At 47.1% G+C, this 270,916-nt stretch overlaps 85 protein-coding genes across 85 annotated transcripts; 44 read left to right on the plus strand and 41 right to left on the minus strand.

The window, feature by feature from the left end:
- Window positions 1-4,048: 4,048 nt before the first annotated feature.
- IAQ61_009560 (uncharacterized protein) lies at window positions 4,049-5,143 on the minus strand (the record flags this gene model as incomplete). Its single annotated transcript, XM_003837999.2, has 1 exon — window positions 4,049-5,143. The coding sequence occupies one exon, from the start codon at window positions 5,141-5,143 to the stop codon at window positions 4,049-4,051; it is 1,095 nt and encodes a 364-aa protein (XP_003838047.2).
- A 111-nt stretch (window positions 5,144-5,254) lies between these two features.
- Window positions 5,255-7,338, plus strand: IAQ61_009561 (uncharacterized protein; the record flags this gene model as incomplete). Its single annotated transcript, XM_003837998.2, has 2 exons — window positions 5,255-5,394; window positions 5,445-7,338. The coding sequence occupies exons 1-2, from the start codon at window positions 5,345-5,347 to the stop codon at window positions 7,336-7,338; spliced, it is 1,944 nt and encodes a 647-aa protein (XP_003838046.1). The 5' UTR covers window positions 5,255-5,344.
- Window positions 7,339-8,109: 771 nt separating this feature from the next.
- On the plus strand, window positions 8,110-9,687 carry IAQ61_009562 (uncharacterized protein; the record flags this gene model as incomplete). The annotated part of the gene is made up of 1 exon (XM_003837997.2): window positions 8,110-9,687. One exon carries the CDS (start codon window positions 8,110-8,112, stop codon window positions 9,685-9,687), a length of 1,578 nt encoding a protein of 525 aa, XP_003838045.1.
- Window positions 9,688-10,465: 778 nt separating this feature from the next.
- IAQ61_009563 (uncharacterized protein) lies at window positions 10,466-11,488 on the plus strand (the record flags this gene model as incomplete). Its single annotated transcript, XM_003837996.1, has 1 exon — window positions 10,466-11,488. One exon carries the CDS (start codon window positions 10,466-10,468, stop codon window positions 11,486-11,488), a length of 1,023 nt encoding a protein of 340 aa, XP_003838044.1.
- A 661-nt stretch (window positions 11,489-12,149) lies between these two features.
- IAQ61_009564 (uncharacterized protein) lies at window positions 12,150-12,918 on the plus strand (the record flags this gene model as incomplete). Its single annotated transcript, XM_066098436.1, has 2 exons — window positions 12,150-12,254; window positions 12,646-12,918. The coding sequence occupies 2 exons, from the start codon at window positions 12,150-12,152 to the stop codon at window positions 12,916-12,918; spliced, it is 378 nt and encodes a 125-aa protein (XP_065951595.1).
- Window positions 12,919-22,146: 9,228 nt separating this feature from the next.
- IAQ61_009565 (uncharacterized protein) lies at window positions 22,147-22,329 on the plus strand (the record flags this gene model as incomplete). Its single annotated transcript, XM_066098437.1, has 1 exon — window positions 22,147-22,329. The coding sequence occupies one exon, from the start codon at window positions 22,147-22,149 to the stop codon at window positions 22,327-22,329; it is 183 nt and encodes a 60-aa protein (XP_065951596.1).
- Window positions 22,330-24,056: 1,727 nt separating this feature from the next.
- On the minus strand, window positions 24,057-27,332 carry IAQ61_009566 (uncharacterized protein; the record flags this gene model as incomplete). Its single annotated transcript, XM_003837992.2, has 4 exons — window positions 24,057-25,790; window positions 25,843-26,982; window positions 27,032-27,261; window positions 27,313-27,332. 4 exons carry the CDS (start codon window positions 27,330-27,332, stop codon window positions 24,988-24,990), a joined length of 2,193 nt encoding a protein of 730 aa, XP_003838040.1. The 3' UTR covers window positions 24,057-24,987.
- A 135-nt stretch (window positions 27,333-27,467) lies between these two features.
- IAQ61_009567 (uncharacterized protein) lies at window positions 27,468-27,752 on the plus strand (the record flags this gene model as incomplete). Its single annotated transcript, XM_066098438.1, has 1 exon — window positions 27,468-27,752. One exon carries the CDS (start codon window positions 27,468-27,470, stop codon window positions 27,750-27,752), a length of 285 nt encoding a protein of 94 aa, XP_065951597.1.
- Window positions 27,753-28,102: 350 nt separating this feature from the next.
- POB3 (FACT complex subunit) lies at window positions 28,103-32,434 on the minus strand (the record flags this gene model as incomplete). Its single annotated transcript, XM_066098439.1, has 10 exons — window positions 28,103-28,378; window positions 28,433-28,505; window positions 28,559-29,164; window positions 29,215-29,952; window positions 30,021-30,213; window positions 30,330-30,383; window positions 30,659-30,772; window positions 31,134-31,158; window positions 31,217-31,435; window positions 32,357-32,434. Coding segments are annotated over 10 exons (2,376 nt in total), but the record flags the coding sequence as incomplete, so codon positions are not given.
- Window positions 32,435-32,780: 346 nt separating this feature from the next.
- Window positions 32,781-33,122, plus strand: IAQ61_009569 (uncharacterized protein; the record flags this gene model as incomplete). The annotated part of the gene is made up of 1 exon (XM_003837990.2): window positions 32,781-33,122. One exon carries the CDS (start codon window positions 32,781-32,783, stop codon window positions 33,120-33,122), a length of 342 nt encoding a protein of 113 aa, XP_003838038.2.
- Window positions 33,123-33,943: 821 nt separating this feature from the next.
- Window positions 33,944-34,597, plus strand: IAQ61_009570 (uncharacterized protein; the record flags this gene model as incomplete). Its single annotated transcript, XM_003837989.1, has 1 exon — window positions 33,944-34,597. One exon carries the CDS (start codon window positions 33,944-33,946, stop codon window positions 34,595-34,597), a length of 654 nt encoding a protein of 217 aa, XP_003838037.1.
- Window positions 34,598-34,700: 103 nt separating this feature from the next.
- IAQ61_009571 (uncharacterized protein) lies at window positions 34,701-35,735 on the minus strand. The gene is made up of 3 exons (XM_066098440.1): window positions 35,279-35,735; window positions 34,888-35,218; window positions 34,701-34,830 (listed from the first exon to the last, which is right to left on the minus strand). Exons 1-2 carry the CDS (start codon window positions 35,513-35,515, stop codon window positions 35,072-35,074), a joined length of 384 nt encoding a protein of 127 aa, XP_065951599.1. The 5' UTR covers window positions 35,516-35,735; the 3' UTR covers window positions 34,701-34,830; window positions 34,888-35,071.
- A 338-nt stretch (window positions 35,736-36,073) lies between these two features.
- On the plus strand, window positions 36,074-37,298 carry IAQ61_009572 (uncharacterized protein; the record flags this gene model as incomplete). Its single annotated transcript, XM_003837988.2, has 3 exons — window positions 36,074-36,345; window positions 36,399-36,879; window positions 36,936-37,298. 3 exons carry the CDS (start codon window positions 36,074-36,076, stop codon window positions 37,296-37,298), a joined length of 1,116 nt encoding a protein of 371 aa, XP_003838036.2.
- Window positions 37,299-38,899: 1,601 nt separating this feature from the next.
- IAQ61_009573 (uncharacterized protein) lies at window positions 38,900-39,172 on the minus strand (the record flags this gene model as incomplete). Its single annotated transcript, XM_066098441.1, has 1 exon — window positions 38,900-39,172. One exon carries the CDS (start codon window positions 39,170-39,172, stop codon window positions 38,900-38,902), a length of 273 nt encoding a protein of 90 aa, XP_065951600.1.
- A 1,339-nt stretch (window positions 39,173-40,511) lies between these two features.
- Window positions 40,512-45,726, minus strand: IAQ61_009574 (uncharacterized protein; the record flags this gene model as incomplete). The annotated part of the gene is made up of 2 exons (XM_003837986.2): window positions 45,371-45,726; window positions 40,512-45,316 (listed from the first exon to the last, which is right to left on the minus strand). The coding sequence occupies exons 1-2, from the start codon at window positions 45,603-45,605 to the stop codon at window positions 40,512-40,514; spliced, it is 5,040 nt and encodes a 1,679-aa protein (XP_003838034.2). The 5' UTR covers window positions 45,606-45,726.
- Window positions 45,727-45,979: 253 nt separating this feature from the next.
- On the plus strand, window positions 45,980-47,413 carry SLU7 (mRNA splicing protein; the record flags this gene model as incomplete). Its single annotated transcript, XM_003837985.2, has 1 exon — window positions 45,980-47,413. One exon carries the CDS (start codon window positions 45,980-45,982, stop codon window positions 47,411-47,413), a length of 1,434 nt encoding a protein of 477 aa, XP_003838033.2.
- Window positions 47,414-48,053: 640 nt separating this feature from the next.
- On the plus strand, window positions 48,054-51,694 carry IAQ61_009576 (uncharacterized protein; the record flags this gene model as incomplete). Its single annotated transcript, XM_066098442.1, has 7 exons — window positions 48,054-48,094; window positions 48,148-48,212; window positions 48,263-48,338; window positions 48,568-48,809; window positions 48,860-49,102; window positions 49,150-51,551; window positions 51,608-51,694. 7 exons carry the CDS (start codon window positions 48,054-48,056, stop codon window positions 51,692-51,694), a joined length of 3,156 nt encoding a protein of 1,051 aa, XP_065951601.1.
- A 515-nt stretch (window positions 51,695-52,209) lies between these two features.
- On the minus strand, window positions 52,210-52,595 carry IAQ61_009577 (uncharacterized protein; the record flags this gene model as incomplete). The annotated part of the gene is made up of 3 exons (XM_066098443.1): window positions 52,210-52,268; window positions 52,324-52,420; window positions 52,473-52,595. 3 exons carry the CDS (start codon window positions 52,593-52,595, stop codon window positions 52,210-52,212), a joined length of 279 nt encoding a protein of 92 aa, XP_065951602.1.
- A 185-nt stretch (window positions 52,596-52,780) lies between these two features.
- IAQ61_009578 (uncharacterized protein) lies at window positions 52,781-55,601 on the plus strand (the record flags this gene model as incomplete). The annotated part of the gene is made up of 10 exons (XM_066098444.1): window positions 52,781-52,903; window positions 53,101-53,201; window positions 53,255-53,361; window positions 53,431-53,481; window positions 53,536-54,057; window positions 54,114-54,306; window positions 54,354-54,509; window positions 54,556-55,025; window positions 55,085-55,297; window positions 55,360-55,601. The coding sequence occupies 10 exons, from the start codon at window positions 52,781-52,783 to the stop codon at window positions 55,599-55,601; spliced, it is 2,178 nt and encodes a 725-aa protein (XP_065951603.1).
- A 695-nt stretch (window positions 55,602-56,296) lies between these two features.
- On the plus strand, window positions 56,297-58,614 carry IAQ61_009579 (uncharacterized protein; the record flags this gene model as incomplete). The annotated part of the gene is made up of 4 exons (XM_003837982.2): window positions 56,297-56,492; window positions 56,549-57,501; window positions 57,551-58,319; window positions 58,409-58,614. 4 exons carry the CDS (start codon window positions 56,297-56,299, stop codon window positions 58,612-58,614), a joined length of 2,124 nt encoding a protein of 707 aa, XP_003838030.2.
- Window positions 58,615-59,173: 559 nt separating this feature from the next.
- Window positions 59,174-59,630, minus strand: IAQ61_009580 (uncharacterized protein; the record flags this gene model as incomplete). Its single annotated transcript, XM_066098445.1, has 4 exons — window positions 59,174-59,241; window positions 59,341-59,403; window positions 59,463-59,515; window positions 59,605-59,630. The coding sequence occupies 4 exons, from the start codon at window positions 59,628-59,630 to the stop codon at window positions 59,174-59,176; spliced, it is 210 nt and encodes a 69-aa protein (XP_065951604.1).
- A 1,283-nt stretch (window positions 59,631-60,913) lies between these two features.
- On the plus strand, window positions 60,914-62,263 carry IAQ61_009581 (uncharacterized protein; the record flags this gene model as incomplete). The annotated part of the gene is made up of 3 exons (XM_003837980.1): window positions 60,914-61,380; window positions 61,430-62,049; window positions 62,139-62,263. 3 exons carry the CDS (start codon window positions 60,914-60,916, stop codon window positions 62,261-62,263), a joined length of 1,212 nt encoding a protein of 403 aa, XP_003838028.1.
- Window positions 62,264-64,523: 2,260 nt separating this feature from the next.
- IAQ61_009582 (uncharacterized protein) lies at window positions 64,524-66,587 on the plus strand (the record flags this gene model as incomplete). The annotated part of the gene is made up of 4 exons (XM_003837979.2): window positions 64,524-64,593; window positions 64,730-64,893; window positions 64,998-65,514; window positions 65,617-66,587. 4 exons carry the CDS (start codon window positions 64,524-64,526, stop codon window positions 66,585-66,587), a joined length of 1,722 nt encoding a protein of 573 aa, XP_003838027.2.
- A 202-nt stretch (window positions 66,588-66,789) lies between these two features.
- PIL1 (Eisosome core component) lies at window positions 66,790-68,551 on the minus strand (the record flags this gene model as incomplete). The annotated part of the gene is made up of 5 exons (XM_066098446.1): window positions 66,790-67,392; window positions 67,440-67,752; window positions 67,801-67,984; window positions 68,043-68,176; window positions 68,434-68,551. 5 exons carry the CDS (start codon window positions 68,549-68,551, stop codon window positions 67,086-67,088), a joined length of 1,056 nt encoding a protein of 351 aa, XP_065951605.1. The 3' UTR covers window positions 66,790-67,085.
- An 880-nt stretch (window positions 68,552-69,431) lies between these two features.
- IAQ61_009584 (uncharacterized protein) lies at window positions 69,432-71,052 on the minus strand (the record flags this gene model as incomplete). The annotated part of the gene is made up of 3 exons (XM_066098447.1): window positions 70,724-71,052; window positions 70,532-70,676; window positions 69,432-70,482 (listed from the first exon to the last, which is right to left on the minus strand). The coding sequence occupies exons 1-3, from the start codon at window positions 70,872-70,874 to the stop codon at window positions 69,432-69,434; spliced, it is 1,347 nt and encodes a 448-aa protein (XP_065951606.1). The 5' UTR covers window positions 70,875-71,052.
- Window positions 71,053-71,090: 38 nt separating this feature from the next.
- On the plus strand, window positions 71,091-72,049 carry IAQ61_009585 (uncharacterized protein; the record flags this gene model as incomplete). The annotated part of the gene is made up of 2 exons (XM_066098448.1): window positions 71,091-71,334; window positions 71,421-72,049. 2 exons carry the CDS (start codon window positions 71,091-71,093, stop codon window positions 72,047-72,049), a joined length of 873 nt encoding a protein of 290 aa, XP_065951607.1.
- Window positions 72,050-76,119: 4,070 nt separating this feature from the next.
- Window positions 76,120-76,526, minus strand: IAQ61_009586 (uncharacterized protein; the record flags this gene model as incomplete). Its single annotated transcript, XM_003837975.2, has 2 exons — window positions 76,120-76,378; window positions 76,436-76,526. 2 exons carry the CDS (start codon window positions 76,524-76,526, stop codon window positions 76,158-76,160), a joined length of 312 nt encoding a protein of 103 aa, XP_003838023.2. The 3' UTR covers window positions 76,120-76,157.
- Window positions 76,527-78,180: 1,654 nt separating this feature from the next.
- On the minus strand, window positions 78,181-78,786 carry IAQ61_009587 (uncharacterized protein; the record flags this gene model as incomplete). The annotated part of the gene is made up of 2 exons (XM_003837974.2): window positions 78,181-78,443; window positions 78,687-78,786. Coding segments are annotated over 2 exons (363 nt in total), but the record flags the coding sequence as incomplete, so codon positions are not given.
- Window positions 78,787-81,905: 3,119 nt separating this feature from the next.
- IAQ61_009588 (uncharacterized protein) lies at window positions 81,906-82,247 on the plus strand (the record flags this gene model as incomplete). Its single annotated transcript, XM_066098449.1, has 1 exon — window positions 81,906-82,247. One exon carries the CDS (start codon window positions 81,906-81,908, stop codon window positions 82,245-82,247), a length of 342 nt encoding a protein of 113 aa, XP_065951608.1.
- A 332-nt stretch (window positions 82,248-82,579) lies between these two features.
- Window positions 82,580-82,925, plus strand: IAQ61_009589 (uncharacterized protein; the record flags this gene model as incomplete). The annotated part of the gene is made up of 2 exons (XM_066098450.1): window positions 82,580-82,605; window positions 82,718-82,925. The coding sequence occupies 2 exons, from the start codon at window positions 82,580-82,582 to the stop codon at window positions 82,923-82,925; spliced, it is 234 nt and encodes a 77-aa protein (XP_065951609.1).
- Window positions 82,926-85,059: 2,134 nt separating this feature from the next.
- IAQ61_009590 (uncharacterized protein) lies at window positions 85,060-86,443 on the minus strand (the record flags this gene model as incomplete). The annotated part of the gene is made up of 2 exons (XM_003837970.1): window positions 85,060-85,608; window positions 85,691-86,443. 2 exons carry the CDS (start codon window positions 86,441-86,443, stop codon window positions 85,060-85,062), a joined length of 1,302 nt encoding a protein of 433 aa, XP_003838018.1.
- An 873-nt stretch (window positions 86,444-87,316) lies between these two features.
- On the minus strand, window positions 87,317-90,353 carry IAQ61_009591 (uncharacterized protein; the record flags this gene model as incomplete). Its single annotated transcript, XM_003837969.2, has 3 exons — window positions 87,317-88,017; window positions 88,080-90,142; window positions 90,343-90,353. The coding sequence occupies 3 exons, from the start codon at window positions 90,351-90,353 to the stop codon at window positions 87,317-87,319; spliced, it is 2,775 nt and encodes a 924-aa protein (XP_003838017.2).
- A 509-nt stretch (window positions 90,354-90,862) lies between these two features.
- Window positions 90,863-93,517, minus strand: IAQ61_009592 (uncharacterized protein; the record flags this gene model as incomplete). The annotated part of the gene is made up of 8 exons (XM_066098451.1): window positions 90,863-90,910; window positions 90,962-91,194; window positions 91,249-91,566; window positions 91,636-91,781; window positions 91,832-91,890; window positions 92,131-92,424; window positions 92,713-92,965; window positions 93,024-93,517. Coding segments are annotated over 8 exons (1,845 nt in total), but the record flags the coding sequence as incomplete, so codon positions are not given.
- A 792-nt stretch (window positions 93,518-94,309) lies between these two features.
- IAQ61_009593 (uncharacterized protein) lies at window positions 94,310-96,140 on the plus strand (the record flags this gene model as incomplete). The annotated part of the gene is made up of 2 exons (XM_066098452.1): window positions 94,310-95,102; window positions 95,155-96,140. 2 exons carry the CDS (start codon window positions 94,310-94,312, stop codon window positions 96,138-96,140), a joined length of 1,779 nt encoding a protein of 592 aa, XP_065951611.1.
- Window positions 96,141-97,935: 1,795 nt separating this feature from the next.
- On the minus strand, window positions 97,936-99,199 carry IAQ61_009594 (uncharacterized protein; the record flags this gene model as incomplete). Its single annotated transcript, XM_003837965.2, has 2 exons — window positions 97,936-98,887; window positions 98,940-99,199. The coding sequence occupies 2 exons, from the start codon at window positions 99,197-99,199 to the stop codon at window positions 97,936-97,938; spliced, it is 1,212 nt and encodes a 403-aa protein (XP_003838013.2).
- A 405-nt stretch (window positions 99,200-99,604) lies between these two features.
- Window positions 99,605-102,769, plus strand: IAQ61_009595 (uncharacterized protein; the record flags this gene model as incomplete). Its single annotated transcript, XM_003837964.2, has 1 exon — window positions 99,605-102,769. The coding sequence occupies one exon, from the start codon at window positions 99,605-99,607 to the stop codon at window positions 102,767-102,769; it is 3,165 nt and encodes a 1,054-aa protein (XP_003838012.2).
- A 372-nt stretch (window positions 102,770-103,141) lies between these two features.
- Window positions 103,142-107,152, minus strand: IAQ61_009596 (uncharacterized protein). Its single transcript, XM_003837963.2, has 3 exons — window positions 106,824-107,152; window positions 105,013-106,769; window positions 103,142-104,958 (listed from the first exon to the last, which is right to left on the minus strand). Exons 2-3 carry the CDS (start codon window positions 105,591-105,593, stop codon window positions 104,295-104,297), a joined length of 1,245 nt encoding a protein of 414 aa, XP_003838011.2. The 5' UTR covers window positions 105,594-106,769; window positions 106,824-107,152; the 3' UTR covers window positions 103,142-104,294.
- An 804-nt stretch (window positions 107,153-107,956) lies between these two features.
- Window positions 107,957-108,232, plus strand: IAQ61_009597 (uncharacterized protein; the record flags this gene model as incomplete). The annotated part of the gene is made up of 1 exon (XM_003837960.1): window positions 107,957-108,232. The coding sequence occupies one exon, from the start codon at window positions 107,957-107,959 to the stop codon at window positions 108,230-108,232; it is 276 nt and encodes a 91-aa protein (XP_003838008.1).
- A 753-nt stretch (window positions 108,233-108,985) lies between these two features.
- IAQ61_009598 (uncharacterized protein) lies at window positions 108,986-115,543 on the minus strand (the record flags this gene model as incomplete). The annotated part of the gene is made up of 5 exons (XM_066098453.1): window positions 108,986-109,890; window positions 109,984-113,449; window positions 113,498-114,465; window positions 114,531-115,026; window positions 115,349-115,543. Coding segments are annotated over 5 exons (5,619 nt in total), but the record flags the coding sequence as incomplete, so codon positions are not given.
- Window positions 115,544-115,715: 172 nt separating this feature from the next.
- IAQ61_009599 (uncharacterized protein) lies at window positions 115,716-116,084 on the plus strand (the record flags this gene model as incomplete). The annotated part of the gene is made up of 3 exons (XM_066098454.1): window positions 115,716-115,728; window positions 115,778-115,914; window positions 115,968-116,084. The coding sequence occupies 3 exons, from the start codon at window positions 115,716-115,718 to the stop codon at window positions 116,082-116,084; spliced, it is 267 nt and encodes an 88-aa protein (XP_065951613.1).
- Window positions 116,085-116,214: 130 nt separating this feature from the next.
- Window positions 116,215-117,282, minus strand: IAQ61_009600 (uncharacterized protein; the record flags this gene model as incomplete). Its single annotated transcript, XM_003837958.2, has 1 exon — window positions 116,215-117,282. The coding sequence occupies one exon, from the start codon at window positions 117,280-117,282 to the stop codon at window positions 116,215-116,217; it is 1,068 nt and encodes a 355-aa protein (XP_003838006.2).
- Window positions 117,283-117,350: 68 nt separating this feature from the next.
- On the plus strand, window positions 117,351-118,915 carry IAQ61_009601 (uncharacterized protein; the record flags this gene model as incomplete). Its single annotated transcript, XM_066098455.1, has 4 exons — window positions 117,351-117,429; window positions 117,485-117,589; window positions 117,734-117,834; window positions 117,887-118,915. The coding sequence occupies 4 exons, from the start codon at window positions 117,351-117,353 to the stop codon at window positions 118,913-118,915; spliced, it is 1,314 nt and encodes a 437-aa protein (XP_065951614.1).
- Window positions 118,916-119,598: 683 nt separating this feature from the next.
- IAQ61_009602 (uncharacterized protein) lies at window positions 119,599-119,941 on the minus strand (the record flags this gene model as incomplete). Its single annotated transcript, XM_066098456.1, has 3 exons — window positions 119,599-119,700; window positions 119,777-119,855; window positions 119,910-119,941. The coding sequence occupies 3 exons, from the start codon at window positions 119,939-119,941 to the stop codon at window positions 119,599-119,601; spliced, it is 213 nt and encodes a 70-aa protein (XP_065951615.1).
- A 251-nt stretch (window positions 119,942-120,192) lies between these two features.
- IAQ61_009603 (uncharacterized protein) lies at window positions 120,193-123,497 on the plus strand (the record flags this gene model as incomplete). The annotated part of the gene is made up of 5 exons (XM_003837956.2): window positions 120,193-120,372; window positions 120,441-121,631; window positions 121,686-121,848; window positions 121,902-122,243; window positions 122,299-123,497. 5 exons carry the CDS (start codon window positions 120,193-120,195, stop codon window positions 122,508-122,510), a joined length of 2,088 nt encoding a protein of 695 aa, XP_003838004.1. The 3' UTR covers window positions 122,511-123,497.
- A 641-nt stretch (window positions 123,498-124,138) lies between these two features.
- On the minus strand, window positions 124,139-124,797 carry IAQ61_009604 (uncharacterized protein; the record flags this gene model as incomplete). The annotated part of the gene is made up of 2 exons (XM_066098457.1): window positions 124,139-124,390; window positions 124,750-124,797. The coding sequence occupies 2 exons, from the start codon at window positions 124,795-124,797 to the stop codon at window positions 124,139-124,141; spliced, it is 300 nt and encodes a 99-aa protein (XP_065951616.1).
- A 567-nt stretch (window positions 124,798-125,364) lies between these two features.
- Window positions 125,365-127,270, plus strand: IAQ61_009605 (uncharacterized protein; the record flags this gene model as incomplete). The annotated part of the gene is made up of 3 exons (XM_003837953.1): window positions 125,365-126,743; window positions 126,828-127,025; window positions 127,144-127,270. The coding sequence occupies 3 exons, from the start codon at window positions 125,365-125,367 to the stop codon at window positions 127,268-127,270; spliced, it is 1,704 nt and encodes a 567-aa protein (XP_003838001.1).
- Window positions 127,271-128,515: 1,245 nt separating this feature from the next.
- IAQ61_009606 (uncharacterized protein) lies at window positions 128,516-131,027 on the plus strand. The gene is made up of 2 exons (XM_003837952.2): window positions 128,516-130,021; window positions 130,125-131,027. Exons 1-2 carry the CDS (start codon window positions 129,462-129,464, stop codon window positions 130,240-130,242), a joined length of 678 nt encoding a protein of 225 aa, XP_003838000.1. The 5' UTR covers window positions 128,516-129,461; the 3' UTR covers window positions 130,243-131,027.
- Window positions 131,028-132,062: 1,035 nt separating this feature from the next.
- On the minus strand, window positions 132,063-133,723 carry IAQ61_009607 (uncharacterized protein; the record flags this gene model as incomplete). Its single annotated transcript, XM_066098458.1, has 4 exons — window positions 132,063-132,111; window positions 132,165-132,558; window positions 132,634-133,141; window positions 133,208-133,723. The coding sequence occupies 4 exons, from the start codon at window positions 133,721-133,723 to the stop codon at window positions 132,063-132,065; spliced, it is 1,467 nt and encodes a 488-aa protein (XP_065951617.1).
- A 2,376-nt stretch (window positions 133,724-136,099) lies between these two features.
- Window positions 136,100-138,469, minus strand: IAQ61_009608 (uncharacterized protein; the record flags this gene model as incomplete). Its single annotated transcript, XM_003837948.2, has 1 exon — window positions 136,100-138,469. The coding sequence occupies one exon, from the start codon at window positions 138,467-138,469 to the stop codon at window positions 136,100-136,102; it is 2,370 nt and encodes a 789-aa protein (XP_003837996.1).
- A 54-nt stretch (window positions 138,470-138,523) lies between these two features.
- Window positions 138,524-141,538, minus strand: IAQ61_009609 (uncharacterized protein; the record flags this gene model as incomplete). The annotated part of the gene is made up of 7 exons (XM_066098459.1): window positions 141,414-141,538; window positions 141,297-141,360; window positions 140,917-141,119; window positions 139,944-140,554; window positions 139,581-139,921; window positions 139,436-139,485; window positions 138,524-139,135 (listed from the first exon to the last, which is right to left on the minus strand). Exons 1-7 carry the CDS (start codon window positions 141,528-141,530, stop codon window positions 138,524-138,526), a joined length of 1,998 nt encoding a protein of 665 aa, XP_065951618.1. The 5' UTR covers window positions 141,531-141,538.
- Window positions 141,539-142,409: 871 nt separating this feature from the next.
- On the minus strand, window positions 142,410-144,463 carry IAQ61_009610 (uncharacterized protein). Its single transcript, XM_066098460.1, has 5 exons — window positions 144,157-144,463; window positions 143,578-144,105; window positions 143,152-143,529; window positions 142,879-143,086; window positions 142,410-142,812 (listed from the first exon to the last, which is right to left on the minus strand). Exons 1-5 carry the CDS (start codon window positions 144,200-144,202, stop codon window positions 142,731-142,733), a joined length of 1,242 nt encoding a protein of 413 aa, XP_065951619.1. The 5' UTR covers window positions 144,203-144,463; the 3' UTR covers window positions 142,410-142,730.
- Window positions 144,464-144,936: 473 nt separating this feature from the next.
- Window positions 144,937-147,045, minus strand: HSP90 (heat shock protein 90; the record flags this gene model as incomplete). The annotated part of the gene is made up of 1 exon (XM_003837944.1): window positions 144,937-147,045. The coding sequence occupies one exon, from the start codon at window positions 147,043-147,045 to the stop codon at window positions 144,937-144,939; it is 2,109 nt and encodes a 702-aa protein (XP_003837992.1).
- On the plus strand, window positions 147,044-147,310 carry IAQ61_009612 (uncharacterized protein; the record flags this gene model as incomplete). The annotated part of the gene is made up of 1 exon (XM_066098461.1): window positions 147,044-147,310. The coding sequence occupies one exon, from the start codon at window positions 147,044-147,046 to the stop codon at window positions 147,308-147,310; it is 267 nt and encodes an 88-aa protein (XP_065951620.1).
- Window positions 147,311-148,088: 778 nt separating this feature from the next.
- On the plus strand, window positions 148,089-148,799 carry IAQ61_009613 (uncharacterized protein; the record flags this gene model as incomplete). Its single annotated transcript, XM_003837943.1, has 1 exon — window positions 148,089-148,799. The coding sequence occupies one exon, from the start codon at window positions 148,089-148,091 to the stop codon at window positions 148,797-148,799; it is 711 nt and encodes a 236-aa protein (XP_003837991.1).
- Window positions 148,800-149,226: 427 nt separating this feature from the next.
- Window positions 149,227-150,363, minus strand: IAQ61_009614 (uncharacterized protein; the record flags this gene model as incomplete). The annotated part of the gene is made up of 1 exon (XM_003837942.1): window positions 149,227-150,363. One exon carries the CDS (start codon window positions 150,361-150,363, stop codon window positions 149,227-149,229), a length of 1,137 nt encoding a protein of 378 aa, XP_003837990.1.
- Window positions 150,364-150,768: 405 nt separating this feature from the next.
- IAQ61_009615 (uncharacterized protein) lies at window positions 150,769-151,026 on the plus strand (the record flags this gene model as incomplete). Its single annotated transcript, XM_066098462.1, has 1 exon — window positions 150,769-151,026. The coding sequence occupies one exon, from the start codon at window positions 150,769-150,771 to the stop codon at window positions 151,024-151,026; it is 258 nt and encodes an 85-aa protein (XP_065951621.1).
- A 712-nt stretch (window positions 151,027-151,738) lies between these two features.
- IAQ61_009616 (uncharacterized protein) lies at window positions 151,739-153,511 on the plus strand (the record flags this gene model as incomplete). Its single annotated transcript, XM_003837941.2, has 4 exons — window positions 151,739-152,092; window positions 152,149-152,437; window positions 152,493-153,015; window positions 153,079-153,511. The coding sequence occupies 4 exons, from the start codon at window positions 151,739-151,741 to the stop codon at window positions 153,509-153,511; spliced, it is 1,599 nt and encodes a 532-aa protein (XP_003837989.2).
- Window positions 153,512-154,472: 961 nt separating this feature from the next.
- IAQ61_009617 (uncharacterized protein) lies at window positions 154,473-155,318 on the minus strand (the record flags this gene model as incomplete). The annotated part of the gene is made up of 1 exon (XM_003837940.1): window positions 154,473-155,318. The coding sequence occupies one exon, from the start codon at window positions 155,316-155,318 to the stop codon at window positions 154,473-154,475; it is 846 nt and encodes a 281-aa protein (XP_003837988.1).
- A 333-nt stretch (window positions 155,319-155,651) lies between these two features.
- IAQ61_009618 (uncharacterized protein) lies at window positions 155,652-156,141 on the minus strand (the record flags this gene model as incomplete). Its single annotated transcript, XM_003837939.1, has 4 exons — window positions 155,652-155,743; window positions 155,793-155,856; window positions 155,912-155,943; window positions 156,000-156,141. 4 exons carry the CDS (start codon window positions 156,139-156,141, stop codon window positions 155,652-155,654), a joined length of 330 nt encoding a protein of 109 aa, XP_003837987.1.
- A 129-nt stretch (window positions 156,142-156,270) lies between these two features.
- IAQ61_009619 (uncharacterized protein) lies at window positions 156,271-156,684 on the minus strand (the record flags this gene model as incomplete). The annotated part of the gene is made up of 2 exons (XM_066098463.1): window positions 156,271-156,531; window positions 156,631-156,684. The coding sequence occupies 2 exons, from the start codon at window positions 156,682-156,684 to the stop codon at window positions 156,271-156,273; spliced, it is 315 nt and encodes a 104-aa protein (XP_065951622.1).
- On the plus strand, window positions 156,683-157,432 carry IAQ61_009620 (uncharacterized protein; the record flags this gene model as incomplete). Its single annotated transcript, XM_003837938.2, has 1 exon — window positions 156,683-157,432. One exon carries the CDS (start codon window positions 156,683-156,685, stop codon window positions 157,430-157,432), a length of 750 nt encoding a protein of 249 aa, XP_003837986.2.
- Window positions 157,433-158,020: 588 nt separating this feature from the next.
- Window positions 158,021-160,940, minus strand: IAQ61_009621 (uncharacterized protein; the record flags this gene model as incomplete). Its single annotated transcript, XM_066098464.1, has 6 exons — window positions 158,021-158,136; window positions 158,189-158,678; window positions 158,728-158,981; window positions 159,073-159,160; window positions 159,221-159,391; window positions 159,414-160,940. Coding segments are annotated over 6 exons (2,646 nt in total), but the record flags the coding sequence as incomplete, so codon positions are not given.
- Window positions 160,941-161,587: 647 nt separating this feature from the next.
- Window positions 161,588-163,534, minus strand: IAQ61_009622 (uncharacterized protein; the record flags this gene model as incomplete). The annotated part of the gene is made up of 1 exon (XM_003837936.2): window positions 161,588-163,534. The coding sequence occupies one exon, from the start codon at window positions 163,532-163,534 to the stop codon at window positions 161,588-161,590; it is 1,947 nt and encodes a 648-aa protein (XP_003837984.2).
- Window positions 163,535-167,352: 3,818 nt separating this feature from the next.
- IAQ61_009623 (uncharacterized protein) lies at window positions 167,353-169,779 on the plus strand (the record flags this gene model as incomplete). The annotated part of the gene is made up of 1 exon (XM_003837933.1): window positions 167,353-169,779. The coding sequence occupies one exon, from the start codon at window positions 167,353-167,355 to the stop codon at window positions 169,777-169,779; it is 2,427 nt and encodes an 808-aa protein (XP_003837981.1).
- Window positions 169,780-170,196: 417 nt separating this feature from the next.
- IAQ61_009624 (uncharacterized protein) lies at window positions 170,197-170,806 on the minus strand (the record flags this gene model as incomplete). Its single annotated transcript, XM_066098465.1, has 4 exons — window positions 170,197-170,338; window positions 170,574-170,616; window positions 170,678-170,717; window positions 170,801-170,806. 4 exons carry the CDS (start codon window positions 170,804-170,806, stop codon window positions 170,197-170,199), a joined length of 231 nt encoding a protein of 76 aa, XP_065951624.1.
- A 1,669-nt stretch (window positions 170,807-172,475) lies between these two features.
- IAQ61_009625 (uncharacterized protein) lies at window positions 172,476-174,301 on the plus strand (the record flags this gene model as incomplete). The annotated part of the gene is made up of 4 exons (XM_066098466.1): window positions 172,476-172,486; window positions 172,623-173,861; window positions 173,919-174,000; window positions 174,050-174,301. 4 exons carry the CDS (start codon window positions 172,476-172,478, stop codon window positions 174,299-174,301), a joined length of 1,584 nt encoding a protein of 527 aa, XP_065951625.1.
- A 354-nt stretch (window positions 174,302-174,655) lies between these two features.
- IAQ61_009626 (uncharacterized protein) lies at window positions 174,656-175,978 on the plus strand (the record flags this gene model as incomplete). Its single annotated transcript, XM_003837930.2, has 1 exon — window positions 174,656-175,978. The coding sequence occupies one exon, from the start codon at window positions 174,656-174,658 to the stop codon at window positions 175,976-175,978; it is 1,323 nt and encodes a 440-aa protein (XP_003837978.1).
- An 866-nt stretch (window positions 175,979-176,844) lies between these two features.
- Window positions 176,845-180,527, plus strand: IAQ61_009627 (uncharacterized protein; the record flags this gene model as incomplete). Its single annotated transcript, XM_003837929.2, has 5 exons — window positions 176,845-176,984; window positions 177,069-177,238; window positions 177,357-177,913; window positions 177,972-180,221; window positions 180,273-180,527. 5 exons carry the CDS (start codon window positions 176,845-176,847, stop codon window positions 180,525-180,527), a joined length of 3,372 nt encoding a protein of 1,123 aa, XP_003837977.2.
- Window positions 180,528-180,943: 416 nt separating this feature from the next.
- On the minus strand, window positions 180,944-181,944 carry IAQ61_009628 (uncharacterized protein; the record flags this gene model as incomplete). Its single annotated transcript, XM_066098467.1, has 2 exons — window positions 180,944-181,725; window positions 181,803-181,944. The coding sequence occupies 2 exons, from the start codon at window positions 181,942-181,944 to the stop codon at window positions 180,944-180,946; spliced, it is 924 nt and encodes a 307-aa protein (XP_065951626.1).
- Window positions 181,945-182,776: 832 nt separating this feature from the next.
- Window positions 182,777-184,297, minus strand: PFT1 (Protoheme IX farnesyltransferase, mitochondrial; the record flags this gene model as incomplete). The annotated part of the gene is made up of 1 exon (XM_003837927.1): window positions 182,777-184,297. One exon carries the CDS (start codon window positions 184,295-184,297, stop codon window positions 182,777-182,779), a length of 1,521 nt encoding a protein of 506 aa, XP_003837975.1.
- A 659-nt stretch (window positions 184,298-184,956) lies between these two features.
- IAQ61_009630 (uncharacterized protein) lies at window positions 184,957-188,739 on the plus strand (the record flags this gene model as incomplete). Its single annotated transcript, XM_066098468.1, has 5 exons — window positions 184,957-185,450; window positions 185,495-187,601; window positions 187,850-187,934; window positions 187,999-188,216; window positions 188,266-188,739. 5 exons carry the CDS (start codon window positions 184,957-184,959, stop codon window positions 188,737-188,739), a joined length of 3,378 nt encoding a protein of 1,125 aa, XP_065951627.1.
- An 838-nt stretch (window positions 188,740-189,577) lies between these two features.
- On the minus strand, window positions 189,578-190,309 carry IAQ61_009631 (uncharacterized protein; the record flags this gene model as incomplete). Its single annotated transcript, XM_003837925.1, has 1 exon — window positions 189,578-190,309. The coding sequence occupies one exon, from the start codon at window positions 190,307-190,309 to the stop codon at window positions 189,578-189,580; it is 732 nt and encodes a 243-aa protein (XP_003837973.1).
- A 242-nt stretch (window positions 190,310-190,551) lies between these two features.
- IAQ61_009632 (uncharacterized protein) lies at window positions 190,552-191,317 on the plus strand (the record flags this gene model as incomplete). The annotated part of the gene is made up of 2 exons (XM_003837924.2): window positions 190,552-190,798; window positions 191,177-191,317. Exons 1-2 carry the CDS (start codon window positions 190,586-190,588, stop codon window positions 191,315-191,317), a joined length of 354 nt encoding a protein of 117 aa, XP_003837972.1. The 5' UTR covers window positions 190,552-190,585.
- A 1,815-nt stretch (window positions 191,318-193,132) lies between these two features.
- Window positions 193,133-195,237, minus strand: IAQ61_009633 (uncharacterized protein; the record flags this gene model as incomplete). The annotated part of the gene is made up of 5 exons (XM_066098469.1): window positions 193,133-194,065; window positions 194,113-194,295; window positions 194,348-195,078; window positions 195,131-195,172; window positions 195,225-195,237. The coding sequence occupies 5 exons, from the start codon at window positions 195,235-195,237 to the stop codon at window positions 193,133-193,135; spliced, it is 1,902 nt and encodes a 633-aa protein (XP_065951628.1).
- Window positions 195,238-195,301: 64 nt separating this feature from the next.
- Window positions 195,302-195,656, plus strand: IAQ61_009634 (uncharacterized protein; the record flags this gene model as incomplete). The annotated part of the gene is made up of 3 exons (XM_066098470.1): window positions 195,302-195,377; window positions 195,443-195,565; window positions 195,628-195,656. The coding sequence occupies 3 exons, from the start codon at window positions 195,302-195,304 to the stop codon at window positions 195,654-195,656; spliced, it is 228 nt and encodes a 75-aa protein (XP_065951629.1).
- A 608-nt stretch (window positions 195,657-196,264) lies between these two features.
- On the minus strand, window positions 196,265-199,382 carry IAQ61_009635 (uncharacterized protein). Its single transcript, XM_066098471.1, has 5 exons — window positions 198,935-199,382; window positions 198,575-198,815; window positions 198,286-198,476; window positions 198,121-198,232; window positions 196,265-198,071 (listed from the first exon to the last, which is right to left on the minus strand). Exons 1-5 carry the CDS (start codon window positions 198,980-198,982, stop codon window positions 196,810-196,812), a joined length of 1,854 nt encoding a protein of 617 aa, XP_065951630.1. The 5' UTR covers window positions 198,983-199,382; the 3' UTR covers window positions 196,265-196,809.
- Window positions 199,383-199,680: 298 nt separating this feature from the next.
- Window positions 199,681-200,347, plus strand: IAQ61_009636 (uncharacterized protein; the record flags this gene model as incomplete). The annotated part of the gene is made up of 2 exons (XM_003837919.2): window positions 199,681-199,911; window positions 199,991-200,347. 2 exons carry the CDS (start codon window positions 199,681-199,683, stop codon window positions 200,345-200,347), a joined length of 588 nt encoding a protein of 195 aa, XP_003837967.2.
- A 476-nt stretch (window positions 200,348-200,823) lies between these two features.
- Window positions 200,824-204,963, minus strand: IAQ61_009637 (uncharacterized protein; the record flags this gene model as incomplete). The annotated part of the gene is made up of 4 exons (XM_066098472.1): window positions 200,824-200,829; window positions 200,880-203,905; window positions 204,379-204,554; window positions 204,941-204,963. The coding sequence occupies 4 exons, from the start codon at window positions 204,961-204,963 to the stop codon at window positions 200,824-200,826; spliced, it is 3,231 nt and encodes a 1,076-aa protein (XP_065951631.1).
- A 1,149-nt stretch (window positions 204,964-206,112) lies between these two features.
- IAQ61_009638 (uncharacterized protein) lies at window positions 206,113-207,820 on the minus strand (the record flags this gene model as incomplete). Its single annotated transcript, XM_066098473.1, has 4 exons — window positions 206,113-206,630; window positions 206,686-207,168; window positions 207,233-207,484; window positions 207,514-207,820. The coding sequence occupies 4 exons, from the start codon at window positions 207,818-207,820 to the stop codon at window positions 206,518-206,520; spliced, it is 1,155 nt and encodes a 384-aa protein (XP_065951632.1). The 3' UTR covers window positions 206,113-206,517.
- Window positions 207,821-208,489: 669 nt separating this feature from the next.
- IAQ61_009639 (uncharacterized protein) lies at window positions 208,490-208,873 on the plus strand (the record flags this gene model as incomplete). The annotated part of the gene is made up of 1 exon (XM_066098474.1): window positions 208,490-208,873. One exon carries the CDS (start codon window positions 208,490-208,492, stop codon window positions 208,871-208,873), a length of 384 nt encoding a protein of 127 aa, XP_065951633.1.
- Window positions 208,874-209,011: 138 nt separating this feature from the next.
- IAQ61_009640 (uncharacterized protein) lies at window positions 209,012-211,270 on the plus strand. The gene is made up of 2 exons (XM_066098475.1): window positions 209,012-210,685; window positions 210,742-211,270. Exons 1-2 carry the CDS (start codon window positions 209,113-209,115, stop codon window positions 210,906-210,908), a joined length of 1,740 nt encoding a protein of 579 aa, XP_065951634.1. The 5' UTR covers window positions 209,012-209,112; the 3' UTR covers window positions 210,909-211,270.
- A 213-nt stretch (window positions 211,271-211,483) lies between these two features.
- IAQ61_009641 (uncharacterized protein) lies at window positions 211,484-213,793 on the plus strand (the record flags this gene model as incomplete). Its single annotated transcript, XM_003837915.2, has 1 exon — window positions 211,484-213,793. The coding sequence occupies one exon, from the start codon at window positions 211,484-211,486 to the stop codon at window positions 213,791-213,793; it is 2,310 nt and encodes a 769-aa protein (XP_003837963.2).
- Window positions 213,794-214,189: 396 nt separating this feature from the next.
- Window positions 214,190-216,109, minus strand: IAQ61_009642 (uncharacterized protein; the record flags this gene model as incomplete). The annotated part of the gene is made up of 4 exons (XM_066098476.1): window positions 214,190-214,931; window positions 215,047-215,118; window positions 215,169-215,739; window positions 215,796-216,109. 4 exons carry the CDS (start codon window positions 216,107-216,109, stop codon window positions 214,440-214,442), a joined length of 1,449 nt encoding a protein of 482 aa, XP_065951635.1. The 3' UTR covers window positions 214,190-214,439.
- A 1,629-nt stretch (window positions 216,110-217,738) lies between these two features.
- On the plus strand, window positions 217,739-218,207 carry IAQ61_009643 (uncharacterized protein; the record flags this gene model as incomplete). Its single annotated transcript, XM_003837913.2, has 3 exons — window positions 217,739-217,912; window positions 217,985-218,060; window positions 218,140-218,207. 3 exons carry the CDS (start codon window positions 217,739-217,741, stop codon window positions 218,205-218,207), a joined length of 318 nt encoding a protein of 105 aa, XP_003837961.2.
- Window positions 218,208-219,040: 833 nt separating this feature from the next.
- IAQ61_009644 (uncharacterized protein) lies at window positions 219,041-219,381 on the plus strand (the record flags this gene model as incomplete). Its single annotated transcript, XM_003837911.2, has 2 exons — window positions 219,041-219,170; window positions 219,229-219,381. The coding sequence occupies exons 1-2, from the start codon at window positions 219,054-219,056 to the stop codon at window positions 219,379-219,381; spliced, it is 270 nt and encodes an 89-aa protein (XP_003837959.1). The 5' UTR covers window positions 219,041-219,053.
- Between the last annotated feature and the right edge of the window lie 51,535 nt (window positions 219,382-270,916).

The following is a 270,916-nucleotide window of genomic DNA, read 5'->3' on the forward strand; positions in this document are numbered from 1 at the left end:
CTATGCATGTAGATCTACTAGAGAGAGCTGCTAATAATCTGCTACTAAGCTAGAAGCTTTAGAACTTATAACTAGGCCCTATAGTTACTCTAGAAAATAAAGATATAATACTAGATAAATAGGAAGTAGAAGAGATCCTTTATATAAAGAATATAAGAGAAAAAGGGAAGTATTAAGTCCTAGTAAAATAGAAGGGGTATATTAATCTAATATAGCACCTGCTAGAGGTAGTGTAGGATACTAAGGCTCTAGATAGGTTTAAGGAATAGTATAGGGATATTATGTATAATAATAGCCTAATACGTATAAAAGCTAGGAAGTAAGTATAGAAGAAAACTAGAATAATAACTTAGACCTTTATTATAATTAAGAAGTAGAAAGGTATTAGAGATATCTTTTATTTATCCTAATAACACTCTAAGTAAGTGCCCTACTATTAAAGTTATATAAGATAGCTAATAATTAGGTAGTAGTATCTATACTATTACTATCTATAACTAACCCCCCCCTAGCTCCCCCTAAACTATTATTTATATTATTTTAACGCCTCTACGTCTCTTAGTAATAGTAGTAACACTTGCGCGTGGCGTAAGTAGGGGAGGACTTAGTTAAGGAGTATAAGTAATAGTAGTAGTAGTAGTAGGAGGAGGGTAGTGCTTTAATAGTCTACTAACGCGTAGCACCCTAGGCCTAAAGAAAGTAAATATTAGAATATATATAAAGGGAATAAAGGAAAATTAATACTAATAATAAGAGTCTTAATACTATAGGTAGTGCGCTTAGCAGCGCTCTTAAGCTTATTAATATAAAGGTTAGTTTAGGCCTAGGTCTTGTTTATACGCTAGTTAATACGCTAGAAGGTAATACTAGTAGTAGTAGCAAGCTATATAATATTGTTATTACTATAACTACTACGCGAAGGCGTAATAGTAGACTAAAGTAGAAATGCTAAAGTACTAGTAGTAGATAGAATAATAGCACTAAGCTAATACTAATTATAGGCGTGTAAGTAGGTAGTAGGGGTAAGTAGAGTAATAGTATTATTAGTTTAAGCCCTTAATATAAGATCCTTAAAATAATAGTAGAGCTAGTAGAACTATAGTATAAACTAGTAATAGGTGCCTTTAGTAGGTTTCCCTATAAAGGTGCTAAGGGTCCCCTTCTTTATAATATAGAGGTAATCCTCCTAGTAACTATAATAAAACTAAAGCTAGTTACAGAGGGCTTAGCAAATATTAGGATTATTAGTAAGGATAGCTTCTAATTAAGTATAGGTCTTATAACTATAATAGTAGGACTTGTATAAGCACCCTAGATATAGTTAGAACTTGCTATAAAGAAAATAAAAATTAAGGGGAACTTACTACTACCCTCCTAATAGTTATACTTGCTAAAAAGATAAAGCTAGTTAATATACTAATTATAAGGAAGTAGCTTTATAAAGCTACTATTATACTCCTTATTATCTAAGTTACTAGAAATAATAAAGCTACTAAGTAGCTATATTTAGGGAGACGTGTGCTAAGAAAAGGTTAGTGTAGGAAATATAGGGAGAATATTAGAAGTACGCACCTTATCTTAGTAGGCCTAGTGTAGGGTCTAACTACCTTATAGTAGATCCTTACTACTAGCACTAGTAGTAGTAGATAGAGATATAATAGAGGCTATATAGGCTAGATTAATAGAAAAAGAGTAGAGATAAGACTAATTAGTTAGGAAAATCTACTATATAATAAAGTAAGTTTAGGAAATTTATAGTAGGGTAGGACAGCTATATTAGAACTTTTATAGTAGAGTGCTAAAATAAGCGTATAAACGCCACGCGCGTGTACTGCTTAATATATAGGCCTATTATAAATTAGGAAGGAATATAAAGATATAATAATAAAACTAAAAAATATAGTAATAAAGCCTAATATAGATTATAGAGGACAAAGATATAACCCTAGACCCCTAGAAAGACGATTTTATAATAGTTTATAGGGGAAGGTTAGGGGTATATAAAGGACTTAGGCTTATGCCTAAGCCTAGGTCTAACACAAGATAGACTAAGTCTAACACTACTACTAAGCGAACACACTAGATACCTATAAAAAGGCGTAGAGGGCTTATCTCTCCTTTAAGATACTAAATACTATTATTAACGCTTATTGTATTCCCCCTTAAGGCTAGTCTATAACATTACTATATAATATACTAGTATTTATTAGGTAAGTATATTATCTATATATTATACTAGACTATTATTAGATATACTAACTTACACTAATTACTATATAGTTATACTACTTATATACCTATTTAATTTATATTATACTATAGTTTTCTAAAAATAAGTAAGGTACGTAGTAGATAGCCTTATAATTACGCAGGTATAGGCTAATTATTACGTAGGTATAGGCTAATAATTAGGCAGTTTTAGGCCTGTTTATTAGGCAGGTATAGGCTATTAATTAGGTAGGTTAGGCCTAGGGACAGGATAGGCAATAATATACTAGTAGTTTATATAAGGATACTAAAAAAAATCTAATACTATTATTACTATACCTAATACTTATATTTTATCTTTTATAAACTACTTTATATACTCTACTAATAGGTCTATTATAAACTACTTTATTTACTCTACTAATAGGTCTATAGTAAACTACACTATGTTTATACTATAAAAAAGTAAACTACTACTTTAAACCTATTTATAGGTATACATAAGGTTAGTTTACACCTATATAGTAAACCCCTAGCGTACCATTCTACAGTAAACAATTTTTTACCGTAGTGACACGTGTGTACAGAACTATTGGACTTGGGTCAGCACACCTTGCTAAATCCCGCATCGTACCGAATCCGACCGAACGCTCCTGTGACTACCGTTAATTCTTGGAGTTTACTCAGATACGAAACTGTCGGCTGTACTTTCGACATAAGTCATCACGGAAGTGCAAACCCGACGTGCGAAAGATCCGCAGAAACCTTAAAGAAGAATGCATTACAAAATGAGTTTGGTGAATAGCGAGGACGAGTCGGATGCAATCCCTCTTGCATGTTGCTGTCGGTGATACTGATCAACAGCCACGCCAAGCCTACTTGACGCATGGGAAGACTAAGGAAACCATAACTTATGCAAGAGAGAACCATACCGACGGTACTTAGCACAAAAGCTGACTCTTCAATTCCGAGAAAAAGGCGCCAGGCAAGTTGCGGGACTATCCTTCGTTGAGTACTTCGGTTATACACAGTTGGGTAGCCCGGGCACGCGTCATGTTGATTGTGGTGGCATGTCAGGCCACAGCCTCACACAGTCGATCCTACTGTGATGGAACAACTGGGAATTACGTACATAGTATGAGCCAGGAACATGGGTTATAGCCAGCAGGGTAGTACTCTGGGCCTTGCAATGCAGATGGCATGTGTAATGGAGTACAGGACCTTGGCACAACCCGACAGCACAACAGCACGACAGTCTGCACTGCGGGGTGTGAACCTTCCAAGGTGCCGAGTGAGTGTTCCTATAGTGGCGCTCAGCCACGGTATTCGGCTTTGCTGAATGTGGTAATATCCAATGCTATATCATCTTATGAAGTCTTTTTACACCTTTCTAGGACGGTGTATTAAGATAGACCATGTATAATAGAATTAGTCTATCCAGACAGTTGTACATGAGATAGAAGTCTGGATTAAGAAAGTGCCAAAAAAAAGCCTACATCTGCTTGAGTAAGGGCATGCCTTGCTTTGGAAGCAATACCAATCCACATAGTGAGACAGTTTGAGATACTGTTTGGGAACTAGAGAGATCTGTCCAGGGTTGTGGACAGAACGACATATGCAGACATTGTATAATGTTTATCTCGGGACGAATTAAAAAAATTGAGGCCTGATTTGAGCAGACAGTGCCGTGGCCCGTCAGTGTGGGAGAAGCGCACATTGCGGATCGGGTTAAAGCTCGTCAGTGTAACTTCAAGAACTGAGTGGTCGAGGCAGTTGATCGTAAATCGTCAATATGGCTACAAGAATATACACTGAACCTACATGGAAGTCCAATAATGAATCAGCCCCAGCCCCACCATGTCTTGATCATATCTCCTATCGTAGCTTGACCGGCTTGCTTCCTCTTCATGCGTTCTATTCGCTCAGAGACAAACGTCTCCTCCACCTGCTTTGCCACACCCTGCGAAGCCCTGAGCTCCCCCAACACCGCCAGGCGCTCCACTTCCCTCTCCTCCGGCTGCATTTCCGCGAGCTTCTTCTCGTACTCCTTCCTTACATCTGGCTTAATCTGGCCCCAGATATCATTATTAAGATTAAACCCTGGCTCGGTGGGCGTTGGCGCTGTCGACTTCGGTCCACTACTAACCATGGCTTGCGCAACATTTTCTTTACTCAGCAGGCTCCCGAACTTGGGTACGGGCCTCCCCTCCTTCTTTGCCTCTTCCATCTCCTTTTCCTGCGCAAGCATCTGCTGATACAGCTTATCCGCATGCATCTGAATCCGCTCATCGTCTTCCGGGCTCCGCTCCTCCATCGTCATGTACCCCAGCGCCTTGAGGAACTTAGTCTGAAGATCATAACACCTGTTGAAGCGCCGCGACTCGGCTGTGCACATTGTGCCCTGCTGCCACCACGATTGTGGACTCCGCCAACACTCGAATTGCTCCATGTATTCCAGGGCGCAGTTTTCCATGGCTATGCGTCCAATTGCGCCGCGCCGCTCATTGTAGGCGTCGATCAGGTCACGCAGTCGATCTTGCTCATTCTTGCCTCGGTCTGCAACGATGTGCTGGGGTGTGTAATTTTTCCAAAGGTCGGCGTAACGGCCATCTTGGAATTGGGACTCTGGGGGAACGATAGGCTTTTGAGGTTGTGTGGCTTGTGGCTGCGCCTCTGTAGGCGTGGGGGATTCTTCGGCGTGCTTTGGTTTCGATGGCGCAGCTGGTAGTGATGGTTTGGGGCCTATTGGGGCTTCCTTTTTCAAGAAGTCGCGGAGGGAGGGATCGAGTTCGTCTTGGCCATTTGATCTGCTGTTGCTTCCCCAGAACCAGCTCATCTTTCTGCAGTTTGGTGCGGGCCTGAGCGTGAACGTGAAGTGAAGACTGTTTATAGCGGGGATTGGACATTTGACAGGGATTGATGAGATGGGCAACATTTGAACTTCTTCGATGTCACGTGCTGATAGTGTTAGCGCGTTCGGCCGCCATGCACAACACTGGCGATGAACCCAAACACGCGACGACGATAGTTCTACCCCCCCTCCCCCCCCTCGATTGTTACGCCTGCCATCGCTATGGCGCCTGTCGGTATGCTTAGAGGAAACTGATTTATGTCTCAGCTTGCTCAGTGATTGACGATGAACCTAGATCGTCATGAGCGTCGACAACAGCGCGTGCGTGGCGCTGGGTATGTTTATACACCTTACACTCCATCTATGCAAACACTGAAGAATCAAGTCCTTCCGCTGTCCAAGCATCTTTTGGCTTCAACTTTGGCGCCCTAGGCGCTGGGCCCGCCAAACAAGCCTCCCTACCCCCGCAACGATCTTCACGACGAACACCAACAATACACACACCACGCGGCGCAAACGGCTCAGCGAAGCGACATCGAAGCGCGTCTATCCAGCGCAGTAGCGGTGCGAAGCGCAGAAGCACGCCTAGCGATCGCACCCGAACCCCCCAACTGGGTAAGCGAAAGCGCAGCTCCGAGCAGGCGCAGGCGGGCGCAGAGGAAGAGATAGATGAGCTGAGCCCAGATCGCGACGAGAATGTTGCCTCTATAGAAAAGAGCAGGAAGCATGCGCGAACCGTTTCGCCTGTTCACGAGAAAGACCATGGGGAGCCTGACGAACTTTCGATCCTCCAGGAGGAGCCAGATGAGCTGTCTGTTCTCGAAGACGGTGCAAAGTCCGTGCGACGATCCTTTGCACATCTACCAGCAGCTACCAGCGGGACTCGTGTATTGAGTGTTGTGAAGCAACGACCATACCCGCCAAGTAGAGTGCAAGAATCACCAATAGTACATCGAAGCGAAGCGTCACCTACCATATCGCAGCGTTCATTACCCCGGAGATCAAAATCTACAGAAACCGTACCCGTCACCCCGGGTATGTTTCCAAATAGGCGGCCAAGCAGAGTATCAGCTACGGGATCAGATGCCGATCCTACTACGTTTGCAACTGCCCCGGCAGACCAAGATAGTGAGGATGAGCTATCACCATCACATCACCAAAGTACACTGCAAGACGAGCGATCACTGCAGCCTTCACCCCACGGGACAGAAGAGGAAGCAGATGAACTGACATTGCCAATACAGGCAAGTTCTGTACAGACTGCTTCAGTTGCCACAATAAAAAAGCGTGGGAGGCCCAAGAAAGCCACTGAAGCTCAAGGAGAAGAACTGCAGGCAACGCCAGTGGCTCGTCTGAACGGGAAGCGAAAATCAACAAGCACTCTGACAGAATTTGAAAAAGAAGAACTCGACGAACTTTCCCCAGAGTCGGATAAAGCAAGGCAACGCCAAAATGCCCCTCTCGTTGCCGTGGAAGAGGCCCCAGAGTTATCAGATGCAGTAGATCCAGACGCATACGGCGAGCCAGAGCCCCAAGATTTACCAGCTCCCACACCTCCTGCTAGGAAGCGTCGATCTCCCAAGCAGGCGCTGCGTGTAAAAGCATCGAGCGAACTTCCATCACGCAAGCGCCAGAAGTTCTTGGGGCCAAAGCACGCCATCTCAGTCATGCGCATCAAAGGTTCGACCGTTCGAGGCATTACAGTCGCAGATACCGCACGTACGATACTTGAAGAGAGCATCACCCACCGTCTCGCCAGGATGGCAGAGAAGTTACAAACCTCAAAGGACTCTGCCCAAAGGAAAGAGCTACGAAGCTGGATCAATCTGACCTTGTCCTTCAAGGAGAGCCTAGACGAAAAGCTACTTGACCTTCAGGACGCTAACGATGTCCTCAGCACTGGCTTCAAGAAGATGAAGATTTTCAAGCGTGACAATGCTGGACTACGGAAAGAAATCCTTGAACTGCAGAACAGCCGGCAGGAAGTTGCCATCGAGCATGATGCCATTCAAGCAGAATTCGATGCGGATAAAGAGCGAGTTGAGACAAGGAATACTCTAAGCGCCAACATGTACGCAATTGAAGCAGCTGTGCGCAATGGTCGTGAGAAGGCGCTTGCAGAAGGTAGAGAGGATGAAGGGCCGGAGATACCGCTCAGCATGATGATTGACAATGTCAGCCGCCATGTTGGGTCTTTGGGAGGCGGACTTTTGGACCATGTCAAGGGCTTCAATGGATTTTTGGAACGGGCCGCTGGCTGGCTGGAAAGTCGAGCTTAAAGGCTGCTGTACCGGTAAATTACGGCTCATGGGCGTGGAAGGAGTTAAACATTATTGGGATACCCGGCTCTCGTTTGCCACTTTTCATATGAAATAAGTGTTACTATTTGGGAGAGGAGGCAGATCTCACTTCCACTCTCTGTCTTCTTTGACTATACTTCTCTTTGTTGATCTGGCGAGTCCGAAGTCGTCGTACAAGGTGGTTAGCGTGGCCGGTTTAGGCTTGGCACGGTCCGAATCGATAGTATTACTAATACTTTTGGCGCGTCATTGAGTCTATGGACTGCCAACAAACGTTCGACCTTACTTACCCGTTGTCTTGACCTTGGCCCTCACTACTCGCCGATTTCTTGTTTGAAACAGTCGTTTGCATAACTTACTGAAACCACTACGTCAATCCTTATCACAATCGTATTCTAGTGTCTACAAACACAGAACAGCTGCGCACTGTCAACGGGTCAGCTGCCTGGCTCCCACGCCACGCAGTATTGGCTGCGGACCCAGGCACATATCCTCTAGTCTCTATGCCGTCTCCTCAATGCTTTGAAGAGGGCCTGAAGTTTACGTTCTAGTGAAAATGAGGCAGCTCCCTCGTACAGTACAACACCATCTACTCAGCTACTGAAAAGCTGCTGAGAGGAGTTCACGTTCATCTGCCACCCGGTGACGCCTGTCACACGATCCGTTTGTACCACCAGGATCATACGCGAAACAGCACGGAAAACTGGCACACGATCGTTGATATCATTACAAGTCATTCTGACTAGCAAAATGATCTTCCATCAGATTAATATCAGTCTTGGTCAACGGCAAACACCCAGCACTCCTCCTCCTTCTTCTTCTCCTCCTCCTGCGCAGCCGACAACCTTCCCTGCAACGTGTTTTTCTCCTGGATCTGTGTCACCAGCAAGCCAAAAATCACCCCGAAGTCCTTCGAATCGAACTGGGACTCACGAACAGCAACGCAAGGTGTTTTTACAGCATTTGACGAGATGGTCGCATGATCATGATTCTAGCCCATATTTCCACGGTAAAATCAGTATCGCACCTCGAGCGGCTCCAGGTGGAGAAATTTTAGAGTTAGGGAAGTCTGTGAGCTGTATACTTAGCCATTCTGCCTTCACAGATTCGAGGAGAGCTGTTGTCATTCGGTTGTTTCCCCCGCACGATCACAAGATGTCTAAGGAACAAGGCTCGAAAGTGCAGAAGAGAAAGAAATCCATGGACATGTTTGGTTCCAGAGTAATAAGTGATGAAAATCATGAAGAAGACACAGGAACCTCAGATTGTCTCCCTAATCCCCAACCCCCTCCGGGTAAATATAGCAGCATTCCAGATGGCTATTACAAACTCGTCGTTCGATGCGGCTCAGGCTGGATGTCTGCTCGCGAATACTTCAACAAATTACACTTCTCCAGCCTGCTTGTCCAGAAAACACTCAGCCCTTCCACCCCCAACAATGGATCACTCGACAAAATCCTCGCTAATCGATCCAAAACCCTCGGTACACCACCCCGACTAAAAGATACCGTTCCAATCCAACCGCTCTTTCACCCATTTACGCGTCTACCCCCAGAACTGCAAGAACTGATCCTCTTCACCGCAACCTCCCTCTTTGGAACATACAATATGTGTAACGACACGCGCCTCTTCCCGCAACCTGACTCAAACAATGCACAGCTCAGCACAAGCAACCTTCAGTCCTCACAGTCCTGCATCAGTCTCTCCACTCTCCTCCTCATTTCCCCGCACCTAAATCGTGCACTGATACCCTACATCTTCGCCGCAACCACCTTTCACTTCGGTCTCACCGGCTTCACAAACTTTCTCTGGCAGGCTGGGCCCCAGAACCGGCCCCGTATCCGACGTCTAGCATTTCACTTTGGCAAATCAGCATTGCTGCATTGTGTCCGATGGCTCGCGCCTGATCATGTATTTGAGCTGTTTGAACCACCGGTTGTCACAACGCCGCAGAGCTTGCAGTATTTCTGGCGCTGTCAGATCCAAGACTTGGCAAATGAAGTGCATCTCCTCTCGCTCACGGTCGATGTTAGGAACATGCCGGTGCAGGACTTGGGTATGGTGGTGAAGATATTGAAAGTCGTGTTCGGCACTGTGGAGCGGGTGCGGTTTGTGGAGACGGAGAGGAACGGCAGGGTAAAGGTGCTGGATGAGGAAGATGAGAGGGTGAAGATGGCGATGGAAGGGGGCACTTGGAGAGAAATGTGCAGGGGGTATTTTCAGCGATATAGTAGGCATCAGTATTTGATGAGATTTGAGCTGGTGGGCGTGGACGGTGCAGTGTTGGAGGAGAGGATGGAGGAAAGGGCCGCCGAGTTCAATGTTTGAAGAGCAGATGCAGGGCCAATTTGATATTTGCCTTATTTTTTATGGCAAGTAAAATGGACTTGGCGCCTCGAGAGGATATGGCTTTCTGAGCGAGGTAAGAGTCTGGTGGCTCAGGCCAGTCCGATTGTGCTGGCTTGATTGCCGCACATCCCTAGTCAACAGGCAGTATAACGAGGGACAGAGGTCTAGGGTGTGGCTCATGTATGACTGCGGACGGACAAAGAGCCCTTTACGCCAGCCGATCAAATCTCGAGAGCCTCTACAGTCTAGTTAGACGGCTTTCAAGGATGTGTTTCTAAGATGTTTTACGACAAAGTAGTACCGGTAGCTGAGCACGGATCATACCATACAATTTCGGAAAGCGACTGCCGACGTGTTACCGGTACCGGTATCTTATCTCTTGACGGATCATTTCCTTCATCTCTTTCCCACTCCTCAACATCAGCATCTCTTGAGGTTCAGGTGCCGGGATTTTAGAGTGATGTGTTCAAACGGAGCGGAACTTGGTAGGTGCGTCTAGGTGCCGGTACCGTACGCCTAAACTCATCTCAAGCTTTGTTTACCTCCACTTCTTGCACTAACAACTTCCTGAGTATCTTCGAATTGCTAAAGTGCCAATCGCAAGCACCACGAGACTAAGCCAGATATAAGAGCGAAGTCGCAGATATCAGCCGGACTATTGGCCCTTCCGTCACGTGTTCTAATACAGTGGATATTATCGACAAGGCGCGGATCCTGTGAATAATCTACGATCGGACCAAGAAGCGCGCAATCGCAGATGGCCATCGGCTACGAACGTATACAATGCAGGGCATGCTATCGTGTACTTGCTATAGCATCGGCGAATGGGCTTGTCCCTGAAAATTCGGGCCCCCAAGACTGCGACACGTGCTGGCCGTTCAGTGCCTACTACAACGCCGTGCAGAATGTAGACAGGGAATGGGCGGAGATGGAACCAAAGCGTGATTCGCTGAAGGCGAGGCAGATTGCGCGCCTAAACCATATACAAATCCACATGGAGTTTGATAACTGGTTGCTCAAGATCGAAGCAGTTCAAGACGGAGAGCCACACACAAAAGGCTCTGCTGATGATATTAAAAAAGGAGGGGAACTCATACGGAACCTGGATCAGCAGCAGCAACAACACGTTACAAAACGTAGATTTTCAGACTCATCCACCCCCCAGTATACCACGGATGACACCCTGTCCGACGAGCTCCCAGACAAGCAAGCGCACGAACAACAAGGTGGATCTCTCTCCCTCTTCCCTTCTCCAGAGAAGTCATGCAGAACGAGCCTACTGTCACATCGCAAGCGTCTAAAGTTCTCCGACAGTGTAGAATTCCGTGATGACTACAGGGATAGCGCAGAGTACTTGCGTACTGACGAAAGCTATGTACGAGGGCGCTATGCCCCGCCTGATGGGTCCGAGTATCTAGACACCAGCGGCTCGGCCCAGACCTTTCTAAAGTTCTCGGGCGTGAGGAGAGTCAAGGGTAACTGGGTGGAGGTGAGGGACACTGACACTGCAACTAAGCGCAAGGATAAACAAGCGGCACTTGAAGGGGCGCCAGATGATGCTGGGACGCTGAGAGGACCCGCCTGCGATGCACCCCGCAAGATCAATGACAACGAAGGCGCCCCTCGTGATCAACGGGCCTTGAGACTGGCTCGAAGGACTAAGGATACTTCAGGCACAAGCGTGATCCAAGTTAAGCGCCTCGCAAGACCTGCCAAGGACAGTCTCGATCAAAAGGCCATGCAAACATCACTCTCAAGCACATTTCAGCTCAATAAATGAATCCGTTGGAGTTGTGGCCATCAAACCATTCGCTCCTCGAGTGGATCAGGGGCACACAGAGGTCCTGGGCAAAATTGTCGTTGAGAAGCAAGATTCCGTTACAAAGGCAAGCTCGTTCCTCCAGGATCATGTTGTCCCAAAACAATGGGATACTGGGGTAGCTACCGGTGAGCAGGCTCTTGGAATACAGAAGATGTTTGCCAGTCCGAGGGAAAGTGTCCCATTGCCTTGTCGTGCCCCATAAAAGCGGTACGAGCGATGGGTATGCGAATGTGACGATAAGCGATCAACAGCCTACTTCTGATATTAAGTCTTCAGAGCATGTGGCCACGCAACAGACTATAGACGATGAAGCACATCGTGTTCAGACGACGGAACCTCTGTGCCGTATCGGGGGAAGTACCGACACCACTGCGGGTCCGCGACTTAATACGGTTCCCGGACTATAAAGACATTAAGTGGAAGGATACTGTCAGTCCAAAGATCAATTTTGGGGATCCCAGCATCGCACCTGAGGAGAGTGATGATGGTCCATCAGAGGCGTGCTGGTGCCAAAGGAAACCGCGTGACGACCTTGGATCAAAAACCAGTCCTCAGTGAGCTGAAGAACATCCTGGATTGAGGCTCTACTCCAAAGACCACACCCACTACATTCTACATCATGTGGCGTCGTGATCATCGATCAAAGACGGTAGTCACTGAACAAGCCGTCATTCCACTTGACTCTCCCGAAAGCCGTGCATCCCCATGCGCAGAATCCCAGTCTGTAGCAACGTGGCGTGGTCGCGTCACACATGCAGTTAACCCACACAATCCTGCCAATCTTTTTGCTCCACAACAAGCGAACATCATGGTTGTTGCATCTCCGCGGCTTCGACCAACATAGCAATCTGGGGACGGGTACGACTCAGGCTGGTCTGTTTGTTGAATATGGATGGCCAAGCCTATCACAGCTGAAATGAGTTAGGCTGCGGGGATTCGGAAGAGCGTTGTCTTGCGTGACAATGATACGATCGCTTGCTGCCTTGACCTGGGGGTTGATTTCTGGGCTTGATTATGCTTTTTTTTAATTGATCCAACAGTTTCAACAACCTCGAATATGTTATCTAATGAATATCCAACTGTGCCAATAAAGTTTTCTCGCTTGGTGGTTACAGTACCAGGATTTGGCACAGAAGAACGCTTCCGACGTTCCCAGACGCCTGTACAATCCGAACCCGACAAGGGACGTCGCAACAATGGAATGGTTATCCCTCCCGAGAAGAAATCACGACGACGACGACTACGACTACTACTACTACTACTACTACTACTACTACTACTACTACGATAAGAGTGCATATTTAACAACGAATCAACATGACCAAAACACTCGAATTGTCTCCACAAATCACCTCACGCATTCACCCCCATGTTCCAAAATCACCTAACCTCCCCCCTCCCATGCCCCGGAATTCAAACATGTACTCACCCACCAAAGACCGCTACAGCACGAGCCTTGTGCCCGTTACCATCCATGCAAAACCAACCAACGCAACCACACAGCCCACATGAGATGCATGGTTCTCTAACATGCCCAAAAGAGGAATCCTCCTAGATAAGCATGGATCCCAGCGGATATATAATGCCGCCGTGCAGGACAGGATGGTGACGTGACGTGATTCTGGTGGAGCATTTCCCCCCCAGGCCGGAAAACACGGCATGGATGGATCTTCCCCCGCGCTCTCTCCCCCCTTTCCCCCTCACAGATGGTAAGCCGTGTTATGTGCGTAGGTGGGCTGCAGTGCGGTACCGGTGTTGCCGTGGGAGGAGGAATGTGCGCTGTGAGGGATGTGCCGGGGCCGGCTCGGCGGCGGGCATACCATGTCCGGTACAGGGTATGACGTAAGAGGGGTGTTTGAGCTTTGGGTGGATTGGGGGGTCTGGGGTGCTGTTTGCGGGGGTTTATCAATGGTGGGGGAGGGGTTTAAGGGGGGTTTATGTTTTGCTGGGGAGGAAGGATGACGTGAGGGGGGAGTGGGATGGGGACGGGGATGGAGATTGATAAGAGGGTGGAGATTGATAGGATCTATTTTCGGAAGAGGTACGGAGGTGCCTTTCAAAAGTTGTGTCTGCCAAGGTTATATAGGCCCGATTTTCGGCCGTACCTAAGGTCCCCCCCTGCCCTCTATATACTCGTTACCTCCTTTAAGGTGAATGATTATTAGTATATGTACAAGTATACGCTTAATCCATGCCTAAATCTTTGCTTGTGGTAGATCTATCCAGCACTACTCCCATGCTTTCACTGCCTCTCTCTTTAATTAAGGAGCTCCTTTCTTTGTTGTCTCTCTTTTTATATAATACTAGCAAGGCTTAATACAATTATAGTTAGGTAAGTTGCTACACTAAAGTAATTTCTTAACCTAATATAGACTATAAACAGTCTCCTAAAAGTGATAAGAATGCGCAGGAGCTTTGTCCTCTATTACTATAGTCTAAGGCCTGTCTTAGAGGCATGCTTAAGCAAAAGGAATAAGCTTTAGGATTAGTACACAACTCTAATACCTCTACTAATTAATACCTGCCCTAGACTAACGTGAAAGCTTGCTATTCTTTTTAGTAAATGTCTACTATAGCTTCTTGCTAGGCTTATTCCTTAGGCCTATCCTCTTTATAGCTGTATTTAGCTGCTATTTATCTCTTAAGATAGGCTTAAGCTTAGTATTTAGCTTAGCAATTCTTTAATTTGCTAACTCCTTCTCTTTCTTTATCTTAGGCGTATATATATAATAAGGACCCTTCTTATTATATAAAAAGTAGCCCTAGAATATAAATTTAGAGTATCCTTTCTACCTCTTATAGATGCAGCTCTTAACAACTCTTTTATCTGCTTGTCTCTAGATTCTATAGCCCCTACGCCTATAGTTAATAATAATAGAGGTCTTATCTATCTATATTACATTCTTCTAATCCTCTAACGTCTAGTGTTAGTAGTTAAGCGCCTATCTTAGCCTCTGCTTCTTTATCTCCTATATTAATCTAGGCTTCCTTATTAGCTTAGTCTTCTTAAATCCTGCCTCTCTTAAGACTCTCTAGATAGTAGTTACTAATATATTAATACCTTAAGTGCTAAGGCTACTAGTAATGTTAGTATATGTCTTCTCTCTTCTATATCTATCACGCTATACTTCTTAAATTATCTAATCCTTTATCTCCTTTATCTGCTTAGTAGGTTAGCTAGAGCGTAGGGCGTCTTAAACGTGCTTAGGGAGGAGCTTAAGAGGGAGGAGGTTTAGCTTAAAGCTAGCAGTAATAGCTCTGCTATACACTTAATTAACTATACGTGGATTAACTCCTATTAATACTGTAACCTAAGAGGTAGGCTTGCTAACAGGAGGTGACTTTAACGCAATAATTAGAGCACAAGTTTATATATTAGTAGTAGGGCCTGGCATTATAAACTAATTATAAAAAAACCTTATAAAAGGTTAATATATTATATATACGTGGCCTTACAAAAAGTTTTATATATCGCCAAGCGCCGAAGACGGGCCAAAGGTGGTCTACTAGCGTCAGACACAACTTTTGAAAGGCACCTCCGTACTTTGTAGACTTTTGTTTTTGGTCTTTCTCTTTCTTCCAAGGCGAAGACGATGACGTTGTGAATTTGGTGCTAGAGAGACGTGTACAGTAGTACTATCGTAGATGCATGCCATGTGTTAATGCAGTCTCATCACAGTTGGGCCCGTCGAACGTGGAAGAAAGCTTGGGAACATGTCATGTCTCATGGAGATCGAGATTGTCGTCTCGAATCGTTCGTCTGGTATAGGGCCTTGGACGATCTTCAGGCGCGTACGCAACGGTTTCTAGGTAGGCTCAGCACTACTTGTACATGAGCCTCGTTGTCTGCAGGGTGCAAGGCGCAAGCCACCTAGTGCGGACTTCGGAGTAGAGTAGACTGAAGAAATGTCCGAATGACTTGCTCCAGGACGTTCTTACTTTTGTGACTCGGTCCTTTCTCGTTCTCAGAGGATGTCTTACTGTGGACATTGTGCATACCGATATCACAAGCCCCTCCCCCCCACTCTTCCTCGCCTCGCCACTCCTTCTATAACATTGTGAAATCTCGATTTCCTTTACCAATACCCGTATCACTGAGTTCATCTGCTTACAATGACGCAGAGTCCATGGTGATGCGCCACATTCCCACGCAGACACACGCTGGATCGACACTTGGCACAGACTGTTATTTCTATATCACCCATAGTGCTTACCTTATACCGAGGTGGTGACTGCCCACCACCATTGGCGACTCCCCTATCCCGGGTTGACTAGGAGACACCTATTTAGGACTAGTGGGGATGTCTATATCTAGCCACCTTGGCCCTTTGTCTATAGATACTTTAATTAATACTTTCTTATTATATTAGGTTATAAGCCTAGCTTATCTACTAGTATACTTAGCTTTATTTACTAGTACCTGCTTATATTAATCTCTCTTTATTAGCTTCTACTACTTTAGCTATATCTATTACTAATATTTACTATTATTATAGCTTCCTATTCTAACCTATTTAACGCGTCCCTACTACTATTACTAGCTCTACCTATAGCTTTATTAGAGGTACTACTATCCTTATATCTACTATTACTAGAGATAGATCCTCTTCTAGAACTATTAGCACTACCCCTACTACCTATTATATCTACTAAACCTGTATTTAACTTCTATCTAGACCCTTCCTTATTACCTAAACTAGGTTCCTAAGGTAAGAACTATCTAGAATAGTAGTTAGCCTAGACTATAGTATTTAGATATATAGGTATTTAGCCTATCCTTACTAGAAAGAAGCTAAGACTAATACTTCCTTCTAATACTAAGGACTAGGACAAGCAGGATAACAAGGCTTTAGTTATACTACTATTATTAGTTTATAATAACCTAATAATAAGCGTAGTAAGCTATAACACCTCTCTAGAAGCCTAGAAGCATCTTACTAACTACTTTAATAGGGATATAGGTAATATATTAATCTTACTTTTCTAGTTACTTATAAACCTCTACTATTATAATAGAGATAATCTTAGACTATACCTTAATAAATTCTATTAACGCTAGATATATATAGCTAAATATTATATAACCTTTATATAACCTATTATAGTAGTAATACGTGCTATATTTAACTCTAACTAGGTTAAGGGCTTATTCTTTCTTGCTACCCTACCTAAGATAATAGATAATATTATTAATAATTTATCTACTAGGAATATAACTGCGTTTAAAGATATTAAACTAAAGATCCTAGATATCTTAGAGAAGCACTTATTAGATATTACTAACTCCTTAGCTACTTATATAGCTAGATAAACAGTGTCTAGATAACTAAACACTAATAGACTACTATTATCTAGTACCTCTATACTAAAATATACCTAGTATTAGAAGTATAACCTATTATTTATTAGTTATATCTATCCTAATTATAAGTATCTTAAGAAGTATAAGGAGAACTAAGTAAAGGGAAAAGCTAGCACTACACTATAGTTATAGTTATTCTTATTATTAGGCTCTTAGAAGAAGCAGAAGGCAAATAATACTACTATAGTTAACCCTAGTAAAGACTCTAATAGCTTAACTACTATTATTAGTTACTCTGCATATTATTATATTAACTTAATAACACTACTACTATATCTAATACTTAATTTAAATAGTAAACGCGCTAGATTAGTAAGTATATTTATAGTAATCTATTAACCTACTACTATTAACCTACCTATATAGCTTTTTAATACTAGTGCCTCTAGGTATATATCTAGCTACGCTAATAACTTCCTATCCTTAACACTAAAGATAGGCACTATTACTATAGCTAGCGGTATTAAGCTTCCTATATAAGGAATTAGCATAGTTTAACTTTACCTATAGCTCCCTAATAGCTTAACTAATATTATAGTACTAACTAACACACTCTATAGCGCTAAACTCTATAGCACCTACTTATTCTTATAGATATTTATTAGATATAAGGGGTTTAAGCTATTTACTAAAAAGGATAACCTATACCTTGTTAGATATAGTTAATACACACTATAGGTATAATATATATAGGGCCTTATATAGCTCTAGACTAAATAACTACTATTACTATTACTATCTACCTATATACTTATAAGCCTATCCTCCCCTAATTAAATATTAATAGCCCTAGCCCTAATAATAATAACAGAGGCGATAGTAATAGCGATAAAGGCGAAGGACAATATATATAAGGGCAAAGGTTTTAGGATATACTAGGATTTTTATAAAGCTATAGGATATCTATTAGTGCTAAACCTATTATATATCTATACTAATAGCTATCTAGTACTAGATAAACCTAATAACTTTGTATACACTATATATTAATAATTAAAGTTAGTGTATTATATATTAACGCAAGGAACACTACGCTATACCTAGCTACTTAAGCTTATTTACTCTAATCTCTTAGGGAAGATACCTGCTTAAAGTATTAGTAGCTTATAGTATTATATCTCCTTTATTAATAACTATACTTAACACTTATAGATTTAGTTCCTTAAGCTTAAGACTAACGCACTATAAGTAATTAAGGATTTTATTACCTACGCAAATACCTAATTCTATAATAATAATATACTATAATATTCTATTATTAAGGCCTTCTATTCTAATAATAGCAGCAAATATATTAGCTATAATCTTTAGAAACTTTTTATAGCTAAAGGAATTATCTATAAATTAACACTACTATACTACTATAAATTAAATAGCGTCCTAGAGTAATTTAACTATACCCTATTCTAGATTACTTAATATATAATACTATCTAATAATCTACTTTTCTTATAGGCTAAAGTAATAATATTAGCAAATTTTCTTAAGAATATCGCGCTATATTCTTTAGACCTATTATAACGTACCCTACACAAATAGCTCTTTAGGAAGAAGCTATCTATTTAGTATCTCTAACTATTTAGTATCTAAGGCTATATTTATATTCCTATAAAGGCCTAGAAGCTAGGCACTAAACTTCTACACTACTCTAAAGAAGGTATTTTTATTAGCTATAATTATAGTACTAGGATAAGCTATCTCTATATACTATAATAAGCTATTATTATTAAATCCTAAGATATTACCTTTATCTTATAGGTTCCCTAGTTATTTTAAGCTATTTAAGACTAGGGAATTAAGTATAGTCTATAATATCTAGATATAGAGCTTTAATATCTAAATTAGTAGCCTAGGGAATTAATTATAACGCTTCCTCCTATTAAAATTCTTAATAACACTAAGCTAGGGGATATAAGTAACCTTCTATTAGCACCTTAGACACCTACGCTTAAGACTAGAGCGATAAACATACTATATAACCTCTTAAGTAGCCCTAACTATCTCTCTATATAGGCACTACCTAGGATAGGACTAGATTTCTCTTCTTTAGGTGCTTAGAGTTTATAAATACCTGCCCTACTCTAGAAGAAACTATATATAAAGGAGATATTAGCACTAACACCTATAGCTATAACTTATATTAGATAATAGATAAAAATACTAGAGTAATACTAGGGTTCCTATACTATAGTATAGCTCTTTACTATAACTTATAAGGAAGATACGTTAGTATATATTTTATTATTCTTAATAACTTTCTCTACTACTATAATATTAACTAACACCCCTAGGATATTTATAGAAGTAATAGATAAGAATTATACTACCTTATAGTAGCTAGCTATTAATAAAGAAATTACTAATTATATAGAAAATAGTATATAGGAAGTTGTACCCTATTATAAGATACCTCTAGGTATAAAGCTTGTAGGCACTTAATAGGTATTTAATACTAAGTAAGATAAATCTAGCAATATTATTAAAAGAAAAGCAAGGCTTATAGTATAAGGATTTTTATAGTAACTAGGTTTTAACTACAATAATATATACTTACTAGTAGTTAGGTATAATAGCCTACGTATCCTCCTAGTCCTTGCTACTTTATATAGATAGTAGATATAATAGGTAGACTTTAATACCACATACCTAAATAGATATCTTAAGCACAGGATCTACTACTAACTACTACTAGGATTACCTTCTAATAGCGCACTATTCTTGCTTAAGACCCTTTATAGTCTTAAGTAATCTAGACGTAAATAGTATACTATCCTATCTAAATAGTTAAAGTCTTAATATTTCTCCTAAGCTAATTTTAATCTTTATATCTTTATCTTAAGAGATCTTGTCCTTAGGATCTATATAGATAATATCCTTATAGTTAGTACTTAAGAATAGATTAATATAATACTCTGCCTTATAAAAACTTACTTTTACTTTTAAGACTTAGGATAACTATATATACTATTAGGACTTAAGATTAACTACTTTAATAACTATATAGAACTCTACTAACGTATATATATTATAGCTATTCTTTAAAGGTATAGTATAATAGATTATAATAGTTAATATATACTTATTAACCCTAGCTTATTCCTACCTTATATACCTATAGATATACCTATTAATATTAACTATTAGAAGAAGTTTTAGTCTATTATTAGCTCCCTTAACTTTATAGTAGTTATAAGTAGACTAGATATAGTATATATAATTAGTCTACTTAGTTCCTATAATACTAACCTATTAGAGAACTATCTTAAACTAGTATTCTAAGTGCTCTAGTATATCTGCGTAACTTTATATTATTAACTAATAATTAGTACATACTTTACTAGATAGTCTACTAAGATTATAATATACTTTAACGCCTCCTACGTATTAGACCTAGATAACTTAAAATTATTCTCTAGCTATATCCTTAAGATTAATAGATTAGTTATCTTATAGTTATCTAAGTAATAGAGCTACGTTACTTAAAGTATATATAAAGTAGAATATATAGCTACCTTATATATAGTATTATATCTTATCTAGGCTTAACGCGCTATTATAGAATTCCTACTAGTTATACTACTATACTACCTGCTTATTAATAATAAACTAGCTATTATACTTATTTAAGACTAGAAGTTAAACCTATAGTTAAAGTATATCTACGTTTATTACTACTTTATAAGAGAATAATTCCTAGAAAGTAACTTTAATATCTAATATATTTAATCTAGTAATAATCTTATAGACTTATATATAAAGGCACTCCTAAGGCCTATATTAAAGAAGTTAGACGCTAGAATATTAGATATAATAAATAAAGGATAATCTTATTTACTTAGGAGACTAGGGGATATAGTTTTTCTCTTATTTTCTTTGTATTTATAGTTACTATAGATTTAGGGGACTATTATTTCTATATTACCTATAGTGCTTACCTTATACTAAGGTGGTAACTGCCTACCACTATTGGCGACTCCCCTATCCCGGGTTGACTGGGAGACACCTATTTGGGACTAGTGGGGATGTCTATATCTAGCCACCTTGGCCCTTCGTCCATAGATTCTTTAATCAATACTTTCTCATCACATCACAGACCACCTGTTCAGCGTCTTCCGACCCCGGATACTATCATTCCCAAACATCCGGAAGCCGCGAGAAGACTGCGGAATCCCTTCTCCAACAGTGAGCGATCGGCTCGATCAATGTGCCATGGCGATCCGAATGACGATAGAGGGAGCTGGGCCAGACTTTCCAGACCAGACGCCTCGCAACATCCCGGCCAGTGTGGGCTGCTGCTGCATGTCGACCTCGTATCTTGAGGAGATGGACTCATGGTTTAGAGACAGGGACTATGGTAAACCAGTCGTCCTAGCGTCTACAACGTGTCGTGATCGTTGTGGATCATCACAGGACAAGAGTGCGACCAAGTGCCGCTGCCACGCGAGAATGGGGCGGTCCCCGCAAGCTGGATACTGACGACAGAGTTGTATGCATACCAAGCGTTTCCCAAAGAATGCGCTTATGTAGGGAGATGATAGCAGTGGACCACGTTTGCAGATAGCGACGGGGCTACATGAGGCGATTGAAATTCCTTCAAAGCGGCCATATGGATCGATGGATGTACAGATCTTCGGCTAAGGTGCCACCCCGGCCTGAGGATCATGGTACGGTATGCTTTGCTTAGCTGGCATCGAGTACGTATTGATGACCGTGGTCCAGAAGAAGATGCTTCTGGACTGTTGATATGTATTCAGAGTTTCACCACTCGTATCGCATCGCACGAAGTTGCGATTGTGAAGACATACACGGTGAGATTCCAAAATCATCGGCTATATGTCGGCTGGTCATGTTGCCGTCTGCTCCCCTTTGGGTGCCGGGTATCTTAGCAGGGCTAGATCCGCAGATGCCGTGAACTAAAGAAAGCCACGTTAGGTATGCCTACAGTAGGAGAGCGAGGGGGTTATCGGGAGCTCGTGGGTGCCCGTAACATGAGACGTTATCTGACTAGGTTCGAGAAGTGCAACTTGCAAGTACTACCCTAGGCCAGACTTGATGTTGCATTCATCCTTTTCTTTTATGCAAAGATACATGATTTGAAGTGAATTCGTTTGCTTTTCGCCTGAGGCCTTCTACCGGTACAAAGCAGCATGGTTTACAAGAGCCAGGGTGAGCTCGTCATCCGTACTCACAGACCAGGAAGACAGGGCAAGTGAACGCAGTCAGTAACATGTACTTTTAGTTATCCAAACCTACCATGGTCAGCGCCACCCCGGGACATGCTGAGACGTCTGTCCGCAGGAGTAAGAGCTACACAGTTTCGCGGAGCCGCACGACTTGGATGGCACACGTACTGGCCAAAGGCAATGCCCTCCTCCCGCACTTTATTCACGCAAGCCCTAAGACGCTTGCAGCAGTTAGCATCACCAGACTAGTCTGATTCATGTAAAGCCTCATGTCAAAACGTGGTTTCGAGAAGCTTTCTAGGTCGGACTCGCTCGGGATTCCACTTGCCAGCTGTGTGTTACCTACCCCTACCTACGCCAACAAACTTTAAAAAGAAGAGCGGTCGGCACACTGCAAGGAGAAGCAGGGTTGTTTCGGCCACATTGCGCACAGTAGCCAGCATCCGCCGAGCGTTCGAAATGAACACAGTTCACTACCCGATGACGTATGACAGGGCCACCCTGCTCACGTTTTTCTCTTCCTCTGCGCCTTTTCACTACAAAGCATATTTTGAGTTGTGACGAGACGTCGGCATTCGGGCACTCGTCTATTCTCCGTCGCAAGAACGGGACTCTAGGCGGAGTACAGTTTGACTCGACAACAGGGCAGCCGACACCCCCGAAGTGTCTAGAGGATAGGTGCTTAGGTCTGATGTCGCTAATGTGTGGAGTAGTTTTTTCCATGAAAACGTCAGGGAAAAACCCAGTGATGTGCATGCGTAGGTAGGAACAGAGGATTGAGTTGAGCCAGTAGACATTCACCGCTACCTGGACCTAGTCTCTACCACAGCACAAGTGGGCTGGAGAGCGTGTGGAGGAAACGGGACGCACGCAATCGATCGTTGGAAAACGGTAAGCCGGGCGGGCCTATTCAGCGACAGCAGACTACCTACAATAGTAGCAGACTAGCAAAAAAAGGCAGGGGAAAAGTTACCGATGGTGGAGCCCCGGAATGAGGCACCCTTTGTTCGTCTAAATCCCGGTGCTCACCAACGTACATACATACTAAGTGGAGTAATACTGTACCACACAGTACCTAACGTACACAGGGTAAGGATTGTCCTTGCTGGCGAAGAATAACTCTAATTGGACACGGCCAGATCTTAGTAAGAAGTATGCAGGCGAATATGGCAGCTTGCACGACTGATTCATCTCCCTCCTTCATGCACGCCCGCCAAAGCAGCAGAATAGGATCATTAAGCTCGCATACAAGGATACACCATTGTGCTGTTATAGCGTGCTTGTCGTCACAAGCACACACAACTGAAAAAAGCTGTCAATGCAACAATTCGTCATGACCGTTGGAAATTGACCCCCACCCAGTCTCCTGTCTGTTTAAATACGACCGCATTGCGACCGATAGGTCTTGTTGCTGGTGCCATCCGCATGGCTGCCCACCCCTCATCCGCCAGTCTTTTGTTTCCCGCCTCGTCGCCCCCGGGTAGCGCTGCCGAACGGTCAAAATACCCCACGTGCAATATGTACTACAGGTGGTACAAGTCTAGACACGATTCCAATTTCGTGTTCCTACACGAGGAAGGGGGGGGGAAAGGGGGGCGATCGTCCCAAGTTTCATCGTCGACGATAATAGATGATGGTGATGGAATCCTGTTCTATTTTGCAACAGCGTGTCGTATGGGGTCGAATGATCCAGACCTCTCTCCTCTGCCTCCCACCCATCTATCTGTCCGCTAACAGTGAAGGAGTCTTTCCCCCATCCCCCCATGCAGGGCCGATCCGGCAAGCCGAACTTAGTGGAGGGACGTTTGGCAGGGGTTGGGATTAGTCGGGTACCTAGGTAGGGGTGCCAAGTCCGGGTCGTGGGAAATGGCATGCAAGCCGGATCCGCGATAGTGATGCGGTACATACATGCACGGTGCCCTGGTCCGCGATAGGGTAGCTGGGTGTTGGGGGTGGGGGTGGGTGTGTGTTGTGTATGGTATGTGCGTACGTGCGCGGCTTTTGCTGCTCTTGTCAGCACAAGACTTGTGCAAACGCGTCTACGATTTCAAATGCCGGTCTTTTGGCCTCAGACGATTGCCTCAGTCGATTGTCAGTCATGATACTGATAGAGGGTTCTAACTCGGCCAGTGTGTCCTTTGGCTATCTTTGAGTCACTTGATACAATAAACAAGCGCAGCCTTGGGTTTGCAAGTATCGCGACAGCGACATAATTGACCTTCGGGAGTTTTGCTTAGAGTTCTTCAAGTCCCTTAGTGGGTGCAGTAACGTTGCGCTAAAGTCGAAAAAACGGTTCCGCAGTATATAAGTATATTGTTTAAATTTGGAGTTTTTTTTTTCTATTTGGGAGGGGGGGTATCTCAATGACAAAGAAAAAAAAATTAATGTAGCAAAAGGCAAAAATTGGCGTTTTTTTCTTCTTTTCTCTTCACGAAGTTGATCTCTTCTACAACTTGCTCAATTGAACGTCTTGCTAAAATGCTGCCGTGCACCAATCATACAAATTGGCGAGATTTAGGAGCAGAGCGAGTAGCGTTTTGCAATTTGCCAATCTTGACCCACTACCACTCGATCTAGGAATGGTTTCGGTGGCATTCATCGCCTGGACAGAGCCAGCGTACAAGCGTGCTTTGGACCAACACGACCCAGCACGGTGTTAATCCTACCGGTAGGTATGCAAGCGCTGCACTGCTCGGTACTTCTTCTCTCTCCGGACTTTTCCGTTTGCACGTTGGCGTGGCTGGCGTCAGGTCGATGTACGGGACGGCAGGGCGGGCTTGTGGATCCACTACGTGGAAGCGCTAAGCTAACTGCGTAGTATTCTGACTCGAACCTCGTGTTGAGACGCGGCCTTTGTGTATATTGTGTTTTGGATAGACGTGTGACTTCAGTGAGCCACAAGGTCGTGTTGCTCAGCTCGCAAGGGTCTCCTGGTGTTCTTCCCACTGCCACTGCTCGACTAGCTGCCGCACCCTATAGTCGGTAGCCCAGCCAATATCGGTTTCGACATCTCGAAGCAGCTGCAGGACTACCTGGCGCTCTCGAGCGTCACTAAGACACTGGCCTGCAGTGAACAAGGGCTGGATCGAGTGGATTCGCACTGCCTCATCTGACCGGGCAAGTGAGATTCCGACGATTTCACGGCTGTGTTTCTGACACGCGGCCAGAACGGACTGGTAGGAATTCATGCGTGCACAGATGGTACTGCGTCCTTGGGTCGACTCGTGCGGCTTGTTCATGAACAACAGGATTTGGCTCATGTGATACGTCTGCATCGTCGACGCGCACATGGGGATGCTGTACCAGACCTCAGTAAAGGAAGCGCTGTTGTCGCCTTGTAGGAATTGGCGCGGCATCTGCGAGGGCTCCACCCTAGCCGATGGCTTGAAGGTCACTGGTAGTCTATCGTGCCAGACTTGGAACTGCTTCTCGAGGCTATGCCAGTAGTCCAGCAGAGCCCGCTGTGGTACGCCAAAGACTGTCGCATCGCTAGTGATTTCGTCTCCAGCTGCCATGAAGTTGACCAACTTGGACATGAGCCAGACTAGCGAGTTGCAGATGAGGTCTTCTCGCATCATGGACGCTCCGTCTTCGATGTATCCATTCTCCGTGGCGTTGTTGGGAACAATAAAACCTTGATTGTCAATCAGTAGTCCGGCCTCTTTCCAGAGTGTGAGGTCTTCAGTATCCAGTCGAGTATGAGTCTTGTTGATGACTACATAGGTGTTAGTCTTCAATTCCCTAGCGTCAACGTTGGCTCCACTTACAAGCAGCAAGCATATCCTGTCTGGCAATGTTCCAGAACGTAGCCCTGCGGGCCTTTGAGATGAAACTTTGGCTGGCTGAGGATGTGCATGAATGTGGTGTGGAGCAACGTTCTTGCGAGAGTACTAGAAGCGACTTGGCACCATTGAGATGCTTGGCCCACTCAGAGACGGATGTGTCAAGGAACTCGTAGACGCAAAGTATGGCAGAAGCTGCCAGTAGCTCATCGGTAGAAGAAACAAACGATGCGTTGCTCGAAGTCCTGCACCTCCTTGGCGATGACCGATCGAATCCATGCACTGGGTATTCATTGAGCTGTCTGAATTCACAATCCGACTCGTCTGGTGCAGGAGTGGTGTCTTGCTTCAGAGCCTGTAAAAGGAGGGATACAGCATAGTCGTAGTATATGGCCGCCTTGTGTTTCCAGTCAACTAGGGGAGCGTCAGGATATAATTCCAGGCAAGCTTGACGGGTCACACTACCTCCCATGACAGGCTTGCGACCTGATACCCGGGCAAGTGCCTTTGCCGCACAAGCAACTGCTGCATACTTGAGCAAAGGGTTCTCTCTTGCTTTGACCGGTACATAGGACGCAAAATATGTTCCGAGATCGAACAGGTCCATCCAATAGCCAGGTCCCTCGGAAAACCAACGTAAAAGAAAGGCAATTTCGTGGTCTTTCTCTAACTGTGCATCTCGCTCCATGTGTGATGGAGACCGTCGCGAACCAGAGAGTGAACTTGTGCGGCGCATGTACTCGCTCGAATCGTATGATGAAGTTAACCGTGGATCGATTGGGGGTGGGGACGCAGTCGGATATTCCATGAAGGAGTTCATACGGCGATTGCAAAGTGTAGCCCGTGTTGAGCCAGGTGTTCCTACTGTAGATGTTGGAGGCGACTGCATAAGTGATGGTACAGGTTCGAGCTCTGGCGTGAAGCTCATGGGTATGCTCGTCGGGGCCATGTCGATGCCCATACTTGATGGTGTGCTCGTGATCGAGTGGCCGTTGCTATGTGACCGCCATGCAACGAGGGACCGAGTTTCAAATGGACCTGGAGACTCTGTGGATGCGATTGATAGACTGTCGAACTCTGGCGTGCCCGGGTCAAGGTAGGGGTTTGTAGTATTGATAAAGGTAACTGAGAGGTTAATAGCCAGCCGGGCACGTGAGAGACAGGTGGAGCTTACTATTCCGTGGGATGTCCATCCAAATGGTGTCCTCGTCAAATGTGTTCTTGTAGGCATAAAAGCCCTTGAGCGAGTTCTCATCGCCGGAGTCGTCACCATTCATGGAGGCATTATGTTGATGTCTAAACACTATCCCTGAACTGGGGATGCACTCTCTTGAGGCCTTGGTGCATTGCCCGCAATGGGGTTTCTTCTCGTCGCATTTCAGCTTGCGCTGACGGCAAGTAAGACTGTGATGGATGTTAAGAGATGTTGGGTACGACAGGAGAGTCTTGCCTTACCATCCAGTTCGAGAGCGCATGTCGTAGTGAGTCTATGTAAGAGTGTGGCTCTGGACGGGCTGTTTAGATGGATACGGACTTGGGGCAAGGCATGTGGGTATAAAAGAGTATGCAGCAAAGCCGAGGAGCGATGTCTTGTTATCTATACCACAACCATGGAAGGCAACAGAGCGTTCATTGCTGGAAAGGAAGATGCGGGGTCTAACATGGTTCGCGCCAATGCGGATCCACGGTCACCAGCTAAGCAGGGCCTGTGGGAAGCAGGCAAAAGGCTTTTTCCTTTGCACGATCTGGGGTCTGGGTTGAAGAAATGGTCTAAGCACCCGTGTGGCAGGATAGATGCGCACAGGTCGCGTCAAGCGCCGTCGCGTGCACTGGCCGAGTCATGCCGAATCACTTGCAGCAAAGTATGCGTAAACCCAGTCCGTTATGGCCGCTAGTTGCGACTCCTTTTTAAACTTCTGTCAAGCCGCTGCATCTGCTGGACAATGCTGTTCGGCCCTTTTGTAGAACGCTAGAGCAAAGGTGGGTGAGGGGGCCTGTCTTCACCCATGCTCAGATCAGGAACGACTCTTCCAATTCTCACTGACATGTTGCCAAGACTCGACCTGGAACGTCCGCCGGAAGACACGCTTCAAAGGTCAGTCCACGAGATGCAAGTAGATTACAACCAACGTGTTCAAGGCAGTGGCAGTGCAGAGCGTGGGACACTGGTGCGCGCAATTGCAACGAAGCGCCTCGACGCTCTCCTTGGCTGAATCGGATAAACTGCGGCTTCCTCACCGCTGCATTATTTCGATACCTTCTGTTTCTTCTTCGGCCGTTCTGGCATAGCTGCAGATTCTCCCGCATCACTGTCTGCGCCCCCCATTTCCTCATCACTATCCGAACCACTGCTCTGGTGATCGGAATCAAATTCCTCGCCCACTTCTGATTCTGAATCTGCTTGGAAGTCTTCGTCGACGCTCTCATCGTCCTCGTCGGCACTACCGCGATTTGCTGGAGCGCCGTCGTCACTAGAGGCAAGATCCTCGTCCTGCAAGGCGGCTGCAAGAATTGCTCCAGACTACAAGGTGCATGGTTAGTCTATGCATTTCATCGTAGAGAGGGGCTTTCGTACATCATCCGCCATTTCATTCTTCGTCTTGATACCTTTGGCCCGAAAGAAGTTCTCGAGCGGCTGTTGTTCCTCCCTAGACATGTATTTAGTCAAGCTTGATATCAAGGAAGAAATAGTGAGACTAACCGATTGATGTTTGAAAACTGGTGTTCTGCCATACCTCCCTTCATGGTAAAGGTAATGTCAAAGGTGCGGCTTGCTGCCATGGCTCCGCCAACACGAGACATGGTTACAGACGCGATGTTGTCCATGCTAATGTAGGTCGCTGGTTTGGGTATGAACATGAAGGCCTTGTCGAGACAAAAGAGGTGGCCCTCATTAGCCTTGATTGAACACTTGACACCCGATTGCTCATGGTGGCTTATGAAGTCCCGAGATGGTCTAGTGATGCGTTTACCGCTCAGTCCTCGAAAGATGTCCGAGACTACGACAGCGATGGGCGCTTCGTAATGTGACTGTAATTTGTCCTTATACTTGGATTCTAAGAGGTCCTCCTTCATGTTTAGATCAAGATTTACTTCCTCGTCACGCTTGAATTGCATAACCAGAAATGGGTAACGTGTCTGGCCTTGTCTCAGAGGAGGGTCCAGACCAATGGTAATAAGAGTGTGCATGTCGTCGGGTTTGGGCAAGACCATGAATTTCTTGACCGAATCGAACTGAATCTTGTAGTCGTACGTCTTGCCTCGCAGGCGAAACGAGCTCTCGTACATATCGATGTCGAACCGACCTCTGAGCATCCATTAGCATTGGCAAACCGCACTCGCGCATATTCACCGTACCTGGGCGTGAGATGAAGGATATCCAAGAAGGTAGCATATGTGTCTCCAGCAACCTCCCCGATCTCAGCCTTGTCCATCAGTGTCTCGTAGAAGAGGCTAGCGGCGTTTGTCTCCTCGCCCTCTTCACCGCCAGAAGCGTCTTCGCCATCCTCATTTTTCTCTTTCTTGGAGGCTACACCGGGTATGTAGAAACGCATCTCGACTAGTTGGTCGCGAGCGCCTGCAGACTTTTTCCCTCTGAATCTCGCTCCTCCAAGGGCGCCATTGGCCCCAGCGTCGCCATCGGGTGGTAGTGAGAAATCAACGGCCACTTCGTTCTTTCCCGCCAAGTTTGTGTTGGAAACTTCGGTGTAAGGCACCTCAAAGGCCGGGCGGTTTGCCACATTGAAGGTTAGTTCAGCCTTTCCAAAATCGGCCTTTCCCCAGTTCCAGCCGCGCAAGGCATGTTCACGATTGTCCAGATTGATGCCATACCAGGTCTTGAAGACCTTGGAGACACGCTCAAAGTCATCCTGCTTGAATCCATCGAGCTGGATGACACCGTCGTTCCGTGAAAGAATCTTAACTTCATAGCCACGTGCAGCGCGACTCCATTGTGCCTGTATGATCTGTGACTGATCGCATGTGTACGTCTCACCCCCGGCAGCGGGCTTCCAGCCAAATCCAGAGTCGGAGAAGCGTGTTGCGCCAGGCTTACGCGACAGATTTAGATAGATGTCGTTGAAAGCTTCCCTGCTCCTAGTCAGCCTTCAACTCGTCACCAAAAGCCATCCCTCTTGGCGCGCAAATTCTGCTCACATAATTACAACCACTCCACGACAAGCAAAACTTTGGAATGCAATTTACTGAGAGCGGTGATGGGCGATGGAGATAGCAAGCGACGTTTTGTTGCCGTCTTCGTTGTCGTCGTCGTCGTTCTCGCTAACAAGCTCTCACTTGGCAAACGCGTCGGGGCAAGTTCTTTAGCGCCATGTTCACGTGACAGCGCGTCACCTTCACCTGCAGTCTTTCAGGGTCCAAGTACTACCATAGGGTAGCCTTAGGAGCACCATTTTACGACTTCTAGTCATTCACTTCTCTCTAGGTATCCCCTTGCCCCAGAGCCCACTCCACACCTTTGGAGATTGTCCCCAGAAGTACGGGCACGTCTCCATATGCCTGCTCATCGCCTGTTAGGTACCGGTACAGCTTACTGTGGTGCTATAAATTCCTTCACCCTCGCCCGACTCTGCAAGACCCTTTCTCGCGGCCCTAGTTACCTCTCACCCTGGTGTTGTGTCGTCATGTCTATGCGCGGTAATATAATATGAATTTGACTATGATTACCTACTACACCTCCTACTGTATGTTGGGTGGTATGTACTCGTATTGACGTGACGCTAGAAGAGTCCCAAACAACGGACCTCTATTTGGAGTATCACCGAGCCCACGCACCTCTAAATACCTAGTAGGGCGAGCATGGCACCAAGTACGCTGAAGTCACTATCGAGATACCATGGCGACTCTCCATCGACAGTACTTTGTTCCACAATCTCAGCACGGATCTTCCTTTTGATGCCTCGTTGCAGAGTTGAGCTTATCATGTCATGCAGTGACAGGCACATCCAACAAGCGACATAGCCTCCTGGCTCGACCAGCACCCACGTGTATCATGCAGGCCCAGCTCCTGGTTTGCACTCTGTTTCAACGCCAATGCTAGAGAGGACTATGAAGCTGGTCAAACTGTACTATGGTAGGTACATACCATGGTATGATAAATGCGGCTATCTTAAATCGGTCAACCGTACAGTAGGGGGCGACATGGCCTCCCCTGGGGGCCTAGCTACTGCACATTTCCAGCCTCACAGATATGCATGAAATAAGGCCGAAGGCACCGCAGACGCACCGATGCGATGCCGTCTTGAAATGGCAAGACTCACCGGGCAAATCAAGATTCAGTCGTATCTGGATCCCAGATTAGAGCAGTTAGAGTATGTACATACACAGTAGTAAGTCAATGCACAGTCGCAACGTGCGTTGTGCGCAGGAACGCCATTTGGCGGACCGATTCAACCAGTTCATCCAGCCTGCTTTGTGACGATAACAATGCGACCATCTCATTCACCCGCCAAGGGGCGAGACAAAGCCTCATCTCACCCTGGCCAGTGATAACTCGCAATCGCGCCTTTGCCAAAACGAGTATGTTTTGCTTGAAAGTATATTTCTCACCTGCCGAGGCCTCCTGCATGTCATGTCATGGACAGGGGATCGTAGCATGTATAGCGCCCGCGACCAAGCGCGCCAAGTGCATTATTCCACGGGCACTAATGGAAGCTCGATTCCGAGTCCATGGCTTGTGATCTGTCTACCCCCGCGAACCAGAGTCCAGAATGAGACATGTCGGATAATAGCATTGTACCATGAACAGTGAATTGGACCCTAGTAGCATGGCAAAGAGAGTTTCGACTATACGGTACCGGTAGTCCCTACAGACACTCAACATCTACCACAGCACATTCCGTGCTTTCCGGAGCAAAAGTGGACTTCTCTGTCGCTCCTAATCCCTAGTCAGTCTCCCCTTGACTCACAGTACAACTCAGTATGAGGCGCCACAATCTACCTCACCTCGATCGAGGTAAGAGTGAGCCCACGCACTCAGGATCGAAGCTACACATCTATATATATCAATGCTTCAACCCTGGCCGAACATCAGACAGCACTGCATGTGACGTTTCTCGTTCACACCACATTGCATTAGACGCCATCCTGCGCCATTCCCATTGAGGAACTAGCCATATCTGTTAAATGATTTTCGGAGGCGTAATGACTGAAACGACCGTTGATCTACAACCCAGAACGTGGGGTGACCCTACTGACTTCCCACCCCATCTGCCAGCCTAACAGATCTTCCATTGTGAGCGCGTGTCAGTATCCGATGTGAACTTGGTACTAGAAAGAATGCGCATTTCTTGGCCTGCTACTTTGATTTCGACATCGTAACAGCGGTCCGAAAGACTCTGAATTCAGCCTGGTATACGTGCCCAGCCGTGATATGAATAATCTTGCACGGGACATACCCGTCGACCTTGTACGCTACCATGCTGGGGACAAGGTTCATATTCGTCTCATCAATGTGATAACGATCTCATACATGTACGCTTACACGGCGAGCTGGGCTGGATTGAGTCCCCCGGTAGTTGAAGCCGGCAAATGCACGGGTGGTGTTGTAAGTATGGTAGTCCTGTCGAAATTAGCAATGGGGATAGCGCCCTTAGTAGCAAGCAAAGTTACTCGGACAGTCTTTGGGACATTCAGTACTCATCACAATGTCTGAATAGTAGGTACAATACATTGTATGAGTGGATCGCGTCCTACTGTGCGACAAGTAATACACTGTTCATACACAGTATTTCACATAGAACATTGTGAACATAGTATCCCCAAATATACATCTCACTGAAATAATTTCCCTCATAGAGATCATTCCAGCTCGGACTATCCAACAAAGGCCTGTTCTCCGAAGAAACGTGCAAAAATAAGCCATTCAGGCTAGTCAACTTCAGAGATCAAGCGACGTATCTGCGATCATGTCTCTACCCCTCACCGGACAGACACAGACACCTGTGGTATCCCGCACCCATACCATAGACATTCTTTATCTCTTCTTCCTCGCTTTATTCCTCGGCTGTATTTGCTGTCTCACATTCTTCCTTACACGGAACCAGGAGCCAGAGGGTGACCTTGAGGCTGATGCATGTGAACAACATGTGCATTACAGCAATCCTACTGAATGGCTTACCGGCGGGACTCCTCTCCCCAAATACTCCGAGCTATACCCAAATGAACCTGTTGGTTTAGGCATTCGAATGGCAGTCGATGACGTTCACATTGATGATGATGATCTGACAAGTCTTTTGGATTTTGACTAGCTGACATGTCAGCACCTTTTTACAACGCGCGGCGCGTGCTGAATTCCAGGAGCTGAATCTCTTGTGTTGTTAGAATGATGTTTTCATTGAGTATCTTGGTTTTCAAGGCGTTTCCCGATTCACTCCAAGTTTCTTTCACAGGGGCAACTACATAATCGATGAGTAATATCCCCTACTACGTGACGAGAACCACTCCGTAACGAGATAACAACACTAATTAATCGTCCAAAGACTCTCCTACGCAAGTAAATAAAGTTGTAGCTAGTGTATTAGCATATTCTACCATTTCTGTACCTGTTGCCGGTGTGTGAACAGAAAAATACCATCTCGTTAATGGCGTTGTCGATCATTTCGTCATGGCCTCTGGAGTTGCTCTAACGTTATTACCCCTGTTCAACGATGACTTTTAACGAGCCTCTCAAATTCGGGGCCATGATATACTAGTACTATCACAAGAGAATCAGCATTTAAGAGTTGAAGTCACTCAGCTGTCAGGGTTGTGTAAGATTCCTACACCTATAGGTCTAGTATAAAAGGATAAGAAGAATATATCTATTCTAATATAGGCAAGCTACTCTTTATATATATTAGTAAGTTAGGCCTTTGTTAGGGCTGACTTGGCATGGAACAATAGGCGAGCAATTCTGCCTTATTGTTACACTTACCTATATAGCCTAGCTAGGGAAAAGGCGTTTACAAAAAGGAACATCCTTGGAGCCTAGAGAGGAAGCGGGTTATTTCCCTTCAATCCTGATAGAGTTCTTGCAGAGATCCCTAAGCCCTCCATCGATCTAAGTATCTCGACCGCTGATGAGCCAAGGATGGTTTCTCGTCCGGACTACGAAGCATTGCCTACACCCGCAACGCCAGTATCAGGAGAGACCTTGATGTCGCTACTTGATAGGATTGAACAGGTTCCTAATGATGAAGCGAGCAGCCAGCACAAAGCGAGGCTCCAGCAGAAGGTGGCAAATGCCGCTCAGACATACCTTGCCAAAATTGCACTCCTTTACAATCGAAATCAATTCTTAGCTAAGATCAACGACGAAGGAAAAGCTCGCCGAGCAGCCGACCAGAAGGTAATAGGGACAGCAAGAGTGGTGACCTATGAGGACCTCGAGGACGAGCGAGCGAAACGCGCTGTGATGGACGCTAAGGCAGCGGAGAAGATGGCTACAAAGGCTGCTAAAAATATTGCGAATGCTACACGAGACGCAGAGGGAGCTACTATAGGCAAGACCACGCGGGGTCGTAAACGGAAGAATACTGCGTCAGCGGCAGCCCCAAGGGCCAAAACTGCGCAGATTAGCGATACATTGGTTGCAGAAGGTGAGGATGAAGCAGGTGCTTCAGAGCCACAGGCCAAGGCAGCGCGAACGAGGAAAAGGCTAGAGACACCATCATCTATAGTGGCTTATGCGGAGGATGAGATCGCACTGGAAGGTTGGAGAGCCCCGGTTGCGCAAATGTGGTAACGGAGAAGTAGAAGTGTGATATTGGGGTGCTATTTAGATAACGTTGATGAAGCAATGCCTTCTGACGCACGCACTATGATCCGAACGTCAATCTGTCTTAGAGATGCTACAGTGCTCTTACGCGAAGCTTAGTAGCTTCTGTTGTCCCGTGATGAGATTATGGACATGCTTCTGAATGTTCTTGAATTGCACAAATTTGCAGCTTTTACTTTTAAGGTGATTAAAAAGCCCCGCTAAGCTTACGAATTAGCTATTAAAGCTGCGGTTTAGGTAGTAATATAGCTTCTTACTGTGGACTAATAAACTTAGATATTAGTTTAGTGCTTAGACAATGCTATACTTTTAGTGGCAGATGTAGTACTTGTAACTAGAGCTATTCTAAGTTACCTTTATTGCAATATTCTATTTGTTAGAGTTAGGGTAGGTAAGCAGCTTCTTTATTAAAAAGCTACTAGGGTCTTGCTAACTAACAGCCTAGTAAATCGTGCGGTAATTAATGTTCTTAGCTTGCGGATATAAGCTAGTCTCTAGGTGATGCGAAAGACTACTAGCTAAGGTGAAAGCTGCTTTACAGAAGGGGCACGCAACATTCCTGCCGCGGTGAATGCTCGAGTTGAGGTGCTTACGATAGTCAGTAACACCCGGTCACAAGAGAGTAAGCTCGGTTAATTAAGAACATACCATTCTCAAAGCATTCTCACTTTGAAAATTTCTGCTACAATGGTTGCAATAATGTCGCTTGAAGTGATCTAGAGCGTCCATGTGCTGATCTGCCGAGCGTTGGCTGAAAAACTCTCGATCGCATGTGTCGCATTCGTATCGTTGGGCCCAGTGATCAAGTGCGTTCATGTGCTGAATAGCAGCTCGTGAGCTACCAAACTTGCGATCGCATGTCTCACACTCATCGTCGTAATACATCTTGAGCTCGTCCTCAGGTTTGTTGTGTCAGTTGGTGCACAGGACAGCAGTCAGGGCAGCGCGAGAGGTCGCTACCTCCTCACCGCGGGGGTGTTTGTGTAACATCATGCAGTACTTCGGAGCGACCATGTTGCCGTCATATGCAATCCAATGAAAGGCGACGCTCGCAAACCTGTCTCAGGCCCTGGGCGCGTCGGACTGTCCACAACTTCGTCGGCAGCTGGCTGAAATCATTGCTAAAACGCTAGGGCGAGGTACAGGCAGGACCAGGACGAGCTCACGCCCTTCTAAGCATGTGACAGTCAGCTCGCCGACAAATTACATCACTGGAATGCAATGAGTGAGCAAGCGGAGAGTTGGGAGGGCGAAATAATCAACTCTGCTAGCCCTAAGGGCAGTAGCGGCGGTTTAGCGCCTGAGCCACAGTCAGGTTATTGGCTTTGCGCGTGTGTGGCGCTGTTGCTGAGTCAACCAAAGCACCCAGCTTTCGGACGATCGCATGTTGCGCGAGAGCGACAGCCATCGAACAAACTCCACGATGCTGCACAGCATACAGCTATGTCGACATCGCGAGATGATTTAACGCGGCATCGACACGTTACGCCACCCTCTATTTTCAAAGGCCAGCCTTTGACGCCTCCGCTGACAGTCGAGAAGCTATACACGGAGGCACCTCGCATTATCGCGCTGTTCAGACAGATCCAAGCAGGAAGGGCCACGGCTGGAGAGCCGTTAAAAGAATTCCAGCTTGTACAGGGAGAGTACGAGCAGATAGAGAGGACGCTCCTGCAGGACAACGTGCTTTCGGGACACGTGAGAGATAAGATACGGTTAGTGGACCTCAGAGACCGCGAGGACCACAGCTAACAGAGGTTATTGGTAGTTATGACTACGACGAAGACCAGTATAAACTAGCCATTCGCATGCCTACTGCGGTCCATGAGCTCTTCCTTAAAGGCGTGGAGGATGGCATTCAGAGTCAGCTCAGAGCATTATGTGACGGTTCAGATAAGAAGGCTCGATTCGCGCAGAAAATACAGCCAGCTGGATCGACTGAAATACGTTTCGCCCCAATCGATTCATCTAGCAAATCCAAGTACGAACCCGACGCGTCGTTCTGGCATGACGACGCACAATATCCGGGCGTCATCATTGAAGTCGCATACTCGCAGAAGAAGGCGCGCCTACGCCGGTTAGCTGATAACTATCTTTTAGATTCGGATGCCAACGTACGGGTTGTTATTGGCCTAGACATTGCGTACAGCAATGAGTCGCGTAAAGCAACGTTATCTGTTTGGCGGCCCCAACTTTTCGATACTGTTGACGGACCTGAATTACGCGCTGAAGAAGTAGTCTCGGGCGAGGTAGGTTTAATTTTCGTATTGCTGACCCAAGCTTAAAGTGCTAACCTTCCTATTAGGCTTTCCGTGACGACGGAGGAAATCCTGTCGAACACCGTGGCCTACGGCTCCGCCTAAGCGACTTCACTTGCAAAGAGCTTGCACGGGAGCAGTTAGGAGACGAAGATGCAGAAATTTGGATATCTGGGACACAGCTCTGCCGGTATGTTGAGAGGGCAGAGAGCAAAGTACAGCGAGCACTGCGTAAGGATACCTTGCCCAAGGAGGTCAAAAAGCGGAAACGATCAACAACACCCTCTGAAAACATTCGGGACTGTGATGAAGCAAACTACGTTAAGGAAGAGGAGAGTGCAGCAAAGCGCATCGCGTTTCGTGATAGTGATTACGAGGATAGGTCATCAACCAAGAGCCTATCAGAATAGATAACTAGGAGTTTGGGGTAGTCATGATCTGTTCGCTAGTGTGTCTTTGCTTAATGGTGGGTAATTAGCGGGGCTCAATGACTTGCGAAGGCGGTCATGGGGAAACTTCGGACGATTCTGACTCACTTGGCTCACCTTCGACTATTTGGGCATAGCTCTCAGCCACAGCCTTAGCTCAGATTCGATGTGGCTTAGATTACAGGCTTGTATTACGTGAAACGTGCTAGTGATGTTTTGGAATGGCCAGAATCGCTCGCTTAACGAGAAGGTACCGACAGGGGTAGCGACGATGTATGAATCATCCTCGTATCGCCGCCACAGGGCTGAGATTGGCTTACGATTGTGGCAGTAAGGCTGGAAAGGTTGATACTACAATATTATAACTACTAGAAGTAATACAAGATAGGTAACTAATAGAGCTGGAGGAGAGGTGTTCTGCCTTGCTGTAGGATAAGGCTCTCCTCAAATCAGGCGCGGAGGCAACGACAATGTCGGTAATTTTCGAGTAACGACGGTTGAGAGGGTAAGGAAGACCTGTCGCATTTCACTCACGAACTATCATACAGGTACCGAAACCTAGAAAGGGCATTTCCTGCTTACTAGTCCAAGTACCCGTAATTATTCTCGTCACGGAGTGGTTCTCGCTACGTAGTGGGGGATATTACTTCTTTCACTGGCAATACACCCCCACCGTGACATCTTGCATCAGATCATACGAATTGACTCGCTATTTCATGATATATTCAAATTGTTCGTGCTGTTTCTCGTATTTCACTTACAACTCACATACCCCATTCATGCAACTTCGGCTGTCAATGCTAGGAATACAATCTTGGACCAGGGCTCCCACAGATCTATTGACTATATACACTGTACATGCTTGACTCATGATTGATGCTTCCCATTCATGCCTATAGTATATGGTCCAGGTGAAAAAGACGTCATTTTCAGTTCGCTGGCAATCTTGTGTGGCTGACTTTACTTCCAACCATTGTTGAAGCATGTGGCATGTTAGAACCGATCTCCACATTCCTTATTACCAATTTGACAAGTTCAAGTAAGATAATGGACTCGAAAATTTGCACGATAGCTATCTCGTGTGGTCAATCGAGCGCAGGAACGTTGAGAAAGCGACTAACCGTACACCCACGAAGACCTGAATTCTCATAATGCAACATCACGCAACTGCAGATAGAGCCAAGCTCTTTCAAGTACTACAATATAATATTGTATCAACCCTTTACTCTCAACGAAGTTGAGCGAAAATTGAGGATATGTGTTCAAGACGTCAAATGGTCCTATGGTACCATGGTACGACGATTCCAAAGCAAAGCCTACTCATAACGGTAAGCTTAGACCGCACAATAGTCACTTGCCCCAAGGATAAATCCGAACACCCTGTAGGAAGACGGACAATATTCTAACACAGTCATAGAATACAAGAAATTCTTAGGCGACCCTGCATATTTTGTACCATTCTTTCCAGAACCAAAATATTGCACATGGGGAACCAAACTTCCGCAAGACTAATATCTTATCTTTTGAATATAATGTCACTTTCCCCTGTATCTATCCTTTATACCTCATCTTTACAATCATACTCATTCCGCAGCAAAGCCCTCACGCTTACACATAGCAATCATGGAGATGCTCAAGCGCTGGTCAATCCCAATACACTCCTCCCAGTCCAACCATGCATCATCACAATCACAAACAGCAGACCGACAATCAAGTTCTTCAAGTCTGTTCTCCAGATTCTCAGAGGCCTGCTCTTCCCGAAAGAACGACGACGTGGAACTATCTGACCTTAGTGTCCCGCAAGACAATGGTGGTAAGAAGCCATGCAGCAGCCACGACTCGGAATACGAGGCCATGCCACCGGCGAGGGCGCTTGCAGCACGAGAAAGAGTGAAGAATATGAAGGCTATGCTGCGGTATACTGGGGCTGTATCAGACAGTTTGTCTACGCAGAGCGCATTACCGGCGCCTGTGGATACGTGTCTGCATCACGATAACAACATAGATGCAGACTTATCGTCAAGCGTACAGGACAAGAACAGAGATGCCGATACGAAAGAAAAGTTGTATACGAACACAGGAAAAGTCATATTCGCGATAGATGGTTCTCTGGAATCTCACGTGGTGACCGGATTAGAAAACCGCGAAAAAGCGGTCCCACCAGCATCACCCGCGAAATCAGCCTCTGACGGGTCAACGACAGTGGATCTGTATTTAGGTGGAACGAAATTATCTGAAATAAGTATGAATGTGGATGTTGTGTTGTCCACTTGTTGTGGAACGAAAGACCACCTAAAAACGATGAACGGATATCCTACCGGTACCGAGCACACTACACGGTCATTAACAGAGATGAGACCAGTAGTGGCCGAGCCTGTATTTTCCAACCCCACATCAAATCCAAAAAGAACACACCGCTAACAACTCAACTAGACACAAACAGGCTCAACATCCACCAACTCACACAACACATCCCCCACGAAAGCCGAGCGCGACACTAAACCCTCCTCTACTCCGAGCACCAAGCATACACCAACCCAACTCACCGCTGCACCTCAATCACAAGCTATCCTCCCCATACCCCTCACTCCCGTCCGTAACCCCCCGGCCACGACCAGCGCAACCACTCCCCTAATCACATGCCGCGTCTGCGCACAACCCCTGTTCCAATCGCGAATCGTGTGTTCAAAACCCAAAGCCTGGAAAGTCCATAGTGGCGCGAAGGGCGCGGCGCACTGTCTCCACGTGGAGTGTTTGAGGGATGCGAAGGGGGATTGGGAGAGTGATGTAGGGGAAACGCAATGTGCGAGGTGTGATGCGTTTAGGGGTATGTTGGGGTGTATTGATGATGTAGTGTTTAGGGAGAGTGTAGGAGGTATGGAGGAGATGGTATTTGGGTGTTGAGATGGGAGTGCAGGAGAGGTTGTTGTGCATGTGGCAACTTTTTTCTTGGGATACCGGTAGGGTTTTTCGTAGATGATTTGTCCCACGCTACAGGATTTTTTCCGAGTGTTAAAAGTATGGAGCGTTCTGTTATGGCTGCTGGTCTTCAAAGCGCTCATCCTGTATATATACTACCCTAGCTGTAGTGTGCACATAAAAGGCAATGCTAAAAACCTCATGATGCCTTTGTCATAAATCAATAACATTTCAATTCTGATCGCTTAAGCGAACCGCAACATCCATCTTCAAAGCTCACCACTCTAAGCCTCTATCATTCCCTTGCCTCGACTTCTCTCCAATGTCCCCACCTTCACATTCACGCTCGAAATCCTCTTGCAAAACCCTCACAACCCCCTCAACACCATCCTTTAACCCCTTCAACCTAGCCTGCTCTCGAATTCTCGTGTAAAATACCGGACAGTCCTTGCTATCACACTTAATCTCATCGCCCCACACCAGGCTCGAACAGCTTCGACACACCATCTCCACCTGCTTGACCCGGACCTCGTTCTTCCGGAGACGGCTCTTCAACGCAAACAGTGAGCGCGCAGGCCGAATCAGGCATTTTTCGCAAAGCGGCAGCATAGCAAATGCTGCTGCCTCAACTCCTGGGAGGTGAGGCGGTGTGGGTGGCAGTTTAGCGCGACAGACGAGGCAGGTAGAGGATTTCATGTAGCTTTCCAGGGTTTTCTTGAGAGAGGTGGATGCTCCCGCGGCATTGTCGAGTCTAGATGTTAAGGGTAGGGCAATATTGCGGATCCGTTGCACTTTGGGCATTTCGTCGTACCATTGGCGGACGTTTGCACCTACAAGGTTGAAGATGCGTTCGAGTGGTGGAATCAAGTTTTTCGAGATATAATACTCTGCGTCGAGTTCCAGGTGGTCGTTCTGCAGCAGCGTCTCTGGGCTTACGCAGCGGTCGATAAGTCTTGCACCAGGTGCACCGGTGATCACAACGTAGGGTACACGTTCACCATATTGAGGCTCTGTGCGAGGGTCGGCGAGCATGCGTTTTGCCGCTATAAGGGCGCCTGGTGGAGGTGGACCTTTATCGGAATAAGTGCCGAGTTTCACTTCTTTGGCAAAGAGGAAGTCCTGGATGCTGATCCGACCTTCCATGATTTTAGAACATTGCTCCTGGAAGTAGCGTTTGACCTGGCTGAGATCGCTTGTACGAAAGAGGATTTTGAGGGCTCGTTCTTCAATCTTTTGCTCCGCAGGGGTACCGTCTCGTCGGACTGTTTCGATACCTTTGGCGTCGAACTCGGGCTCCTTTTGGTTCCTGTGCTCATATTTGAACCCGACGTAGCGTTTCTTGGCCAGAAGCACGCATGGGTGGTACACCTTCTCGAATTTGAGTTTGATGGGGCGGGGATTCGCTGCAGAGACGGCTGCAGAGATCTCTTCACCAATAGTGAAAGCTTGATCGCGTGTTCGTCCTTTGAGGTAGATGAAGAGCGAATCTGTGTCTCCATACACAACTTCAGCGCCCCACTTCTCCGTCGCGTGAATGAGAGCGATGGCCTTCTCCAGAGTCTCGCGACCGGTTTGCACAATGCTGTCTGCGATTTCAGAGCAGGGCATGCGCCCAGAGAAGGAGGCTGATGTATAGCCATATGTGACATTAGCAAGTAGCTTTAGTGCCAGTTGCCTGTTGTTGAGAAGTTGTTGGAGAGCCTTGTCGTCCTTGTCCTGTTTCATCCCACTCTTGACCATGACACGAGTTTCTAACAGCTCTCCCAGCATCTTAGCAAGCAAGGACTTGCGCATCTCAGGTTTTACATACATCATTCCATTAGGCGCAATATTAATGTGATCTTGGACTAGTTCGAGCAGCTGCGGCTCGCGCTTGAAGTCCATGAACCCCATCTTGTTGCGGCCTCGCCAGCTTGTGATGCGTCCCAGGCACGTAGAATAGCAGAAATTGTATGCTATCATTACACTCGGATAAAGCGATTGGAAGTCGAGTACTAGCAATGGACTAGTGTAAAACGCACTCTGCGGCTCCATGACCAAGGGCAAACATTCCAGGGCGTTCTGCTGACCGACCTGTTTCCGACTTGGAGAGACGAGGATGAAATTCTCCGGCTTTGCAATACGAAACATTGTAGATTCCACCTTGTACTGTGAGCCTCGCGATATGACCGAGAAGAAGTCCACTCCCAAAAGGCGGGCTTGCTCACTAGTGCGTGGTACGATCTCGTTTGCTTCTAGAATATCCAAATTGAGCTGAACACGAGAGATGAAGTGATCAAGGACCTTCGCAAGATCCCGTGGTCGATCGCTTCGGTACCAAGCGGTAAGTTCTGAATGCTGATAATGGGGAATACGTTTGTGGAGTAAATGAAACACTACATTCTCCATGGTATATTGCAGTAGGTTCAGCTCTCCACGCATAGATCTCCAGATGTTGATCATGTGGCGACCGGTGACTCGGATGGTGGAAGTATGCGTGAAGCCCCATCGATCAGCCTCCTTGCCGAACCGTCCGTGAGACTGCGACTTCATTCTGCTGATCTCGTCGCACAGATCATACTCATACTTCATCCTGGCGCGCTCAATCAGGTAGCCCCAGGAACCGTTGTGTACTTCGTATCCTGTTAAAATATCGGGGTCAAATTGCCGGACAATATCGACAATCCGATTGATGAGTTCAAGCTCTTCCTCTTCAAATTCTACCTCCATACGGACTTGTTTAGCGATACGATTAACAATGCCATTGTCTTCCGAAAGGCAAAGTATGCCAGCGCGTGGACGATCGGTGGTAGCATTCTCCTCACCTTGCACGCTCCAGAATATGCATTGAATTTCATCCTCAGTAGGATCAGGCACGAGGGACCCACGTGAATTGACATGCACCTCTAGACTCATGATGCTCATATACTGGGTCTCGTGCTTGACGCTAGTCGACTGCTTCTTCTGCGAGAACTTGAAACCATGTTTATTCCTTTGCGTAGGACCTTCGATCTGTGAAACATTCTCTACAATCTTGATCTTACGGGGCGGTTTCGGTGTGCGCATGTTCCTGTTTCTCGACTTCGTTCTAGCTGCCTCTCGTTGTTTGGCCTCTTCACGTATCCACACTTCTACTTCTTGAAAGGACGGAGGCGGTTCGGCGATTGCCCAGTTTCGTAGGCTGCATCGGTGTGATCTTAATCGATATATGGCGTTTTCTTTCGTCCTGTCAACAACAACAGGCGGATGCTCTCCGAAACTAGCAGCCGATATGCCAATGGGATCAAAGGGAGGCAGATATGGCAATGTGGAACTCTGCAGCTTGAACTCGCGGCCTGCATACTCACGAGCTCGATCAGGAACATCCGTCTCATCACTATAGTAGGCGTCCTGATATATCACAGGAGGTACACCGGCATGCATCATAGTGCTGTCCACTATGTCAAATGAAGGCGGTAGATTTGCAAAATACACTGTTGGGCCTTGATCATCGAAAGAATTACCCAACTGATTGGCTAAAATCGAAGCTTGTGATCGTGCTTTGGGCGTGCTGCTATCTGTCACTTCAGGTGGAGTCTTGTGATGTGTCCATGGCGTTATTGGCACTTGCTGCGAAGCTCGAAAGTTAAGATGCTTCAATTCAGGCGTCTTTAGATTTTCTTGTGAGTTCGAGTAACCAGATCCTTTGCGTCTGTTTTCCGAAAGCTGACTAGCACGTGGGGTAAGATCTTCAGTGTTTCCTGATGATTTCATGACCGGTTCCTTGTACTTTCCGTTGATATTATTGCAATGAGAAATGCGTCTAGAAATCTGCGGACTTGCGACATGGATTCTTTGCCGTTTGTTGAACTCTCTAGCCGTGGAATAGCGCCGCCTCTTTTGACTGGTGCTCGATGTGACTGTTTCGGGCGAAAAGCCGTTATCGTTAGCATCTACCAAGTGTATCCCTTCATCAATGGGATCCTCAAATGTCGCTCTTTCAGTGGAGCTTTCGAGCAAAGAAACGGTAAGAGGATCCAGCGACTGCTGTTCTGCCGTGCCAGACTTGGCATCTGTGTCTATCTCATCCTCGCTTTGAGAGCCTTCACTTCCATTGACAGCACCATTTTGGGATGCAACGATTCCAGATAAGACAGTTTCTAAGAGTGCATTGCGATTTTCCTCGAGATCCGCTTGTTGTTCTTGGGTCAGGTCTAGAAGCTCTTGGCTGACCAAGTTCTCCGGGTACAAGTCCTCAATACCTTCCACAGCGGTCTTGATACGCTCAAGACCTTCAGGTTGCTTCAGAAAATCGTCGAGTCGTACGCTAGCACCCATTTGTCGTTTTTCCTCTTCGATTAGCTCTTGGACAAGCTTGCTATACTCCTCTTCATGGATCCACCCGCCCTTTTCAGTGTTCCGGGGATCCGTGGTCATCGACACTAAGACTTCTGGAGGGAAAGGACTACTAGAGGGGTCGGTGAGGCCCATGCGAAGCTTCCTTCGGCGAGTTTCATCTCTCCAAAGACTAGCCATTGATGGGACGTACTTGTCATCGGGGTTTCGGGGCATCTGGCTCGACCGTTCGAGGAAGTCGTGGTGAATCGGCCTGTACTGCAGCTCATGGCGATTGAGAATATCTTGAACGCATATGTCGACTTCGAGCGTGCAATGGCTCTGGCGAGGATACTGATCGTCCTCGGCGATGAAAGTATCCGGTATAGAAGCGTCATGCCACTTATGCACCTTGGTGTCTACCTCGTCACTATCTGGCACCGGACCTCGGAACTGGACCTTGGCGCAATTGATGTAGTCGCATCCGTACAAGTTGTAGTCGCACATCCATTGCAGCAGATATTGTAGATGGGCCTCGTATGGCTGAAAAACTCGATTTAAAATAGCGCCCTGGTGCAACAAGTCGGCAAAGCGTGTCATGTGCATGGGATTGAGCATGTATATCTTCAAGAAGACCTTGTATCCAACATTGTATCCAAAGAAAGGCACGCCCTTTATCAGTGATATATATCCAACGTACACTGATTTGCCGTCAAAAGCATTGCGACGGTAGGTGGCGGCGAGAGCATGGTCAATAGAGGCTCGGAGTGCTGCAATGTAAGCTTCGACTAATTTGGTTCAGCATATAAACGCTACGAAACGCAGAGCACATGTTCACGTACCGACATGTTCCTCTAAGCTGCCGCTGTACTCGAGGAACAAGTACGGCAACGCTCCGTGAATATGGGCACATACTTTCTGGCCCGTCTCAGTTGCGCCGAATGCACGTATCACGGGGACTTGTGGTGCAGAGAGGCGCGAGTTTGGCCCGGTAATGCGACGGAGTGGTGGATCGAGGTCTGTTGGGGTGGCTTGATAGTGGTCGATGCAGTTCAGACGAAAGCGGAAAGTATCCATGATGACACAGTCACACAGTGCAGTCGAGGCGATTGCACTGTGTCGGTTGGCCTGGCATTCTGTTCAACCAAATCTCACATTGAATATAACAGTATAACCAAAGGGATGATCGATGGGAAGGCGAAACTTGAGTGAGTGGCGTGCATGAGTGAGAACGGCGACATCTTTCATTGATCAAAGAACGCGACGTTGGAATGACGCGTGCATCGCGCGGTCATGTGACACAATGCGCCTCCGCCCTTGTACCGGTAGGCTTGTGCGGCTCCACTCTCGCCGCCAACGCCGAATCGCTCGTCCCCATCCACCTCGTCCCAGTTGCGCTTTATATATTTGGCCAATTTTACATTCACACGCGTATACCACACAACTCCAAGATGCCGCCCTCGCAACCGAAAAAGCCGGATGTCTCTGCTGCCGCCAAGGAGCGCAACGAATACATCCCCTCGTTCATCTCGAAAAAGCCCTTCTATGCTGTCGATGAGACCGGCGAAGACAACACCGATTATCTTGAGCATCAACGTCTACAGAAGCAGGAACAGGACTCGCAATGGTACGATCGTGGGAAAAAGATTGGTCCCGCCGCGACCAAGTTTCGCAAAGGCGCATGCGAGAATTGCGGAGCCATGACACATAAGAAGAAAGACTGCTTGAGTCGGCCGCGCAAGGCTGGCGCCAAGTTCACTGGGAAGAACATTGAGGCCGACGAGGTGATTCAGGATGTGCAACTGGGCTTTGACGCTAAGCGTGACCGCTGGAATGGCTACGATGCGTCACAATTCCAGGAAGTCATTGAAGAATATACTGCCATGGAGGAGATACGAAAGAAGGCCAAGCAGGCGCAAAAGAGCGAAGAGAAGGAGGATGAGGAGGATGAGGGCGACAAATACGATGCTGAGACGGACATGGGGAGGAAGCAAGCCACATCCACGCGAAACTTGAGACTACGAGAGGACACGGCCAAATATCTGCTCAACCTGGATCTCGACTCAGCCAAGTACGACCCGAAGACGCGATCCATGGTGGACAGTGGTGCAACAGCGGACAGTGCCGCTCGACTAGTGGCAGAGGAAGGCTTTCAGCGTGCATCGGGGGACGCAGCAGAGTTCGAAAAGGCCCAGCGATATGCTTGGGAGACACAGGAACGGGGAGATAAGAACAAACTACATTTACAAGCGAATCCAACGTCGGGTGAGGTTATGCGCAAAAAGGAGTTACAAGAAGCAGAGGAGATGGCAGCCGCTCGAAAGAAGGCGCTCGCTGAGAAGTATGGCGTTCAGGAGAATGATACCGCAAACACACTGCGCACCTTGGCAGTCACCGAAAATGAGCGATACGTCGAATACGATGAGCGAGGCCGCATCAAGGGAGCACCCCAAGTCAAAGTCAAATCGAAGTACCCCGAGGACATACTCCTCAACAATCACACGTCAGTTTGGGGGAGTTGGTGGTCTAATTTCCAGTGGGGATTTGCCTGTTGTCACTCGACAGTCAAAAACTCGTACTGCACCGGTGATGCTGGAAAGGAGGCATTCGAGCTCGCAGATCGTATGCGAACCGGCGCTGAATTGGTGGAAGTGCCCGAAGAGATTGTCTGGAAGGAGGAAGAGGCCCAACAGGAGCACGTGCCCAACGCTCCCGATCGTGCTCAGAAAGCGAAGCAGGATGCTGCCAGCCGAAAACGGGCGCTCGAAGAAATGATTGGTGGTGTCAACGAAGAAGAGATGGAGGAGTATCGACGGAAGCGAACCATGGCGGCCGACCCCATGGCAGCATATCTGGCCAAAGGCAGTCAAAGTGAGGCGGTATAAAAACCACTTTCTCTCAGTTGTCGTCATTCACAACATGACTTTGTAGTTCTAGCATTGCGTGGCGTATATACCCTGGAATCTTTTCTGAGCATCAATATGTAGCATGACATAAGAAACCCCTGATGATCGAATGCGTTGTCCTGCGACGATGGGAGCCTGGTGGTGATGATCGGTGATGGGCTTCAAGGGTCCATCCAGCCCAATACGTGAATGTACAATTCCCTTGCTTTCCCCTCTGCCATTGCCAACTCAGATGCACAGAGATTGCGCATGCGCCGCGTGTATGCGTTGTTACGGCCTTGACGGCAAAGGCAACAGCGTTGGCATGTTTTTGTACCGAGGAGCAGAGCCAGTTCAGTGGCTCAGGCGATGACGAAGCTCTAGTTGGTGCCAAGGCTCATCGGGCGCCCAGGGTGCGAAGCTCGTTCTCTACCTAGAGGTAGTCGACTTGAACATAACAGCGTGGACGCATTCACTCCCCACTTATTCATCTGGGGTAATTACTCGGTTGCGACTTGTTCAGCTTCGAGTCCCCCCATCCTCTTTCTCCGCCTCGCTCTCGCTCTCTCCTTCTCTTTCACTCACCTCACAGCGACTACGTCTCGCCTGTCGCGCGAACAGCTGCCTCTCGACTGTGGCCATGGCGCTCTACGGAAGCTCGCGCAATGTTGATATGGGCAAGTGAGTATTGTGCATGAGACAGGAAACGACTTGGTCTCTGACACCAGAGCAAGGCAGGAATCAGAGCTGGCCATCAACATTCGCAAAGCGACGAGCATCGAAGAGGTCTCCCCAAAACGTTTGTCCGCGCCTCCCGCACGAAGTGGCCAAAGCTCATATAGGACACAGGAAAGCATGTTCGAGCATGTATCGTATACACGTGGGACCACAAGAGCTCCGCCTCGTTCTGGCAAGGCATGAAAGTGTGGGTGCAATGCTTTTCTTCAACTTTTGATCTGCCCAGTCTAGTAGACACCCGGCTGTATGTTCATTGAGCGCACACGTCGACTCTGGGATGTTGCATAGTAGAGCACATATGGCTTTACTGGCGTTGTTCTGCGACCATAGCCGTATGCCCAGGGCGCAGTGTTCAATCGTATACTCCGATCTTTAGAGTCATGAAATCTCTATATCCTAGCTAATCTCATGTCTAGCCAACCAATTCTGGCAGACGAGGTCCAAACTTTCAAAGCACTCATCACAGTTCACAAGGTGCTCCAAGAAGGCCACCCCATAGTGCTCAAGGAGGCACAATCGCACACCAGCTGGCTCGAGAGCTTGTCGCGAGGCTCTACAATTGGCGAGGGCATGCGCGGATATGCGCCGCTCATTTCCGAATACATCTACTACTTGATGGCGAAGCTCGCGTTCCACCGACAGCACCCCGAGTTCAATGGTACGACAGCAGTGGCAGGCTATCTATGGCGACGGTCTAACACCAAGTAGGAACGTTCGAGTATGAGGAGTACATCAGTTTGAAGTCGATCAATGACCCAAATGAGGGTTACGAGACCATCTCAGATTTGATGACGCTTCAGGATCAGATCGATGCCTTCCAAAAGCTTATCTTCTCTCACTTTCGAAGCGGCGCAAACAACGAATGCAGAATTGCCGCCTTGGTGCCTTTGGTTCAAGAGAGCTATGGCATCTACAAGTTTATTACTAGCATGCTGCGCGCCATGCACACTAGTAAGGATATTTCCTGAGATCTCCAGCAGCTCCACTAACCGGCATAGCTCTCGGTGACGATGAAGCGCTTTCTCCTCTGCGCGGTCGATATGACGCCCAGCACTACCGTCTCGTCAAATTCTACTACGAATGTTCAAACCTGCGATACCTCACAAGTCTGATTACCGTTCCAAAGTTGCCCCAAGAGCCACCAAATCTACTGTCAGAAGACGAAAACGCGCCCGCACTCCCAGCGAGACCACGGAACGAAGAACCATCACAGCCCCGTGCGCCCTCTGTGGATCCCGAGCCGATCAATGAATTCTGGAAGGACAATCAAAAGAGGCAACAGGAAGAGTTCGATGCCGAACAGCGCAGGCTGGCACAACAGTGGGAAGAGGCTCAGCGTCTACAGCAGCAGCAGGCCCTACAGGCGCAACGAGAATTTGAAGAGCAACAAAGGCTGCAAGCCGAACAGGCTCGGCTGGCGCAAGAGCAGCTCATGCGCGAACAGTATCAGCAACAGACGCAGGGACGATTGGCTGAGCTCGAGCGAGAGAACTTGAATGCGCGGGCACAGTATGAACGCGATCAATTGATGTTGCAACAATATGACCAACGGATGAAGGCTCTGGAGGGTGAGATCAATCAGATGAACCAGAACTTCCAGCAACAGATGGGTTCACGAGATGATCAGATCCGGGCACTACAGGAGCAGTTAAACACATGGAGGTCAAAGTATGAGTCGCTAGCCAAGCTTTATTCGCAGCTACGACACGAGCATCTTCAACTGCTCCAGAAGTTCAAGGCGGTCCAACTGAAGGCCAACTCTGCACAAGAAGCCATCGACGGCCGGGACAAGTTGCAGCGAGAGCTGAAGTCTAAGAATATCGAGTTGGCCGATATGATCCGGGAGCGTGACCGCGCATTGATGGAAAAGGACCGACACACTGGTGGCTATCGTGAAGAGATTGAGAAGCTTAAGCGTGAACTACGTTCTGCTCTTGAGAGAGCTGATAATGCTGAACGCGGCAAAGGTTCTGAGCTGTCTTCTATGCTCAACAGACATAACCGCGAGATCGCTGATCTCGAGGAAGCTCTGCGAAGCAAGACTCGTGCACTAGAAGACTTCCAGATGAAGTACCGTGAGGGAGATTCGGAGCTTGAACGTCAGTTACGCGAGAAAGAGGAGGAATTGGAGATCTTCCGTGCCGGTATGGATCAGACGTTGCTCGAACTCAATGAGTTGAAGCTAAATGCAAATGCCAACGACAACGTCCTCGATGGGCACCTGGATTCCATAATCCAGGACAGCCTGTCAAAGATCAACGATCTCATCGACGCTGTTTTACAAAGTGGTGTGCAACGAGTTGACGATGCGCTATACGAGCTCGATTCGTCTATGCAAGCTGGTAATCAAAACGCCACTGGGCCATATGTCTTGTCACAGATCGAGAGGGCCTCCACATGCACAATGGAGTTCTCGACAGCGTTCAACAACTTCATTGCTGATGGACCAAATGCCAAGCATGCTGAAGTCATCAATGCTGTCAGCAATTTCGGTGGGGCGATTGTGGATGTGCTTGTGAATACGAAGGGTCTCACTCGGTTTGCATCTGACGAGAACAAGGCGGATCAACTCATCAACGGCGCGAGAGCGGCTGCGACTTCCACTATCCGATTCTTTCGCAATGTGCAGTCGGTGCGCATTTATGACCTCGACGCGGAGCAAAAGATCAACGTGGTCATCAACAACAGCACAGAGGTTGTTCGCAACCTACAGAGCTTGTCCAAGTTGGCGGATGCATTTGCACCCAAGAGCAAGATCACCAACGCCTCTGGTGATCTCGGCGACTTGGTCGACGACGAGTTGACCAAAGCCGCCAACGCTATTGATGCCGCTACCGAGCGTCTGTCCAAGCTGATGAAGAAGCCCAGAGACCACTACTCGACCTATGAGCTCAAGATCCACGACTCGATCCTGGCCGCCGCCGTGGCAGTCACAAATGCCATTGCGCAGCTCATCAAAGCCGCCACCGCCTCGCAGCAAGAAATTGTGCGCGAAGGTCGCGGATCGATGTCCAAGACCCAATTCTACAAGAAACACAACCGCTGGACCGAAGGACTCATCAGCGCCGCCAAGGCTGTCGCTACATCGACCAACACGCTCATCGAGACAGCCGACGGCGTCATTTCTGGCCGCAACTCACCTGAGCAGCTCATTGTCGCGTCTAACGACGTTGCGGCGTCCACCGCACAGCTTGTGGCTGCCAGTCGTGTGAAGGCAAGCTTCATGAGTAAGACTCAGGATCGTCTTGAGAGTGCTAGTAAGACTGTCACAGCAGCTTGTAGAGCCCTGGTGCGACAGGTACAGGAGATCATCGCCCAGAAGAATAAGGACGAGGGTGAGGATGTCGATTACAGCAAGCTCGGTGATCGCGAGTTCAAAACAAGACAAATGGAACAACAGGTAAATATCTCGACGTGTGTGAGTGTAAAGTTTGGCATACTGACCAATACGCACAGGTTGAAATTCTGCAACTTGAAAACGCCCTTGCGCAAGCCAGGACCAGGTTGGGTGAGATGCGTAAGCTGTCTTATCTTGAAGAGTAAAGGCAGAACTCTATCACTACTCTTTTACTTCTGTGTTTGGGTGACGGACGGTACATGGAATATTCAATATTTGATCCGCAACTTTGCGTCTGTTTGGTCGGCTGGCTGGAGTGATATTGTTTCCACATCTTCGATATAATTGAGTATATATCCACAAACCACTTTCTTTCCTGTCCTTGCATGTCTAAAGCCTGAAGAAATCTGTACCTGTGGACTCGTTTCTGGAATTAAAACCGCGGCAAAAAAATCCGCTTTACTGTTATTGCACTGACAAGCAGGTCGATAACTCGCCTTCTTTGTGTTATCGGACCGGATGCTCGTGTCAAGATGCATGTCATACTGAAATCCTGTCATGTAACAATCCCATCGCAAGGTCTCCGTCTAGCCCCCAGGTCAATGCTAAACCTACCGGTACCTCACGTACACACCAACTAAGGACACACAGTTTGCCACCTTATACACCCCCACCTCCCCATAGAAAAGCCAAGAAGATCAACACCCTCGCCGGCCATCTGCTAACCTATAACTAAGAGTCGAATGTGGGTGCTCACCCATCCATGTCGGCCTAAATATCCTACGATGATTAGCAAGTAAGGGGACGTGACTCACTAGTACAGCGGGGTACCCACCTAGGCTAATGCCAGGATTGTTTGATGGAGAAATTGGTGATATTTGGTGACATAGTGAAGTGAAGTAGGCGTGAGATATCATATACTCTGCGACAACCTAGGGCTACATTAAGATCAAAAGCATGCTAGTATTGTTTGCATTACGCCACCTGAAAATTGGGAATAATATCCGTAACGATTGGGATGATCACTAAGTCAAGAAATATGCATTTACTCAAATGGAATTCTTTTCTCTTGTGTGAGGGTTGTTCGATGCGACGAGTCAGGCACATGTTCCATCACCCGGCCGGATCTTGCCACGTTAACTCCGCGAGATCCCGCCGCTCGTTGAGCCTCATCACCGGAACACATTATCTACTTCCGATCAATTGCTCCTGCGGCGTTAGGTGCTAGAAGAGCGCAGCCAGCGGAAAGACGTCATACCATCTCCATTCAGGATATTCCTGTCCCTCCTCCAATGGGTGAATCACCGGATACTCCGAAACGAGGGCCGTCAGCCAGTCGTTCGGGGGATGCAAAACCAGCAAAGAGGAATAGAATTACTGTTGCTTGTACTGGCTGCAGACAAAGGAAATCACGGGTATGTCTTCTTTTCGTATTGCCATGCTTATCCGCCAATGTTGGTGGGATCTAGCAAAAAGGAACATCTGACAAGAGCAATACGGTGATGAGTACTGCATCGCGCCTCACATCATGTCAAGAATTGTAATGACATGGCCTCACTACACATGAAATTTGTTGAGCTCTACAAAACTAATTACTGCGTCTTCCTGACAGTGCGATGGTATTAGGCCAAAATGCCGATCATGTGATGAGTATGGACTGGACTGTGTCTATGCGCACACTGAGACTTTAACAAAATTTTCCGCGTCTAAAGAGTCAGTCAAATTCAATGTGCAGTGCGTTCTACTTTTGTATTGATTGCTTACAGAATAGTTGGCGGGTTGGAGTCTCGTGTCGCTACGGTAGAAGACGTCCTCGCCCAGCTCTCATCGCGAGTGAGCAATATCGAGAGTCAAGCTGGTGATAGAGCCGCGAGTATGTCAGGTGCTCAACATGCGCAACCTTTCTCGGTCAATATTGCACTGGAGTTACCTAACCATACAGCTGGTATGAGAACCACAGTATTTGCAGATGAAGAAGACTCTGGGTTTTTCGGTATGCACGGGAAACTTATGACATCAAGACCATCATTTCTGATCATAGTCATAGGACCAACATCAAATATAGCCTTTACACGCCAGGTGGTACGTACGACGACAGTAATTCTGGAGCATGCTGCGGCTATTGGAAATTCAGTTTCTCCAGAGGCTACAGCTTTGAAGAGTCATGTCGTCCACATGGACCGACCAGCTTCTCCAGCCCGAATCTTGAACGTATACAATCCCAATAATGCCATAAGAGAAGGGACGGAGCCGTTTATTCTCCCACCCGGAGACACTATGCTCCAGCTTGTCAATCTTTACTTTCGTACTACGGGAGCGTTATATCCTTTTATTGACCGGAACGGTTTCATGAAAAATCTCCGCCAACTCGTTGCTTCCGGTATCTTATCAGTGCGAAGATCGTGGTTAGGTCTGCTGAACATGGTTTTTGCAATCACCAAAAGCGCAAACAGTGGTCTTGGTCTTGCGTTCACACCAGAAGAATCCGCGACCAAGTCCGACGTCTTCTTCCAGCGTGCCATGATAATCAGCGATCGTCAAATCCGACATGGCACAAGTCTTGAAATTGGTATGATTGTGACTTCATACCCATCCGGCAAGAACGTGGCTAAGACAGCACTCCAGTCCAAATGCTACTCCTGGCGAGTATGCACTCACAAGGTACCGAGCGATCCATGGAGACCTGGACAATTCACGGCTTGGCAGTGAAAGCTGCTTATCAATTGGGACTTCATTCACCCGATGCTCTTCGACAATACTCCCCGGTGGAGCGAGAAGTTCGGAAACGCGTTTGGTTTACATGTGTTATACTTGATCGGTACGGCTACGGGCACTTGAGAGTGATTGCGCTGAACTATGATATAGAACATTAAGTATGACTATGGGTCGGCCGGTCTCCATCCCCGAGTCATTCGTACGGGTCAGCCTTCCGCAGGTCATCGAGGATGCTCATTCATCAATCTTTAGCAACGATGAGTTGAGCGAAGATCCAGCAAGCGTCCACTTTTTTGCTGCTACAATGTAATCCTATCCAACTCAACCCGTCTGCTTCTACTGACGGCGATAGCACCTTGTATAAGCTCATGGGCGATGTCTTCGATGTCCTCTATGGAAGTAACGTGGGTCTCGGTGGTGCAAGCGATGTGTATGACATTGCGTCTCACTTGCTACAATATGAGCAGAAGCTTGTTCATTGGCAGCAAAAGCTACACGCGACCACGCAGTTGATTGCAGAGGAAGAACTCTCCCGGCCTCCAGCTGACTTTGCGACAGCAGCACTACGCATCGTACTTACCTCTCGCTTTCTCAACCTCCGTCTCCTTACGCACCGCCCTCTGCTCTGCAAATATCTTGAGATCATCGGCAGTTCGCAAGTTAGCGCGCAACAGTTGATAACATTGCGACAGGTTGGCGCCAACAGCATTCGAATCTGTGTACAATCCGCAGAACTCATCATCAAGATGACGCACTGGGTGCTTCAGCACACGGATAGCCAGCGCCAACTACTGGGATCCTGGTGGTCCGCTCTCTACTACGGTAAGTAATTGCAGACAGTAGACATATCACATGATACATGGCCGCTAATGCATGTGAAGCATTCAACGCTGCGCTTGTCATCCACTCGGCTCTCCTCATACAGCACCAAACAAAATACCACAACCAAACGATCCCCATGGAAGAATTACAGCTATCAATCTCATCCCTTTACAAAGCCATAGAATGCCTGTCCTGGCTCTACAAAGGAAACCGAATGACAGAAACATGCGTTCGCTACATGTCCGCGCTCGCGCACCAGCTTACGCTCATACGTGCGAACACGCCCTATCCTCTGTATAACCACACCCACACACTTCCACTAACTCAGACACAGTGCAACTCGATCGTAGCCCCCAGACAGACGTCGTGGAGATGCTGCAGGAAACACTTGCGCGAAACCCCGGTCGAAATGAAGCGGCAGCTGAGAATGGTACAGCGCATGATGGCTTTGACTTGTTCGAGGCGACGGATCTGCAGTTGGGGTTGGAATTGGATGACTTTTGGCAGCATTCGAATGTGGGGTTTTCAATGGGGTTTCCGGAGTCGGGGTTGCCGGGGAACAGTTTTCAGCAGTAGAATCATGTGGGGGGACTTAGAGCCTTTGTCTTTGTCTGTTTCTATGTGGATGATAGGGTAAGTTTCTCGTTGACGATTCTCCAAAGGGAAAAGAATTTGAATGGCTGTCTTGAGGCTATGATCCAATTTTTCTACATAACGGGTTGCAGGTGCTGAATGTTGTGGAGTTCTATTGCAACCTGGATCTGTCGGTAGGGTCGCGGTTACGGCAGCCTTGACATGCGTGGGCAGAAATATCCCCCTGGTGTAACATTCACGCTCGTGCAATATTCGCTCTCGTGTAACATCCCCCCTCGTGCGTACCGACCTCTTCGTGTCGCACAATCGATATTGAAGCCTTTGCAGCACCTCTAGAGATGAGTCTGAGCAGTGAGCGAATAAGTATGTACCAGCGTTGCCTTGGAAGACAGCACAAAAATGATAGTGCACCACTACCCTCAATTCATATGAAGAGTATGAACATGGCTGTCTCGTGACATACGCGACAAGTGAAGTGGAGTGAAGTGGAGTGAAGTGCAGTGAAAGCAAAATGACAAGGTCTGGACATGACTCGCCAGTTCCGCGGCAGTACCCCAACTAGCGCCGGAGATTAGATTGAGCACCACTCCACCTGCCCCATCGCGTCTACCATTCTGGTGACCATGTAAGCCTCGATCTTGCATCGTGGCACCCACTCATGTCCTGATTCCCCCACCATGACCTCTTCCCAGACATCAACGAGCCCGCCCGGCGACGAGGAGCTTCCACGAACCATTGTCTACGACCCAAACGACCCGTTTTGGCGAGATACCGAGGATGAGGAGGATGATGACGACATGAACTTTGTTCCTGCGCAAAGTGGCAGCGGCGAGGACGACGAGGACGACGAGGGTGGGGATTCAAGTTTTCATGGTCAGTATTCATGTCATGAAGGCTTTTTGAGGAGGGGATTGCTGATGTCTAGGAAGATGCTGCAGAGAGGTTGAGTAATCTGAGTGGGGTGGAGATATCGTTTGATTATCCTGACGATGGTGAGGATGACGACGAGAATGAAGGAGAGGATGACGACGAAGAGGATGAGGATGAGGATGAGGATGGAGAGGGAGAGGACGACGACGAAGAAGAAGAAGAGGAAAGAGATGGACAGACTGCAGAAGGGGCAAGGCGGCCTGTCTACATCACGAGAGAACAGATTATGCAACTGCTTGGGCATGCAGGACTTGGTCGGATATTTGCACAAGATTTCACCCCGGGCTCTGCAAGACGATCCGCTCGTCGTGGTCGTGACGATGACGACGATGATGGGGACGAGAGCGACCCTGTCATGTCTACCCGGAGATCACGACGTCGCCGAGACCGCGGCCCATATGGTCGTGCAGCATTCGAGCCGGTTCCCAATGAGAAGGGCCGAGAGCTATTGGAGGGCGGCGACTTTGGATCCAATCCGCGGTCAGAGGATACCATCAAGAGGAAGAAGAAGGTAGCGTACAACATCATGAAGAGAGAGCTAGGTCTTGGTAGTGATGGGCGGCAGAAGAATGCCACCCGGCTGCTGAGACAAGACATGATACCCGAATCAGTGGCCGACACCATCATTCACTACAACGCGCGATGCTACTCCGGCCAATTCTCAGATGATGGAAACTTTTTCTTTTCCTGCGCCCAGGATTTCTGGGTGAGGATGTACGATACCTCTAACCCGTATGACTGGAAGTACTACAAGTCCGTCTTATACCCTTACGGCCAGTGGACCATCACAGATGCCTCACTTAGCCCCGACAACCGCTTCTTAGCCTACAGTTCTATTCGTAGTATCGTATGCCTCGCCCCAACCGATCCAGATGATGAGTCTGAGCCTAGCCTTCTCGACTTTGCCAATATTGGTAGCAGCGCTCCCCGCGGCTTCCACACATACTTTGGCGTAAGTTCAATCGATTGGTATGCACCCTTTCCAAGCTAACAGAATATAGATATGGTCGATCCGCTTCTCAGGCGACGGCCGCGAAATTGTCGCTGGCACAGGGGATAATTCCGTCTACGTCTATGACATCGAGCGTCGCCAATCCGTCCTGCGCATCCCAGGCCACGAAGACGATGTGAATGCCGTCTGCTTTGGAGACTCGCAATCCCCGCACATCCTCTACTCTGGATCCGACGACACGACGCTGAAAGTGTGGGACAGACGAAGCATGGGCGACGGCCGGGAAGCTGGTGTATTCCTCGGTCACACCGAAGGCCTTACTTATGTCGACAGCAAAGGTGACGGACGCTATGTGTTGAGCAATGGTAAAGATCAAACAGCTAAATTGTGGGACCTGCGGAAAATGATGAGCAAGGAAAAGGCGGATACCATTGATCCAAACGTCTATACGACGCGCTTCGAGTACCGGTCCAACGCCTACGACGAGGACGACTACCGTCCGCATCCCCACGACAGCTCGGTAGTTACCTTCCGCGGTCACAAGGTTCTCAAGACCCTGATTCGTTGCCATTTCTCGCCACCCGGAAGCACAGACAGCCGGTATGTGTATTCCGGGAGTTATGATGGAAGTGTGTACATTTGGAACCTGGATGCCACGCTGGCCGGAAAGGTGAATGTGTTGAAAGCGACGAAGAATTCGCGGCCCAGGGACCCAGATTTGCTGGCGGAGACGTATGATTATTGGGGGAGGAATGGGGGAAGTTGGATGACCTGTGTCAGGGATGCGAGTTGGCATCCCAATGCGCCTTTGATTGCTGGTATGATTGAAATATGTTCCTTCTGGGTTTTGACTATTTTTCTGGCTGCCCTTGTTATTGGGAACGGATATACTGACAGGCGATGACAGCAACGAGCTGGAACGGCTGGGGCACGTCCCAAGGCACGTGTACGGTGCACTCGTGGAACGACGGGCTCGAAGACGATGAAGCGGAACCTGCAGTAGGGCGTAGAGTCAATGCGCAGTTGCAGCACGATGAGCGGCTGTATCGGACAGCCGAGGGCCGGTCGAGGAGACAGCCCATGTGGTACGATGAGATGATGGACGATGATTGAATTGCACTTGATAGGAACTGATGTGTATAGGATTCCGATGGATGAATGAGCAATTGGTGGTTCGGATGGGAAGAGTTATGGATTATTCGCTGTTTTGTGTCTGATTGTGTGCTGCGATGGTTTTTCCTGTCGGGTGTTTGGGGGCGTTGGCGTGTTTGTATCTATTTGGGTGTGAGTATGGGGGTGCTCGGTATCAATGTTTAACCCAAGGTGATTGATGCAGAAAGAAGCATCACAAGTAGGACCAGAGAGAGTGGGTGTGTTAGTGTGTGAGAGAGAGCGATAGAGTGCAGTGAAGTTTTGAACCAAGCACAGGGTTGAATTATGCGCATGCATAGATTTGGATATAGTCAAACGCCCGCTGCCCAGCCCCCTATATGGTACAATCGTCTTTCCAAGACGCGTCCTCGTATCAAGTCTCATGTGTGAAGCTTTTTGGAGCCAAACCAGGCCATTCTCTCCAGGCCGTTGTCAACAAGTGGTATACAGGTCGCGTCAGCGGGGTTGGATGTGACCAATGCCGATGCAAGAAAGGAACAATATTGGCGCGACGCGAACTCTAGGAGCCTCCGACGAGGATGTTGTTGACGGGGATGTGGACGAGCTTGACAATGTATCCAATGACACCTGGAGGAAGAAGTTAGCAAGTTGACGCTTCTGCACAGGGTGAAATGGTGGCTGATATCAATCCACACGACGAGACGTGGAGGGCGAGGTAGAACTGACCCATGATCAGGAAACCGATGCCGACTGCTTGCGAGATACGGATGAACTCCTTCTTGTCGGGCTCTATTTGGGTTGTGTGTCAGCGACGTTGTCTGGTGATTGCGCTGCGAGGATCATCGTACTGGTGCAGCGGTTCATGAAGAGAGTACCCTCCTTGAGGAACTCGGCGGGCATACTGTGTGCCAAAACTGTTAGCGAATCCCTCCTTGTAGCATGGGGGAAATAGTTCCCCCCCCTCTCTCTCTCCAAAGACGTGAAGCGTACTCGGCAAACTCCTTGACGTTCTCCATGGCCACGGACGTATGTGTGTGTGTGGGTGTGTGTGAGTGTGTGAGAGAGATTATGATTTCGAAGATGGATGCGGCGCGAGTTGTGTATTTATGAAGCCAGAGGAAGGGGGTGGAGGTTTATGGTGGACGAAAAGCAGCCGCAGATTACTCCATACCGCCGTTCGCTTCCCTTCTGCTCCCTTGGCCGATTCGAACAAGGGCCAAGGAACAATCTGGCCTTGCGGAGAAGGCGACGGCCGATTGCGGTTAGTCTATCGCCAAGGCCGTTGGCGTCCTGCAGCCCGCACCCCGAGCTCTCGCCGCGCCGTCACGTTCTCCTTGTCCTTGTCCTTGTCCTCCTTCCCTTTACACGTCCTCACTTCCCCATCATCAACAGCAAGCATCGCCCGCTTTTGTCGCCGTCCTCGACTTCGAATGCAGTGCTCTGCCTCAGGTTTGTCGCAGACACCCGCTTAGCTAACTTCCAGCACGCAAGCAAACGCTTTGCTGCTTCCACCAAACCTATCCTGCACTTTACTCGCCGCTCCTCCGTCTACTGCGCATAGCAGGACAGGTCGCGCACACACACACACACACACACACACACACATACACACGCATAGGAAACTTCTGACGCGTGAACAAAAAACATCGGGCTTTCTGGCTGGCTTTGGATACAAGATCTCACTTGCCCATCACTGTCCTATCCCATCCTGTCCTCGTCCCCATTTTACTTTCTCATTGCTGCTAGCACAAGCACACACAGTCGTGTGCCCTGAGTAATCCGCTGGGAGCTTGTATCACCAAAACTCGACGCTTTGCGCAAATTGTACTGGGGAATATCGGAGAGAGTCTCATCGCAAGCGCTCGAATCAGACTGAGCTGCACATTACTTTCACCACGCACACTCACACAAACACTCTCACACACCCGCACACACATCCTGTACCCTTTACATCTCCGCATCTGCCAGAGGCGATCGGACTGTTGCATCTTTGCCTCTCAGCTGTCTGTCTGGACTTTGTAACCTCGCCTCGACAGCGGCACTGTACGTATGGCCTCACTTTGCGCTATCTTTTGTTTGTGTTTTTGTCTTTCGCATCGTATTGGGCAGCATGCGAGACCACGCTTCTTTTTATACCTCCATCTTGTCATATAATTTACTGATCAGTATATCTTGTACAGAGTTGCATGTACTTTGGCCATTGATACCAGCACATCATCTATCTAAGAGCCAATCAAAGAGAAATCCTAGGATCTTTTCTTGCCGCTTACTGCCGTTTGACTGAAGCACTACCGCAGACATGGCTGACGAACACGACTTTGACATCGACATCTACGGCGATGACCAAGATCCGAGTGCACAGCAAGACGAACCTCAGACCGACTCAAACGCTGAACCTACAAACGGTACAGCGGAGAATGCCAAGGGAGATGACGGCGACACGCAGATGAAGCAGGAGCCCCCCAGTGACGCAGCAAACAGTAACAAACAAGACGGCACTAGCACACAACAAATCGCGAGCACTGGTGGTTCCGCGGGCCAGGACGTGCATCGGCAAGCGCCGCAGAAGCAAGGCATGAAGCGTAAGCAAGGTGAAGACGATGACAGACCGACTGATCCTGGTGCCACAGCGGCCTTGATGGTGAATGATGTAAACTGGTGGATCAGCGAGGAAGACATTCGTGGATGGGCCAACCAGAGTGGATGTGAAGACGAGCTAGTCGAGGTTACTTTTAATGAGCATAAGGTCAATGGCAAGAGCAAAGGGTAAGCGACTTTCAAGTCCAAGCTGATAGCCATGCTGACCCGTTTGTAGTCAAGTTTATGTCCAGCTACAAACACCACAAGCTGCGACTGCGCTGAAGCACCAGATTGACAATCTCTTCAAGGACCAAGCGCACACGAAGAAGCCTACAGCCATATTCAATCCCCCGCACGTCAACCCTTTCAAGACCCTACCCAAGGACGTACCGGCTCGCGAGAAGGGCAGGAATGATCGCGCACTGTCTTCAAATTACAGCAACCAAGGAGTCGGCAATTACAACAGGGGAGGGTACAACAACAATCGTGGCGGCTTCAACAGCAACAGAGGCAACAATATGGGTTATCAAAACAACCGCAACTTCCCCAGCCCAGTCGGTGGGCCCATGGGTAACAACATGGCCGGCGGCTACGGGGCTCAGACGCCCATGAATGGCTTTAACAACCCCATGGCTGGCGGCATGAATGGCTTTGGGGGCTTCAACAATCGCGGTGGTATGATGGGCAATAATATGCGCGGCGGCATGAACAACCGCGGTCGTGGCGGTGGCATGGGTATGAACACCATGGGTGCAAATCCTATGGGCATGGGCATGCCAATGGCAAACAATATGATGGGCATGGGCGGAAACATGATGGGTATGGGTGGCAACATGGGCATGATGGGAGGAATGGGTACGTTCAGACAAGCTTCTTGACTCCACTCCTCGTCACTTTCCCACCGTCTTTTATGCGCCTAGGCTTGCTAACGCTGGGAACTTCAGGCGGCGGATTCGCCGGTAGTCCCCAAGGCTTCAACACAGGCTTCTTCCAAGGCAATCAGGGCGGTGCCGGCAACGACGGTAGCTGGCAGAATCCGCATGGTGCCAAACGTCCACGGCCAGAGTAGGAGCCGCTGACCCAAAGCGCACTGGACCCCGCACTGCCAACCGCAGAGGACCTAGCAGCAGTGCGGATTGCACCGCCGCCGGTGCAAGTTGAAGCGGAGCCACTAGTACACTGTTGCAGGCGCTGTGCTGAAGAATTACTCGAGCAGGATACTCATACTCGGCTGTGCGTCAAGTGCGGTTCTCATGGTGGCTTGTTCTTGGTATAGGCACGGTGTGTTCTGCAAGATTCCGGGCCTCCCCTGGAGACAAGTTAGTGCACGGGGATATCTGCCTGACGAGTGTGTGCCGTACGACTCGTTTTGTTGTTGTTGTTTTTTTCCAAAAAGAAAAGGAACGAATCTTTTTGAGGAATGGAACGCTTTCACTAGGAGAATTGTAATGATTAAACAAAAACCTTTCTTTTTTTGGGATTGTTAGTTCATGTTTTTTTGGGGGCCAATGGATGGCTTGAAAAGGTCTGTAGGCTTTCTTCTTCGGCCTTTTTTTTCGGTCTCCTGGGATTGTTTGACACATCCGCAGTGTCCCTCATTGTAGTTGTTGTTTCATGTTGGGTGTTGGCTTCTTTGCGGGTTTGGGGGGTGTTGTTTGATCTTCTCTTCTTCTGCCATGTGAATGTGTAAAGTAGAAAAGGGAGAGTAAAGGAAAGGAAAGGAAAGGGGGGCTGGTGATGAGTGGAGGGGGGAATGGTGGAGTCCTTTTTCGGTGCTGCGGTGCCCAAGGTGTAGGAAAAATTCGAGACTCTTATTTCTCTTCTTGAAGCGTTTCCTCGCTAACGGTTTTTCTGGGGAGGGGGGGTGGGAAGGGAGACGAGGGATGTGTTTGGGAGATGTATGTGTACGTACATGATCTATAGTCTTTACGATTCACGCCGTGTAACTCAATCCACACAAGACTCCTCTGCCAACTCTCCAGATTCCAACCCTGCTACTCTGACAGCGCACAGCAACACCACCACACCCCTCGCATCTTCCATCTCCAACGTCTCCCTTCCCCCCAACAAACTAGCACAAAAAGCCCCAGCACAAAGCCCCCCTGCTGCCCCGTTGGTGGAAATAAATAGCCCACACCTCACAGCGCATACAATGTGTAAACATCAGGGCCGGTCAGGGGGGGGGGGTTTATTGTTCTCTTTGCAATGGACTTGGGGTGATTAAAGTTATTCTGCGCATCTAGTCTTGAGTGTTGTGCGTTGTGTCTTGTCTAGTCGGGGTTTTTTTAATCTGTGGGTTAATCTGGAGATGCAGGGCCGTGGTGCCTGGGGGCTGGGTAAGGGGGGAGAGTATGAGGACTGTGTACCGGATGTGTGTGAATGTTTAGGTAATGTGTATTATACAGGGGGCTAGGGGCTGTCTGAATGATACAGGCTAGGCTAGGCTAAGCTGGTTGGTCCTAGGCGCGTTTGGTAAAATTAATGTCGTGCGTGACAGGTACCGCTACCTACCTGCTCCTACCGTAGGTACCCGTATAGCCGTGTAACACTTGGCCTCTAGCACAGTACGTACCATGACGCCACACCCCAACACCACCACACCCAGCAAACCACTATCCCACCCGGCTCGCCCTCCCGCCTCACCAAACAAACACAGCATAGTACCGTACCCTTCCTCCATCTCCGTCCCCGCTCCATATTACCTCCCCCCTCACACGCTACGCACACACACCACCTCAAACCGGTGATATTTCGGTCGCCTTCCAGATGCATCCATAGCCCAGCAGCGTCCGGCACTATAAGCTGTTATTGAGTCGTATATCTGAGGATCTTTTCGCCCCGTCTTTACTTTGCTTCTTTGATTAAAGGAAGAAGGCGCTTGCGGGGCCGCGCTGGCTGGGCTGGAGGTCTGGTGATGTCGGGTGTAGTGTATGTGAGGGTTTGGGGTAGAGGGGTTGGCGGCGGGGGGGGGGCGGGAGGCTAGGTGTATTGTAGGTATCTGTCCCATGTGGTCGTTGTGTAATAGATTTGATGGGTTGTATGGGGACGGAGATGTTGTATCTATGGCGGACTAAGACGGCAGCGACGGGGGGTGAATTGTGCCGGAGGAACAAGGGTGTGGACCTGGGTGCTGGGTTGACCTGGGATTACAGATGCAATTTGGAACCTGGGTGGTGGGTGGGTTTTTGAACGGGTATATATAGAAGGGGTGCGGTTGGGACGTGGAGGGTGTTTTTTGTCTTGTTGGACGTGCGTGTTGTACAAATTACCTTGTCTTCTTTTTACCTCTTTGGAAAATTTCTAAAAGGGGATTTGTTTTGGTGATGAAGATGAAGGGTTCTTGCAAGGCTGCTGTGGCGGCTATGGTGGTGCTGGGTGGAGTGGTGGCTGATGGTCAAGGTGGGTGGTTTTTTTTGGCTTGATAGGTTGTGTCTCTTTGTTGCTGTCTGGTCTGGTCTGGTATCCATAAACATACTTGAACAGAAGAATGAGGACATGTCGCAATTGAGGAATTAAAAGCTAATCGTCACGATAGTAACATGTCCCTCGAGCGCCAGCTTCACGGATATCTCCGCCAATACCTTCTTTGCGAATATGAATCCTGGTTGGAACCTGGGGAACACGCTGGATGCGACCAGAACCGAGGGCGACTGGAATAATCCTCCTGTTGTGCCGGAGACGTTTGATGATGTCAAAAAGGTGAGTGGGTGTCGACTATCGTACCTCTCCTGATGCCCCATTCATCTGTCCATATTGACCCCTCTAATCCAACCCTCCACCCCAATACTCACACAACCACACAGGCTGGCTTCAAATCCGTCCGCATCCCCGTAACATGGGCCTACCACTCCACCACCGAATCCCCAACCTGGACCCTCGACCCAGCCTGGCTCCAACGCGTCAACGACGTAATCGACATGGCCCTCGCCCGCGACTTCTACATCATCGTCAACATCCACCACGACTCCACCACCTGGGCCGACCTGACCTCGGCCTCGACAAACGTCACGCAGGTCGAGGAGCGCGTCGCCGCGCTCTGGTACCAAATCGGCACCAAGCTGGCCTGTGTGAGCGAAAAGGTTGCGTTTGAGACGATCAATGAAATTCCGGGGACGACGGCCGAACATGGCGCCGTGGTGAATCGGTTGAATACGATTATGCTCGAGCAGGTGAATCGGGCGGGTGGGTTCAATGGGAAGAGGGTTGTGACGCTTGTGGGTGCTGGCGAGGATGGGTACAAGACGATTAATTGGTTTAAGAGGCCGGATGCGTCAAAGTATAAGAATCCGTGGGGCATTCAGTATCATTATTACTCTCCTTGTAAGTTTCCCAAACCCCCAATTCCCTGGCCCTCGCTATCTTTTCCTTGGTGCATGCGAGGTGCTTTCTTGGCTAACACACTCCCCCCCTTCCCCTGAAAAGATGACTTTGTCTTCGCGGCCTGGGGCAAAACAACCTGGGGCTCTGCCGCCGACAAAGCCGCCCTCGAAGCCGACATCGCCGCCGTCCGCGGAAACTTCACAGACGTACCCCTTGTAATCGGTGAATGGGCAGTTCCCCCCGTACCCACCGAAACCTCTGCCCGCTGGCGCTACTTTGACTTCTTCGTCCGCACAGCCGCAAAATACAACACCGCAACCGTGCTCTGGGACAATGGCGCCGACTTCCTCAACCGCGCAACGCATGTCTGGCGGGACGAAGTGGCAATGGATATCTACCGCAACGCCGTCAAGGGTGATGCCAACGCCCTGCCAGACAGCACGACCGACGGGGCCACGACGCAAAAGAGCTCTGCGTACCTGTACCACCGTGCCAACGAGTCTGTAGCCGACACCACCCTCCCCTTCCTCTTCAACGGGAACACTCTCTCCGACATTGCGCTCGGCAGCACCAAACTCACGCGCGACAAAGATTACCGCGTAGCCGGGGAATCCATCACTTTTGCCTCTTCCTTCCTCGAGACCGTGCTCACTCCAGACGCACCCACCGGCTCCCTCGCAAACCTCACGCTGACGTTTAACCGCGGGGCCGCCCTCACCGTCAATATTCTCAAATACAGCACGCCCACCATTGGCATCACGTCTACGACGCTGCCGGCCGCGGGCACAGACTTCCGTATTCCGATTCAGTGGGCGGGCCAGAATAGGCCGGCAGCTATCAAGGCGCTCAAGAGCGATGGTACCTATCTTGTGGATGACTGGACGCAGTGGCTGCCGGAGCTGCAGCAGGCACGGTTGACGTATAATGGTCACTTTGATTGGGAGGCTGACCATATCAAGTTGAAGGCGGCGGTGTTTGATGCCGTGAGGGCGGGGGGCAAGACGACGGTGTTTACGATTGACTTTTATCCGAGGGAGCCGGGAAATAGTGTTGAGTTTACTGTTACCGTTTAACTTGCGGAAGGTTGTAGATACGCTTGGGTAAGATTCTTTGCGGTGGAAAGAGAGACGAGTAGATCTTCTTGTAGATATTTGAAAGTGCAATCATGACAAAGTCAAGCAACATATGGGAATGTGCGGTTCTCTTCGTATGACTGGTCCTGTATGGTAGAAGCATCTGGGGTCACATACGACACATGGAGCATCAACACGCACATGTAACAATTAGCGGATTAACCAATTACACAATTACTGCTAGGAGTCTCTAACGTGCCGCATCGCGGAATCATAAAAACAAGTGGCGTGTCGTGGACGTAACTCCTGAAGAGCCTTCATAATTTCGGGGAAAATCCAACATGTCCTTTATATAGCCAAAGCTACATTAGACTCATTCGCCGGGTCAAGAACCAGACTGTCAACAATTGCTCCGTCAGGGGTATACATCGTCTGCCACCGCGAAGACGAATCATTAGAAGACATGGAGCGCATCGCTACACAATGTCAGCGCGTAGTTTAGGCAGCAACGACACGCTCATCTTCGCGGCCACGTTGCTCGCTGGCAACGGTGGAGTTGATGTCATCATCAAGGTCGTTCTCCTCGTAGCCGTTACCTTGGTGCTCTGAGGCAGGAATCCAGAGACCAGATTCCCTTCCTTCGAGCTCCTGGTCCTGACCTGAGAGATCTACACCCTCACCGCGGTTGCGGTTCTGGTTGCGACGGCGCTGGGACAGAGTGCGTGATCGCTGGGAAAGCTTGGCCGAGACGGAGGCGTTCTGCGAAACCCAGTTGGTAAGGGCATCCTCGCAATCTTGGATGATACTGCCACATGTTAGCTGAGGTTGAGGAAGCATAGTCTGGCTACATACGCCTTGCTAGCCTCGTAGCCGTCGTAGGCCTGGCGAGTCTCTCCAGGTGTCACAGGGGTATCGTCGACGAGCTCGAGCAGGTGCTTTCCGTAACCGGCAATGATGGCGAGCTTCTCGCAGTGCTCGCGCATGGCATCGAACTGGTAATTGAATGCAGCCTTCAGCTTCTCACGGGTGATATTGGAGAGCTGAGCCTCAGCAACGAGGGACTCGGCTTCAGCACGGACGAGCTCCTGCTCAAGGACAACGATTTTGGGGGAGTTGGGCTCCTTGTATTTGAGCTGAGCAATTTGGTCGGTGATCTTCTGCTTGCCTATAGAGGTTCAGTGGACGTCGTTCTGCGTATCTGATAAGCACTTACGGTCACGGCTGGGTTGGACAGACGCCTCAATGTTGCGGATGCTCTTGATGGTCACACGGTATTGGTCATAACGGTCGACGTACTGGTCCTCGAGCTCGCCAATCTCATAGATAAGGACACCAAGTTTGTCGGTGACGTCAGAGACGTCGTCGTCGCATGCCTCTCCCCAAATTGAGAGTTGTTGCTGTTTTGAAGCGATTAGCACGTATGAAATCAGGTTGAAGTTGTCAAGATAGACTTACAGCAACCTCCATGCGCTCCCTAGAAACCAACTCCATACTACGCATGACATTCTTCTCCATCTTGACTAATTGTGAGAGCTTTTTGGCAAGATCGGGACCGAAGGCGCCTGCGGACTTGTGGCGGAAGGTATGGCCTAGGGAGCAAAGTCGAAGTCAGCATTGTAAACGATGCGGAAAGGTCTTTTGAACATCATCTTTGTTATCCGTAGACATTCAAGATGAATAATGATGCCCCTTGTCACATCAGGCTGCAGCTCTCTGGTATGTTATGTAATGCATGCGACCCACAACACTACACCACATCCGCATCGAGTATGAAGCTTGACACGGGCGCGTTTGATCAAGGTAGAATAGAATGAAGCATGCAATCATCATCTCTGACAGGACATACCAATGTTGGCCTTGCCGAAGAAGCGCCCCGTCTTTGTCGAAGAGGTTGGAGGCGGGGGGCTCTGAATCTGCGACGCCGTGGGCGCGCGAGATTGGCGCATGCTGTAAGTACGATGCATGTTTGTCGGATGTGTGCGGGTCGTCTAATGTTGATGTGTTTTTTGGTTGTGATCGCAGTCGAGAGGTTGCAAATTGCACGTGTGAGGTGGAGGATGGATATGTTTAGGGGAAGGCGCAGAGGTGGAGGTCGTGGTGGATGAAAGGCCAGGCCACTGCTTTTGATCTCAGGGTTTGTTGACGTCAGTCGCCCCACTTTTGCAGATCATGGCGGCAGCTCCGCGCGAGTCCACCGAACGCCTTCGCCTTGCCCAATCTGTCTGTCGCATCATCATCATCATCCCTTTGCGCAAACCTGTCACAGTTCGTCGTGCATTGCCCAGATGAGTATAGTCTGTAGTCACACATGGCATGTCTGGCTGATTTCTTCCCATCTACTGCCTGTAACAAACTCGTAGGGCTCTCGTGGACCGTCAGTCCCATCACCTCCATGCTGCAGCTCTGCATTGCTTCATCGATATGCATACCCACAGAGGGAAAAAGGAAATCCTCTCCGGATCGAGACGCTGTGCCTTGTTTGCAAAGACACACCAAATTAGGGCGACCATGTATGGCGGCGCTGGCTGGCGCGGCGGTTATGAGTGCTCCCGGCCCATCTGTGACGTGGTACCTGATGATCACGGATGGGGAATGGACGCCCATTGCCAAACCGCGCTAAAGAGCAGAGCTGGTCCTGGTCGAGCCTTGCTGAATCACTCAGCCTAGTTCCAACTAGTTGGCACCGCCCAATGAGTCGAGCCGAAGAACGTTGGCGGCCACAAGCTTGAACGATATCCGTACGCGGCGAGAGACTGTCGTGATCGGAATTCATTGGGTATCTAGATTGCTAGCCATGTCGCTACACATGTACAAAAATGCGCTCCAGCCTTGTAGTTACGTCTTTCACAACAGTGATAACGAAGCCCCGTTGGGCATCTGGTGTGCTAGGACGCTGAGTATATCACCAGCCTCACCAAGGCCCACAGAAGGACGCAGAGCCCAGAAAATAAGCGCGCCTTCTCGTGGAGAGCGACGGTGGTGAACGGCGAGAGTAACCAGTCCTATAGCAAAGGCTGCGGTCGTGCACGCCAGGGCATTGACGGTTAAGGGCGACCACAGCTCGGACTTGACATGTTGTGCTATGCTGCTCTGTCGCTCCTCGACCACAAAAGACCGTCTTTGAAATGCCAAGGACACCAACGGGACATTGCCCAGAATCTCTCGCGTACAGGCTACTGCACTGGATGCCAGCGCCTGTCGTCGTGGCCGCCAAGGGAGGAGCATACCTCGGGAAGCATCTGCGGAGCCTGTCATGACTGACCATACCTTAGATGGGTCCGTCACATCGTCTTGGAAGATATGCAGCCGTATTCTTCGCATGTACTCTACCAGGCGTGGGTATCTTGCTTCAAGAGTCTCCTTGGCCCATGCTTGAGGTAGGGACGGGTAGTACAGTAGCGAAAGGTAGCCAAATGTCAGGCAATCCAGGCTCGACGGTGCAGATCCCCTGAACAGATAATCATGTTTGCCAAGGAGGTCAGATAGCGGACCCAGCAGTTCATCTGAAATGGCGTCAAGTCTGAACCGGGCAGCATATACAGGACCACTCAAAAGTCCACCAAAGCCTTTCCCGCGGCCCATACTCATAGCTCTGGGCGTGCCATCGCTAGGTATCCCAGCTGCCCGCTTGGCAGCCTCATATTCTGACGATGCAGTACCGCGCCCTGGCGCAAAGGCTTCCTCGGCCGTAATGTCTACTTCAAGACTACCCAAACCCATGTGTGACGTCCTGGCTTTTGCCAGTTCGCGACGCCGAGGTGGAACTGTGTAATTGGCGTACCATGGCAATATAGCGGTATATGCAGTAGAAGTCGCGGTCCTATAGTTCTCGGCCGACACATATAACAAGAGGTCGATCAGAGGGGTCGCGGTCGACTGTAAGAAGGTAATAAAGCTACTCTAAATATCAGAGAGGTAAACCAGGTATTCTGTCGGTTACTGACGCTATTCTGTCGGTTCGCTGTCGACTTGACAGCTTGGCGTCGAGGTCATGGGTGGCAGCCGTGGGGTGATTGCGAAGGTATGCGACTATATCCTCGAATCCTGAGGCTGTTGCAATGCCGTCGTCGAACAAGATTGGGAGACTCTCTACTTATATGAGACCAGGCTACAGAATCTATAGACATGTGACATACCAGTAATACCAACAGACGGAACGTGTTCGGCTACCAGTGACCATTGCCCTTTTGCAAGCACTTGCTGGCAATAGGCTATGGTAGCTATACACTCTGGTTCAATTGAGGGCAGGCCAAAAGCTGGACCCCACACGTGAAGCTCTAGAACCATGCTCCTGGGTTTGCAGCGGGTGTGATGGCGGGGTGTCGTTGCGGGGAATATGGTCGACCACCGGTGATTGATGCCAAAATCAGAGTTCTAGCGTCATTACGCTGGCACGTGATCACGCATCATCGCGCCTCGAGGGCTGCCAACATGGATGTCACGCGGCAACCTCGGCCCTTGCTGCTATGGAACATCAAATGACCCTCACATAGCATCGACATTATGGCACCGCTCAGGCGATATCTCCGAATTACAAAACACTCGGTCCTTGAAGTACGCATTTACCTGGACCGGCCCGCAGATGCAGAGGCATGGCTGCTGAAACGAGGTGATCCTGCCCTTCCACGCGTCATCCAAGCCATACGACCCCTCGTTCTCCCAAAACTCCGCGAAGAGAATGAAAGAGGCAAAGGGAAGGGAAGTGCCAAAGCGAAGAAGAAGGGCGTCAAGGATGTCGTGGTTGAAGGTATGTCAAGCACATCAGTGCACCGAGACAAAACCCATTAGCATTGGCTGTCGAACAGTTCGATGGTTCAGCTAACGCTAGGTTAGATGATTTCGAAGTTTCAGTATTCCTGACAGAGCTGTCTTCTCGCCACTCCGTCTTAACGAAGCAAAAGATCTTCAAGGACAAGGCCCGGATTCAGAGTAATTCGGGAAAGCTGACGAATTGGCTTGCCACAGGCACAAGCGACCAGCCAGTCATAGTCAATGAGGATCCCGCACAAGCGATTGTGATCAGAGAAGAGGACGAAGACGACAAAGCAATAAATCTTGCTGATATCCCCGAAGCTGATAAGCAGCCCAGACGATCTAGGCGATCTGCACGCAGTGGTCGTACCATGTCAGACACAGTGACTGTATCGAGCGAAAGCGATAGCTCGGACATGTTCTTCGATGATCCTCCTGCGGGACGAGGCAAATCAGGTCAGAGTGCTGGTCATACAGACCAGGACGTAGACAACGATACGCCACCAAACGACGATAAGAAGAAACTCGGACTCAATACATCTTATGACGGATTTAGTATATACGGACATATTCTGTGTCTGGTGGTGAAGCGTCGTGGCGTCAAAAGTCGAGCAGGTGGCCCCACTGCGGCCTCACAGTCTAGCCAAATGATGGAGGCATGGGTATCGACCCAAGCTGTTGCGGAGCAGTTCGACGCAGATGACGATTGAATGCATAGACTTTCTCATTCTGCGAAACCCTACTCTGAAAATCTGTCTAAGAACCCAATTACGGCGTGACCGAATAACGAATAGTTTCGCTTTGTTTATCTCGTTATCCTGACAACCTGCTTCCTACTACCTCGTCGAGTAAACGCCCTGCCCGGTAAGATAGCCATGCATAGACATATGATCGTTTGGTACTTGTTTTAACCCGATTCATCCATGATATTAGTTCTATGACAGGGTTAATCCAGACTACATTCTATTGGAAAATATCATCCTCTTGTGACTGACCCCATAACCTGCTCCCCGTGAAACAGAGTCTCCTTGATCTAAGGATGCAGACCCCAAGGTTCTAGCTCGTGGCTGATCCCGCACCGGTTCTGTACATGAGAAGTTGTTTCCACTGCACAACCTATTAGCCAAAAAAAAGATTTCTAGTACACATTCTTGCGAGGGAACGTTCACATAAACTGTATTCAATCATCATGGCTAAATTTTATGTGGCTTGGGTTAAGACATACCCCTGACACCCTTCACATCCTGAGTCACACATTAGTATTCTGGGGAATATACTGTTCGGCCGTAAGCGGTGGTAATAGACATGGAGATTATCACAGCAAGGAAGACGCGCCTGATATCAATGTTCGATGCTGGTGGGAAGCAGTGTGGTTGAGACCGTGATGAGACTATTGAAACCCGCACGCATCACTAAATTCTCCTTTCCACCCCCATTAATATGTACCATGACACAGTACTTGCACCCACTCGCATAAATCTTCTTCCTTTATTTATACTCCTGGATATCATCGCCTGGGCCAAGGCCACAAGTGCTGCCTAATTTTATGCACCATTTCTGCGTCGTGGAAGTGATATCGACTGTAGACCCTGTTAGTGAATCCAAAACCTTGAGTAATATGGCACATTAAGATATATAAATGACGGAAACAAAAGCAAGTTATCCTTACGTATGCACTTGAGAGTAATTCCCAGGTTAGAGTCACAGTGTGAGCAGTCTGCTACTACTCGATGTTCTCCTAACCCGTATTTAGCAGTTGCGAACAAAAGCTAGCCAGTTGAAGACATACCGTTTAGAACGTAACAAAACTGTGGGACTAGGTGAATATGATGGACATCATTGCCGGAGGCGGTAGAAGCGCTGCTCATAGTTATCATCTTACTTAACAAGGCCTCAAATAGATCAGCGTAACAATTTTGAACTCACTATTAGCAAATTAAATCGACTCTTTACACCCAGTTGCCTGTTCATAGAAGATTAGGCTTTGTCTAAGCATAGGTGTTAAAGAATAGTGCAGCGCACTTGTAATTAGACATTTAGTTGTTGCTATAGGTAATAACTCATTAACAAGCGGTGAGGATGTGACTGAAAGACTAGAATAGAGACATCACAACGCCTGTATCTAAGAGTGAGAGGGTAGACCCCTTAGTTTGCATCCTTTCACATTTGGGTGTTACAACTGACCTATACCTTTAGTTAAAAGCTGGAATGCATGCTATAGGAACTAGCAAGTGCTAAGAATTATATTAAATGCCTATGTGGATCCTCTGTATGACATAAAGATAGTATATTACCACCTACATGTAAAGTGCTTGCCTACACTTTATTTATTTGATGCCGAACGATTACCCGTTTACAGCGGATACATGGTTATCAACGCCTCCTCTGGAGAAAACCTCTGTATCCCATATCTTGGTGTCGCAGCAGCTATGAAGTCATTCGACACTCTTGACGCAAGACATACCTATCTTATCGTCTACTTCCGGGTCTCGACTACCCGAAAACACTCGCTTCTTCATTTCCGCCAACGCGAGCGATGATGTTGATCTTCCCACTGTTCAGGTGCAATTTGTAATGGGCACAGAGATGTTTCGCGTTGATGTTGTACCGGTGAACTCGACGGCCACTAATACGACTGAGGTGCTCGGTACTCGTATTATGGGGACAGTAGCTGGTTTTCCTGATCATTACATAGATCGTAGATCGTACACTGTGTCCTTAATGGAACACTCACATCAGGGCAACAGGCACCCTTCGTACAAATTGTTGCTGCGGGCACTTAAAATCTTCGGAGATAGGGAGAACCCTGAAGACTGGTCTACAGTTGAAACAGTGCCTTTTCATTAAGCTTTGAAGGGAGACGAGGCCTCAGGCTCAGAGCGCGTCGATTTGGACAAAGATGATTGAGTTGGAAACCTTGTATTATGAGCTTCTGGTATATTCCAGTAGAAAAATTTGATGTGTTACTTCTAAGAAATGAAGGAAAGCTCTTCTTTTAGCCCACTTGATTTTCGACCATTGCAGAATCTGAATCGCAACTATAATAGCTTCCCCAACTGGGTTCACTTGATAGCTGCTCCACTTTCTCTTGATTTGCCGCAGTACACTACAGTTCGGAACAGGTTTACTTAAATTATATTTATCTAGAGTAAACTATAAAGTGATGCACTTTAATGAAGACAATGTAAAGAGGGATTCTAATTCCTAGGACACTCCTTTAATAATCTACCTTTACTTCTACTTCTATCTTTTTACTAGTATAACGTGATGATACTACTACCTGTGTATAGTAGCTTCTTACTTACTATTCTAGTATATATACCTCCGCCCTTCTCTCAACCTTCTCTTACCTCTACCACTTCTACCCCCTTACGGTAAGAAAGCGTACTAGTAATATATTAAGACTTCTTATTATGTCACAGTGCGCATAGCGTGAAAACATGAACCTTATCATAGCGTAGAATGTATACAAGTAAACTTGTTTATACACTTATGACCTGAAATCAAACACCTGCTACAACTACATATAGAGGTATATCATTAGAACATTTACCCTGTTCGTAAATTCTGTGGAACACCCCTCTACTTAATCCATTTAGGACCGTCGTGATTATCTTATGTACACCTGTTTTTTCCTATATGTACTAGATCGCTATTCGGGATGCAAACCTAGAGCTAATTTACAAACTAAAGGCCAATAGGAATCTAGTTCTAGCTCTTCTGTCATAACAAAAGAAACAATGAATTCTCCTAAGACACAAGGTCAGCTAGAGACTCAACATAGGGTGCAAGTAGCTCCTGCAAAGGAGCTCGCTATACTTCAAGGTAGACAAAGCTAATCGTCAACCATAGGCTCGAAATCTGCCGTGAACATGGTCCTAGCTATTCTATTCACAAGAGACTAAGCTGACGTGACTTCTCAGAGAATTGCCTACATGTAAGATATAGTATATCGAGTTTAGTGAACGATGTGTTCAGTAGGAGCAGATGGTAGCTTAGATGAATAGCTTGCGTCTCAAGGTACTGATAGACAAGTATTTGCACCATCCTAGTTGGCAAAGATCTTACTTGTAGGTCCTTGGCGCGACGGCCTGACAAGACTGTTCTACACGATGTTCCGGGATGATATGTCTTCAAGCCAAAATTGGACGAGTGCTCCAACAATTAGTCCCAAGATCTACTCTCGCACTACCGTCAGGAGGTACCTCTTAATTCATGATCACTAATGTGAACCATCTTGGAACGCTTGAATCGACAGCACAACATTAACCTGTTTCCTGTCTAATCCTTTGGGATCCCTGTCGAGCTTGATGAACAGAGTGAACACATTAGCTTCGTGTGCCGTTCGCGTCTAGTATCCCTGGGTGCTTGAGCGGTGACAGCGATTGCTATTTTCAACCCAACCATAATTATTGTGGCGTGAAGAGCTTGGAGCTAATCAAAAGTGCTTTCTTTCCTTCTTCATTCCTCTCTTAAAAAGCTACCTTAGCCGTCTAGTATTCAGAGCATAATCGGCAAAACCAGGCGATCAGGCATGCATGTCAGCGCTTTCCTGTTCTAGACAAAGACAGAAGCAAAAAAGGTACCATGGGTATTTTATGGATCACAATGTCTTCGTGTAATGCTGCATGAAATTTCATCTCAGCAAACAGGTATGCTATTCTCTGCTAATCGCAGGTATAGTGCTTACCTATATCTCGTATATATGGTGTGCTCATTAAACTCACTTTGTACTACTATGTAAGCAATTAGTGAGTACATGTAGATAACCATACTCACACGGCTTCCCAAGAAACCCCTAAGTAGTAGGCACTTTGCCTACAAACTTCTGTGTTCTACAGTAGCAGCCTCACAAGCTGAACCATAGTCCTCATCGGGAGAGACAGCGCCACAGATGGGGCCTCGACATGGGGGGCAAAGATTGATTCCCAAAGCCATGGACGCCGACTCCGCAAAATCCGGTGGTTCATCAGGTGGAAATGAGACCTGAACATCAGCCCAGGCGATCTGACGGCGATCTGCCTGGTAGTAATCTCTGCCTACCTTCCGGTCAGCCACAAACATGAATGGAGCGCCTCATGGCACGTAATGCTTACGATCCTGTTGCGCTGATTCAGCTGTGGCTTCGCGAATGGCGCGCTCCGAGTCCTTGGGCTGTTGGCCACCTATCCCGGGCATTTGATTCATACAGTACCGCCCATTAGGACATGTACCTACGCTTGGACTTGCTTCTTTCAGCACACGACTCGATTCTGTTTTGCGAAAGCATCACTGCGCCAGCGTCGGCCACGCCGTGCATGAAAAAGCTTGTGGCGCTGCATTCCTCGGTTGATGTCCGAAATATGCGCAAGCCACATCCCAAGTTCGCAAGAGGCACAGCAGCGTCGGAGGAGTTCGTGACGTACCTGCAGCAGCGTGCCTGGTCAGTGATCGGCCGACTCGTATCGATTATCAACATCTCATGCTGACGACGATCCACAATCTCGCCAAGAACAGAATTCCATGATGTTTTAGGCAAGCCTATATTAGTCAGTATGACGCGTAGAAACCAATTTCAGTAGTACTACCGGTACCATGCTGCCATTCAAGAGTTTTTTCTACGTGAAGTTATACCCCCACCGGTATTCCTGCCAAGGCCCAAAAGTCAAAAAATGCCTACCACCAAAGCATTTGAATGTCCCCAGGCCACTAATTCTACTCATATAATCCAAGGAAAGTCTTGTCAGAATTCGGCAATCCTTATCGGCATATCAAAGATAAGAGAACTGGGGAAATTGATGATTTTTCAAACTTTGTTGATCAAGTGATCGCATGGCATGGTGTTACAGCTTACTGCTCATTTCAAAACCATGTGATGCATATCTATATCTGCATGCCAATCTACTCCAGAGTTTAAATATTTTCTTTCTTGCAAATGGCATACTGCAGCGGCCTTAATAACACTGTTTTCGGTGGAAAGTATGATGACAGTGCACAAATTACCGAAGTGGGACATGTGACTGCATGTGGGTAGGTACCACACATGCTCAGAGGACAGGAAGCATCAGTGTTCAGCAATTCGATATTGGGTTTCGTGGCCTCTTTGCCTGAGAGCAAGGCGACAGGACTCATTTGAACAAGAGCAGGCCGCGAAAAAGGAGAGCAATCATGGAGCATGCTTGTAGGAATACAGCATCCAACATTTATGGAACGATATCCCGTTGATAGCGTCGGTGATCTACCGGCCTGTCATTGACGGCAGGCCGACGAAGCGCTCGGCCTTTCTTCAACCTTCCACGCCATCCAGCCTGCTGGGACTCTCATCATTTCCAAACGGATTTTGACAAGGACCAAATCTCGATTGATTGCGTCGCAAAGACTTTGTCGTCGATCCGAGATGTGTAGCAGCACGGTGCATGTCCATTCCTTGCGAGCGTCACAATCACGCAGGATCTTCTCAAGGAAGGTAGGTAAGCCTGAATGGCACAATGTGGAGTAACAGACATTTTTTCTTTCCCCTTGAGCCAGCATTCAGGCTTGACGTAACTTAACCGACACCTACACCCCACATATCCTGGAACAAAGTCCATTCATGCCTGGAATGGTAAGGCGCATAATGTTTGCGCCGGCCACGGTCACCATTCTCCTTACCCTATAACAATGAAAAAAAAAAGCTTTGACGGGGCAGTATCCTAATTGTGGTAACAACATTGCACTAGGTACCTACAGAGGATGTACTATGTATGTACTCGGCGAGCAGCAGGGGAGATAAGGAGAGACAAATTGCGAGCGCAAATGAGACGAACGTTCACTCGAGGTTTCAGATGCAACCCTTGCAACAGTTCCACGTGGAGTGGCAGCTTCAGCCCTCAGCTGCATCAAAGGCAGCCAGACTGAAGCAGCCAGAAGCAGACGGCGACAGTGTCTCCGTCCGTCTTGAATTGAACTTTCGGCGGGACAGAACAAACTGCCTCGTGTGTGGATGCATCTGCCCGTTTCTCCATTTCCGCCTCAGCCGAAGGCTTGTACTGTACAGTTGATCACCCTTGTCAGTCAGGCCAGTTGAGCCAGTTGTAGTCGCCGGAGAGACATGGGAGGACAAGCAAGCAGGATGGGCGTCGGCGGCTACTCACATATTGAACACATGCACGCGCAAGAGGATTCAATACGGGTCGCCCAAACAGGGCAAGCCCACGAGTAAAAATAATTGCGACATGTTAGTTGTTCAATGGCTGGCGCATACTTGGTGCCGTGTACAGATAAGCTTGCGAGCAAACATCCGTACCCTGGCATCCTCACGGCCAAGCTAGCCCGCCAATTCACGGGCCCAGCAAGCAGGCAAAAGTCAGGTTACTAGGTAGACCTCACCGCCAACGGGTACCAGCACAGGTAGTGGAGCGGAAATTTCCAGGGGCCTGTCGAAATTGGATGGAAGCTTGCAAGAAGCACGGGAGAAGGGCAGCGCAGACGCTAGAATGATCAGAGTCAGTGCCCGACTTGGGCAAGTAAACGTCGCAAATTTGTGCGACCGAAATGGCGTCGGCAATGTGGTCTCTGTCAGATCTGTGTGGGTGGGGTGTTGGTTGTTGCATCGGCCAAAAGGGTTCACGGCGTGAAGAGCAGTGAGAAGTTAATTTTGTAATTTGTGCTGTAGGTATCTGAATTTCCTGCAGGCATTCCCCTCGGCAGTCCGATGATTGCGTTGGAGTGGCAACTGACACAGACGTGGGAAAAAGGAGGGCTACGTTTCATTCATTGCGACCGTTCGCACTAGCAAACTTACTAAGAATAAGCAGGGAGGACCAGGGCATGAGGGTGTGATGTCAGACTTGGATAAACAATTTCCGCCCGTCCATCAGGCTGCCCTCGTCCATGCTGTCCTGTTGTTGCCTTGTCAGAGGAATGATGGGCTGCGCGAATGGCGCGCTGGCAGGGGGGCCACTATAACGACTGTGACAGGACTGGATCAACACGATCTTCACACTGTCACGAGGCTTCTGAAACGACAAGCAAGAGCGCGCCAGTTCGTGTTGCAGCTCACCCGTGCTCGCAAATGGACCGGGATGGGCGATGTTTCGGCATGATTTTAGCTCATGCACAAGCCAAGGAGCCACCCCTTTCTTCACCCATCAGCCCAACGCCTCCTTCCTTCACCGCTTGGGCCGTGCCATGCCCTGGCTAGGGTAATGCTACACATCGTCAAAACTGCGTAGCTGACCGACATTTTGGGCCTCTGTCATCTGCTCACAAGCATAAATACTCTGAACCCCCACTATCCGGCCTTTGTTTCACTACAAGTCGGACATCCACACACGCACACACATACACACACGAGAGATATATACTCCTCCAAAGCCCATCAGACAATCCAACAATCGCAGTCAGCTATCTCGACTTCTCATCATCGACGACCATCTTCGACACATCAACAACGGCTACTACTACTACTACTACTACTACTACTACTACAACATCCTCCAAGCTTCGCTCTTCCCACAATACAATGGCCGCTACCATCTACGACGAATCCACCATGGCATCCCAGAACCTACCACCATGCCCCGGTCCAGCACCAACACGCCCTCTTCCACCAGTTCCAACCAAATAGATGCTGGCTACAGCTTCTTTTTCCGCTATTCTCAGCCCCCAGCAATCGTTTGGCTTTTGACGCTTTCTCCATATCCATGTACATTTTTAGCATCATCTTGACGAATGACTACCCTCTCGCGACGCCGTACTATCCGCCTCACCCAACCTCTCCCGACACATCATTGCAGCCTGGCGCAGTACCATGTGGAGCATCTGCCGCACCCAGCACGAGCTCAAACTCCACCGAACTTTTGCCTTGGAAGCAGACCAGCCCCCTGTCACTCACCTGACACTTCAAGCGCATCCGGTTAAACGCATCCTACACCATCTTTCTCCATCAGAGAGCAAGACTAGCACGACCGGCTTGCATTGGAGCCCTGCAAGCCATTGAACTTCACATATGGCTCTTTCTGCCGCGCCTGTATGACATGCGCGAGAATTTCCTGCGTCTGCGCCTCGACTGCAACTTTTTTCTGGTTGCATCTTTGCATATCCAACACGCGCTGGCTCGGGTGGACGGAACATCACGACATCAACTTCCCATTAGACGCCTACTTCTTTCTGGCAACCCACATACGACTCTAGCTGTTTTAATTAGTGCGCTCGTTCTTGTTCCCTGCTTTTTAGTTTTTTTTTGAATATTGCATGCATTGGCGCTCGGGAATCATGGTCGTAGACTGTGGACTCTGGCATCTTAGCGCGGGTTATGGGAGTTCTTTGTTACTGGTTTCGGTGGCATTATCGCCAGGAGGAGACCTTATCGAATACCCAATCTGTCTGTAGTTTTAATGGCTTGATCTATGATTATCAATATTTTATTGAACTCATCTCCCTCGACGTGAAACATGCCGTGCACTCCACAAACAATCTTGCCTTGAGACAATACCATGTCAACCCGATGGATCGAGATTGGCACTTGTAGGTACCGTACTTGCACCGCTTTCCTGTGTTGGTTACACTGTGCTGTGCCGCACACCTACCACACCGGAACCTTAAAAAGGTGTTAATTCACTAGACATGCCGTCCACACCCTCTTTGATGGCTAGCCAAGCAGAGAGCGCGGCTTCGACCGCGCCAAACTAACTTGGTGGCATCAGGCCTCGTGTTGCAGCGAGCAATACTGGTGGCTGCTACCTACATTCAGGCACACGGTGCCTGGGACAACCTTCATGGTGTGGTGACGTATATTCAACATCTACCTAGACACGATAGCAAAAGTGCCATGGACAAAGCTGCTGGTTACAACGGCATGTCACAGTGTCACGCACCTGTCACATTTTCATATGCCGATTCGCCGTTGTCGTTGTTGGCGAGTTACATGCCCTTGAGCAAAGCACGCATGATAATGGCCTCGCATGGCCGTGGATGGACACTTGGTTGACAAGGAGAGACGCCGTCTCACATCATCAACTCGTGATGGCGGGGCAGTGTTTCGCTCGGTTCATCATTCCAAGTGCATGATAGCATTGCTTAATCTCTTCACGGTATTGGTACGGTACGTGCCGGGGGGGAGCCACGCATCTGTCCACGTATGAGTAACGATGACTGTACGCTTAACGACGAGTAGTAGCAGCAAGTGTAGAGAAGCCCCGTGGACTAGCACCGGCGGCGGACGCTACCCATGGTGGACTGCTACACTTGGTCCCTCATTGCAGCATTCTGAGTTACACGACTTCACCGCTCAAGCAAGGCATACTACACAAAACCCCACTCGACCTGCAGCAAGCGGTCTGCTGTACCAAAACCATAACCTCAGGGCTATACCCTCCTTCATGTAGCGGTTGTCGCGCCTAGTTGCAGGCACCAGAATCGACTTCACCTTCATGAGAGCGGGTCCGCATTAAGCGATTTGTTGGGCAGCCACAGCTGACCATGTGGCAGCACCCTCTCCGACACTCCTCGGCTGTGCCCACCGAGCTACCATGTGCAGGAAACAAGAAGGCCGGAGAAAGAGGGCGGATGTAGCAGCCAAGCCGTACGGTACGGAGCGGATGCTCTATGCGAACTTGGTTTCAGGCACCGTTCCATCCCATATTCAAGCTACGCTGTTCGCCAATGTCTGATGCCTGTGTGGTCGACAAAGCCATTACCGTTACAAGGCTTACGGTAGGTTCAAAGGCGAGCTCAAGACAGGTTAGATGTACAGATCATCAGGCTGCACGCCTAGATGGGCAGAGCAAACCGTTTGGCCTTGCATGCTCGTTCTCCTGGACGAAGTTGATCAAATCATCATTCATACACCCCTGCCAATTGGTCGAGTATGATATGGTAGCTAGTATGGTACCTAATGTTGATGGAGAGACATCGGTCGTCAGACGTCTACCTCCTCATCCTGCGTGATGGCGAGTCGCTGTAATACTGGTAAGCACTGCATGCAGTGTATAGCATCTAGTCAGCCTCGGTTTGCTGCACGACGTCTGGAAACGTGCAACAGTCCTTCGATGCAGCCGATCTCAGGCACGTCAGTCACATGCGCAGGCTTGCTCATCTGCATTTCTCCCTTTCAGCCCGCCACACGGCCGCCATCCCTGGAGGTAGATCCTCTCCAGCCACATGCCGCGAATCAGCTTTGCTTGTCTAATACATAGGACATGGTCCTACACACACACACAGCATGACCGTGGGACCCAATGGTTAGGCCAGTTCTTGGAGGAGTCTGCAGGGCTGATTTGATGTGCAGTCGAGCACAGGCGATCAGGTAACAGTGGAGAAGGACGCATCTCTTGCGAATGAGTCACAGACAGCGGTGTGTATGTAGCTACGCTACCTGGTAGTACTGGTACGTACTGGTGTTGGTGGTACTGTTACAGACATGATGCTTGTCAGATTGAGTCAAGAGCAAAGAACAAACCGTTGTCCATCAGTACCCGCCAAACGACCAGGTTCCTGGGACAAAGCGCTTTCCATGTGCCATCAGGTCCGACTGCCGGCCACATCTCGGTATCGCTGGTGGCTCAAATTCCTTTACCGCTACAATTAGTACAACTTCATCCTGTAGATTTGGCCGGCGACAACTAGCCGCATCTTGTGATGATTTTGATCGACCAAGCCCACCAATGCTCTCTCCTCGCCATCATCTTCCGTATGGATCCATCCCATTGCCAATCACCCTGCCAAGCATCACGAGTGTTGAAGCGACTTCACAAAAGTACACACCTCGTTGGCAAAAACAACAAACCATGGCAACCATGTCGTCCGGCAGATCCATCTCGGCGCAACATTCCTGTCACAACTCATCATCATGTGTTCAGAGAGTGACGGTAAATTTCTCCGCCTCCCTAACCGGCCCCAGCCTGTCAACGCCGTACCCATCTCACAATCCATCCAGCTGACTCTCTCTCCTACTCCTGATCCGTCCATGATTTTCCGTCCTTACCGTCATATTGCGACATGATTGCCAGGATCACCACACCAGCCCAACACGTTCAAGCCCCCATCCTGCCCGCCCCGACCTTTTTGTTTTGCGGGCACCGAGGCACTCGTCGTATCAAAGTTCCCTCACGCACCTTGGATCTTTTACCCCACAGATCCCGCGCGAAGCGCTGGTCGTTCAAACAAGCAGCTTACACATGGACCACCGTAATCAGGGCAGTTCATGCAAGTTACCCAATCCGGCAGTTCCGTGTCGTCCTGGTATCTCTCTCACCCATTGCCACCACCGTCATCATCATCATCATCATCATCATCATCAATCATCACCGCCGAATGAGCGTACCTGAAACAACGGCTGGAAGGTGGATAACTATGGATCGGCTCTGACGGAAATAAAAACCGCCTCAACTCGACTCTTATCAATCTCGTGCTCTACCGTATATACCCTACCCATTCCAGTAGCACGCTATCACCAGTCTACCGGACTTTGCGTCCGTTTTGTCACGACTCGACACGGGAGCCGGAAATTTGCAAGGTCTGACGGGGTTCCGCAGCCCCCTGCGGGTCCCTGAGTGGGTTCGTTCTTTGCCACAGTTGTACAGACAGACTCCCAGGCGTGGGTTTCCCGTAGAATATCCGGTGGCTTGATGGGAAGCATTGCACGGAAATGGGGGTGGGTTGAACAAGGCAAAGCAAGCATGCGACACAATCTCCTACTGCACATCCCATCTCCGACGAGTGGGTTGTGCTACTGTGTGTATTCCCCCTGCACCCCCCAAAACCACCAAGCCACAAAAGTCCCAGTTGTCTCGTTACCCCCTGATGTGCATGCACCGTGGCTTCTGACTCTTCTGAGCGTGCATTGTTGCATCTTGGTATCCACCCGCCCACCTGTTGCTGCCTTCTCCTTGCTTTAATTCCGCAACCTATCTCCGGTCTCTGTCCAATGAACCATGAATCGAGCGCCTCGGCTAGATGATGAAAGTCTCGTATATGCATCACCAATGAAATGACTCGAGTCCAAGGCTGACGCAACTATTCACCACACGCACCTGTCATTGTCTTTCTCCCCTCTTTTCGAAGCAAGCAGACGGTAACGACCCTCGGCCGCGTGGGTGAATGCTTCCGTGGTCCCTGAGTTTGACTTGAATCACTGGCTACCATGACTTCTGCCGAGAGCACTCGGAGCTACCACTAGTACATAGAGAAGGGCAACGTTTTCCTTGGGAGAGAGAGTCATGTCTTCTTTCAAAATTTGCCTCATTCTTGGAAATCTCCATTCACTCCGGATCTTCAGGGTCTCTCTGGGTTGAGTTGATGCAGGGTGGGCGATCACAATTGCGAGTCGCATTGCTAGCTTTGTAATTTGTGGGCCGACTTTGGGCTTGCTGGAGAGTAAGCGAGCGCGGCGGTGAAGGGGTTGATATAGTCATCATTGGTTATGACGTCCTAGCCTGGGGGACGAAGAGAGAGGACGTTGAAAATTGGAATCATGGACCACGGTGTATTTGTGCGTCAGCTTGTAGGTATGAAGTTTTACCCTACAGTGTTGGAATCAGGTAGTAAAGAGTGTGTCGAAAACCTCCTTTGGCCATGTGGCTAGCCAACGTCTAGCTGGAAAACTGTAAAGCACGGCGCACTAGTCATCTGAGATCGTAATTTTATAATATGAATATCTACGTTTACTGCAAAAAGCACAGCACAGCTACACTGTTAGCTTCATCAGCTCCGTCGATTTCTCGCCTTTTTTCAACCCACCGAGTCCATCTTGTTCGCTTGTCTAAACCCCATAGCACTTCAACAATGAAGTCAAACTCAGACTCGAGCCGGTCTGCAGCAAAGTGTTCAGAGCGCCCACACCAAGGTACACAGGGCACTTGATCTCCTGTGCCTGGTTGACCGCCGATCTCAGCGTATCGATGTAGGTACCAAGCACGCTTGCACTGCCATTTTCCTTGCCTTCCAAGACGGCAATCATTTGCGCACCGGCCTCTTTGAACATGGTGCTTCCACCAGCCGCATCGCATGCCAATTCGTAGAATTGCTGTAGTGGGATACCGACGTGCTTTGCAAGCGAGATGGCCTCAGCTGCGGAAACGAGATGGATACCGGTAAGGAGGTCAACCACTAGCTTGAGTTTTGACTGCTTGTCCTCTGCAGAGAGAGTGCTCTGGATGCTCGAGACGGGGTCAGAGGTCCACAGGCGGACCAGTCCGGCGTCGTCGTTTGCGCCCCAGCCACGGTCGAGGGCGGAGAAGTAGACTTGTTCTGCCACTGAGCAGAGGATTGAAGGGAAAGCTACGTTGCGAGCTGTGGAGGTGATGATACTCTATGTTGCTTGTCAGTCAATTGCTTTTTGCCTTCATCTTCAGAGTCTGATCTCTCGACTCAATGCGAAAATCTCGACATACCGTATCCTTGAGAATGATCGTCACCGCACTGGCGCCCGGGAAATAATCCTCCTTCAACGTCCTCTGGGTGCGGTTCTCGAACATCCAACTCCAACCCTTGCTTCCCAACACCGCATCGCTCACATCCTTGCCGTTGAGCCCCATCCGGGCTGCAAATCCATACGCTTCGCTCAACGCCAGAATCTGGATCGCGGCAAGCACCTGGTGTACCATCTTCATATTGCTGCCCGCTCCGATCCCACCGTTTACGATGAATAGCTTCGACGGCGCAGACATCTCTTGCAACAACCACTTGCCTTTCTCCACAGCCGCATCTGACGCTCCGGCCATGATGCTCAATGTGCCATCTGCAGCCCTGCCAGCACCCCCAGAAACCGGTGCATCGATGAAGTAAATATCACCTCTGCCAATATCTACGAGCTCCTTTTCCACGCTCTTCGCATACGCACTTGGAACCGTCGAGCACAGTAACAGCGTTGCGCCCTTGGGCAGTGCGGCGACGATGCCGTCTTTGTCGAAGAGTGCGGGCTGAGCTTGCCATTGCGAGGCAACCATCATGATGTAGAAGGGCTTGTCCTTGGCCGAATCCGAGAGAGAGTTTGAGGGAATGCCGCCGGCGGCTTTGAAGCGGTCTAGGGAGGGCTGCCAGACGTCGAAGCCAGTGACAGAATAGCCTTGCTTGACGAGGTTGGTGGCCATGCCGAAGCCCATGGCACCGAGGCCGCAGAAGCCGATTTCTGGTTTGGAAGTCATGTTGAGAGATGTGTCGTGTGGGTCGTTATAGTACGGGTGTCTCAATTGACTGGAGACGAGGGAAAAGTCGTTTGTAGTGGTAGAGTGACGTTCAAATCCGGGGAATTAATGACGGCGAAATCTGCAAAGGGTGACTTTCGATATAACGCAGGGTTTCTTGGTACCTAGCGCTCCCAGCCTTTTTCTTCTTGGACTATTAGGGGCATAAGGTTAGTTCTTGGCTGATAAGTAGGAAAAGGCTCAAGGTTGGGTGGCGCGAGTGCAGGAAGCCATCTACTTCACCTCAACACGAACATGCGCCTCGAACGTTTTCATCATCCCACCTCTCCACAACATCCACCGGTCCGACGTCGAGAGCAGACAGCAAACAACGGCAAAACTGCGCTCCTAACCAGTGGCATTCATCCCAGCTACCCCGCACTACGCCCAATACGGTAGGCGGGGTAGTTTACGCGGTAGATGTCGCACCGAAAGTGGGTCTTTCGGCGATTGACCGATTCTTGTTGTCGTGGAGAAAGCCGCGAGACGGTGGTTGTGGCTCGGTGCAGAGGCCGATGATGATTGTTTGGACTTGCGAAAGTTGATAGATAGACCTTGATGGATTTCTATCTAGGGATCGCGCTGGAAGCAAGACGATAATCCAAAGTTCGTTGAGGAGCCCATCGGAGAACTAGGTAGGACCGTACCGGTACAAGATCTAGCGAGATCTCTGTACATACCTAGGTACCGATAGCGGCCAATGAAAACATGTAGAAAAGAAGGAATGCACAGTCACGATGGCAGACTCCCAGACAGAGTACGTTGATATTAGCTATAAATAGAGCGCTTGCTGTTCTTGAATGTGCTTTTTGACCGATCGATGCCAGATACCAACTATTGTGCTGTGATGTCCACGCTGCCAGCTTCCAAGCCTGCCGCAGTAGCTGTCACCGTGATGGAGCCCTTCTCTCCTCGTTTCGGCCTCACGATAGCCAAAGCAAGGCCACTGAAAGCATCTCGTTCCAGAGAAGGGAAAGGAGTCCAATCCGCTTGGAACCCATTGTCAGTAGCGACGATCTCTCCTGGCCCAGAGATGGAAAAAGTGATATGGTCGTTTGCATCACGGACAAGGTTTCCGTCCTTATCAACAAGCTCCAACGAAACAAAAGACAAGTCTTCGCCGTCAGCTGTAATCTCTTTGTGATCAGCTGTGAGACGTATAGTCGTAGCCGCACCCGTTGTGTGTACGGACGATGTAGCCCATTGAGTCCCATTCTTGTAAGTAACCACATGGACTTCACCAGGTTGATAAACGACCTCATCCCAACGGAAGCGATACTCGGTTGCTCCCAACTTCTTGCGACCCTGTGACGCTCCGTTGACGAACAGTTCTGCTTCATCACCGTTCGTGAAGACATGGACTGGAGTGACAAGGCCGACTCGATCTGGCCAATTCCAGTGTGGAAGGATGTGTGCGATTTTGAGATCGGGGCGCCAGCGAGATTGGTAGATGTAGTATCGATCCTTTTTGAAACCAGCAAGATCTATAACACCGAAATAGCTACTGCGGGATTGCTGGTAGGGGTCAGGTTCACCTGGTCATGTTAGTCACTATGTGGTCCCCCAAAGAGGTGAGAATTAAAAAAGGAATGCTTACCCAGGTAGTCCCAACCGGACCATATGAACTCTCCAGCTACGAAAGGGTGTGCATCTTGGGCTGCGAAGACTTTGTCTGCTGTAGAGCCGAAGGGAGTAGTATGTAGCTCATAGCTGCTGACATACAATAGAGACGAGTTTCCGCCGCCGTTAGTGTCGTTGACCGGTGCGCTGTTCAGCTGGCTGACGGGAAATATGTATGTTCCTCGCGAGCTTAGTGCAGCCGCTGATTCGCTCTCTGAGATCAATTTCTCAGGAAATTTGTCGTGGAATGCTTGATACTGCGGTGGCGTGCGTGTTCCGTTCGTCCACGAATACTGCGGTGTGTCGCGGATACCCTCACCCTGGTAATTAAGGCTGATAAGATCGAAGGCTTCAGGAAAGGTCATGTTTGGCTTAGCAGTGTTCATAGACGCTGTAACGGGCCGTGTTGGATCTTCCTCTTTGACCATCTTGTTGAGCATTGAGCCGATCTCGAAGCCTCTGTTGCCGCAACAAGTCTGCTCGCCGACTTCATTACCCACACTCCAGGAGTATATTGATGCATGGTTGCGGTCGCGGCGAAGAAAAGATCGCAACATAGGCTCATGCCAATCGGCAAAGATGAGATGGTAGTCGTTGTCCGTCTTCTTCCTTTCCCAAACGTCAAATATCTCATCCATGACTACGAATCCAAAGCGATCAGTCAAGTCGAGGAGCTCAGATGCTGGCGGGTTATGAGCCATACGAATGGCATTGACGCCTAGCTCTTGTAATTTCTCAAGCTGACGCTCAGCAGCACGATAGTTCCAAGCTGATCCGAGCGCGCCCAGGTCGTGACAATGTTGGTTCACACCTTGTATGCGAATACGCTCTCCGTTCACTGACAGACCTTGATCACCGCTGTATGTGAACGAACGAATACCAAACCGAGTCTCATATGTATCAACGACCGTGTTGCTGCCATTGCTTAGTAGGCGAGTGACGGCAACATACAAATGAGGTTTCTGCGATGGGGGTGGACCCCACAGCTGAGGGTTTTCGATGGTGACTGAAGCGCTGGATGACTCCTTGCCTGCAGATAATGCTACAGATGTCCTTGGGAACTCCGCGACTTTCTCGCACGCTTGTCCCGTCTTCGAATCGTAAATGTGTATATCCGTTGCGACATCGATCTGCTGGCTAACATTACTCTTGCTCTCGACTTGCACAACAAGCTCGACTGTCGCAGATTTTGCGGAGACATCTTTCGTCATAATATGCGTGCCGTAGTGGGCGACATGGACGGGCATGACCTTAGTGAGCCAGACATTACGATAAAGGCCGCCACCTGGGTACCATCGCGATGATTTAAGTGGATTGTCAAGGCGAATGGCTAGTTGGTTGTCATCGCCAGGTCGCAGGTACGGGGTTAGATCGAGACGAAAAGAGTTGTATCCATATGGCCAGCCGCCCACGAGCTGACCATTGAGCCACACAATGGCGTAGGACATGGCACCATCGATGTCCAGATATACGGTTTTCCCAGAATCTTGAGCAGTCATCGACAGTTTTTTTCTGTACCAGCCAACTCCTTGCGATGGCAAGCGACCCATGCTGCCAGGGATAGGCGTTGGATCACCGACATAGAAGGGGCCCTTGATTGCCCAGTCATGAGGCAGATTAACGTTCTCCCAATCTCCATCGTCGAAGCTACTGTCAACATACGGGATTTGTACCGTAGGACCACTAGACGGAGTTTCGAAATGGTTTGCTACGTCGGATATGAACTCATTGGCATTTGGAAGCACCCACGGCTTCAGGTACGTGATGTTGCCTTGTGGTGTATCTGTTCGATTGTCGTAGGTAACACCATCGGGGTTCTTCTCAGATCGCCAGAATTGCCAATCTGTGTTGATGCTGATGCGCTCACGACCAACCGAGGGTGATGAAGGTATGTCGTATTGACGTAACTTGATTGCTTTTGCGTCACAAAAATGGCTTTGGAGCAGGAGCAAGCCCCAGGATACCAACCAAAGCGCAGGAGGTGTCATGACTGATCGAACGTGTTGTTGACATCCATTCGTATTGAGAGGGCGATCCACTCTTTATACCATCGGCAACGTTCAAGACTTCGGTCCTTTGGTCGGCAACGGACATGTTGACTATCAGTTTTTCCATCATGGGATGAAGATGCCCCGAGCATAGCACACGGTGCTACATTAGACGTAAATTATGCCCTCATTTAGGCAGATCGGTAATGTGGTACATTTCGTTCCCCGGCGTTGGGTGATCGCAGTCAGTACCTGATCCACATTTAGTCCAACAATGGTTGAGATCGCCGTTGCCGGCAGCATACCCATGCATGTCTGGGGTATAATGCGGGGTTAGCCGAGGAAACTTGTTCTCAAACATGAGGCTATGACATAGCCAATTGGTGGGCCATGCGCGTGTTTGCATCTTGCCTGATGGAGTTCTTTGCGTAGGCACAAGCAGAATCCAAAGGAGAAGAACTTTTGTCAGCGTACTGGTGATACTTTATCCATACTTCCCTTCCAGCCTTGCAGGCTTTTACCTAATCACTGCCACCGGTGCCCTGAGCTTGATGACACTGCGTACGGTTACTGCCACGCCATTAGCGCAAAATCAAAAGTGTTGATTGGTATGTTCTCGATCTGGAAAATTGCGGTGGATACGTCGTATTCTCATATACAGCTTCATGAACGCTGCATGATCGTCAAGCTACGCGAAACAAGCCAGATGAAACATTGCACATAGAAGGAATAGCTTCTCTAGGGTCTCATTATTTACTTCACAAATAAAGAATCAGCCTGACCATACGGCTGGGCCTGGAGGAGTGTATGACTTGACACCCTACGGCTCAATTAGCTTGGACTATGTTCTCACACAACATCAGAGACTCACTGAATAGATGTTGACCTTGATACCGGGGTCATTCGCGGTGTAAACACCAGGAAACGAAACAAGAGGTCCAGGAGAACCACTGCCACCTCCTGTGACCTTGATCTGAGCACAAGAGATGTAGAACTGCGCCCCCCCAGTATTGCTAGCCTGGTGTAGGGCGATGTGCTCAACGCGAAGCAGGTAGTCACCAGAAGGTGTGTTCTTTGGAATCGTAACGCTCACAGTTCCCTTGTCTTCTCCGAGTCAGTCTTGAAGCATGAGGTAGACGCCCAAGGAACCAAACATACTAAGACTTCCCCAGCTCACTTGTCCATTTGCGATAGTCGCTTGCTCGGCGTAGATCTTGAACCAGACATTTCCTTTGCCCTCCCATGTAGCAGCGGTCTCTCCAGTTGGTACCTTTGCAAGGTAAAACTGCAAAGGTCCTGGGTGGAAGATGTTTGGACTTGCTGTAAAGCTCACACTGGAACCGGCAGCTACATTCTGGATGGTAGGCGCCTTATTGCCAGTCGTGTAGCAGCGAATCTGATCAGAGGTAACATCACTGAGACCTGCATTGCTGTACTGGTTGACTGTTGTTCGAACAGCTTGCCAGTTTGACGTGCCTGTCAAGGATGGGAAAGTGTATGTGCGCTGTCAGCCACGTCGTTATTAACTGAAGGAAAGCGACATACAGTGTCGAGGCTGCAAAGCCGCTGCGTCCACCACTTGAGCAGCTAGAACGAATCTGCATGCATTGACAAGTTTCATCGTAGGAGAGCAAATAGCGAGGAGTTTGTGAACGCAATAAAGACACCTTTTCACAGTCGTAGACAGCACACTAGCATCATTGTTATATTTGAGTTCCCATATCCAACTAATGAATCACACCTCTCGTAAAGCTTTGATGATAGATTGAATTGTTTACACGGTGATTCAAAGGTCGTTGGCTGCGTTACCCAAAGCGGTAGTCTGAAATTGGATATTAATTTGATGTGCCTTGTTCAGCATCACGCGGAACCTCAAAATCTCGGCAGAGGATTGCCGGCATCTGGAAGCTGGAAATACTATACGCACTCGGCTGAAATCACACCCTGAACATTTTGATGGACTGTGAATATTTGATCAGAGAGATCGATGCAATTTGCTTGCTAATGGCGAGCTTCCACGTAGCCCCTTGGATCACGTACTGAAGGATGACGATCGTGAAGTGACACACAAATGAGCTGATGACATTCGAGCCATAGAATGGGGCAACTGGGACAACTGGCCTGTATAGCGTTCTCCATGGGGATAATGCAGTCCGTGCTCCAGCTCAATGATCGCTGGCTCGATTGGCTCCGGACAGATACCTCAATATCGGTGTCTCGTCTTCGTTCTAAGAGGGCTGGTCCTAGGGCATCATCCTTGGACCGTATCGGCTCATATGCTATCAAACTGACATGTTTCGAGCGGTTAAGACGCACCGTCGAGTTCTTGCTTGTCTGCCTATGCCGGATGGCTCGAAGCGATAAGTACCCTTAGTATGCTTGAAGCAGCCGGATGCAATTCACTCTCTGCACGTTAGACCGTCCCGTCATTACCACACATCGCCCATTGTTTCGTTGTCGTTTTGAGCCGCCGCTTGAGATTCTACGCGCGCGTAATACTAAGAGTGACTCCATCGTTGCTAGTGTATCTTCGACTGCTGCTGTTCATAACGTCGACTAATTGCAGAGGGCTTCTGAACTGTCCACTGCTCATTTTCAGGGCCGCATCTCTGTTTCGAGGACCTTGATTTCTTTGCTAAGATCTTGCACGTCATCCTGGGCCACCAATTGCGCACTAACTTCCAAGTCCTGAATGACGTTATCCAGTCCTCTCACCAGTGCTTCAATCTCAGCGCGCTGTGCAGTGACTGTCGACAAAAGCTCTGTATTCGATTGTTGTGTTTCGGCAAGTTTGGCATTCATTTCGGCCGCTTGCTTTTCGATGAAGGGCATGAGATGAGCGAGGTGTATCTCCGCGGGTGTGAGAGTATGGGGTCTGTGAACTACGTGAGCAACCAGAGTATGCGATATAAGATTGTTATATTCGAACTTACGGTACAGGCGTCTCTACAGGCCCGCCATTTGCACTGAGCTCAGCCCGCTTCTTCCTCAACTTCGCATCCTCGATGCACTGATCCAACGAGTTCAAAAGCTTCACAACATTCCTCCGCGCCATGATGTCTTCAAAGTTGGTCTTCCATGTGCGGTCTAGCTGGTCTAAGATTTGACCTCTGAGGTTGTCCAGCACCTCCGGGCTGTACTGTGCAGCTGTTGGAAAGCATGCTGCGAAATTTCTCGACGAACATTTGTCGAGGGTCGCCTTTGAAGCCTGATTGAAGACATTGATCAGGCCTTGCGCGCGTGGACCTGGCGCGTCGGCAATCGGCGGGGCAGGAGTTGGTGAAGGTGAGCGCGAGTCGGCTTTCGTGGCAGCAGGCATGACCGTATAGTAATATGGAATGTTTCGCGGTGGTGAATAGGGTTTCTTGTGTAAGTATCGAGTATCCGAGTGAGGGCGTGGGCCTCTTAGATCCTTAGATCGCGAATGCTGTGTGTGTGTGTGTGTTTACTGGGGAAACACACTAGTGATGCACGTGACAACACGCGCCGAGATGTCCAGCCTTGGAACATGCCAACACCCAATCGGCCTCCGAAGATCGGGCCTAGATGAAAGACATGAGCCAAATCCTGCGTACAGCGAGATCCGTGTAGTGAGGAAGGATGTGGGCTATGGAGCTGTCAAATATAATGCTCTCTCATTTGAATCTTCACTAGGGTCGCAAAAGAAGGCATAAAGTCTCACAAGCATAAGGTACAGTATAGTAGAGTACCATGTAACCTTGAGATTGTCTACGTGGTAGTGTACCGGTACTTTTCATAGTCCGACAAAGCAAGCGTGCAGTCTCGACTAAACTCTGTTGGCAATGTCTCTCCTCGCTGTTACTATATGTGCTGTACTCCTATTATTTGTCAAAGATGATTACAACCTCAACAATCTTGGCCCAAAACAGAATGTTCCCAGAACAGACCCACAGTCACTGCCACAGCCACGCCTCCAGCCACGACGCATGAGAAGGGGCAACGCGTCCACGCGTCCACTTCTTCGGACCATGCAGTGGATACTTGATACTACAGTCTAAGCCTGATTCGATATCCTATATCTACAGCACTGTGCACACTGTTGCCTTCAACCCACCACCGTGCAAAAATAAAGCCGAGGAGGTGCGCTCAAAGTCCGTGGTAATCTAGCCAGCTTCCCCGTCAGTCCAAACCCCAGTTGATATGCGCAACCCCCACAAACCTCGCCATTACCATCGCAAACCTGAAATGCCTAGATGAAATGGAGGCAGACCCTCGCCCCCATGAAAAACCATTACAGCTGCATTATCCATCAAAGAATCTATCCAATTTCCGACATCGACCATTAAATCACGCAGGCGGAGAAAACGTCCGCTTAGTGTGTCTACTTCCCGGAGACTTCACAGATCAAATCTTCTGCGAACTCTTCCACGCCAGCCTCGAATTTGGGATTGACTACGAGGCTGTGAGCTACACGTGGGCAACCGAGGACGGGGATGCTAGTCTATCAGAGTCAATCGCTTGTGGTTATGTTGGGGAGGAAAATGAGACGAAACTATCGATCACCGTGAATTGTGCGTCTGCCTTGCGGAGGCTGAGGCACAGATCGGAACCGAGGGTGTTATGGATTGATATTATTGCAATCGATCAGGCAAACCCCGAGGAGAGAAACCACCAAGTCGGGCTCATGGGCCAGATATACTCACAGGCATCACAAGTCCTCGTCTATCTTGGTGAAGAAGACCTTGGTTTCGGTGTGCAAGGAATATGGCAAGATAGTGAGAGACGACTCGTAGCGCTCAAGAAGCTGTTTGCAAAAAGATGGGCTTCACGGGTTTGGGTCATACAAGAGGTAGCGCTGGCGCAGAAGCTGAAGATGATCACCGGGGATGTAGCTATCCCCATGGACGCACAATTCATGACTCGTGTCAGAGGGCGTGCCAGAGTGTCTCAGCTACTTGTTCCTGGTCCACTGGCATGGGATCCTGTCGTTAGCGCTCCAAGTCGAGACTTGTTGACAATGCTGCATATGTCGCGCAATTGTCTTTCCACGGGTAAGTACACCAGTCTCATCTGCGCGTGGGACTAAATTTAACCACTCATAAGATCCACGGGACAAAGTGTACGGTCTTTTGGGGCTGGCAGGCGAGCGATTACAGAACCTCGTCCAAGTGGACTATTCGCAAAGCGTCGAAGAGGTCCTTACTATCGCATCTATGGCAATAATCTTTCTCCGAAAGGACTTCGAGATCTTAGCTTACGCTACATCAACTCTTGGAGCAACTCACGCAAATGGACGCTTGCCAACCTGGGTTCCCAACTGGTCAGAATATCGTGACGAAGAGGCAGCAGTACAACAATTCAACGGCTGGAGAGTTGGTCCATGGAGATCGCTCAGCAAGGAATGGTTGTGGAAACGACTTGAAGATGAAGAGAGATTGGATTGGCTTAATGTGGTAACTATGCCGACGAATTGGTACGGTTCTGCCAAAAAACCCTACCTTACCCTTCGTGCACATTGCATTGGAGTCATCGATGATACAATCCGAGAGTCCCATGGTGGTCCCATTAGGTCTTCTCGGCACGGCTTGCCCACTTATGATTATCGCCTCCGATTACAGACTTTGATCGAAAGAGACATCCCGACGGACCACTGGCCTCCACAATTCCGATGGCTCATAGAGGGCCTTTCTACTGAGAGAAAGCTATTCCAGGGTCGATCCGAGCGTCCTATTGTTGGGCGCTTGACTGAGTCCGAGAAGGCCGATTTACAATCATTCTGCGACCACCTCGCAAGAGTAGGTGGCAACAAGTACATTTTCCGAGCCGGGTACCTTCCAGCGATTGCTAGCTCTGAATTTGAACCGGGCGACTGTGTATATGCTGTAGACGGCTGCACAACTCCGCTAATCCTTCGGCGCGTGGGCACTGAAGGCCTCTGGAAATTCCGGGTCATCGGAAATACTTACTTACTAAGCCTTGCGCATTTAGACTGTTGGGTCACAACGGGATCAGGCCTCAGACAACAGTGGGATTTCGACCCATTCCGCCGTATGGATGCGCAGGGCACCCGGATGATCGAAATCTACTAATCCTTGGCGACTTTTGTTGAGACGATTGCTCCATCTAGCTCTTTCTTCTGAAAGCATATCTAGGGTTATGTCAAAATGGGCATGCCAACACCCAGACGTGCGAAAAATTCAATGGCGTACGTTGTTGCCAATCGTGCGGGGAACCTGCATTCAACTCTCAGTACTGCACCACTTTATGATACAGTCCTCTAGAGTGTTTATCGCCGTATTGCCACACTACCCTCAACTACAGACTTGGACGGGAGATACGGTTTGTAGTGCTTCTGCCAGGGATATTCACACATTCACTAGAGTGCCGGATCATGCATGTCTATCTGAGGGCTACCCCGCAAATGAACCAGTGTCGTACACCTGGGCCACAGAATGATTGCAGCATGTTATAAGCTATTAACTGTATCAATGGTGGATACCTTGCAATAAATACTAGTTGCGACAGTACCCTCCGCCAGTTGAGAAGGTCATCGCATCGACGACGTCTCTGGATAGATTAACTATTCAACAAAAGCTCAAAATGGCCTGGTTTGCCTGGAAATCTATCTGTCTCGATCCGCAGGCGCGATCTTAAAAAACTGATTCTTTGGCTCCAATGACCACGAAAGAGAGCCACAATTAAAACTCCAAAGTGTTTGCGGCACTTACTATCCTCGACTCCAAGCTTTTCAGGCGTGTGTGGTTATACCGGTAAAGGAAGTGATCACGGCAAACCCAGCTTGCTAGCTTATCGAAAAATACGAAATAATTCGATCGCTTACCTCATGGGCCGCCTGAATCTCTCGAGATATCATAAGATGGAGCCCAGGTCAATTCGTCGGTCATATGCAAGAGACAAGGTATCGGTCTTATGAATACATACCCCCAATCCCCAATATCCATCAACTATTCACTAAACGTACAAAGCGTTTTCGTGATCCCGGTGATCGCAGTCGTTACGTTACACCGTGGTCTCAACACTCGTGCTTGTGCGGCGCCGACATATAATAAAGCATCATGTTGGGAGGGATCATCGGCACTGCCTATGGCGAGTTTACGCAAGTTTCTTACTGCTGAATCGACACAAGTGTCTTCCGATCCAGCTACAGCGGTAGTTAAACATTTGCTACCTACCAGTCAATTCACTGACAATGATTGTGGGGGCGGAATTGATGTACATTTGACAGTGTAGGTGAATCAGCAGAGCGTAGACTATAAGATGCGTATTAGCTACTAGTCACAACTCATACACAAAGGGTTATTACCGTGGATCAATGTTCGGGTTCACTATATTGATACCTCTCTGAATTTGCGTACTTACCCGCCTGTTATATCTCTCTTTGCTCATAATCGGTTCGAGAACCCTCTTTTTCCAAGATGCTGCTCTGTGGTCAAGTTCCCAAAATCTTCCTGTCTCTTTCCAGATCTTCGGATTGCATCTGAAGTGAATAGTCGAGAACTCTTTCAAAACCATGCAGAAGGCGTGAATCTGCAGACCAACCTTCCAGGTCTGCAGGAGTTCTTGGATGTTACTAAAAAGCAAAACTTGGGACTACTTTTTCCTGCCAATAAAGTGTCGCGGCTGCACGCTGACTTTTTCGAAAAGGATGTATAATCTTTGCTGTTGATTGGAAAAGGGCACCATTGATATTATACAGGTCGGAGACAGGAGCCTACTGAGTCACGGTCGATCGCCACCTGTGGGCTAAGTTAAAACTGGGCTGATGGCTTGACGAGCCAAAAAAGGGACCCCCGGAGATCAGTTTTCCAACGACCAGATGCAGAGGATCTAGATAAACCAAGGTATTAATAAATTCGTGTTCCATCAACGAATAATACTCTCCCATTCTCGCAGAGCCTCCCTCAACGACTCTTCGGCTTGCGGCTCAACCCAAAAGTGACCTGCTCCCGCAACTTCAACGCTTGAAAATAACGATGCGGGACCACTTTTAAGCGATTTCGACCAGTCGCGAAGCTTCTTTGTTGACGAAAAGGCGTCTTGGTCTCCATAAATGGCCAGTGAAGTATACATTCCAATGACCTCCTTCCCTCCCTCCTTCGCCTTCTGCCAGAACTTGTGTCCTAGTGCCGGTGCGAGGAGTGTCGAAACGGGTAGGGTAAGGGGCGAGATGAGCAGGTATCGAATCTCCGGCATGACGATCGGCGTGTGCTTGTTTCTGCTTGGGGACGCGACTGTGGCATCGTCTTCACGCCGTCGGTGGCTTATGCTCCTTAGTCTTGTCCTTATCTTGAGACTTGTGTGACTGTCGAGACTTCTGTGAATATCCCTACTGCTCCTCCGTTTCTCCGGTGTAGTCTCTTCACCACCCATAGTCATGCTGGGCTTGTGCTCGTGGCCTCGCTGTTTCTGCCTGGCGCGTGCTTCGTCATGGGTAAGCTTTATCCATTCAAGGTTGCTCTGTTCTGCAAGCTTGTGGGCTCGGAGGAGTATTTCATCGGCCGAGGAACCTGGTATAGGCGCAGCGAAGGGTTGTAGAATGGTCGGTACCGGTGGTAAGTGCTTGAGGATGAGGGAGCCATATGAGTAGCCACCAAGGACAACGACAGGGCTGACTGGGCTCTGAGTTCGGGGGACTCTGCCTAACAAAGGCCTCTGCGGCGAGGATGCATGTGACCCGGGCGAGGATTCTGTGTAGGGTGTGGGAAAGGGCTGTAGATAGGACATGTAGTGCATGAAGAAGGCAGCGAATGAGGTGTAGTCGTCCAGCTCGGGCTTACCAGACCAGCTCGTTCGGCCTTTGGATCCATGTGCGCCTCTTCGATTATGTCATTCAATGCTAGAAGATGTTCCTTTATCCAAAGACATACCTGAAGTTGAATGTGCCCACTATCCAGCCAGCATTCAGGAATTCATCCACTACGATGCCTACGACTCTATCATCGTAGTTTCCCCCCATTGGAGCATAAGGATGCGCCATGATGATGCCTCGGTTCCTCCAGGGCATTTCTGCCCCATCTTCCGCTGTTCTCTTCAACAGCTCGGGGTGGTACAACCGGCAATCCAAAGTAGCATCATCATGGACCGAGGGTAAGGTGAAGCTATAATATGCATCATGCGGGCGGTGCATCTTCCGGGTCTCGACTCGGCCCGCTACAAGAGCTTCTCATCGCATGGTGCCTGACAGATATGTACAGAGTGAAGCCAACAAGACTTGGCTATGTGGTCATCGATGTCTCAATACAAGATTGTGGGGTCAGGGTCCGGGGTCGTGCTTGTGGAGCATGAAGCGCTTAGTCAGCATCGCTCTGTCCAACTACGCGAATACGACAACTACGAACGACCAGGACATTGGAAGCTCTATACAGCGTGCTCAGAGCGTTTGGAGGGCGCGTTTGATCAATTATGAGGGCGTAAACAACGTAACCGCAGCGCTCCTGCGCGCAGACTATTGCGACATATCCCTCCAGCGACACGCCACGTCCTTTGATCGCTCAAAGCATCAACTAATCTCCAGACACTTCTCCACCCTGCCATGCCGAGCTCGACTCCCTCTTCTCTACGCTACCGCCCCGCAATCCTCGTATTCACTGGAGCAGCCGCTGCCTACGCTGCCTATCTTGTCTACAACAGCTTCCAAGCGTCACCGAGCGATGGCTTGCATCGCAGCAATGCCGTCCGCAGGCGATCGCGAAGGCGAGAGTACGCTGCCGCACCTGCTTCACAGAACGATCAGGATATGTCTTCCCTGGGCGAGATCGATATCGAGGGCGCATCTATCCAACTCAATCCGCATGACCCCATTCGGGCGGGAGAGCTTCACGATATGATCATGCGGGCACGCCCTGATTTTACTGAACAAGAAGTCACAAACGCGATTGACCACGTCTACGATGTTTTCTTTGATCGCTTCTTTAGATCAGAATTTCGCGACCGAGTTCCCTCTACAGTCGAGGTCGAGGCCATCCGTCAATGGATTGGTGATCGTATCCCAGATCAAGCAGCAATCCAGCGTGCGGTAAGAAGACACGCAGAAGCCTTTGCACAAGATGGCAGCACTGCCGTGAACGGCACCGAAAGCATTGCTGGTACAGATCTCTCCTGGGGAAGCGAAGACGATGAAGAAGAAGCTATGATTGATCAAGATGGCCAAACTCTACAACGTACTCTATACTATATTGCCGAAGAGCGTGCCCGACAATACGGCGTTGTGCACCGAGGCATCACTTGTAACGGCTGTGATGAGAAGCCCATACGTGGTGTCCGATGGCATTGCGCCAACTGCGTTGACTTCGACTTGTGTTCCATATGTGAGGCGACTAACTCGCACTGCAAGACGCACATCTTATACAAGATACGCATACCTGCCCCCCACCTCAATCTTCAAAGGCAAGAGGTCTTGTATCCAGGCAAGCCTCATAAGATGAGTATGTCGGTTGACCCAGCGCTTAAGAAACGCCTCGTTTCAGAAACAAAGATGGAGGCAGAGGAAATCGATGCTCTCTGGGACCAATTTTCCTGCCTTGCTGGTACCAGATGGCGTGAAGATCCGAACAATGTGTTCTATGCTCTGGATCGCCGCGCCTTCAACCATGCATTCGTCCCTCGTTACAACACCTTCACCGCCGCACCAAATCTTATTTATGACCGCATATTTGCCTACTACGACACAGACAATAATGGGCTCATTGGTTTCGAGGAGTGGATCAAAGGTATTGATGGGATGCACACGACAGATGTGGAGGTAAAGGCGCGGATCGTCTTCAACGGATATGACATTGATGGTGACGGCTACATTTCCCGTCGGGACCTTCTACGTATATTTAGAGCCTTTCACGCCATTGAAAAGGAAGCAACACAAAATTACGTCGCTGGCTTGACGGATGATTACGCGCCGCGAAACCAAATGAAGAAGATTTCTTCTAGCCAGCCACTTGGTTCTGGATTTTCGCCTCATGGTATCGTCCCTATCGCTCTGGATCCGTCCCGTTTCTCAAAGTCGTACAATGATGACACCAATACCGCGCCAGTGCTTCGTGATGAGAACTCGGACCTTGCAAACAGGGAGGCCATGTTGCGGGCAACGAGGCAGTCCGTACTGAGAGAGAATGACCTTTCGAGTGAACACCCATTGGTACGCCAACTATCTCAAACTGTTACAGACCGATGGGCGCGCAGGCAATTCTATGTTGACGAAGAGGAGGGAATGGGACCTCCTGGAGGCCCTACCGACAAGGACGAGGTAACCGATGGAGTAGCTAGAGAAAATGGACGACCAGACATGTCACCGTCTCCATCAAAACCTACTAATGCATCTTGGGCAGGCTATGATATACCAGAGCCGGAGAAGGATTTAGGGAAGGAGGTACTTTACCAGATTTCGCAAGAGGGTTTCAATGAACTTCTTGATCCGCTTTTCCAGGAGAAGGAGGACTTAGCGATGGATGTGTTTGATACTCGGACCCTACGCCGAGAGAACGCTGCGGCGATTGACAAGATGCTCGCTCTTTTCGACACCTACAAGAAAGATGCTGGCGCCATCGCTCAGATTGGCTTCTTCCGCTACGCGCATGTTGTAATAGAGACGTTCTGCAGTGTGTTCGAGTACGCCAACCAAGACGGCACATTGCAGGATGCGACTCGCTCCGATAATGGCCAGGGCTTGGACCGTGAGAAAGTCAAGCACGTGCTGTATGGGCATTATTCAAAAACCGAAGAAGTCCTGCATCGGTTTCTCAGACTCCAGGTCGTCAAAACGTCAGACTACAAAGAGCCCGATGCGATGACTCTATGGAACATTATGCTTTGCATGCTGCAACTCCGCGAAGAAGCATTGCATGCTGCTTTTCAGTGCATTGAAAGTCTAGGCTGGTTTGTATCGATCGACGACTGCAAGATGCCTTCTGTCGACTATGATCAAACTTGGCCACAGTTCAGACCAAATTCTTCAACTGACACGTACACTACTTGGGCGTCCCCTGGCAATCCCCATTACAAGAAGAATCCGGGCTCCATAGAGGAACCATCCATATATGGCTACAATTTGCCTGTATTAGGATACAATGCGCCCACCAGACACAGCAAGGCATCTGGAGAATATTTGATGTCGGCGCCTGAGGGACCATTCTTTGTCTATGTAGACCCTGACAGTATGATCGGCGACTTGGAAGTTGTTGCTCCTGTACAAGGAGATGAGAAAATGTCGACCAACCCACCGACAGAACTCCCAGATGCCCCAGCAGATATACCGGCATCCACGTCCGTACCAGACCCAGCCGAAACAATCGTTCAAGAAGTCGATCACCCTTCCCTGGAAATGCGTACAGAAGATCTATACAGACGAACCAGGCACTGGGGCACCTACGACAACGACCCAGAGATGTTCCGTTTCTCCATCACGCCCACCAGTCTCACCACCGCCTTCCTCAACTACGAATCCGATCCCGCAGTACACTCGCTCTACAGCCCATACAACCCGGCCCTTGACCCGCTCAAACCCGTCGTTCGCCGTATCCGTCAGCGAGCTATGAATCCCAACTCGAACTTCCACGTCACCATGTTGGCAAGCCTGCAGCTTGTGGAGCAGGAGATTTTCGAGCGCAAGGGCAGTGGTTTGATTGGGTACGAGGAGTTTGCGGGGTTCATGAGGGAGGGCAAGTTGACGTTTTTGGAGAGCTGGTTGGAGTGGGTCAGTATTTAGGATAGCTGCTTTGGTTGATAGGTCATGTGGAGACGTATGTTATGAGTAGTAGAAATGCTATCGGAATGATAATGACTGGGATGAATAGGCAGTACCTGGGGGGATGTTAAACAGCGGGTTCGCCCGAGAGCTACACCACCACGAAACTGGATTCTGGAAGCTTTATGGGCACCACAGACTGGGAGAATAGGTTTTCAGATGATGCTTTGTATGAGCGATGGCACAAAAAGTATAACTATGATTAGGATGAGGATTTTACCTCATGCACGTACATTCGATCCAATACATGAAACTATTCATTTCTATTTTGCCTCCCGCTCTCCATGATGAAATTCATTAAAGCGTCATGGCATACACCAGCTACCCTCCCATCACAAATTCACGCAGTCAACACCCAACAACCCACCTTCACTCTCCCCTCCCCCAAAAAATTCTTCAACCCAAACGTCCAGACTGCCCAGCATCTTCAACCAAGTATCACTCCGGCCAGAGCGCCCCCCTTCCCATCCATCCAATTTCCACCCCACTGAAGCGGTACCACAGACCCGATAAACGAAGTAGCCTCTCTGTATGCGCGGAACCCCAGTATCATGGGTACTGTGTCCCGTATCCCGTGTCCAGAATAATGAAACTTTCACAGTATAGCGGCGAGGGCCGGCTGTACGGGATGGGATGGGAAGGAGCCGTAGTATAGTCGCTGTAGTGTAAAGGACGCCCTACCTACAGGGTCCGCGAGACGAGAAATCGATGAGTGAAAGGGGAAATGGACTGAGCATAGGAAAAGCGGATGCTGGAAAAGGCAAAAGGTTCACATGCCGGAAAAGGCGTTTCCAATTTCTCTAGCGTGATCGGTGGAGGAGTACATGGCGTGCGGGCCGTCATGGGGTTAGGGAGGGAGGGGAACGATCTAGGCGGGGAAATATATGTGCTGTGGCGTTGCGGTGCGTGTTGCGGTTGGATGCTGGTGGGATGCGCTGGGGACGTGGGATTGGGAGTGCGTGGTACCAGTGGGTGGGATGCTTGGGACGGAAGGGAGAGATAGCTGAGGCTCGACTGCGTTGTTGTACCTTGGAGGAACGGAGGACGGGGCGAGGTCATGATGTACACTGGGAGTATTTTTGTCTGATTGGGTACCTCATCATTGGGGTACTTGATAGGGATGGAGTGTCAAATAAAGAATCAGGTCATGTATCATGGATTAAGAGAGTAGTTGAGCCTGTGAAGCGCGAGGTGAAATGTTATTGGATTTCGTCAAGTCAAGTCTAAGTCATTATCAGGTCTACTATTTTTCGTAGCTCTGGACGGTAGGTAGCTGTCTGTAATTTTGCGACGTTGTTCCTGTGAGGTGCGGTACTGCAGTGCCTTCCCCTGCTCGCGTGGAGCGATGGTAATCGTCTGATACCGACACGACTTGATGCGTGTAGCTAGGCTTCCTGTTGTCTTGGCAGACGACGAGCCTTGAGCTTTGCTTCGAGGAAAGGGTGAATGGTGATGGATGTTGAGTTCAATACAATACCAGTAGCTTTCAAGGTGGTATATGCGCGATTCCAAACTCCTTCAGACTCCGGCTTTCACCGCTTTCCTGACTCCATCTGCCTATTGGCGATACTGGCCGCATTCTCTTTGCCTCGGCTTCCATCTCCTCGTAATCTTCTGGCATGGCTGGCTCGCTGGTAACCTGTGTCGTCAAGACCATCTTGATATCCTTACTGCTGCTGGGGCACAAGTCATCAGCACTTTCGTTTCTGGACGGCGAAAGGGCCCGATTCTTGCAGCGCCGACGTGCTGGTGGCATAGCTTCGATTGTGCATTCGCCACCGAAGCGTCGGGGCTTCTCTGCCCAGAAAGCGGCAAAGGTATCGATACCGAGATTGTTGGAAGGAGGTTCGTCGCTGAAGATCATGATGCGCCGTGTGCATGTGTAGAGGAGGACATCGAGCCAGCCGTTGGAAGTGATCATTGCGCCTGAAAGACATAGCCGAGCCAGTGAAGGGCGGCTCCCTGTCATCGAGGCCATACGGGCTGAGGCAAGGGGAAGGGTGCATATAACATATACTAAGGGGTATACGACCATGAGATTTGCGATAGAGCGGACGCGTTTGGCTTCTTCGGATGTGTAGTATCCGTTGCGGATACGGTGGATGAGAATGGCGTAAATGAGGGCAAAGATGATCACATTTCCGAATTCACTTGAATCATGTCAGGAACAAATTGCGAAGACGGGACAAAAAAAGGAGACGTACAAGAAGAAGATCCAGAAGTAGTGAGTCCAGAGACGTAATTCCTTGAGGTCGTGGTGGATCCAGCACCAGACGCCGGACCTGACGTACAGGTGGTTTGGGTGGAGTGCAATGCCTATCGAAGAGACGCCCAGAATGAAGACCCAAAGGAGCAAGATCACGAGATAGAAGGACCGTGGCGTCAGTCGAAAATCGAGAATGACAGAGGCGAATGTGTGTAAGCCTATGATGAAGCACCATACACCACTACCCAAATCTCCCGTCGACACAAGCCAACCCTGTGCAAAACATGTTGGGCTTTCGATTTGGACGCGGCCGTTGAGTAGCCATTCGACGTTCAAGAAGAACGACAAGGATTGTTGGAGGTCGGCCCACAGCAGGTTGAAGATGAGAATGACGAACTGGTTACTCCGCTTGGACTTGATGCGCCACCTGATGAGCTTGTATGTGAGCACAGCCAGCAGCGAGACGGATGCGATGAAGCTGATGAAGCCCAAGGCGACGACCGCCCGCAGCCATGGGTAGATGTGAGGGGGGACGGGAAAATTGCTCGATTCAGCGTCCAGCGGTTCAATTTGGATCATTGCGCACGACGGACGGTGGGCTGGTTTGAAGGCGTGATAATGTGTCGATGTTTACGCACCAAGAGGGTACTATCCTGTGGTTGCGCAATACTATCATATCGAAGTCGCGGGTACCAATCGAAGTGGAAGCAACCGGGGAAAGATGGATAGATAGCGAGGGCGTATGAGAGTCCGGAAAAGGCGTATAGAGACTAGACAGGGCCAGGTTTGCTGACTGTAGTCACGCTGCGCCAGTGAAGTAGTAAGTAGACAAACCCACGCCCACATCCACAGAGTCAGTCGTGGGTGAGTAGACCCACTATAAAGTATGAAAGCTGAGCTCCGATGGTAAGGGAACGCTAACTTAGCGCAGCTCGTGGTATGCTCAGTGCTCCCCCTCAAACAGGGGAGTTGGGGACAGGACAGGACAGGACAGGACTGACCCCAAGCCCCGTTGCTTATCTTCAAAACCTGCCAGGCCATCTTCAGGCGAAAGTCAAGCAAACTGGCCGATCGAACCATGCCGTGATGCCGAGGCCGGCGAAAGCAAGTAGAAGATGACGAATGCGCGCGGCCATGTGCCCTTTTCTAGCTGGGAGCCAAAGATCAATGCCGCTCTCCAGATGCAGTGTCGTGCGACGGCATGTCATTCCTCTGCATGTTCCCACCCCCAAGGCCGTTGATGCCAGATGCCAAAAGGGAAGCCAGCTTATCATCTGACAGGCATCAAGGAGGATGCAGCAGGAGCCAATCTGTACTGTGCTCTTCTGTAGTACGAAGGTCTTGGCCGAGCGTCAAGTACGTACAGTGGCGTCTTCTAGGCCGCCTGCACTTTGTTCCTTCGGCTCCTCCGGCTAAAATGCTGGCTCTTGAAACCCACATCTTCCATCTTCCTCCTTTAGTGGCAGAAGGCCAAGGACATGAATGCACAGAAGCCCAAAATCTAGGTCTGTCGGGGCCGGTTGGACGTCAACACCATGGCAGTGAGACCGAAGAGCGTCCAAGATACTCTTCGTACATGTAGTCGTAGATCTTCCATCGCAAAAGGCGAGACAATATGATCGTCGCTGACGTCAGTCGAGGCCTTTGGAAGTCGGCCATTGTGTATGGCGCAAATAATATCCACTGCCCACACTTGCACAGTCAGCTCGAGCAAAGAAAGTTCTCCTTAGCAGGCTGTATCCTCGTATCAAAGAGCTTCGAGAAAGTTGGCCGTGAGCCCCAATCTTACTGATGTGACGATCGCCTTACAATACAACCCCCCAGAAACCGCGTCGGTGCTTCTTCCCTTCGCACACTTCGAGTCTTTCACGTCGCCGTTGACTCGTTGGCCAATGCGGGAACGGTAATCTATCTTGATAGGGTGGAACTACCGACCGCTATCCGTGCACAGCCTGTTTAAAAAGCCATGGCATGAGTGACTAGCGAGTCGTAGTTGATGGTGTTCCATGCTCAGCCGAAGATAATCCAGGGTAGACCAGGCATCCTGAGTGGGAGAAACAGACGTCGAGTGCCCGCTTCCTTTTGCATTGCGGGCATGGACCTTTGTTTCCCCTTTTGCCTTGGAACTTGGGAAGAATGTTTCAAATGGATGGCCTGATCCCAAGGTGAAGAGAAACAACGTTTACAAATCTCCCGTGCTGGCAGACTGGGGTTGTTTACAATCTGATGGACATTTGCCTCTAATAGCCTTGCGTCCATGTAAAAGTCATTCTTTGTTGACAGCGGCACGGTGCACCCCGCAGCTGATGTTCCCTCCCCCTCCCTCCCCCAGGAAAAGGGGCCTTGGCTGCCTCCAACCACTACATCCGCAATATTGATTCGCACTGTCCTTTGCCGATAGACAGTATCCTACTTATTATCATCTGTAGAGAGTTGCATCTTCTATTGGACAACGCGTACCGTCCACGTTCTCTGTGTCTTTGTTTAGGTCCGGATTCGCATGGTCATCGCCCCATGTACCCCTACCCGTCCTCACGCCGTCGGCCATTCTGTCGGATCGAATGCATCGATGCCTTTGAGGTCGGCCTCGAACTTGGGCCAAGTACTCTCTTTAAAATAAGAGACTCTGTGTGCACGTTCGCTCACTTCCTCATCTACTGTGTGCGCTGGTTACTGGGTCAGCGAACGAAAGGCCCTGATCCCATCGCCCCCCAATCGGTTGCGAAAATCGGACATGGCATGCAGTATAGCAGGGAAAGGTCTTGTTCCCGGCGACACAATCATCTTTCACGAATGCCCTTTTTTTCGGCCACTCATCGTACTGGAGGAATGGAAAGACTGTTGAATGGCTGACACGATTACGAATGGACAGGTACCTACTCACCCTCCATGTCGCGAACTCTAACAGCAGCGCTAGACGTTTCCAAAGACGCCAGAGAAGCATGCTCATGCGATCAATCTCCACGTGTGTTTTGAGCCGTGGTAGCGGCTCACGTGGACGGCTTCAACGGCAAGGTTTGTATGACTTGAGCGGTAGTGACCCATTCGTGGCCCTTTCGTTGGCCCTACTGTACTGCTGTATCCCAGAATCTCAGCAGTACTTGCTGCTCTTCTTTGCTGTGATTGGTGCATGGATACGAATTGAGAGATATCATAAGCATGTCATGGCCGGGCATCGACCGTGGCAATCAGGACACAGCTCTGGCTACGATGAATGATAGCCCTTGAATGTATTCCCTACACGCATTCCCTCCACCCCTAAGTTCTGGCAGCTACGTTTTCCACTTTCACTTAAGCCCAATAACAACACTACACCACCCACCCCCCATCATCCAGATACACACCAGACTCTCCCTCTAATCCTTCTCCCATCCACCATCGCATCACCTCCTCAACCTCCACGCGCCAGCCATCTCCCAAGCCAAGCCCCCACTACACAGCCTAATATGTAATCTCGTACGACGTTCAACCAGCCGCGAGGCGGGCAAAGCTGTGTCTCGAATAGATGAAAAGTGCAGATATGGTTGCCCAACTTGATCAGGTTTGGAAAATGTATGCATGTAATGGATGAATGCAGTATTGGACTTAGCGGGGAATGCCATGTCGTGGGTATGTACCATGGTAGGTAGGGGGATCGTGGGATAGATGGCGGGTTAGGGGGCGGGAAAGTGGGATAATGAGAGGTATTCTGAGGATGGTGCGGGAGTCGCGTGGGAAGAGTGATTGGGATGGGATAGCACCTCATGTTAACTGGGTCAATCTTGTTATTGTTTTTTCACTGCGACGATTTACTTGCTTAACTATGAGTCTTTAAACACTAATCATGGTGCCGACTTACAATGCTTGTTTTCCTGTGTTGTGCGGATGGTGAAATATTTTCGATGCTACACGGCATTGTGTTTATAACATCATGAACATAAACTCCTCAAGGATTTGAAAAAAAAAGGCCACGAGCACTCGTCAATTGCAGTGTCAACATGTCACCACAGCGCATACGCATACACTAATTACGGGAAGGAGTGAGAGGAAAAAGGCTGGTCATATAGAATACATGACTGTGTGGGGGTACTACTTCCTCTCACCAGCGAGAGGCCAAAGAAAAAGAAAGAAAAATGCCGTCGAAGCAAAGACTTTCCCTTTCTCTCACTTGTGCTTCACCAATGCTAATGTCAATGCCAATGCGGATGTCGATGTCAATGCCAATCAATGCCCAACAACCATACGCCTGCAACATGTTTCACCCTGCCAATGTGATAACCAACGGGAACCATCTCACCACACAAACGCCCTTCAACGCCTCATCTCTCTAATGACCTCCCCAGATATCTTCGTCTTCGTCTTTCTCTTGCCAACACTCAAAAACTACGCCTTCTCATTCGCCCCTAACGAAACTGCGCCTGGGTCGGCTGCTCAAACCAGCCTTCCTGCGTACCCTGCGGGCCCAACAACCTAGCCTCATACCCGCCATCCTGGTACTGACTGCGTGCCAACTGGCTCTCCTGGCTACTCTTGAGAATCTTCTGCATGTTCTGGATATCCTCGATAATGACATTGAAAGCATCCTGCACGCGCTGCAAGACAACATTGCGATTGTAGTCGGCACGGTGTTTCCACAGCGCGTCCATGAGCGCTGCGTTGATTTGCTCGAGTTGTTCTAGGCTGCAGCCGCTAGTGCTAGAGACGAGGTTGCTGTGGAAATCCCGGACGAGTTCGTCTGCAAGGATGAGTTGAGGTTTGGGTTCCTCGTCGTTGAGGATGTCGGTTAGATTTGTGGTGTGGGGGTGCGAGTGTGGTGGAGCGGGCGCAGGCATGCTGTTTTGTTGCCGTGGTTGGGAGGATTGAGAGGGATCTGATTGGCTGCTGACGTAGTGGACTTCTGTTTGGGGAATTCGATCAGTATGGTGGTCTCGAGAGGTGGAAAGAGTAGAGAATGGGAGAGGTTGAAGGTCAAGGAAATGCGGTGGCTTACCTTGTGTGTCAGGTAGTTGTTGTGACCCTCCTATCTCGGGCTTCATAGCAGAAAAGTTCAAGAAGCCACCTGGAGCGCCGTTATTGCTTTGCGTACCGAATTTATTATCAGAGGAGCGGTTGGATGTTTTCTGACCAGACGTGGTGGTGGAGGCGCTATTGTGGAAGTCATTCGGATGAGAATTGGGCCCCATGAAGGTAAGCCCTGACTTCTGTGACTTCTGTGTTTGTGTGTCGATCCTGCTTGGCGTCTGGAACTGGAAGTCGCGATGTGTGTTGACGTTCAAATCCTGACTGTCCGTCATGGTAGTGTCGTCGTTTGAAGGTACAGTAGATCCGTTAGGCTGGACGTGCTGTGCACTTTCATCACCATGCGTTCCATTCGATAGGTGATTCGACGGTGGAGGCCGCAATGGCGTTACTGGAGGCATGGCCAGATGTCCTGGCACAGGCTCGCCAAGGACGATAGGCCCCGATGTTTCGGTGGTGGTGAGAGACTGCTCTGGAGGTACCTGGGCGACTTCTGCTTCTGCCTCCTTTGATCCAGCGAACGCTTTATTACGCTTCTCGAGAGCCTTCTGTTCACGAGCCAGTTCGCGCATGTAAAGTGCTTCACACTCTTCTGTCAGACCGGGATGGTTCTGCTTGATGACCTCCATGTCTACTTCGACATTCGTTGCCATTTCGTTGCCCTTGAGTGTACGCTCGGGGTCCCCAAAAGTCTTTGCATCCTTTGCCAACGTCTTGATATCGAACAAGAAATCTTTCGGGCGTTTGTAATAGCCATTAGACAGACGCTTCTCGATGTTGCCAAGGTCCAGATTGTAATATTTGTTACCACTCTCGACATGGAGAAGCACATTGACACCCTTGGCGTCCTTTGAGTACTCCCAGGGCCGTTCAATACCTTCAGCTTGTTGCCGGTCTGGTGAAAGATCGGTCCTGAAATGGTTTGGGTCCTGTTCCTCAAGTAGGTAGGCGTACCACTGCTCGTCCAGGATTGGCTTGAAGAACCTTCGGTACTGTCGCTTCAAATGATCCATTACGGGCTGGATGACCATCTTCAACTTCATAAGCGTCAGACGGTCCTCTTTCTTTTGTTGCTTTTCACGCGCTGCGAGCTCCTTGGGATCAATGACTGGTTCGACAATAGGGGCAGCTTCCAGTACAGGCAGTACGCGCTTCTTTCGATTGTCCGGGTCAGGGAAGTCGGCTGGTGACATGCGGATGTAGTGAATGATGTTCTTGAAGAACTCGTAACGCCCTTCTTGGTCTGGTCGCTCAAGCACGAATTGATTGTTCTGAGAGAAGGAGAAGAGATCCATCATCATCTGTGGGTCAGGCTTCTCCTTCTCATCAGCGAGTTCCATGACTCCTAGGACCATAATAGGCTCGTTGGCGCCGACACTACGTAGGAGAAGCTTGAAAGTCTTGATGGCTGGCCCAGGTAAGGTCTGATACCAGACGTCGACCGCGGGAATGTAAATGATAGCTGGCTTGTGTCTTCGTACTTCTGTAAAGAGCTGGGTGATGGCTCCCTCCGGTGTCCGTGTTGAATCTTCTAGGATGGTAGGAAGATCGAAAGATTGCACGTGTAGACCTTCAATCTTGTTCAGAAGTGCAGCTCCCAAGTATTGCTGACCCATTCCTTGTAACCCAGTAATGAGAAGACGAGGGCGGAATATCCTACTGCTCTCAAAGTTGCGCATAGTAGCATCTTTCTCAAAGCCCATCTCGTCATCGCGGTCGTCATATTCAGCTTCCTCGAGTGCTGTGAGCTTCTTTCGCCTTGGGATGAGCTCATCTATACGCTTCAAGATCTGTTCAAGCGGCTTCCGTAGCAGTGGCTCGATATTTTTGGCCAATGGTACAGCGCCGGAAGTGACTGTCCGTTGAGAAGATGGAACCATCTTGTTGACGGAAATCATGAAATCTTTGGCGAGGATTTTGATAGTGCTCGGATCAATGAGTAGCTTCTTCTCCGATGTGTAGATCTGGGGGTAAGTTCCCTGCACGGCATTCAGAGCTGCTTCGGTGCATAGTGCTCTGATGTCAGCACCTCCGTAGCCCTTGGTAAGCTCCGCGAGCTGATCCTTCATCTCTGGCTTTAGAGGCGGATCCCAGTTTTTGGTATGGATGTCGATGATCTCACGACGTCCAGCTACATTGGGTAAAGGGAAGTAGAATTCGCGATCAAAACGACCAGGACGTCTCAACGCAGGATCAACCGAATCAGGCCGATTAGTAGCTCCGATTACAATGACTTGGCCGCGGCCGTCCATACCGTCCATGAGCGCGAGAAGAGTGGCAACAATCGACGCGTGAATCTGTTCCTGTTTGCTAGATCGGACGGGTGCCAGTCCGTCGATTTCATCAAAGAAGATGATGCTGGGTTGTGTTTTGCGCGCCTCTTCGAATAGTAACCGAAGCTGTCGTTCAGCTTCTCCTACCCACTTGCTAAGCGCATCGGCACCTTTGCGCATATAGAAGGTGACCTTCTGGCCGTGATTGCTGACGCTAGAGGCCAGGGCTCGTGCGAGAAGTGTTTTACCAGTACCGGGAGGTCCATGGAACAAAACACCCCGTGGTGGAGTGATCTTGAAGCGTTGAAAGACCTCGGGGTAGAGTAGAGGAAGCATGACCATTTCTTTGAGCTTGTTAATATGATCAGCAAGACCGCCAACACCATCGAAATTGACGTTGGGATCAACTCCCAAAGGATCTGCATCTGCAAGCGCCTTCTTATCTTTGACCTTTCCGAGATTGGCAGGCCCACCGCCTGAAGCCTGCTGAGGATCCGCGTTGTGGGTTTGCGGGAGGCCGAATCCACCACCAGAGGCTGTCGCCGCGGTTGGTGTCATGCCAACCATACCACCGAGTGGCTTGGGCATCTTCTGAGTTTCATCGTCACTACTGTCAGAGTCTGCACCGGCAGCAGCACCAATGCCTGCTTCAACACCTCCTCCAAACGGTCCTTGGTTAGCCCATAGACTACGATATGCTGAGCGGCCCGCCCTTGCTCGAGACTTCTCTGGGGCTGGTGCATCGTCGTCATTCTCAAACACCTCGTTCAGTTCCGGTCGAACCACACGGTAGTCGGGATTAGCTCGTGCTCGAGCACGACGTGTAGGGGCCGAGTCATATACCAAATCCTTGTCAGGTACACGCCTGCTTAGACGTCGTCGCTTACTAGAACCAAGTTCCTGCAGCTCATCTTGGATCTCCTCTGGATCCAAGCCAGATTCATCGGATGATGAGTTGCGCCGACTATGCTGTGACTGTCGGGTCTTGCCTCGCAGACGTCCTGAGCGTCTACCCGAACCTGACGCGCTTTCCGATGCAGAACGCTTGCCCTTGGCGTGGTCTGATTCCGACATGTCTTCTTCTTTCTCCTCTTCCTCTGCAGCAGGTTCAAAGTCACTACTCTCATCAGCGCCACGCTTCCGTTTAGCTGATACGGCACGAGACTGAGTCATGTTAGTTGAGCAAAAGGACAGAGTTAGATAAATACATACCCTAAGATTTCTTGTGCCACGTGTAACCGGTCCGTCTTCATCCTCCGAGTCCTCAGCAGCACCTTCATTCTGAGACTCTTGAATGACACCTTCCATTTCCTCGTCTTTTTCTTGGTCATCATCCGCCTGGGTGGCTTGTATGGGCGAGGTATCTTTGCTGGCTTGGACTTGAGTCTCTACGCCTCCAAGGAGCTCATCAAGTGGCCCGGGGCTCTCCAGATCATCATTGATCATGGATGTCTCTTGTGAGGCTTCTAAGATGGCACTGGGATACTCCACTCTGGGACCCTTGCCACCTCTAGTAGCACGGGCAATGACAGGCTCGGGGCTGCGGGTGCCTTCTCGAACGATCTTGACATGCTTGCCAGAGTCGGAAAGCTCTACAATGGGCGATTCCACGTCATGTGACAGACGAGTACTACGTCGTGTGCCTTGTACATCTGGCGTTCTTCCGCGAGCGATAGACTTACTACCAGTGCGCGTGCGCACATTGCGAGACGGCATCTTGAGTTTGACAATCAACGACGGCTTCTCAACCTGTTCAATAGACGGCTTTGCGCGAGGTCGCGAGTCCTTCTTAGGCTCCTCGTCTTCTGATGGCGTATCCTCGATCTCGTCTTCTTCACTCTCTTCGTACGTGATGTGCTTTTTGGTAGCGCGGCGCACACTCCTACCTGTCGCCGGGTTGATCTCGGGCTCTTCGGACTCGGAGCGCTCGGTGAAGGAATCGTCAGACTCTATCTCGTCGTCCTCGTCGATATCGGAGCCGCCGTATGCACGGCGCTGGCGCTTGGACGGCTTCTTCTTCGCACTAGGCGTGCGCTGCTGGCGACGTCGTTGGGGCGCTGCGCGTCTCTCTGAGTCGTCGTAGTCGAAGTCGTCAGGGTCCGAAGCGTTGGGATCAATGTCGAACTTGCGCTTCGTGCGGCTAGACATGGAGGCTTGATGTGGTGAGGGCTCTTGCGACACTGTGAGGCGGCGTTAGTAAACGAGTGAAGGGGAATGGCAGGGCGCTGCTGCGGTGAGAGCGCACTTACACCACCGGTGAGGAAATGTACCAAACGCTTAATGGCATCAGTCGCGCAGACGCTCACTCCGCATCGGCGACGACAATAGTGATAATCTGTACTGTGCCGAACGGTGCTGCCCGTGTTGTCGTGTTGTTGTGATACGGTGGCTCCAGTCCAAAAATGCGCGATGCACGACCGAATCAGCTTTAGACAATGGGTGCAAGCAAGTGCAGGCAAGTTGCAGGCGAGTAGAGCGAGCAGCAGCTGGGTGATGAATGTCAGTGGACACTCAAGGTGGAAAAGGCCAGAGTTGGCGGATAGTGCAGCTGTGGATGTTCGATGGGGTTGTTGGGGGGCTGCGCAATGTTCTCCGGCGACACCACTGGGGGCTTGGCACGCCATCACACTAACCGCGCACCAACAATTCGCGCCTGGAGGGCTTCTACATGCCCGCAGTTCATAGTCACAACGACACGAGTTTATTTCTCGACGTTGAGAGCACATTTCCAGCATCAGCATCTACGTAAACCACAGAAATGCAATTCTGGGTATTCTGCGACTGCTTCCCGCAACTTTTCGGGAGTCTTCCGGCTCCTGTGGATTGGCAATTCAAAGGCACTGAATCGATAGGAATCGCTCTCGCTGCTGTTGATCTGCAGGTACACATGCGGCTCAAAAAAGCTTATTACCGTTAAGGCTCGTTGTCATGGGCGAGTGTGGGGAAGCGCGTCCTTCTCCACCCCACAGCAGTCGTGGGCAGATGTCATTCGAGAGTGGCTGGGCGCCGCTTGATTCCAGGATCCGTTCTCTCATAAGATCATGACAACGATGCATATTCTACTTGAGTTGAGGTAAACGATCTCGCCAGTCTATATTGAATCTTCTGACTTTCGAATGTTCGATCTTTGATGTTCTGCTGGTGGCTCTCCATCGCCCACATGGTGGGTTTTAGCAACGTGCACCACGTGTTGTCACACTCTTCCGTATCTAGTACCTCATAGTGCCCACGATCGACCACGGCGAACGCATCAAGTACCTACTCACTCGAAATCTAACTTGTCATTTAACAGTGTAGCACATGGAGTATATCCACTGAACGCACATGCGTATACCCTCTAGACGACATCGCCACCATGATGCAAAGAGGAATGTATGTGCTTTCCTCTGACCATAAAATCATACGCTGAACAGTACCAAAAAATAAATACATGGTGGCTCCAAGTGAGTAGCATAGTTACATGCCGCTGTATTTGCCTGACTAAGCATCCAGGTGTTGTTCTGTACCTTCCTATGTCCAGCGCTAGACTCGCCTCGAAACCCACCAAGTCCTCACGCCATCGCAGCAGCCAGCACCCAGATAGATTACATCCCTATGCGAAAATCTTTTCATCAAGTTCGGTATACACAGTAAGCATATTGAAACTTGACTGTCACAAGTCTACGTCTAATAGGACTTCTAGCCATTCGACACACGCCGACTCAAGAGTCTCAACCAGCTCCGCCAGCCAAGGCCCGTTGTTTCAACTGCGCTGCTGATTTACAGACATACTCAAACAGATTTTTATACACGTCTATAGGATTCCAGATTGGTAGCATGTACCAGAGAACTTCAAGTGCAGTTGGGCGTTTTTAAACACTCGACTCCTACATCTGCCCTCTGACGAGAGTTCAGTCCACAGGGATGAGACGATCGACAGCTAGTCATAATCAGCCTTGGTCTTCACGAACAATATTGTCACTCATACCTTTGCCATTCTCCAGAAGCCAGCCAGAGCAGTCAATCTTCCATTTCTCCCCTTGCACCTCCACCTGCGCGATACCAAAGCGCAAGACAGCAAATTTGAACCTCAAAAAGAAGCTCGTCCACTTCTGATGCACCCATCGAGCAGAGCCTTCCCATATCCGCCCAGGGAGTGATAGGTGCTCCATATCTACCCAAACTCTCTGACGTCTTGCTCTCTCCGCTTCCATAAGTTCCTGAACCATGGGTTCGGTCTTCTCACTGATCGTCGCTCCCCCGAGGTTCGCGTATATGGTGCGCTCTTTCGCCCACGGCACCGATCGCACCGTCATACGTAACTGCATCGGACCACCTTGCAAGCTTGGCACCACCTGCAAAGCCCGCATTCGACTCGCAGGCGCAGTGCTGATGTAGCAGCCAATGACGACGAAAGCTAGTCCCACCACAATATAGGTTGGCCTCACGAAGAACGAAAGACCACGCCCCTCAATGTCAGAACTGAACTTGATGGAGAATGCTCCAACGCCAATCCACAGTGCTGCTATGCCATAGACTTTCATATAGTACCACTTGTCATTCGGGGCCTCGTAGATGGTGACGGGTTGTCGAGTCTGAGCTACTTGTCGCAGGACAGGGTCATTACTGAGGGATGGCTTTGGCGGGATTGGAATTCTGCTTCGAGTTGGATACTGGTATCTGCGTAGGACAGAGGACGTGAAGGATCGAGCATTTTGTATCGTGGTCTGCTGGGGAAATTGTCGTCGACTTCCGAATAGGGCGGCGCGGAGGGATGAGGGAAGCCGAAAGGTTTGATGGCGGAGGAATCCATCGAGACCCCGCGAGAAGGCTGCCATTGTGTGACGGAAAAGGTGCACTGCTATGATGAGCCCATGATCTGGGGCTTGCTTGAACCAAAGAGCGACCCAACAGGCGTTCGATGGCTCCCGCCATTGCCATGGACTGATCCCGAAATGTCGGACTTGGTTGGCCCGAGCGTCCCCACCTCCGAAGCTTGGTTCCGCCCAACATTTCATCGTCCTCTTGGAGCTGGACCGGCTTCCTCATTGTCGCGCGACTTTGCTCCCACTGCGAATTGATACCCATGGCTTCCATTGCTGTGGCATGTAGGACATCGGCACGTGCTGCGACCCAGCAGCTACGATACCATGGCGTGCGCAGAGGTGAGATGGCCACTGAGAAGCGGGAAATATGAACACTGCTAACGATCCTACCTAGCACTCCACTCTGGACAGGCCTCGTTGGCTGCGCAAAACTTCAATATGCCCGCGCTTTCTCCGACCATGACCGAGGGCAATATCGCATCGTGGAAGATTAAAGAAGGTACGGTCAGCCCCAGCAGTAGGCCGTAGAAGCACGTAGCAAGAGAAGGGTTGGCAAACACAACGCGCCTTCCTGAAGAAAGGAGAAGGGCGCACTGATATTGGAAATTATTGCATTTGCCTGCAGAAATGCTGATGTTGATAGGTGATTCATTCTCTGCCGGTGATGTCCTCCTCGAGATTGAGACCGATAAAGCGCAAATGGACGTGGAAGCTCAGGATGACGGTATCTTGGCCAAGATCATCGTATGTCAGAGCACATGAGATGCTGCAGTGAAGGGTCTAACAAAGGCCGCAGGTCGGAGATGGGTCCAAAGCAGTTCAAGTCGGCTCCCGGATAGCAGTCACAGCAGAGCCAGGTGATGACTTAAGCTCCCTCGAGATCCCGGCAGAGAACAAACTTGCTTCCAAAGAAGCAGCAAGTGCCAAGGAACAACCCAAGGAGCAGTCAAAGCAGGAGACCAAGTCAGTGCCAAAGGAGGAGCGTACTTCCTCACCACCTGCGAAATTGGATGGTTCAAAGAAGGCGTCCAGTGGTAAAGCTACAAGGCAAACTTACCCGCTCTACCCATCGGTACAGCATCTGCTCGAAGTGCACGGCCTCCCCAAGGAGGAAGCAGACAAGATACCAGCTACCGGACCTAACGGCAGACTATTAAAGGGAGACGTTTTGGCATACGTTGGTCAAATCTCGAACTCTTACCCCTCTGAACTTGCAGATCGATTCAAGGTTCTTTCGCATCTCGATCTGTCAAACATCAAGGTCGCAGCGAAGAAGGAGGCCCCCAAGAAAGCGCCGGCGGCGACTGCACCAGCAGCAGCTGAGGAGGTGGACATCCAGGTGGCTATGCCATTATCGCTCACAGCTGTGCTTGAGTGCCAGAAGCGAGTCAAGGATTCAATAGGCGTCTTCCTACCCCTCTCCACCTTTATTGCTCGCGCAGCAGAACTAGCAAATGAGGACTTGCCAAAGTCTAAAACCGCAAAGCCTTCAGCAGACGAGCTGTTTAACGCTGTTCTCGGCCTAGACAAGGTTTCTGGCCAGAAGTACTCGCGGGGCAACTTCATTCCACAGGTGACTGCTCTGCCTCCCAAGACATTGCAGAGTAGTCGTTCTTCAGAAACCAAGAAGCCCGACCTCCTCGACATTTTGGCGGGAAAGTCCTCAGGGCGCAAGGCAAAGGCTTCTGCTGGTTCAGAGAAGGTTGCAGGGCCCATGAACGTCGTCAGTATCAGCGTGCCAAAGGGCGAGGAGAAGCGGGGACAGGTTTTCCTCGAGCGCATGAAGACTGTGCTCGAGGGCGAACCTGGCAGGCTTGTGGTTTGAGATGGTGGTTGTTCATCCTAGACTTTTGTATATTACTACCTCTTCCTCCCATGGACGACGCGTGCGGCGCAATGATGCGGTCTCCCACTATGCTGGATGTGACCCAGTTCGCTCTGACCTGGCGCCTACGCGATAATTAGTGATTGGCCGTCAAACCTGAGGCCGTCTTTGTGTACTGACACGACTGCATACTGTACATCTGTGTACATATGCAGTAGATTCATGGACGGAACTAATGGACCCTGAATGCATCCAGCTTAGGTACTATGCCTCATCTGCGTACCGTAGGCGGGCCAATCCGGGTGCTTGGCGGGCGCTAGTCTGCCAACCCTTCCTCGGGAGCTTGAGACAAGTGAAGCGGAAATGACCGATACATGGTGCCATACAAGTCAGAGTCGCGATAACCATGTTTTCTTCTTTTCCTGTTCGACAGGCACATGAATGGATATGAATGGCTTGTCAAGTCGTCATTACGCCTCATTTTTCCATTCTTCAACAATTAACACGCCCTTCCTTGCCCCTCCCCCCTTGGGCTCGGAGATGTTTCGCGTACATCTAGATCTTATTCGGGAGCGCGCGGCAGCTGCAGGATCCAGCTTCCAAGCTGATTAACCCCGGGGTTGCGGCTCCCAGGGTGGGCACACAGAGGCGAGTCTGGGCATGGAAGCACCGGTACACAATACTCAGCACGTGTCACACTCCAGCCAGGGCTGCCGGCTCAGAATGGTCGGAGAGAACGGAGAGGGCGGTGAAGGGTTTTTAACATGTTTCGGCCATGTTGTTGCCTGTGTTGGTGTTGGTGTTACATGCAAAAGGGATACCTAGAGTACTCTGGAGCAGAGGAGAGGAGAGGCTAGTTACAATAGTACCGTCAGATGGCGTTGCAACCGAACAAAAAATGATCAAGATTGCAAGGGCTACTCTACAGTAGTTGTGTTGTCTACCCAAATCATTACTATGGGGTCCCCTCAGTACTCCTACATACAGTTCTTACATCCAACATCGGTAGGTACTCAAGTTCTCCATAGTGGCGCGCTGGGCTTGTACCGGTAGTGGGGAACGGGGGCGTGGGGATAAGAAGGAGCTAACCAACTCGCGTTTGACTCCAGGTCGTCAACTCCGAAATTCGCTGACCTTAGCAGGCTCAATTCGTGACGGCGTCTTTGCCGACTCTCACCACTCTGACTCTCCCCCCTCCCTTTCTTTCTAACTCCTAATTCGCCCCTCCCGTAGGCCAATTGCACCTGCTCGACCCCGGATAGTTGTCATCTTCCACCATGGCGAGCGTCACCGAGCAAGTCGGCGAAGTGCTGCTGGGCACCACCGACGAGCCCCAGCTATCGCACCTCACCCGCACTGCCTTTATGAAATATGCACAAAAGGATGAGGCCACGGGCGACTACTTTCTCAACGAGGATCAATTCATTGATGCCGTCGCCCCCGAGAGCGAGGACTATGTAAGCAGGGCAGCTTCACTGTTGTTTCAATGTTGTCGAGACGAGTCTAACGGCGCGTCCGCTCTCAGCACAAAATCAAGCGCTACCAGTATGGCATCCTGTTCCAGGTGGCCGACCGCGACCAAAAGGGCAGGGTCAGTCTCCAGGACTGGTCCGTCTTCCAGAACCTGCTCGCCAAACCCGACGCCGAGTACGAGGTCGTCTTCCGCTTCTTCGACAAGAAGCGCACAGGCTACATCAACTTTGACGACTTCTACGCAACATGGAAGGCACACAAGACAGAAGACAGTCTGCCCTTCGATTGGGAGGGCGGCTGGGCGACGCTTTACATTGGCTCCAAGAAGCACAGGCACACCATGACCTACCCGCAGTTTGCCCAGCTGCTGCGAGGACTTCAGGGAGAGCGTGTGCGCCAGGGTTTCACCTACTTTGACCGCAACCAAAACGGCTTCATTGAGCCCGAGGACTTCCAGCGCATCATCCGGGAGACGGCTAGCCACAAGCTGTCCGACTACCTCCTCGAGAACCTCCCTACCCTGTGCAACATCTCGGCGGGAAGCAAGATTTCCTACGCCAATGTGCGCGCCTTCCAGAACGTGATTCAGCAAATGGACATGATTGAGCTCATCATTCGCAATGCTACGCAAAAGAGTCCCGACGGCAAGATCACCCGCACAGACTTCCTCAACGAGGCCGCACGCATAAGCCGCTTCAATCTATACACACCCATGGAGGCAGACATTCTGTTCCATTTCGCTGGCTTGGACGAGACGACGGGAAGACTGGGTCTGCGAGACTTTGCCCGTGTGCTGGATCCTTCGTGGCATACGGTCGGGAAGCTGGGAGTGGGTATTTCAGATGTGGGCCAGAAGGTGTTCGCGACATCGAGGTCAATATGGCACGACATTTTGGAATCTGTCCATCACTTCGCGCTTGGTTCCCTGGCTGGTGCGTTTGGCGCGTTTATGGTGTATCCCATTGATCTGGTCAAGACGCGGATGCAGAACCAGAGGGCTTCCGGCGTGGGACACGTTCTCTACAAGAACTCGCTTGATTGCGCGAAAAAGGTCATCAAGAATGAGGGCTTCAAGGGCCTTTACTCTGGTGTGCTTCCCCAGCTTGTTGGTGTAGCACCGGAGAAGGCCATCAAGCTCACAGTCAATGATCTCGTGCGAGGCAAGCTGACGGAAAAATCATCGGGCCACATCAAGTTCTGGCACGAGATGCTTGCAGGTGGAAGTGCGGGAGCTTGTCAAGTGGTGGGTAGCTCGAGATGTGAGGGGCCGAGTGCTTGCTGATTTGAAATCGCCTAGGTGTTCACCAACCCTCTCGAGATTGTCAAGATTCGACTGCAGATTCAGGGTGAGCTCTCGAAGAATGTGGAAGGTGTGCCCAAGCGATCTGCCATGTGGATCGTTCGCAACTTGGGTCTCGTGGGTCTGTACAAGGGTGCTACCGCGTGTTTGTTGCGCGATGGTGAGTCTTTGCGCTCTTGGAGGCATCCTTCTGGAGACTGATTGATTGCGCAGTGCCATTTTCGGCCATCTACTTCCCTGCCTACAGCCACTTGAAGAAGGACTTTTTTGGCGAGAGTCCGCAAAAGTCGCTTGGTGTCCTGCAGATGCTGACTGCCGGTGCGATTGCCGGGATGCCTGCGGCGTACCTGACGACCCCGTGCGACGTCATCAAGACGCGTTTACAGGTCGAGGCACGAAAGGGGGAAGCCACGTACAACGGGCTGAGGCATGCGGCGCAGACGATCTGGCGCGAGGAGGGCTTCCGGGCGTTCTTCAAGGGTGGACCGGCTCGTATCATGAGATCATCGCCGCAGTTTGGATTTACGCTGGCAGGTTACGAAGTGTTGCAGCGACGTAGGTCTCGGTTGCCGGAAGTGGTTTCGTGTTTGTCGTAGCTAACAGAAGACAGTGCTTCCGATGCCTGGCTCGAGTCCGACGGATTCGACGTTGGAGCCGTCTGTGGGGCTGGAGGAGGCCAAGGCACCTCTGCCGTACCTTCGTAGTCGCAACGCGCTCAAGGTGATTCTGGATCTTGACGAGAACTTTGGTCGGCCCAAGATGGCAGCTGGCAGCAAATTTACGGGTATTCCCGGGTTTGGTGGCAAGACCGCTGAGGGCTGAGGGTGGGGGTGGTGGTGGTGGTGGTGATGGTGGTGGTGATGGACAGGTGGGTAGGCGAAGTGCATGCGGCTGGGGGTAAAAGGGGATTGGCTGATGGCTGGTGTGGGATAAGCGTTTCGGCGTCTGCATTTGCTTTCCTCAACCGCCCGGTTGTTGCTTTTTTCTTCCTCATTGTTTTGGCGTTGGGCTTTTGAACCGGGCATGCCACTTGTTGGACTGGGCAGGCGGGGTGCAGTGCCAGTGTGAGTGAGTGAGTGGGGGGTTAGGGTCTGACAGTCGAGTCACAAAGCATGAGCACATTAGACGAGCGGATGAGGGTTTTGAAGAGGAGACAAGGATAGCGGGAGGATGGGGTTAGAGGGCAGGAGAGGTGGTTAGAAGAAAGTAGAATGGCATGGCATGGCATGGCGAGCAGGGAGAGTTGGATGTTTGGACTGGGTATCGTATGCAAGTGCAAGTGCAAGTGGTGTTGTAAGGACATGGTAGATGGTCTGCTGGGGCTGACTGTCCGTCACTTGGGCGGTGCCCTGTAGTATTCGACGTGTGGGTTGGATGCATCACCGGCGTGCATGCACACTGCACATGCAGGACGCACGAGGCACGGCCAACCAGACAGACACGGCCAGATGGACGGTCATCCGAGGCCAACACGACGGGCTGAAGAAGAAGAAGAAGGAGGAGGAGAAGAAGAAGGAGGAGAAGAAGGAGAATACATGGACAGGGCGCAGTCGGGACTCGGGGCTCAGAGTTGTCTTCTCTGCCGGGGCTCGGGGGGCTCGGGGGTGTCTGGCCCAAGAAGGAGGGGCTAGACACGGCCAGAGGAAAAGGCGGGGGGAAGACAGTCAAGTCTCGACTTGCAGGAGCCGCATCTCCATTTCTCTGGCCGAGGATTGGAGGGAAGCTAGCTGGGAGGTAGAGTAAGCCATCGCTGCGCCTTCCATGGAACTGAGTGTGAGTGTGAGTGTGAGTGTGAGTGTGAGTGTGAGTGTGAGTGTGAGTGTGAGTGTGAGTGTGAGTGTGAGCGAGAGCGAGAGCGAGAGCAAAGCCAGAGAGAGAGAGAGAGAGAGGCCCGCGGGCTTGTTTGCGTCCAGGAGGCTCGCTGCGTCGCCGTCGTTCTTGTTCTTGTCCTCTTCTTTTTACTTGCTCATTCTCCCTCTCCCTCTTCTTTTTACTTGTTCATTCCACCTCTACCTCTACTTGCCTTTCTTCGTCTTGTTGCGTCTTGTTGCTTATTGTTGTCGTTGTTATTATTGTTGTTGTTGTTGTCCACGGCCTCGTGCACGCATCCCTCGGTGGCTTCCCGGCTTCCCTTGCCCTTACCCTCCCCCGCCGTCTAGACTGTTGCCAGCAGCCAGGCTGTGTATATGTGTGTGTGTGTGTGTCCATTAGCTAGTCAGATCCGCCCGCAATCAGCCTCCTCTTTCAAGCACACATACATACATATCCGTACATACACGCACACACTCTCTCTATGCTAACCAGCCTGCCTGTCTGAGCCTTGAGCTAGCCGCCCCCCCTCCCCCCCCCCTCCTCTCCTTCGGAAGCGCATTTGCTGTGAGGCCAGCACAAGGGCCAAACCACCGCAGTAGTACTTTGACTGACTCTCCTCCCAAAACCCTTCCCTGTGCTTAGCCATCCTCATCCTCATTCTCATCCTCATCCTCATCCTCATCCTCATCCTCATCCTCATCCTCATCCTCATCCTCATCCTCATCCTCATCCTCATCCTCATTACCATCACCATCATCATCCTCATCCTCATCCTCATCCTCATTACCATCACCATCATCATCCTCATTACCATCACCATCATCATCATCATCATCATTATCAGCATCAGCATTAGCATCAGACCTACAACATACTTCATCTATCCACTTCTACCCCACACGCTCGCCCGCCCCCTCTGCTTGCGATCGGCAACTCTCTGACACGGCCGCCTTTTGAGGCTCAAAAAAAGTATCCGTCGCACTGGCCTGCCTGCCACTCCTCTCGGGTAAGGTATGTCTTCCCCTCCCCCCCACCATCTACGCAGAGCCGCCTGCCTCGTCGAACCACTTCACCCTCCACCCTCCACCCTCCACACTTGCTCACTTGCTCACTCACTCCTCACTCCATCAACTCACCCACTCACCCTTTCCTATTCTTACCTCATCCTATTGGTCCACCCCCCCCCCCACACACAATCAACCCATGTGTCCACATTCCTCTGCTCTCGTCTTCTCTTCTAAACCAATACAAGACCATCCTCATGTCCCCTCTCATCGTGTGCGCGCATCTTGCCCATATTTCAACTCGCTCCCTGTCCTGTGACTGGGTTGGGCCGAGCTTGTTCTAGCTCAGCCTTGCTCGCATCCCTCGGCAACGAGCTCGTTTTCTCCACTCTCCACACACTCCACACTTCTCCACCAGTTGGGGCGACGGCGGCGCGGGGGGGGGGGGGTGGGAGGGCTCTGGGCTGCGCAAAATAGTCCGTGCCGCCGACACTGACGCCCGCAACCTTCACTTCGGTCCATCTCCGACCTTTTTTCATCCTCTTGTGTCCGTCTTCCTCGCTCGCCTTGAGAGTGTCACCATTCCAGAGTCCATCCCTTTATGATCATGCTGACGCTTCTCAACACAGCCTTCAACGACTGGTCTTGGTGTGACCTGCTTTCTCAACGACGTCGCCTTGGTCTCTCCTTGGGAGCCTTTGCGGAAACGTCGCTGGGTTAATTCTACTTGTCCTCGGCAATCCTTGTTCTTCTTCTTCTTCTTCTTCTTCTTCTTCTTCTTCTTCTTCTTCTTCCTACTTTCTGATTTCGCTTTTTTTTTCGGTTGGTCGGCCTTCCCTGGACAGTGAATTGAATTCCACATGAACGATTATTACGACGACAGCGACGCCAGGTTAGGATCCCCTCCTCTCGAAGCCGTCGTGGTCAGGACGACTCCATCACCCTCTCCCACCCCTGTTGTGATCCAGCCTTACCGACCACTCTCCCTAGATACAAATTTCAATTCTTCTTCCTGCGCCCCGTCCAAATCTAGGAATCGGGCAAGAACCCGACCGACACAGGGCGACTGGGTGCTCATTCGTGAAATGGACCCGAACCGTCCAGACATTGCCCAGCAAGTGAGTGAAAGAGCACTAGAGTCCGGATCGGCGTCGGAAAGCGACGAGGACGACGACGCAGACATGGAAGAGAGTTACCCAGCCGCCGTCCATGCAAGGTCCGAGTATCAAGCACCGCCACGTCCGCAGGATCTCCAGGCTCAGAATGTACAGCGCTTCGCAGCAATCTCCTTTGAGCCACATGATCCGAAAGCGACGGCTAGCCATAGAGATTCGGTGATTGACGACGATGTGCTGAGGGCTGGTGGTCCCTTGGCTGACAGACGGCCGTCTTATGCCTCGAATGTGAGCAGCACACTCCATGGCGGACGCTCGAGTGTAAGCAGTGCAAGCATGACCCCACATGGCCATTCTATACTACCCTTATTATCGTCCACTCCTCACAGCCAACAAAACGGAGTCATCCCAAATGGGCAATCCCATGGCATTTCCTCGACTGCATCTCCACATCTTCGGCCCCTGGCCATCCCGTCCATGGGAGGTCAAGATAAGCTCCCGGCTTTACAAGCCCCATCGCCTGCTCATGACGCCGGCTCACCGTGCAGCCAGCAATCCTTGCCCTCTTTCCGACACATTGACGACATAGCCCGATCGGCGACGAGTGAACAAGACATGAGCAGACCAAACGGATTCCACCACCGGCAATCCGTATCCTCGGTAGGGCAGTCGCCCACATCCATGGTACGACAGCTGTCCATTAGCTCGCACTCGCCAGGGACCCCCTTTTCCTTGTTGAGCGCATCCTCACCTATGAGCGCCAACGGTGATTCACAACGAGCAGACATATTCCTACGCGCCGGTGGTGCTGGTGTATTCGGTACCGACGCTCGGCGGCCATCACACGCTGCATCAGAAGGCGGGGGGGCCTATCATTCAACCCATCATTCCGGATCAACGAGCGAAAGCTATCAGAGCACCGATGGCTTGAGCCCTGGATCACAACCGACGCCTATTGAGCCGCGAGCACGACATGTGAGTTTGGACGATGCGCTGGCTTCAAGAGTTTTGCCGCCGCCACTGGGATCGGGGATGCAAGCCATTCCCTCGCATAGCACAGGCTCCTTCAAGTGCGACTATCCCCACTGCAATGCGCAGCCGTTTCAGACGCAGTATCTCTTGAAGTGAGTCTAGACCTCATGTGCTTGGACAGTATCTAGTATATTGTCATCCAAAGTTTTTTTTTCTTGCTAATGACGACCCAAAAGCTCTCATACCAATGTCCACTCACAAAACCGACCCCACTATTGCCCCGTCAAAGGCTGTCCACGAGGTGAAGGCGGCAAAGGCTTCAAGCGCAAAAACGAAATGATACGGCACGGGTTGGTCCATCAGTCTCCAGGCTATGTGTGCCCGTTTTGTCCGGATCGAGAGCACAAGTATCCCCGACCTGATAATCTTCAGAGGTGTGTAGCCCCTCTTTCTTGACTCTTGACTGTGACGGTGTACGATTATTGTACTAGGAGGGATGGTCTAGCTGTCTGTTATCATCTGGCTAACGCGTGCATGTCTCTTCCTTTGTAGGCATGTCCGTGTCCACCACATTGACAAGGACAAGGACGACGCTCAACTCCGCGACGTCCTTGCCCAGCGACCCGAGGGCGGCAGTCGAGGGCGGAGACGACGAGTCAGTGAAACAGGTCGCTCGTGATGCTTGCACACCCTTTTCATCAAAGCGCAGTGCCATTGTTGTGTTTTCTTTTACCACAATCTTATCCTTCTTTGACGATTTTTGCTTCAAAGACATCTGGTTTTTGTTGTTCTTTTTGCGTGCGATGGTGTTTGGTTGTATTCGTTTGGTCTCTCTTCGTCTGGCTGGCTGGGATGGTGTTGGCATGGATGGGATGGGATGGGGGTTTTTGAAGCGTGCGAGGAGTTTTATTTCATTTGTTTCTTCTTTTCCTCTTGATCAGCTTGAGCGGGGCGAACGATGGGTGATGGGTCAGGGGGCAATGTAGATTTGTACTTTTTTTCTTCTAGGATTTTTTGGGGGGGGGGGGGGGCGACAGGGCAAAGGAAGGATGCATGGCACCTGGCGATGCTGTGGGGATATGTATGGCGAGATATAAAGTCTTTTGCTCTTCAATGATTTATGCATCTTTCCCTGCCCACCCCTCTGCCTGTCTCCCTCGCTTTTTCTCAGCAGGTGGGGGGAAGGGAAGGGAACGGGTTGTTCATGCGATATGGACTCGATATTTCACCCCTCCCCCAGTGTCCAGTGTCCGGTACAACGCAGACACTTGGAGTACAATCACACTATCCCGTGCATTACCAATTCACTCCGCATCTTCAAAACACATGCCCATGTCCACCTCCCGTACACAAACCCTGGAAGGTCACGACAAACACCCCCCCCCCCCTTCTTCCCTATCCCTCACCCTCGGCGTCAGCATCACTCTTTTTATGCTTCGGCCTCTTGCTCACTATTTTTTTTGTACTTTTACTTTGTACTTTATGCTGTGTACGTTATGCTCCGGCCTCTCCCTCACTCTGCCTTGTTTTTTGGGCGTTGGGCTTTATGCGTCAACCTCTTCTACTCCGCCCTCTTATATTTTATGCCTTGCCGTCAATTAGCGCTCGGATCGGGGCGCTCGGAGGGTTGCGGGTAAGAGGGCGGGTGAGAGGGCGGGGAGGGGGGGAGGGATGTAGGTAGGGTAGTGGTTGGGGGATTGCTTGTACAAGATAGTGTGCTACTTGTTTGACTGTGGTTTGAGGACGGGCAGTGGGTTGGCTGGTGTGGAGGGTGATGCAGTACTTGTAGTCTGTACCTAGTGCACCGTGCCTACATGGTACACAACTCCATGAGGATGAGGTGCTCGGTACGGGTACCTAGGCCTTGTCCTACCGACTCGGAAGAGAGAGGACTTGGCAGTCTTGGCTAGCGCTTCTTTCTTCTTGCTGCGAACATTAATCGCCTTAGCCCCCCTCCCTCCCATTCCTCCCCCTCTGTGCGCCTTTGTTTGCAAACGTTGGGCTCGGCGCAGAGAGCGTTCTTGTTTTCCTTTTATCATCTTCGGCTCGCTCGAGTCTTTTTTTTTGGTTTTTCCGCACAAGGCATCCCTTGTCTGCAACCAAGCGCGGTTTCTTTCTTAAGAACAAACTTTCCTCGTGCTCGGGCGCTCGTGTTGGATTTGGCCAGCGGGCTGTGCAGAATCGGGACTCGTGAGTAGGGTGGCACAAGCATAGTGTGGTATGGTAACACTCGTGCGATCGCCGACAGGGATTGGAATTCTTGCAGTTTGTGGGCCGAGTGCGTGCATGTGGATGTGGATGTCTATGTCTATGTGGATGTTCGTTGGTGGGCAGGTGGTGGTACGGTACCTAGCCACCACTGTACCACCTCCACCAAGCTTCTTCCAACCAACACCCCCAAACACCCCGGAACCAGCCTACAAGACGTGCAACGTTCCTGTTCGGCGTGAACCCTCGCTTCTCACACGATTGCGTCCAGCCAGCTGGGCGGTTTGGATGCAAAGGGCCTCCCCTCCTCGGCTGTGTTGCGCTATTGGAGGAATCCCACCATCCTGCGCAGCTGCACCCTACGACACGCGCATGCACGCTAACACGAGGGGGGTCTAGAATGCCAGCCCTGTCCGGACCTAGAACGGCCAATTCACTCAAAAAGAGGGACGTTGCGGCCCTTGTTGCCCATCATCGTGGGATTTCCTGTCCCCCTCTTCCCCCTCTCTTTGCATCATTCTTCTCCTTGTGTGTTGCCATTTGCACCTTTTGTATTCAGCCAGCCGTCCATTCATCCATTCATCCATCCATCCATCCATCCATCCGTTCAAACATTCCCTCACCAGACACACACAACAAACACACATACATACACTGCCGTCATGTTCTCCTCCAACAGATTACTTCTCTCGCTACTACTCACCTTGACATCAACAACAACCGTCCTCGCCGCACCCACCAGGGACACCAGGGAACCCAGACTCGAAGACGTCCAATGCCGCTGCCTATCCTTTTCCACAACCGCAAAACCCACGCCTTGCACGTACCTAGAGTCCCGCACCCTCGACTGGCACTCCGCATACGCATTCGCCTCGGACAACGACATGAGCATCCACTTTGCCAGCAAAGCCACCATCACAAAGGTCCTCTCCATCCCAAAGCCGCTGCCCAGTACTGTCCTCTTGAGCATCCAGGGCACCGAGGCCCACCACTCACATGCTCGGATCCAACCACACGCCGCCCAGCACCACCACCAGGCAGCAGAACCCCAGGATCCAACCGCAAACATGAATAAAATCCTCTGCGGCCTCGGCAACGAAATTCACAATCTCGGCGCCGACATGGAGCTCTCGGAACCAGAGTTGCATTATGCCGGCGTGGTTGTGGCATCTTTTATGCTGTTCCTCATTCTCTCCGTCGCAGCAGAGTACCTGTGGTCCACGTACGTTGCTTTCCCCCCTCTCCTTTTCTTTCTATAGATCTCCGCAAAACACACCCCTCCTTCATACATGTACACACAACCAAAACTGACCCCAAAACCCCAGCCACTTCAGTCGTGGCGGCGCCATCAAGCTCGAGGGCGATGAGAAGAATCTCTCAGCCATGAACGAGCACGTGACACCGCACCAGTCTTGGATTTCTCCTGAACAAGAGACATCTTGAAGACTGTTTTTTCTGGCACACACAGTACTAGTCTGTAATTGCCATTTTTACGAAACCGTCTCGCGCGCGTGCGTCTGGGGGTATTCGATGCGGCGTCTGTGCGGTTTGGGCGGATGATTGTTTTATTGGGGTTGGGAATCGAGTATGCTCACTGGAGTAACTGCATCACATCATCCAGCACCCAGTTATGCAAACTACCGATTCCTTCCCACTGCACGACAACGCCAACGCCAGACCCCCGACAGAAACACCCTGGATCCAATAAATCCCGCGCGGGATCAACTCTGACGGGATACCATTCTTCCACATGCTCATTCACCACGAGGAATCCTCCTCCCCAGACCTGGACACGCGTGCAGCATGCAGTTCGTTACTGGTACGGATTCTGTACAAGGGGGAAGAGGTCTGGTATCTCGTCTGTCTGTCATGTTTGATAGCAAGTTTGATACATGACAATCCCCGATACACATGCACGATCCACGATGCACGCGTCTTTTGGTTGTCTGGTGTCTTGTATACTTTGACTCCAATCCCATCCCGTCAAGCACCCCTTCCCCCCCCCAAAAATCCACAAAACAAATCAAAATCAAGACGCGACCAAAATGCCAGCAAGGAAGAATTCGGGAGGGAGAGTTGGCGGGGATTTTGTCTGGTTTGTGGGATTTTGAGGGGGGGGTTGACGGGAGAGGGAGTGGGAAAGTGAGGGACAAGGGGATTGTGATTGTAATGATGAGTAGAATTATGAATGCAGAGTAGCATCACCATCACCATGATATCATACCCAGTCAAGTCAAGTCAAGTGTTCATCTTCATCTTCATCTTCATCTTCATCTTTAATCCATTGATTACTCACTCATTCTCGTCTGCTTTCCCACCCACCTTATCCCACCTCCTTCCATCCTTTTCCATCCTGCCCTCCACTCTCACCCCACATGTAGCTTCGACAGTACCTCCAGCCCCAGTTTGAAATCACTTTGACGAGGCTGGAGGTGATGCCCTCTTTTCCTCTCTCCCACTCGCCCACTCTCCCATTTACACTGCACACCTGCTCACTTTCCCGTGTCCCTTGTCCCGTGTCCCGTGTCCCGCGTCCCTTGTCCCGTGTCCCGCGTCCGCCTGTCCGCCCATGTACATGAATAAACGACGTCCGACATGACATACGACATGACATGACCCACAACACTAAACGAAAACAGAGTGAGAGTGCTCAATTAACTAAAAACAGCCCCCATCTCAAATCGCCCTCCATGTCCGTGGCCCGACGACAAAGTAGGACAACCATCACCAGCAACCAACCACAACAACATCAGCACCAGCAAATAAACACCACCATCCCACATTACCCCCATCAGGCTCAGACGTATATGTGCAAGTATATGTGTATATGTATCCATGTACATGTGTGTGCATGTGTGTATATGTGTGCGAGATGAAAGACGCCCTTCATTTCATTCCACACAACAGACCAAGAATTTCGCACAGAAGAGAAAAAAAAACAGTTAAAAAGGCGCCAGGATTATATGCAAAAGAGAAACAGCCGGGAAAAGGCCAGGCTACGTATGAGCTCTAGCAACCCAAGAAAAGACAAGACGCTAAATGGGGGGTATAAACGCTTTCAACATGCGCCACGTGTGTTCGTTTCCGCTTCATCTTCTCCAGGTGGGGACTGTACAAGGTATGGCGTTTGCCCAACGTCCACGGTTTGGTTGGGGCGCTGGATGGCTGGAGAATCAAGTGGATCTTAGGGATCGGGTGGGGGGATTATATTAGAGAGGTTCGTGGTGAGGCACGTCTTCCTCCTGTGGCGGAGGGACGGCCAGTCATGAAGCACTTTTCGGCCATTCCAGTTGTGTTTTGGGTTCGTATAACCTGTCGTCTGTCAGCCTCATGCTGTCCTATCAATCAACACCCATCAAACTTACATAAACGTCTCATACCGCACCCCCCGCTTTTGCGTCCGCTTGACACGGTCGCCCACCTCGACACCACTGTACAGCACGGGTTCCCATGCCATGACTTCTTTCCACCGCTTAATCAAGTGCCTCCAATAGCACGTTTCCGCGGCTTGTGTCAAGTATCGCTCACGAAACACCTGTACGCTGTTGTCCGCGATGCGCTTCGCTTTTTCGGGGTGGTCCAGGAGATCTTCCATGGCCGAGGAGAGGTCGGAAAAGTCACGCTCGACTTCGACAAAATTTTGGTTGCTGCCGTTGGAGCGAAAGAGGTAGTGGTAGTGTTGTATCCACTGAAGCTTATGGGAGACGATGACGGAGCGGCAGAGTTGGCGGTACTTGAGGGAGCCCGAGTAGGAGCGTCCTAGCAGATCGTTAGCATCCTGTACCATTGGATTGCCCGAGGTTGTCAGCCCGATCGTACGAGGATGCAACCAACCTTCGGCATGTGCAATAAACATGTAGTTGCACTGGTCCACTGGGCCCAAAAACTGCTCCTTGAAATTTGGGTCTGTCCATTTGAGCTGGCCCACGTCGCTCCACGGCTTGCCCTTGGCTGCGTCTAGCAGGGCCCTCCGCAGCTTGGGCGCAAATGTGATCTTGCCCCGCCACACGAGCTTCTCCATTTTCTGGTCCCAAGGCTCTACGGCCTCGCGCTCGACCGCCTCGTTGGCAACCTCGTCTAGCGTGCCCAAAGCAGGCATATCCCAGCTCCAGAAACCAAAGTCGGGAATCAGCCAAAGATTATGGTCCTGCACACGGCGGGCCAGCGACCACATGGGCTTGTTGGGTTGAGCAGGGAGGTCTTCGACGGAGAAGACGAATTCAATGTTTGGTATGTCGGTCGAGGGGGGGGCCGAGAGAACGGAGCGATAGAGGGCACTGAGGGTGGCAAGAGCCTTTTGTCGATTGACATTGTCGACTAGATAGGTCTCGATAATGTAGAGCTGTCACAGTCCTGTTAGCACAAGTACACGCCACATGTTCGCCATGCTCGCCCTGTCGCAACGCACCTCTCTCTCAAAGAGCAAGCCTCGGACCATGCCTTTGCTCAGGTCGAAGCTGGACAGGTCGGCCTCGGTCACCTTGCCCCATCGCTTGCGCACCTTTACGGCACGCTCAATGTCCTCGTACTGTCCCGGAAAGGCACTCATGCATTGAGCCTCGCTCAAGCCATAATTGTTCTTGTCGCGTGCATAGTTGAAGGTCCACAGATCCTCCTCTTCCTTGGTGGTTTGGTTGGCGGCCAGAATGGCCTGGTTGGAAGCGCAGTCCAGACAGGTGTCGCACGAGAAGGTGGTGCTGAACTCGCAGAGACATCGGCCCGCGGGCATGTACTCCTTGACCAAGGGCGGCAATGTGGGGTTCTCGGTGCGGGTGCCATAGAGGATGGAGCAGATGAGCAGGAAGAGCAGGGCGCAGGTGGAGACGAAGAAGAAGGACAGCACCTCGGAACCACTAGGACAGCGACGGCGGTAGACGGTCTTGTCCTTGCGCTCCTCTACTATCCACATCTTCTTCATCAACATTGGGGGTTACGTCGGATCCAGACGGCCAAGACCAGGGCGGGTTGCGGCGAAGCAGCGTCGACACGCGCTGCAGGAGGGTTGCGCGTGTGTCTACAATACTGAGGGTGATGCAGGCGACCACGGCGGCGACATGGATGGCGACGGAAAGGCGGAACTGGCGATGATGTTGCGACAAGGCGGTCCAGGGCCACGAGCAAAGCAAAGGGTGCGACTGGTGCGGATTACGGGGCCAAGCCTTGGATTCGGGGGTGGCAGGGTTGCAGCAACAGGAAACGACAGGACAGGAGAATTTCATTCACCGCGCGGGCTTTCGCATCCTTTTTGGCAACGCGACAGTGGACCTCCGTGAGAAGAAGGGGGGGGGGAGGATGGGAGGATAGGAGAGAGGAAGAGAGGGGGGACGAGAGAGAGAGAGAGAGAGAGAGAGAGAGAGAGAGAGAGAGAGAGAGGAAAAAAAAATAAGAGAAAGAGATGAAGATTGGGGCAATAGAAGAGGGAGAAGATAGGAGCGACAGGAGCCGTTGTTTGAGTAGCGGAACAGTGAGCGATTGTGGTAGGCGCGATTTGCCTATGGAGCAAGCACGGCGGCGAAGGCGGCAGGGTTTGTTGAGCACTGCAACCCACGACGCTTTGGCCCATGTCCCGCGCCATCCGCACCCCGAATGCTGTACTATACTATCCTGACTGTAGTATTGTGTAATAGTAGCTAGAGTAGTAGTAGTAGTAGTAGTAGCAGCAACAGAAGCAGTAGACAGATTCACAGAGAATTGCATGTTGTCTGTCTGATTGTGCGGTGGTGTGGTAAAGTGCACCTAGCTGTCGTGGATTGACTTGCTTCGTCTCACCAAACATGACTGGCAAAGAGAGGCAGATTCTGCGGCCAGAGAGATGGACTGAATGAATGAATGAAAGAAATCATCATAGCCAGTCCTCTCATTCCCCCTTCTTTCTTCCCATCTATTCTCTTTCTCTCTTTCACTCTCTCCTCCTTTCCAGTCCTGCTAACCGTCGGGAACATGCAGACACGCGCGTCGCCTGCTCCCAATCGGGCAAGGCGTCTCTCGTGCCCTCCCAACGTGCGGTACCATTGCACTTGCTCTTCCTGTCTTCACGTCACTTGCCAGAATCCATGACGGACACAATACTCACCACCTCACACACACACACACTCTCTCTCTCATTCACACTCACACACTCTCTCTCATTCACACTCACACACTCTCTCTCATTCACACTCACACACTCTCTCTCATTCACACTCACACATAAAGTATACTATACTATAAACATACCATTCGCCCCACGTTTATTCTACACACATCACCCCCCCAACAAGTCCTCCTCGTGGATTTTCTCACCAGACAAATGCCATGCACCAACAAGCTTTTGCTATACCCCCCCATCTTACACACATGCGGAATTCATGCACACACAGACAAGCTCCCCAACACCTAGCACAACCAAGCCTTTTGTGCCGCCAACTGATCACTTATATGTACACATCTATGCACGCACGTCCCTACCACCTCTTTGCCATGTCTACCACCCCATGCCCATGCCCATCCGCCCAAGCCAAGAAACCGCCTGTGCCTGCCGCGGCTAAAAAACACCGGGCCTGGCTGTCGCCCCCCCTCCCCCCCCCCGCTTCCCTCACTGAAATTTCCATTTTTCCACCCGTTGTGCAGCAACTAAACCAGGTCCATGCAAGATCTGCAGAGGGAGAAAGAAGAGAACAAAGAAAAGAAAAACCGCCGATTGCCATTGGGCTGGATTTGTCCATGGGTTTTCCCACAAAAATGGGCAACTTTTGGGTCTGATCCAGCCAAGTCACCATAGAGTCCTGGGTTTGTTCGCTTTCCAAGGAACATGGCAGTAAGCATTGTAGTAGTAAAACTCGTGAAAATCGTTTGCGCTAGATATTTGCCACCAAATGCTCAACATGAAGAAGAAAAACAACTCCCCCATGTGGGCGCTCGACCTTCATTCTCTGGAAAGGGAGGCCATGAATGCTAATCGAATCGCTGTCTTCTTTCCCCCAACACAAGAAAAGAGGCCGTCAAAAGTACCACCACCACCCAAAGAAAAAAGCCACAAAGAAAATAAATATTGCCCAACCAATCTTCCTGGCAAATTGTACAGAAACAATCCATAAAAGAATAACACGGCAAGCTATGTACATGAGGAGCAGCCCATCCAATAATAAAAGTGAAGAATATGCATGTTGTTTCCTTTGGAAAGAAACATCAACATGCCAGAGAAGGGAAGAGATAGTGATCCAAGCAGTGAGATCAGCGACCAACAAAGTCCAGATGACTAGACATTGTAAATAGGTGCCGGTATGCGTCGGCGGCGCTGATCCACACATGCCACTGCCCTCTAAACAGACAAGACGTGCATGTCTTGCTGATCAGCCGCAGTCGGGATCTGGAAAGGTCCAAAGGCTGTCGTCCTTCCCTTGTGCGCGTGGGCAGCCAGACCCATCTCGCGCATGCGTTCGGCACCACGGCCTGGTGCCGGCCGCTTCTCCTTAACCGCCTTGCAATGTTGCTTGCGGTACAATCGCTCTCTGCGACGTTGCCTCTTCTTCTCGAGCCCGACCTGGATATCAATAGCCCGACGTATGGGCATGTCGTCAGCGTTGGTCTCCTCCTCGTCCAGTTCAAATGGGTTCCTCATGGTAATGGGCGTTCGGGGTACCGACGCCGACACCGTCGGCGCAGGCCGTTCCGCCAGACCAGCAAAGCGGATCGACATGTCGCCGCGCTGACGCATCGCCACGGGATTGACGGAACCACGACGAGTAGGCGGGGGAGACCGTAAACGAGTGGGCGGAGGCGAATGTTGTCGTCTGGGTGAGGTTCCAAACAGTTTGCGAGGCGGTGGTGACCGATGCGCACTGCGCTTGGTAGGCGGGGGAGGCGAACGATGAACAGCCCGCTTCATTGGGGGTGGTGAGCGGAGTCGCTTTGGTGAGGGTAGCGGAGAGCGCTTCACGGGAAGGGCTTTGCGACGGCCACGAAGGTCGGCATCAAGAGGGTCCATACGGCCATGGAGGAAGTCACTCTCTGAAGCAAGATTCTCGACTTCAGACACTTCATCCTCGTCATCGTCTGGTAGTTCAGGATCCGAGGTCGGAAAGGTGGGGTCGATGTCTTGAGGGGTAGGCTTGTGCTTGGCTGCACGTCGACGCTCCAGAGTTGCCATGTACATGGCCTCTGCAGGTCTGTCCTCATCTAGGGTCCCACAGACAAAGTCTGTACTGTCGGGTAGCTCTGGACTCGGAACGCGGATGTTGACAGGCCTCGACTTTCTTCGCTTGGAAGGCACATCTGAAATTTTAAGATGTCCGTCGCGGCTCTCCAACGATCCAATGGAAGACTCGGAAAGCGTACGATGCACTTTGAGTCGAAGTTGCTCAAGATGTTCAATAGATGTCGCGGCAGTCGACGCCCCGGGGACCCACCAGTTGTAATCGGAGCCAGCGTCACTTTCATCATCCGAGACAGCAAACCCTTCCTCGTCATCGGTCTGAAAGCCCTCGTCAGTCTTGTCGCTATAGGCATCGCTGTCCTCATCGTCATCGTCCAAAAGCTCGTCATCGTCATCCATATCCACGACATCCTCATCATCCTCATCTTCGTCATCCTCCAGTGCCTCCTCTTCCGCAACCTCTTCGCCTAGCTTGCGGAGGTTGTTTTCGATCTTCAAGGTATCTTGCACAGTAAGTCGATTGCGATGGCACGTGACCTCTTGTGTCCACTCTTCGATCTCTTCCTCTGAGCTTGCAAACTCATGGAAACGGTAAGCCTCGCAGCGAGCTAGGTCTGAATTGGAGCTCAAACGGCGAGTTCGATCCACGGTAGGGGCTTTGCGAACACTCACGGGTGAGTTGTTGCGCACAGTCGAATCAGAGTCGCGATGAACTTTGGAAGGCAGTTTAGGAGATGTCATTTTGACACGAGCCAACGGCGCCGGGCTAGCCATGCGAGCGCGTGAGCTACCCTCTTTGGAGGGCGCATCTGTGGAAATTTTGGTTGGGCAGGCAAACTTGATGGTGCAAGCTCGCTTCGGAGGCTCTTCCGATGGGGGGCCAGGGGTCGGATTAGCTGGTGCTTCTGATGATGTCTTCTTCTCCTCCTTCTGTCCACAAGCGAACATGATGCATCTCTTCCTTCCCAAGGCGGCTTCCACTTGCTTCTCAGGGTTCGAAGGTAGTGGAGAGTTCTGAACGTGCCCCAGGGTATCTCCCGCTCGCAGCTTCACCGAGATGGGAAGCTCAAACGGCTTCTTCTGAATGGTGGATCCCATACCGTGGAACATTGTCGAAGGCAGTGGTGGACTAGGCGTAGTGGTTCGTGTACCCGGGCTCGTAAAGCCGCCATCACTGGTCAGTTCGGCCGTAGTGCAACTGCTGGTGTTGCTGCACGTCGATACACATGACATGCCGCGGACGGGACTTCTATCGGACTGGTCGTCGATTGGCGAGCTTGTGCTGGAGTTTGATTTGAGTGCGCTTGTCAAGAGCGACTCTTTGCGGTCGACGGTAGGTTTGGATTTGGCGAAAGAAGAGTCTCTGGGGGCTAGAGGTGCTGGCCGGGGAGTGCGCGATGGTTCTGGAGGCTCGTCCAGGTCCGCCACCACCTCCTCTTCTGAACTCATGGCTGGCAATGATGTGCTTGGCATGTTGCGCCCAATGTCGACTCCTGCCATGTTCTGTTTTGCAACGTGGTCCTGGTCGTTTGCCATATATTGATTGATGGTATTAGGGAATGCGCAGTTCAGAGCTGAACAAAGCAACGATTATCGACGGGATGAAACGTGAAGTGGTGCAATGTACAAGTAGTCGCCTTGAATAGACTTCAACAACGGCAACCCAAGGAAGCGCGTCTGATTCAAAGACGCAGTGTAGTGCAGTGCTGGAAAAAGGCCGGAGACAGATCGCAGGTTGAGCACAGAAGAGGTGTGGTGGTGCAAGTCGAGTGAACAGTCGAATGACGAAGAAGGGGCAGGCAGTTGTTTGGTGGTCTGTAAGTGACTGTCTCGGTATGGACGGTGATGGGCGGGGGGTGGGGGCCCAGAGGAGGCGTGTGTTATAATGTGGAAAGCAACATGATGATGGAAGAGTGAATGGTCGAACCGGAAATGGATTGAAACAGGCTGAGGACGTGTCAGAAAAGCAGAGGCGTGGGGCAGTGTCAGTGTGGGAAAGGGTACCTGGCGAAGATGATGCAACGCAGTGCTGGCTGTGGCGACGGACCGGCGCAGGGCTGGAAAAAAACGGCGCCGAAAGTGGAAGAAGAAGAGAGGATAGGGCTTGGCGGGCTTTTCTGCAAGATCGGCGTACGCATGCGCAAGTCGGGCAGAAGAAGCGCGGAGAGACAGCCCACGAGTGGCAGGACGCGTGTGTAGGGTCTGATACTAGTAGAGTATGATGGGGAGGAGAGAGAGAAAAGCGAGGAGCAGGGAGGAATTTGACGTGCAGTGTTGGTCGGGGGTCTCGGCATGCGATGGGCACAGACTGGACAAGGCAGGGCTGGAGTGTGGGCACTTGGGCAGGCCTGTGGGCGTTACTAATCTCCAGGGCTTATTTGCAGCCACGGGAAAGCCGGCGAATGCGAGCTTGGCTTTTGCAATGGGTAAATGTTATCAAACTCTGCCAGTGTGTGTGTGTGTGTGTGTGTGTGGTGCCAAAAATGCACTGGGTGAGCTTACGCTAGGAAAAGAGTTTGCAGCACTTCGACGGCAGCGCAGCTTCATACTCTCTACTTGCGGTAGTCTAGTAGTAAGAGTCTGACAAATGCTTTCTGCCCTGCTCCTTGCTCCTTGTTCATGACAAAATGAAATCAAAGGCGACGACCAGTGCCGTCTTCGATGTCAGCATCCGACGGAGACAAAGAAAGGCCTTTTTTTCTTCTCTCGGGCAGCCCAGTACCTTCTGGACACGGAAAAGCAGGTTTCAACGCACAGGCGCTCCCAGAACAGAAACAGCGCGGCGTAGCACACAGCACAAGCATAGTCGATCGAAGACGCAATAAGAACAACAGCATTGGAATTGGCTTTTCATGGATCCGCCGCCGCCGCCGCCGCCGAGCCGATGGACGTGGGTGTGTGGATGGATGCACGATAGGGACGACGGACAGAAAACAGGCCAACGAACGGGGTGTATGTACATGGATTTCAACCACCAGTGTGACCACCCTACCATACACACAACACACACAGTAGGGTAACAGACACAAAGTTATAGTACACTCCCAGTACCCAGTACCTGTCATGCATACCGCTGCATGTCAAGCTGAGCTCGCGCATAGTACGATGCTGCTGCTCTTCTCTCTTCCAGCCCTTGTTCTCATCGCCGAAACATGGCGGCATCAGCCCGTTGCCCCCCTCAACTAACTGAGTGTCTTGTGTGCCATCTCCCATCTCGCCCTTTTCCGCCTCTCTCCACCTCTCCCCCCTCCCTTCGCTCCATGCCATGCCTCTCAAAGCACCACAGTGCGGTATTTTCTTTTTGGCTAGCAGCTCACCGCCCCCCCCCCTTTTCACCGCCTCTCCCAGCTCTAGGTAGATACTGTGATAGGCAGATAGACCACTTCCCCCATCGCGTCGTGTCGTGTCTGCAGCGCGGGATCCATCATCTGACAACACACACACGCACCAACGAAAGCCCCACGCCATTACGCGGGCGTGCGGGTTACCCGTTTGATCCCACCATTCCCTTCTGTACCCATCCGCACATGCATGCTTGGCCGCGCCCATCGTAAACAGCGCCGAGCACCAGGGTCCATCCTCCCCCAGCTTTCTGTCCGTTGCCAATGCGATGCCACCACCCTGGCCACGTTCGTTTCAATGGCAGGTAAGCGCCCCAGCCGGCTTCACACAAGCTTGTTTGTTCCCATTGTAGGTACGGTAGGGAGGATGGTGCCCCGCATATGTGGGGAAGTTGCTTGCTTGCTTGCGTGCGTGCGTGCGTGCGTGCGTGCAATGGGGCTTGGTTCATGGAGAAGAGGATGCCTTTGCCGGATGGGCTCGTTCTCGCTCTGGCAGTTGGGCGATGCTATGTGTCGATGACATGACTGTATGCGCCGCAGCCTTCGACTCGTGCAGCACTCAGATACCGAATAGGGTATGTAGGTATGATGGGAGGAGGGGTAGAGTAGAGTAGAGCTGTGCGTGTGCTTCTCCAAACACACTCCCACTGCCCCTCCATACCCATTGCCGGTACCCTTCACCCGATAACCAGACCAGCTTGCCAATGGCCGGGCAACGCATGCGACGGTGACGAATGGCCTCAGCAGAGAGTAACCACTGAAACCTTGCCATCTGCATTTGCAGCTGCTCCGTGACGTCGTCTGTTTCCCATGGCTTGCCTCACTCGCCGCACGAAGGCGTACTCCTAGAGGAGAGTACTAGGAAGCAAGAGCAGATGCAGATGCGCCAAACACTACTCTACTCTACTACGCATTGGACCAAAAAGATGCATCAAACATTCCATTCCACCTGTCCAGGTGTCGCAGCATGGCTTGGCATTCGACGTTGCCAACCTTGAAACTTGCATCATCATCGAACCTACCAGGCTGAACCATGGACCCTGACTCTTGCTCCGTGGCTCTGTGCTCTGGTCCCTCCTTGGAAGCCTGTACTCTACTAGGTTGATGGACAACTACTCTACCGCCTCGACCGTACGGACCGACTTCGCCACACCTGACTCCCTCAAACACACAGTAACGTCATTCCCACGCGTCTTGAACTCTTCCGCCTCGTTCACGAAAAGGGCGAGTTGCTGGCTGCTGTAGTACCACCACATGCAGAATGCTTAGGCATACAGTGCAGCATGCACCACCGTTTAGGCGTAGTATGTCGTGTATCCTCACAACGTTCACCCCGCAGCACATCTCTGTCCTACCACAGTACAGTACAGTGCATACCTGGTACCTACTCTACTCTACTCTACTTTCCATCACACACACACACACATACAATAGAAACTTCCGTCGTTACACTTCCCTCTCCCACACAGAGTACCTACCCTACCTACCTACCGAGTAACTGCCACACTAGCCTCCTTGCTGCGCCGCACCATTCTAACAAGGAGCACGCACTCTAGACACAGACAGGCAAGGTACGAAAATAGCAATACCGCAGAATTCACCACAAAGTCACAAACCGTCTTTTGCTTTCCTGGTTCATTTGTCGCACGTGGTAGTACCCATATCACCATACAACATGAAACTGTCAAACACTCTACCCCGCATGATGCCTCCAACACTGTACGTGTACGAGATATACCATATCATTCCTACCACATCCAACTAAAACCCCCTCCTTCAACCAACCACCAACACTAATCTCCCATAAAGGGTACCCACCAACACAGCAACCAACACAGCAACCAACATCACGCGCCCTCTGCAGTCTCACGCTCTACCATGCTGCATTCAGCACTCGCGTGTACGTACACCACGAAATGCCAGCAGAGCCAGGCGATCTTCCCGTCGCACTTGGCGTCATCGCTGTGCTTGCTTACTGCGAGTCAGATGGGTTGTGGTGACGCGGTGCGCGGGGGGCGGTGGGTGATTGGGTGAGTTTGTGTACGTGTCTCACATGTGCGGTGCTTGGCTGATGGTGAGCGGGGCGGGGACGCTTCTTTTTTTTGGTTCGTATTTTACCAGTCTTTTGTTCTGGCACGGTGGTGTGGCATGGCATGATTTGGCATGGCGATAGGGAGAGTGTGCTGCTCGTCTTTCTTTTTCCTGAGCACTTTCTTTTCCTTGTGATGACGAGGAGCCTTTAGCTGTGAGTATTTACGCAAGGGTGTCTTGTGGGGATGTTGTGGGTTGGGAGGACTTTGTGTTCTAAATCCGATTGGGAGGTGAATTCTTTTTTGTTGGATCAGGTAGACAAAGGTGAGATCTACCTACACGGATCCAAGCAACCCTCTTCTTCTTCCTCTTCTTCTTCTCCTCCTCCTCCTCCTCCTCCTCCTCCTCTTCCAACACCACAGCACTCACTTCTCCTCTTCCTCCCGTCCATACCCGGTAATGCCCCCAAGAAGGCCACCGACACCTTTGCCTACACCCCCAAGCGTGCTAGATACAAGTCAGTAAGCACATGTCCCAGCACTACAACAAGCCATAATAGGGAGAGCACTTTACCTTCCCACTCCCCCAATTACATCACCTTTCCCCAGCTTCGTGACGCCGTCGCCCAGGCCACCGGTGATACCCGTGACGGCGTTGTTTGCGCCTTTGCCTACATTGTCCACGACGCCTCCAATCGGTCCCCCAATCGTACTGCCAACGCCTCCTACGGCATCACCTACCGTTTTACCTGCGCCCTTGCCAATGCCCGTCACCGTATTGCCTGCGTTGAAGAATTAGTATAATCAATGTCACAGTCAGCACCAAAGGGGTTTTCATCACACTCACCAACACCACTACTCGCGCCCTTGACCGCGCCCTTGGCATCCCCCTTGCCAATCGCTCCCGTTGTCTTACTAACCGTTCCCTGCACGCCCTTGGTTGCTGCGCCCGCTGTATAGTATACATTGTCGACGGTGCCCGTTGCCGTTTTGCCCACAGTATCGGTCACATGTTTGGCCGGCTTGCCCACCCCAGCTGGTGTTTTATCGAGCCCTTTGCCCGCAACGCCGGTGATGCCATCGATGGTAGAAGTGACACCCGTGGTTGCCGCATCGGTGACGGTGTTGACGCTGCCAGTAGTCACGCCGACGGTTTTGTTGAGCGTGCTGGTTGCTGTGTTAATGCCCTTGTTAAATGTGCTAGGGGGTTTAGTCGTGGTTTGGCCTGGTGCGGGATGAGCTTTGATGATGTGGAGGGGGGTGGGGGAGGTACCATCTGGGTTCACATCCTTTTTGACAGTTGTGGAGGGAGTGGATGATGAGGTTTGAGAGGACTTTGCTGGAGTGGAGCTGGCGGTTGTCTTCTTGACAGTGCTCACAGGCTTCGCTGCTGGAGGGCTAGAGGTATTCTTCGTCACAGCTGTGGGTAAGGGCTTTTTGGAAGCAATGGGAGTGGGTTTGGAGGATGGTCTGATAGTTTTCTTTGCAGGTGTTGTGGCTGATGCAACTTTGGGTGCTGATGTGCTTGAGGCTGCCAGCTTGGTTGCTGTGGACGATGTACCAGGTGGTGCTTTCGCTGGCGTTGTTGTAGATTTGGTGGCAGTCGATGAAAGCCCAGCATTTAGCTTTCTTGGAACCCTCTTGACCGGTGTAACTGCTGCATCTGGAGTCTCGGAAGCAGTGGCCGCTGGTTTCTTCACTGGTGTTGCTTTGGTCGTCAAAGATCTAGCCTTGGTAGGTGTCACCGTGGTTGGTTTCTTCGCTGTTGATTGAGCAGTCTTTGAAATATCGCCTATGTTTGCTAAATTCCACAATCAGCTTCTGTCCATAGCTGTATTGCGTCGCAACTAACACTGTAGCGCAGCGCTCTGCTGCTTGAGCTGATCGGCTGCCGTCATTTTGGATGGATTGAGCGGGCTCCGCAACGGTTCAGTGCGAGCCTGTAATGTCAAATAGATGAATGGGATGATCAAAAGAAATCTGGATCCCGACGTGTCTGGAAGCTGAGAGCTCTCTTCCAAACATGATGCCTCCTATGTCTTGCCCATACGTCATTCGTCACATCCCTGTTGTGACAGAGGTACGAACGGCTCAAGTGCGGAGATCCTGTTTTTTAGGTACGGCAAGAACATTTGTTACATGGGCAATCCTGAAACCCTGACGTTATTTATCAGCTTACAATCATGGCTGCATATCATTTAGCGTGCGCACTCATGAGAAGCGTAATGTTTGAGTAGATGTGTTCGAGGTTGGCTGGTAAATCAGTCGGAACGGCAGAAGTTTTTTACATCAATCAGTTGGTTTCAAGCACGATATGGCAGCAGCAACACAGAAGAACATCGCACCAATATGAATAGATGGACATCATTTTTTTATAACTTAATTCATTCGTGAATCGACTGCTGAACTTTTGCTCAGAGTCGCTCAGAGGTATTATTATCTACCAAGAGCTCATTCCGGGAAATCCATTTACTCGTTAACCATGAAATGCCACCACTCTAAGACGCCACCAGAGACTAAACTCTGTCATCATGCAAGTGAGGTTGAAACAGATAAAAGAAAGCCATGACACATGAAAGGGATATCAGAGCGCCGACCAGACTTTTCGAAACCGCAAAGATGAACGATCCGCTTAGTCAACCTCCTCCATGGCGCTCTCGCCAGCCGCCGCGGGAGCCTCTGCTGAAGCATCGCCCTTGGCCTCCTGCTCAGTCTCAACATCCTCATCAACGTTCAGGCCAAGAGAGACGAGCTTGTGGATGCGCTCAGCATACTGGACGGGCTCATCAATAGTGAAACCAGAGACAAGGAGCGAAGTCTCGAAGAGAAGGAGGGTGATGGACTTGACTGTGCGGTCATCCTCACCATCGGCCTCGACCTTGCGCTTGAGTTCCTTAATGATGGGCGACTTGGGCGAGATCTCGAAGGTCTTCTTGGAAGACATGTACGAGCTCATGGAGGTGTCACGGAGAGCCTGTGCCTTCATGATACGCTCCATGTTGGCTGACCATCCGAACTGGCCGGTACGGATGGCGCAAGGTGAACCAACGAGCTTGTGTGAGACGACGACCTTCTCAACCCTGTCACCAAGAACAGTCTTCAAGCTCTTGGCAAGACCCTCAAACTCCTTCTCCTCAGCCTCGCGCTCCTTCTTCTCCTCCTCAGTCTCCTCAAGCTCGAAGTCCTTGGTGATGTCGACAAGCTTCTTGCCGTCGAACTCCTTGAGCTGAGTCATGGCGTACTCGTCAATGGGGTCAACGAGGAAGAGAACCTCGAAGCCCTTCTCCTTGAGAGTGTCGAGGAATGGTGACTTCTGCACAGCCTTGAGGGACTCGCCAGTGATGTAGTACATTTGCTTCTGGTGCTCAGGCATGCGGGTAACGTAGTCAGTGAGGGAGGTCATTTCCTCGCCAGACTTGGTGGAGTTGAAGCGGAGGAGCTTAGCAAGAGCGGCGCGGTTCTGCGAATCCTCGTGGATACCAAGCTTGATGTTCTTACCGAAAGCAGAGTAGAACTTCTCGAACTGCTCACGGTCCTCGGCAATCTCGTTGAAGAGCTCGAGTGTCTTCTTGACAATGTTCTTGCGGATGACCTTCATGATCTTGTTCTGCTGAAGAGTCTCACGCGACAGGTTCAGGGGCAGATCCTCAGAGTCGACAACACCCTTGACGAAACTGAGCCACTCAGGAATGAGGTCAGTGGCGTCATCTGTGATGAAGACACGGCGGACGTAGAGCTTGATGTTGTTCTTGGTCTTCTTGGTCTCGAAGAGGTCGAAGGGTGCGCGCTTGGGCACAAAGAGGATGGCACGGAACTCGAGCTGACCCTCAACAGAGAAGTGCTTGACACCAAGGTGGTCTTCCCAGTCGTTGGACAGGGACTTGTAGAAAGAAGCGTACTCCTCATTGGTGATGTCCTGGGGGTTGCGTGTCCAAATGGGCTTGGTCTTGTTGAGCTCTTCTTCTTCAATCTTGGACTCCTTGACCTTCTTGGTCTTCTTCTTCTTGTCTTCCTCATCGTCGTCAACTTCCTCGACCTTGGGCTTCTTCTCATCACCCTCCTCGGTGGTCTCGGCGGCATCTTCGTCCTCAACCTCCTTCTCGGTCTCCTTGAGAACGTGTAGGTAGATGGGGTATGAGATGAACTCGGAGTGCTTCTTGACAACCTCCTTGATCTTGCTCTCGTTCAGGTAGTCCATCTGCTCATCCTTGAGGTGAAGGATGATGCTGGTACCGCGACCGAGCTGCTCGCCCTCGGTGTCCTCGGTGATCTTGAAGGTGCCACCGGCACTTGACTCCCAGATGTACTGCTCATCATCGTTGTTCTTGGAGACGACGGTGACACGGTCGGCAACAAGGTATGCAGAGTAGAAACCAACACCGAATTGACCAATCATGGAGATGTCAGCACCAGCTGACAGAGCCTCCATGAACTGCTTGGTACCAGAGCGGGCAATGGTTCCCAAGTTGTTGATCAGGTCGGCCTTGGTCATACCAATACCGGTATCCCGGATGGTAAGTGTCTTTGCCTCCTTGTTGGGGATGATGTCGATGCGGAGATCCTTGCCGCTGTCGAGTTTGCTAGGGTCTGAAAGAGCCTCATAGCGGATCTTGTCGAGGGCATCGGAGGCGTTGGAGATGAGTTCCCGAAGGAAGATCTCTTTGTTTGAGTAGACGGTGTTGATGATGAGGCCGAGCAGCTGAGAGATCTCAGCCTGGAACTCGAAAGTTTCCCCAGACATGACGGCGTTTATCTGTGTGTCGTGCTTGTCTGCAAACGATAGAAATGTCAGTACAGACCCGACACTGGAACGTCTAGAATGCAAATGCTGTAGGGTGCTGTGGATTGGCGTCGATGAGAGCGTGGGAAGAGGGGAAACGTACGGATTAGGTGGGGTAGTGGGGACTGCTATGTTCTACCAAAGTCGTAAAGGTGAAGGTGAAGGTGCGCTCAAAGACAATTACAATGGTTTGCCTGGTGAGTGTAGAATGGAAGGAGCAATCTGACTGAAAGACGACATAGAAGTAGCGCTGAGTTTTGAGGCTCATATAGGTTTTGGTGGAGCTCGAGAATCTTCTAGACAGAGCGGCAGAAACGCAGAGAAAGAGGCAGCCTAGCCAATCAGCGCACGGCTGTCCGCAGTCCAAGGCCTCACCGCCCCACGCGCCCGCCTCTGTCTTTTGTAGCCAGGCAGGTGAGTGAGAACAATCGCGACTGTAGACTGGGCAACTATCCGCAAGTTTGCTGGTCCGCGACTTCCTCAGTTGCTGGTCCGCGACTTCCTCAGTTGCTGGTCCGCGACTTCCTCAGTTGCTGGTCCGCGACTTCCTCAGTTGCTGGTCCGCGACTTCCTTTGTGTTGGTCCGCGCCTTCTGCTCTGCTGATCCGCGACTTCCTCACCCTTCTTCACCCTTCTTTACCGCCGCCCGTGCTTGCTCTTGCCCAACAGTTGTACGATACTATTCCTGTTGACATCCATCGTGATCGCCTACCCTGAAACGTCCACTTGCCAAATCCACGCTGTCATCATGCTGTCTATTCCGAGACAGCAGCAGACCTTGTGCGGCCTCGCGCAGCATGTTCCAATATCAGGTACCACATGCGTAGTACGTACCGTATAACCCTACGCATCGTCAACAGGATCACCTTTTCTAGAGCATTCACAACTATTGTGCCCGCTCATATCGTTTGCCATTCACCTAGCCAACCGCACCCCATCGCTACTGTACCTGATCTACTGCCTGTACCCGCCGTCCCTTGCCGGTCCATCGTAAAGCACAAGCCATGGCAACCACTCCCGCTACATGCGTTGCCCCACTCAGTCCAGCAGTTCAGCAATCGCCCATGTTTCATATGCCTCTCGAGCTCCGCGACAGAGTGTACGACTTCATTTTCGGCGATTCACCCATTCCACCCAGTGACGACGTCACGGCTGCTGTGCCTGCTTCTTCAGAGCTTGCGCAGGCGCGCCTTGTCAGCCATCAATTTGACGACGAGGCTCGTGAGACGTGCTTTGGAAGAATTGTGCACTGTATCAACTGGAATCCAAAAGCTGTCGCTGAACGCCCGGGCGACTACACTCAACGCGTCTGCAATCTGGAAAAAAAGATTCGTGAGCAAATCAAGCACATCGCCTTTCGAATCCAGGACGGCAATGTGAACTACATCGACCCATTGCACCTTGACCAGAACCCCGAAGATCCTGATCAAGTGAGCCCAGACCGACTATGTGTCATTCGTGGACTTCGACTGCTCGACTCGGTCACATTCGTGCTCGATTTGCCGTTCATCAACACGACTGAAGGTAGGCGAACGAGGATAATGCAAGAAGGCAGACTGGCCGAGAAGATATCCGAGCTCACACATGTGAAACAAGTCACTGTACAGAACATTTTTCACAGAGAGCAATTCTCATATCACGAAGAAAATGGACAGCAGCACTGGAAAATCCTCGAGTGGGAGGACGATTCAGACATTGTCAATGATGACCGCTAGCAGCTCCAATTGACACTGGCCATGTCTGTTCCCGGTCGCACTCAACAACCAGACGTATAGTCGTGAAAAGTATGTGGTCTGTTTTGCACAGCCCCTTTTGTTCTATCCCAAGGAAGGGTTTCCTCTAAAGAGGTACTTGATTGAGGATTCGTCAATAGATAATGGACGTGTCGTTAAAGTTTGGTAATGTTGTTAATTCCACGTGCAAGTTACTTCCAAGAGTCTTTAAGTAAGATCACTTAAGCTCGGCGCTGGCCTGCTTTTAGCAATCACCCCTAGCCGCGTTAATATTTCCGATACAGTGTTTGCCCACACAGTCGAGACCGGATAGAGTTGTGCAGGAGTTTGTTGTAAACGTATGAATACATGTCAAATTGAACGCCACAGATGATATAGATTTACTTGTATTCATTGCTTTCAAACTCATCTAGATGAACGTCCTCATAAACTCGCCCAAAGCCATAATGGCCATAGCCTGCCCATACGGCATACTGGTTAGAGCAATATCCTTGTAATGCTTCAAGTCATGGCCCATCGCGGTTCCAAAGCTGACCTCCAGCAGCTCGCCCTCTGGGTTGATCTTGCCCATGACGGCCTTGATAGCCTTGACCGCAGACTCCAAGTACACGTCCCCGCTGATATACCGTTTCCTGCACGCCTTCAACATGCCGTACGCGAAGCCGGCGGTCGCAGACGCCTCTTCATACGAGCCCTCTGACACGGGGATATCAAGCAATGTGCGCCACATGCCATTTTCTGCCTGCAGCTTGACCAAGGCCTTGCACTGCGACTCGAGGATGCCGATCAAGAATTGCCTCAGCGGATCACTCTCCTTGAGATCCAACAGCTCGATGAAGTCGGGAATCGCAATCGTAAGCCACGAGTTACCCCGCGCCCATCTCGCCTTGGCAAAGTTGTGTCCCACCTCCAGTCCGTCCTTCTCCTCCCACTTCCAGCCGTGGTAGAAGAGGCCGGTGGATGTGTCGAACAGGTACTGGCAGTGCAGCATAAACTGCCTCTTGGCCTCTTCCACGTACTCGGGGCGGTTGAGCGTGAGCCCGATCTTGGCAAGCGGCAGCGCACTCATCATCAGCGTGTCATCCCACAATTCATCCTTGTTGAACGAGTTGTAAGTTTCGTGCTGGAAGCCGCCAAATTTTGTGCGGGGCAGGCCGTGCATCACCCATTCTGCCCATGTGTCTAGCCAGGGCACAAAGGTCTTGTTGCCCGTTTCCTCATACAGATAGGCGAGTGTGAGAAATGGGCTCATGGTGTTGATGTTCTTGGTGGTGCCTTTGGCCAGCTGCTTGTCGAACCAGCCCTTCATTATGTCGAGGGTGGCGGTGCTGCCCGTCAGTGTGTAGTAGTGCCATAGGCCGTAGAGACCGATGCCGTGGGTCCACTCCCAACCGTCCCAACCTTTGGTGTCGATTATGCGGCCATCATCGAGTTTGAGCAAGAACTCGCCGGTTGTGTCGTGGATGTTGATGAGGTTGTGTGTGAGGAGCAGGATTTTGGAATCGATGTCCTCTTTTTTGAGGCCGTGGATTGTGAGGGTCGACATTTTGGACGCGTCCTCTAAGATGTTCCTTGGGATGGTGGGGTATATCTTCACTTGGAGTGGGCGAAGCTTGCCGAACGTCCTTTTTTGGTTCCCAAACTGGAGAGAAAGGGAAGAAAAGAAGAAGAGTGCAAGGTGGGAAGAAGACAGACAGAATGAGAAGAGTTGGAGGAGCAGGGGAAAAAAAAACCTTGTCTCACGCGTAGCTCAGCAAGTGGGTATAACACCTCTACACGGCGTCACGCGTTGTTTGAGCGGGGTGTCAAAAACTGGGGACGAGTCCTGGTCCGGGGATGCATTGCATTGATTCCCTTGACCTAGAGGAATCGGGCCCGAGGCAAGTCTTCACCATGTTGGGCCTGTTCGTGCCCTGCTGCACCGATTTCGTCTCCTCCTATACCGACACAGATGCCAATCTCCACGTGGACTTCGCTCCAAAGGTTGGGTTCCTGGAACCGCGGCTCTCTGCGGCGAGAGTCGACATCAACACCAAGGCCTTGGATGAGGTTCCAGAAACATGAACCCCTGCGGTGCTCGCGCGGCACTCCACCGATGTTCGTTGACCACTACACCGACGCAACACAGACAGAGGCCGCCTGGTCGCTTGGAAGAGTCGGATACCCAGCATACCCAGCACCGGCGAAGGGGAAGAAGCTGGTGGCCTGACTCGCCGCCGCGGGTGTCAAAGAGCAGCAGTGTCTTACGGTTGGTGGCCTTTCTGCCTGCCCGTCCCCAGTTTCTCACACGAGCTTATTCCTTCACATGCAGCCGACGACTAGAAACATCAAGTCCTATCAGCGTGCGCCGTCGGTCTGTATTGCGCCGAGCAGTTGCTGTTGTTGGTAAGGAGCCAAGCCCGTGGCAAACCCTGCTTGTTCGTGCGTGCCTGGTGATCCTACGACTCCGCACCCCCACAGTCTGTAATGTCTGGACGACCAGCCCAAACGACACGGCCTAGCGACTCGGCAAGCGATATTGGCGCCCACTTTAACGCTGCATTCCTACTACGGTAGACGGTGTGGGGAACCTAAGCTGATTCTCCATACTCTACTGTATTGCATACTCTAGGTACTGTGCGCACTAGCTCCAATGCAGCCTTCTCCCGACCGACCTGAGTTGACGAGTCGCGAGTCGCATGGCCTCACGACCCAGGTTTGCGGAGTACCCAGCCTGTCCACAATCGACCGGGGTCCGCGCCCGCATGGGGTAGAGATTGGACCGGGGAAGGCCTGGGGACACTCGGACGGGGGCAATCTAAGCCAGGTAGAAATATCTGGTCGAGCGCTCCGCTCTTTGCTTCTTGTTGTGAGTCCTGGGGATTTGTCTGCATCCCTCCCACTTTCTTCCTCCCATCGCCAGCCCACGGAAGCTCTTCACAATGGCCGCCAATCGAGCCAGTGCCGACGGTGTCAACTCGACACCGCACGCCACCACCGACTACGACCAGAAGAAGGACATCAGCCAGGTCGAGCGTGTCCTGTCTGCCGAAGACGAGAAGAAAGACCATGTCAACTACGACCGTATTGACAACGAAGTCGCAAAGTATGCCGATGCGGTTGCCGTTCACATCTCGCCTGAGGAGGATGCTCGCTTGAAGAAGCTGATCGACCGCCGTGTGCTCCCCATCATGGTTGTCACCTACTTTTTGCAGGCGCTCGACAAGGGCACCATGTCCGCTACATCGATCATGGGAATTCGAGAGGATATCCCAGTTCTCCAGTCGAACCAGACAGTGAGTGACGAGGCTGACAAGGTCCTGCTATTGACCGCTTACTAATCACCGTACAGTTTGGATGGCTCACGACCTGTATCTACCTTGCTGTGCTCGTCGTCGAATACCCAACCAACTGGATCATCCAACGTGTCCCTGTCGCCAAATACCTCGGAGCCAACATTCTCGCATGGAGTCTTGTCCTCTGCTGCCATGCGCTCTGCTTCAGCTTCCCCGCTCTTGTCACCGTGCGAACTCTGCTCGGTATCTTCGAAGCGGTTTGCCAGCCTGCTTTCCTGGTCATGACCTCGATTTGGTACAAGCGTGATGAACAGGCTCAAATCGTGACGTACTGGTACATGATGAGTAAGTGCTGATCAGCGAGATGGTCACGGCGTCACAGACTAACAATCGATCACAGACGGTATGCAGCAAATTGTCGGTGGTCTCCTGGCCTATGGCTTCTCCATGATCAAGCACCCCAGCCAAGGCGGCACTGCTCCCATCCGGTCATGGCAAGCCATCTTCATCGCCTATGGCTTGATCTCCTTCCTCTGGGGTATTTGGGTTATCATCAGACTCCCTGACAGCCCTATGCGTGCCAAGTGCTTCTCCGAAGCCGACAAGAAGCTCATGGTCGAGCGCGTTCGTTCCAACCAGACTGGTCTTCAGAACAAGAAGTTCCGTGCCTACCAGTTCAAGGAGGCTCTTCTCGACCCCCAGACCTACTGCTACATGGGTATCCAATTCTTCACTACGCTCCCCACCTCCGGTCTTGGTGCTTTCTACAACATCATCATCAAGGGTCTCGGCTTCACTGTCCTCCAGACCCAGCTCCTCGCCATGGTTCTCGGTGTCGTCATCATTGCCACTCTCATGGGCTCTGCCTGGTTGGTCAAGAAGACCAAGCAGAATCTGCTCACCATGGCCGTCTTCATGATTCCGTAAGTTTTGCCAAAGATGCACTTTTCATTTTGCACCACCACAAATACTAATGCTTTGCCCAGCGCCTTCGTTGGAACCATCATCATCATGACGGTCAAAAACACAAACGACGCCACTCGCGCCGGTCTCCTCATCAGCTACTGGATCGTCTTCACCTTCTGGGCTGCTCAGGGTCTTGGTATGAGTATGCTCACCCGTAATGTCGGTGGCCAGACCAAGAAATCCGTCTGCATCACCATGAACTTCTTCGCCTGGTGCGCCGGCAACGCCACCGGCCCGAAGGTCTTCTTCGACGGCGACCCCCGCTACCTCAAGTCCCTCGCCATCCATCTCGGCTGCTACTCCGCACTCCTCTTCGTCATCGCCTTCCTCCGCTTCAACCTCACGCTCCGCAACAGGCGCAAGGACCGCGAGTTTGGCAAGGAGACGGATGCAACCCATGGATTCGACGATCTTACAGATAAGGAAAATCCCAACTTCCGTTATGTTTATTAGACGGAGCTGGACCCGCATCGGTGGTGGCTATGTAGTAATGATAACGAAAGTGGGTTTTTCTGTTGTTGCGGCTATGCGATGCGTGGTTCGTCCTCGTACGCGGCACAACGATCTTTGTAACATATTTATACAAAGACGACACTTGAATCCAAGCGGTCTGTTTCTTCACTTGAATTTCCCACAGTGCCCTGAATGCGTGCTTTGCTTCTCTTCTCTCGCTTCTATCTACGTTGAAAAGACTTCAACACTTCTTTTCAGCGTGCCAGGCAGCCAGCCAGCCTTGTAGTATCCCAAGCCCGTGCCAAATATCCCTTTTAGGACACAACCACGCTCTCCTACAAAGCATTCCGTCAACCCTACCGATATCTCATCTCCACACAAGCAATCCATATCAACGTGAAATTTCTATACAAGTTCGCCCAACCCAGAAGCAATCTTCCCCGCATTTCCAGATATATACTCACTAAATATTGTACATCGTGGTGATATCGCAACATGTTGCAAATCATGAGATGTATCGACTATACAAGGACAACATCCCCCCCCCCTCCCGCCCATCTCACGTTTATATATGGATTAGAGACCGAGACTGATCCAAAGACTATGTGGGAGTGCGAAAGTGTTGGGTCGGGGGAAGAGGGTGAAATGAACTCCTTTCCACCCACGCTAGATACTTTACGTGGGTTTACTTTCTCGCTGCCGATGGCTTCGTAGATGGTGGTGCTTGCTTACCGGGTACAAGTGAGATGCGTGGTTTGTTCTCAATTTCTTCTGATGAGTAATTCATACGTTATTTGATTTGGGCAGAAAGGGCTTCAAAATCTCTTTAATCTGAAAGGTGTTGAGTGATCGTGAGCAACGGTCACTAGTGTTATTCATGATATGTAAGACACAGTGCTTTAAGGGCGCTCTCGTTGCCAGACCCACCGATATTCGATACCAAAATAATTCAACTTCAAGCTCATCCACCCTCGCTCTGTAGATCATCGGGTGGCGCAACTTCCTCCGCCTGCTTTGGAGCAACGCCGGATATCTTGCCAGCCGTCTCCAGCCCACGCTCGATGCCTTGAACCAAGCCATGCAAAGCTGCGAAAATATCGCCCTGACTCTGATCCCTTGCCTCTTTCAATTTATCCTGCCCAGCTTGCCCTTTGCCCTTGCCCTTTGTCTTCCTCGGCAACTCGACGCCTTCGACTCGCAGCATGAAGCCTTGATCCGGCGAGCTCTCGTCGAACGAAGGTGCGATGCGAACGTCAGTGTTTGTAATCTGCCATGCTGAGGAGAGTGATTGTGCATCTTCGATTGTGCGTCCGTCGGCTCCGACGTCTATAATGAGGTAATGCTCCTTGACGCCGGCTATTGGTGGCGGGAGCGGAGAGTCAAAGGGTAAATCTTGCTCATCCACACCTTCGATGTCTCGTAGCCGCTGTCGCTCTTCCTCCTCTTCTGCATCTCGCGGTAGGTACTTTGTTTCGTCTAGTCCCAGACTGCGCATCGATGCAGCAGTCACAACGATCGGGTCGTCATCAGCAAAAAGGTAATGGACATAGGGGTGGTAGTGCTCTCCTGAAACGGTATCTTCTACTAGTGTGAAGAAGGGTTTGAAGTTTGGTGGTGGCAGGAGTGTTTGTTCAGAGCTAGGCTCCAGGTATGGTATGTCTTCCTCATCAGGCGCGTCGTCCTGCTGCTGTGGCGCATAGTATTCAGTTTCGTGGGTATCTTCAAATTGTTCTAGAGGGTTGGAACGTGGTGATTGTGCGCTGTGTAATTCTCGAGCATCTCCCGTTACATCTGGGTTTGTGGACATTGTAAGAGAGTTGGCGGAAGGCTGGAAGATGGAAGCTAGTGAGCTGCTAGAGCCTAGGTGAGGTCTATCGATAAAAAAGTGGGTCCGTGCATATCGGCATGTGAAGGCTTAATGTTTCGGAGGAGACCATGTAAGAGAACCAATTGATTGAGCGAGAAAATCGAACTCCAAGGGTATCATCCATGCGCCAGCCGTAATAACCAACAAATCTCAACGTAGCCTCAGCTTTGACGGCCTGGTCTTGACTCTTGAGGCCTAGTTGCCTGACATGCTCATGCCTCTAGCATCCCTCTAGGTCATAGGCGATGAGAGATGAGTGTCAAGGGTAAGAATTCATGCTGGGCTAGAACTAGGTTCTTGTGTTTGAGGGCGACCTTCAATGGCTGCAGGCGTGTTTGACGCATCCTGACTTTTGGACTTGAAAGCTAGAAACTTTGTCAACAGCACTCAGAAGCATAGCGAAGCTATACTCACGTTGCCGACACATAGGACACTTCTCCTGTGAGCTCTCCTGCTTGAGCCATGAAAAAATGCAGTGCTGCCGCCATGACATTAGTCCGCGGTCTTCGTCAGGTTATCAGGTCTTGACATACCATGTGGAAGGAATGGTTGCATTCGCCCAAAACTGCATGTTATGTCGTCAGTAACTTTCAGACAATATCCAGCGATCAAAAAACTTACGCAGCGGACACTCGTCGCCAGGGAACTTGCACTTGGAGCAAGTACTATCGTACGGATTTCGGCAAATACCACAGACGTCGTCTTCGGGTAGATCCCATCGCCAAGCGGCGACTGCATTCCACTCGCGAATAGTGACCTTCATCGTGTCTGTCAAAGCGCCAAGTTTATAAGGTTTGTGTTTCGCGTGGATAGGATGATGAATCGAAAACAAACAGTATGGCGGGACACGGCAGAATCGCGTGGCGGTGACAAGGGCGGCGACGCGCTACGGTCAATGAGGGTCCATGCTTAAGCTTGAAGAAGCTCGGGGAACCTCCACACGGTCGGAAGACGAAGCGTGAGCCCTGACACCACCACCAACTGCGATATCGCCTCTACAGCTGCTCGTAGGCACATTCCGGCAACGTGACACGACTTTGAACATCCACAAGATTTTGACAATGATACGATGGCCATTAAGAATCCAGCACAGTAGCAAACAGTTGGCCATTGGAAACAATCTAGATGCATTGAGCGGTTTCCCCGCATTTCGCTGAACCCTGGCTGGAGCCCCTCAGTTTGGGTACTGAGCTCACATAATCAGCGAAGCTTCCCTTCTCCCTCGCCCTTGATCTGCAAGCTCCGTCCGAACCTCGCTCTCTTCTGCCCGAACTAACGAGCCGTGAACATCCACTGCATCCGCCATGTTCCTGTCAAGATCCCACTGTTCTCTGCGCCCAGCACCGTTCGCCTCAACTCTGCGATTGCCCGTTGCTGGCCGTGGCAGGCGTGCAATGTCGTCTCACTACACGCTTGACACATACCTAGTCTCGCCGGCTGATCTCAATTCGGCATTGCAGAAAAATGTATACAGCAAACTCTCCACAGCGCCGAGAGTCATCCCTCTATGCGCCTCGTGGTTTCTCCCCAATGATGGACGAAATGGCTACGATACCTACGTTGCGCAACGCATACCGCATGCACGCTTCTTCGATCTCGATGCTGTCAAAGATCCACATTCGCCATATCCGCACATGTTGCCTCCACCCGAGCTGTTCGCCGACGCAATGAGAAAACTGGGTATACGAAGAGAGGATAGCGTCGTCGTATATGACAGCAAGGAGATGGGTATCATCTCCGCACCGAGAGTAGGCTGGACGTTGCAGGTCTTTGGACATCCCAATGTACATGTACTAAACAACTTTCGCAAATGGGTTGAGGAAGGGTATCCGACAGAAAGCGGCGAGCCCGAGAAAGTGTCTCCAGTTGATTATCCAGTCCCTGAATTAGAGGCCAGCAGGGTGACCGCGTTCGAAGAGGTGCGGGACATCGCGAAGGAGCAGGGTAAGGAGGGCGCCGAGGAGGTTCAAATTCTGGATGCACGGAGCTTGGGACGGTGGAAGGGCACTGATCCAGAGCCTAGAGAAGGTACGTTCTACTCGCGTGATCCATAGCCAGGATTAACCAGCTAATCTTCGCAGAGTTATCTTCCGGACACATACCGCATTCCATTTCGGTTCCCTTTACCGATCTTCTTGACCCAAAAGACAAGACCATTCTACCAGCTTCTGAACTCAAAGCGGTCTTCAAAACAAAAGGCGTCGACCCTTCCAAGCCTATCGTGAGTAGTTGCGGTAGTGGTGTTACAGCGGCGATTGTCGATGTTGCACTCAACGAAGCTGGCTTTCCCACCCAGCAAAGGCGGATTTACGATGGTAGTTGGACTGAATGGGCACAACGTGTGAAGCCAGGTGAAGGCCTGATCCGAAAGTCAGAATAGGGTGGTGGTACCCCCCGTATTACTGACGGCGTGGGGCGTCGCGAGTTTGAGATGGATTCCGCTTCCGTTCAGCAGAGCGAACTGCGGTCGTAACCAAGACATATTCTATGACGCATATCCAAAATCGCAGTTATGACTGCTTCATGTACAGCTTCTCTCTTGAAAGGTGGTGGTTCATGTACTTCGCTCGGTAACATCGACAACTCTGGGTTCTTGCTTGGACAAGTCGTCATTCAAAGGCCTTGTGGCACAAGTGCTGTCCTCATTTCTTGCTGAGGTACTTCGCAAAGAACTCTTTGACTTGTGCGTTAGCCCCACCCAAGTTGCGTTGTGGGAGCGCAACGACTTTCAAGCCCTTGAGTGATCGAGCTCTACTGACTTCCAGAAAGTTAGTACCTTGTCATCATTCGCAACACACTCTTAAACCTACGAGCAACATATATCTGACTCGGCTCAAATGCCCTGCCAAGATCAACAATCACACGATCCAATGTCATGCCCTGTGACTTATGCACAGTGATAGCGTATCCGGCCATCAAGGGGATCTGCGTCCGTGAGAGCAAACTGTAGGGCTCATCATTTCCTAGCTCGTTGGCCGTACAGTCGGCATATATGGTCCTCGTTAATCCGTTATCAAATTTCACAATAGGCCACGGCTGATTTTTATTCACTGCTACGAATGCTTTGATCTGGTGCTCAGAGTACTTGGCGTGTATGCCTCTGAGCGGTGCGGTGGGCAACTTCGCCCCAGCATCCCTATTTTCAGCTTTGCGTGGGAGCTTCAGTGGATCATATAACTCAAAGCCAATAATGGAGCCTTGTGAGCCGTTTACGAGACCAGCACTAGGCTCAAGGTTTGTCTGGAGCACCACGCGCATGCCTTCTTTTAGTTGTACAAAGACTTCATACCGGTGTTCTTTCTATGGCAGGGAATTAGCCTAGCATAATCTAGATTGCTTATCCACTTACCAGTGCATGGAGCGTGCCATTGTCATCTTCGGCAAGTCTCGTGTTCTTCTGCAATGACTTGTCGTCCCGATGGTGCTCCCTCCATTCGAAATGGTCGACACATTTGTAGCGGTGAGGTGCGGCCGCGAGCTTGTTGATGTTTTCGTTGTTTGTTCGGTCGACATCATCACGGGTGGAGAACAATTTGATTGCATCTTTAGTCTCGGATGTATGATTGAGAAGGACTCGCGCATGATTCGGCAAGATGACGCCATCTGCTACATGTCAGCACAGTCCCCTACCTACAGCTTCTGTTCCAGAAAAAGGAAACGAGACTGCGTGGCTACGACTTCCCAGAGAACGTACCTGTTCGGATTCTCTGTAATATGCTGATGAACATCTTGTCATGCTGGCGGTGGATTTCCGTCAAATTGATATGCTTGAAATTACATTCCTGTTGATATTAGGACAATTGGCCAATGCACCAATACAAAATCTTTCGGCGGTCACGTACCTGCCACGCATCGCTGCGGAACGCCCACTTGTCAATATCGTAGAAGACATCTCTGTTACACCGTCTATTTTCGCAACGGTGCTCTTTCGGGGCAAATTTGTTGTCGGGAATAAGCTCCCAGCCACACCCAATGCAGTGCTTGAAGGGCTTGACGGGTGCAAGTTGACAGAACTATTGTAGTCAGCGTGTGGACTTGAATAGCGTGGTCATTGGGACTTGCATCTCCCGTCACAATGACCTGAACACCACCGAATGCGCCTCCACCCTTCATCTCTCCAATGGACGCCTTCATGATCTGGTTCAAGCGTTCAAACATAAGATTCTCCACCATGCTGACCTCGTCAAGGACGAGCACATCCGTACTGTTGAAACGCTCCCAGACTTCTTTTCCATGAGCAGCTTGCATCAACTTATCCAACGGCTTCTTCATGCTATCGGGTGTCCATCCAGCATAATTCCATGTCGTTTGGCCGTTCACATTCAGGGCTGCTAGATTTGTGGGCGCCACAATCTTCACGCGTTTATGCTGAACTTCCATCTTCTTGACAAAAGCTTTTAGTATGGTGCTCTTGCCACAACCAGCTGAGCCAGTGTAAAATACATTGTGGCCCTGGAGTATGAGATCCACCACTTGCTGCTGTTCAGGACTCAATGTAAGCTCATGATCAGGTTCAGGATTCTGTCCTGGAGGTGCTGGTAGACTTGCAGGATTCAGTGCTTGTAAGGGTTGGAGGTGCGTTGATGTAGAGGTGTAGTCTGTGTTCATCCCATGTTGGTATGGCAACAATTGGCTCTTGAAGTGGGGGATCTGAGACGGCGGCAATGCGGGTGCAGGATAGATGTATTCTGCGTCCATTCCGGTTTGGTTTGGCACCAAGTGGCTAGTGGATTGGAAGATCTGAGATGGTGGCAATCCGGGCGCAGGATAAGTGTACTCTGTGTTTAGTCCAGTCTGGTATTGCACCAAATGACTCGTGGAATGAGGAAACTGAGGTGGTTGAAATGAGGGTGCAGGATAAGTGTACTCTGTGTTCAGTCCAGTCTGGTATTGCACCAAATGACTCGTGGAATGAGGAAATTGAGGTGGTTGAAATGAGGGTGCAGGATATGAATAACTTGTTCCCCAAGTAGGCTCAAGGCATGTTGCAGGCGCTATCGGAGGCGGTTCCCGGTAGGCGTTCTGGCGATTCAACGATGTTTGTACAAGACTCCTGTGCTGGTCCAGATATTCCAACGCTTGCGCCTCGGTAGAGAATTTTTGTTGTTTTGCGCCAGAGAAGCCTTTGATCTGCCGCTCCACATCGGTCCATTCTGTGTAAACGCCCGGCGCATGTCCACCAGCAACGGCATAATATTTTGGCTTCCGCACCGAGCTGTCAACCTTCTGCATGACCAGTCCCGCTGATCTATGTCCCGTGTGCGATGGCTGTACTGGACTTGTCGTTGCTATTGTTCTTCTCGATTTAGTCGCTTCGGGCTCCGGCTCTGGACTCGACTCCAGCTCTACTGGGTTGTATTGTGTGCCCTGAGGCAAGTCGTACGGGCTCGTTGTCTGTCTCGTACGACTGTCGGCTGCCGTTGGTGTCCCGTTTGGTCCCCGTCTTATGTGACTGTAGTCGTCTTCTGTGCCTTCAAACCTCCTTTTCTTTGGCCTAATCCCCAAGACTCCGTCCGACCTCGGCGCAGACATGTGTGTGCAGTTGTTACTGAGGTTGCATCCCTAGAATCAGTCATCATGTACAAGTCAACCGACTGGCGGCCATGCAAGTGGAGAGGTGAGTGAGAGTCTGGATCTCCAAGCGAGTCCTCACTTCTCCCTATGCAGGTACCCACACAAGGGGGACGGATTTGCGCCCATTTCCTTGGATGAAAAGAAAATAGGAAAGTGCTTACAATTGACGCAACAGCTTAAGCGACCCGGAAAATAAGATATCACCCCAATATACACCGTGGCAAGCATTGAGTCGTCGTCGAAGAATCATCAGAATATGTGTGGCTGTTATCGCGCCGATAGCCAATGGGGTGACCGCGTGTTTTGCATGATGACCGGTTCGCGCTAAGGACGCGACATCATGCGCTAAAAGTGGCTCCCGCTGCATGCCGTCCGCATTTTCTGTGTCGCGCCGAGGTCACCATCCACTCAAAGAGTCCCACTTGACGCCAAGGGCTACAGCATCTAGGTACATCGTATGTGTGTCAATCGTTGTAGAAGATACATAGCCAGCAACTAGAAATCTGCGTCCTAGGTATCGTATCAATGCTAAAGTACTACACATCATTCATTTCACGAACATTGAACAACACGCAACAATGGTGCTCTTTGAAACTATTCCCTTCTTTTGTATTATTCATTGCGTGCTTCTGTGCCTAGACCTCGACAGTCTCGACAGCATCCACCGCATCTGCATCTGCTGACTCTTCATCCCTTTCCCGCTTCTGCTTTTTGCTCGTCTTGCCGGCCTTCATCCTCCCATGACCTAACCAACCCGGCTTTACTGTCACAGGCTGAAGAAATCCATCTATTTGCACTCCTCCTAGTGTCCTTGTTTCATTATCATTAATATTAGTACGTGGGTCATATCCATGCACTCGAATACAGTGTTCGACGACACGATACGGTAAGGCGAAATCTTTGGCATGGCCATAACAATCCTCATGAGGACATCGTAATGTGCCAACCTGGAAAAAAGGGCGCTTACCCGAAGACGACCCCAAAACGGAGGGCACATTTGGAGCAGGTATTGTGGCGGGCGAGAATGTCACCGGCTCCGGGAGCGCTTGTGGTACTGCATCTGCGTCAAAGGGCATGAAAGACATACTTTCGCCGAACAGATTTGCACACCGTTGGGCTGTACGCGCAAGAGCTCGCTCATCCCAGCCTTTCACAGCTGCGAGTCCGAGGACCTCACTCCAGTCAATGAGCCCAGCTCTTGCTCTGTCGCGGATGGCGGTCTCACTGCCCGCAGATGCGGTACTCGCAGATCTCGCTCGTTTTCGTACGTGTGATTTTGCAGACTTGTCTGTGTCGGATGTGTCACCCATGACCGAATCGTAGTCTGTTCCTTCTGGAGATCCTGATCTGCTGGTCGCAACTTTCGCCATTGTGTCACCCTTACGTGGCGATGCTGCCCGTGATGGCGTTCTACTCCGCGTATACCTGCTTGTCTGTCTCCTCGATAGTCCCCTCACTGATACATCGGACTCTTTTCCAGCTGACTCAGTAGCTGAGTTGAAGTCACTCTGAGACGATCTGTCACCAGGTTCGCCTTGTGCAAAGTGGTTCAGGCGCGTGCGCTGAATGGCTATTGCGAGCTCGTCTAATTTGATCAGCATCGAGTTGATGGAGGGCTGCAACAATCTGTATGCTATCTCGTCGTCTGCAAGGAATGTGGGCTTTTTCAGGGTCTCCATTTGGACTTTTCTACCGCGCTTCTTTCCTGATGTTTCATTTTCGACGTCATCTCGAACTTCTTCGTTCTCTTCGTCAGCCTCCTCCTCATCTCGGTTCTTCATCTTTGTATCGTCTCCTGACGCCGAACGTTGCGATAGGCTGGATCGGCGGTTTTTTGACTGTGATCTGCTCCGAGATAAGCTGTTGCGCTCTTTGTTGGGTACCTCCTCCTCATCTGTGTCTCTGGCATTCCAGTTCTCTTTTGCTATTCGTAGGAAGACCGCTAGCATCTCATCTCGCAGCTCGCGGCCCGCGTCTTGATTGTATTCACCGCCAATGCTCCATTCGTGTGGCGCTCCAAGACCCTGTCCAGCTACTGCACCATCTTGCAATGGGACATGATCTTCTGGAGGCAACGGCCAGGCTGTCCAGTCTCTTGATGGCACCAACTCAGTCTGCGCCAAGCCTGCAGCATCTGTATTTTGCAAATTCTTCCCCGTTCGCAACCAGACGTCCCTACTCTGCCAACTTTTCAGTTCAGCAAGTTCTTCGATGGGTCTTCGCACGCGACACTTGAGAGCATGCGCATTATAGAGATGAGCTGCTAGATCCGAGTTTTGTATACGCTCTAAAGATGCTGCTATTTGACGGTCCGCTGCTGTGTAGCCCTTCCATGTTTGAGATTGTCCTGTGAAGCGATTCGGTCGAGAAATGGACTCATTGTCAGATTGTACCTCCTCATCGCTGTAAATTTCATCAGAGGCATCAGAGTCGATCAAGATGCTAGAGTTATGCGTGCTTTGTGGATTGGCAGTGACGGCGATAGGCGGAGACGATCGATCATTTGCATGCGACTCGAGAATTTCTGACTCGGAGGATCCATCTGTAGTAGTAGGTGCACTTTCTCCTCCAAACAAGGACATGGTGGGGCCTACAATCGTTGAACATCAAGCGCTGCTGGCATGACGTTGCTGTGCGCTCCATTGCGATCACGGGGAGAACTCGCGTACAAAAATAAAATGGAGCTTCGAAGTTCAACGCGAACCCACGTGAACACTAACTGCCCACTTACCGGTACGGTACATCCCTGCCATAGGTTGGTACGTGGGTACTATCATCTCGTACCAAAAATTTTGACCTCACATATCAGCCAGTCTATTTTTTTTGGTGCTTTTCAGGTACTTATCCTCGGTGCGCTCTTCATAACTCCGTTGCATTATCATTGTGTGGCCGCTACCGTACCGTACACCTATGGCTTATCTACCAGAGGTACCATACCATTTCCCATTGACCTGTGTCAGAGTCATCCAAAATCAGATCAGGTCTAGGTTACAAACGTTGCAGCGCGGAAAATCATGGAATTAATGGATCGAATTCTGTTGAATGGAATCTCGCATTATTGCAACGCCTCTAGATTACCGGTAGCCTAGGTAAAGCGCGGTGTTGCCCATGGTGCGGCATGTCAGCGCTGGCTTGCGATCGCGCTGGTACCGGTAAGACTCTTGTGCCTAAGCATGAGTCTTAAATTAAATTGTCAGAATTCAGAATTCGAGCACGCCTACTCTGGAGGTACCATTCATCACTCTCGAAAGTTTTGTAGAACTTCTCTTCATCAATGCTGTCGCCATTCGCCATGTCAATGTCTTCTTACTCGCTTTGTGCTCTACCGTTGCTGTCCAAGTATGTCAACAACATTGTCGGCTACGCCCTCGTCTGCTTCTCTGATCTCCTCATTAAATAACTTCTCGTCGCAAGCTGGCAATGCTATCGTAACAAAGACACTCTGCCGCCTTCTATGCGAAATTATCGATCGTTTTCTAGCGCTTTCCAGGCCCCGCCCCTTTCCTCTCGAAGTACCATGTGGAGTAATGCTCAAGTGCCCATGGTGAGCTGGAGCGCAAAATGTATAAATGCCGCGAGCGAATAGTTGCTGAGATGATGGGGAGGGACGTAGGTTGAAGGCGTTCACTATCGTCGATGATGAGGTTGACAAGCTGGTGCGCCACGGGACAGAGTGGCTTCTCGACATGCTCGTCGACAGAGCATTTTGTGAGTGAATGATTGGTAGCAGAAAGTAGGCTATATGGCCCAACTACATTGCTTGAGAGGTGTACCGGAGCAGGTAGATGAGGGAAGGGCGCACGACAGGGACCTTTACCTCTGATGAACACGCATGGTGATTGAAGCCGCTGTCAGTGCCCACATCTTATCCGAGACCTATTGTCTGTCACCACTACGTACAAGGCGGTTTCAATGAACTAAGAGAAGGTAAGAGCTCTTAAGTAAAGCTGCGCGGTGATCGTATCTGTTGATCTCGTCAGACTCTGCGCGCACGCTGCTCTAGGCAAGTGCACTTCGGACGCTCCGCAAATGCTGGCGACGCAGTGAAGTCTCACCTCACATAGGTCACGGCGTCCATCCGTGGCAATAGCTTTCCATGACACTTTGAAGACATGATGATTGCTACGCCGGTCTCTTTCGTGGTTATAACGCGCCTTGCTTTCAGTACGGCAGTGACTGCCTATGCGATGTGGTCTCACTCAATGATACAGTAGTGGTACTTCACATTTTAAATTTCAATCACTCTCTGAATGTGAATTATCAAATTCATGCCTTCTTGTCTCGCAATTGTTCTTGATATGACAATCTAAATAAAGCTCTCGTTACCGGATTGCTTCAACGGTCCTCAACATATCGCATCTTCAGTGGCCAGTGTTTGGCCTGACGTATCTCAAAGAGAGCATAGATGCCGTGCAGTCTGATAGCTTCATGGATCATTCCTGGCCTAGAGCGTACGCTATCTGATCAATCCGCGACTCGCTCCGATTGCCCAGGCTGATCGCGCTCACACAGACTGCAGTATTTGACCCACTAACACCATCTTTCGGCTTATCCCCAGATCATATCTTGACATGATGTTCCTTTTTCAATGAGGTCGCTCGGATGACATACAAACAAGCCGTCTGCAGTTGCTTGCTAGAGTCACCTTCACCTCCATTATCGTCACCACAACTACGTCACGACCTTCTGCGACCTTCTATACCCGCCTTCACCTCGCCTTTACCGTCCAATCGTCGGCCCCAGCTCTAATCCGCCGGAGCCCTCCCTCTAGCGCGTTTCCAGACCGATAGCTCATGTATATAAAGGGTGCCGCCTCCCTCGATCCTTTGCTCTCAATCCTCCACCTCCACCTCCACCTCCACCACCGCCTCCGCCAGCCAACATAACAATAACCAAATTTCAAGAATTTTTTCATGCTTGGTCTTTCCAAATCATCTCAATTCCACTCTGATCACTTTTTTTTGAAGTCACATCTTCACTCAACATGATCATCATCAACCAAGACGACCATAGGCCTTCACCCAACATCACCGTCGACAATATCGACCATGAACCTTCACTCAACACCAACATCATTCAAGTCGACCATGGACATATCTTCACTCAACATCAACATCAACCATGTCGATGATGATAATCATTAGACATGTCACTTGATCAATAAAACACATGGTACCTTGACTCCTTAACTGTTTGTTGGTATGCTAACATATATCAGCCTGCTGATCACCACGACGAATATGCAAGGACTTCGGATTACCTCATACATCTTTTCATTCGTTCACGACCCACAAACAGTCCACCTCGTCCCAGCAGAGCATGACGACCCTCAATCGACAGCCGACCAACACCACGGAACATCACTCGACACGAATGTGACGCTGACTGAATGTCATGGATGTTGATCAAGAGGAGGACTTGCTTTGGGGTTGAGAGACTTGGTCCCAGCCTGGTGTAGGAGGCTTGAGTCGGTTCATCATGGTGCTGGAGGATAGATGGTCAATGGTGCTTGCACTAAACCAGGCCTACCATGTTCAGCTAGCTACACTTGCATAACCCAGAGGGCGGCTCCTACCATAGAGTTCAGGTCAAATCTGGGCTGCAACAGCATTGGTGTGAAGGATTTTACAGCATTCAGTCAGCGCCACCGATTGGAAAATATGGCTTTCAGACTTTTTCGAACATGGAAATCGAACTTGGGTGTGGAATATGGCATCACAGGGTTGGATCATATAAGATCAAAGGGATTGGAAATGAAAAGTTCTCAGATTCTCAAGGGTATAAAGGGATGGGCATTAAGGGAACAAAACAAAAACAAAATGAAATAATGAAGATATCAATTCAAGATCAATCAAATCATCATCATCACTTCTTCCTTGAAAATGCACTTTGCTTCATCGTGACATATCTCAAGGCTTTGTTCGGTTCATCATCCTCCCTGTTCAGTAGTATAGATATACATGATTTTCCAGTGTGATTTATGATTAGATCTACCGGTACTTCGACTATTTTACATTAGCCATGTCACACTGATTGTGCGGTATGAATGCACAGGGTATATACATGAAGACAATCTTAAAATAGCTTCTAAATATTGCGATGCTCCTAGGATAGTGCTGGATGTGTGTGTGCTTGGATGGCCTGGTGTGTTCACGACGTCCAATGTCATGGGTAAGGTCAGCGGCTCACATGATGGCGCGTTGTGGCGCTCAGCGGCTCAGGCGACAACGTCCCGCCTAGAAGTCGCGCGCCGATACCCAACGTCACTGCCAACTGGTATTGCGCCTGCAGCCTGCAGCCAGCTTGACACGTACGATATGCCTCCCTCGTGGTGAATAATCCCGATAAGCGGCTATAAGGACTACATACAATACAGTGTGATACCGGTAACCGTCGCAAAATGTGGTTTCTCGAACACGAAAGCCTCTTTGGAGGGAAGCGCGTCTGGTTGCGACCTGGCTCACAGCAGCTGTTTGGACGTACTAAATCTAGTGAGGGGAACGCAGATGGACCAGAGGGCAAGCAATGGAAGATCGAAAACAAGGCCGTCTCGCGCAAGCATGTCATGATCAAGGTCTACGACGCACTCGCGGAGAACGGCACGAAGCTGCACACACGGTCGCAGATCGAGGTCACTGATCTCAGCTGTCGGCAGGGCACGACAATTGATGAGAAGGACACGCTGAAGAGCCATAAGGCAGGGGATGGCACAATCACATACGCAAAGACAGTGTTGACGGGTACGGAGCACACTGTCAGGCTGGCACAGGGCTATGCTCCTTTCAAGATTGTATGGCGCCCAGTCGTGCTTACTTACGCCTCGAAAGAGTCAAGAGAAGGCAAATCTCGGAGTGCGCAGCTTCATGCGCTGGACATCAAGACGACTTCTGAGTTCCAATACGACAAGACTACCCATGTGGTCTCCTCGAAGCGCAATCTCCCAAAAGTGCTCTCAGCACTCACGGCCGCCAAACATATCGTTACTGCCGAATTTCTCGATGCGGTCCTCAAGGTTGCCACAACATCTCTCGACGCGGAAGGCACATATGTACCCTCAAAATTAGAAGAGGACTTTGATGCCTGGTGGCCGAAGGAGAAGGAATTCATACCACCGATAGGTGCAGAGCCCGTACCACAGCCCCAGGAGAAACTAGAGCCAGACCCCTCACGCTCAGAAGTGTTTTCGGGCTTAACTTTCATCTTCCTCAATGATGACCAATACAACAGCTTGCTTGAGCCGATCACTGGTGGTGGAGGCAAGGCGTTGCTTTACGAAGTTCGCCCGGGTCAGACGACCGTGCAGGAGTACGTAGATTTTGTCCAAAGCGTAGCCGGCAAGAAGCGACGCTCAGCGACAACCAATGAAAAGCTGCCAGTAGTAACTGTGCGCTTGCCAACCTATCCAGATGAGATGGAACAGTGGGCTGCTGATTTTGTTACTGGGACTGACCAAGCGCTTGGCCAGCGATCGGTGCTACAGAACGAATTTCTTGATGCCATCATCACCAACAACAGGAGCTCACTCCAGAGACCGCCCGCCGAGATGCAAAACATTCCTTCGAAAATACCCGCAGCTGAAGCAGCCGCAACAGGACTTTCCATTCGTGGAACAACACCAGTAGCACAATCGGCAATACAATCACAAACACCAGGGGAGAACATGTCGCCTGCTCAGCCCGTGAAAGAAGAGTCTACGAAGACAATATCACGGAAGCGTGTACAACGTCCCAAAACCAGTCGCTTCACCGGTTTTGATGACTACGAGCCGCCTACGAAGAAAAAAAAGGTTGAAACAACGCAAATGGAAGATGTTCAACAATCCATCGCAACGACCGGTCCTGCAGAAGTAGCTCCACAATCCAACGGTACATCAACCTCGCAACATCCAACAGCCCCACAGTCATTCGCCCAAGATTTCGCGGAAAAAGAAGAACAGATAGACACGCTCTTCCCGACCGCAGCCAAAGTCCGCCGCGAACGAGCAGCAACACGCGCACCCTCGGCCCCTCCAGAAAAATCGACTAACTCACCAGCCGAAGATACCAGACACAAAGGCGTCGAAGCACTGAACCGTCTCAACCGCGCAAAAGCCAAAGCAGAAAAAGACATCAATGTCCGCGAGCACACGCGCATGCGCATCAAGGAAGAAGAGGAGCGCCGAAAAGCCGACGAGGAAAGCTTACGTGAAGCACTCGAGGGCATCGACATCGCTGAACTCAAGAATCTGGCGCAAATCGAGGAAATGGAGGTCAGACGCCCGCGCCAAGAAGCAGGTACGGGGCAGCTGCAAAGACAAAGTGACCGCTGGAATCCTGAATGGAATGGTCGCAGGAACTTCAAGAAGTTTCGTCGACGAGGCGCCGAGCCCGGCGTGCAACCGCACAAGGTGATTGTCAGGCTCGAAGAAGCGCCGGCCAAGAAGGGATTCGGTGTTGGTGATGCTTTCTTTCTCGAGGACGTTGCACCCTCGTTCACGTCTCGCCGTGGTCGCAGGCAGGCAGAAGACGATTCCTCGGAGCCCGAGCCGGGATTCACGATACGCAAGCGCACGTCGCAGCCTAGCGAGGTCGTCCATGTGGAGGACAGTGCACCGGAGGAAGAAGAGGAGGGTCCTGTTGTGACAAGGACGCAGAGGAGTAGCGGGAAGACGCAGAAGGTGGTGGAGACACAGCTTGACAATGGGCCGACGCAGAGAGGCAAGAAGAGGGGATCTGGGGCTGCGGCTCTGGAGCAACCGGCAGCTAAGAGAGGCAAGGTGAATGCCAGTCGACGAGAGGATGATAGCGATGAGGAGGAGACTGGGTTCAGGTTTAAGAGAAGGGGGTAGGTGGTGGTTCGAGGCTTGCAGAGGTCCCCGCAGTATTATACCCAATGCTAGATGCTTGATGTACATGTCCCGTGTTAGTTTTGAGAAAGAAGAGATGGTCTTGTTTGTGTCGAATTCATGAAGTGATTGCGATAGTTGCTCTACCACTTCTACAGAGACCCCATAACGCCTTTAGCCTGCTGAACGAGTCAAGAGACAAGTCAAGTCGTATGCCAATCATCCATGCTCGTCATCCCATGTCATCCTCTCCTCTTGCCCTGCCCTATACACACCGCGCCACATCCTCTAGAGTAAACACCCATCTCCCCGAAGCCTCTACTTTAGACATGTGCTCGCCGCTCCAAGCGCCGCCGCCGGCCGAGCCTCCTTTGCACAATTTTTTCCTCTTTCTCCTCGCGATACGGGACTGTGTCGGCACTATCGCTTGCGCTCAAAGTACGAACTTGCACCGAAGAAGGCGACGCTTTGGTCCATGACTGTCTCGCCGACCCAGAGGTAGTTGTCGATCCACTTCTTGACGCCGGGGTTCTCGGCGAACTGATCGGGCTTCACACTGGGACTGTCAGCGAGAGAATGTTAGCCTGGGTTTTGTTGTGGTGGGGTGTCGGGTGGGGGGTTGGTGCGTTGGCAATAAGGGGTGCTGGGATGGTGGAGGGGAGGGAAGGATGTGAGACGTTGAAGACAAGATGTGGGAAAGAAGGAAGGCAAGGGAATGTGTATGGGTGGGCTAGATTGTGGTGCAATGGGGTGCGGTGTGGTGTGGTGTTGGGTTTGGCTTGGGGCGAAGCACCTACGTGAGACCGGTTGAGCGACGAACGCCGGCGAGGAAAGCGGATACTGCACTCTTGTCAGCTGTCTTCTTCTTCTACATGGCTGATGTATTCAAATGTATACATACTTAGTACCGCGTCAAAGGCATAATGTGCAACCTTGCCGAGCTATCCCGTGTGTAAGTAAGTTGGCTGCATTGCGACTCGAAGCCGTCTTCTCCACCTCAAGCTGGGGAGAGCGGGCAACGTACAACCATGGCTGGGATATAGGTAAGGGTGGAGAATACGATGGATTCGATGATCATGCGGAGATTTTGTGCTGAGTGGAAGCTGGTGGAAGACTGGGTTATTCGAGGAGCGGGGGGTGTTACTGTGCAGGTAGGGCAATGTGTCGGAGGTGGAGAGAGAGGTCGGTGTGGAGAGAGGTTAGAAAGTGTGGCTGGTGCCTCTCTTAGTCAATCCATCCATCTTCCTACAACTTGGATGCATGTGAATGGAACAACTCAGCCCAGCTTTCGCTGACACGCAACCTCGAGCTGGCCCCTGCATATCCACGGTAGAGACAACAAGTTTTGGTGCAGCAGTTGTCTCACTCCTGGCTGGGCCCTGCAGTTTCAAGAATTGGTCGACAACTATCTACTCTACGACTTACTTACCGGCGGTGTAGCCAAGTAGGTAGAGGCGTGGAGTGAGCAGGATCGCACCCTCGTCGCCTGCTGGCAGTCTTTGAGGCTACAGCCGAGTTCACCCTCGGATGGCCCTGCGGAGCCCATGCGGGTCATTTAGGAGCGGGTCGGGTCTAAGCTAGGTGCTGGTGACTTTGGTATATAGTTGGCCGCCGTCGCCATGATGTGCACCCCGTTCCTGGAGACCTGGACTGACTTTTATGGATTTTCGCCAGGGACACACAGCCGTGAAACAACGACGTCTGCGGCGGGGGGAGGAGGGCTGGGACTCCCTCTGCTCAGTCCACACTGCAGACCACGCCAGCAGCCGGCCGCGCAGGAGAATGACGACTCAGGATCAGGACAGCCTAGTGCTCCTCTAGGCATTTCTCATCTCTAGCTATCTATCTATCTATCTATCTATCATTCGACACGGCAGTGCGACGAGCGCGAAACCGAGCGTCCGAGATGCATGTTTCAGTCGCCCTGGAAAGCTGATTGCACTGGACTGTACTGCCCTGAACACTGGCCTGTACTTGGCCTGTACGGTCCTGCACTGCCCTGCTCTCTTGCAACACCCGTATCTTGGGGCGGGATGATGTCGTGCAATGATGCAACAACGTGGGTGGAGCACTGGGGACAAAAGAAAAGCAAGCCCGAAATCCATGACAACGGCCGTAGGCCAACTGGGCTCGACACGGGGTGGATGGCGGTCAGCAGGATGATACATGGAAAGCCCCCAACACAGGTCCTGCACTGCACTGCACTGCACTGCACTGCCAATCTGCACATACTCTACCTACCTACCTACACATACTAGGGTTACCCAAGGCCGGGAGGGCAAAGAGAAAAAGCCCCACGCAAGCAATCGCCGTATCGCTAGCTAGCGCGCGGCGGCGGACTAGACTGTGCTGCTGCCCCTCCAAAAGAAGCTCTTCTCTCAACAGGGCCCTGAGCCAACAAAACTTCTAGGCCACTCAGTGTTGCTGAGAGGAGAACAAATCATCTTTCCCGGCGCACTCTCTCTCTCTCTCTCTCTCTCTCTCTCTCTCCCTCTCTCTCCTTTCCCCTCCCAATACACATACACCACCATCTGTCTCGTTCCACTTCGCTCTGCCTGTCAACAACTCACAGGCAATTCGAGAGTCTTACCCACACAACCCCCCTTCAACGCCAGCAACCGGCCCCGCCATCCGCCCAGAGCAGCTTTTATTACGCCCGCTATCACAGCCTGATTTCATCCCCATATCAACCTCCAGTGATGGCGAACGCGTAAGTTATACCCATCCTCGCGATGATTTCTGTGTCCCAGTCGTACCCCAAGACAGCAGTCTCACCCAAAGCTCCGAGTCGCAGGGTCTTCCCTTGCGGCAGCCACCAACCAACCACTGACAAAACTCTCAACCAGACTCGATCACCTCAACGCTGGCCGGACCCGAATCGAATGGCTCAGCCAGCTCAACACCGAGTACCAACCTTCCAAGGAGTACCGCCGCACCTCGATCATCGGCACCATCGGCCCCAAGACCAACTCTGCTGAGAAGATCAACGCCCTGCGCAAGGTCGGCCTCAATGTCGTGCGCATGAACTTCTCCCACGGCTCGTACGAGTACCATCAGTCGGTCATTGACCATGCCCGCGAGGCCGAGAGGACACAGCCCGGCAGGCCTCTGGCTATTGCCCTCGACACCAAGGGCCCCGAGATTCGCACAGGCAACACGGTGGGCGATGCCGACATTCCCATCAAGGCTGGCACCATCATGAACATCACCACCGACGAACAATACGCCACCGCGAGCGACGACAAGAACATGTTTGTCGACTACAAGAACATCACCAAGGTCATTGAGCCTGGCCGAACAATCTACGTGGACGATGGTGTCCTGTCGTTCGAAGTGCTCGAGATTGTCGACGAGCAGACGCTCAAGTGCAAGTGTGTTAACAACGGCAAGATCTCCTCCAAGAAGGGCGTCAATCTGCCCAAGACCGACATCGATCTGCCCCCACTATCGGAAAAGGACAAGGCCGATCTGAGATTCGGTGTCAAGAACGGTGTCGACATGGTCTTCGCTTCCTTCATCCGCCGCGGGAGCGACATCACTGCCATCCGCGAGGTGCTCGGAGAGGATGGCAAGGATATCCAGATCATCGCCAAGGTCGAGAATCAGCAAGGTGTGAACAACTTCGACGAGATTCTGAGGGAAACCGACGGTGTCATGGTCGCTCGTGGTGACCTCGGTATCGAGATTCCTCCCAGCCAGGTCTTCATCGCACAGAAGATGATGATCACCAAGTGCAACATTGCCGGCAAGCCCGTCATTTGCGCAACCCAGATGCTCGAGTCCATGACATACAACCCGCGCCCTACTCGCGCTGAAGTGTCCGACGTCGGAAACGCCGTCCTCGATGGCGCCGACTGTGTCATGTTGTCTGGGGAGACGGCAAAGGGCGACTATCCCGTAGAGGCCGTTACCATGATGCACGAGACATGTCTTCTTGCTGAAGTCGCTATCCCCTATGTCAATGCCTTTGACGAGCTCAGGAAACTGGCGCCTTTCCCATGTCCGACCTCCGAGACTTGCGCCATGGCTGCTGTCAGCGCCAGTCTGGAGCAGAACGCGGGAGCCATCTTGGTCTTGACAACCAGGTAAGTTTCAGACCGACCGACTGATGGTCGCTTGTGATCGTGACTAACATACGTTAGTGGTACCACTGCCCGCCTTGTGTCCAAGTACCGCCCTGTGTGCCCGATTATCATGGTCACTCGTAACGCAACCGCCTCCCGAGTAAGTGGTTGTGTAAAACAGCTCGATCTTCTCAGGCTAATTCGTGTAGTACTCGCATCTGTACCGCGGCGTATACCCATTCTATTTCCCCGAGAAGAAGCCAGACTTCAAGTCTGAGCCATGGCAGGAGGATGTCGACCGTCGCTTAAAGTGGGGTATCATGAATGCCATCAAGCTCGGTGTTCTCAGCAAGGGCGATCCAGTTGTCTGCGTGCAGGGCTGGAGGGGTGGAATGGGTCACACTAACACCCTCCGCATCGTCCCGGCCCAGGAGGATCTCGGCCTGGACACGGAGGCATAAAGTCAACACGGGGATGACATGCGCATGGACTCATCATCCTTTGATTATTGGGTGGAGACCACGCTGTCGAGCATGACTCGCGAGCGCAAATGACGGTCTGGCGCATAGAACGCTGGCACTAGCGAATACAAACCAACTTCAATATAACTTACCTTTTCTACAATTGCCATATCATTCTGCCACCCGTAGTGATTCCTTCTCACTGTTTCGTGTCGAGAGAGGCAGCACGCGACAAACAAAGGAGCCAGCTGCAGCGAGGGTTTTAGCGCGCGAGGTCTTGGCGTATCACAGGAGCATGAAGGACACCGTAAGTCACCTCGACGGAGCACAACCCTACTACATATATCACACGCCATGGACATATCTGCGCTAGTGAACCACGACACAGAGGCAGCGGTGCTACCGCGCCGTTCGCTCTCGCGGCCCACCTCCCTCTCTGCATCCAGTCCTGTGACCTCTACCGCAAAGAGTCCCACTGTGCATAAGCCAACCCTCAAGCAGATGCCACCGAAGCGCAGACGTCATGACCCGAAACCTATCTGGGCCTACAGAGAGGGCGAGGAGCTCCCTCCAGAGCTTCAACAACTGGAAGAACAGCAGCGCCAACAGCTGAGACCGCCGCCACCACCCCCGGCGCAACCCCATCCACCCCCGTCCCAGGCACCACCACGCGTACAAGCCTCGCCAATAGCCCACCGAAACGGCCCTCCGGCCAGCGCACACGATTTCGCACATGCGCCGCACCCCGCGGCTACCACCGAGCTTGTTGGATTCGAGCGACCGATCTCTGATAGCCCCCAAGTGTACGATGATGTTTCGCGCCAAGTCTGCGATTTCCTCTGGCGCGAGGCCATTGGAAACGACGTTGTGCGCAACGCGATCGCAGACCCACACGTGAAGCTGGAAGTAGAAGCGCGATGGGGTCAGGTGATAGACCGGCACAGTAACCAGCGGCTTCGCGGTGTGTGGGAGTCGGAATGCGTACTGAAGAGCGGGGCCATGGATGTCAAATTCGAAAGCACAATGACTTTGGAACAACACAAGAAGATGAATCTCTACTTGAACGAACAGATTCAGCGATCCAAAGCGCCTGGTGCGACGCGCGTTGCCATCAACTATGAGCACACGCGCGAGATTGATGAATTTTACGAGCTTAATCAGGAGGAATTTAAAACGCTGAACCCGATCGTCCAACGCTTGATCCACGCTCACAGCCAAACCGGGGGCAGGTCGCGGATACGCGTGACAAAGAAGAAGGAGACGGGCGAGGTCAAGGACGCAATCATCAAACACCGGTTGGCGAACCTGGAGATCAGCTCTCCCCGCACAGAGTGGGACTATCGCATTGGCATCAACCTCGAAATCGATTTCGTCCGACCCATCGAGAATCTCAAGCCCGCCCTCGAGGCGGGGAAGACAGTGGAGAGCATGCAGCGCCAAAAGGATCGTATTTCGTACGCATGGCTGGATGCCTATCAAGTCGACCTGACGCAGGTCACACAAGGCATGAGCAAAAACCACGAGCTCGAGCTGGAACTGGATTCCAAGATGCTCCTAAGCCATGCAGACAAGGCGAGGCGCAAGGAGCCAAACCAGTTCGAGAGCTTAATCACTGGCATGATGAACAATCTGCGAGTTTTGTCACGCGAGATGACACCTTCGGCTCCTGTTGCTTAGGGCTGGTGACTGGAGGATGGCCTATATGGAATAGGTGGAGTTTAAAACTTCATCTACTACGATACCGGGTACTTATCACTTAATGACGCTCAGTAAAGGGGAGGCGAAACAGCATAGACCGACCGGAGTTATTCCTTTTGAACAAAGATACCCCATTTGCTCTGGATGTAGACTTGGAGAAGAGGATGTGTAAATTGTGACTCTGATTGTGTTTCATGTACGAGATTTATCACGTTTCTAATGTCTAGGAAAGCGTTGATGAGGCATGGACAGAGTATGACTTGTGCAAAATGATGCGATACCTGGCCAATCACTATGTGCATGGTGGAAAGTCGATATGTGTCCACCATAGCAACTACGTGTGCCCTCACCGGTATAGAGTATCATGAGAAGTAAAGGATCATGAACAAATAGGTGGCGAAGATGACGAGCCTATTCCATGCATGGCGCGGGCACGAAATGCAACAGTGAAGCTTTACCCGCAAGATGGCGGTGGTGAGGCAACAGCGATTATGTCATGCCCCTAGTGGGCCAGGATCGCCGCACCCGAGACTCTCACGAGCGAGCTCTGTTTGGGAACATCTCGTACACGATCCCCCCCAGCCCCAACACCACGGCGCCACGCCATCTCCATCAACCACGCACCTTCCCCTTCCCGTCCCTCCTTCTCGGCGGCCATCGCTACAGTCTCTGGCTTACCACACCTTGAGCTATTCCTTGGACGCAGCACGATCGCAGCCGTCCAACACTCCAGCTCCACACCCTTCCACCACCTTCCCCAACAGCTCTCTTACGCTGCACAGTCGCAGAACTCGCGCTCGACTACGCCCACACCTAACACTGCCCCGGACAAGACCATCACCACCATGGTCGGCCTCACGTCTGCCGCCGGCGTTGTTGGCTTTCTCTCCGAGCCTGACCCGGCCTTGCGCTCATTCGCCCTCCAGCGTCTGAACGAGGAGATTGACCTGCTGTGGCCCGAAGTCGCAGGGTCAGTCAGTCAGATGTAAGTGATACAACACCAATGGGCGCGACGCTTGAGGGTCCACTAGGCTTGAGATCCAGCTGCTGACATGGGGTTGCGTCAAAGTGAGGCTCTGTATGAAGACGAATCGTTCCCACAGCGAGAACTTGCCGCCCTCGTTGCGGCCAAGGTCTATTACCAGCTGCAAGAGTATAATGAGAGTATGGTGTTTGCACTGGGTGCGGGCAAGCTCTTTGACATCCACAAGACCGCTGAGTTTGAGGAGACGATACTAGGTAAGATACAACCAACACTTGAGATAGACTCTCGTCGCTTGCCATTGGTGGGCTTCAGTCTACAAATGAATCCTCTCTATGATTGTGTTGAATCATTTACTAACTCTCCTTCTCCCAGCCAAGTGCCTAGATACCTACATCGCTTTGTCCGTCATGCACAACCCCCCAACACCAGTCAGCAAAGCAAACCAGGTCCCGCCACAGCTCAGCACTTCGTTTCCCGTCAACTCGGCAGGAGCCGCCAGCACATCAGCCAGTCTCGCGTCACCGATAACGCCCTTCTCCCAGTCCGCGCTGCCGTCAAAGTCGCTCTTGTCTCGTGAGGACTCCTCCACATTCGACCCCACTGTCCCTGGCGGCGGTAATGCCGGAGTTCCTGGAGCGCACCCGACTCCCATGGTCCTTCAAAGGAACGTCCAGAAGAGCCTGCAGGGCACCGTACGGCGGATATTCGAGAGCTGCTATGAGAGCGGGAATTACAAGCAGGTAGTCGGAATCGCGATTGAAGCGCGGAATCTAGAAGTTTTGCGTGAGTCCATCGTCCGTGCGAGTCAGGATGAGAAGAAGCAGGGCAAGAAGCCTGTTCAAAATTCGTCTCCTCAGAGCGAGGAGCTGATGGAGTACGTCCTTGACATCTGCATGAATGTCGTGCAGGAGCGGGGGCTGAGGAACGAGGTTTGTCAAGCCTGCACCAACTCCGAGCGCAGCTTGAATATAGGCTAATCAACTTCAGATTCTCCGAATGATTCTCGATCTTCTGAACGATGACGAACTTCCCAACCCCGACTACTTCTCGATTGCCAAATGTGTTGTCTATCTGAATCAACATGCGCTTGCCTCAAAGCTCATCCTGGATCTCATACAACGAGGCGACGACAAGTCGCGCGCAATTGCATACCAGATTTCGTTTGATCTTTATGAGAATGGCACACAAGAGTTTCTTGCAAAAGTCATGGAAGAACTCCCTGCGGATGAGAAGGACAAGTCGAAAACGTCAGCCAACGAGGGTGATGCGCAGAAGGCTCACGCACGGGAGTCAGACTCATTACTTGCAGACGTCGACACAAGCAATGTATCGACCGCAGTATCGCGTACAAAGGATCAGCAACCAACTGAGGCTCAAGCGAAGGCATTCAGCTCGGTGCGCCATATTTTACGAGGCACCAAGAGCATTGAACTCAACCTGGAATTCCTGTACAGGAACAATCACACCGACAAGGCCGTTTTGAACAAGGTTCGTGACAGTCTGGAAGCCAGGAATTCAATCTTCCACTCGAGTGTAACATTTGCCAATGCTTTCATGAACGCTGGTACTACGAACGACACTTTCTTCCGAGAGAACTTGGACTGGCTTGGCAAGGCTGTGAACTGGTCCAAGTTCACTGCGACTGCTGCGCTAGGTGTGATCCACCGAGGAAATATCACACAGGGCCAGAAGTTGCTCGAGCCATATCTACCCAAGGATACCGTCTCCGCAGGCTCTCACTACGAACAAGGTGGATCCCTCTACGCCTTGGGCCTCATCTATGCCAATCACGGAAGCAATGTCTTGGACTACCTCCTCAAGCAGTTCCAAAACGCATCCGAGGAGGTGATCCAGCATGGTGGCGTACTCGGTGTTGGTGTTGCCGGGATGGCTACGGGGTCTGAAGAGATCTTTGATGCGTTTAAGAACGTCCTCTACACTGACTCCGCCATTAATGGTGAGGCTGTTGGCTTGTCGATGGGACTGGTCATGCTTGGAACTGGTAACATCAAGGCTCTCGAGGATATGATTCAGTACGCGCATGATACACAGCATGAGAAGATTGTACGTGGTCTTGCCATGGGTATGGCTCTGATCATGTACGCGCGCCAAGAAGCTGCGGATGAGCTGATCAACGGTCTTCTCGACGACGCTGATCCAACTCTGCGTTACGGAGGTATCATGACAATCGCTCTAGCATACTGCGGTACAGGCAGCAACAAAGCCGTCCGGAGGCTACTGCACGTCGCTGTCAGTGACGTGAACGATGACGTTCGACGGGTCGCGGTCATGAGCTTAGGGTTCATCCTCTTCAGAAAACCAGGCAGCGTGCCTCGCATGGTCGAGCTTCTTGCTGAGTCGTACAACCCACATGTACGGTACGGTGCTACAATGGCTCTGGGAATTGCCTGTGCTGGTACCGGTCTGCCCGAGGCGGTGGACCTCTTGGAGCCCATGATGAAGGATTCTACCGACTTTGTCCGCCAGGGAGCGCTGATTGCTCTTTCAATGATCATGGTCCAGCAGAACGAGGCCATGAACCCAAAGGTAGCCTCCATTCGGAAACAGCTTGCCAAGGTTGTCGGTGATCGTCACGAAGATGCTATGGCCAAGTTTGGCGCGGCTTTGGCGCTCGGCATCATCGATGCTGGTGGCCGAAACTGCACAATTGGGCTTCAAACACCCAGTGGCAATCTCAATATGACTGCCATTATTGGTATGGCTGTCTTTACACAATATTGGTACTGGTTCCCTCTTACCCATTTCCTATCTTTGAGCTTCACACCCACTGCCGTCATTGGTCTAGACCAGGAACTGGATATTCCCTCGTTCAAATTCCACAGCAACACTCGGCCCAGCATGTTCGATTATCCGCCAGACGCAGAGGTCAAGACAGAGGAGGCGCCAGAAAAGATCAAGACAGCCGTTCTTTCCACAACCGCTCAAGATAAGCGTCGACGGATGGTCAAGGAGCGACAGCGCCGACGAGAGAGTATGGATGTCGATCAGACTCCAACGACGCCGAAGCCAAGTGCGGATGATGACAAGATGGATCTTGATGAGGAGACGAAGGAGAAGGAGGATGCGGAGAAAACCGAGAGCACGCAAGCAGAGTCTTTGAAGAAGAAGGCAGAAAAAGAGAAGGTCGGCTATGAACTGGAGAACATGTCCCGTGTCCTATTACCTCAAGTGAAGTACATTAGCTTCCCTGGGGAGCGATATGTTCCAGTCAAGAAGGTCAGTACATTCCCTCGTCAGCCTAAGAACATGCAAGCTAACAGACACCAGTCAACCATTGGCGTTATCCTCCTTGTCGACACTAAACCTTCAGAACCAAAGACACTTCTTGAGCTGAAGGTCAAGAAGGCAGCGCCTGCACCAGCGCCTGGTGCGGCCGGCTCATCAGGCCGAAACGCACGAGAAGGTGGCTCTGCGACGACAGCCGGTGTCATCAGTGACAACATGGTGGATGAAGGCGAGGAAGAGGCATCAGTGCCAGGCGAGTTTGAATACGAGTCCGAAACCAATCCAGACGACGACTAGGCGAACGTGGTTTTGAATCCTTATTCGGATCCAGAATCTAGTTCAGACGTGGAGGACTATTACAACGTGTAATACTAGTCGCTTGTGTTTTGAGGGCAAGTAGGAGGGCGCAAAGTTTTGGCATTAACATATCCATGGGCCTGGGAGGCTTGTAGTGTGCCACCTTTCCCAGCTGCCTCTTGAAATAGACTTGTGCATGCATGTATGATAGGTCAGAGGACGTCTATTCTTTGGACGTGTAATTCCTTGGTGATTTTTGCACTGTTGCGACATCGTGTACGTGACGGTGGGGAGTATCCGTATCATCACTGCCTTATCTATCAATCCATACACATACATGCACTCACTCACTCACTCTACCTCACAACCCACCCTTCCCTCCCAGCCCATATCTTTCCACAACACCCTATCTACCTCTACCCACTCCACACCGGCGGCCCCGGCGGCGTATAACTCGTCGGCACCGGATAATAAATATTCACCAAGATTCCGGGATCGCTCGCCTCATACGCGCCGGGAAAAGCAACCATTTGGTCTGGCGGCGGCAACTGCCCACCACCACTACCGTTCTGCACCGTCAACTGCGCACACGAAATGTAGAATTGGGCGCCGCCGCGGCTGGAGGCGCTGTGTAGGGCTATGTGCTCGATGCGCAGGAGGTAGTCGCCCGAGGGGAGGGAGGCGGGGAGTGAGATTGTGAGTTGGGATTTTCCTGGTTGGGAGGGGTGGGGGTTAGAAGCGTGGTTTCTGTGGTAGTGTAGGGGTTTGGGAGAAGTTGGTGTTGCAAAGGGTATGACGTTTACACCTTGGAGATACGAGAATTCCAAACGGGCAAAGAAACGAAGAGGACATGGGTGAGTGCAACAGAGGCAGAAAATTTTAAAATAAATAAATAAGAAAAACGAGACAAATCTCACAAACATACCACTACTAGCAAACGCCATCCCCCCACCCGGACTAAACGTCGCACCCTGACTGTACACCTTAAACCACACCTTGCCGCTCCCATCAAACGTCGCCGCCGTCTGGCCCTCCGGCGCTTTAGCCATGTAAAACTGCAAGGGCCCCGGGTGCGAAATGGAACTCGCGGCCGTGAAGCCGACGTCATCGCCCGCACTGACGTTGTAGGTTTTCGAGGGTGTGCCGGGGGAGAGCTCGTAGCAGCGGATAGAAGGAGACGAGATGTCTGTTATAGGGCCTGTTCGGGGTGGGGTGGGGAACTGTCAGAAGGGGGGGAAGACAGGTGAGAGGGGAAGGGGAAGAAGCGGAACGGACCGTTGGATTGATAGTTTGCAGTCTTGCGGACATAGGTCCAGAGACCGGTTTTTTTGCCATTGACGATGAGTTCGGGGAAGGTGTAGTGTGCTGTTACTGTGGTGGCTGCGAGGAAGGAGAGGAGGAGGTGGTGGGGTTTCATGGCGAGATGAAGAATGAAGGCGTTAACGATGTTCGTGTATGGTACGGTGCGGTGAGAAAGTGAATTGATTGTCTCTTGTAGGTTTGGTAGCCGTTGGCTTGTGATAGGGAAATTCCATGTGTGCTTTTATATAGGTATGCATGTACTGTCCATGGTTATCAAACATTTCCGCATGGTTGACCGTCATGTGCATGTAGGCGACTTTCTCTGTCGAGACCGTACTATGCACATCCAAAGCTTCATTTAGCTTGCCGAATGCAGACAGCGGGCAATGGGGCAAGCGAGTTCACATCCGGCGGATAAAGCCGTGCCGAGCATGGGGAGATGGCAATACCGAATCTAGTCGTATTAAACTCTGGGAAAACAGATTTCATTTTAGATGAGAAGGGTGGCTAATGAGGGCTGTGATTGGTAGTACAACGCCCCAAAGTCTTTGGTGCTTGAAACGCGTGACCCGAGTAATAGATTGCTTGGAGGTCTCTGGTGACGGTGGGTAGATTGGACTGGGACTTGTTATACATGTGTCAGTGCGAATGAGGGACATCTTGATGGCTGGAAACGGCACATGTCCTAGTGCGTGGCAGATGGCTTTACAAATTGCTTTGAGATTTGAATGCGTTGAAGCATGACGTAGACATGCAGTATTGATGACTGGGAAGGAGAAATGATAATGCCATGGAGCCTGGAAGTTTGTTTCCGTGGTACAGCCTGATGCAACCTTGTAGATCCCCATGTTGATGACATATAATACAGTAAGGGTATTCAGAAATGTGGCTGTGATGGCGGCTCAGTAGGTCGGTCGGTACATGACATCGATCGAATATGCCATCGTCTAGCTCCTATCCGAGGCGACCAAGGCATGATCCTGCTCTTCTTCGTTTTCTCCTACCTCATAGTAGAGTTCATTCTCGTCAATATCGGCGTAGCCAAATACGCTTCGATATAGCCGCTCTCCAAGGCCTTTCTTCTGTGCCATGGCAAGTACCATGACAATGGGAAGATGCCACACACTGGCCCAAAAAAGGCCTCTTGCTGTACCCTTTTGACCTTCTGCCCTCCAGAATTCCCATGCCTTCAGCGCCATCCAGCCGTTGATGGCACTACTAGTAGCTATGAAGCTGTAGTCTGTGACACCGCAATATGACAGGCCAATGCAAACAGGGAACATGAGCACCGCATATCGCAACGCAACCCGTCCGTTCTGTGCAGGGTTGACCCAGGCCAGCATACGGTAGCCAGCTTTCTTGTATTCCTCACGAATGGCCCAGCTCAACGAGTTGAAGTGTGGGAATTGCCAGGCAAATAGAAGTGCAGCACACAGCCAGCCGCCAGCCGAGTCCTCTCCAAATAGAAGCTCCTCCCATGTGCCATCGTGTGCGTATTGACTTGCTGCAGCTGTCCAACCCATCAGCGGGGGGATGCCACCGACGATGGCACCAACCCATGTATTGAGCACCGACATGCGTTTCATGGGCGTATACACTCCTGCATAGAGAAGGATGTTGGCTGCGCCAAGAAAGGCCGTGGTCGGATTCACGCCGTAGTAAAGCGCACCGACACCCACGATTCCACATGCGACTGCGAAGACGGTGGCGCCTCGCATGCTGATGAGCTTTCGTACGAGTGGGCGATTCCGCGTCCTGCTCATCTGCGCATCAAACTTGGGTTCCATAAGCATGTTGAAGGCATTCGCAGACGCAGAGCACAACGCGGTGCCAGAGGTCAAGAAGAGCAGCGTGAGTGTAGAGAGTGATGGTGTCTCTGTGACAGAAGGTGCAAGCAGGCCGGGTACAGGATAGAGCGAGTATGCAGCGGTAGCGGTCAGGACGACGAGAAAGGAGAGGCGGGGCTTCGAGAGCGAGAGGTAGGTAGTGAAGATGCGCTTCACAGAGCGTTGAGGCAGGCTGGAAGATATGGCTGCCAGCTTTGACGATGCATCTAGAGCAATGGGATATGCTGCTTCTGCGTCGTCCCCCCTCGTCCGCTGCTCCTTTGCCTTCTTCCTCCGTCTATGTGGCAGCTCCTCGGCCTGCTGTGTCGAGGGCGCGACATCATTGTGCTTCGTTGTCTGCTGTACCGCCTCAGGTCTGATCGACGCATTTGGGCCGCACAGTCCTTGGCCTGAAGTCCAAAATTTCGCCTTGAGTATCGGATTGGCCCTGAAATAGTCCTTGCTGAATGCGTTCCGGCTCTTCCTTAACGCTACCACCACGTCCTGTCTATGTGACGAAATTCTGGAAAACGGCTGGCGCGACGGCACGTGTAATGGGGAAAGCTTCCGCCAGCATCGCAGACAGACTAGGTTGGCATCCCGAACTGCAATTGGCCGTGGCAGGAGCGGTTGAAAGCTCATGGCGGCATGGGCGTAGGCTTCATGGTTACGTCGTTGATGAGGAGATAACTTTTGGGAAGCCGTCTGCCAAGCCTAGTCGGACCGACCGGTCGCGGCTCACTGACAATGAACTACATCCCTATGGTCAGTAATCATTGAGGACGAAAAGATAGTTTGCACCATCACCATCCATAAAAAAAGTGGCCTTTGACGATGTTTTCGAGTCGCTACATTGATACTACAAGATGCACCTTCACAGTGTCGACTGAGGACTCTCCTCATCTACGTCACTGGTACGCCTTGCGATCAATAGAATTGTTGCAGAACCATCCATGGATCCCGCATATCAGCATTGATTATACTGATTTCTGTCATTCCCTGCCCTGAGTTGACCATGAGAAATTTGAAGCCTGTCAGCCGAAGTGGAGGCGCAGTTCAAGCCCATAACGCTTCCTCGCTGACAGTGCATTGTGTAGCCCCCTTGCTCTCATCTGTATGGGCCATTCCGAACCATACAGCCTGTTTGCAGTGTACGAGCGAAACAGCCTGCCCAGGTTCTGCGGCTTGTGAATCGCAGTAGCGTATTTGCTGCGACCATGTACGCATCTCATGCATGAACCGCCCCCAAACATTGCTTCACCGGTGGCCATGTAGCGAGAAGGCTTCTACAACGGTTTAACATGCTCATGCCCCGCTTACTCCAAGCTGCAAACACTACCACACGCTTCGTTCTTGTCATCATGGCGGAAGTAGTTGGCCTCGTCGCATCTGCTCTCACCATCGCAGGCGTTGCTGCAAGCGCAATCCAGTTGTCACAAGCCTTGTTTTCGGTTGCACATGCGCTCAAGAACGCACCGTATGAGATAGCCGAGATTGCAGAGGAGATACGTTGTCTGTCCAGCAGTCTATTGACACTCGACGAGTTTATTATTGCTCATCAAAGCCTCTTCAAACCTGCCTTGTTCGAGAACACCAAGTCCATTCTTTCACGTTATGTGCAGGTCGACAAGGAGTTGAGGAAACTTACTGATGATCCAAAGAAGCTAGCAAGGTTGGCATGGTATCTCAGGCGTCACAAGGCAAAAAGCCTCCTGAAAAAGGTAGAAGGTATCAAGACAGCTTTGTCTTTGGAACTGAGCATTGTGCGACTAGCACAAGAGGAAATAAGTCGCCCGTAAGCCTGTCGTCTCCATACTCAACGAGTGCTAACACTCCCAGGCGAGTGACCGACTCAGGGGAAAACCAGGCTCTACCAACGCCCAATCGTTTCCGCAGACTTGTGGAAAGCGCTGTTCAGGCGAATCGTCAAGTGATTGAAAGCGCGCAAAATAATGAAACCAAGGGAAAGAGTTGGGAAGAGGAACGTGTTGGCAAAATTTTAGGCAAGAAACTGGACTTGTGGAGTGAAGGTTCTTTCGACATAGCAACTTGGTTATATCACCTTGTTTTCAGTCCCTGTGTTCCTTCCTGTACTTCGCGCTCCAAAGAATCACCATATCAAGCATCAGTCTCCGAAGAGAACGATGATAACACTATCGAACTTCCACGTCCAGACTCTGAATGGGAAACCGAAGATGTTACATCGGACATGGGAAATATGGCAATGATCATTTGGGGAAGACAGACAGAGCCTAGCCTGGTGGTTGACAGATTGCTGTTCGATTGGACAGTCTTGACAGCGGAACAAATACTGCTGAGCTCCACACCACATGATGGAGACGGCTGGCTGGAATCGTTCGACAAAGTGATAGTCGAGGCGAAGGAACTGGAGGACGAAGAAGATGGAGAGGCTGGAGAAGTTATGACGCCTAAGGCCAGTCATTGGATGTCTGAGATTAGATACAAAGCCCTGAACAACTCGAAGAAGAATTCCGATGATGGACATTCTAGTCCTAGTGTACGCCATACAGATACGCTTTCCTCGATGGGCGAAAGATCCCAGCCAAGTTCCCTGACAATCAAGTTCAATCGACCTCTGGAGCGCTCAGATACCAACGACTCACTTGACCATAGGAGTAGCATTGTAAGCGACAACAACAGCCGGTCCACACATAGCCAGGATGATTTAATTGTCGACGAAGTCGAATCTCGCCCGTCGGCGCCGATACGCCAGGTGCATTTTAAGGATAAAGATCATCCTGTGAGGGATCCTCCGTTCGCAAATAAGTCAAAGCGTGCCAAGCGAGTTGGCCAGAGAAGGGAAATCTGGACGAAATCTCAGAGCGATAATACTAGCTCCCATGCAGCCTGGGACAACGATTTCTTCGCTTATGGCAGTCAATTTGCCTCCGCTGATATCGGCCACAATACGTTCGTACCGAATTATGATCATTTCAGTCATCTTCCTCCCAGTTCATATAGCTCATTTTCACCTCCGTCTCAGGGAGATGGAGGATTGGCCCCGATGCCACATCAAAGCTCTCCTCCCTTCACGTACTTACCAGCTGCAACGCCAGGCAGTTCTTGGGTGCCCATGCCACCTAGTTCGAGTTCAGCCGATGTATCATCGAACATCCACTCACAGCCGCAGATCGATAAGTCCACCGCTAAGAGAGAAGAAGCCATAATATCTGCAATTGAGAAGCTCCTTGCAAAGCCAATGGGTGAAAGTCGACCCGATGCGGAGAATTCTCGTTTATTGGACCTGGAAAAACTGATTAGGCAACAGGCCTCTCAGACAGCGATTGAAGAGGCACAAACGAAGGCAGCCATGGAAGTAGAGTTTAAGCACCTGCAGACCGCCCGTGAGAATGATTACGAAAAGATCACAAAACTAGAAGAACTAATCAAAGTACAACGTGACGAGCAGCGACTTCTCGAGATGACCTGGAAAGCCGAACGGTCAGCCTTGAATGAACGGTCACTTTTAAACGAAATCGCAGCCAAACAGTTCGAAGCAGCTAAAGAGGTAGCAGAGAAAGAGGTAGCGGCAGCTTATGCTATCAAGAAATCTGCAAAGAAAACGTTGGAGTTTGCTAAAGCTCAGGCTGAAAAAAGAGTCGAGGAGCAACGACAGGTTCAAGTTAAAAAGCATCAGAAGAGAATCGAAGAAGACCAGAGACGGCTTTTGAATCGGATGGAAGACCTCGTGCAAGCACGCAATGGCACTGCTGAATGCCACCAAGGATTCAAAGGACCTTATCCGGTGCGTCGCACTTGCATTAGGGATGGCGATCGCAGCGTCGAAGTCGCTGAGTTCACCACTGAGAATCTAGAGCCACTCGCTAACAGCTCGTTCGCTCCATTCTCTTTTGGTCAAGATGAAGCATTCATTCAGCATTTTGTTGGCAACTCAAGGGAAAGTCCATCTCATGAAAGGCGTTTCGTGAGTTCGGGGACTCCCTTATATTCTATAGACCCATCTCCAAATCGCTCGAGTGCTATGGGTCCGTCGAATATTGGGCAGAGCGTGATCGTCCTCCCGTCAAGAATTGATCGTACTTCAACGAAGACATTGCAGTTGCAAGCTACTCTCGCTGAAACTGGAATCCAAACTGTCTTTGAGGAGTTGGCAGACACCAGTCGTAGCGACGTGGTACCATATCAAAGGGGATATAATATGGCTACCCGCAGTACAATATTCTGGGAGGCCCCGATGTTAGGCTTAAGAAGCGAGCTCCTGTCAACAATGAACCAGGCGGGATGGAAACCGTTCTACGTTCGCGCTTCCGGTATAACCCCACTGGCATCCACCCTGCTTTAACTCCACTGACTCGTTACAGAGACGGGCCAGACATTCTTTTATGGGGAGCAGCCGATCCACACATATATTTTTGAACCCCATCACAAGCCGCAGCTGAAAGTTCCCACAAATGCTTCATCAACCCACTCCGTTGTCATTAATACAGCTTTCATCGAGCATACTGCTCTGATGGAGCTAGGCCATCGATCCAAATCTGATGACAGTGGCGTCTATATTCTTGACGGTCGTTTGACACACGTGAGTACATAGAGTTCGAATAACTCAGAGCGAAGCTCAAAGTGAACAGGGCGACATCGAAGATCTAATTGAGCGATCTTTCTCTATACGAGAAACTCGTTATCGAAAGGAGTACAGAAGGATGGCCTGGCAACAAGAAGTTGAAGACGATAGTGATACCGCTACCGAGGGTGGCTTCACTGGGTCACTACATTCGCCAAGTTCAGATTACAGCGGGGACAGGAAGGCGGTCTATTCTGAGCCCCAATTCCAGCCCCAAACCTCAACTCAAACTTCACTCCCAGGTTCTCGGGCAGGCGAGGTCAGACCATTCCATCCGTCTACACTTGAAGATGATGATGTTCCATCCTTACGATCAGGAAGAAGCCCGTCGTTAACCTCACCCTCCATCGGCTCATGGTCTTCCAAATCCAGTGGTAACCCATACCGCCAGTATATGTCAGCGACCAAAGTGAATAATTTAAATGTGCGCAACCCGATTGATGAATTCCAAAAATCCTGGGATGATCGTATGTTGCACTAACTCGATCCACGACCTCATAACCAGAATGTTTCTCATTTGCAGAATTGCGACCTATCGATTATAGTTCACAGAAGAGGTCAAGATGCGAACATGCTGGGCCAATTACAAGTCACCCTAAATGATTTGAACATCGTTGTTTAAATTCTCGTCTGTTCGACATGGACTATATTGTGGAGATATACGTAACCTGACGTTATTAATCATATGCAGTACTACAAACCGCCAGTTCGTCCTTTTGTTTCATGTAAAGCATTTGCAATGCTCTCAATTTCAGAATATATATCTTAAGGTTGAGGCTATTCTCTGTGACTGGCCCGCGAGAGTCTTGAGCGCAGTTGGCAGGTACGTCAGCAATCACTATTGCATTCTTTACACATGAGATGCGACAGCTCTGCGAACGCTACGTACACTCTCAGGGACCAATATAGTTAAAGCAAAAAGGAAAGCACGAGTTTCTTATGTCCGCTGGAGCAGATATTCATCTAAGAAGAAATTACAGCCATTACTACGCGCAAGAGGGTGAATGTAATGATCCTATGGCGGACCATGAAATAGTTCAGTGAAATGATTGCGTTCACGGAAGGGACGCATGATGTCACGGGACAATCATGCCCTCGCATATGTTTACATTACTAAATAAAAGTCTATCTGGTAATTTCAGAACAAGATGGTTCCTCCGCTGTACCACACGAAGAAATCGTGACTCTTCTACACCGACTCCCACTATCGGCATCAAAAAAGAGAGTGGCGGAAAGAAAAGCGGCTCAGTCTAAATGCGAAACCCATGGCACAAAAACTACTGGTGCACATTAGCTTGAGAACCAAATATTTGCCAGTCTCACGACCCAAACACAATCTTACTCCTCCTCCACCCACTCAAAGGTACAAGCTTCTCAGTCTTCATGCTCTTCACTTTATGATACCTCCTCCAAATATTCTTCTCTGTTGCCTTCCCTTCAGTTTCATCGCCCCAGAAGTCACTCTCCCTCCTCCATGCCCTCAAGAGCGATCGCTCCCGCATCTCCCAGTCCTCATCAACCCACTTCTCCTTGCGATGCACAACATCTGTTGGCCAGATATCCGTGGTCTCATGGTGATGAAGATGAAGATGTTGAGGGTGGTAGTCTTGCGAAGGTTTTGGCCGCGTAAACTCAGCTTGGATCTTAAGTTGGAAGTCCCGCCCATCAGATTCGTAGACATCGTCCTTGTCTTTGGAGTAGTGGCGGTGGGTGGGAGTAGTAGTAGTGTACTTGTATACAGTGCGCCGCTCATAGCTTCTACGACGGGCGTCTTCGTCGTCGGATTGTGCGTCGCGGCGGTCGATGTCGGACCAGATGTTGAAGCGCTCGAGCTGGGAGGGTTGGTTACGGAGGGCAAGGGTGTGGGAGGTACGCTGGAGTTTCTGGGAAGACGAGTAGGGGTAGTCGTCATGGCCGTCATCTGAATCATCCGATAGTGTGATTCTGCGTGAGTATTTGGAGTCTTTGTGGTGGACAGGCTGCAAGTGATGTGTATCGTAGTCAGGAGTGTGCTCACGAGTGTGAGTGTGAGTCAGGTGGAAGTGAGACATGGTGGATGGCCTTGAAAGGCAGTGATCAGTGTCTTTGGATAGAACGTATTTGGCTGGTGACGAGAGAGATTGGGAAGATATGATATAGAGAGCTGTAAAACGGAATGATGTTTGTAACAGTCTGACGATGTTATTTATACTTTGTGTATGGAAGGGAGGAAAAGGCAAACACCGGACTCATCATCCTGAAGACTCTGTATATGCAAGAGTCACAGATGTTTCACCTGCCTACCATACACCAGGATCACGGACTTTTCTGACCGTTCTTTTCCCAGCATGGCCCAGAGAACCCATGGTCAAGCCATGATGGCACCGCCACGGAACTGTGGCTCAGCTACCATAACGCACATTCTGATTGGCTGCAGCGGCTCCCGCGTGCGTGAACTATCCTCCACAGACGAACACATGCTGGACGCCTGGCTGCTGGAACTGAGGCTTAAACATAATTTCCTTTCCATCGTGACGTATACGCTTCCTCCAACCCGCGGTGTGCGTTTTTCGTCAAAGCGTTATGCAAACTGAAGTCCCCTGCCGCCACTACAAGGCAGTCAAGCTTCACGGGTACAAGTGAGGAGTGGGGGCCAGATTTCTGACCCAGCAAGTATTTGGGAAATTATTTGTTGGCGAAAAGGATCCCTGGAGTTTTTTACGCCCTTGAGACCAAGTGCATGGGTACCCAGGGCGTCGGTGAGAGCAGAGCCGCATTGTCCGTCAGCAGGACCCTCTGTATTGCTTTGTCACAAGTGTTTTCCATGGCCCTGTCTGCTTACGGTTATGCGATGTGTTGGAGTCCTTCAACCGGTCAGTTGGACAGATGAGTTGTTAATCAGGTCAGGACATCGTTACGCAAACTTATGATTCACCCAGTTTGTGCAAACACGTGCCCTGATGACACGAGGATTCGCGAATCTGTGTGTATTCGGGGGTTATTTGTATATCATATTGGGCGTCCGTCTCGTGGAGGCTGTGATTTACTTCAGCGCAAACGCGCATATTCGAGCTTGCTGAAAGCGTTGACTATTATTAGGCTCAGGTCGTATAAGCTGGACCTCTGGTGGTGATTGCTATCTGAAACGTCACCCTTAACGCGAAGTTGGATGCCTAGTTACAAGGAATCGGTGGCGGCAGATCTTAGCCTCCTTGCGTACACATCTACTGTCATCGCGGTGAAGTCTCTGTTGTAGACAGCTGGCTAGGTTCGAAATATTTATCACCAGAGTAAAGCGCTTCACTACACGATCTCTCATCTTCATCACTGACATATGGTATGGCACTGGCCAGCTCTTCAAGGTACATCGATGGGAATCCAGGCCAACCATATTTGCCCCGTCGAGGTTGGCCTGTTTCCCACTTAGCTCTCACCACATCTATGGATGCTGTTGCTCAAAAGGCTTTTCTAGGCGTTGAAAATACGACTAAGCGGGCATAGGCAGGCGGAGTACGCCAGGACAAGTAAATCTTTCTCATATGTCAATGTATGCTATTTTCAGAAACTTTTGAAGTCCCAGGGCTCTTTTGTGGTGCTTACATTGGATGTGAACGTTGCAATGCCAATCATGGACATAGTCCTTGTTGCGATGATCAGATTCGGGTGTCATAAAACCATCCAGTTCTGTCTCGCAAACTCTTAGAAATTGTCATGGTGTTTTGCTTAGATGCTGCGTGACTCAGAATTTGTTTGCCTTGTAGGTGACTTGACCCTACGCATACTGACTGATGAAGTGGTTGGTACTACGTAGTAAAGCAAGATGTGAGTGACACCTCAATGTTCGTGCCCGTACCATGCATCCGCACTGACGACGGCATTGCATATGGTAACCAATAATGACGCTTTGACAAGAAATGACCGGTGAGCGAAAATGCCGGCTTAAAGTCTGGCAACTACCGGTATATGGGGTTGAAGGATCTTAGTGAATGGATGAGCAGGTGACGTGGTGGTCCATGGAGCAAGATGGCGAGATACCCACTAGTGTATGGTACTTTATTTCTAATCATTCGTAGCTCCTGCTCACCTTAAGTAAATAATTAAAAAGTGAATTTGATGCTGCATGATACATCTATCTCACCTGTTTGCTTCGTAAAATGCCCGTACCCATGAATCGCGCATGACACGCGTGATCACATGCTCTACGCTAACCTTGGGTACCGTAACCGCTTGCCTACATCTGCGGCCCGGACCGACTCTCCAATCATACCAATCAATTCTCAGTTAGTTCCCCTCCTCTACTCTTACACCGCCAATGCAATAATTCTCTATAATCCCCTCCTCTCTTCTCTCACCGCCAATATACCAAACTCCTATAACTCACCATCCTCTACTCTCCTTTTGCCAAACCGGCACACCCCAATCCTACCATAACCCCACCCACCGACGACTCAAACACATCCCAAAGAAACGTCACCAAGAACTCCATTCACAAACGTCACCATTAACAATGCCGTCCAACGACCCCAAGTCCATCACAAGCACCAATGCAGCAGCCAAGGACGCTGGCTTCCCTAGCTTTTACCATTTCCTGCTCTCGTACGGTCTGCACGTGCACAATTCAGAAGATATTGAGGAGGGCAAGGCGATTTTGAGGGGAATGGGGTATGGTGTGTAGTGTAAGGATATTTCGAAATCATGTGTGAAGCGCGTGAAACGAATGCGAGAGGTGGAAAGTGGGATATATCATGCCATCTTCTTTTGGCTACCTATTCCTACATTTTGTTTTGTTGTACATAGTATACTGTCTCATCACATACCCCAGTCGAGGCTCGCTGCTAGGACATGATCAAGCGCTGCAAAACCTCGCAGCGAATACGATGTTGACATACCCTTCACTATTCCTTCACGCTCAAATGATAAGTATCCCATTGCTCCCTGGTGACGCAATTCGGGCTCTTAACCAACAAATCCTCCCCCTTGCCACTTTTCGGAAAAACAATCACATCTCTCACGCTCTCCGTGCCCGTCATTACCGCCATTAGTCGATCCCAACCCAGCGCAATTCCCGCATGGGGCGGACAACCACTACGCAGTACGTCAAGAAGATGTCTAAAGTCTTCGATGCGCTCATATTTCATTTTGAGAATGTCACGGAAGATGAATTCTTGCACTGCAGCATTGTGGATACGGCGACTTCCGCCACCGAGTTCAACGCCGTTGAGCACAATGTCGTAATGTGCTGCTTTAGCCTTCTCAGGCGCTGTGAGAAGTAATTCAACGTCGGCGGGTGTCTTGGGTGCTGTGAAAGGGTGGTGTGTGGAGGAGAAGCCTGCAGTGCCGCCCTGACCTGGATCGCTGTCGTTGGAGGGCGTAAAGAGGGGAAAGTCTGTTATCCAGAGAAATCGGAAATCGTCTGCTGCTGGTGCTTCAATCAGGTCTTGTGATATGGCGGCTTTGTAGAGTGCGAGGCGTAGATTGCCTAGGGCTGTGGAGCCGCCTGACAGTGGGGCGTTGGGACGGGCCTGGAGAACGAGAAGTTCACCATTCTCGACGGCGAGGGCTTCGGGGCCCTCCATTACGTATTGATAGCCCAGGGGGCCGAGACCCTGCATAGGCTGGGACAAGTCGCCGATGAAGATTCCAGGTTGGCCATTCGGATTCTCGAGGAAGTTCTTTCCGTCTGGGCTGTCGAGAAAGCTGGAAACGAATTTTCGGGTGGTCTTGGGGTCGGAGGAGACGGGGATCTTGACTGCTTCCACGATTGGATCTTGCAGAGGTGTAATTTTGCCAATGAGATCTGCGGTCAGGTGCTGAGTAATGTTGTGTATCTATGTCTTGTTAGTTTCAGATAGTTATATTGATTTGAGCAACTTGCCTTTGCTTCGTATCGTAAGTCGGGTTTATCAGATCCATACGATGACATTGCTTCCTCATATGTCATGCGCTGGAACTTGGTAGGAATGGATCCAAGATCCATCTTGTCCCAAAGATCGGCTAAGAGCAGCTCGATAGTGTTCATAACGTCTTCTTCGCCAGCAAAGGCCATCTCCATATCAAGCTGCGTATACGTCAGCCATGCATACCTCCACCATTCATATGGAGTCAATTACCTGAGTGAATTCCGGCTGCCTGTCCGCCCTCAAATCTTCATCTCTAAAGCACCTTGCAAATTGAAAGTATTTCGTAATTCCTGACGCCATCAAAATCTGCTTGTACTGCTGCGGGCTTTGCGGCAACGCATACGCCAGACCCTTTTGTCTTGTTGGTACCAAGAACTCTCGGGCCCCTTCAGGCGTCGACTTGAACAGTATGGGCGTTTCCACCTCGACGAGATTGTTTTCGGCCAGAACCTTTCTTGCCGCCCTTCCAGCCCGGTCCCTGAGAAAGATGTTATTGCGCAGCCTGGAATCTGCGCGCAGTTGCAGGTGTCGCTGATCAGGCCCGAAGACGGTTTCCTCTGTGATGATCAAATCTTTGGATACTTCATTTATAGGTTCGACATGTGTCACTGCAATCTCGCGCGTGCCCACTAGTTTCATGCCTTGGTGCGTTGCTTGCTTGGGTGGTTGGCGTTCTTTGAGTATGCCGGTGACAACGACTGGAGTCCAGTTTTTCAAAGATCGTAGGCGCGCGTGTGCCTCCGCCTCTGTAGTACTGGTGCTGGAAACCAATTGTACGCACCATGATAGATTCTCGTTGCGAAGCATAGTGAAAGATAGCTTCTGGCTCACATCACGCCGTGAGCCAAGATATCCTACTAATGTGAACTCTGATCCCAGAGGAATCTTCTCCAAGATTTCAGGAGTCCAAACTCCCCCCTCGTGTGGCCATGATGGCCGTACTAGGTTGTGATTAGTATGGAGATTGGGCAAAGGTAGAAAATCGTAGCATACGAGAGGTTTTGAAATCATCGAGAGTTTTTCTCAATTGCTCATCTGGTTCAATGCCATCACTTCTCACTATTGATTGCGAAAAGCATCGTCCTACACCCTTCTTCCATCCTTCAACTCGAACTTGGACGATCCCAAGCTGGCGTGTCCGGCAGAATCTTGATATCTCCGAGTATGAGCTACGCAAACAAGTGGCCCGACTCGCTACATGCCTCGAAGCATGTCTCAAACTCATATCCTTTCAAGATCTGTAGGCTTCTGATCTTCTGATCCTTTTTACTCAAGGCAGTCGTTGAAAATGGAAATGCAAAACAGTCGATCCAATCGTGGTTGACCCCAACGCCAAGCCCGCACCCTGGTCCAAGCTCATTCGACACACCTCAAAAACTTCGTGCGCCCGTGTCCCACTTCTCTCCTCATCCTTCCAGTTTAACTCACGTAAGTACACCTATGCTTCCACCATTGTCAGTCTTCTCCAATACTAATATCCCATTCCGCAGATGATGAAAGCCTAGCGTGCACCCTATGAGCAACCCACCCCACTCCGCCTTCGAACTCTCCTTTCACCGGGCTGAAGTGGTTCGCTGGCGGACGGGCGTGTGGTCGCATGACTTCTGCGTTCGGCACACACACCTTGTTACATACTCGGACGCTTTTGACGGCATCTCTGATTTCAAGAGGATAAACTGGACGGTGTTACGTGGGAATTGCGATTGCGATTGCGAATTCCTGGAGGTGCGAACCTGGGACGCGGCGCATGTTACAGGCACCACCGTGCCGTCGGGAAGATAGACGGGGCACATGACCCAAAGAGTGGGAATTGCAGGGCGCGCGCGATATGTCCAGGATGTGTTACGATATGTGAAGACCATCAATACAAGAGAATTTTACGTGTTGTTCGACTACATGCAGGGTGTGATGTTTAGTGCTGTAGATGAAGCCTTTAAGAATTGGAGCTTAGTACTCTTCTCGCCGTCTTTACAATACAAGAGATTGCGAAGGCACTTCCATCTTCCCATCTCTTCTCAAGACCGGCGAGAGAACAACCGCAGTGTCAATCATTCCTTGACCGTTCCTCCATGGAAAAAGGAACGTAAAACATCTCGCAACATAGCCGCACTCATATGCACGCGTGTCTCTTCAAACCTGAGCACCTGTGATGCATCTTTTGCCATAGCCCGCCAGCAACGAGTTACAAGAATTACCTCCAAATCATCCTCACTTTCTCTTTCACCTGAACTGGGGTCTATTTGCAAGCCATGCATCGTGATAATATTAGACTTCCCTGTGGAAACGGATACCATCCCCACGTAATAGTCTTACAAAAAAGACATCTGGTGATCGATGACTACGCATTCCCCTCCCCTCCCCTCCACCCCTTTAAAAGAAAGCACCTGTTCACTTGGGTCCATGCGCGACCATTCTAGGTGTATATCCACGACGTGCCCCCGGCAACATGAAGAATAAGGAAAAAAGAAATCAGGACCGAAGAAAATGTTCAATAATAGAGCAGGACGCCATGCCACGACTGAAAAGAAAGAGATCATTTTCATCAACTGCCTGGGTTTTTGCTTGACCGGAAAGTTAAGCTCAGAGGCAAGGCATGCTAGCCAGCTCTTTTCGTGCACTGGACTGGACTCGACTTAGTCCACAACACGCCCACTATTCCATCCCCCTTGATTTTACCCTAGGAAGTTTTGCTGCTGTTGTTGTTGTTGTTGCTGACCGGGTCTTGGGAAGACGCTAGTGGTAGGTACCTGGTCCAGACTAAGTCCACCCAATGTACCCTGCGTCCCTGTGTTCTGCCACCCTTGACCCGTCTGCTGGTTCACAAAAGTACTTTGTCGGAAAGGGTTCGTGCTTCCTGTCGCATGTACAGTCAAACTACCTTGTGGAGAGGTTGCACTCTGTGGTGACGGTTGTCTTGCAAAGGGGTTAGTTCCGGTGGGTGATGGCTGCAAGGGCTGCTGTTGCTGTTGTTGTTGCATGGAGGCAAAAGGTGAAGTTGAACCGGGTGATTGGAGTGGCTGCTGAAAACCGGTTGTTTGTTTTGCGAACGGGTTTGTTGACAAGCGATTCAGAGAAGACGCGCCCGTTGGATTGTTGAGTAGTTTTGGATCCCCCATACCGGTTGCACTAGGTAGCATTGACTGCCTGAATGGGTTGGTGGACGTGGGCTGCGGTTGCAATGGCTCAGCGATTGTGGGAACTTGCATTTGCGGCTGCTGCTGTTGTTGCTGTTGTTGCATGGAGAAGTCTGGCATGCCGTTTTGCGGCGTTGTATTCTGTGGGCTGAAAGGCTGAGGCGTGTAACCACCAAAACCTGCACCAGTAAATTGCGGCTGTATTTGCGGGGGTTGCGATTGCATCTGCGGTTGTTGCATTTGTTGCGGCATTCCGAAAGGATTGGTCCCTTGCCCGTTTTGTATTGGGAAACCCGTTTGTTGGGGTGTTTGAAAGTTAGGCTGTTGTTGAAAGCCTGTCTGCTGTGGAAACTGCTGCTGCTGCATCATCATCGGTTGAGTAGACATAGTTTGTTGATTGTCCTCTAATGATGCGAATAGATCAATCAGAGGTGCGCTCTGGACGGCTTTCGATGCCGCTGCTGGTGGCTGACTATTGGTAGCAGCAGATGTTGCCAGCCTTGATTCTTGGGGTTTGCTCGCCCCATTCGTTGATAGCTTGCCCCCATTCTTCTTTGCCTCCTTCTCAGCCAAGTATTGCCGCCGGTTGATCTCGAAGTCCTTGTCGGCAAGGTACTCTTCCAGTGAGTTAGCTAGGCTGGTTGGCGCGTGCTTGATCTTGGGAATCTCCAGTCTCGTCGAGTGCTCGTGTGATCGTGCCAGGCTAAGGTATTGAACAACAGCCTCGGTCTGTTTGACGAAAGTGCGGTAGATGGCGAGCGCTCGGGTCGCATCAGGTTTTGACATTTCGAAATAGTGTTCTAGCGTCATCAGAAGAGAGCCTTGGTCCAACATGTATTCCCAACTCACCGAGGATATTGATGGTGCCCTCGTTCATGACATGGAAAAGCACCAAGAGATCCATGGTAAGTAATCGAAATGCGGTCAACGTTATCTCATTTTCCGGCTCGTCGTCGAATGGCTGTGTGCACCATGATCAGCCCGTTTTTTGTGTGACCCTGCTGACCAACGTACCTGACACTTCAACAACGCTCGGATCTGATCTTGCACGCTCTCCGCCTCACGCAGGAGGCCCTTTTCCACGCTCAGTCGCTTTAGACGTCCTTCTCCGCCGCGAACGTAGTCGACCTTGGTTGCTCCGTATTCAATGGCTCGTCTGAGGAGGTACTCCGAGTACGTCCGTATGTTGTGGCCTTGGGTTTGAACTATTGCGCGGAAGCGTGAGTGTCTGCGTATTCCAAACCATCTCCACCCGGAAGCCATTCCCTCCGTGACATCCGAAGAAGTAACATGGCAAGCATACCTTCGGTGAAATGATTAATGGCCAACTTCCGGTGCGGATTCTGCGCCAGATATTTGAGCGTGACCTCGGGCTCGCCTTCTCGAATCATCATGTGGACGATAATCAAGCTCTTGAAGACAATGGTCCATGTCGAGTCGCGCAGGCGGTTGGTGAGGGCGCGAAAGATTTCGGCGACGCCTGCTTCCCCTGCGTGTGTCGCGACGAGGATGTGCTCGACATATTTGGATTTGGGCGCGGCGAGCTGTGCAAACAGGTTAGCAGGTCGTAATTGAGATTTGAGTTGTGTTGTGGAGGGCAGGATTAGGATGCAGACGGGCTGTCGAGGGCGGCCAGAGAGGCGCATGGAGAGAAGTGGGTTACCTTGATCTTGGTCCCGCCCTTGACACTCTTCTCGAATGAACTCGCCATGACACGTACTTGCGGCGGTACCGTGCAGCTGGCTGGGAGTAGTTCGTGGGCCTGTGGCCTGCCTTTTGGGCGTCGTTGGGTTCGCAGGCGCGCGGGTTTGCGTCGTCGGCCAGTCTTAACGCGGCATTCCGGCAGCCGTGGCCGTGGGAGGGGAGGGGGGAGGGGAGGAGGGGAGGAGGGGAAAGGATATCAGGGACTCAGGGAGAAGTAGAGAGATGGGGGCGGCGATAGCAATGGCAATAGCGTGCAGAAAGCTGGAGGGCGCACAAGAACCAGCACCGAGGCGGGAGTTGTTTGTGGTTGCTAGACCCGGCCGGGGTGCGGTAATGAGGATGGGCGCATGGTGGCTCTGCTGAACAATGACGGCGGTGGAGGAGTTGCCGGTCACCATCCCTCCCTCCCCCTCTCCCCACCACTCTCCTCCGCTCAGCCCTCCAGCACTCAGCCAGGGTTCCGCCTTGCCTGCGCTTCTGCCTTGACCGTTCACGTCACCTAGGTCCTGTACAATTAAGTAGTTACTGCTATAGTAGCTTCCTACTAATAACCTAACCCCCCCCAGTGCAAGCATCCACCCCCGCCAAAAAAGCTATCAATTTCTCCCCCTCCCAAAACAAAACTGTCACCTGTCACGCCAACTCTTTTCTTTTTTTCGGTTTCCTTGCACTTTTCATAAACGTTCAAACCACCGGCCCCCGACCATGGCCGGCTCACCACCTCCAGCAGAAGAGCGCGAGAAGGCTGATGCAGAGGCGGCTCGCAAGAAGGAACAGGAAGAGCAGGCCAAGCTGCCCTACAAATGGGACCAGACAATCAAGGACCTCGACATCACAATCAACATCGATGCAAAGTACAAGGGCAAGGATCTCGACGTCAACATCAGCCGGAATGCCCTGAAAGTGGGCATCAAAGGCCAAGAGCCCTTGATCGATGTACGCCCTCCCAATCCACCCGGTTCTACTACAGCCATGCCAAAGATCCCTACTAACATCCTACCCCCACCACCTCCAGGGCGAACTCCCCCACGCAATCCACGTCGACGACAGCACCTGGACCCTCACCACACTGTCCACCAGCCCGCCCCAGAAAGAAATCTCCATCCACCTCGACAAGGTGAACAAGCTCGAGTGGTGGCCCCACGTCGTCACCTCGGCCCCCAAAATCGACGTCACCAAAATCACACCGGAGAACAGTAAACTAAGCGATCTGGACGGCGAGACGAGGGGCATGGTCGAGAAAATGATGTATGATCAACGGCAGAAGGAGGCGGGCAAGCCGACGAGTGATGAGCAGAAGAAATTGGATTTGCTCGAACAGTTCAAGAAACAGCATCCTGAAATGGACTTTTCGAATGCTAAAATGGGTTGAAGGAGGAAGCTGCAGGTTATTATGACAGGAGAGAGATGGCACGCTAGGAGTTCTGCGGGATTGATTGATTCATCGGACATTTGGCGAAAGAGGAGTGTAAAAAAGGTAACCATGGTCTTCAGCGAAATCCCTCTGGCCATGCTTTCAATTTCATCCAACCAATATCCCACGGGCACATGAGAAATCTATTAAGAAAAAAAAAATATCAACAGTATACGAACGTCGTCTTGTCTTGATCACGTCCCATCTCAAAAGAAGTGAAAATCGTCCCCTACACTAAGCAAACGGTGCGCCCAGTCCATCACGCTATGTAATTTGGGAAAAAGAAAAAACAGCCACCCTCCCCTTTACCAGTTTCTAGCCCGTCATATCCGCATTCAAATCATCAAGCCCCCTGCAGACCCAAACCCACCCCATCCCCATTTCCCATTCCAGCCCCATCATCCCTACTCCTCTCCCTTGCCCTTCCCATTTCCCTAATCCTACGGCCCTCCATGAGACCCCTGAGCCCACGCTTCTGCAACCCAACCACCGCACTAATCTCCCCGTTCCACACCTCTCTGTCATCAATCCCGCTGCCGTCTCCATGTCCGCTGTCAGAAGCAGAAGCAGACGCCGTCTCCGACACCGCAGAGCTCGACTCATCATCCGACCGCTCTCCCTCGGAATGCACATGCAGAGCGCGCAGACCGGCGTCTAGGCTGCGCTCCACGTCGTCAAGTGTGGCGCCGTTGCTGCCGCCCGGCGCGGCAACGCCGTTCGAGTCGCTGTTGGTGGTTACACCGTTGACGCCGAGGAAGGCGATGCCAGAGCCGCCGCCGGCTGCCATGGCTGCGGCATTGAAGATGGCGGCTGTGTTCCTGTTATCCAGGAGGAGGTGGAGGCGTTCGATGATGGCTTCGAGGAGGCCATCGATGTGGTATGGGCGTGCGAGTTGGAGCAGGGAGCAGAGGATTTGGGGAGAGCACAGAGGGGAGCTCTGTGGTGGGAGGCTGGAGGTGTAGAGGAAGTGGATGAGGGCTTGCAGTGTGAGATGTGTGTGCGGAAGGTATAATCTTCGTGGTCGAAGTGACGGGGTATGGGAGGAGGGATCCGGCGGGCTAAGTTGTGCGTACGAGTTTGAAGATACGGCCGTGGCCTCGGAAGCGGTCATGGTGTTTGCAGTGAGTGTGGTTGCTGCGGAATAGTTTGTCCTGATGGATGGTGTGATGGTGATGCTCGAATTTCGTGAAGGGTGCATCGTGGCCGTCGGTCGTAGCGTTGCAGTCTCTGCATCCGTTTTCTCCAGGCTTTGCATACTTCCGCGCAGTAACTGATTGAAATAAGGGCCCCATCGACGGGCAATGATGTGTGAGTTGACTGGGATCCGCTCCCCATACAATGCAACGAATTCCATGTCCGCAAACTCCTTTAACCCCAGAGCCATCTGGCCAAGCTCCGCTGCTGCTGGTGATAGTGTGCGTCCGCCAGCGAGCATATCCAATCGATCGTGCTGAGGCGGTGCACTGACAGATGTGAATCCTGACGCCGGGGTCACTTTGCGTGGGTTGTCGTATAGTCCGAAAGCTTCAAGCTCCACGACGCACATGTTTGAGAAGTTGATCCGTCGGTGGTTGTAATCTTCAACCAGACTCCGTTTCCGGTTTCCAAGAATCACAAAGCTGTTCCTTCGATTCCATAGCACGCCTCTGTTCCAACTCCCTTGGCTGAAGATGTTACCACCTGCTTCTATACGCCCCCAGCTGAGTGTTCGCAAGTCCAATGCCCAAAGTGCATACTCTTGCTTGGACGACGTCAGAAACGTCCCGCTCACTACAAAGTGATTGTTTATGACTCCACCGTTCGGGAACCGAAGTCCAGGAGGAGAAAAGTTCCCATGCATCGGCTTTTCGGACAGGGTTCCGTCCGGATGTCGTACCTGTAATTCTAATTTGACGTCCAAAAAATTGTAGTTCGAGTAGATCAGCGTTGAAGATTCGCCTGAAGTATGCGGATTTTGTTCGCTCAATGATCTTGGCTCGTTATTCTGCCGTAATCCGGCACCGATGTCCTGTGGTGCTATGCTGGTCAGAGGCGCTACGACACTGCGGTAAGCACCGCAACTTCTTCCAAGCGTGCTTGTCTCTGTCCATTTGAGACTTCTCAAATTGAAAACACTGATCTGCTCAATGTAGTGATTTGCACTATCTTGACCACCGACAACCAGCATCTCTGCGCCGCCATCACCGTCCAACTGGACGCCAAGAGAGCCTTGATTGGGGTTGGATGAAGCCGGATTGTGTCTGATAGCTGTAATTGCGGCACTGGTGGAGCTGAATACAGCACAACTTGGGAGTATTGTTGCGCAGTGGGCATATCGACCCTGTGGCGCCTCGGTCGTAGCAATATGCATCCACGTCTGCGTTGGCGCATCATAGATATGAATGTCAGACATGACCACCACCTCGGGCTGAGCTTCTGAGGGAGCCCCCTGATTTACTGAAGTTGTCTGATTTGGCTGGGCAGCCGTGGGTGACATGCCACCGTAACAAACGAGTTTGCTGTCGCCAAGCGCGCACATGCTATGAAAATATCGTGGAGGGGGAATATCCCCTTTGGTCTCTATTTTTGACCAGTGTCTTTTGACAAGATCGAGCTCGTACAGATCTGATGTAAGTTGCGGTCGAGTCCGTGAAAGTCTTCTCCCACCAAAGACATATAGTTTGTCCCCCAAAATCGTGGTCGTCGCACCGACTAGCGCATGGGGCTCGCGACCAGTGGTACGATGGACATTGCAGACCAATCCAGATAATCCTGCTGTCGAGGTTGTGGGAGTCGCGAGTCCTGCGATGCTCGCAGGACTCGGGGCCATGCCTGAGCCCGGGGTCCGGGCGGTCGAAGCTGGCGGCCGTTCAGGTGCTGTATCTTGGCCATCTTGACGATGTAGGCTGGTCTGGCTACTATTCACGCTCGAATTATAGTATGGCGCAGACGTCTGCGAGTCGAGTGTGTTCGTCCGGCTTGTAGCCATGCTTGCCGGCCTGTGATTGCCACCCGGTAGAGTCTGCAGATCTTCGAGGTCAAGATTGATAGGTGTCGAAGAAAATCGTTGTATAGGTATAGCCCACTTCGGAACTAGAATCTCAACATGCCTTGCTCTTGCACTAGAGGAATCGCTATCAGATGTACGTTTCTGCTCAAGAGAATCGGAAAAACTGGGACGGCTACTCGAGACAGCGGTCGAGGTTCGGGAAGAGCTATATCCAGTCGATGTACAGGGGCTTTTCGGGCTATCCGGTGCTACAAGATCATAGTGTGGGACAACGATGGGAGAATGCTTAAGATTTTCTTGACAAGTAGGACTGTGCAGATGAGCAGCGTCAGGGGACGAAGACCCAGAGATTTCGATTGACTTGGCCGAATTCGCCTTGCGATAGGAACGAATCCGGGAAGATGCAGATTCGACAGAGCGTCTATTGTTCGACAAGACACGCTTGAGCTTCAACCCTTTGGGCTTTTTCCAGAAAGAGACGTCACCCAGGGGCTCGGTACTTGCGCCCAAGGCAGAGTAAGATAAGCCTAGAGGAAGTGCCATTGTCAGTACGTAGCATCCAGCCTGGCATTGGCATCGAAGGGGAAATATAAAATGGCAAAGGAACACCCAAAGGAGAGAAACTGCCTGGTCTTCAAGTACCCCCAATGCTGCCAGCTGCGAGAAGAGTCCAACGCAGGCCGTGAAGCAAGGTCTCGGCCACTAAGACCAGCCATGTTTGCAGATTTGGACACAGAACTCAGCTGTTGTGCAACTCGGGTTTGTAGTACGCAGGACGGGCGTGCATGATATCAGCGCCCCACGGTATGACAGAAGCCGTGGCAGATCCGAATGGATCGCAAACAACGGGCAAGATTCTCTAGGTAGACAAGATGAATAGGCAGGGAAGTGGATGGCGCGCCCTTGTCCATGATGGTGTTTGTACCTAGACAAAGGGGGCTCTGGCAGACTGGCCAATGGCTGGGATGGTGGGGCTGTCAAGAAAACGAGGATACCTTACTTTGAGACCTGCCACGCACAGCGGGCGGGGGAAGAACCAGCAGGACGGTTGGGTCTATGCAGAGAAGGAGGAAGCGGTTTCTCAACGGCCGAAACGTTGGTAACCAAGCGCCGTAGGAAGCAGACGCGAGGTAGAGGCAGATGTGGAGCTGCAGGAGGACTTTGGCTCTTCCAGAACTGGTCTGGGGGCTCGGCACAGTGGTGCAAGGAGAAACCGGGGCTGGGAATTAACAGTGGACGCAAAAGACTAGGATGAGGAGTATCGAGGTATTGAGGTCTGTCGAGGCGGCGCCGACAGGCAGCTGACGAGTGTGCGCGAATGCGGGTCGCAGAGACGCGGCCAGGCGAGTAGTGGGACGCCCCAGTGAGTGATGGGGGCGGAGATGAGTGGAATCTCCGAACGCGCGCCTTGAGTCGTTGGTTGACCGGATGGCAGACAAAGACCTGGAACAGCCGCGACAGCACTCCAGCTGGGGATCCGCCTGGTCGTTGCTGCGTAGGTAGATGGAATTGGTGTTTGCCTGGGGCCTTCAAGTAATCATCTCCTGGCTACCGGTAGTTACATAGGCAGAGCACGGCCCAGCATTAGTGGCGCTTCATTCCAGGAATGCGCGCGACAAATCAGGTGGTGAACGCACCAACATAAGAGACGGACGAGTCGTGCAGGTCGTCAATATGGCCCTCTTGAGCAGCCGGCCACCTGCACTGGCTGACCCGGCAAGAGAAACACACAAAAGGCGACGATGCACGAAAGGGAACGACTTTGTTGCTACCCTGCGGCGATCCCCCAATGTACATCAAACGTACAACCATCGGTACAGAGTGTCTGAGATCGCAAAAGCGATTCAGGGCCAGAGAAGGCAGTTGCAAATGTACAAGTAATGGTCTTTGGAACTGTTGTTTCTTCCATGTGGGGCATGCACGTTGGCTCAAAGACCATGGCTTTGTGGTCCTGAGCATGACATGTCAGGCATACCGTACCGTACGGTAGGCAGGCAGGAGTTGGCTGGTCATTAGTACCGGTAATGGTCTACAGCTGCAGCAGGAGCAGTTGACAAAGAGTAGAGGGAGAAGGGACATTTCAAATCCACGGTAAATAGCATGCTATTGATCAGCACGCCCCAATCGGAATCCTCTGCTAGGTTTGGATTAGATATATCTACGCCTGACGACGCTCCATAGAAGTCGGGATTGATTGATTCTATTTACCAAACACGCCTTCGCTATAAGTACCCTGGCGTTATATCAGAGTCCCTGCAGACTGCCTTATATATGTACCTCCCTACTAGCTGAAAGACGCAATTGGCGCAATTGCCCTGCATCGCCAACCATAACTAGGTACTACTGGAGGCTTATAACCTCCGAAGGAACCGCGAGGCCCACAGATCACTCTCCTGCGATTGATACCATACCCATGTTCTCCCAGGACATCGTCCAGACCGTATGTCCATTTCCAGTCATTCAGACAGACCGCTTTCGGCACCAAGTATGCACCAAGTACGAACAGTGTGTTTTGTCGTACATTATCATCTGGTGCCCTGGGCTCGACATGATAATTTCGCAGAAAAGTGATCGATTTCGAGCTTGTCCTCACGGGCCCAGTGGCTCTCTGCGAATATCTGTTGTGTTTCTTTGATGAGCAATGCTCATCCTCCGTCGGTGTAATTGCGATCAGGTGAGGTTTGGGCATCAGACATTCGAGAATCGATATTGTGTCCTCAGTCCAGACGACCTGCCCGCTGCAAGCAGGACACTATTGCCTATCATTTCGCGTCGAGCCAAGGCTAATATCAAATATACTATAAGGCTTGATATTCCTGCGCTACTATTCCTTCGCAGACCTCAATGGCTCTCAGGTGATGTTCATAGTCCGCTCTGTTTTGCAGCAGCAGTCACCAAATTGACACTAGCGATTGCGAGCAAAAGCACCTGGTATGCAAGTGTTGGGCCATCAATGCTTCATTAAGGTGGTTGTTCAGTCACATCATGACAACCTATCTAGAGTCAAACACGAGAACTATCCAGCAGCTTTTTCATGTTTCCAAACTGATACTAGATTTTCGCTCATGTGATGGCTACGCATCGGCTTCCTCTCCCCAAAACCCTCACGACATGATGCCACTTCCTTGTTGCCAATCCTCTAAGCGGCAGTAGTCTTCTCCTTTGGAAGAGGGGTGAAACGCAGGTAGGGCTTGACGATGCGGAACTCGGGGAAGAGTGTCTTGGCGTCCTCGTTCTTGACGCTGGGATGGACTAATGACACGGTGTTAGTGCATTTTCATGCGCATTTGATATGGCGGAGACGTACCGATTACATCGTCACCAGGAACCCAATTGATGGGTGTGGTTATCCTGTGCTTGTCTCCAGTCTGCAGGGAGTCGAGGACGCGCAATACCTCGGCGGTGTTGCGGCCAGTGGAGGCAGGGTAGGAAAGGATGAGACGGATGGTCTTCTTGGGGTCGATGATAAAGACACTGCGGATCGTGAAGGCGATGCCCTTGGAGTCGACATTGGTCTTATCTTGGTGGTCGATCATGTCGTACAGGTAGGCGATTTCGCGGCTCTTGTCGCCAATGATGGGAAACTTGAGGTTGCTCCCCGAGATCTCATCGATGTCCTTGATCCATCCTCCATGGCTCTCGACGGTATTAGCGGAGAGGCCAATGAGCTTTGCGCCACGCTTTGTGAACTCGGGCTCGAGCTTTGCGAAGGCACCAAGTTCAGTGGTGCAGACGGGAGTGTAGTCCTCTGGGTGCGAGAAGAGGATGACCCAATTGTCGCCGATGAACTCTAGAGAGTGAGTGATTAGTTATTGACATGGCCATGATTTACAAACTAGAAAGGGTGGACAAACCGTGGAAGTCAATGGGGCCTTGGGTAGTCTCGGCCTTGAAGTTGGGGGCAACGCTTCCCAGACGGAGAGGCTCGGGGCGCTGTTCAGCCATTGTGGTATGATGTATCTGTCCATGTGGGTGAGCTTGGGTGCAAACCGCACAAACAGGAGGGGTGGCGGGGTACGAGGCGGCAAAGCTAAGCGGGCATGTCGTACCTGACAAGATGATTGATTTCTTTGAGTTTTCAGACACAACTATCTCAACAATGGTGTCTACAACGGATCGATCGGTTTAAATGGACTTGGATGGAGGATAATCCGGGGCAAGGAGAGGCAAGCTGGCGATGCGTTGGTTTTGTATGGAATACTGCAAAACAGCTCGGCATCCGTCCCAGCTCTGATTCGAGCTAGCGCAAATGTCGCAATCCTCATCACGTGTTGGACCCTTGTGTCACATTTGCCCCAGACATCCTGCCATGAATCGCCCCGAAGAGCCTGCACTGTCGACTTCTTGGGCCACTCCCCAACCCTCTGCATACTCGCCGAGCCGTCGGAGAGGCGATTCCTCGAGCACATGGCGTCAGCGCACCAGGTATCCTGCCCAGACATCTACACCACTCCCTTTCATGCGGAGTCATGGCGGAGCCTCACAGGCGATGACGAGTTGCTAGAACATGGGAATGTACGGTACAGGATAGCACTGTGCGCTTGTCTTTCGAGGTTGCATTCAAAGCAGTCCTCATTCGGGTAGAATCGAGTTGTAGTTGTAAACAAAGAGGGAAGAGGGAGGATGTGAGATGGGGCAGAACATCTTGATGGCATCATAAGGATTGGCGCTGTCACATGCTCATCCACTATACGTGGGTACCGTAGAGCGTAGGTAGATACGGTACCTACCACACGTATCGTACCGGCAGCGGGCATCTCGATGTTGTCGAGCAAGTGACTCTCAATCTGGAGGTGGACGGTCAAGAGAAGAGGACAACATTGGCCCGAAACTGAAGGACATGTTCAGATATAGCTATGCTTCTTTCATAATCTGTCGCGCATATGCATATGGTACACGTAGTGCTTGGTATAGGTAGAGATGAATATGCGGCGTCATCCGGCGCCATGAATTCTCGTAATACGCCTACCTACTACACATCAAGTTATCATCGACCTCGACTGGCCTATTATTGCCACGACAAGTCTATCCACAACTTCTGAAGCTCCTCGTGTTCTCTTCACGCCATCCATGTAACGAGCTTCGCAGTCGATATACACACCAGATAATTGATGGGGCAATCGAACGCCGTCTCAACACAGTTTTCCATCGGACTACTTGCCCAATGGTATCATTCCGTATACCGATACGCCTTGCATGACGAAAGTACTGTCCTTGGACTTCTTCGGGAAGCCATGAAGTTATCCGAACTAGAGCCAGCATGGGGTGCCTCCAGATCGGTTGGTGTACAATGGAACAACTCTATTGTACCTCCACCAATACAGCACCTACTGATTGGACATCGACATCATTATACAGGGAAGGCCCCTCATTCAGCCAGATGTTTTGGCCAATCCAGGTGCTCCATGCACATAAAATGGACAATGCAATTGGACATTCTATCATCTCCACAAGAGGAGATATTTCCTATTCCCGGGAGCGTTTACGCAGTCTAACGGTTTCGTCATCCGACGGAATAGCCTTAGGAACCGCTCATTTGTTCGTTTCCATGCGCATCGGTCTACCCTAAGGTGTGGGTTAGTGGATTCTTCGCCCGGCGCTTGACTGCCATGTGCGCCTGGGTTTTTCATATCATTACGCGCATGCACATCTACTGAATCTCTGGCCCATGCTATCGCTACCTCCCATACTCCTCTCCATCTGGTAGAGGAGAGCACCAGGCAATATCAAAAACATGAATACCAACAGAGATATCCAGCCCTCAGAAGCCTCTGAAAGGGACCTTGCAGGCTTGAAATGCCATCCGGAAATAAGGGCATATCCGGATGCGGAAGGACAATCCAGCCCCGCTCCCGATGAATCTGGCTTGGAGAAAAAGCATTCGCAAGTGGAAGTGTTTGACGTTACACCTGGCAGACTACAGTGTGGCGATGATATGGAGACTGTTTGGAGGTATTTGACGTTCGAGACTGAGTTACCGCATCCAACTACCATCCTACCAACCCATCCCAACCAAGCACCTCCTCCAGAACCCCCGAATCTCATCAAATACATGAATCCATTCGATTGGTCGAACAAGAGGAAGCAATTCACGATAGTGGTCTCGTGCCTCATCACGGCCCTGACAGCCTTCGCGGCCGGGTCCTATAGCCCCGGCGTGGGACAGATGAGTGAAGAATGGGAAATCAGCAAAGTGGCCGCCCTCGTGGGAATAACGACGTTTACTGCCGGCTTTGCGATTGCACCTATGGTTTTGGCTCCCTTCAGTGAGATCAATGGCCGCCGTCCAGTGTTCATTGCCTCTGGGGTCCTCTTCGTAGTCAGCCAACTCTGCAGTGGATTTACACGGTCCTACGCCAGTATGCTATTCGTACGTTTTCTAGTGGGGGTTGGTGGATCCACATTTTCGACCATGGTTGGTGGCGTGGTATCGGATATCTACCATGCAGAAGATCGCAACACACCTATGGCATTGTTCTCTGGTGGTGCTCTTTTCGGCACAGGCTGGGGTCCGCTTGTGTGTGGATTCATTGCGCAGAACAGTACGTGGCGTGCGATTTTCTATCTGCAGGCGATCATGTGTGCAACAATGGTCGCTCTCATCTGCATCGTCTTCAAAGAAACCCGCGGCTCAGTCCTCCTGTCCCGAAAAGCAAAAGCACTGAACAGGTGGTACGAGGAACGCGAGACCGCAGGCTATTACGGCTTCAAGACTATTGACAATGAAGACCATGGCACATCTTGCTCAGAACGCATACGTTGGAAAGTAAAATCTGACGAAGAGCGTACCTCGCTTTCCAAGATGATTGGGATCTCCCTATACAGGCCATTCCATCTCTTGTTTACCGAGCCCGTAGTCTTCTGGTTCAGCCTCTGGGTCGCCTTCTCCTGGGCCGTTCTATACCTCACATTGGCTGCTATACCCTTGGTCTTTCAGCATAATCATGGCTTCTCCTTGCAGCAAGCCAACGCCGTCTTCTCCTCAATGTGCGTAGCCAGCATCCTTGCAACGCTGCTTTCTATATATCAAGAAAAAGTGGCCAAAAGGCAAGGAAAGCTCTCCAGCTCGCCAGAGGGCAGGTTGTACTTTGCTTGTGTCGAAAGCGCTCTGATGCCGATTGGCCTCTTCATATTTGGGTGGACCAGCTCCTCCGACATACACTGGATCGCTCCTACCATCTCCATTGGCATTGCTACGATTGGCATCTTTGCTATTTACTTGGCCACCTTCAATTATCTTGCAGATACCTACCACCGATATGCCAGTTCGGCATTAGCAGCACAGAGTTTCTGTCGTAACGTGCTTGGTACGTACATTTCTTAACCCCGGCTCATTAGCGGATTAGTCACTGACATGGTACAGGTGGAATATTTCCCCTAATCACAGCTCAGATGTACAACAAACTAGGCTATGGACCAGCCAGTAGTCTTCTAGGCGGCATAGGTACTCTGTTGACGGTGGTCCCATGGATATTAGTATTTTATGGGCCCCGGATCCGTGCGAGGAGCAAGTTTGCCAGTAGCTTGTAACGACAGTTTGGAGTAATAGAGGAAAATTTGCGGGGATTTCCTAGCACATCGCACTCTATGCGTACTGAGAGAAGCTTTTAACGAGACTCATGACGAAATGTATTCATATGCTATTCACAAGTCTGTAGACCGCATTGTATCCGCATTTCCACAATTGGATTTGACGGGGCCTGAGCTGTTGGATCGTTGCCCAGGAATGCAATCTTGAGCTCTGACTTGAAGAGTAGAAAAGCTCGAGGGCCCGTTGTATACGTCGTTCCCCTTTTAGACATATCGGAATAGGATTACCTGACGTATGTTAGCGCGACGCTAACTAATAACGGAGTAGAACAATCCCATGCTCGATTGTATGTAACATTGCATCATCCCTCTCCCCAGCTGTACACATCTTACACTGCCACCCGATTTGACGAGCTCCTGAATGTCGCAATGTGCCCTGTTTCTTATATATGAAGCGTATCTGGGATTCGATACCATGTTCATGACTAGCCGAGTTCCGCGACTATAAACGAACCAAAAGCGCATGGCGCAGACACTCCGTGCGGGTGCCGGATGTAGTCTTGCCAAGTTCCAACATGGATGAATTACTTCCCTCGTACGAGTCCGTCACAGAACGCGACCCTTGGAAAAACATTCCGCAATATCTACCTCCGAAAGATTTATGTTCTGCAGCTCTCGTTTGCCGCAAATGGCACAAGGTCTTCACATCACACCTGTGGGGTAGTCCTGCCTCACATTTCAGTGCTGAGAACGACACGGCCTATACAGCACTTACAAGATTCAAACGCACACTACTCTACGTACGATCAGATGTGCGCGAACTTACTCATACCCTCCATTTCCTCCCAGCACATGCAGAAATTTACGGCGGGCCGCATGCCGAGTGGCTTCGCGACTGCCTTGAATATCTGCCACGATTACAATGTTTGATTGTAAATGGGCTTCCTTTCTTCGATCACGCATCGCTCATGAATCTCCAGTACTCGAGCTTGCGGTTGCAATCAACGCAAATCGACACATTGCCCATGTTCAGCCTACGCCTGCTGGATGCAGCCGGATGCACCAACGCCACGTCAACAAGTCTTGCGCAAGCCCTGCGTCACTTTCCAGAGCTCGTGAGTCTAGACTTGTCCAGTACATCAGCAGCAAAACATAGCGCGGTACTGGTCAATTTGAAATACCTCCGGAACTTGCGAGTCTTGAGACTCAGAGGCCTTGGACTAGGAGACGAAGAGTTCTTGATCATATCGCAGTCTATACGCACCAGAGTACAAAGTCTTGACTTAAGTCATAATAATTTAACGGACGTGAGCGCTCGACTTCTCCTGGATCATTGCATCAAGGACACTGTCCTCCAACCACACTTTACACGAGGGCTAGTACCACCTGTAGACGTCGAGCAACCCCACGGGGATATCTATGATGTCTTCGAGTCTCCAAATCTCATAAATCATCTTCGCAAAACGCTCACCACCGGGTTCGTGGGGAGCCTTGCTATTGAAGAGGCGCGAGATGTTGGCGTGACTCACCTATACATTACCAAGAATGCCATAACTGTAGAGGGAGTTTCGAAATTACTTCGATCTGGACGCTTAAAAGTATTGGATATTGGCGAGCTACCCACAGACACGAAATCTCCGCCAGAGCATCGTTTGGCAGAAGAATCAAATCAGGTACAATTACCTTGCATTTCGAAATGCACGCCTGTACTACCACGGTACGCAAAGCGATTAAAATATCTAAGGGTGAACTATCAAATTGTCACAGAGGATAGCTTCGCAGAAGCACACGAAGTTTCTCATGCAGAGCCTATTGGAGGTATTGAGGTGGCAAAGCCAACTCCAAAAGTAAATCTCACCTCGGAGCCTTCCTTCAAGGTTGAAGATAGCGCTCCAAATGCCCCAGCTCCGGTACTTACAGACTCCCAATCCACGCCGATAGACCCTATACTCTCTGATAGTGATACCGGGACCTCGCGTACATTACAAGAATGCCCAGATACACATGGTACTTTACCGCCGACTGCAGCGCCATTGGAATCTGGACCAGAGGCGATACCAAATACGCGTGTCCAAACTGTGTCTCGTCATAACTCCACATACTACACAGAAGAACAAAGAGCCCGCTTAGATTTCCGTCAATCACAAGAAAACCGCCTGCACCCTAACATGGTCCCTCAAGTCCACACCCTAGTACTAACCAACGTCCCCACAGCAACCACCAACCACCACATCATCCACAGACTCATCCAATTCATCAAAGACGCAGCAGCAGAAGCCTCAATCGCCCGCCAGCGCGCCCAACACACCTACAAGCTGCCCCCCGGCCGCAGCCGCGTGATTGCAGAAAACGAATACGCCCACAGTCTCTTCGCCCTGCGCCGAATCGTCCTTGAAATGGCGGTGGTCCCTGAACCAGCACAGGAGAAGATTTCATCTGGTTGGCATGCCTACCCGACCAAGTCGTCGACCGAGGATAAGGATTCCGAGGCATTTTGGGAGGCCGCCGCACATGACTTTTCATTCTTCGCGGAGGAGGGGGAGGGGGAAGAGGCGTGTCGGCGAGAATATCTGGGGGTGCAACAGAGGCTTCCCCTGGCTGCCATGGGCGGTTTGGAAATGGCACCTGCTGCATCAGTCACGCCATTGGCAGCTCAGGCTGCGAACACCGTGCCAGCGGCACTGGACGTTGTGCAAGCGATCAGCCAATTTCGCAAGGATAGAAAAGCCGCGCGCAGTAGTCTGTCGAGGACAGGTCAGCCTGATCCAGAGGTCGAGGGCTGGTGGCCCGGCGATGTCACTGTGGTGAGGAGATCTGCATGCGCGGGTCGAGGTGAATTAGATTGCTTTGGGAGCCGTTATGGGGATGGGTGGTGCTGTCGTTGAGAGTTAGAGTGCTGGATGCGATCTATGGCTGGTTTGTGGTCAGCTCCCAAATACCCATGTATGCACAGTGGAAGCATTTCATGCTGCGTGAATGATCGGCGGCTGGGGTTCGCACGCTACTTGCCATTGATTTGATCGATTCATTTACGAAGCGAAATTACTGTACATCAAATACAAATACAGCTAATAGGCCCCTGCCATTTGGTATTACATCAAACCGAGTAGAAATACATGTTCATGTCCTCGATTCGGTTAATTTATCAAAACGAGTGATGAATTAATTACCCGCCCCTCCACCCATGTACCCAGCCACTCTTGGCCCCATACCATGAGCCCCACTGCTAGGTACAATTAGTAATCAAACAAATTTCCTGAACTAAATCAAACACGAATACATCTTCCTGAAAAACGCAATAAAATTGGATTAAATACATAGGATACCTCCTCGCTATTTAGACAAGTTGAACTCCGACCCTATGTTTGATTTGATTGATCCCAAATCTGGTTGACAAAGATATCACTCATTTTACCCTTGGTGCTTACCATCTGACCTCTGTACAGACCATGTATGTTTTGTGAGACAGGGTCGGACGTACAGGCTGGACACCAGGAGAGTACTGGAGAAGCAGCATCTCCCACAGCCAATTTACCAGACCTGTAGAGGCTGAACAGTTCGATAGGCAATGGCCGCACCGACTGTACAGGTGAAAAGCACGTACTTCAACCAGCCACCTACCGGTATCTCGGCACTCTTCTTCTCAATCTTGTTCACTAACTTCCACCCCTCCGCATCCTCGTTCAGCGTCCTCAAAGGCACATAGTCCAGCTTGGGTGCCTGGGTTAGAGACTCGGCGAGTTGCTTCACCTGCGACTTGTGCATCCAGGGGCCCACATAGCCGACCATGAACCTCGAGATGAGCGACTGGTAGGTAAAGGCTCTTGTCGCCTGGCCTGAACGATCGACATGGTCCTTTACTCGGTCAAAGCGGTCGTTTTGGTATTCGGTGAAGAGGGCGGAGAGCTCGGATTGGGTGAAGTGGCGGTTGCGATCATCTTTGAGGTTTCGGTGGAGGATGTTGGCTAGGGAAACGGCTGATTCGATGGCCATGTTTGCGCCGGCGCCGAGTTCTGATGTCATCTATTTTGAGGTGGAAAGTCAGAGGGTTGGCACTGGGGTTTAATGGTAGCATGGGGAACAAGGAGAGGATAGAGAAATGTGGCATGCATTGTGCTCGGAGGAAATGTGAGCTTACCTTCCACGCGGAATCACCAACGAGCACCATTCGTCCCGCGTGCCACTTCTGCAAAATACCCTCTTCTATGTTCTGCGTAACGTCAGCGCAGGCGTCTTGGTGATGATGATGATATCACCTACCAATAATCCGTGAGACTCTTTGTTCTCCCATAGATCCCCGAACGTGAGGGTCTCAGTAAGCTGGTGTTTCGCAAACCGTTGGGCCAGGCCATCTATTATCTCCTGGGTGACCAAGTTTTTCTTAGGCGGTTGGCTAAATTCGCCTTTGAAGATGATGGTACAGTAGGCCTTTCCGCTTTGTGTAAAGAGCAGTTTTGTGACGTCTTGACCGAAGATGTGGTTGAAGTCTGCTGCACTCAGACCAAAACTCTCTTTTTGGGGCGCAGTGACAAAGAAGGCGCGGTATTGTGTGAAGAGTGCTGACTTGTCGGAGTCCGGTATGGCTGTTTGATCGAATTTGCTGGCGTAGTTCCACATTTCTGATCTGACATGGCTATGAACACCGTCTGCTCCGATCACGATATCTCCCTCTTCGAATGACCCATCGGCGAAATGGACACGAACGCCGTTTGCTGTATGTTCAATGTAGTCGAGTTTGCGGCCTCCGTGAACTCTGGATTTGTCTGGGAGATTTTCGTACAAGTGGGAAACACATTGTCCGCGGTTCGTCACGATCATTTCTGTCTGGAACCTGTCGACAAGTCAGCCACCCAGAATGATTGCAACGCAGTCTTATATCCAACGTACATTTCATCTAGCTCCCGCACCGATGTTCCACTTTGATGTACACTACCGTCAGGCCAACGGGTGAATTGTCTCTGCACTGGCGATATGGACTTGTGGATCTTGTCAAGAAAGCCAAACTGATCAAATATGCGTGCTACGCCGTGCCAGATGACTACTGCGGCCCCTCGTACAGAAACGATCTCGTGGTGCTTCTCAAGGACGATGTGATCGATATTTGCCAGTTGGAAAGCGTGTGAAAGTGCAAGGCCTGCAAAGCCAGCTCCGATAATGATGGCCCTGAAAGGCTTTGGGGGCACTGAGTCTGTTTGTACCATGATGAATATGTTATACTCTGTACATGAAGATGATATGGAGTTGAGAATGAAAGTGATTTCTGGTGATTTCTGGTATGTCGAGGCATTTGGCGTAGGAATATTTATGTCACATCAAGCGTAGGGCTGTATTTGCATCTATGAGCTAGGACCGATTATTCGTATCAACCCCTTGCAATTAGTATCATTGTAGTATACCAGGTGAGGGTTCTGGTCTCCGGGCTTAGTGTGCTTACTGGACGTTGATCACTCCTTTGGGCCTAGTGTAAATTACCGCCGGCCGGGCCTCACTAATTGCTGCATGCGGCGGCCTAGCGTGCTTAGCAGGTTTTACTCACTATTGTGAGCCTAGCACACTTATTAATCTCAAGCGAAACGGAAACCTGCGTAGAGGCTTTGAGTGCTTTGTGTTGAAGTTTGAGGTTTGAAGTTCAAACGCGTGATCACGGCAAATGTTATCCGACATGGTCAGCGACTCACAGTGAGCTTTGTGTCGAAGTTCGAACAACGAGATCACGGGAAATGTTACTCAACCTGGTTACCAAAACCTATGCGGCCCGTGAATGCTTGGCGTAAACTTGGCATGTGCTACCCTTACTAAGGGACGTTGATTTTTATGTGTTCCCCAGGGCCAAGAAACAACCCTGTCCAGGTTATCCCTCCCTAACCTCACCCCAACTAGCACACCCTTACTCTAACTGACCCTAAATGCAACACATGTGATACATGATACACAATGTGCCAAGCGTCCACCTAGGTTCGGTAGGCTTATGACCACGTCATTTAACTTACGGTAGTTACCGTGATCACTGCGCTGAGGAATGCTATGGGAGACGGATCATTCGATTGTAACAGCCGTGCTAGCATCGGAGCGATAAGAACTCCGTTTTGCTTATGACACCTCAACAATTACAGAGTCTTGAGCTTTTCGGGACCATATTTGCGAACACTGCGCCCCTCTCCTAACCACGTCAAACTTTCGTCACAAAAATAATTTTTGAAAAAAATTCATGTGAATAGAAGTGTGTCCGGGTACCCCAAGGTTAGCTTTTGCCCGTTCTCCGCTTGTCTACAGGTGTTTTGGAAGGCTCAGGACGACGTGAATAAAGTGAGTGTGAAGGGCTTGGCGCATGCCCAGATCTGGAACTGAGCCAGCACGGGAAGGTCCGATATAAACTCCAAGCGACCCTCCTACACGCAAATGAAAAACCGGAGGGAGGAGATGCAACGGAGGGTTGTGCGGGTGAGCGTGCTCAGGGCAGTGCTCCTCGGTGGTATTTGTTCTTTCCGTATCGTCTGAGGCTGTACGGAGTAGAGGTGACTGCCGTTAACGTTACCGGTCTCGTTGTCTCATCCCAGTGGAGTGGTAGCGAGAAATGACCCTTTCGGGTTCGGGGGCCATCCTTCGGTCCCTTTCTTCGATCAGTCCATTACCTAATACATCTTGTACCGGTAATGATACACAAGGCCAGTATCTGATTCACCGAACGATTCGCTGATGGACGTGTTTGTGGCACAGTGGGGTGGATTACCATGACAACTCGACTTCTCCTTGCCAGTGCTCCACTTAGTCTCCAAGTCTCTTCCGGGCAAGAGTAGGTAGTTTTGGATAATTAGCGGTATTATGATTGAATGACAAGGCACCACCGAGCATCACCCCTAGCGCACGGACCCGGAAAGCCAGAAGGTGAAACTCCTCCGTACTTCTTCTCCCAGATACCGAATGATACCATCAATGCTCAGTACCTAGTCGAAGTGATCTGGCTCGTGATAGACGCAGGGCAGAATGGAGAGCTGCGGATGCAGGTGCGTTTCTAGCGCAGTGACTACAGCATGATCCACAGCCGGTAATGGAGTGACTCCCCTGATAAAACATAGTACATGGGCGCACAAAAGTGTACTTCTACACCTAAGAAGCCGAAATCCTGCAACAATTTCGCCTGCGCACTGTCGGGTACGGGTCAAAGAATGGCAGCCGATCCGCGTCCGGATACTACGGTGGCATGACGGTCATATGCTAATCTATGTGGTAGAGTTCGAATACCTATATGGAACCCAACCTGGGCGCCCAGAGGACGACGATTATGTGGTACATCTATGATCATCATAGATCTACAAAGGATGAATTGATCTTCTTCTGTGTTGGCAGGGAGCTCGGTGATGAGGTGGTAGTAGATCTATCGAGGATCTCCCGGCTTGTCAGCTACTGAGCTACGGAAGCAGTGAGCACGGCAATGTGGAGGCTAGCTCCTCTGCAACACTTGACCCACCGCAAGCTGGGAGGACCCGCAGTTTTTAAGTGGTTTTGGTGTTCTTTTGCAACCTGACTCAATGCAGCACAGGATAGGAGGTACTCTCGAAATTCTACGTGCAAATAGCTCGAGCCTCTATCATGGTAATAGGTACTATTAACAACCTGATTGTCCTGAAGTCAAGAGGCAAAGATGCTCTATGTGCTGTGTTTTGTGGAGAGAAATTGACAAGAGAAACGAAGAGGGCGGGTGCGACGACAGTTGGGGAAGCTCCGCTATTTGCTTACCATAAAGATCGGATGGGTTAGCAATTGTTGGATTGCCATAGCACATTGCGATGTATGTTGCGGAGCCAATGACCGCTCATATACTGGATGCTTGCTACCTGCGCTTTGATGATGCTGCACGCGAGGGCTATTTGTACTTACTACTACCATTTGGCCATGGCTTAACAGTGACTGGCGGTGGTTCGGCATGACGCTTGTTCGCTGAACGGTGGAGTAGAACATCGATAAATAGGTTCTAGATTATTCCTGCACAATGAAGTGATGATCCAAGTGTTCATGTTGGTGTTGGTGTTGGGGGTTGGTTGTCTACACTGCCAAACGGCCGAGCAATCACTAAGCAGGCGTACGGTGGGCAGATTTACTATGTTGAAACTTGAAACTTGATACCGCGGTAGAATTGCGGAAACAATGGCCTGGATGCTGACACTGGGGCAAACTCTTGGAGATCACAAGCTGAACGGTGCAACGAAGTCAAAGTGTAGTACGAAGGCAAGGTATATTGAAGGCAAAGCACGACAATGGGCCGTGAGTACGGTATACTGTAGGATATCTAGTGGGCAACCTAATTGCCATACTTGCATAGTTTGTAAAGATGAACCAAATGCAAATGCGTAGGAGAGCAGACGACAGCAAACTGGAGAATGATGCGTGTTGGAAGCATACAGGAACAAGCTCGCTTTCAAGGTTGTGGGGATGCTTAGCTTCGGATGCTTGCTTTGAGGGCGGATCACGTTGATTGTTTGGTGGATATCAAGTTTGTGTATGTGCGAATGTGTGTATGTATGTATGTATGTATGTATGTATGTATGTGTGTGTGTGTGTGTGCGAGTATGAGTGTGACTATGTGCTCTCTGTGTGCAAAGCCTAGGTAGTCTACCTAGGTACCATTCATCTTCTCCGTACATGATTAGGTCAGAAGAGGTGAAGTCGCTAGAGACGCCGGTCCACGTGGCATGAAAGGTTTCCAAGGATCCATTTGCCAAAGTTGCGAGAGAGGATCGCTGCAATGTCAAATCAAGACCATTGCCATCACCATTGTGACTGTTTTTATGATTGATCCAGCCAACACCCCTATGGCCAATGAAGTCGCGATGCCATGCCTTGTCTTCCCGTTTGGCGATGATGCTCAGACGTTATCTCAAAATCCAACGCTCCGCTTAGCTTCGCACTAAAGGCTAGCGTTAAACTAAGAACTCCTAAGCTAATAAGATCCTACTTATATAATTATATATAAAGCATTAGTAGAGTATCTAAGGAAAAATAGGATATATTTTAGTAGTACTCTAATTTTATAAACCTTACTCTTTATATATTTTTATTAATATTATTAACTATAGTACTATTATTATTACTAAAAGTTTTTATTTTAAAGTAGGTAAGATTCTAAATCTAATAGTATAAATTTTATCTAATATATATAAAGTAGGTGTAGTAAACTATAGCACCTATATATATAATTTAAAGTCCTAAGTCTAAAAGTTTTATAGCTATTAATAACCTACCTACTACGCTACTACTATATCCTCTATAAGCCTAGTAACTATTAAAGCTATTTCCTACACGCTTTAAGATACACCTCTAGAAGTTTAAGCCTAATAGCGTGTTATAGTAGTAGATATTTAGTTATTATTAGTTAGCGCTAGATATAATTATACTAGCTAGACCTACTATAATTAGTATTATAATAGTTAGCCCTACTAAAGATATAAGAACTTTAGGGTTACTTATAAACTCCTTATCTAACTATAGCTTATTATAGTTAGATATATTACTATTACTAGGCTATTAATAAACTCCTATAAACTCTTAGGAACTCCTAGGAACTCCTATAAACTCCTAGGAACTCCTATAAACTCCTATAAACTCCTAGGAACTCCTATAAACTCCTAGAAACTCCTATAAACTCCTAGGAACTCCTATAAACTCCTAGGAACTCCTATAAACTCCTAGGAACTTCTATAAACTCCTAGGAACTCCTATAAACTCCTAGGAACTCTTATAAACTCCTAGGAACTCCTATAAACTCCTACAAACTCCTATAAACTCCTAGGCTAACTAGGGTTTAAGTTACTTGCTACTATAGGCTAGAAGAAGGGGAAAGTAGTAAGTAGGAGGAAGGGAGACCTAAGGATAAAGTAGAGTAAGATTACTATTACTACTGCAAACCACGTAGCTATAGCTTAGATAGAAACTTGCTAGGATAATAATAACTTACTATAGCAATTTATTAATAATATTCCTAGTATACCTCTAGTTAACCTACTATATATTATTAACTTTACTTATTAACCTATAAATATTAGTATATAAGAGGAGGTTATCTATATATCTCTATAGGTAATACTATTATATAATAGATCTTACCTACACTTTCCTTAGGATTAATAAGTCTAGATATTATAGAGGTTAATATATAGCAGGGGCAATATATTATTAATTACCTACACTAGTTTTAGTAAGAGCTTAATCTTCTACACCTATTTAATCTTAACGCGTAAGGTTACCCTATAGCTAATACCTTTATTAAAGCTTAGAGATAAGTAACTTATTAATATTAGCGTGTTTCCTAGAGCTATACCTTACCTAGTTAATATAAGGACTTATTCTATAGAGTATTATATTTTATTAAAAGTCTAGCGTAGTAACTTTACGCACGTTTTAATAGGACTAGAATAGGCTTCTAGTTAAGCTTTCTATTAGGTGTTAAAGGATCTTTTATTCTAGGAGCAGGTTAGTCTTGTTACTATTAATAAGTGCTATCTAGTATTATAATAGGAGACCTTTTGCCTAGTGTTTATATTATTTAGCTAGCTATAGACTATATTATATCTAGATATTATATAGTTTAGGTACTTTACTACCCTTAATAATAAAGAGGAGTAGAAGGTATTACTAACTATAGGTTTCTAATCTATTAGTAACGCTATATATTAAACTACTATTATTTAGACGTTAGTAGACTAACTAAATATATTACTAGTAGTAGTACCTATCCCTTAAGGAAAGTTAATATCTTAGGATAGCCTATATTTCCTATTAGTAGACGCTATCTATAAAGGAGTGGCAATACTATAATAGATACCTAAGATAATTATCTTTATTAATAAGATTACGTCTATCTACTTAGCCACAGCTTAGGCTATAGATATACTATTATAGTTAAGTAATTAGTATAGCCCTTATCTAACTACTACTAGGTATAGTATCCTTAATATTATTAGTATATATACTACTTAGGTAGCCTTATATAACTAGGATACTGCTTACTAGAAGTTTTTAAAGTCCTCTTCTAATATTAGGATTATATTTACTATAACTACTTTAGGCCTTAGAATTAATTTTAGAGATATTAAGCAAGTTATTGTGTAGAAGATCTTAATAACTAAAAGTCTAGGGGATATATAGTAATAACTTAGTTAAGGGGGGAGAGCTATTAGCTATACTAGTCTATTAGTTATTATACTACTATATTAGCTATTTAACTCTAAGGGGCGATATAAGTCTATAGGTAGTAATATTAGTTAAGATATAAAGAGTTCTTAGTAGGGTTTTATAATTCTAAAGTAGGCTGCTTAGAACTAATTACTACGTAATAGGGCGTTAATATAGTCTATATAGTTATAGTTATAGTTATAGTTACAGTCTTTAATAATGCTAGGTAATATAGTTATTATAGATAATAACATATTATAAGAGGTCCTACTAAGCTAAGATACTAAGGTAGATAGTAGTAGCTAATATATAAAGTTCTAGATAAAACTAGAAATAGAATCCTATAACTAGACTAACTACTCTATCCTAAGTATAGTAAATAGCTCTTGTTATTAGAAGGAGTTCTTATTTAAGCTTAGGGAGTATAAACTACTAGCATCTAATAGGTATATTATACTAAAGGAATATTATTATTTAGCGTGTAGCCTAGACCTACTTCTAGATATTACCTACCTATATAAGCGTCCTAAGCTATTAGTTTCTCCTAGGACAGGATTATATAGAGCGTTTATTAAGGCTTTATTCTATTATTTTATAGCTTGTAGAGTATAGGCTTATTTTAGTATAGCTAAGACCTAATTTCTAATAATAGGTTTAGTGTATATAGACTATGCTATAATACTTACGCTTATATATAAGTGTATAGCAGAGTATTATTAGAGTATAAATACTAATATTATTAGTATTATAGACTTTAATTATCTATATAATATAGTACTAGAGTTAAGAGTATAGGACTTTTATAAAATAGAAGGAGTTATATTAGTAGATATATTAAAGTAGATTCTTAAGAAGGCTCTTATAGTATTTGTATCCTATTCTAATATAATATAGGTATAGCAAGACTAGTAGAAAGAGTAGTAATTATCCTAGGATTCTAGTATATTAGGCTAGGGTAATATAGCTATAGATATAGATAACGCGCTAGCCTTATAAGTTACTAAACGTAATTATAATCTATCTAAGCGCGCCCCTATATCTATTCTATATTAGCGCGTAATAACTTTAGTCTTAGATTAGGGATTACTAGTATATCTACCCCTATCTTACGCTACCTATATACTATTATATAGCTAACGCCTATATAGTTAGACTTCTCTATATAAGCGCTAACTAAATTAAACACTATAAATACTTAAATAGTTAAAAGGGGCGCTTACTTACACTCCTTAGTTATCCTAGGGGAGGATACGAACGTTAATAGACAAGGGTAAGAAGAATTATTATTAGTATCTACTTATCTTATTCTAAGAGTAGTAATTATAGCCTAAGATAGCGTATAATTGTTAGTCTTTTAGTTTAGGAGAGTAGTAGGAGTTTGTAGAAGTTTACAGGAGTATATAGGAGTCTATAGGAGTCTATAGGAGTCTATAGGAGTCTATAGGAGTCTATAGGAGTCTCTAGGAATTTTTTAGGAGTATAGTAAAGCTATTATAATAGGCCTAGGAGTCTATAGGAGTTTTTTAGTATAGTTAGTATTATATAGTAGTATATATTATGTGTTATAGATTATTATATTATAGTAATAGTAAGTTGCTATTTAGTTAGTTAGCTATTACTAAGGTAAGAAATATAATCTTAGTTATCTAAACTATTATCCTTACTACTTACTCCTACTCTAAATCTTAAACCTAACTACTACTACTACTACTATTACTACTATACCTGCTACTCCTGCTACTACTACTCTTCGCGGCAATATCTACTATAATAAGGACGCCCTCCTTTAGGAGGTAGCTAGACTAGAGTAGAGTAAGTTACGCTTAGGGCGCCTTTGCTAGTATAACTATATATTATATTAGCTTTATTAACTATAATACTAACTATCCTAGTGCCCCCCCTTATTATTAGGTTCTTACGCCCTCCCCCCCTCCCCTTAGTCCCCTCTATATCCACCACCTATAGCTCTTTTAGCCTATTATAGCATCTATTATAAAGCGTAATACCTACGTGCACTATAGCTTCTATATCTAGGGTAGCTAAATCCCTCTATAATATTAGTTTCTAACCTTCCCTAGTTATCTTAAGTACCTATACAGGGAAAGGAGCTAGGTATTTAGGATAGACTAGCATTGTAAGGGAGGGCCCCCTATATATATTAGAATATAAGTCTAGGTATAGGAGATTTAAGGTTATCCCTACTACCTATGCATTTCTTTACTAGGTAGGTTTAAATCCTAGCAATAGGTAGAGTGTAGGCTCTTGTTAAGATAGGTATAGTATCACCTACTTAAGGAGGGTTTATAGATAGTATCTTACTATTTATACTATATATATTACATGTTAGTATATACTAGACTTATTATATAATAATACTACCTATGCTATAGTCTATATATATTATAATTAAGATATAATAGTAAATTATAATAGTAAAGTAAACCTATATACTTAGTTAGTTATACTACACTATAGTACAAAACTAGTTTATAGTAGCTATATTTATCTAAAGTAGACTATAAAGTAGTTTAAGTATAAGAAGTAAACCTAAATAGGGTTTACTATACTATATATTCTATAAAGGTAAACCACTTTTTAGTTTATATATTATTAGTATTATATATATTAACTTTAGCGTCTATTTAAACATAGTTTATATAATATACCTAATTATAGGTTATATAGTAGATAGATATATAGCACCTAGGGGGAAAATTTAGTGTAGATAGAGGGCACGCGGTAGGCATAATTCAGTAGGGTTACTATGCAGGAAGTAGTACTAGTAGATACCTAGGTAGTATAGGCGTGTAGCATACCGCTGCCTAGGTACGCTGCAATAATAACTAAGAGACTAGGTAGTATACCTAGTATATAAAATTACAATCTAAAATATCCTATAATAATAGGTTAGTAAGTTCTATAAAGGCGCCTATTGCAACAATACTCCTATATTATAGTGTAGTAGTATTACTAAAGATTATACTCTACGTTATAAATATTCTAGGGTAAGTTAGTTACTCACACTATATATATTATAGGTTTCTTTAGTAGTATATTAGTTTAAAGTTAGGTATATATATATATTATTATATATACTATATTATATATAGTAGTAAAGGGGTAGTATAATATAGTAAGCTTGTGTAGTATAGGATATATAGTAATATTATATTATATTATTTACATATACTAATATTATATATATATATTATTTAACTTATATAGTTAGGACCCTCTTATATTATAATTATCTATAAACCTAGACGCTATTATTACTATTACTATTATTTAGCTCTCCTATACTACTACTATCTATATAAGGGGTATCCGTAATAGATACTCTAGTTTATATTAGAGACTGCCGTGATTTTAGGCCTTACACTCTAGAAGTATTTCTCTTATTACTATTACCTTTAGCCTTAGCTTTAGTTGTATAGTTACGCCTAGCCTTTATATTCCTAATACGTGTATTCTTGCAAGTCTATATTAGTAGAGTAGAATCTAAAGTCTCTATTAGAAAGTCTATAATAGTATAAGGTTAGCGTTGTTACGTGTCTAGTAGTGTATTATAGTTATCTTCTATAGGCGTGTTTTTATAAGTGTCTAGAGTAGAATTATTTAGTTAGGCTAGTATACTATATAAATAGGTTTGCTTTTATAGTCTTATATCTAGCTATACTAATACTTATTATAATCTAATACTGCTAGCTAGGGGTATACTAACTATTAGGTTAGGATACTAACCCCTAAAAACGCTACTATTGCTATCCTAGGCACCCTAGTCTTTAAAGCTAGTGATACTACTAGTGTATTTAGTTTAGGGTAGACGTTATCTTTATATATATTTAATAGGATAGGGTAATACTAGCTTACTTATAGCCTGTAATAAGTCTTAGTTTAAATATTAGGGAGCGTTACTATAGAATCCTAACTAGGCTGCTACGTAGTTGTAGTATATACCTAAACTACTATAAATAAAGTTAGATATTAGCTACTAGTATCTACATAGACCTCTGCATATAATAGACCTCCCTAGGCTAGGGCCTTATAGGACAGCAAACGTTTAAGTAATTAGGGTAGCAATACTATTGCCTAGCATAGCACAATTATATATAATAGCTCCTTTATAATAGTAAGATTAGTGTATTTAAAGAGGTAGATAATATACTTATATTTTAGTTTAGAGTATTAGTTCTTATTCCTATATATCTAGGTCTACTATATAAGCTATTTTAATACCTATACTCTATTAAAATATCTAAAAAATAGATACTTAGTAAGGATAGTGTTCTATATATTAGTCTACTTAGAGTTAGAAATATAGCTAAATAGTTAGTCTTAGATTATATTAAAGTATATATCTATAGCCTTGTAGATACACTTATTAAGGTTATTAATGCCCTTCTTACTAACTATAAATATATAGATCTATAGGGCAAACACTTTAGGCGTATACATTACTACCTACACCGCAATTAGATTATTACTTGCTAATTTTAGCTACAGGCGGACACTATGCAGTTCTAGTATTTTGTGTAAATAGGATCTTAAATCCTAAATTAACTATAGGATAGTGTTAGGAACAAAGGCAGCATTTATAGTAGATAAGGTTATAAGTAAAGCTAATATATTATAAATATATTATTATAGATAGAAAGGGTATATTATTACATGTAACTTGTGCACTTGTTATATTATAACGCGCACTAGTGTTATTACTATTACTTATAATATATTATCTTTAGCTACATCTTTATACTAATATACTTCTATAATATAGTTATTAAATAATAAGTTATTATACTATAGTTATGCTATATTAGTATAATAGAAGTGTAAAGAGGGTGTGCTAACGTGTTGCATTACGTACGTGTGTAAGGGGTTAAGAATTAATTTAGAGTACACTAGATTATTATTATATAGATTTATATATATTACTATAATTATAGTATTATTACTTGTTATAACTAACGCTAATAAGTTATATTAGCTTACGTAGATTTATGCTATATCCTTTTATTCACCTACTCCTCTATATACTAGAGTACGACAGTCGTATTAATAGAGTAAGATATAAATATCTAGGAATATACTCTTGCTAACCTATATTAGCTACATGTAGTTTATATTTGCTAAAACACAGTTATTATACAACCTAGATTAGTATACAAGTTATGCTAGACTAGGAATTAACGTGGATTAATATAGTAACCACAACACTATTTAAGAGGATAATATCGCAAGTTACTAAATTTAGGGGTAATAACCTATCTACTATGCTATAGTATTCTAAAAGTAGGGTAATCTATCCTTTAGATACCCTATTAACTGTACGTTACACGTTAATATATTTTCCTAGGCTAGGCATAGAACTAATATATATTAGCTTAGGATAGAAAATAGGGCTGTTATGTACGTTAGTTAACTACTGCAAGATATAGTAGTCCCTACTATAGAAAGCCTAGTTATAGAAGAAGAGGCTCTTTATCTTTAATAGTACGCTATTAAAGTTAAGATTATCTTTATAGAAGCTTTTATTTAATTTAGTATTAATAAACTTATAATAGATATATTATATATAAGCGTAACGTAATAGGACGTGTTAAATAAGTATATTATATAATTAAAGAATCACTCCTTCCTATATAGATAAATCTAGTAGTATGCCGTGGTGAGGGATGTATAGGAGGAAAACAAGGCTTAGCCTAAAAGGTTAGGCGGATTGAATGGTATAAAGGCATGAAGGATTAGAGGATAGGAAAAGAATAACTCTAGCAGACTTAACTTTAACTCTATAATATTATTATTTTACTTATATTGCTATATTAAACCCCTATCCTCTACTATAGGATTACTACTATTAAACCTTGCCCCTCCTACTTCTCCTAGTTTAAATAGGTTACTCTCCCTAACGGTTTAAATAGCGAAGCCCAAGGGGAACTTATCTTATCTTAGTAAAGGGGAGGGCCTAGCAGCATGCAACTAAGAGGACGTTTCTCTAAGTATAAGGAAGGTAGAGAAAAATTAAAAAAAAATAGGTAGTGTTAATAATTAATATTATTAAGGCAAAAATAGTAGGCCTATATTAGGACGTGGCTAACGCGCGTTAGTAGGAATAGAGTAATAACACTAAGAGGCTAACTAGAAAACACTAGAACACTAGAATAACTAGAATAACTAGAACTAGAACAACTAGAACTAGAATAACTAGAACTAGAACAACTAGAATAACTAGAACTAGAACAACTAGAATAACTAGAACTAGAATAACTAAAACTAGAATAACTAAAACTAGAACAACTAAAACTAGAACTATTAGAATAATTAGAACTACAAGAAGCATTAGTAATACTAGAAGTGCTAGAACACCTAGAATATTGCTACTAATAGAAAAGCTACTACAAAGGCTATAGGGTAGTGTGCGCTATTAGTAGGAAAAATAGGGCTAGGCTAAAGTTACTAACGCAATAAGAATCTATTAAAAACAAATACAAGTGCTAGCACTATTTAGGAAGGGTGTTAGGGATATAGCTACTAAGGAGGAGGAGATAGTCTATAAAAGTAAGAGATAGGAAAGGGGGGAAGTAACACAAGCAAGCAGATACTAACTTGTCTAACAATTTTAATTAATATTACTAGTTTATACACCTCCTTTAACGTTTATAGAAGCCTACTACCTTAACTAAGCCTATCCTTTTTGCTAGGAATAATACCTAGAGAAAGTAATATTACCCTAGGGTTAACTAAAATAGAAACCTCTAGATCCCTAAGAAGAGTCCTTGTCCCTATAAGGCCTAGGAAAACTAACTTTTAGTTCTAGGGGAGGGAGGTTACAGAGTTCCTAGATAACTATAACTACTAGGCGGAAAATAGGGGGCCAAATAAAGTAGATTAGCTAAAAATTCTACTAGACTTTTATAATACTATATACAGAACATTTATAAAGAAGCTTAGACCCTACTAGAAGCAAGACTAGAAGGAGCTGCAGGAAGCTATAAAGGAGTACTAGAGGGACTAGGATATAGCCTAAAGGATAGGTACCTAAACCTTCCTAGATACGTATATATAAGAAGCCTCTAGGAACTTCCTAGGTCTCTTAGACTACTATACTAATTTTATAGTGTATAGTAATACCTACCTAGTATCTAAATAGCTATATAAAAGTAAGGTTAGATTCTTCTTCTTTAGAGGGTTACCCTAGGTAGATAAAGAGCTAGTCTTGCTTAGTATGCTAGGAGGGCCTAATAGTAATAAGGTAGCAAGCTATAAGCTAGAGAAGATCTATACCTACATTAAAAGAATCTATTAGCAAAGAGAAGGAATAAAATATATATTAGCTAGCTAAATAAAGGAAGATACTTAGTAGGTATATTAGATATTAGAATTAGCAAAAGCTACGCCTATAAAGGAGGATATTATAAAGGTAGTAAAAGGCGTTAGAAAGGAGCAAGCTACTACCTAACTACTACTAAATATTAACCTAGAAATAGACTAGTTAATTAGGGCACTAGGAAAAATAAAGATAAGTTTAGCTAAGGCTAATAGGCTATAGGAACACTACGCGATAGGCCTACTACTAAAAAGCCTAGTAAACTAGCTCTACTTTATTTTATATATAACTAACGCTAGGATAGAGTAAGGAATATATTAGAATACTATAGCAATTAGGGGCTTATTAATAAACTAGCTAAGAACCTAGGGCCCTACGTAAATATTAACTACTTAGCTAGGGACATAGAGTTATAGGGGGTATAATAAGAAACTACCTACCTATAACATGTATAGATTAGAAACCTACCTAGTAAGGGACTGCCCCCCCTAGCTAGAACTTATAGCGCTAGGGTAGGTAAGCACTTCCTAGAATCTAGAAACAAGGACTAGGATATTTTACTATAGACTATTATATAAAAGACTAGGGCAGGTTACTAAGCTAGCACTATAGAACCTTGCTCTTTACTAGATAAAGAAAAAGTTGCGTAAATACTATAAGGTTACTAAGGATATCCTTAGCTAGCTAGCGTTATAAGTTAAGCTAGAACTATTTAATAAAATAGATTTAAGAGGCTAGTAGTAGAGGCAAACTTAAGGACTAGACTACCTAGTAGTAAAAAGAGCAGGAGCTAACGTGATATCTTCCTAGAATTAAGGATTAGAACTAGGGGATACTTAAAAAAAATATAAGCAGTTCTTAAACTATTAAATACTATAAACTAGCAAGGAAGACCTAGTAGTAATAACGCTAGATTATGTAGACTTAAGATATATTGTCCTAGGATTAGTAGACAAGAATATACCTAGGATCCACGCCTCTATAAGGGAGAAAGAAAAGCAAAGGGACCAAGTCTTAGAAGAAGTAAGGATAGGATTAATCTAGAAGCGTAGGCGAGGAAGACTAGCATAAAACCTAGTAAACTAAGAAGAGGGAGCAAGTAAGGAGATAGAGCTTAAAGAGACCCTAGAGATTCTATACCTAGCCTAGGCCTATATAGACCCCTTCGTGATAATCTAGCTACTAGATAATATAGGTAAAGGCTATATAAATTTAGGGCCTAATTAGGACCTGCTAATAATAAGAAGAAAAGTATAGTTTAAAGAAGTAAAGAATAAAGAGCTTAAGGGAATAATACGCCTAAGCCTAAACTAAATAGCAGCTACTTTTCTTAGGCAGGAAGTCTAGGGAATTATAGTAGCTAACCTACTAGGGCAAGATTATCTATAGGAATAAATTAAGACGTTATTACAGGAACCCTAGACTTAAGTCCTGCAGGATAATAACCACTTTAGCAGGGTAAATATAGTAGAGCTAGGGGTCCTAGAAAGTGCGCTAGTCCTAAATAGGTATCTAAAGGGTGCGCTAATTTTACCCTTTAGATATGTTAACTAATTAGAGGAGCTAGAGGTAAAGAACCCTGCGCTAGGTTGGCGCAATATGCTCGCAATACTAGAAGTACTTAATACCTAAGTAAGGCTTTAATTTAGACAAAACTTAGATAGGTATAGAAAAGATTTAGTTATATAAGAAGAAAAAGACAAGTCTTACGCTAACTAGGAATTAAATTAGACAACTCTCTATATAGAACTACTAACCTGCTAGACTAGTATAAGGGGGAATATAGTAAACTACCTAATTAATATAAGGGTATAAATAAATCTCTTAAGGTTAAGTACTACGTAGGCGTTATAGGTACCTATTAAGACACTAACCTAGACCCTAGGGCATACGTAGGGGGTAGTTATAGCTAATAGTAGGATAGACCTATTTATTAGAACCGCGTGGAATATGCTAGTACGTATAGGGGAGGTAGAGACCCTAACTTATTTTAGGGTAATTATAAACCTAACCTGCTTAGCTATATTAGGGGGGCTATAGTATACCTCTACTAGGCTAGCTATTTAGTATAATATCTATAGGAGGGTTACCTACTAGGTGCTATCCTTAGATAGGGAAAGGAATATAGTCTTTATAGCCTTAGATCTAAAGCTAGAAGATAGAGACAAAATAGAAGAGGAAGATAAGTTAGAAAACTAATAGCAGGACCCTTGCTTAGGAAAGAGATCCTGCAAAATTAATACCTAGGAGATAAATGCTGTATAGCAGAATATATAGCATATTTAAAATTTCTATAAGAGGTAGACTATATAGAGCTATAAGCAGGATTTAGTAAATATAGATAACTATTTACCTTAGAAGATAAAAAGATGCTAGAAAAATAGGTAGCACAAACTATAGGATATAGTGTAGGGGCAAGCGAAGACCTACAGGCTATCTAAGAGCTAAACCTAATATTAGTAATATATAAGCTAAATTAAGGTGTATAATAAAAAGTAGTGTAAATAGTTACTAAGGTAAGCACTAAGTATAAAAAAGTTAGCAAGAAAATCTAACTAGTAGACAAACTAAAAGAGAAGGATAAGGATATAGAGTTTAAAAGGGAGTACTAGAAAATAGTAGCTAAGGAAAACTAACTGCTAAAGCTTAGCATTTACAAAAGAGTTAACCTTAGCCCTTTTAACTATCTTTTTAAGAAAAGATATGCATTATTTCTAAGAGGGTCTAGGCTAACTGCTAAGAGGATATAAGAATAGAAATTTAGTCTAGACTTATTAGTAGTAGAAAGGACTCTATTTTAAGAAATAATTCTTAATAGAGAAGTAGCTATTACCTTTAACTTTAGAGAAAGTAGACGCATTACTTAAGACGTTAGCCTGCCTTACTAAATAAAGATAATCCCGCATAAGGCATAGCAAATACGCAGTTTCCTAGTAGCTAAAGCAGTAGAAGAAGAATTTGTTTAGATATTAGAAGAGCGTCTAGATTAAGGAACACTTAAGAGGTGCAACAGCCTATACTAGAACCTATATTTCTTAGTAGTAAAGAAAGATAGGAAGCACTATCTAGTCTAGAATACTGTCTATATAAACAAGGTTAGCTAGAGGGACGTAAACCTACCTCTAACTACAGATAAATTCTCTAAGAAATTTGCTAGGTGCAAGATATTATCCCTAATAGACATGTTTTTAGGATATAACTAGATTACCCTATACCTAGATAGTAGAGACATAACTACTATACACACCCCTATTAGCCTACTATAATCCTGCACTATAGTATAAGGAGCAACAAACTTAGTAGTAGCCTTTTAAAGAATTATAATAAAAATACTACGTGATTATTCCCCTTATATAATACTATTTATAGATAATATAACTATAGGGGGGCCTAAGACTAACTATAGGGGCAAAGAGGCGCTTCCTAGGGTCTAGAGATTTGTGCTTAAGCATATACAGCAGCTTAACCAAGTCCTAGTAGATATTAAGCAAGTAGGGGGTATAGTTTTAGGAAAGAAATATTATTAGGGCATAGCTTGTCTTAGCGTTGTAGGCTATAAGGTTAGCTTTAAAGGAAGATACCCTAACTATATAAAGGTAGAAAAGATTGTAAAATAGCTAGAATACAGAAATATAAGGGAAGTCTAGATATTTATTAGGATCTATATCTACTACTAGATATAGGTTCCTAGCTTTGCTATCTAAGTAAAGCTATTATTTATACTCCTGCAAGGCAACACTAGGTAGATATAGGAAGAACTACAAAGGGTAGCAATAAAAGAGCTTAAGTATTTTATTACCACAGCACTAGCCCTAATAACTATTAATTACAAGACTAGAGGGACTGTCTACCTTATAGTAGACGCTAGTAGGGAAGGTGCAGGAGCTTCCCTAGAATAAATAGGGCTAGATAGAAGGCAACATCTATGCTAGTTTAAAAGTACTGTATAGTTAAAGTCTAAAGTAAAGTAGCACTCTACTAAGCTAGAGTGTAGAGCTGTGCTATAGGCCCTAAAAAAGTTTAGAGTTTAGCTCTATAGAATACTATTTGTTATTAAGACAGACGCTTAAACCTTAATTGCTTAGCTTAATTAGTCCTTAAGTAAAATACTAGGAGGAGTAATAAATAGGTGGCTTGCTGCTATTTTAGCGTGGGACTTTAAAATTTAACATGTTCTAGGCAAGAGGAATATAGTTATAGATGCTCTATTACAATATCTAAAAGAGGATAGATAGGAACCCCTAGATAAAACTAAAGATAACGTTAAAGACTTTATTAAGTATATAATTACTAATATTAAGTTATATAATCTAATAAAGGATAAAGTACTATATCCTAAATATAGCGCTAAATTAGAAGGAATTACCTAGTTTCTAGTTAGGTTTAAAATCCTAGATATTCTGCAGAAGGAGTTAAGGGCATAGAAGAAATAAGCATTAAACTTCTTTATAAGAGATAGGTTCCTCTTCTATAAGATATCTTAAAATATAGTAGTAAGACAAGTAGTTAATAATAAAGATGTTAGGATTACTACTATATAGGAAATACATTGCCTTATTAGTTATTATAGGGTAAATACTATCTACTTAATAATAGCTTAGTAATATTAGTAGGAAAGGATATATAAGATAGTAAGGCTTACTCTACGCACGTGTTATAAGTGTTAGAAAAGAAGTAGTAAGAAGAAGGTTAACATGCTTACTAACACCTACTCCTATGCGCTATAGGAGATAGTAGCTATTAACGTAGTCTACATGCCTTATAATTCTAGGAAATAATTCCTAGTAATAGCCTAGGACTATTTAAGCGGGTAGCCTAAAGTATAAGTATTACTAAATAATAGATTAAAAACTATTACTAAATTTATATACAAAGACATCCTATATAGATAGAGTATAGTATAAAGGATTATAGTTAATAGGGGGCCTAACTTCTAAAAAGTTATTTATAATTTAGCTACTATCTATAGTATACATAGGGTTTAGATCTCCGCCTATAACCCTTAGGCTAATAGAAAAATTAAAGGAGGGCATAAACTAATTATTAACGCACTTGCAAAGCTCTAGGGGAGCTAGGTCTCTAATCTACTAATAGTACTCCTAGCTAACTAAATATCTATTTAAGAAAATACTAGATACTCTACATACTAGCTAGTTACTAGTTAGAACCTAGTGCTCCTAATTAAACTAGCTCTTCTAACATAGCAGACGCTTCCCTTTAGGTAGATAATAGATAGGGCTTAGCTACTAGTAGTAAGGGCCACCTAGGTTAACTTAAGAGATTAGTTTATTAAAGATATAGTATTAAGAATTAAGAGGCTGCGCTTATAGAAGAAAGAATATTAGGATAACTATAAGGAAATTTAAAGAGAGGAAATTAGCCCTAGCTTATTAGTACTACTATAGGATTTAGTCTGCTAAATAGATATATCTAGAGATAGGAAACTTAGTAATAAATAGCTAGGTCTATACCTAGTAGCGCAGAGCTTTCTAGAGTTAGGGACGTATTAGCTAAAAGATTTAGATAGAGCTAAGTTTATATATATAACGCTAGGCTAGAGAGTAAAGATCTTTTACTAGAGAAGCTAGGATAAGGTAAACTAGGAAGACTAAGGACTTATAAAGTTATAGGATAGGGCACTATAGGAAAACAGGCATATCTTCTAGGCGCTGCCTGCGCAGTTTAATAAGTTAGGTATAGAGGGAAGAGAAGAAAATAAGGAAGCTAAATTAGAGAATTAGGACTAGGAAATCCTACAACTAGATATAGGTGGTCCTACTCTTAAGATTAGGCCTAGGACGCTCTTAGATAAAGAACAAGCAGAATACTAATATTTTAACATCTTAGATTCTAGCAAAAGTAATTAAGAGGAGGATAATTAATAATTAAAAGTTAATAGTATTAATACTTTAGTGTTAAAACTTAGGAAAAGATGCGCTATAGGACAGGCGCAAGATTAGTAGAGGGAAGGTAGGAAGCGCGCTAGTCCTAAATAGGTATCTAAAGGGTGCGCTAATTTAACCCTTTAGATATACAACGCTCTAATTAGCCACACTAACTGCCTACCTACGCGCGGACAAGCAATCATAATAAGGACAATAAGAAAGTAAAGGTAGAACAAAGTAAAGGTAGGAGAACAATAGGAAGGCGCAAGCATAATAGGAAGGCACGCGTATTCCCGTATATAATCTGCCTGCGCCGCTACTACTATAATAAACTACACTAAAAACTTTAGATATCTAACAAAACTATAAGTATCTAATAAAGCTACTACTAGAAGATCCTAAATAAAATAACAAGCCCTAAATAGTTATTAGAAGTCTAGAAAGGAAAATAGCTAGTAGTTAAGCTAAGTTTACTAGGATCCCTAATATTAATAGGTTCCCTGTAGTCCCTAAGGTTAAGCCTACAACCTAGAGAGTTGCAGCTATAGCCTATAACACCTAGAAGTTTTACACTAGACCTTTAGTATACGTTATAATAAAGGAGTCTTTTAGCTATTAAAAGGTTAGACTTAGTTTAGCCTAAAGAGTTTAACGCGTGGACCTAGGTACTTTATAAAGGTATCCCTCTTCTATAGAAAGAAGGTGTAACTATAGGTAGCTAGATTAACAAGATGCGTGTAAGCACTATTATATAATAGAGGAATATTGTAGATAACTTTATAGGAGCACTAGGGGAGCACTTTAACAAAACTTTAGGATTAATAATAGTAGCAGGGAGCTTTATAAAGTCTAGCCTAGCACTTATATAGTTATATAGTAGTGTAGCTAATTTTAGGTTATAGTACCTATTTATAAAGGAAGCGCGCAATATATATAAGAAGTAACTTAATAAAATACGCTTAGTAATATAGTATATCCGCGCTAATTACGCTAAATTTAGTTAGAAATACCTAAGCTAATTTACCCTATAAGTTAGTTAGACACACTAAGGATATATAGATGTAAGGTACCTCCTATATTGCGTAGGTCTAGACTAGCTTGCTAGCTTCCTAAACTTAGAGGTATACTATAGAATATAGGGTTAAAACTAGTTAAAAGATAATTTTGTTAATATTACTAACTAGCATAGGGTCTAGGTTACAATTACTAAGCTAATAGGAAAGGTAGATACTATCTTAAAGGTAAAAGAGGAACTAGAGGACTATTTCTTGCAATATATTAGGGTAATTATTTATTACTGCGTAATAGGCCTATATACCCTACCTAGACTAACGCTTAAAGGTATAAGTAACCTACGCAACTTTAACATGCGCTATAGAGAGAAGGATAGTGCTTACGCTAGGATTTAGCGCCTAGTGCTACAATAGTACAGGAAGTTAGAGAACTAGGTAGGGGTGCTACTTAGTATAATCCCCCTAAGCAAATAGATATAGAAAGAGGGTATAAGGTTATTAATAAACTATAGGATACTAGTACTAAAAGAAATTAAAGATATCCTAGCTAGCTCTCTATAAGGAAGTAGAGAAGTAGCTAAAAAGAAAGTAGAGGAGGAGAGGGTAACATAAGAGATTAAGAATCTAGGTTATAACTAGCTACCTAGGACTATATCCTACGCTAGATATACCTAGACTATACTACTAGATAGGAGTGTAGTCTAGAATAGAGGACTATTAAGGTTAGGAAGCATAGTAAGGGAGTTATAGAGTTATAAGAAGAGGATAGAGGACATGCTAGATACTACCCTAGGAGAAATTAAATTAGCTGCCCGTATCTTAGAGGAAGAATCTCTAGTAGAATTGCCTATACAGAGGATAACAAGAGCATAAGGAAGACACGCTGCCTAGCTCTTAAAAAGGATAGGAGAGAATATTTACTAGGAGTTTAGTATTATTAGCTAATATATAGTAGTAGGCCTATAACTATAGGATACTAATATAGAGGTAATAAATAAATTACGTAACTCTTTACCTAGACTACTTAAGGAACTTAATAAGACTCTAGACACTAAGATAATAATACTAGAAGAAGAGGGTATTACTAAAGATAAGTATACTATAGTTAAGAATAAAGCACCCTATTAGTGCAAAAACTAACGCTCCGCACTATAATTAATTGCTACTAGGATTAGGAGTAGCGCACTTAATAATACTAAGCAAAGGAAGCTAGTTAAAGTATAGTACTATAAAGTTACTAATTGCAGCACTATCTAGGATACTAAGGGGAGGATAGTACAGGATTTAAATTAGGTATACTTTAGCTACTTAAAGTTTATTACTAGCAAGATAGGGCTCTATACTTAGACTCTAAACATAGAGGCAAGCAATAGATAGCTAAATATGCTATACTATAAGCCTAGAGAATAGGGAAATTTATAAGCTAACCTAGTTACTATAGTAGCTTTTACTAAGCTATTTAACTAAGATTACACCTCTAAGGATCTACAAGCTTATTACTACTAGCTAAAGAAGATAGCACTAATAATTAACTAGGCTTAACTACAACAGGTAATAAGATTTAAGTAGAGTTACTAAGGCTTCTTATAGAAAGGAAGCATAACCCTAGACACCTTTACCTAGATCTATAAAGACCTAGAACTAGTAAGGATAGTAGATAAGTGCTTTAAGATATATAAATAGCACTTAAGGGAGATAAAGTAGGTAACTAATTTAGGGTAGTGCAGGACTATATACTACTCTATTATTTAATAGCTAGTATAAGGGGATATAGGATACTAGCTCTAATACGCTATAATCTAGGAAACTATAAACCTAATCTTATACCTATACTACACTAAGTACACCTAGGTAGGAGACTAGACCTTCTTTTGTCACGTAGACGTGAACCTTTCTAAGGCAGCGCAGTTAGGACAAGGGCTTAAGATAATCTAAGGCTTAGTTTCTTTTAATAATAAGGACTAAGATAACTACACTAAGCTTCTAATTAGGTTTAAAGAAGTATAGAAGAATTAGGTAAATTAGATAGATAGAGGATTAAGGAGGAACAAGAGGGCCTATATCTAAGTATAGGAAGATAGGGTGCACTAACCTAAAGAGCTAAGGGAGAAGTGCCCTATAGTAAAATAGGAGAAGGAGATCTACTAAAAAGGATAGGCAAGGATTATAAGCCTAGTAATACTGCATAGATCTACTAGACCCACTACTTAAACGCGGCGTATAGTTCTACTATAGTATATAAAAGTATAGGATAATATAATAATAATAGAGGTGCTAGAGATAGGGATATATATAGAGATCGCACTAGCCTACCTATAGATAAGTATAGCCCTAAAGACTCTATTAGGGCACCTAGTTAAATATAGTAGAGTCTAATAGTAGTTTCCTAGGGACGTCTAGGCTACCTACCTAACCTAGATCTTAAAGGTAATTATATGTTAGGTTTAATAGGATAACCCTTTAGTAAAGGCAGAGATCTAGAAGTACCTAATAGGAGATTTAAATAGAGAAAAGATAGGAGTATAGATTAGGAAGAGTTAGGTTAAGATAGTAAAAGAGTTAAAGAAGAATTAGGCTATCTATATTAAGAATAAGAAGCTTGTATTTAGTAAGGACAAGGACGCTAGGGTACTAGACTAATCCTACTTTAGCACAAAGGGAGTATAGCCTACTAAGGTAGGAGAGTAGTAGAGGTATAATAGATAGATTAAGCAATTAGAGACTCTAGATGCTGTTAAAAAGTATCTAGGAGCTATTAAGGAGGAACAGAAGGCGGAGGGATCTAGGCGTCTAGGGCTAGGCTATCTAGGAAGTCTAGCTAGGGCGTAGAGGAGAACTGTCTTGTTAAGTTTAGGTTTAAGATTAGAGACCCTAGATACTCCTACTCCCTCACCTAAAGCTTAACGAGCTAGGAACCAGGGTTGCAGACTAGGAGGAGGAGAGTAAGGTCTAAGCTTAATAGGGCTAAGCTTAAAGGAGGGGGAGGTTTGTGCTGTGGTAAGGGATATATAGGAGGAAAACAAGGCTTAGCCTAAAAGGTTAGGTAGATTAAATAGTATAAAGGCATAAAGGATTAGAGGATAGGAAAAGAATAACTCTAGTAGACTTGACTTTAACTCTATAATATTATTATTTTACTTATGTTGCTATATTAAACCCCTATCCTCTACTATAGGATCACTACTATTAAACCTTACCCCTCCCACTTCTCCTAGTTTAAATAGGTTACTCTCCCTAATGGTTTAGTAGTAACTAGATAACCTATATAAGAAGAAATAGATTACCCTCCTATATAGTATCCTGTAGAGAACTACGTATCTATTATAATATAGCAAGTTTGTGTCTTAGATAGTATATCTTATAGTATAAAGCCCTTTAATAGTAGATAGTAAGAAGCTAACTATACTATTAATAGGCTATCTTACCTAGACTACACTAGTTAGACTAGCTTTCTTTTATATAGAATAGTAGCAATACAGTCTTATAGTAGCCTAGAAACCTTTCTTAGAATATCCTTAGTCTATAAGGCTAACTAAGGTATAAGAAGGAGAAACTAATACTAAGCAAGGATTTAAGTAGAGCAGATTATCTAGGAGTAGCCTAAGCTAGTCCTACCTCTATTAGAAAGAGGTTAAAAGAGTCTCTATAACGCTTAAAAAGGCTACTATAAATAGTGTCTAACGCCCCTAATTTGCTAGCTTATACTTATCTATAGTAAGAAACCCCTTTAATTATATCTCTATTATAAAGTCTTAAGAGATAGCTAGGTAAAGAGAACCTCTACTACTAGCAAGTAAATATTACTAAATACTCTAAAGGAAAGAAAGACTACAAGTAATTAAGAATATAAGGTTGTCCCCTAATACTATATAGAGATTAAGTTTAGGTAGTCTAGGCCCTACTATGCCTATAATAGTCTAATCTACACTAAGTAATACTAAAGATAGGTAGATAACCTATAGTTAGCAGACCTAAATAATTAGTCCTGTAGTCTAGGACTACTACTAAAGAGAGGCTACTTTACTTTAACTCTAACTAACTCTGCCTACTAGTTATAAGTATAACTAGCGCACTAGTATAATTAACTATTCTTTAATATACCTACCTATATACTTATAATTATAAACTACCACGCCCTTAATAAACTAAAAGACTATATACTACTACTACTAACACTACCTATTAGCCTTATTAAGGATAGGCATAACTCCTTAGCTCCTATAGGGGTATAACACTAGCGCTAGTTATACTATTATTTAGAAGCCTAAAGGTTGTAATCCTTAGCCTTACTATAGTAGTAACTACTAACTACTAGTCCTAATTCTAGCTAAGATTACTAATTTAAAATCTATTAAATAACTAGTTAAGTAAAGTATTAAGTTTAGCTTAGGTCTAACTATCCTCTATAGAGACTATAGATCCTTAGGAAGTATAGGTATATACTAACCTACTACTTATCTATTATATAAACTATAGGCTCTAGGAGCTTATTAGATAGTGCTAAGTGCAACTACTACTAACTGCAATAACTCTTATTATAGCGTTTATTAACTTAGAGGTGCTACCTATCTTAATAATATTAATAGAATAATAATATAAAGAAGGTACTACCTTATTACCTTAAGTGTAAGCACTTAATAGGGACGTCTCCCTAAGTAACGTAAAGATAGAGAGACGCGTGTATTGCTATAACTACTTATTAGGTAGACCTAAGCTAGTTTTAATAACTAGTACTACGCCTAGTATAGTATCCTTACGCTACTGTAACCTAGCTAGTGTCTAGTATATCTTAATCCCTTTAACACTAACTAACTTAATAAAACAACGTTAAGGGAATGCTATAGGGACAAGAATAGCTAGTACAAAACTATAGATACGTTATTAGATAGGTAACTATCTATCTACTAAAGATAAAGTTAATAGTATTAGGAGCGCTAGGTAGACTTGCAAGTTATTAATATATTAAAGTCTATAGTAGGATTAATTACTTATCTAAAGATATAACTACTATAGCCTTTAATAGAGTTACACTAATTAATAACATAGTTAGACTACAAGTTTATCTAAACTAGGTATTTTAGCACTCTATTAAGTAGCTTTTATAGCACTCTAGTAAGCGGCTCTAGATTTACGCCTGCGTAGGCAACGTACCTAATATATAAATTAGTAATCTATCTACTTATATTTAAATAAGGTAAGACTTAGTTCTACTAAGATAAGTAAAAACTATAGGACTGCGCAAATAATAAGTGGCTTAATTTAGCGCAGTTAAGGAGTAGCTTTAGATTTACGCCTACGTAGGTGATATACCTAACTATAACTTAGCAAATTATCTATTTACTTTTAAATAAGGGAGACTTAGTTTTAGTAATATAGATAGCGTGTGTAGTTCTATATAGTTAATAAGTAACTTAATTTAGCGTAATTAAGGAGCGGCTTTATATATACGCCTGCGTGGGCGACGTACCTATATATAAGTAAGCGAACTATCTATTTATATTTAAATAAGGGAGACTTAGTTCTATTAAGGATTTAGAGACTTTAGGACTACGTAGCTAATAAGCAACTTTAATTAGCGTAGTTAATAAGCAGCTTTATATATGCGCCTACGTGGGTGGCGTACCTAACTATAATTTAGCAAACTATCTATTTACTTTTAAAAGAGGGAGACTTAGTTCTATTAGAGTTTTAGTAACTTTAGGACTACGCAGCTAATAAGTAACTTTAATTAGCGTAGTTAATAAGTAGCTTTAATATAAGAGGGGAAGAAGAAGCTATATAAAGAAGGTAATAGGAGGGATTAATAAAGTAGATAAGGGGATAGGGGTGTTAAGGTTATAGAGGGATACGCTAAGTTGCTGCTTAATAGTAGAGTTCTATAAGGTAGATTATATAGTAAAGGTAAAGTAAGCTCCCTAACTACTATAATATTACTATAGCACGTAGGATTAGACTTAGAGGTTTTTAAATTAGATATATATTAGTATTAATATTATAGTACTATTTATATAGATAATATACTATCTAAGTTACTCTAGCCTATCCTTATAAATGCAATCTTAGTAAATATAACTCTAGGATCTAATTAGGTTAAGGAAAGAGCTATTCTAAACTAATTAATTTAATATTATAGGTTCTATAATATAGCTATAACACTCTTTATAATCTAATAGGATATATAATAGACGTAGACTAGTATACTTCTCTACACTATTTTTAAGGTAATAGTCCTAAGTATTTAAGTTAATAATCTATTAAAGTTAATTATCTATCCTAGAACTAATATATTTTAACGTAAAATCTCCTAAGTAGAATAGAATATAGGCGCAGAGTATAGTATTACACTATACTCTAGAATAGTTATTAGTCTTCTAAGCAATTATATATCTACACACTTAAATATCCTGTTATAGAAGTCTAATAGTAATAACAAGGTTAGAGGTTTAGTTATTGCAAGATAGTTACAGAAAGTTGCTATAGTATAGTTTATCTTATTAGAAGAGTTAGCTTATAAGCTAAGCGAGTTTCCTTAATTAGGTGCAGTTTAGACAGTTATTCTAGTAGTCTTAACTATCGCGATCGTAGTTGTATACTACATCTTTAATAGTATTATTTTAAGTAGTAGGTAAGATTAGGTCTAACTTATAGCGAGATAAACTATATCTAGTACATCTGCTTATAGTAGAATATATAGATATATAAAGTAGAATACCTATATAGTATAAAAGAAGATAATATAAAGTCTACTTTCTATACTAATATATTTATTATAGTAACTATAATAAACATAAAACTTTATAACTCTACTAATACGTATATAGCTTACTAATATTTATATTATCTAGTATAGCAAAATAGTAAGTTCACGCTACTAAGCTATTATACTAGAAGACTAGCATAATCGCATTATAGCTTATTAAAGGAACACACTATAGTTTAGATTAGACACTACTATCTATATTTATATATCTACTATCTATGTCCCTAAGTACTATATTAACGTAGAAACTGTTATAGATAGTATATAGTAGGTAATTGCTACCCCTTGCCTATAAATATCTAGTTAATAGAACAAGTTCTAGTATTATTATTATCTTACTCTATACTAAGGTGCATACTATAAGGTAAATTAAAAGTAGTATATATAACACTAGCGAAGGTGCTATAAATAAAATATTCCCTTTACTACTACTAAAGATGCTGCTATACTATAGACTACTAGCCACCCTACTAGTTAACTATTATACCTTAATAATATACAAGCAGTACTAGATATTAATTCTTCCTATAATTCTGCTAGCAATTCTACTAGTAATAGTATAGACCTAATAGACAACTATAACAATAATATGTAACTTGTGGACAAGGATAAAGAGGTTCTATACCTAGAGGACTTTTTAGGGGATATATAATAGTAAATAGGATATACACTATATTATAAGCAAATAGAGCGTGTTTAATAACTTTATACTACCTCTCTTAATATATACGCTATTTTTATAGGTACTCTATATAAGAAGTTCTAAAAGATATAATAAACTTTAAAGAAATGCTATAATATTAATATTAGTAATACTATCTACTAGGGGCAGCATACACTATATACCTTATTCTAGGATACTATAACTCCTCTATCTATTAATTGTTGTGCTAATAGGTGCGTAGCCTTTACTAGCGACCTTAACACTGCTTATACGTGCCTATCCTATAGTAGAGCTAAAATATTAATAGTAATATATCCCTATACTTCTATAACTACGTATCTAGTATAATAATAGTTATTAGTTATAATAATTAAAAGCGTATTAGGTAACTTTTAACCCTACTAGCAAACGTACTTTACACTAAGACGTGTATAACAGGGACTAGTTTTAAGAATACAGTAGGAAAGGATACTTCTAAGACCCTAGGGATCTAGCTTTACAACTTATATTAGACGTAGTAGGTATTGTAAAGAACCCTAAGAAATAATAAAGCATTATACTAGTAGTGCTATATATCTTAAACCTTTACCTATCTATTTAGGATTAAGACTGTAATACACTTGTTACTACTATTATACCTAGTACTTTTAACAAAAAATTTATAGACACTTAGCTATACCTAATAGTAGAGGAATTATACTAACTTATAGTTAGAGTTCATATATATAATATAGACGCTTAGGAAGAATTTATCCTTTACGCCTACCTTATACTAATAACTAGAGATAGGCTAGCTATAGTAGAGATTATAGGAATAAAATAGCCTAGTATATTAAAAAGGAGTTACTACCTGTGTAATAATAAGGCAGAATTGCCTGCCTATTGTTCTATGCTAAGTTAGGCCTAATAAAGGCCCGACTCACTTATGTATATAGAGAACAGCTGTGAAGGGCTTAGGCTTATGCCCAAGCCTAGGTCTAACACAAGACGGACCAAGTCTAACACTACTACTAAGCGAACACACTAGACACCTATAAAAAGGCGTAGAGGGCTTACCTCTCCTTTAAGATACTAAATACTATTATTAACGCTTATTATATTCTTCCCTTAAGGCTAGTCTATAATATTTTAGTATCTTCTTCTAAACATACTATAATAGTAATAAGAGATGGACGCGCTAGATACTTAGAATAACTAGGTGCAACCTAATACAGTAGAAAAGCTAATACAATAGGTCTATAGATTAATAGAATAATAGGCTTAAGACTCTGCTATAATAGCTATACTATGTTAACAGAATAAGGAAATACGCAATTAGATTCTATCCTAACCCTCCTCTAAGCCCGCTAGGTTTAATAATATGCTGCCTCTGCCCTCTCCTACCTTACGCTGTAAACCTTTCCTAGTTAGCTTACTATATAATAGCACTAAGGCAAACTTCTCCTCCTAGCAAATAACTATAGAGTTTAAACTGCGTGCAGATAAGGTCTTTATTAGGGATAAGGAGGTAAGGTTTATATATATTTAGTCCTAGTTATTGCCTGCAGTCTAGCGCGCTATAGCACTATACTTTAAGGATAGTGCATGCAAGCGTTAGGATATAAGCAGGTTTCTTAACTACCTAGCGTTCTATTATAGCAACTATCACAGGCAGGAGCGCGCCTAAGTCGCGTTAGAACACTTATATTAGGGCTAAAATTAGCCTTTTATAGAGTTCTTTGTGAATTTTATATAGCTCCTTATATAGTTAGGAGGTTTATACTAGGATAATAAATAGAAGCTTTTATAACTTTAGCAATCTCTTAATAGTTGTATACGCTTAGTTTCCCTTAATAGGGGAGTTTCTAGGACAAACTACAACGCAGCTATAGAGGAATACAAGATAATTGCGGTAGATATTAAAATAGCCTCTCTAGAACTAGGCTTCCTTTAGGCTAGTAAGTCTAAGGAACCCTAGTAGAAGTCTAACCTAGATTAGGACAGCGATATAAATATAGTAGAAGTGGTAGCCTTATTAAGTGCACCTACTAAACCACTAACATTACGTCCTAACTAGATCCTATAGGACCTATTTAATATATAGAAACTAGCGAAGGTCTACACCTAGTGTAGATAGGGTAGTTATTTTATACGTGTATGCCCTAATACCCTATTGCTGCAACTAGTGGGTGTTAAGATAGTTGCAGCATTAGCAGGCAGCACTAATTTAGGAAACTAGCTACCCCTAACCTTAGGCTAAGTTAGGGGTATAAGGAGGATACTATAATAGAGGAATTATTAATAGTAGAGGCTATTAAGTGTCCCCTAGATATTAAGGCTAGGTTAAATAATCCTCCTTTCTTTATTCCCCTCCTCCTAGGTAGAGTAGAGAACGTGCAAGCGATAGTTAATTTAGGGTGCTAGTATTTTAGTGCAGTTAAGGAAAAGTTAGCAAGATAGATTAGTAGGAACTTTATTAACATTCCCCTACAACCCTTATAACATGCCTAGGGAATTGCTAAGGGTACAAGAATTGCATAGTTAGTAGCATTAGACTATAATTTAGATAGTTAGCAGTCTTAGCTTTTAGCTTATGTAGTACCTTGTCTTTCCTATTAACTAATACTAGGCAGACTATAGCTTTGCAGAGAGGGCGTTGTTATAGATATTCTACAAGGTAAATTAATAATTAGGAAGGCGGGCAATATAGTAGTATAAGAGAGCGGGAGACGCCTATATCCTACCTGTATCTCTACTATCTTAGGTTTAGTTATAGCGGGGTTACTAAATTAAGGATCCTAATAGAAAGATATATAGGTACAAATTTTTGCAATAAATATACTAGATATTTTATAGGCAATATATAACTTATACCTAATAAAATATCTAGGAAGTGTTAATAAGGGAGGTCCTATTAACATACATACTATCTATATTACTAGTAACACAGTTCCCTACAAACCTAAGTATAAAACTAGAAAGACAAAGTTGCTACTAGAACTGCGAGAATTTAAGGACCTATTTAATAAAGAGTTAGCAAATAGTTTACTACCTTATTAAGGTAGTATAGATTACTATGTTTAGTTAATAACTCTCCTAGATAGAACCTAGCCTAACCCCCTATAGGGTCCCCTATACCCTATATCGCGTGACTAATTACTAGAACTAAGAACATAACTTACTAGATTAATAGACAAGGGCTAGATCTAAGCAAGCTCTTCTATAGCTAGAGCTCTAGTATTGCTAGTAAAGAAGCTATTAGGTAGTTAGCGCCTTTGTATAGATTACTAGATGCTTAACAGCATAATAATATTAGACTAATACCTACTACTACTTATTAAGGAAACTTTGCGCACACTATCTAGCGCAAATTAGTTTACAAAAGTAGATATTCGCGCCGCCTTTTATAAAGTTAGAATAGTAGAAGGTTATAAGTCCTTAATAGCTTTCTGCACCTAGTTTAGGTTATATAAATAGTTAGTATATCTATTTAGTCTTAGTAGTGCACTATCTACTTTCTAATAATATATTAATACTACGCTTGCAGAGTTACTTAGATTATATATAATAGCCTACCTTAATAATATCCTAATTTATTTAGGAGGAGACTAGTTTAACTATATAGAAAAAGTAAAGCATATACTTACGCTATTAAAAGAAGTAGGACTATACCTAGACTTAGAGAAGTGTGCGTTCTATATTAAGGAGGTACGCTACCTAGGCTATATTATTAAGGTAGGCAAATTACTTAGACCTAACCCTAAAAAGCTTAGGGTAGTATAGGAATAGGAATCCCCTAGGAATATAAGAGAGGTAAGGAGTTTTCTAGGTTTTGCTAACTTCTACTGCGATTTTATCGCGCAGTTTTCTAAAGTAGCAGCGCCTTTAAACTAACTAACTAGAAAGGATACCCTATTCTAATAGGGAGAGGAAGAATAGAGTGCATTTAATGCACTAAAAAAGGCATTTATATCTAGACTAGTACTAGTGTAATAGGACCTAGCTAAGGAAACGTTATTAGAAGCAGACTATTTAGGATACGCTCTTAGGGGTTACTTATTACAAAAAGTTAGGGGCGTCTAGCGCCTAGTTACTTACTACTCTATAGCACTAATACTAGAGAGATAAAACTATACTATATATAATAAGAAATTACTAGCTATTATTAAGTGTCTTAAAAGTTAGTTAGTAGAGCTATAGAGCGTTTATAAGCTATTTACAATATTTATAGACTATAAAAACCTAGAGTACTTTACTAGCCTCTAAAGCTTAAGCAAGCAATAGTGCTGCTAGGCAGAGGAACTTTTAAAATACTAGTATATCCTATAGTATAGACCTAGCTATCTTATAGGACAACCTAATACCTTAAGCAGGCAACCATAAGATTTAAACTCCTCTAAAGCAACACTATAGTTAGTAATACGCCCTAAATTAATCTAGGTTGTAGTATTAGAAGTAGAGGAGGCGTCTAAGTTACTAAAGGGCGCTAGCCTCTTTGCTAACCTGCACATGTAGATACTATAGGATAAAGCAGTATTAGAAGATAAGATATACTAAGTGCGTCTTAATACAGTCTAGAAAGGCGCTAGGTCTTTCCTAGTTCTAGCTAACATAAAGTAATAGATTAGGGACTATGTAATTAGCGCACACGGCACTTTGCTTTAGAGGGGCGTTATTTAGTTACTAATATAGGAACCCCTTATAACTACTATTATATAGTAAGCATATAAATTAGGTTTAGTAGGATATTTAGGAAAGAACACAATATTTTAAATACTACGCCGCGACTATTATTAGGATAGAATATTAGGAGACGTTACGTAGTATATCTAGAACTGCTATTATTATAGTGCTTATATCTCCTAGAAGCGCTAATAGGGTCTATTATAACCTATACTAGTTGCGTTATAATACTAGTCCTAAATATCTATAGACTTTATAGTTAACCTACCTATAAAAGATAATAGCAAACCTTAGTTCCTATTAGTTATTACTAATAGATTATCTAAATATATTTAGCTTAAAGTAACAGTCTCTATAGTAGCTAATTATTATGCAAGGATCTTCTAGGATAACTAGTAGTAGTTCTAGGGCTTCCTATCCTCTATTATTACTAACTAAGGCTCTAACTAGTTAGGATCTTTCTAGATAATATTATACTAGATAATAAAGATAAACTAGTTACTGTCTACTACATACCACCCTTAGATAGATAGTAGGATAGAGCGGGCAAACCAAGAAGTATAGGTAGTGCTGCGCATAATAGTATGCTTTAAGCAGACTAACTAGCCTAACTACCTACTAGCCTGCTAACTTGCACTTAATAATAGGGACTCTAGCACAACTAGTATTAGCCTAAATCTTCTTTTAAATAGGTATACTATAGACACTCTATAAAAGCAAATATTACTACTAGTAAAGCCTAAGAATCCTTATAGAGAGGCTATAGCGTTCTTGTCGCACCTATAGAGGGGTGTAGAGCTAGCGCAAGCTACTATCACGTTCTAATAGTAATAATAATAGGAAGTAATAAACTAGTCCTAACGCCTAGCTAAAAAGTTCCTAAAAGGTAATATAGTTTAGTTTGTAATGCGTAATATAAAGATAAACTAGCTAAGTAAAAAGTTTAACTAGCTATAGGTAAAGTATAAAGTAATAGAAGTCCCTACTCTACTTATAGTAGTATTAGACTTACTAGGGAACTTATATAAGACTGTGTATATAGATCTGCTAGAGAGAGCTACTAATAATCTACTACTAAGCTAGAAGCTTTAGGACTTATAACTAGGCCCTATAGTTACTCTAGAAAATAAAGACGTAATACTAGGTAAATAGGAAGTAGAAGAGATCCTTTATATAAAGAATACAAGAGAAAAAGGGAAGTATTAAGTCCTAGTAAAATAGAAGGGGTATATTAATCTAATATAGCACCTGCTAGAGGTAGTGCAGGATACTAAGGCTCTAGATAGGTTTAAGGAATAGTATAGGGATATCGCGTATAATAACGGCCTAATATGTATAAAAGCTAGGAAGCAAGTATAGAAGAAAACTAGAATAATAACTTAGACCTTTATTATAATTAAGAAGTAGAAAGGTATTAGAGACGTCTTTTATTTATCCTTATAGCACTCTAAGCAAGTGCCCTACTACTAAAGTTTTATAATATAGCTAACAATTAAGCAGTAGTGTCTATACTATTACTATCTATAACTAACCCCCCCCTAGCCCCCCCTAGACTATTATTTATGTTATTCTAACGCCTCTACATCTCTTAGTAATAGTAGTGCCACTTACGCGTAGCGTAGGTAGGGGAGGACTTAGTTAACAAGTATAAGCGATAGCAGTAGTAGCAGCAGGAGGAGGGTAGTGCTTTAACAGCTTACTAACGCGCAGCACCCTAGGCCTAAAGAAAGCAAATATTAGAATATATATAAAGGGAACAAAGGAAAATTAATACTAATAATAAGAGTCTTAATACTATAGGCAGTGCGCTTAGTAGCGCTCTTAAGCCTATTAATATAAAGGTTAGTTTAGGCCTAGGTCTTATTTATACGCTAGTTAATACGCTAGAAGGTAATACTAGTAGTAGTAGTAAGCTATATAACGTTATTGTTACCACAACTACTATATAAAGGCGTAACAGTAGACTAAAGGGGGAACGCTAGAGCACTAGTAGCAGATAGAATAATAGCACTAAGCTAATACTAATTATAGGCGCGCGAGTATGTAGTAGGGGCAAGTAGAGTAATAGTATTATTAGTTTAAGCCCTTAATATAAGATCCTTAAAATAATAGTAGAGCTAGTAGAACTATAGTACGAACTAGTAGTAAGTGCCTTTAGTAGGTTTTCCTATAAAGGTTCTAAGGGTCCCTCTCTTTGTAATATAGAGGCGATCCTCCTAGTAACTATAATAAAACTAAAGCTAGTTATAGAGGGCTTAGCGGATGTTAGGATTATTAGTAAGTATAGCCTCTAACCTAGTGCAGGTCTTATAACTATAATAATAAGACTTGTATAAACGCCCTAGAGATAGTTAGAACTTACTACAAAGAAAACATAAATTAAGGGGAACTTACTACTACCTTCCTAATAGTTACACTCGCTAAAGAGATAAAGCTAGTTAATATACTAATTATAGGGAAGTGGCTTTATAAAGCTACTATTATATTCCTTATTATCTAAGTTACTAGAAATAATAAAGCCACTAAGCAGCCGTGTTTAGGGAGGCGTGTGCTAAGCAAAAGTTAGTGCAGGAAATATAGGGAGAACACTAGAAGTACGCACCTTATCTTAGTAGGCCTAGCGCAGGGTCTAACTACCTCTTAGTAGATCCTTACTACTAGCACTAGTAGTAGTAGATAAGGACATGTTAAAGGCTAAATAGGCAGGATTAACATAGAAAAGGTAGAAAGAGGGCTAATTAGTAGGGGGAAATCTATTAGGTGATATAGTAAGTTAGGAAATTTATAGTAGGGTAGGATAGCTATATTAGAACTTTTATAGTAGGGTGCTAAAATAAGCGTATAGACGCTACGCGCGCATACCGCTTAATATACAGGCCTGTTATAAATTAGGAAGGAACACAAAGATATAATAACAAAACTAAAAAATATAGCAATAAAGCCTAATACTAATTATAGAGGACAAAGACATAACCCTAAACCCCTAGAAAGACAACTTCACGATAGTCTATAGGGAAGGTTAGGGGTATATAAAGGGCTTAGGCTTATGCCTAAGCCTAGGTCTAACACAAGACGGACCAAGTCTAACACCACTACTAAGCAAACACACTAGACACCTATAAAAAGGCGTGGAGGGCTTACCTCTCCTTTAAGATACTAAATACTATTATTAACGCTTATTGCATTCTTCCCTTAAGGCCAGTCTATAACAACAGCTCGCCTATAGTTAGGATAGGCATATTCTTCTTATCCTTTTGTACAAGACCTATAGGTGTAGGAATCTTATCCTTTTCTATATAGACGCGCACTCCTATATGCCTTTAAGTTATATAGGATACCTTTTAGATACCTTACTTACCTAAGTTGTTATATTATAAGAAGAATATTATCCTAGCTAGTAATAGTATTTAAGAATATTGCACTTGTTATTATTTTAAGCTACTAATTTAGTTCTAGTAGCTACCTAACCCTGTAACTCTATAGTTAGAATAGCTATTAGAACTTCTAATAACTAAAGCCTATAGGCTTAGACTTCTAGACCTATAGGTGGTGCTAGATTACCTTTAGAAAAATCGCGTTAGATTACATTAAGGTAGAGACCTAGAGACTACTAAAAGCCTAGAGGAATTAGAGGCAAAGCTAATATCCTCCTATAACTAAACCCCCCTAAAGAAAAGATTTATTATTCTTATTAACTATAAAATATTAGATAAAGGTAAAGGAAGGGTATCTAGTTTAGCTACTTTTAAAAGCCTATTTACTAATAGAAAGAAATTAGATAAGGAAGACTTAATTAATAACGCCCTCCTTAAAGGACCTGCTTCCTATCTATCTCTTAAGGTACCTTGTGCTCCTAGGAAATCTTAAAGTAACACCTCCCTTAAAGATAAATATATATTAACCCTATCTAAAAAGGAGAGGTTAGAGAAATAAGTTAAGTAACTTACTAATTAGTTATATAACACCTCCCTCTATAAGGAGATATAGGGTACTACCTAACCTAGCTAGTCTTTAGCTTCTATATTAAACCCTATAGTATATACTATAAAAGCTAAGAGATAATCTAAAAAGACGCTAAATATCTCTACACTTAGTAATAGTGCTAACCCTACTTTTAGATAATAGCAAGCATCTATTTAGGATAGGCTAGAGATTAACGCTAATTACTACCCCTCTTCTAGAGCTTAGATAGCGTTAGTCTAGGGACACTACTTAGGACTAGCAAGAGAATACTTAGAGCTATATTACCTATCTAATTCCCTAAGTCTTTAATTTAGAAAAGCTAAGGAAATAATTACCCTCCTTTAAACTTACTTTATTACTAGAAATAAGATAGCTAAGAATTAGACTATATTTAACCGCCTATATATAACTTGTTGCAGGAGGGATATTAACTAGATCACGGAGCATCTTGATCCCAATCAATCCTAATCAATCCCAATTAATACCCCTGTATGACCCACTATCTAATCAACTGCCAGCTTACTGCCAAGTGCCTAACAAAAAGCAGGAGCTCTGGTAAGGAAGGTTTACCAATTATTTACCTTCTAGTAAGGGTAGCTAAAGCTCTATATATATAAGTACAATCGTAGTAGATATAATCTAATAATCTATCTCCTAAATTATTCCTAACCTTAGTAATCTAAATTTCTACAGTTATAAGCCTAGTTCGCGCTTTACCTTATTAAAGATCGTCCTATCTATTTAAGCGTATTGTTTAACTTAGACACTAAGCTAGCAAGCTTCACTCTTTATACTATTTCTTAAGCAGAAGCTTACTTATTACTCTTCTACTATAAGCAACTAAATCCTAAAGGGGGATATCCTACTCACTAGATTAACTAACTAGCCCACCTAGTACATTTAATTTAGATACCATGCCCTAACTAAAGGGATCTAGGTAGAGGTAGACCCTAAGGCTCTAGATGCTAAAAACCACTTTAAAAATAAACCTATTAAGCCTAACATGCTAACAGATATCGCGCTATCTAACACAATAAGCGAGTAGTATAAGCTCTAAATAGCTTAGTACTAAGCCTACTTATTAGATTAGGCATTAAAGTTATTAGTAATCTAGAACCTCTTTATATAGGTTAACAACATAGTAGATTAAGGGATCCTTACCCTAGCCTATATAGAGCTTGTTAATTAAGGAAGAGTAACCCTCTAAGCACTAATCTAAGTGCTCTATAATAACCTAGCGCTAACTAACTTAAGTGCTGCAACACTAGCAAGATCACAGTACAAAGATTATCTTGCTAAGGCAAAGATAAGTGGCTAAGACGCTAATCGCTAGTAGAAGGAGTAGACAATCCTATATGCGCGAGCTAAGGTATATAACGTTCCTGATATTAAAGGATAGCTTATAGTACAAGATTATCTTAAAGCTCTATCTACTAGGATCTTACTAGATTAGGGTTAAACTATGTTTTAAAGGATTATTAAAAAGTTAGTAATAGGAGAGCTAACTTATAACCTCCTATAGGTTACTAAGATCTATTTATTACTACTCTAAGAAAATAACATAAGATTAAGCTCTAAGGGTCCTGGAGTGTTTGCAACAATAGGAGCTCCACCTTCTAACTAACCTAAGAAGGAGTCTTTATGTCCATATAGTAGATCTTACCTATAGAAACCTCCTAAATGCAAAAACGTTATTAAAGCTTGGATTAATACAGGTAACAAGCTTACCACTACTCAACGATTAGAGATTAAGAAAAAGATTAATAGGAATCTAAAATTCAAAGAGTTAAGAAAAACTCTAATCAAGTCCTATCCTATTAATTAAGATTATGGTAGTAAGGCAAAAGAAAACGCGATCACCTATCTAGGCAGTATCTAGGCGGCACTAATTAACCCTATGTTAATAGCGGAGAAAACGAACAGGATCTATTTAACTATAGACTTTGAAGCTTACGCTCTATTAAAGAGCACTATCTTTAACAACAGGGGTGCAGTGCACCTAGTTAATAATATAAGCTACCTAGAAGAAAGCTTGTTTAGATTAGTTAAATATAAGACAGTTAAAGCAGGAACTTAAGCTTTTCTAATCTTAGGTAGAGGGACTAGAGTAATCCCTAATGCTCTTAATAGACTAAGAGGTCTAAAAATAGAAGATTTAGTGCTTACTAACGTGGTGTTAGTAGAAGGTTTTTATATAAATATTATATTAGAAGCTTGATTACTTAAAGCAGGAGTTTAGTTCCTTAGGCTAGATGCTACCTTGCAGTTTGGATTATTAGAAAAGAGCGTTGTATTAGCCAAGTTACTACGCAAGTTTAACTTAACTTTCCTAGAATATAAGCCCTCTACCCCTTATTAAATAATCTAAAGTATAGTGCCTAAACAACCCTAACGATCCTAGATAACTTACCTAAGACACGACAGTAAGGAGCTTTAGCACTAACAATTAGGCTATTTAGGACCTAAGGCGCTTAAAGCTCTAGTTAAGTTAGCAATAAACGTTAGGATTAAAGGAACTCCTAGGAGCAAATGCGAGCACTGCGCTATTACACATGCCTAACAGGTTATATTAAGATAACTAAGGGAAAGATTACTACGTCTATACTACTAGGTATTATAGGATCTATTTGATATGCTAACAGGTATAGCTTACAAGCAATAGATCTTAGTATTAAAGTGCGACTACTTAGGAAAGCTTTATACCTATCTACTGCAAGCCAAAAACCTTAATAAGATTATGCAGGTGTTTAAAAATTTTAAAAGCTTAATACTTAACTAATATAAGCTTAGTATAGTTAAGATTATGCAAGACAACAACGTTGCAACGCTCCCTTAGCGTGGCGAATCTTGCTTTTAGATCTAGGTAGCTAATAATAGTATTAAAATTAAGAGCTTACCTGTATATACCTATAAACCTAATAGAGGAGCAGAAAGAGTAGGGCAGGAGATTATAACAAAATTAATTAAAATAAGGATTAGTGCTAACCTACTAACAAAGCTCTGGCCTGAAATTGTTAAAGTAGCGACTTAGCTCTACAATATAAGCCTATCCTATGCTTATAATATAATATTACCTAATAAAGTGCTAGATTGTTAGTTTACTAGATACTTTAGGTGGTGGCAACTAGAGCAGATAAGGGAGGTAACTACTAATCTCCGCCCTAATTAGAGCGGAATATACGCCTATAGCTATCAAGCTTACCCCCTTAACAGAGATTAAGCAGCTGGGCGTTACAAGAGGGTTTTTAAGGTGAACCCTTAGGGTTATATTAGATATCTAGTAGGATATAGAGTATCTAATATATATAGGATATAGATCCCCTTGCTTAATTAAATTATTATAACATAGAACGTTACCTTTAATAAGGATCTTTTCTACAAAGAGAAAGATCTAGAGCAGCTTTAATAGTTAGAGGCTTAAAAGATAGTTAACGTTATTAGCAAAGATAAGATCTATAATGCAGGAGAAGTATATAAAGAGCTTAATATCTTTAATTAGCTTTGTATTATAGTAGAGCAATATAAGGAGTCTAGTAAGCAAGGAGGACTAAACCTAGCGCAGGAGCTAGGGGGTAGGGTAGAGCTAGAGGAGGTAGATAATTAGGCTAGCTAGCCTAGTGATTCACAACCCCCTAAGTAGACACCTCTAGCGTAGGTACTAAGCACGGCTAGCTTAGCACAAAGGATCTATACAAAGTCCCCTAAGCTAACAGGGCTCTAAACTCCTAAACTAATACTAGAACTAAACTTTAGTATAGGAAACAAAGGATCTATATAGGTTATAGATTAGGGTCTTACTACCTAAGATAGTAGTAATCTAACTTACTTTAACGCCACAATAGGTAGCTCCTAGGAAAGACCTAGAGGGGAGAGTGCTATTAGTGGGTCACTCTATAAGAGCACGGAGATAGGTAAGGGCACCCTATCTAGCTCTTATAGGGGTGGTAAGCAGAGCTCCTACCTACCTACTTTAGGACTAGATTCTGTATCTCCTGCAGATCCCTTACAAGCGGCACCTAGAGCTCCTAGAAAAAGTAGAAAACTGCGAGTTAAAGGACTACCACTAACGCGTGTTAGTAAGCAAGCTTAGGGACAGGACCTTAATAAACTACTAGGAGGCTCTATAAGTGCAGGGATATATATAGTAATAGATCTATTAGATATAGATCTAATTAGAAATCTCTTGCACAATCTTTTAGTATATCCTAAACTAAACGCTATAATCTACGCTATAATTATAGTAGTAATAGGGAGCAAATCTCCTAAAAACCCTAAAAGGAATACGCACTAGGACGCTCTACAAAAAGAGCTAAAATAATAGAAGGATCTCTATAACCACTAAATAGGACAGTAATTTAGAGACGCAGCATATAAAGAAATTAATACTCTACTAAAAGCTAGTACCTAGGAGGAGATTAATAGGCTAAATATAGGAGAGCGTCTACTCCTACTTAAATAGGTGTTTACATACAAGCTTGATTAGGATAGTTACCTAATTAAGTGCAAAGCAAGGATAGTAGTAAGAGGAGATCTACAGCTCACTAACTTAATTTATTTAACCTACGCAGCTACCCTAGCAGCTTGAACCTTTAGGACTATAATAGCTATTAGAGCTAAGTTTAACCTTAAGATATATTAATATAACGTTGTTAGAGCTTTCCTTAACGCCTTAAGGGATTAACACCCTATAGTTATCTGCAAGCTACCTAAAGGATATTAAATACCTAGGAAGTGCGTTAAGCTTAAATAAGCTCTATATAGATTAAAAGACTCACTATTATTATAGTATAACAAGCTCTTAACTACACTCTAAGAAAATAAGCTTATTGCTTCTAAAGAGGAGCTATGCCTATTCTTTAATAGAGATTGTAGTATCTTGTTAATATTCTATGTGGACAATATCCTATCGCTCTATTACTAAAACTACGCAAGCTAAGCTTACAAAGTTATCTAAGCTCTAAAGCAAAGATATACTATAGAAGAGAAGGGACCTGTGAGCTAGTTTCTAGGGGTAAGAGTAATCTAGGATAGAAAGAGATAGACAATAACGCTTATTTATAATAAATACATTAACAAGATTGTAAAGAAATTTAATCTAGTAGAGATAGGAAAATTCCCTGCTACACTACTATTAAGTAAAGATATTAAAAAGAGCACTAGAGAAGCTACTAAAAAGGAGATTAAGGACTATTAGGAGCGCGTTAGATCAATCCTTTACACCTTAATTATAGTGCGCCCTAATATTACCTATGTAGCCTCCTAGCTCTCCTAATACCTTACTAACCTATCTAAACAACACTTTAATGCGGTTAATTAAGTGATTATCTATCTATACTAAACTTAATACTAATTAATCTAATATAGGAATAGGGATCCTAATAAGCTTATAATATACAGTAATACGTTATTTGCTAATAATATTAATACTTAGCGATTATTACATAGATACCTAATCACGCTCTTTAGAGGACCTATTATTTAGAAGGTAGCTTAATAATTAACTATTACTACTTTAACTACTAAGGTAGAGCTCCTTGCGCTTAAGCAAGTAAGTAAAGAAGCAATAGCGTTAAAACACTTTTTAACTAAAATACACCTTACTTTAGATACTACCTAGATAATTAATTATAATAATTAACAAACTATTAGGTTAGTAGTAGGTAATAATAAAAGGATCACTACTAAGCTACGCTATATAGATATTTAAAACATGTGGCTTAGGCAAGAGTATATAAAGGGATCTTTCTATATTACCTACCTACCTACTAGTAATATACTAGCTAATAGGCTTACTAAAAACCTAACTACACAATAATTTATAAGGTTTAGGGAGCACCTAAAGTTATATAATAGTAGAGCACATATTATATAGTATTAATTAAAGTAAGGTAGTATATAAGATCTATTAATATATAATATAAAAATAACTAACTATAGCCTACCTTTCTATTATTAACTAGGCAGCTTCCCTAAGGAGCTCTATTACGCGCGCAAAGCGTGCCTTAGAGTCTATAGGGAGCTACCTAGGTTGCCCTATCCTAGGATCTATAGGGGGAACCTTAGAGGAGCTAGAGTCCTTATCTTCTAATAAGGAGCTCTAGGCGCCCTTAGCTATAGAAGCAGCCTTGCGCGCAAGCTTGGCGGCAGTAGCAGTAGCTTTTACTAGCTCCTGCTGTTTAGCCTCGCTCTCCTTAAGGAGCACTAAGACCCTTCGCTTCTTATCCTTAAGAAGGTCTTAGCTCTTACCTACCTGCTTCCTTGCTAGGAAGGATAGCGCAGAGCGTTAGGCAAGCTTAAGGCTATTAGTTTATTAGTATAAGATCTTGCTAAAAGTATTATAAAGGAAAAATTCTTATATAGATTATATATATTAGGATATAGCTATACCTAGAGGAGCACTACTAGCACTAAGTCCCCCTACTAGAAGAGTTATAGCACTCGCTATTAGACTTGTTAAAGAGCGCTAAGTATAGATAATTTAGACAAGTTTTAGCATAATAAATGCTAGGCTCTCTATAGTAGGAGGATCTTAGGGTCTCCTTAGGAGCTAGAGAGGGAGCAGGAGCAGGAGCAGGGGCCTTAGGAGGGGTCTAGGGAGAAGCGGGAGCTAGAGTTAGAGTTAGAGCTAGAGTAGTAGGAGCTAGAGCAGGAGCACCCTTCCTTAGCTTTGTAATCTTAGCTATAGTAGTAGTAGCTGCGCGCTTAGCTACTACACACTCTACGATAGCCTTACGCTTAGTAGTAGCGCGCTCTTCTTTAGTAGTAGTGGCTTTAGCAACTATAGCTTTAGCTACGTAGGAGGTAATAAGGGCAGCGTAGGTAGAGTAAGCGTAAGTAGTAGGTTTTAACTTTAACTAAGATAGGTTAGTAGGGATATAGGTATAGTTTAGATCTTTAGGGTTAGATAATCTTATAACTTAAGCTATAGTAAAGATTATAGTTAGGTAGATAGAGTTATAGAGCTCTATCTAGATAATATCTACGCGCGTAAGCGTAGGCTAAACAAGGAAGGCGCGCTAGTTAGTATCTAAAGGGTAAGCTAATTTAACCCTTTAGATATACAACGCTCTAATTAGCTACACTACCTACTAACTATAAGCGTAACTATAATAATAAAAGATCTACCTATACCTAGGGGGTGTGTTGCAGGAGGGATATTAACTAGATTATAGAGTATCTTAATCCTAATTAATCCTAATTAATCCTGATTAATACCCCTATATAACCCACTATCTAATTAACTGCTAGCTTACTGCTAAGTGCCTAACAAAAAGCAGGAGCTCTAGTAAGGAAGGTTTACTAATTATTCACCTTCTAGTAAGGGTAGCTAAAGCTCTATATATATGAGTACGATTATAGTAGATACAATCTAATAATCTATCTCCTAAATCATTCCTAACCTTAGTGATCCAAATTTCCACATAACTAATATAGAGATGTTCCTTACTTTTAAGTTATAATTCTAGAGTCTTGCTATTAGAGGAGAAGTACCCTAATTAGAGTAGTATTACTACCTCTAGATAAAGATTACACCTTCCCTAAGGATGCTAAACCTTGCTTTCTAACAGAATTAGTATAATAATTTTAAGACTATAGTAGATTATCTTACTACTTTTAATATAGAACACTGCCTATACCTTACCTTATCTACTCCTACCTAGACTACTCTATTATCTAGAAAAGGACTAACCCCCTTCTAATACTCTAGAAACTAGTCCTATTTAGACGCTAATTAGAAATACTATAATAGACCTTTAATAGCTAAACCTTATATGCCCTACTTATAATAATAAGGCACTACCCCTTAAAATAATTAACCCCTATCTACTACGCTAGCTACTCCTAGCGCTACTATAATAGGAATCCTAGTAAATTGCTATAATTATAGAAAGCCTAGGTATTTCTCTAGTAACTACCCTAAACCCCTTAGGATTTAGGCTATAGATATAGAATAGGTTATTAAGAATTCTAAGGAAGAAGAAGCTACTAAATTAACTAATTTAGATAGCTATTAGATAGGAAATAATAACGCCTAGGAGGATCCTTCTTCCTAGGCCTAACTTAATATAACCTGTTAAACCTTTCCTTAACTAAATTATTTATTAGTTCCTATTTACTTACACGTACGACCCTATACCTTAATAGATCTAGTATTTGCCTAAATACTTTAGTAGATACTAGGGCCTAAGGTTACTTATTTCTTAATTTAAAAATTACTTATAATATCTCTTCTACACTTAGGGTACCTATCTAAAAGCTACTATACAAGCTTACTATTAAAGGGTTCTAGGACTAGATTACCTCCCTAGTTGCCTACTATATTTAGCTTTATATAATAGTTAGTAGCTAAAAGGTTTATAACTGCCCCTTTATAATAGTAGATTTAGGTTCTTAGGATTGTATTATTAGATAACACTAGCTAAAATAGTTCTAAATCCTAATTAATATAGATAAATCTTAACTAATCTAGCTAGATAAATATCCTCTAACCTATAACCCTGCACCTCCTATTCTAGTACGACTCTACTAGCAAGTGCTGTCTACTCTAGTTACCTATAATATCTTGCGAAGAGACGCCCTTTAGGATCAAGAGGAGAACTAGAACTAAAACAGTCCTAGTTTAATTAACAGGATACGTAGTATACTTAAAATTCTAGCTACTTATAGGGCTACTACTAAACCTATTATATTACCTACCCTAGTCTAATCGCTAACTATTACCCCACCTATAAAATTCTAAATTGCTACTATTTCTACTAATGCTTTCTATTTTAATATAAAAAAATCTTCTAATAAATTCTTTACTACTAGCCTGTATAAGATTAAGTAAAGGATCTAAACCTTATCTAAATAGGATACTCTTAACTATAGCTTGTTAGATTAGAAGCTCCTATCTAACTATAACTCCTATTAGGATGTCTTTAACAAGGCTAAGGCTAATAAACTTCCTATCTACTAGCCTTATAACTATAAGATAGTCCTAGAGGAACCCCTTCTAAACTACTAGAGTCCCCTCTATTATTAAAATACTAAGGAACTCTAGGCTACTAAGGAATATGTACAAGAGCACCTATAGAAAGGTTTTATTAAGACTAGTTAGAGCCTATTTGCCTCTCCTATCCTGTGCGTTAAGAAGCTAAATAGAGGCCTTAGGATCTGTGTGGATTACTATAAGCTTAATATAATAATAAGGTAGAATTGCCTGCCTATTGTTCTATGCTAAGTTAGGCCTAATAAAGGCCTAACTTACTAATATATATAGAGAACAGCTCGCCTATAGTTAGGATAGGCATGTTCTTCTTATCCTTTTGTACAAGACCTATAGGTGTAGGAATCTTATCCTTTTCTATACAGACGCGCACTCCTATATGCCTTTGAGTCGTATAGGATACCTTTTGGATGCCCTACCTACCTAAGTCGTTACACTTAATAGCTTAACGCGAAAGGACGCGTATCTAATACCCTGTATAGATAACCTATTATCCTAGCTAGCTAAAGTAAAAATCTTTACTAAGCTAGATATTCGTGCTGCCTTTAATAAGATCTAAATAGACCCTAACTTAGAGAAGTACACTACTTTCCACACTAGGTATAGTGCCTATAAATACAAAGTCCTACTATTTAGGCTATATAATAGACCTATAACCTATTAGCGTTATATAAATAATATACTAATAGATTATTTAGATAACTTCTATATCGCCTATCTAGATAATATCCTTATCTACTCTAAAAACCTTACTACTTATAAGGACTATGTTTAAAAAGTCCTTAAGCGTCTTTATTCTACTAGATTACAGGCTAATATTAAGAAAAGCAAATTCTATATAACCTGTACCTATTACCTTAGTGTTGCAGGAGGGATATCAACTGGATCACGGAGCATCTTGATCCCGATCAATCCCGATCAATCCCGATCAATACCCCTGTATGACCCACTATCTGATCGACTGCCAGCTCACTGCCAAGTGCCCAACAAAAAGCAGGAGCTCTGGTAAGGAAGGTTTACCGATCATTCACCTTCTGGTAAGGGTAGCTGAAGCTCTATATATATGAGTACGATCGTAGTAGATACAATCCAATGATCCATCTCCCAAATCATTCCTGACCTCAGTGATCCAAATTTCCACACTTAGATATATCCTTACTAACAAAGGCTTAGAGGTAGATCCTAACAAAGTTAAAGTACTCTAAAACTAGTCCGCTCCTAAGACAATAACTAGAGTAAAGTCCTTTCTAGGATTTACTAGATTCTACTAGTAATTTGTAGAAAACTTCTCTAAGATAGCTAAGCCCTTAACTGCTCTCTAGAGCCCTGCTACCCTATTTATATAGACTTTGGAATACTAACAAGCCTTTAACTAGCTTAGGAATGCCCTACTAGTAATCCTAAGCTTAGCTTACTTCTATCCTAAGTACCCTCTAAAACTAGAGATAGACGCCTCTAATAGAGTTATTGCAGCTATACTCTTATAGGAGCATCCTAATAGGAAATAGTACCCTATATCCTTCTTTAGTTAGACCCTTACTAGTTCTAAACTTAACTAGGAAATCTATAATAAAGAATTATTTGTAATAATCTATGCCTTTAAGAAATAGCATACTAACCTAATAAGTACTTAGCACCTTATTAGAGTATACACAGACTATAGAGCACTAGAGTACTTTATATCTACTAAAGTCCTTAGTGCTAGGCAAGCTAGATAGCTAGAGGTTATAAGTCCTTTTAACTTCTAAATTAAGTATACTCCTAGATCTTATAACGCCTAAGCTAATATCCTAAGTAGAAGGGAATAGGATATAATTAACCTTAAGACTACTTAGATAGATAATTGTTTATAAGTAATAATTGCCCTAGATAGGTTACACCCCTAAATTAACTCTAACTTAGCGCAAGACTACCTAGCTAAGCATTCCTTACTAATCCTTGCTTTAATTATAGTAGTTTAGAACCCTATAACTTTTAGATCCTTAGAACTTATTAAAACTCTTCTCTAAGAAAATAGGTCCTTATTCCTAACAGAAAGATTAGAGTTGCCTAAGCACTATTAGATAGAAAGTAGACTCCTTCTCTACTAGGATTAACTTTGCGTGCCTACTAGATTAGTCCTATATACTAGACTAATTCGTAAGGCTTATAATTAAGTGTCTACTGCCTACCTATTAGCCACTAAAACCTATTAGATTCTAGCCTAATATTACTACTAGAAAGGTATAAAGACTACCTATAAACGCTACGTTTAGAACTATATCCTATGCAGGAGAGGGCACCTAAGATAGCACTAACTCCCTAGCATGCTCTTGTAACGACTTAGGTAGGTAGGGCATCTAAAAGGTATCCTATACGACTCAAAGGCATATAGGAGTGCGCGTCTATACAGAAAAGGATAAGATTCCTACACCTATAGGTCTTGTACAAAAGGACAAGAAGAACATACCTATCCTAACTATAGGCGAGCTGTTCTCTATATATATAAGTAAGTTAGGCCTTTATTAGGCCTAACTTGGCATAGAATAATAGGTAGGCAATTCTACCTTATTATTACACTACCCCCTCCTATAGAAAAAGGATAGTCCCTATCCTTAGGATTAGGTTCAGATCCCTTATTAAAGAAGAGCTTTTTGCAAAATAAATCCACCTTTACCTCTGCCTTTACCTTTACTTCTTCTTCCTAGGGCACAGACCCCTATCCCTAGCCTGCCTATAACTAGCCCTCTACCTACTAACTTTCTTATTCCTATATCCCTAATTTTTTAAACTTTTTAACCTATATCTATCCTATCTAAAATCTAGTAAGTAATAGATCTATATAATTAAAATAGTTGCTAATCTAGATTAGATCTAAATACTATGCCCGTCCTAGTGCCACTAGGAGTCTTGCTAGCCACCTACTATACTCTATACATGCGAGCCGTTAGGGCTCTAGCTTAGGGCAAGTTTATTAACTTTAACTTTACTTTATAGAACTCTAAGAAATGCTAGTACTATATTTTATAGAATAAGTATTATAATCTAGTTTATATCTAAGTCTGCTAGGTTTCTTTTCTAACTATAATAGATTCCTAATTATATTAGGCCTAAGTACTCTTTTCTTTAAGGTACTTTAGATAAGTACTATAGTTAGATTGCAAACCCCCCTAAGGAGTCTGCAGGAGCCTAGGTGTTAAAGCACTATTAGAAGGATATTAACTAATTTAAGGCTACTATTTAGAGGACTACCTAAAACCTAGCTAAAACTATTACTATTACTAAATCTTAGACTAAGGGCATAGAAGCTGCTAAGATCCTTATAGCTATATATTATACTACTATATCTAATTCACGTTAGCTTTAGAATAGTATTTATAAGATAGTCTTAGTAGTTAGGGGCTTAATAAGGGCTATTAACAAACTTAAAGAGGAAACGGCACTAAATTAGGAGGCAACTTTCGTGGTGTAGGCTAAGATAAAGGTATTTAACAAGAAGGCGTCTAAATTAGTTCTAGCTCCTACACCTGCTACACTAGTTATCTAGAAGCTAGCTAAGAAAGATAGTCTAGGCGCTATCTTAGCTAATATAGAGTCTAAACTAGGTTCTAATAAAGAGATAGATATAGAATAAAGAGGTTTCCTAGGGGTAGTATCCTAGGAACCTTAAAGGTTCTAAATAGGATATAATAATAAATAGCAACAAGAATAATAGTAATAGATAGTAGTTAATAGATAATGCGTAGCTAAATAGGATATAAATTAGTTCTAATATTAGGCATGATTATTATAAAGTAATATTAGATCCTCTTTACCTTTTTCCTAGGCTTGAATCTATTTTAGTAAGCTGCGTAGGGGACCTAGCTAATTTAGATACTATTAGTAGAATACCTATAATTTATAGGGAGCACCTATAAAGTTAGAGGTAGGATACTAAACAGGATTAGGATTGTGTCTAACCTACTTAACCTTATATTTTAGCTTAGATTAATATAATTTGCTAGCTAGGATTTCTTCCACCTCCTATTCCTCTACACCTTGTATAGGGGTACTAGGGGGTTTTAGAGCCTCTTATCTAGGTAACAGGTCTTAGGGATCTTTATATAGTATATTAGGAGAGAAAATATTATAGATCTTAGAACTAGGTAGCAATTAGAGGTAATACGCGTTTCCTACTTGTTCTAATACCTTAAAGGGACCTTCCTATTATTTAGATAGTTTTTAGCTAGGTTATAAAATAGCAAGATTAGTAGTAGATAGATAAATATAGTTACTAACCTTCTAGTTAACTAGATAGCAATAGTAATTAGTAGTAGAGCGCATTTAGTCTTAAGCTCTTTCTATATTTTCTTTAGTAATCTTCTAGGTGTCGTGCATCTAAGTAGCAAGGGATAAGGCGTCCTTATAGTTTAGTTTCTCTAGTATAGTAGATAGGGTCTTTTCTAGTTTCTAATACTAACTTTGCTTTAGTAAGGAACTAAAGAGGAGCTAATATAGAGCTATGCTAATAGATAAATATAGAAGAGTACTTTAGGCACAGTCTATTATAGGTAGTAGGTTGCTCTAGTTATCTTAGTAATAGGATACAAAAGGCCTTAGTCTCTAATTAATATACTTGTTTATAATCTTAGTTTGACTATTAGTTTGTTTATAGTAGGTAGTAGAGAGCTTAACTTTAGTGCCTATAATCTAACAGAACTTAGACTAGAAACTAGATATAAACTAAGGGCCTTAATTAGAAATAATAGTATCTAGAGTGTGTCTAAATTAGTACACCTACTAAACAAATAAGGTAGCTATACCTTAGGCGTCTATAGTTTTATAGCAAGGGATAGTAATAGCTTGCTTTAATAGGCAATTAATAATAACTATAATCTAATTGTAACTACGTTAATCCTAGGGAAAATCCTTAAAATTAATGCACAGGTGCTGTATTAGTAGACTAGGGATAGGAAGGGGATAGAGTATACTAGGGAGTTAGTGCTACCTTAGGTGCCCTCTCCTGTATAGGATACAGTTCTAAACGTAGCGTTTATAGGTAGTCTTTATACCTTTCTAGTAGTAATATTAGGCTAGAATCTAATAGGTTTTAGTAGCTAATAGGTAGGCAGTAGACACTTAATTATAAGCCTTACGAATTAGTCTAGTATATAGGACTAATCTAGTAGGCACGCAAAGTTAATCCTAGTAGAGAAGGAGTCTACTTTCTATCTAATAGTGCTTAGGCAACTCTAATCTTTCTGTTAGGAATAAGGACCTATTTTCTTAGAGAAGAGTTTTAATAAGTTCTAAGGATCTAAAAGTTATAGGGTTCTAAACTGCTATAATTAAAGCAAGGATTAGTAAGGAATACTTAGCTAGGTAGTCTTGCGCTAAGTTAGAGTTAATTTAGGGGTGTAACCTATCTAGGGCAATTATTACTTGTAAATAATTATCCCTTTAAGTAGTCTTAAGGTTAATTATATCCTATTCCCTTCTGCTTAGGATATTAGGTTAGGCGTTATAAGATCTAGGAGTATACTTAATTTAGAAGTTAAAAGGACTTATAACCTCTAGCTATCTAGCTTGCCTAGCACTAAGGACTTTAGTAGATATAAAGTACTCTAGTGCTCTATAGTCTGTGTATACTCTAATAAGGTGCTAAGTACTTATTAGGTTAGCATGCTATTTCTTAAAGGCACAGATTATTACAAATAATTCTTTATTATAGATTTCCTAGTTAAGTTTAGAACTAGTAAGGGTCTAACTAAAGAAGGATATAGGGTACTATTTCCTATTAGGATGCTCCTATAAGAGCATAGCTGCAATAACTCTATTAGAGGCGTCTATCTCTAGTTTTAGAGGGTACTTAGGATAGAAGTAAGCTAAGCTTAGGATTGCTAGTAGGGCATTCCTAAGCTAGTTAAAGGCTTGTTAGCATTCTAAAGTCTATATAAATAGGGTAGCAGGACTCTAGAGAGTAGTTAAGGGCTTAGCTATCTTAGAGAAGTTTTCTACAAATTGCTAGTAGAATCTAGTAAATCCTAGGAAGGACTTTACTCTAGTTATTATCTTAGGAGTGGACTAGTTTTAGAGTACTTTAACTTTATTAGGGTCTACCTCTAAGCCTTTATTAGTAAGGATATATCTAAGGTAACAGGTACAAGTTATATAGAATTCGCTTTTCTTAATATTAGCCTATAATCTAGTAGAATAAAGACGCTTAAGGACTTTTTAAACATAGTCCTTGTAAGTAGCAAGGTTTTTAGAGTAGATAAGGATATTATCTAGATAGGCAATATAGAAGTTATCTAAATAATCTATTAGTATATTATTTATATAGCGCTAATAGGTTACAGGTCTATTATATAGCCTAAATAGTAGGACTTTGTATTTGTAGGCACTATACCTAGTGTAGAAAGTAGTATACTCCTCTAAGTTAGGGTCTATTTAGATCTTATTAAAGGCAGCACGAATATCTAGCTTAGTAAAGATTTTTATATTAGCTAGCTAGGACAATAGATTGTCTATACAGAGTATTAGATACGCGTCCTTTCGCGTTAAGCTATTAAGCTTACAGTAATCTATATAGATCCTAAGGCCTCTATTTAGCTTCTTAACGCACAGGATAGGAGATGCGAATAGGCTCTAACTAGTCTTAATAAAACCTTTCTATAGGTGCTCTTATATATATTCCTTAGTAGCCTAGAGTTCCTTAGTATTTTAATAATAGAGGAGACTCTAGTAGTTTAGAAGGGGTTCCTCTAGGACTATCTTGTGGTTATAAGGCTAGTAGATTAGAAGTTTGTTAGCCTTAGCCTTATTAAAGACGTCCTAATAGGAGTTGTAGTTAGATAGGAGCTTCTTATCTAATAAGCAGTAGTTAAGAGTATCCTATTTAGATAGGGTTTGGATCCTACGCTTAATCTTATATAGGCTAGTAGTAAAGAATTTATTAGAAGATTTTTTTATATTAAAATAGAAAGTATTAGTAGAAATAGTAGCAATTTAAAATTTTGTAGGTAGGGTAATAGTTAGTAATTAGACTAGGGTAGGTAGTATAATAGGTTTAGTAGTAGCCCTATAAGTAGCTAGAATTTTAAGTATACTACGTATCCTATTAATTAAACTAGGACTATTTTAGTTCTAGTTCTCCTCTTAATCCTAAAGGGCGTCTCTTCGCAAGATATTATAGGTAACTAGAGTAGATAGCACTTGCTAGTAGAGTTGTACTAGAATAGGAGGTGCAGGGTTATAGGTTAGAGGATATTTCTCTAGCTAGATTAGTTAAGATTTATCTATATTAATTAGGATTTAGAACTATTTTAGCTAGTGTTATCTAATAATACAATCCTAAGAACCTAAGTCTACTATTATAAAGGGGTAGTTATAAACCTTTTAGCTACTAACTATTATATAAAGCTAAATATAGTAGGTAACTAGGGAGGTAATCTAGTCCTAGAACCCTTTAATAGTAAGCTTGTATAGTAACTTTTAGATAGGTACCCTAAGCGTAGAAGAGATATTATAAGTAATTTTTAAATTAAGAAATAAGTAACCTTAGGCCCTAGTATCTACTAAAGTGTTTAGGTAAATACTAGATCTATTAAGGCACAGGGTTATACATGCAAGCAAATAGAAACTAATAAATAATTTAGTTAAGGAAAGGTTTAACAGGTTATATTAAGTTAGGCCTAGGAAGGAGGATCCTCCTAGGCGTTATTATTTCCCGTCTAATAGCTATCTAAATTAGTTAATTTAGTAGTATCTTCTTCCTTAGAATTCTTAATAACCTATTCTACATCTATAGCCTAAATCCTAGGGGGTTTAGGGTAGTTACTAGAGAAGTGCCTAGGCTTTCTATAATTATAGCAAGTTACTAGGGTTCCTATTATAGTAGCGCTAGGAGTAGCTAGCGTAGTAGATAGGGGTTAATTATTTTAAGGGATTATGCCTTATTATTATAAGTAGGGCATATAAGGTTTAGCTATTAAAGGTCTATTATAGGGTTTCTAATTAGCGTCTAAATAGGACTAGTTTCTAGAGTGTTAGAAGGGGGTTAGTCCTTTTCTAGATAATAGAGTAGTCTAGATAGGAGTAGATAAGGTAGGGTATAGGTAGTGTTCTATATTAAAAGTAGTAAGATAATCTACTATAGTCTTAAAATTATTGTGCTAATTCTATTAGAAAGCAAGGTTTAGTATCCTTAGGGAAGGTGTAATCTTTATCTAGAGGTAGTAATACTACTCTAATTAGGGTACTTCTCCTCTAATAGTAAGACTCTAGAATTATAACTTAAAAGTAGGGAACGTCTCTATATTAGTTATATATAGGTAGTTAAATATAGTCTAACTCTTAGCTATCTTATTTCTAGTAATAAAGTAAGTTTAAAGGAGGGTAATTATTTCCTTAGCTTTTTAAAATTAAAGACTTAGGGAATTAGATAGGTAACGTGGCTCTAAGTATTCTCTTGCTAGTCCTAAGCAGTGTCCCTAGACTAACGCTATCTAAGCTCTAGAAGAGGGGTAGTAATTAGCGTTAATTTCTAGCCTATCCTAGATAGATGCTTGCTATTATCTAAAAGTAGGATTAGTACTATTACTAAGTATAGAGATATTTAGCGTCTTTTTAGATTATCTCTTAGCTTTTATAGTATACACTATAGGGTTTAATATAGAAGCTAAAGACTAGCTAGGTTAAGTAGTACCCTATATCTCCTTATAGAGGGAGGTGTTATACAACTAATTAGTAAGTTACTTAACTTGTTCCTCTAACCTCTCCTTTTTAGATAGGGTTAATATATATTTATCTTTAAGGGAGGTGTTACTTTAAGATTTCCTAGGAGCACAAGGTACCTTAAGAGATAGATAGGAAGCAGGTCCTTTAAGGAGGGCGTTATTAATTAAGTCTTCCTTATCTAATTTCTTTCTATTAGTAAATAGGCTTTTAAAAGCAGCTAAACTAGATACCCTTCCTTTACCTTTATCTAATATTTTGTAGTTAATAAGAATAATAAATCTTTTCTTTTTAGGGGGGTTAGTTATAGGAGGATATTAGCTTTGCCTCTAATTCCTCTAGGCTTTTAGTAGTCTCTAGGTCTCTACCTTAACGTAATCTAACGCGATTTTTCTAAAGGTAATCTAGCACTACCTATAGGTCTAGAAGTCTAAGCCTATAGGCTTTGGTTGTTAGAAGTTCTAATAGCTATTCTAACTATAGAGTTATAGGGTTAGGTAGCTACTAGAACTAAATTAGTAGCTTAAAATAATAATAAGTGCAATATTCTTAAATGCTATTACTAGCTAGGATAATATTCTTCTTATAATATAACAACTTAGGTAGGTAAGGCATCTAAAAGGTATCCTATATAACTTAAAGGTATATAGGAGTGCGCGTCTGTATAGAAAAGGATAAGATTCCTACACCTATAGGTCTTGTACAAAAGGATAAGAAGAACATGCCTATCCTAACTATAGGCGAGCTGTTCTCTATATACATAAGTGAGTCAGGCCTTTATTAGGCCTGACTTGGCATGGAACAATAGGCAGGCAATTCTGCCTCATTATTACAGCTCTACCCCCTTCCTATCCCTAGTCTACTAATATAGCACCTGTG

This window comes from Plenodomus lingam (assembly GCF_022343315.1).
Source record: "Plenodomus lingam strain CAN1 chromosome Unknown contig_6, whole genome shotgun sequence".
NCBI classification, from domain to species: domain Eukaryota; kingdom Fungi; phylum Ascomycota; class Dothideomycetes; order Pleosporales; family Leptosphaeriaceae; genus Plenodomus; species Plenodomus lingam.

Excerpts from the sequence above, each read along its gene's own strand:
- IAQ61_009571 (XM_066098440.1), bottom strand. The coding sequence starts at position 35,515 with ATGTATTACGACGATGAGTGTGAGACATGCGATCGCAAGTTTGGTAGC. Across the intron at positions 35,219-35,278 it reads GTGAGAATGCTTTGAGAATG|CACCTCAACTCGAGCATTCA; the intron begins GTATGTTCTTAA and ends GACTATCGTAAG.
- IAQ61_009596 (XM_003837963.2), bottom strand. The coding sequence starts at position 105,593 with ATGATCCAAATTGAACCGCTGGACGCTGAATCGAGCAATTTTCCCGTC. Across the intron at positions 104,959-105,012 it reads TACTTCTGGATCTTCTTCTT|TGAATTCGGAAATGTGATCA; the intron begins GTACGTCTCCTT and ends ACATGATTCAAG.
- IAQ61_009606 (XM_003837952.2), top strand. The coding sequence starts at position 129,462 with ATGTTCTCCTCCAACAGATTACTTCTCTCGCTACTACTCACCTTGACA. Across the intron at positions 130,022-130,124 it reads GCAGAGTACCTGTGGTCCAC|CCACTTCAGTCGTGGCGGCG; the intron begins GTACGTTGCTTT and ends CCAAAACCCCAG.
- IAQ61_009610 (XM_066098460.1), bottom strand. The coding sequence starts at position 144,202 with ATGACGGCAGCCGATCAGCTCAAGCAGCAGAGCGCTGCGCTACAGT. Across the intron at positions 143,530-143,577 it reads AAAGGATGTGAACCCAGATG|GCCAAACCACGACTAAACCC; the intron begins GTACCTCCCCCA and ends ATCCCGCACCAG. Across the intron at positions 143,087-143,151 it reads GGGCGCGAGTAGTGGTGTTG|GCAATACGGTGACGGGCATT; the intron begins GTGAGTGTGATG and ends TCTTCAACGCAG.
- IAQ61_009635 (XM_066098471.1), bottom strand. The coding sequence starts at position 198,982 with ATGGCGAGTTCATTCGAGAAGAGTGTCAAGGGCGGGACCAAGATCAAG. Across the intron at positions 198,477-198,574 it reads CATTAATCATTTCACCGAAG|TTCAAACCCAAGGCCACAAC; the intron begins GTATGCTTGCCA and ends TCCGCGCAATAG. Across the intron at positions 198,233-198,285 it reads GAGCGTTGTTGAAGTGTCAG|CCATTCGACGACGAGCCGGA; the intron begins GTACGTTGGTCA and ends TGGTGCACACAG.
- IAQ61_009640 (XM_066098475.1), top strand. The coding sequence starts at position 209,113 with ATGAATACCAACAGAGATATCCAGCCCTCAGAAGCCTCTGAAAGGGAC. Across the intron at positions 210,686-210,741 it reads TTTCTGTCGTAACGTGCTTG|GTGGAATATTTCCCCTAATC; the intron begins GTACGTACATTT and ends GACATGGTACAG.